The sequence below is a fragment of the Solea senegalensis genome, linkage group LG1 (genome assembly GCF_019176455.1).
Source record: "Solea senegalensis isolate Sse05_10M linkage group LG1, IFAPA_SoseM_1, whole genome shotgun sequence".
NCBI classification, from domain to species: Eukaryota; Metazoa; Chordata; class Actinopteri; order Pleuronectiformes; family Soleidae; genus Solea; species Solea senegalensis.
This window is the reverse complement of record NC_058021.1, coordinates 41,944,703-42,202,632: the sequence shown is the minus strand read 5'-3', so window position 1 is coordinate 42,202,632 and position 257,930 is coordinate 41,944,703. Positions and strand designations below refer to the sequence as shown.

Sequence of the window (257,930 nt, the reverse complement as noted above, 5' to 3'; positions counted from 1 at the left end):
CCTGTATTTTTACATTTACATTGATTAGCCTTTATCAGTACTAGTACAAATTCAGTATTTCAGTACATTTTCTCATACATTCTATATTTACACAGTGTAATATGGTCCGTGATGCATATACTATATTCTACATCCCCACAAGTCGTCTACAATCATTCTTTTTGTGTATTTTCTCCTCATCTGAATGATCTCTTATGCAGAAGTGGTTGTGCTAAAAATAACTGACCCAATTTGGAGAAACAGGATTCAATAAATGCTTATTAAAATGTTGTAAAGTGCATACTTATGGTATTTTTCATAACAAAACGCGGGGTATGTGACAATAATGTCCCCTCGTTTTCTTTTATTTGTAGTAATAGTGTTTGTTTTGGCAGGTTGCTTCCCAAACAGGCATGCCAGCCACACTTTACATACATTATTCATTTATTTTTTATTTTTACCACCCACCTCTGGCTAAGTGGGAGTGTTTCTCTAATGTATATACAGTACCTCCATTAAAGTGTCTTCCAGAGACACTTACTGTAGTTTCTTTACACACTTTTTAAAAACTCAAGTCCTTTGTGCCAAATGATGAATCCCATTATCACAGAGAAATAACAGAGACGTCGTTAAAATGCCATTAAGACCTGCTCACAGGTCCCTCTCTCCTTCTTACATCCCGACTAATGGCATGTTGGTGACACTCAGACAATTCATGCAGCAAATGGCCCAGGAATAAGGTTAACTATAGGTAATCGCTGTTAAACTAGTGCCGGCGAGTGTAACTCAAGACAAAGCATTTCCTTATTAGCCTGTCCTATATTGACCCCGTAACTCGATGGAGGCCTCAAGTGAAACCCTGTAAAGACGGATGTTCTGTTGTCATGACAGCCAGAGGGGAAAAAAGACGCAAATGAGTTGCCATTAAAGGTCCACACGCCATCACCATGGTGTGACATTCCGAGAAGTAGGAGAGCAAGGAGTGAAAGGATGAAAAACATGAAACGTGTTTGCATAATGTGATCATAAATATTTGACCCACCTTGTGTAAATTCTGTATTAAATTTAAAGAACGTATTAGTCAAAGTTAACATGAATTTGCATGAATTTTATCCCTCTTTGCCTCCATTGTGCAACAAATGCCACAGAAAACCTGTGGCATAAGCAAACTGATGGCACTTTTCCATGATACAGTTGTAGCACTACTCAACTCTACTAGACTCAACTCTACTCGGTCCATTACTTCATAGTACCTCCTCAACGTGGGCGGGGCCATCATAACACGCTTGTGAAAAACTGCCATAACGTTTGTTTCCTACGCGACGCACACACACAAATGAGTGACAGTCAAACGCTTGTTTTCAGTGTAGAATCAGTGGATTCAAAACATGTGTTCACAGAATCGTTCAGTACTTCCTGCATAACCAGAGCATTTGTGACTCCGTCTGACACTGAACTGAAATACGACTGAACGGGTTGTGATTCGGCTCACGATCGGCGGGGTGGCCGGCGGTCTGTTGACGTCACGGTGTTTTTGTGGTCATGGAAAAACAAAAACAAAATTGGACTGTATAATGCTGCTTGGGGCCCCATGACAGGAGCCACAAAAAACTGCCTGCGGTGGAGTGATGATCCACTAGGGGGCAGAATACAGGTATCAGATCATATACAACAGGTTTTAAAGGAAGTAATTGATGGTGTTGATAAGTCTCAGTAGCTTGTGTAGTAAATATGATACAAATGGTTTTATAGGGTTAAAAACTGTTTGCCGTTTAAATTCCACATCATTTAAAAAACCCTCTCCAGTCTTTTAATCACATTTGTCTTCCTTTATCTGTCTTCTTGTTACTTGTTACAAAGACTCTTTTAAGAGAATAAATACATGTCAATAATATGTCCAAAACATGCTCTTAACCTATTTATACTTTCCCTTGTTCCCTTGTTTCCCATGTATATATATATATAAATGTGTATATATATACTGTATATATAGATAGATAGATAGATAGATAGATAGATAGATAGATAGATAGATAGACTGTGCTTGCTGTTCCTGCTCATTGTATTTTTCACATTTTATATTTCCCCAGTCTTTGTTTATTTCTATCAATGATTTCTCTTTTTAACGTTTCCATAAAAACACTTTTATAGAGACAGGTGTTTACAAAGTAGCATCTGCTATAAATACCACGACACTTTCACCAGACAGCTGTTTGCAGTAGATCTATGTAGACTGTAAAGTCCCGCGGTAAGTGAACCATAAATAACTCCACATCGAGATTCATAAGTGGTTTGAATTTGTGTTTCTTATTTCAGGGACTTCTGTTCAAACATCCAACACATTAATATTTGTTTCATGTGTTTGTGTCAGACATTTTGATCAGGATGAAAAGCCCGAGGCGAGCGTCACTGTCACGGTAAAACAGATAAATGACACTAGGTGGTAGCAGAGTTTGCCGGGGCGGCTGCTGATCCTGCTTCACCTTGTGCAATATTTGTCTTTCACTCTTGACTCTATATGTTCAGAGGGCACACGGTTACTGTTGTTCACATTCATCTTAGTGTTGTTGTTGTTGTTGTTGTTGTTTGCTTATTGGGCCACGAGTTTCCTCTGTATTTTACCACCCAAAACCTTTTCATTTCCTTCCGGGGTAAATAAAATGCTCATTTATGAATGTGAGAGACTCTGTATGAATTCCCCTTATCATCTATTAATGAATCCATTAGTATAAGCAAAAGTGCAGCACTTAAGGGTTTTGTAGTCATGGTGTATAATAGAAAGCAGTTACCAAATCATAGCCCACAGTCATTTCTCCAGTGAGATGTGATGGCTAAGTTAAGGGTTTGACAGAATATAAAAGGAGGAAAAAAAGGGGGAAATAAGATTGAAGGAATTTGAATAATTCAGTCAATAAAACAACAACAAGCAGTGACAATTTTTATTATTTTCCAGGCTCACTGAGTCACCAGAGGGATTATGTCCTGGTCCCTGTCGTTGTGTCGTTTGCCACCATTTCAATAGACTGACTGTTAAGGTTCTCTTTCCTCACTCAGTCATCGTCTAACACTTTATCCTTCACATGAGGGTCGTGTGTCGCTGGAGCCAATCCCAGCTGACATAGGGTGAAAGTCAGTCAGTCAGAGACAGGCTGTCCCCACAGATCCAGAGAGACGGCATCACTGCATCACTGCTGTGAAATGACATGTAATGTAATGCTCAAAGCGAGCGGAAGAAGACGGAGCGATGGGAACACAAGCAACGGATTTCAGGCTTAATTCTTGGTAAAACATGGACTATGAGCTAATGTTATACTGTTATGTACTAGAGTGACACCCAGTCATTTGTTTCCCTCCAGGCTCTTGTAAACCTTCACTTCACTCTGGAGGAAGATGAAGATGAAGATGTCAGGATACTGCAGGTCTGGAATCAGTGTAGTTATGAGGACCAGATCTATTCAGTCTGTTGAGAAACTTGAATGTAAATGTCCATGGATTTAAAGTGTGCAGTGAACGTGGTGCTCATACTAACCCAGTCACATGATCTGTTGTGTGGATAATGTCAACAACACATTTCATGACATTTCATGACTGTATGAACGTATATGCATGTGTTACAGTGTGTGTGTGTGTGTGTGTGTGTGTGTTCTCAGTCTCCTCCATGTTCTCTGCACCTGAGGCTGTTTTCCAATTACAGGCCAGAGTAATAAAGGCTGCGAGGAGCATCACTGGAGGGTGATGTGGCCATGGTGACAGTAGACAAAGGTTTATCTTTAATCACCTTCATAATTTACCTTCATGGACCTTCTTTTTCACTGGAGGTGGATCAGTCTCTTCCCTCTGAAGTAGCACATTATTTGTTTGATTGGTTTGAGGGTTTTTGTAAATAAACATTCATTTTGACCTTCTCCTTTTCAGAATCCTGTTTTTTCAGCACTTTATCTTACTGCCCTTCATTCCCATAGACCCTCGGGGATGTAACAGCATAGTTAGTGTTTTAAATGCCAGGTTTAATGACTATATCACAATGATCACAATAGTCCCCTCTGGTACGGCCACCAAATATAACCTCCTGACAACCACGTTTGTGGCACTTAAGTCATTGAAAATGAACATCAAAAGACAATAAAGTCAAATGTTTGGCGTTTTAATTTAATGTCATTCTGTTTATACTGCCGTGAGGTCTTTGTTTCCTCAAACCACGGTTGATGTTTTCGTGTTCTGAAAGTCTTTGTGTACATATGGGCAATCAGAGTTTTTACTGGTACTATTGTGACAACCTTTTCTAAAAGGAATTAATATTCATACAGATTCATTTCATTCACTTTGAACTAAGTTTGTAATGGAATAGCCCAGGTATATACTGTGTATATATGTATATGTATATGTATACTGTGTATATACTGTATATGTATACAGTATATACACAGTATAAGGAGCTGTATTGTAATCTTTGAGCTGTGTCCTGGAGTGGGGGAGGGGCAGATAAGGAGAAAAACAAACACAGAGAATGAAAATGAGGATATACAGTAAATGACCCGCTGTCGATGACACAAGGTGTGGTTGAAGTTGTTTTCTTCACTTATCCGTGTTTGAGTTTTTAAATACGGGGGTCATAGTTCAAAGCACATATCCCTCCAGCTTTTCCATTTTTTTCCCCTGTCGACGATGTGGAGGGGATCCCGGGATCAGTGGAGACCTTTGACCCCTGCAAATCGGAGTTTAGACATGAAACATTAACAGAATTAAACACAGACAGTGTCAGAGGTTATTTTTGCCATTTGTGGAAGAAGAGCAGACAATGAGATGATTGATGATTTGGATACATATTATTAATGTAATGTAATGTAATATTATAGTGTGTGACGTTTTGACACATGTGAATGGGTTCGATGTTAAAAAGCTTTTGTATTGTTTGACGTGCTTTTATGTAAAAGACACTGATTTACTGCGTTCTGAAGCAGGAACTTACTGTGAGGGAAATTCTTAGTCCTCAGTCACTCTTTCATTTATTCATTTATTCATTATCTACCACTTTGTCCTCCACCATGAGGGCCGTGAGGCTGCTGGTGCCAATCCCAGCTCAGCTGACAAAGGGTGAACGGTGGGGTATTTCCTGGATAGATGGCCAGTCCACTGCAGAGCAAACATTTACACACTCACACACTCACACATGAGAGGAAATGTTATTATTAATGACCTACAGAAGAATATAGAGCTGGGCCACATGTCGGTATAGTGGCTAACATTGTTGCCTCACAACAAAAAAGAGCCAGGTTCGTGACATGGTCCGACTTCTGTGTGGGGTTTACATACGTGTGTGTGTGTGTGTGTGTGTCCAAACACATGCAGGGGGTAAATGGACACTAAATTGACCACAGGTGTGAATGGTTGTCATGGGCGACCTCTCCAGGGTGCACAGACTGAGATGGTTTCATGGTCGGCGTAAACCGCGTGTCCTCCTGATTCCACCGACAGATGATGACACGTGTCATGTTCAGGACGTTAAACAGACCGGTCACCACTGTTGTGCACTACCAGATAAAGAAGGAGTGATGGAGGAGTCACTGTTTCTAACTCCACCACGTCGCTGCTGCTGCTGCTGCTGCTGCTGCTGCTGCTGCTGCTGCTGCTGCTGCTGCTGCTGCTGCTGCTGCTGCTGCTGCTGCTGCTGCTGCTGCTGCTGCTGATGCTGCTGCTGCTGCTGCTGCTGCTGCTTCATGATCATCTAGACCGTAACTTCACGTCATTGTGCTGATGTGGTTTAACTAAGCCAAAGGTTTTACTCCTTCATTTCAAATAGGTCGGCCATAATAATCCACACAGAGCAAACATACTTGTCCTCTAATGCCACAAATCCCAGTAATGAGTGTGTGTGTGACAGATGCTGTCATAAATAACACAGACACAGTGGACACAGGGTGGACGTGTGTCTGCACACTGACAGACTGTGACCCCTGAGCACAGTTTACCCAGGGCGAGCGAGAGGCGGAGCATATTGACTTAACAGAGATCTGCCACTTAATGATGCCCTGATACCATGACTGGACAAAGTGTGAGGAGGTATAAAAAGAGGCAGAGGTCGATGACTCCACATCAGTTATTGTCAGAAACCAAGAAGGAGAAGACAGCCCGGTATGTAACGCAGTGTTTCATCAAATATATTTAGTAACAAAGATGCTTTTTATTTGCTACCAAATGTAAATGAACGTGTTGTGTTAAGATTTAAGATTTAAGATGATTTCAATTGAGCTTATTCCTGTTTACGAGCCACAAAAGTGTGATTATTAGTCAAGTATGATCAAACGTGTGCTTCTTCTCTTACAGTTGAAGAGAACGATGAAGTTTGTGGTCTTGGCTTTGAGCATCGCCCTGCTGTTTACAGCTGGTGAGTCTGTCATTCATTCTCCACTCAACAAACAACCACGTGCTGTCACAAACTCACATTATAGTCGACCAAAGGGTTGCCAGTTTGAGTCCCCGCCGGGTCCAGTTGGGGTACCAGTGAGCAAGGTACCGAACCTCCATTACTTATTGTTTATTGGACACTCTAAATCTAAAGGGTGAGCAATTACTTTTCCATTGGAAACAGAACATTTCATCTCAATATTCATTTCCTTTAAGTTCAAACAGCAACATTTACGTTTCATTACATGTCATTAGAAGTAAGGAAGTGTTTCAAGTAAGACAAACTATAAAGAGCTCGTCATTTGTTTTGTGCTCGTAAAAACGTTACGTTTATTAACCTTGTGTGGGACGTGGCCGTGGAGCTGGATCATGCACAGACCCTGCAAGTCAATGTCCTTATTGTCTTAATGTCCTTTCTAACACGTTTAGATTCTCAGGTCAGATTTAAATGACCACAGTTTGACAGACTTGACTGTCAATCATCATCATCATCATCATCATCGTCGTCATGGTTTTTTTGTTCCCAGGTGGCGCCCTGGACTGCCACCGATGTGTCCCCAAAACCGCCGGAGGACACTGTGACCTCAGTGTAGAGACATGTAAACCAGAGAAGGACGGCTGTGCTGCTGCCAAGTTCACCAGAGGACCACGTGGGTTTCCTAAAACCTCTCAATCTATGAGATGATTAACAAAGTCATGGACTCAGGGCAGTCACAGGACTCCCCTGATCCACATGAGTCGGTGCTACTAAATCTAAAGATTCAGTCAATATTAAAAGAACTCATGTTCCACTTCTTGTATGTTTAGATTATCCTTAACATTTCAACTTAGTTGTAAATTTAGTGTCATGTTGTTGAAGTCTGGACAGAACTAAACATTAGTGAACATGTTTAATAGATATTGATCTTCTTTAAGTGTCAGAATAAACATGATCATAATAATGAAGTGACCACAGAAAAGTCTGGGAATAACTCAGATTTGTTTTAATTGCTCAGCCTATTAGTGACAGAATATTGTGATGAAATCCTTCTTTTTCTTTTCCCCTCTTTTGTCAGTGGGCCAGTACCAGAAATGCATGGCTCTGTCCGACTGTGAAATGCTGAAGACGAACGCCTTCATTGACATCAAGTGCTGCAGTGACGACATGTGCAACACCTATTAAAAAACAAGGCTCTGTTTGAGTAACGTCATTATGCAGAAAAATAAAGGTGTTTGAACAACGTTCCCATGTGTGAAAAGATGTTTTCATCACTAGTGGGAATAATAAAGACACATAAAGACTTAGAGGCTCCTCTGTGATGTTTTAAGTCCAATACTCTAAATATTAATAAATATTCTTAGTCTGAGACAGAAGGTAAATCATCATGTTGTGAGGATCAGATCCAAAAGCTACGATTCTGTTCTCTGTTGCTTCTGTTAAGAGGATTTTCATGACAGTTGCTCCTGTTGGTCGTGTCTTCTTCACCTTATTTAGTCACAAACAGCCGTCTGTGGTTAAAATGTCACTTACACTGTAAATAGAATGTAAAGCTATTAGAATATTTTAGTTTGACATAATTATCACATTTCCTTGTTGCACTATTTAAGTATAATAATAATAATAATATGTATAATTGAGCTGTTTCCAAGACCAGCAACCACCAGTGGAGTCACATGACGTCCAGAGCTCTGTACGAGGTCGTGTGTGTGTGTGTCTACCTCATGTAATAATTAATAATAACAATAATAATAATGATGATGATAAATTATTATTATTACTGCCTCATGTATTGATCTTGTGCTGAATAATCACAATCATCAGTACAGTAATAGTCGGTGCTTGAGCCTGATTTACATAACCACTTTTTGCTTTAATGATTACAATCAAAAACATTTGTACAACATTTTCAACATTAGAAAATGGATGCAGGTTTTTATTTTTTTGTTTTTTGGGGGCTGACAGTGACTGCTATGCAAAACAAACTGAGGGACAGAGAGGTGGACACTGCGTGGAGAGGAAGTAGAAAAAGAGCTGTTTACTGACGATGTTTCAGAACAAAAGTCCGTGTTCAACTAAACCTTCATCCCCGTACGTCTCCTAACTTGTGTTACTTTGAATTGATGGGGGTTCGTAGCCTACATGGGAGCTGCATAATGAGAGGCTAAGAGTCGCGGTTGTTTTTCTGATACACACACACACACACAGGGAGGAGGAGGAGGAGGTGGGAATATAAGATGAAGGAGCCACCACTCTTTTTTTCAAACACATGAAGAAAACCAAGAATAGGAAATACTGATAAATAACAGTGGATTCAGAGCCATAAATAGACAATATTGGATATTTAGGACTCTTGGGGATGGGAGGGGGTGGGGGGTGGAGTCAGCTGAGGTGGAAGAAAACTGGCAGCTAGCCTTCAAGTAACGGGATATCCCAGTGCAGTGTCCTGTGTGTGTTGATTGGGCGGCTCTACATCATGGAGCAGGATGTCTTTCCCGGCTGCACACCGCCATCCATCTTCTCTGCCTCCAGGATCATCCTCCGGAAAACTTCCACCGCCGTCTGAGGAGAGAAAACACACGCACATGCGCACGCACACGCACACACACAGCCTTACGTTAGCGCTTTGCTAACCGGATTTGAAGCATATTAGTCGACTTCCTGAAAGACGAAGGTTTCAGATGAAAGATTCTGTCGCACATGTTGATCGTGACCAGGTTTCCTCTGCTTTTTCCACCATGATGAATAAAATAAAATAAAATAAAATAAAATTGTTGATCTTGATGTTATCACCGGTACCTGGCTAGTGTGTGTGTGTGTGTGTGTGTGTCTTCTCTTCTTCACCTCTCTTGTCCACTATCCATTGTGTTGGTATTTAAACTCCTTGCACCTTCACCTGTCTCACTGTCATTCACACACAGATATTCTGTCTTGCTCCGACCAACCTTCCTTCCTCTTCTCTCCAGGCTCTCGTCCACCTGTCCCCTACTGTCCAAGGAGACTTCTGCTTAAAGAGACAACCCAGTAAAGCGTTGTCTCCGTCTGCTTCAGAACCAACCGTCTTCACGTGTCATGAGAACAGCTGGAGACACGTTGCTTCACATATACGTTGATGTGTTTCTGGGACTGTGCTAACTGTCATGTGTGTAACAGAGAAGAGATAAATATGGATATGAGCATTAACTGAACACCCTCAACTCTCACCTGGTTCTCTTTAGCCGAGGACTCCATGAAGGCAGCGTTCCAGGAATCGGCCAATGCTTTACCCTCCTCACAACTGATTACACTGTTGAAAAAGCACACACACACACGCACACACACATCAGGACAAAACACAAAAGTGCTTCACCTCTCAAATCCTTTGGAAAATTTGAATTTCTGGGATTTGAATGTGTTCTGATCTTGTAAAAGATGATGTGTGCGCTGTATTTATTTAAAGGACGATACAAGTGCCTGCAGCCTGTAGAAAATGATAGAAGAAATGGACAGAGACCATGTTGAAGTCTTGTGCTTTCACCCTAATGTATGCGGTCTGTGTACATTTAAGGCACAGTCGGTGTGCTTGGACGTACCGCTCCATATGTAGGTCATTCTTGTTCCCGACGAGCATAATTGGTACTCTGCATTGGAGGAAATGAACGGTACAGTGACGTTTATGCATGACTTATTATTATCATATATATATATATATATATATATTATATACAGCATGTCTGGGAACACACAGTGAACCTTTCACAACATAAAGCAGCGACTGTCATTCTGAATTGGTAAACACTGCATTAGACTCTGAGTTGAGGAGATACTCACTGAACTTTCCCCACCATGTCCAACAGTTTTTCATGGATAACTTGTACAACTTCAAAGCTGCAAGAATGAAGTTAAGAGTAGTTCACTTCTCAGTCTGCTTTCCCCCAAAATCACACAGAAAATAACAGACATTGATTAAGCGTGATGTTTAAACTATACCTTTTATTAGATGTGACTGAATAAACCAGAATGTAACCATTGATATCTATGGAGTAAGTCTGTGGGAAGATAGAGTACTCATCCTATGAACAGAAAATGGAGAAAATGCTTATTTATCATATTGATCGACTAATGACCAAACTATGAAACACTGTTTTCATATGAAAATCAATACCTGTCCTGCTGTGTCCACCAGCTGAAGATGGTACTCTTGTCCATTTATTGTGATCATTTTGGTAAAAGCTGCAAAGAACAGACAAGACTGATTGGAACATACTGAGGTGAAGGCACATCCGAGATACAACCCTGTTATAGATGCATTATAGATGCATTATAGATACATTATAGATTCATTATAGATACATTATAGATGCATCTGTGTATGCGTGGCACCACTGCGTACATGTCGATATCTGCAGCAGGGCTGAGGCATGTCAGTGATAACGCTGATGGCTCACTTTGTGGAGACCATCCAAGGATTATTTATAGGTGGAGGTAGACCACACATTTGAGAAAGGCAAGGCAGGGTGGTGTGTGTGTGTGTGTGAGTAAACACAGAAACAGCCTGCAGGTACATTTACACTCAAATCTCTGGAGTGTCTGGGAACATGTGTGTGTTTAGGAGGTTGATGGATGACCCGGTGTTCTCCCCTCCAGCAACGCAGACTGTTTAAAGTCGCTTCAAGCGAGGTTCTTCTCTCAGGGTCAGGGACGTCACGTCCTGCCGTTGACCAATCACAGAGGGAGCAATTTTAACCACAAATGATAACAGCAGAGTTTCTCTCAAGGAACTTCTTGAAGTGATGAAATCAGCAGCTGCTGTGTTTGCTTCAGTCTAATTATATGATTACTGTTTAGAAATGTTAATACATCAGATTAAGACGTGAAATGACAGTTATCTACTTGGACTCATGAGGAGTTGTGTAGTTTTTTTACACAACTCCTACACACACAATGCAACCGCCGCCTCTGATTTGCTTAGACTGACATGTGCTCATGGACTTAAACAACTGTCATAAAAATAACATTGGCACGTGGCGAGGAAACGCACGACCACAACACGACGAGAGACACGGTCACCTGAAGCAGCATCTCTGCTGTGCTTTTAAATTTACGTGTGATCATTGTTGTACAGACAGACAGACAGACAGACAGACAGACAGAGCTGTGTTCCGCCGCTGTGTCACTGTCATGTGTCATCAAACGACTTGTGGACTCGACTTTGACAGATCAAAAAATCAGAAGTCATTAATGTCTCAGTACGTTTGTCCGTCTCATTTATATTCACTCGTTTGTGTTTTCACATTTGTATTGTTATTGTATTGTATTATTGTATTGTTATTGTATTGTATTATTGTATTGTACTTGTGCTAAATGACAGGTAATGTAATGTTATTTTTACTGTTGGTGTAGTCCTGTGACCTGGGTTTGAACCCTGATTGGAACAAGGGGCTTTCTGCATGGAGTTGTCATGTTCACCCCACGTGTGCGTGGGTTTTCTCTGGGTTCTCAATCCAAAAACATTAGGTACATGGTACACACAGGTGTGAATGGCTGTTTGTCTCTATATGTGGGTAAAGTGGTAGATAATGGATGGATGGATGGATATTATATTCCCCTGTTTGACCATATCTACATTCTCTTTTGTAAAAGCCATCCTCGAGACAGGTATAGCAAATAAAGAACATATGTGGTACTTCTACACATGCATCGGACAACTGTGAACCACAAATAAATCTATAAATAATACATATCAATGGATACAGGCCAGATAACAGAACACAAGACATTGTTTAACATTATAACCTGTTAAATGTTGAGTTAACTCCAGTAATATTGGATTAAACTCACCACACAGATCACAACATGATGGCTCATTTCCCACTTACTGTTTTCTATTGTTGGATCATAGGAGTCGACAAACTGGCCTTCCACAAACTGAATTGTCAAAGACGACTTTCCTGTAAAAACAAACACACACACACGAGAAATAAATAAGACACAGACCTTTTGTACTGATGTATCATCCTTTTACCAATGACTCTTCCATGTGAATGAAAAGACTCAGGTGGTTGTTTTGATGACCCAGTGTGTAAGGACTGTTAAAATGGGATTGGGCCAAAACACTGCACTCACACGAACAGCTGACTCCGTAGGAAGAGTTGCTAATGTTGTTGTGATGGCTGTGTTACTTTTTTTTACTTTACATTACATTACATGTAATGTGTCCGCCATTGTTGACCTTCACTATTTATTAATGTAACGTTGTCCAACAAAAATAAAAAGCCAAAGTGACGACGTCCCAGAGCGTTTTCCTCAACTTCTGCCACGCGCAGAGCATTTTGTCAAATATTGATGCCGCTCCATTTAAAGTGAATGTGTGAGTCCAACATATGTGACACCTAATAAGATAGTGTTAGTGATAGTGTGTGCAAAATACAATGCTTTCATCCAGAACTCGGTCAACTTGGCAGCTTAAAGTGTGAAAACATGGGCGGGGCTACCATGGAAACCATTTCATGGTCAAACATGAAACCGTGTACGAGTGATTTCCTGTGACACAAATATGACAGAAGTGCTATTAATGGTAAAAATAGCAGTGTTTGTATGTGGAGGTGGCTCTGACTTTCCAAGTCGGTAATCCAAGTTCAGGTGCTTCTGTGCTTCTTCATACACCTTTTCCAGGCTCCAATTCAAGCACTTTCAATGTTATTTTGAATGCTTTTCCAGCACCTTGCAGCAGTGGTAAATTAATATGAAAATATACATACACAAAAGGATTATACTACGCACCAGTGGGGCAGGCACCACTAGTGCACTGAAGGCAGGCATGTCTGAAGTGTGGACCTCCACACTTTATTTGACTTTAATTCATTCCTAACACAGAGACGGGCATTTTCTATACAGCACTGCATATCATTTCCTCTCAGTGCACCCTTTGGGATACTGTCATGTGTCATGTGGGGCCAATAGGGAACTTCATAACGGCACGCTATTTGATTGGAAGGTCAACCACAGGAAACAAAGTTACAAGGGCATCTTATAGGGCACTGCATCACCTTTCTCCTCCATAAAAAGGAACTCCTTCCTCCCAAACAATCCATGTATATTTAGTGTTTGAGGCCACATATTAATGGCATCCAGAAGGGCACTTCCTGCTGATTTTATCACATCCATTTACCATTTCTGACTACAAACCTATATATATATATATACACACAGTACAAATGACTCAGTCTAGGGCCACAAAAAGCCAATGATAGTTATTTGAAAGGGATTATCCACTCGTAAAAACATACTACAATATTGGGTGGTGTATTATATATCACACACTGGACCTTTAAGGTCATAAACTGTCAAACCTTACAGTTGATATTGTATCAATTCACTGTGGAGTAGAGTCAGCCATGTTGAACTCAACACTGGTCTCAGTGGAAATAATCTTATTGCATGGGTGTTTAGTTGCTCCTGTCTGCAGGGCCTGCAGTCACATGCCATTCTCACATCCTCCACATCATTTTACCGCATGCAAAAGTGCACACACACACACACAGTACTGCGTCAAATCCAGTGGTCCTCCATCAGGCCTGGAGGTGCAACAGCGTGGAGTCACATTTTCTAAGAATCACTGATGGAATTAAATCCATATGTTATCTCGTACACATGAAGGGTGGCTGAAAGCCCACTAAAGCCCACTAAAGGCCCACTAAAGGCCACGGCGTGTCACCTGGTGATGCTGCGTGACAGATGCTACTCCCTGTAATTGAAGTCTATTATTGGGGGCGTAGACGCTTCTCACACTGACCCGTGCAGGCCGCTTAAATCGAGCCTCCGCGTCGCATCTCAGGTGTAACGTCTCCGCTCTGTCTCTGTCTCTCTCTCACACACGCGCACACACACACACACGCACGCACGCGAGATACTCACCTACGGATCTGTACCCGAGGATGGCGATTTTCCGTGACTTGGGCTGCGGCATATCTCGTCCTGGTTATCGCATCTAGTCCTCGGGCTGTACCGCAACCTCCAACCGGAATGGCATCCAAGTCCAAGGGGCGCAGAGCTACGACATACAGCCTCCAGTGAACCGCGGGAGAGAGCGCCTCGTGTTTCCTCGTGTTTCCTCGTGTTTCCTCGTCTTTCCTGCGCCCGTGACACAGCTTTGTTGAAAATAAACGTTATTTCAGGTCATTGGGAAAAAAGACATGGAGTATCTGTGAATCTACAATAACTGCGTCACTCCCCTTTGCGATGTAATGAATTAGTAATCAGTGCTCTTCGCTGATTGGCTGCGCGCGGAGGAAAGGCGGGCTCTGATTGGACAGAGCAGCTGTCCGTGCAGGAGCAGCGCAGAGATGCTGACACGTGATTGGCTGTTACAGACACTATGACGTGAAGCTGTGGATGAGTGCAGTGTCATTCATGCTGTGTTTAGGGTCAGAGAGCAGAGATACAGGCCTGACTGAGGAGGATGTGCACATGTATGTGATGTACCATCATTCATATTGTGTTGTTGTTGTTGTTGTTGCTGCAATGTAGTAATGTTGTGATTAAGACACAATGGAATCTATTTAACTACCACACGTTATATTGGTTATTAGTGTGCAACAGCACGTTTTTTTTCTGTAAAATGTCACGTGAGATGAGACCAGGAGTGGGCTCAGTCTACACATGCTGCCATTTTAGACCACTAGGTTTTTACAGTAACCCACAAACCTGCATACATGTCCTGCATCACCCTTAGGGAGGAAAGGGTGAGCTGAGGGAAATTCAGAGGCAACATGTGACTTTACCAATTAATGTTGCTTCAGTTTACACACTCTAGCTTTCACCTAACGTTACTTTTACTTTGTTTTATTTAATATTACATTTTAGTGTTGGAGCCCTTTTGTTTCTTTTGGTTTTTATCTGTCGGTTTATTTGGATTTACAATTGTTTGATTTGATTGATATTTTTGAAATCTCATATTTAAAAAAGAATATATATGTTTTTGTTTATTTAATCTAGTTTAGGCATTGTAATTTGGATTTGTGCTTTGACAAATGACCGCAGCATATTTGAATTTTTTTTTATTTATCCCCCCAAGCAAAGTTTTGTGTATATGTTTTTAATAACATGCAAAAAATGAAATTTGATTTGAGTTGTTATGGTGATGACGTGATGTAAATGAGTCGCTACACTATGCACATATGTGCATATATAGAAAGCATGGGGAAACACTGCTCTCATATATTTGACCATTATTGACTTATTTATTCTCTTGTTCTCTTCCTGTGTTCCTGTCATATAAGTATTTTAAGTGTCTCTATAATGAAAGTCTGTGTGTACTTCACTTCATTGCTTATATTTTCTGCTACTTTCTTCTTCACTACTAATATTATATCTACTCATTTGCTATTTTGTTTCAGTAGATCACTACCTCACTCATGTTTCAGAGAACTGGGGATTATTTCTTAACCTCTCTCTTTAATAGTGTAGCTGTCGTGCTTCCACCTTCCTTCTGTCAGTTGTTGTGTAAATGGCATCACTGTGTCACCACAGACACAAAAACTAAAGTGTAGAGCTGATTTAATCAGGATTTGTGTATATTTAAAAGTTACATACTAAAGTGTTATTGTATTAATTAAAAAGAAACTCACAGTAAAACAGAGAACACTACAACCAGAATATTAACCGTGGTCCAAGTACTGATGGAAATAACTAAGAAGCCCTAAGCTTAGGGCATTATGTACAATATTTGATACAGTATGTATAGCTGTTCTTTTATGATGCTGATATTTACACATTTTAAATTAACATTTAATTGTTACAATACAGAATTGTTCTTCAAATCAACAACATGGACTTTTATTATTATTATTACTGTTATTGTTTATATATTTGTTGATATTTTTTCCATGGTTAAATAAATACATTCTATTTATGAAAAAAGGTGTCCAGTGAGTTCATGACTATATCTTAAAATGTCTTAGTATATTTTTAATGTCAAATTTGACCCCTCGACCCCCGGCTTGGGGCCCCTGTGATCACAAATGGGCCCCCCAAGAGTGCCTGACATATCTCAAAAGAGGACATTTTGTGAAATATTACATTATGTTAAAGGGAATCATGCAAACGTTTCAAAACAAAAACTACTAGTTCAACCAGTCCCCCCTCGCCACTTCCTTCATACTGCAGTGTGTGAATCCAGAATCCAGAATCCAATCAGAATTCTGATTCCAGAGCCAAAACCACAGAACAAGCTCACATCAAGCTCCATTTAGTGGCTCCTTTTTTAAGCTTTTGGGAACATTTTACAGTATTTCATCATAACAAAATATGCTTTTGGTCCACACGAGATAAACATGACACATAAGTCAGTCTTTAATGACATATCTCTAAAATAAAGACAGCAACTGAGCAAACTACAGCGAGAAGATCATGTGCCATAAAATGTGCACTACATGCTAAATGGACTGAGAAGTATGTTTTTCTACACCACACTGATATTTGTGCTGGTGAAACTCACATTTAGTTGATTTATCTTTAACTAGAATAAAGTAAATGCATGATGGTGTTGATCACCTCCACGCTGTGTATGATTGGACAGGCAAAATATGTCAGATCATAAATCTGGAAGCTTAAATAATAATAATAATAATAATAATAATAATAATGACACTAAATCTGAATGACAGAAAAAACATTATATTATATATACATTATATAGATGTTTAAATACCACAAATGTATAAGAATGAACATGTGTGCTATCCACATGTGAGGAGAACCAGCCACGTGATGTAAATCAACTGCAGGAAAATTGCCCTACACTCCTTTGACCAGTAGATGTCCTCATAGTACCATTCATATCTAGAGCTCACACAGAAACCACCAAAAAGCACCACAGGCCACTCTCATGTAACTATTATACCATGTTGCCACAAAAACACCACATTCTAATTACTGTTTATGTCATTTTCCCGTTTTTAGTTCACACAGGAAGCAGCTATTCCTCACAACACAATACAACACACTCTCTCAAAATGTGTAGGCGCCGTATCTCAACAACCTGACACATAAATCAGGTGAGACACACACACACACACACACACACACACACCCTTTATTATCTGGTGTGTTCCTTCCTTTACAAAATGTTTAAACACCCCATGTCTTAATATAACTGTAACCTTAAACCGAACCACAGGCATGCAACAATATCATAGGAGCTAAAGCCACAATTAGTGGGTTAAGCCCATAGGCAGACACTGGTATTCAAAGCAGGCGTGGGGAACGTGGTGAGAGGATGATCTTTGCTTTAAAACTCTAATTAAATTCTTCAAGAAAACTGCTGAAATTTCTACACCGACCATTTGTGAGGCAACACTCTTGAAATAATTATATACATTCAGGGAAAAAAATAGCCCACTGGCCCAAGGGGGAGCAGTTTGTTCCTGCCCTGTGAGCAATGAAATCCCCTGTTTCCCTGTCACGACTGGGCCTATTACTACTTAATCACAGAAATGTCCAACTCGCCTTCAGTTGAGACCCAATAGTCCCTCCCCACACACACACACACATACACTCCTCAGCGCTGGCGACAAGAAATCACTGGTGTCAGCAAACGGCGATTTGTTCTGCATGACATTGGGTGTCAAAAAAACCAAAAAAAAAAAGAAGTGAAATTGCTGAAAGCACAAATACACAACCATGCACATGGACTCTCTGTCTCTCTCTGTCTCTCTCTGTCTCTCTCTCTCTCTCTCTCTCGCTGTCTCTCTCTCTCTCTCTAACACATGCTCTTGGGAAAATGATGACGACCGAGAATAGGTCACACTGGTAATACAGCCATGTTCCAGCGGGGATTACAGTGTGCTGACAAAGGCCAGCAATAAATATACCCCGCAAGAACAACAGGTGTCAGACAAGATTGTTTGACTTGAATAAAAAGGCTTACACTCGCGCCGCAGCAATAATACAGTAGACACTCTTTGACCGCGTCGTCCCTGGTGATTGGAAAACGTCTTTTTAAACCCCAATAATTGATCTTGCAACAAGTCCCAGCTGCGGTTAAGCAAGGTGACGTTGTCCACGATGTCATGTGATCAATGCTGCAGGTTATAAAAATTCTCTTTTAAGCTGTGGGTTAGTGGACATGCAGCTGGAGCCTGTGTTTTTGAACCCTGGGCCCGTGGTGCCGGTGACAGCCTCTTTCAACTGACTGTGAAAGCAGCCCAGGCTCTGTTAGTATGCCAGCCTGATCGCCAGCGGAGCGAGTCAGCCACATCCTCCAGCTGGGCCTGTGCCACCAGTGGGCACCTGGACCCACTCGCAAAACTCATGAATGCATATTCAACTCAGAGGACTGTATTTGTGCGGCATATTTCATCACAGTGTCTGCACAACGCCTGAAGGACAACTCATTACACTTTTATTTTGCTCATCCTTCAGACATCTTCCTACCTATTAGATGCAATGTGGCCTTTTTTTTTTAACTGGCAGATTCACACTTCAAGCAGAGCCTCAGTCACTGGACTGTTTCCAGAGTCACAGAGCCCTGAAAGACAGCCATCGTTATCCAACTCTCACAAGGTGTCATTGTAGGGATCCAATGATTACCATATCAGCACCACATGAAACATTTATGGCTTGCTGGCAGTGATGGTCTGGCAAGCATCCTAATTTCTCCAACAGAGCTTGTCAGATCCCATTGTCTCTATAGTTGTGTTGGCATGAGCATCAAAAATGATCTGCCCTGAAGCTCCTGTCGAGTCACTTGTGGCCACAATCAGAATGTAATATAGGTTTCTCCAGCACACCCGACACCACCGAGGCCGACGTCAAGCAGACAATTTACATTTCATATCCACCTGTCTTCTACTCTGTTGTCCTTCTGTGCACCTGCTGATTTACTAATGTGCTTGTCTACTTTCTAATGCTGAATCTACAACTGTGCTCTTGTCGCATCACATGGCCGGATGATCACAACATACACATGTGCACTGGTTTACGCCTGCTTTACACTTTCAAATGGGCAGCATAGCAGCAACGAGACAGCAGAGAAGGTTCATGTTGAGGATGTTGTGATGGAGGACATGAGGACAGTCGGTGTAACAGGACAGTGAACAAGGCGAGGACAAGATGGAGGCAGACAATCCACTGCGGCGACATCTAAAGGGAGAAGCTGAAGAAGAAGGAAGAAGAAGATAAAGCGCTCGACAGCCACAGAAAAACAGAGGTATGAAGAATAGTAATTAGTAATTAGCACTCCAGTTTTCCCAAAACCTAATTTATTAAAACAATATTTTTCTAATGCCCAAACTTTGATTTGAGGGGGCTCTGACCCCCTTGGTTTGGAGCACATGTGGATGTCTACATGTCTCTTATCTACATATCTACATAATATCACAGGATGTGTCGGGCCTGCCCAACATCGAGCATTAAAGGTCAAGAGCCCTGGAAAACCCCAATGAAACCAGGCTAAAAGGAAGAAGATGAGGAAAGAGAAACAGCTTGAAGAAGGTTGAGGTCATACTGCAACATTAGAGATACCAACTGCCAACACCTCAACAATACTGCTTTAAACAATATTTAAATACATTAGCAGTATATCAAATGTCTGTCAGTTATGTGAGTATTTTTCTTCAGTTTTCTGCAAAAAGCTTTGATTAAACAAAACTAAATCCAGGAATTAGAGTGAATGTTGGCCACAAATACTCCTCAAATAAAAACTGATGTCACCAATAATATCTGCTGGGTGTGTCACTAAGGCCTTTGACAGCTAACCTGTTTAAAATATATCTCTATCCTCTGTGTAGGCTATTATCTGCTCTTATGGCTCCATCTTAAATTTAAAATACATGACTTTAATGAACGGGATGACTGCTTTTATCTTTTGCATTTTTTATGATGCGTCCTTGCTGTTGATTCAAACAATGGAGAAATGTGAATAGACTTATTATAATAGAATTATTGTGTGTTATGAGCTTGTGAATGCTGTTTTCCACTGAGGTCTCTATAGACCCTTTACACTGTATATGTGTGTGTATACAAACATTCCAAGCCTCGCGAGAATGGGAAAACGAACCAAAGAGCAAGTTTGTCCACTGAATAATTCTGAACATGTTCTTTTGTTGCCGATTATAATATAATATAATATTATATTATATTATAATAACTAAATATTAGAGACGTCACATACACACACACACACACACACACACAAATCGAGCCGAACAGCGCCGAACTGTAGAAAAGTTAAAACTACTTAACTATCATAAAAACGTGGGTTAATCTCCAACAACTAGCGGGAGTCTGGTGTAAAGTCACTAGTTGCGCTAGCATGTGCACGCGGGAAAGTCTTGTTTACTTGTCAGCGCGCTAGCCGGCCGGCAGCTAACTACAAGCTAGCTACGTCCAAGACCACAACACAAGTTTAGGTTTCATAAACACACACACACACACACACACACACACTTCTGTGAAATCCAGGCTTTTCAGCGTAATCTATCAGAACGAGCTGGTAAATGATGACTCACCTGAACTGAAGTGAGCGCTACAAACACAGCAGTAGCATCTTTTTAATGCTAGGAGCCACAGAAAAGCGTGACAACGTGTTGGGCTTCTGAAGGTTCTGAAGAACTTGACACCATTGCTGGTTCTGCTTTCACAGTCAAATACACTACAAGTACACATCTTATGTGTTGCATTGTTGCACAACTTAATGGTACGTGTGTGTTTTCTGACCCCAAACATTTCTGTGACGTCGCTCTCTAAAGGGTCTATAGGCTAAACACCTGAATGACGTCATTATTGTGTGCAGCTTGCTCTTGACTGATCATCTGGGCAGAACTTTTTTTCTTGTCTGACAACTATTGTGTGATTGGCCAGACATTTGAAGTGGGTGTGGTCAATGCGGGAACGTTGTCATTCAAGTGTCAAGTATGAAATGTCCTCGCCAGAACTCACGTTGTTCTTCACCTGGAGAACAAGAGAACATTTCTCTGTCCTTGTGGAGTATGCTGCTACTACTTAGCATACTGCAGTGATTGTGCTGAGAACCTGTAACAATCTTTTTTTTATCGTTTATAACAGGTGTTTTTGCCCCACATTTGCATATTGGTTGTGCACATAAAAATGTAAGAGTGACGTTTGACATCCATCAATCACAAATTCAAAAGCTCTTTATTGGATTTCCTTGTTTGTAACCTGGGAACAGGATATCAAGTAGAAACTATTGTGCTGAATTCCATTTTTAAAATCACTTATTAGATGTTTATGAATGATTAATTTGTCCTGCTAAACTTCAAACACTGTACACTGTACTTCTTTCAATGGCTGGACATGGCTTAGAAACAGTGTTTCCCAAACTTTCTATATGGGGACCAACTTTTTAAAGATGGAAAATCATTGTGACCCAAATTCCAATATAAAATGTGATGAGAGCAAATTTGTGCATAATGTAGCGACTCATTTTTCAACACCTAATTTATCATTTCCAAAAGATGCTTGGTAGATTCATTAAACGCTTCAATTTATGCATTTTATTTAAAACAAAACGCTTGTGGAAATTGACACCCCCACCACCAGGAAATCTCCGGCGACCTATAACCCAGTCTTTGGGAACCACTATGACCCACAAGATGGCTGCTTCCTGCCACTACAACTGTGACCCCTGAATGGTTTGAGCCGCTGAGCTGAGGCTGGTGTCTGGTCTACACATATTTTAGACAGCACACATGTTGGCTGGCGTCAGGCTCTGTAGCCTAACTAATGCGGCTTACAGGAGAGGTTTATTATCATCACTCGTGGGAGTGTGTTGAGGTGGTCAGAGTAATGAGGTCAGAGCCTGGACTCCACATCAATCAATCAATCTGACCACCATCCTGAAGCAATGACAGCTGAGCTGATCATGATTACGCTACAACAGTGCTCACTGTACTCTGTACGAGCAGGTGAGACCCAGATAGGCTGCTCGATGGTACTTCATCACCCTGCTTCTTGTTGTCACGGTTACAATTGGTGTGTACTCCCCATCCGCTGCATCAGCAAAGTCGGGACTGATTTGGTCACTTTGGGGCCCAGTTAGCTTTGCTCACTGCACTGCCCCCTTGCTTCCAGCCATCATTACAAATAGTATCTTCATGTGGTGGAGTTAACCCGGATAGAGCTCTCCCCTGGGTGCCTTTATTATCTATTCATCATGTTGTTCCAGTTTATCTCAAGATGAATCTGGCAGTGTCACCGCAGATCTAACTACAGATACCTGGCCTGTGGCCTGGGTAGAGAGATTAGTAGATTACAAAATAGGGTTGAAAGTAAGTAAGGTGACAAATATTCTAAGGAAAACTTTTATGATCTTGCGTTTGTCCCCTTTAAGCAGTGGCTTTGCTCCGAAAAAGACTCAAGCACGAGTTTCTCTTTATAGTTGTGAAGACATACACAAACACAATGCATTGCCAGCCCTTGAGCCTAAAGCAGTAAAGCATCTCAACTGAATACTTAACCCCAACCCTTGTACCAGTGTCATTACAATTATCCTCCACCAGAGGGTCGCGGGGGGTGCTGTGTCAATCTCAGCTACTTTGGGCGATAGGCGGGGTACACCCTGGACAGTTCGCCAGTCCATCGTATATATATATGTATATATATATATATATATACTTTATGATGAATTGTAATCACTCACATATCTATATATATGTGTATCTATATATGGATATGTGTGTGTTTATATATGTGGTAGCCATGGCTCAGTGAGCATGTAGAGAGTCAGAGCGGCTTATTTTCCAATCAGAAGGTTGTCCATCAGATGGTCCAGGGCGATCCCTGGACCATCTGATGGACCACACATGACAGTATGTGCCACTTAACCCCAACTTCCTCCTGATGGCTGTGCCAGCAGCATTTTCGTGGGTATGACAGATGTGTGAAAGCAACATAGATGCACCGTATGAATCTAGGAGTGAATGGAAAAAACCCCTGTAAAGTGCCTTGAGTGTCCATTAAGACTAGAAAAGTGCTATAGAAATACAAACTATTTACAGTGTATGCATGCACTCACACCTCGCTGAGCTCTAACTGTTGTCCAAGTGTCAAATCTTGTAAATAAATGAAATGAAATGCTCTTGGCCTACTATTCAGCCTCCCTGCAGACTTGTTGGACACGCCCTCAAATCTCCTCTCTGATGATTTGCATTGCTGTGTAGATCCTTTGTGTCACCTGGAGGTTTGGGCCGAGCAGCGCTGCAGCCAATTTCCAGCTGGCAATTCATATGTGTGACATATTGTCAATTTCCTCCAAAAATGTGCCGCCACTTCAGCAGACTGCATTAGCTGGCGGGGTGAGTGTATGCGTGCATGCACAAATGGAGAGTGGAAAGTGTCCAGTCGTGTGAATATTCACATCTGCACCTGCTGAATAATGGACGCTTTATCAGCTCAGGTGGCTTGCCTTCCATGCCATGTTCACATGCTTCCTCCCACTTTCATGGTGCTAATTTTGCCCGGAATGCCTGCAAAAATGAATATTTCTTGTCCCCTTTACCCCAATCTTGTCTTGTACTCTGTCCAAAGATGGAACATATTTTTCAATAAGAACGCTGGCTTCGGGGAGTAATGTGTCTGCAATATAGATTCTAAAGAGCCTCAGGTCTTGGCAGGTACTCCATACACTTACACAGGACAGAGACACCTGCGGCAGACTCTGTGGCAGCCAGCACATATATCATCTGTCACTGCCAGAAGCCTCAACAGTAATGAACAAGTAATAATGGTATATATCTTGAACTTGAGTCTCGAAAGGTAGCTCATCCAGAGTCATTACTGCGCCACATAACCAGATGAGCTTTTCTCAAATGAGATCATTCTTGTCACCCTGAAGACTGGAGGGTGTAACTGCTCTCATTTGGTACTAATGGGACTCAGTGTTAAGGTGTTATGGTAAATCTCATTCTCAAGCTGTTTCCACACATCTGTTCCTTTGCCTAAAAAGGAGGATTCTTTAAAAAGAAAAAAAACAAAAAAACATGCCCGGGATAAAATGGGAAGCAGATAATGAAGATTCACGACTGACAAGATTATGATGACGTGTTAGACGGCGGTGTGTTATGGGGAGTTATGTCATGATGACATCTCTCTGTCACACAAATAAACACTTCCATCCCTCCCCTCCCTCCACCCGTCCATCCATCACAGGTATTGCAATGCTACAGTTAAGTTTTTCTGCTTATTTGACAGCATGCAGTCCCCAGCCTTGTGTTGCCACTCCAGGCTGTGTTTGCATATGTGGGGTTTGCGCCAACTGTTCCAGCTAAGGAGGTGTCATTTGTCATGTAAATAGAGGACAACAGGTTACGGTAATCCCACTGTTTGTGAAATGAGCTGTTGCACACGTGTACACAAATCTCCTGCCTGAAACCTGAGGCCTGGTGGATTGAGACTTTGTTGTTCAAGTTCACGCACTTCACACTTGTTTCTACACAAAATGACTGTGATATGAAGGCGACATTTACTCAAGAAAATGCTCACATGAGACCTGCTGCACATGCACCACAATCATACGCTGTATATATAAAGACCCCGATCTCTCCGGTGTCCAATTCAGCAAACACATGATTCAGCCTGTCATTCATAAGTGCTGATGTAGCCGTGCTCACAGCAGAGCTACCGAGTCCCCAGAGTTGGATATCACCGCTAACTGTCATCCAAGTACTTTGATTACTGAGCCAGGAGAAGAATGATGACTAGGACCATTCCAGGTCCATGGTCAGAGTCTGGAAGCCTGTCGAGGAAAGTGGATTGATTCCAAGAACCCATTAACACCCCTATTGTTTTGACAATACGTTCACAGCTCACTTGTGCAGACGTCTCCTGTTTCATAAAGCGTGTGTGTGTGGCACCTCAGGACACCAGTCATTCAGTCCATTTCTTCATTTATTTAATGAAAGTCCTGGAGAAACCAAAACCAAACACATAAATACAGTTGTTTGCACATTCCATGATCGGAAAGGAGCAGGGAGAGGTCATGTATTACATTTATTAAAACCTTAGTTCATTTATGAAATATAAAAAAGTCCCAAAATTATGTGATTTGTGAAAACAAAAAAAAAACAAAAAAATGTTTGTTTATTGTCTCTCTGTCTGTCATGACAGAGAGACAGACAGACAGACAGACAGTTCATTGGCAAGACAAAATAAAGATGCACAACAGACCAAAAGACAGACATTGTTTTTTTAAATATGTGAATTATTTTGCACGTGTTAAACATCTTATTTTATATTAAATCTAGACAAACGTAGTAAGTTAACATGCTCATGCACCAAGTGTGTGACAGTGTTGGTTAACACCAGTGTATTTCTGTGTTTTCATGCCAGTGATGTCAGCTGATTGAGCTCACCCAGGATCCTATCCACAGCCGTCCTTTCCTTTAGTGGGTGGAGAGCTCAGAGCTATCTGTGGACCAGGAAACTGACAGGACCAGCTGGGGATTGAAACCCTGTAAGAGAGCCAGTTGGTCTGGGGGACAACCACCTACTGCTCAGTTACAACAGGCTGCAGCTCCACTCAGGAAAAACCAAGCCAGGACTCAGTGTTACTGCTGCCAAACACCAGGAGTTCTACACCAACCAAACGCTGCAGTGCCTCTGGAACTCATCATGTTCTGTGTGGCTTGTCCAAGAACCCTGGAGATCAATCAGCAGTCATTATCTTCAGAAATCCTCTCGTTGCTTCAGTTGCTGGTGACTCAGCTAATCGTATGGTGACACATTGTAGTAAGTAATAGAATCAGGAGGAAGATGGGTGGGAAGCAGTCGCGCAGTTTTTCCAGCAAGGAGTTGAATGATGTGAATATGAGTCAAAGGAGGAAGAGTGTTTTCAGAGACGATCTGCCAGGTCTGTCCTCGGCTGCTGAGAGGATCCGCAGACATACCACTGTGCATTTTGGTTACAGCATCCTGAGTCTAGCCATGCGAGGGCTCGACGAGACTCCAGCTGAGCTGTGGGAACTCAAGGAGCTTCAGAAGCTGAACTTGTCCATGAACTGCCTGGGCTCTCTACCTCCTGCCCTGGCAGCCCTGGAAAACCTTGTCATCCTCAACCTTTGTAGCAACAACTTGACCAGCCTTCCCCCTGAGATTGGACTCCTGAAGAAGCTGCGCGTGCTGTTTGCTTGCCGCAACCGCCTGAGCGAGGTCCCCGAGGAGCTGGGCTCCTGTACCTGTCTGGAGGTCCTAAGTCTGGCCAACAACCAGATCGCATGCCTCCCTGACAGCCTGGCAGCCATGGACAATCTGACCAAGCTTAACCTCAGCCACAACCGCATCGCTCACATCCCCACTTGTGTCTACAGCATGAAGGGTCTGGTTTTCCTTCACTTGGCCTGCAACCGCCTGGAGACAATTGCAGACCAGATCCAGGACTTGGTTAACCTGAAGATACTTATTGTGGAGGGAAACAGTATCCACACGCTGCCCAAGACCCTGTGTTTTATTGAGTCTTTAGAACTGCTCAATGTTGACTTCAATGATTTGCAAAGCGTTCCAGGGGAGTTGTATCAGCTGAGCCGGCTTGGGAGGTTGGCCTGTCACCCACTGGATAAAGGACTTCATATTATCCATAATCCGCTTCTCAAGCCAATTCAGGAGGTGCTGCAAGGAGGACTCAGTGCCCTCTATAACTACCTCAAACCCACGTGACAGACTACTACAGCATGTGTTGTAATTGGATGATGGCACGTGGAAGTCAAGGTCACCACAAACGGTCTGACAGAAGATACGATGTCTCAACATGAGATTTCGTCTGACTGACAGATGGACTTTTGTACTTTTAGATGTACGATACAAGTTTGGATATAAATAAAGATCTCGTAACTGCTGAGTCAGGTCTAAACATTTGTTAATCCACAGCGATGAGATCAGGACAAGTCACTCAGCACAGAGAAATTCACAGGTCCGCATTTGGGGACTGATTACCGGCCAGTTGATCTTATTTGGCCCGTGGCGAGGGGTAAGCAGAGGGGGTGAGTTCAGCTGCAGAGCACCACTGGCTTTGTCACATTCAGGTCAGTGGGATCAAGTGGGTAAGGTCAGTGGAAAGAATGGTAGAGGGGCTTAAGACGTACAAAACACAGCATTCTCATCAAACGTTGTTCCGTTCCACACGGATCACAGCTGCCTGCAGATCCCCTGACATTGCTGAATGTTGTAACACCAACAACTTGAAAACTTTAATAATAAATCAATTCCAAAGACATCATGATGTTTTATTTTTGCCCCGTTACTCAACAATAACGGGACCTTTGTGAACAAATTCAATTCAAAATAATGGTAAACATTTGAGTTTAAAAGATGATCTCAATTATTTAAAATACATATCAACCTTTGACTGATTTACAATAGTTCCCTCTGTCAAAGAGGAGGCTGAAGCAAAATGTAAAAAGCTGTAAAGATTCAATTAAATATAAATCATGTGTTACATGTGGCCTGAATAAAGCATTTAAAAAAAACACAAATATTGAATGATTAAGCATCACTTGAATCGTCCACCAATCCTAAATTGAACCACTTTATCTGCAGGGCTCAAAGATGAAAATAATGAACTCATTTAGTATTAATGTAGATATTGTTTTTCTATGAGAACAAACAGTGACGTATCTTCCACATTATAACACATATGTATAGTAAATCATTGTTTCTTCTTTTGTCTGTCTTCAGTTTGCAGTTTGCACGGCTCTGTACTGTGGTCATCAGGTGACCACAGTGTTTAACAAACATGATGCTGAGATAAATAACTTAGGAAGTGAAGAATGGAGGCCGAGGCTTCTTCCTACGAGTCAAATGTTTACTATATTGAAATTGCCTTTTTTAATTTTGATATACTATTTAAATATTTATATTTGTGTACAACAGATGTCTGTGACTTCATGATAATAATGATAATAATGATAATAATGATTATACATGAGTCTCACCACTCACATTTTAACCAGTTAGTAAAGACGACTACCAGCACTACATTAGTCTAACCCTCTCTCCCTCTCAGTCTAAACAGAGCGTTGCCTTTAACCTTAACCATAAACAGTTAATGCCTAATCCTAACCTAAACCTAACCATAATTCAAATCCTAGCCCTGAACCTCACCAGTTCCTCAGAAATGAGGTTTTTCCTCAATAGGACCAGGTTTAGGTTTCCATGAGGACTACTGGTCCTGACGAGGTCAGTGTTTAGGCCACAAAAATGTCCCAGCACACACACACACACACACACTCTTTTTCATGGGGACATTACGTTGACTTAGTGGACCTGGAGACTCACTCTAACCTTAACCATAACTATCACTGGCCTAACTCTAAAATGAACCTTAACTTAACTTCATACTAACCCACGCCACATGTCTTCACCTCATAATGTCGTCATTCATTCACTTCATTGGGACTTTATTTTGTCCCTTTAAGAAAGACAAGTCCCCATAATGTGACTGTACTGTGTGGACAGATTTAGGTTCTCACAACATGGGAAATACCTGGTACACACACACACGCGCACACACAGACACACACACACACACACACACAGACAGACACACACACACACACACACACACACACACACACACACACACACAATGAATAAGTCTTTGTCCTACAGAGAGGTCATGGGACATGTTGTCAAATAAAGCACCTTTAAAGATATTGTTTCTGTGTGAGTGAGATGACCTGAATCTTGGTATTAGTGTTTGTTTGTTACTATTCTTGTGTTAACACATTATTATTAATGTCTCTGTCTCTCTGTCTGTCTCTCTGTCTGTCTCTCTGTCTCTGTCTCTCTGTCTCTCTGTTGTGTGATCACGAGCATCATTATTAACTAAAGTAATGCTGACGTGATGTTGTTTGTGGTCCAGTTCTGCTGATCCTGACAGTGTCATGTGAACAGCACAGTCAAACCATTATGACAAATGATCTAAAGTATTCACTTCAACCTTTGTCGACACTCACTGCATTGTTTCCTTGCAGATGAATCCACATGTTGAACAGAAGACTTTGAAAATGACTTTAGAGACATTTTGTCTCCTGTGAAATGGTGAAGGTTTCTGCTCAGTGGGAGCCACGACCTTTGACCCCTGATCAAAAGCACACCGGACGGATCATGTTGACGTTGTGAAGCAGATTCAGCTTTTGTTTCTTCAACATCTCGGTCAGCTCACACTGGGGCTCAGTGGTGACTGAACTTACCAGGCTTTGTCGGCTTTGCTGATTTTTGTTTATTGCCGTGTGTTCTGACAACAACTGAGTGAACAACTGAGTGAACAACTGAGTGAAGACACATTGACATCCGTGTCCTTCATCCGTTTGTAAGCCAGCGCTCAGAAAACAGTTTAGCATCAGTAGCGGCGAAGGACAGCTAATCGATCTCACATTGAAGTATCGAATCATTAAATGACAAAATCCCTGTTGTGTAATTTGTGTGATTTATTTTGTGTGATATTTTTTGTCACAGTGAAGTGACATCATCACACATCTATGTCAGATTATTTTAAGTGTTATTAATCCCACTATTGTGTGTTGAAGTGATGTGATCATCCGCTGCATGGAGGAACATGGAGGTCTCTGCAGTGTCAGCATCACTCGTTCATCGGTAGCTCCAGATATGGCTCAGATATTGAGCACCTGTGAGTCACTTTGACGGCCCGTCAGAACCTAAAGTGACTCTCTGATGCTGGTCTAGTCCTTCCCTTTCAATCAGTGTAATGCCAAAGCTTTTCCGTGTATTGCTCTCAGAGTGTGATGGAAAGTGCTGTAAGCTTGTGAAATATTTGCAGCTTAAAAAAGTGTCAGAACAGAAGTGGCACATCTGCGCTCGTATTTCCTCTCACCACAGTGAAAGCAAAGCAAGACGTTTGTTATCAGCGCTCACCCAGACAGCACTCACAGTAGTAGCAACAACAGCAGCAGCAGCTACTCGATTAATAATAGATAACTATGCAATTATTGCTCACGTTTAAAAAAGTGGACCAGTTAAGTAAATGCATATTATGGTATGAGATATTGCGAACAATGCAAACATACCTCAGTTATTTATAAACTATAAAATACTGGATATTGCACACATTTTAAAGAAAAACATACTAAAGTACATTTAAAAAAGTATCTCCAGCTGCATATTGTGCTCCAGTTATTTACTAATTATAAAAGTACCAGACATTGCACATGTTTTAAAAAGTACACCAGTTAAGTAAAAACATACTGAAGTACTTGACGTTTAAAAACGACAACACATTAACGAGTACTTAATATTGCAATCATTTTTAAAAGTACCTAAAGTGCTTCACTTTATTAAAGAAAATGCTCCGGTTAATTAAATATGAATACAGAACACATTATTACAGAGTCACTGTGACTAATAACTGATAACTTTAATATTCCATAAATTGATGCTGATTGTAGTTTGTCTCATTATTGACGTGTGTCTTCATGTCCTGCTAAATGAAGTCAGTCAATGTCTGTGCATGTCATTCAGACCTCAGTGAGTGATTGGCTCTTGTACCTGTCTGTCACTAAATAAAGCTTTATTTCAATAGATTTACATTACAATGTATACAGTCACAGAAACAGAGGCAGACAGAATTAAAGAAAGAAAATAAAAGTTAGCAGAAAGTAAACAAACAGACCAGAAAAGGAGGAGCACGGCAACACAGGCGCAGGACGACAACAAAGATATCAACAGCAAATGCAAGCACAAGTTGGGGGTGTGGCTGTGACATCATCGAGTTCCCAAAAGTAGCATAATGGTTGTGTCCTCCAGTGAAACGTACATATACATATAGCTCATATGCAGGAATCACGACCTGTGTTTACGTTTCCAAAACCAGCGCCCCTAGTGGTTGTATACATGACAGCAATCTGGTACTTTGGTGCCATCTCGTATGTGGTCAGCACAGGTTTGACTCCTTTTAATATTGTTTTTATTTTTACTGCCTAACCCTGTGTTTTTTGCCCTAACGTGGTTGGAAGGAGGACTTGTTGAGATGAAAGGGTGGTGTTCCTGTTCCCGTGTGGATAAAAAGCCAATACCTTAAAAACAGAGGAAGTGGCGGTGAGCGTGCGGACAAAGGCTTTCCCACACTTACTGACCATGGCTTTAGCACAATGCTAAGTTCACACGCCTCATGGTTTTGACTTCTTTGCTGAGCGTTTGCCACGCTCCCTCCTTCTTGCTTCTGTCCTGGTACATATACAACATTCAGAAGAGAAGGTTCAGTTACACTTTCAAAAAGAATCAGCTTCAAATACGTGGCTGGAACAACCAGTGAACGATAATACAGTGATTTATGTTTTCAGGCCATGTTTATGGACAGCCAGTGAAAAATATCCCCTCAATCACATCAACACAAACACATAGTCACTCTTTCTGTCCCTGCAGACAGTGTTGTTATTCACTCATCCCTCCAATCAGACGACTTCACCCGTGACAGTGCTGCTCGTGTGGTATTCCTGACATTCCTGCAACAGAACTGCTGAAACCAAGACAATAAGACAATGACCAACAACCACAGGGAGAGATGTGTGGCACTTCACTCATTGTTTGGTTTTTGTATGTACAAAAAAAAACCCAACAAAAACAAAACAAGTGGCGCCATATCCTTGACAACAGGAGGTCATTTTGAAACGGCAATCTGGCTGCATTTTAATTAACTGCTCGCTCTCTCTCTGTGTGTGTGTGTGTGTGTGTGTGTGCACGTGAAAACAGAAGTGGAGTGAGTGACGTTGGTTGACTTTGTCATTTGTTGCTTCTGTGTTTGATAGAAATATGAGAATGTTTGCACTTGCTGTCGCAAACATCTATCTATCTATCTATCTATCTATCTATCTATCTATTCTTTTTCAGCCGATGGGATTCTAGCAACAATGGCTGACAATAACGACGAGCCTGAGATCCATTCACAGGTGAGCACATCCCTGAAGTTCAGCAGTGGCTGAAGTCTGTTACCGAGAACCACCGGGAGGTTTTTTGTATAAATTGCAGAAAGAAGATGAGCGTAGCCTGGATGAGCATCAACACTGTTCCAGTTTATGAGTTCCTTAGTCTGGTTGTGCTCTATAGATTACAAAGTCAAGTCAAGTTAAGTTTGTGTTGCTGATTACAGCTCGAAGTGGTGATAAGGTCTTAAAAAGGGAGTGAACTTAACTTCAGGATTTACTTAAATATCAACTTAACTTCTTTCTTGCATTGAATTTAATTCACATATTTCTTGCATTTTTTTTTCTAATTCACAAACTTCCAAGGTTTTCAAGGACCTGTGGGAACCTTGTCTGTTTTATACAGTAACATTAAAAACACAGCAACTATTTTATTTTGTAATTAAACCTCATCTCATGTCCAGTATCCACACAGCTGTTCCAAATGAGCGCTGATGAATGAGAGGGAGGCGGAGGAGGAGGAGGAGGACACCACCTCCGCCTGTGCTCCCTCTCACTCACAGGAGGGGCTCACACGTGCCCTCTACCGGCCACTGAGCGCACACACACGCACGCACGCACGCATACAGCCGCCGCTCTCCTGGAGCAGTCGGACCATTCAATCCAGGCGTAATCCAGGATCCAGGACTCTCACTCACACACTCCTCCTCTAAGTGTGGAGAGAAGGAGAACAGGCTCCTCTCGCTTCCTCAGCGCGCCAAGGGAAGGAGGGCAGCGCGTGGATTAGACTAGATTATATATATCTATATATATCTATATATAAGTATATGCTGTGTAGTTTGGTAAAGCGCAGAAGAGTTGCCAGTTAACCCCGCTGCTGCTGGGGGTTAACGCCACGACGCTGCTGTCGAACATGGATAAAGTTGTCAGTTGCTGGTTCGCCGTGATCGCCCTGCTGCTGGTGTCCACGCGAGGGCAAGTTTTTAAAGGTAAGCACGGATCATTGTTGTACCTGGATGTAGAGTCCGTTCCATCCACGAGCGCGAGTGAGGGCGTCATGGTGTCATATTAGTGTTATTAATTACAGCGTGTGCCGTTAATTGGTCCCAGCTGTTAATCAGTTGCAGGTGCGCGCACGGACCCTCGGTGTCTTCAGTGTTTAACTTCTTTTCTAATGTGGTTACCAAACGGCTCGTGCGCCAAAGTGTCCGTTAAGTTTCCCGGTGACGAGACAACGACACATTATTTCCCCGCGCGCGAACTCCGTTCAAACTTAATTTCGGACGTTTCCACACAGACTAGAAACATGTGGATTATATTTTTCTACAATAATCCCATTGTTCCATTTCAACGTAGTTTTCATATGTGACACGGATTCTTTATTTTTCCCTCGTGCTCTTTTCTTTTCTCTCGACATGAATTTTGAGATTACAGTTGGATTTATTTTATGTTTATATCTTAAATAGCATAAAATAATAACTGCAACTAATGATGATTTTAATAATCGATGAATCCAGAACAACGTCCACAAAAGTAAATTAATCAGTTTCAATGATTTCTCTGTAATCTGAAGCAAAGAAACCATCAATTCTTCACATTTAAAACGCTGAAAAAAACAGAACTCGATTATTAATAAACCCACTGAGCGATTAATAATCGAATAATTGTTGCAGCCCTACTCTTAAATGAATGCTTTGCTGTTTCTTGTTGATGCAAACTTCCCTCATGTAGATAAAGTCATGAGCACTACGACTTAAATACTTCTATGCAACTTCATTAGAAGTGTGTTCACAGTTTTTGTGGAGAGAAGAGTTTCAGGGATTAGGGATTATCACCAGAGAGTGATTTGACTGAAGGAAGCACATTATGGTGCAGACGGTGACGTTCAGTGGTAATGACTGTTCGATGCCCACGGGCGACTCAGCGTTCAGACTGTGCTGTGTGTGTGTGTGTGTGTGTGTGACCATGGCATTATAGGGTTGAATAAAAGCACGTTAACGATCAATGCCGATCAATATATCGGCATTGATAAAAGGAGGTGATGCATAAAGCTGCACGTGATTAAAACAAAACTAGTACATGTTTGATTTTTTTCATTCCATGAGCCTCTAAAAAAAATCTGACATTTTGAAGTTGCAGTTGCAGTTTGTGTGTGTGTGTGTGTGTGGCAGAGTCACAGAGACAGATGATGCATTTTACAGACGGCCTGTTGGGGGCAGCATGGTACACACATAGTGTGGCGCCCTGGTGATGAAGTTGAAGGCGATCAGAGTGAAGTCAGACTCATCGTCAGGTTTGCAGGTCACACAGACGCTAATGAAATGACGTTATTGTGCTTATATACACTCAGACTTACTTACATGAGATGTTTTGTTTGTCATTCAACACGTCAGGAACATGAGACACGAGATATAGTACGCAGGTAAAGTAAAAAAACAAACAATAAATACATAAAAGCAACAAATCAATAACATAAAAACAACCGCAGCATTATAATGAAAGTGCAATAGTGTTAAAAAGTGTAAAGAGACATTTATGGGACATTGTGAATTAAGTTTCACCGGGATCGACCCACACAACAAATGTGTCTTTCATGATGGTCACAGTGGCATGGATTCTTGTGTCTTGTTTTTGGGGGTCTGAGGGCTGGTAACACTTCAGAACCCTGACCGGTCATCGCTCAAAACAATGTGCAAGTTTATAAGCCGTGTTTCCACCGAGCGGAGCGGTTTGGATTGGTACAGTCCGCTATATTTCGTAAAGTGGTGCGGTGTGAACAAATCTCTTCTCTTCAGTTCTGTTACACTGTGAATGTGTTCATCTCTCCTGACGTGTCCTGGACAGTCGTCCTGAATTCTCTGGTCCTTGCCTTCCTGCTGATCCGGGACCAGCAGATACATTTGAGTGGTGGTGAAAATGTCAATACATGTGCGTGAGAGTGTGGTTTACATATGTACGTATGTAAAGTGGCAGGAAATGAATCGCTTTCTGAGGTTTAGGTGATGGATTAACTGCACACGGATGGATTAGCTGTATGTGGATGGATGATGGATGGATGATGGATGATGGAGAGGCACTTGCGGTTCAGGACATTTGTTCTGTGGAGTATGTGCTAACAGCTCGTGTGATAATTAGATCACTGAGGTAACTGGAGTGCCCGTCTCCCTCACAGCATCAGCAGCAATTCATTCACAGAGAAGTCTTTTAGTGATTGGAGTTTCAAACACTGAATGACCAGCCTTCACCGTCTTCCACCATCTTCCACCATCTTTCACCATCTTTCACCAGCCTTCACCATCTTCCACCATCATCTTCCACCGTCTTCCACCATCTTTCACCATCTTTCACCAGCCTTCACCATCTTTCACCATCTTCCACCATCTTTCACCATCTTTCACCATCTTCCACCATCTTCCACCATCTTCCACCATCTTTCATCAGCTTCAGCCTTCACCATCTTCCACCATCCATCTTTCTTCACCGTCTTCCACCATCTTCCACCAGCCTCCACTGTGAAAAAGCTGTGACTAAGGAGTAAAACAACACACTGGCAACTTGGGAAGATAAACAGCACTTCATTTTGAAGTCTGACTATAGTTTAGATCGGTTTTCATTCAAATATTGTTTTTCTTTTTTCTTTTTATCCTCCCAGCTGACTTAGATTTAATAGACTTTTCCAAAAGGTGTCCTGAAGGGTGGGAGTTTCTTTTGTGTGAGCCAGTGGAGAATGAAATTAAATATGCATGTGATTTTTTTTTTTTCTTCAAAAACCACACACTCTGTGGTGATTGATGATAGTACAAAGCAGGAAGTGAGGTGTCTTTTCAAACATGTTTATTATGATGATAATGAAGGCGACAGGAACTCACAGATTCACCTCAAGCTGTTGTGTAGCTGTTGTGAAGCTGCGGTGAAGCTGCTGTGTAGCTGTTGTGTAGCTGTAGTGAAGCTGTTGTGTAGCTGTTGTGTAGCTGTAGTGAAGCTGCGGTGACTTCTCTAATGACAGAATTTGGAAAAACCTGGCCACACCCCCACAAAAGAATGGTGTATTAGAGGTGGTATAGGGTTCTAAAGCTACGAGTTGACGCGAGCATTAGTGGTGTGACGTGGAACTGAATGTAATGAGTGACGCATGTGTTGGAAGTCTGTGCTTTGAACATCTTAATGTATTTATATTGGGTTACTACTGCTAATTAAAATGTTTTCTTACTAATATTAATATGAATACTAATGTAATCCATGATTAAACAAACTCTTGTGCTCTGGTTCTGTGTGGACTCTTTAGGTTCATCATGATTCCATTACGATTCTTCTAAACTGATTATATATTTTTTTTTCATACAAAATGGAACAACGCTTCACTGAGAACAAAAATCAAAATCTTTATTTGAGTTATTTATTTTTTTGCTAAATTCAACAGGAGCCGCTTGTATATGCTCACGTGACGTGATGTCGTCGCTCATGATGTTTTAGTTTCACATTGTGTGCAGATGAACTCACTTCTTCCTCCGTACTTCATAGAAGCCGACGTTTGTTTTCCACACGTCAGTTTTTAATCCAGATTGTGCCGGTTGGCTTTGACACTTTAGTGACAGCGGTCGAGGCGTCGTTCACGTTTCTGCCCTGTGACATTTAACCAGTTCATCGCTTAAGCCTTTCTTACTTTATTATATTTATTCTATATTTTCAACGATAGCTGTTTCATAATCCAATCCTAATTGTTTAAAGGCTCATTTAAGTTTAAGTCTGTCCGTCATGACCCTAAAGACCTCTGTGCATCTTTTGCGTTACACAATACATCCTCTAGGTGGCAGTGCCAATTTACAGGAATCAACATTTGCAGGTTCTTTTATTGTGCTTGATCCAAAATAGACAGAAATGCAGTGAATGTAAGTTCACCATCATTTACATCCATGTAAGTCCACACTATCTCCAGATGCTTTTTGAAACTTTCCACCATTTTTAAATGACGTATAGACTCTTCTTTGTCATGTTACTAACTAATTGGACTATTGACTCTATACTGCCCCCAGGTGTTTCCGTGGTATTGCGGTTGTGTCCGTTATTGTAAGCTCTCCCGCGACGGAGAGAATTGTGACGCATTGAAAAAACTCCGCCCGTCTCATGTAGTTTCATGTATGTCGAATACGTTTCTTGATCTAATGTTGTTTACGTGAAACATATTTAAAAACCATGAAGCCAGAGATCATATAGACTGAGGTTCTGTTTCCCTGTGGATCAGAAAGATCTTCTTACATCAGTGTCATTGTGAAATGGAAACTTGGAAATAAGTTTGCAGAACATCAGCTTCTGAAAGTCTTTTTCCTCTTTGCATAAATTACCAGCTCAACAGAGACGACGTCATATCACATCAAGCTATTTCTAGACAATCCACTTTTCAAAATAAAATGTGCTGTCTGAAGCGTTGGCAGCAAAGGTCTAAGTTTAATGTCAGCCTCTCAGAATTAAAGATCAACATTGTGTTTCCAGACGTTGGAGTCATCGCAGGTGCACGCCGTATAACAGACTGTTATCTATCATTCTGCCGTCCTCATTACACTTATTATAGCACAATAACACAACGTGTTGCAGTGTGAGTAAAGGGCACACAGCTTGACACGTCATTCAGCTGCGTTTCTCTGGGAAAAGTCAGCATCTGTTCACTGGCAGTCGCCACAAGGGCTTTTGAGAAGTGAAGGAAAATCAGCAACTGAAGAAACAAACGAGTCAGGTTCAAGAAAACAAAGCATTTATTCACAAAATCTTTATTGTTACAGGTATTGCTGTTAATCCATACATTAGATGTTGAGGCGTATTTTCATCGACTTTTCTTCTTCATCGACCAGTTATTTGTCATTTTGTGTATTTAGTCCACATTTGTATTCAAATTTAACAGCTATGACAACAAATTAAGAAGTGGTATTAAAGGCAGGATTAGAAGGTGACACGATGTTCAGATGACTCATCCTTTTTATTTAGTTTTACTGTAAAGCCTCGATAACGCTAAGCTTTTTAATTTGAGTGCATTAACATTGACTTTGTGTCAACTGTGGCTCTTTTAATACACAAGCTCCTGTTGCTCTGGTGCTGAAAGTCATTTGATAAGTTAACATTAACTCAGTTTGCATGTCGTGAGGTCAAAGCTGAACTGAATTAAGAGTTTTAATATAGCTTTTCTCCTTGTTCTGCTTTCAAGTACCTGACAGTTGTTATGTAATTACATTTAATATTTCATCTTAATTCCTTCAAGCAAGCCCTTGGCCAAGTGGAAAGGGAACTTGACTTGTTGCCGGTTCAACTCAGTGTGCTACTGCTCCTAATTCTAGGATGGGTGAAATGCAGAGGAATACTTTCCCCAAGGGGATTAATAAAATTAAATTCTAAAGGAAAAAAAATAATAATTCAAACACATGAGCAGATACTTTTACCCTGGTTTTGTCTTTAGTGAGTAACGATGGTTTGTACTGAGTCAAATCTGTGGTTGTTCTGACAAGGGTTATTTCTTTGTTTGTGGTTATTGTAGTTTACTGTACATTGCAGCCATAAAGGGCATAATGATAATAATAATAATACTACTAATAATAATAATACTAATAATAATAATAATAATAATAATCATCATATCTCTGTCAAAACTGTGAGATTAGAGCATAACTTGGTCTGTGTATGTAGCGTCAGACACTCTACCTTCAGATATCGTTTAACCAATTTAGCAGCAATTTAGATTGAACTAGGTTCACTCCCATTGAACCAGTTCAGATGTATATATCATGTGATGTATATATATATCTCGTACTTATGTACGATGGTAATAGCCATCAGCTACTACAGTATACAGATCCTGTCCATCAAAATGAAGACAATGTGAACGGTCTCGGTTTGTGAAACACAGGTGACGAAGGGTTCGGACCTTGGCGGAGGTCTGAGTGGAGTATCCAGCCGTGTGGGTTTTCTCTGGTTTCCTCCCACAGTTGAGAAACATGCAGAGGTTAACTGGACACTCTGAGAGTGAATGGTTGTTTGTCTCTGTGAAGGACTGGCGACCTGTCCAGTCCGTCCTTTTGTCTTATGTCAGCCGGGATTGACTCAGCCCCTCGTGACCCTCATGTGGTGAGAGTGACGGATCAGGCACGTTGGTGCGCCGGTGTAAACAGGAAGCAGGTTTGAAAATGTACGAGCACCAACTGTAACTGAGTCATAACTGAGTCAAAAGTGATCCAGCAGTCTTTGTCCTCCACATGAGGGCCCAGGGCCAGTGGAGCCCTGGACACCAGGACCCGGAGTCTGACTCGAGTTTGAATCCTGTACTTGAGCTCGACACTCGTCAACTACACAAAGACTTTCATTAACAGCAAAGGATGATTTTCACGAGCATCATCCAGCAAAAGAAAGTGAATGAAATCTTCAAGTCCGGCAAATATGGCTCATCATCTCCGTATCCCCACAAGTGGCACTCCACATCCAGTCATCAGCTGTTGATTTGCTGGGGATTTTATTTACATTTGTGAGAGGCAGTAATAGTTTGAAGTTGCTTCTCCAGGCGACGTTATCTCTGAGCTCTGCAAGGGAATGATAATTGGCCTTGAGATGTGACTGCCTGAAGGATGCTGGACAAACAGAGAGGCTCTAATTACACACAGCTCCTTCTTGAAACGAAGAGGATAAAAGCTAATGAATCGTACACAGGCCAACACAGGGGCTGCTCTAATGAAGAGAGTGAGAGACGGAGACGGAGACGGGGCCTGTGTGTGTGTGTGTGTGTGTGTGTGTGTGTGTTAGGCATGCTCCAACAATTCTGTGATCTCATCAACATGTCTTTAAAAAAAAAACCCTGGGTAGAAAAACAACTTACGGCGCAGCGGACCATGTTTACAGAAGTCTGCATTTGGTCGTAGGTGGCTCAGAGAGTTCTGGCTCAGAAGAAGAAACTCACTAATTAATGCTCCAAGGGTCTCGATTGTTATTAAAGTTGGGCTTGAGAAAGACACGGAGGGAGGGGAAGCAGTTAAATCAGGACGTTACTGTGCGTCGTGTGAGGCCTCCGCTCCACATAACACCAGGCTGCACGTTAACTCATTTTAAACTCACCTTTTTCCTCTTTAATCAAAGTAACACATGTAGGATTTGCTCTGTGGCTCCTCCTTAATAACATAACATAACATAACATGTGCAGTGTTGTGATGTAACAAAGTACAAATACTTAGTTACTGTACTTGAGTAGAATTTTCACATATCTTTACTTCTTTATTGATATTTCTGACAACGTTTACTGGCGATTCAGACGTGGCCAGGCTCTGACTCACCCTGTTGTAAGTCCATGTAGCATCCAAATAATCTTGGAGACATGAGTTGAAGGTTGGAATCCCACATTGTGTGGCATTAAATTGCTCACACACTTTAGAATTCAGGTGTTTAGCAGCTAACGAGGACTGGCAGCCGCACACTTGAACTGGGCGGACGTCGACTCGCCACATCTTCACAACCCGTCGTGATTCAGCATCTTCGCCCTGCAGCCAAATTGAAATTGATTCAGACGGAGCATTCTTTTAAGTTTGGCTCAGGTGAGTGAAGTAGCCTCGACCCAACGCTTTAACACTTGACTTTAAAACGTGTCTGTTGGCTGCGCTGGCGACTGGAGTCACAGCTAACGAGGCTTTAAGTTTAATGAATAACTAAGCTGGAGGAGACTCATCTTTCAGTTGCTTGTCAGACGACGCATAGTGGAGTCTGCTACCATTGTTTCACCTTGTCTCCTGTTATTTATTAAGCTTCTGTCAAGGCTCAGGCAGTAGGCAGGTGTACATCCCCCTCCTCCCCCTCCCCCCTCCTCTCCCAAACGGGGCATTACAGAGTTTATAACCAGGGGCTAAATTCTCCATTACTGTCAGTCTGAATCTGTTGCCGTCACATTAGCTCACGTCATCCGGTCATTAATGCATTAGGCCTCATTTCAGTCCCTGTTATTTGCATCGCTGTGCATTTGCCCTTGTGCTAAAAGCTGCCTCGACCAAACCTGTTGACCATTTAACTGTTCAATAATGAAGCGTTCCCCGAGGACCAGTTATGGGCCTGCGTTTAGTTTGGTGAATGATGCTTTAGAAACAAACTTTTTATGACTTTTCACACGGGACGTTTATTTACATTCAACGCTGTTAAGGATACGTCATATGTTTGGTGGCCGACACTGGCTGTGAAATGTCTTTCCAGCTCGCCGTCCACTGTGTCCTCTCTACTTCATCTGTGACTTTCATGTCTGTTCATTATTACAACTGAAATGCATCGTGTGTGCGTGTGTGTGTGTGTGTGTGTGTGTGTGTGTGTGGTGAACAATACATAAGGATAAACATTTTTTTTTTATGTTGCATCCAGATTATTTTTTTCAAATATTTCCGCCCTTCATGAATATGCAAATCTGCCTAAATGAGCTTTATATATGTATATATGTGTGTATATGTATATGTATGTATGTGTATATATATATATATATATATATATATATATCAGTATTGTTATTGGCTGAAGCACTCCTGATATATTGGATATGTGTGCTTTTAAATGCAGCTATAGCCCCCCCCCCAGCAGTAGAGTACATTATCATCCTCCACTTCTTCCTCCCAAAGCAGAAAGTACCTGATTACAGTCCTATCGGTCACACTCTGGCGCCTGTTTTGGAGGCTGTTATGTGTTTGTGGTGGAGACTCCTTTGGGAAGCGTGCAGCCCGATAAGAGACTGTTGTTCTGTAAACAGCCCCTCTTGCTTCCTCAGGCTGGGTTTGCCTCTCTTTTAAACGGGTCTCTTTGTATTTGGCCCTAAGCTCAAACCCCGCGTGACTGATTTCCCCAGGCGGAGGTTTAATGACATTACTGTACGCTTCACACCACGCAGGGGGGGGGTCACTGTGGATCTGTCAGAGCCGGAGGGGGTTGTCTGTGCCTTCAGAAGCAGAGGAGGAGACTGTAGGAAGAGTGTGTGGAGGAAAACGCTCACAGTGGCTCACAGTGGTGACAATGAGGACGTTAATATGCCCTTAAACTATGGAATGAAAATGGCCTTGTGGTAATGGAATGATCAGGTGGTTCAGTTGTGTCAGTCTTTGGACTGTGGGAGAAACCCACGCACACACGGGGAGAACATGCAAAATCCATGCAGAAAGGTCCTTGTTGTTGTTGCATAAATGGGCTATATCAGATCAGAGTTCTCCGATGTGCATGTTTACGTGGCCCATTTTTATTCCGATGACTTGTGTCCATGTAAACTCCTGACAGTCAGTTAGCACCACTCACGTCAGCCGTCCGTGGACAATCTGCTAATATGCACTCGAGCAAACGGGGGATCAGGAGCCACAAGCCGCCGTGTTGTAGCAAATAACCCTCAGTGTTAAACACCACTTTATGGAAACAGCTATTAAGACACACACAGCTGCAGGGCTTCACGCTAAAGACGGAGCAAACACAAAACAATAACTGTGAAAGATGATGCTTGGGCTTGAAGCCTGGCTCCTCACCCTGTAATCAGAGTTTGACACGCTAAAGAAATTACAGGGCACAGGAGTCTCTGGAAGTGTGGCTGCAAACGGGAAAGAAAGTTGGAAACACATGTTTTTGGAATAACGTGCATCTGCATAAACAAAGCAGTGAAAATCTGACAGGTTGATTGTTATGTTGGTGCGCTGCCGCCGGAACAATAAACTCGGCTGGATTGGAGACTTATTAGTTTCAAGGCAAAAGGGGAGTAATTGTTGTAGAAAGCCTGGAGCGTCAGCAGTGTTCTCCTCACACAAACGCTCCGCTTCAATAATGAACTTCATATTTAATCATATTAACATACTACCGTTTAGCCTTGAACGTCCACTGTGTACGTTTTAGAAGATAAAAGACGTTTATGAAGCTTCTTCATCAATGTGCACACAGTGAGCCTTTTTAGATTTACATTAGAGGCGGGTCTTCTCTGTGGAGGCGACCGTGTTTTTAATAAACTAAACTAAAGTAAGTTAAAGTAAACTAAGCACCACATGCTTGGAAGGGACGGGTGAGGTGTGTGATGAGGTCACATGTCTGATGCTAGTTATCACTTTAGCATGAGCTGAATTGTGAGGAAGAGTTTCCTGTGTTGACAGAGTTGTTCTCGTACTTATGTCCTGATGATGCGCGTGGACGTGTCCTGTGTGTCCTACACGTGCGTAACATAGTTTATCGTCATAGAGGAGGTAACGTGTATGACCTCGACACTGCACAACCCCCGTGACGCCACGATTAACGATTATTTCACGTATTGATTCATGTTTTTTTCTTCTTCGATAAATCAATTGGTTCTTTATTCCATAGAATGTTGGAAAATTCTAATCTGTGTTTCTCAAATCTTGAAATCTCAAATGAATTTTTGTCGACAAACCAAAATGATTCCATTTGAATGATTTCTTTGTCATATGGAGCAAATAAACCATCAGAAAATACTATAAAAATAAAAATAGCTGATTGAGTTAGTCATGGATTAATAATGGAGTAATGGCTGCAGCCCCTGACGGCATGTATTGAACGCAGAGTGAATGTTCCTACCATCCTCTCATGGATCTTCTATTTTAGTCACTGGGGAGATGTTGCAGCACCAAACAGTGCAAATGAGGAGTGCAGTGGCCTGGTGAGGCAGGCGGGAGCACACTGCCTGGGTTCAGAGGATGAATAATTCACTCCCCTGAGCCCAGAATTCTCCCACATAGGACTAATATATAACCACACCTGTGTGTCGGAAAATCCCACAGGTTCCTCTTTTCCTTCGACGTGTGGTTGGAATGCGACACATTCAGAGAAGGGAATATTAGCCAGTCCACAGATCACGACCAAATATCAAACCAATACTCGTGATGTACGTCTTCAGGGCCGTCCATGGTCCAGTGGAAAGGGAACTTGGCTTGTAGATGGAGGGTTGCCGGTTCAAATGCTGACAGGTCAAGGGCAACATGCACTATATCAGGTGTATCAGACGTGTGTGTGTGTGTGTGTGTGTGTGTGTGTATCAGGTGTTTTCTAGGTGTAGCAGACGGTGTGTGTCGGCGCGTGTGTGTGTGTGTGTGTGTGTGTGTGTGTGTGTGCGCGGCGCCAAGACTCAATGCGCGCAGCGTCAGGTAGCAGACGTGTGTGTAAGGCGCGTGTGTGTGTGTGTGTCGCGTGCGGTGGCGTGCGTTTGGTGTTTCTTTTCACGCAGCCGTCAGTGTAGCAGACGGCGCAGCGCAGGCGCACTGGTGTTTTCGCCATCGCTGCAGCGTGTCAGGTGTAGCAGACGTGTGTGCGTGTCGTGCGTGTGCGTGTGCATGCACTGGTGTTTTCGCCGTCGCCGCAGCGCGTCAGGTGTAGCAGACGGATCTCAGGCTTATTATCAACGATGTGTCAGAAGGTGGAAGGCAGCAGCTGACGAAGCCTTAATGAAACCTGGGCTCAAGGCTAATTGGTGACACGGGAATGAGCCATCCAGTGAGGACAGGGGGGTCCGGCCCCTCACATCACTGAATTAAGCCTGTCGTGTTCATTTGTATAATCCACACGAGGCGGGAACACCTCCACCATCTTATCACAATGTTGAAAGTGCAGAACTTGTTGCTACTCGACTAAAGATAGTACAGGTATAAGCATATTTTCCTTTCCTTCCTCCTCGCCAGCTTTGACTGGAGTGAATCTTTGTCCCCTTTTCTTTCTGTTGAATTGATCAAAACTTTAAGCAAAATAAATGAAAATGAAGTATCGAAAGCTATCGACAGCAAAGTGCACTCTTATTTGAGTACGTCTTGTCATCCACTTCCTCCAGCTCATCTTGTCTAAGTGTCTGATTTATACGGAAAACCTCAGGTTTTTTTTTTTTTAGATAAAATCATTTTCTTTTACATGTTAATAGTTTTTCTGCTAAAATACACATTTTCTCAACTATTCTTACAAAATAAAATAGACATTTAATGTTTTTCTAAAGCTAATAACACAAGAGGCTAATAACGCGCCCTCAGTCCACACATTACTCACTGTCAATTAGTGCGTCTCACATTTTATTGCATCTTTCATTCTATTAGTTAGAAAATGGCGTCTTTCACTGTCGTCGCTCTACAACTGTCGTAGAATATTAGCTGTAACAGGAAGTAGTCACACAGTTCCAGTAATGGATCAGGTAGAAACACTGTGTGTTACAGTGTGAATTCACTTCAGTTTAAACTGTGTACAGTTGCAGCTCCTACATAATAACAATAATAATAATAATAATAATGATGATAATAATAATAATAATAATGATGATGATGATGATGATAATAATAATAATAATAATAATGATAATAATAATAATAATAATGATGATGATGATGATGATGATAATAATAATTAATAATAATAAGATTTATAGCTAATATTTTGTATGTGTTGTGTGGATGAAACATGGACTAGATGGACATGCCTGAGGTTGTCGTTCCTCACTGTTTGACTCCCTTATGTGCATCAGAACTGGAGGTCTCTCTGCAGGGGGTCAGAGTTGACCTTTGTCTGTTGGTCGGAGGAGTAAAGCACATCCGGTCTCTGTCTGTTAGACCTCCAGCTGTGTTTATGCGTCAGAACGTTAGGCTCAGATAGTCTGATGTGTGAGGCTCAGATAGTCTGATCTTAGGTACAGTCTGATATGTGAGGCTCAGATAGTCTGATGTGTGAGGCTCAGATAGTCTGATGTGTGAGGCTCAGATAGTCTGATGTGTGAGACTCAGATCGTCCGATTGCTGTTTCTGACTCGCTCCGTTTATTTTCATCACGATCATAATCTGTCTTTGGAGTTCATAAATATATCAGCCGTTTAAAAGTTCATTATGAACAACGACTTACTCCAACGTGTAGTCAGCATTTCATTAAGTGATAGAAGTGCGTAGAGCGGCGATTGCATTGCAGCTCAGGGAAGATTAATCCTGAAATGGAAAAAAAAAAGAAAGGTGTTGTAATCTCTTTCCATCCTTCACATCTGAGGTTAAAGCATATTCATCGCAGAAGAATCTCAATGGTTTGACCGTGTTGTTGTTGTTGTTGTTGTAATAACTGGATCAAACGTCCTCTGTGTTCACAAACATCACAATAATTCACTTCCCTCTCTCTGACTCAAGTGACAGATCGAGCCCAAGTCTGTGATCTCGCTCTCCTCGGCTACATGGGGAGATCAAAGCAGGCAACAACATTTACATAAAAGATTATGTACGCGCTGTAATTAGCGTCTGCCTCGGCAGTGACAACAGGAAAATATGTGATTTTTGGGCTGGAAGATGAAAGGAAGGTGTGGGGGAGACTCATAAGAACCAGGTCTGAGCTTTAGTTGCCACATTTTTAATTGAGGAAATCCCTGAAGACTGGCCCAGCCTCTCCAGCAGCACCTGCCTCAGACAAGATAGATTAGGATTAGTCTTATTCATTTTTGTTAATGCATTCCTGCACATTCATTTCATCCAAGATAATTACATACTTTATTTTGATGTCTGCCTGGTCTCTTCATTTTCTTATGCCCATGTGTGATGATGCGAACCCAGCAGTGCCGACCTCAAACACTATCCTTTACAAACGTTTGCTATTTCAACCTTCACATTCAATTCAAACAAGTACAGTTTCCATTTTACATCAAAGTTCTCTTTGAAACTTTGACCATGATTTTGTTCTAATCGATGAATCTGTCAGTGATTTTCTCTGTGAATCCATTCATCCATTGGTCCAAAAACAATGTCAGAAAATGTTGATCTGAGTTTCCCAAATTAAGAAGTGTCGATCTTAAATGTCATGTTTTGTCCACAAACCAAATCGTTTTTCGAACTTCATTTAAACAAAGAACATCACGTCTGTTGATGGAGGTGAAGCTGTGTTCACACCAGCCTGGTTTAGCGTTCACACCCTCACTCCTGTTCCTTTGGGTCAGTGTGAATATGGTCCTTGACCTCTGATGTGGACCAAACAGTCTGACTCTGGTCCCTGTGAAAGAGCTGGTCTCAGGCAGTGGTCCATCACTGGCTTCTTCAGCGTCTCTGTCCTCACATCTGTAGATGAAGAGGAGGGAGGAGGAGGAGGAGGAGTCACATTCGTCCTCCGTGCAGGGCAGGTCCACCTCTTCCATCATGTGTTCATAGGTGTTTCCACTGACTGTCCCACTGTTTATGATTTATCTGATCAAATAAATCCAATACTTTTTCACTGTTTCACTTTTAAATATTCCATTTTGATATTTTTTATGACACAAAATAAAACAAAAGTGACATTTCACATTTAAGAAGCTTTAAGAAGATAACTTTTTATTAAAAACACACAGTTTAGTGATCAATCAATCGTTGCAGTCCTAATGCTGTGATTTAAAATGAGCGATGCATGATTATTTTCTTTAATTCTTTAATACTCTGGGTAACCATAGTTACTGCATGTGAGGACGTGTCCTTAATGTGTTATTTGAGGCAATTTCCTTGTCACAGAGTGGGTCAGTTGAGGGGTCACTTTGTTTTGTAAGCTCAGCGGACGAGCTTATCTGGAACTGTGGAAGGTTTTTGAAGTTTCATTGTATGGAGCTTGGCAAGGTGGAAGTTCATCTCTTACAGATGTAAAAAGGTTCTATTTTCAGAAATTAAGTACGACGCCCTTGGACGTGTGCACCTTATCTCGTACCTGCGCACGCACGCACACACACGCACACACACACACACACACACACACACTCACACACACACACACTCTCCCTACAGAGCCGTAACGGTGGCGAGACGTAAAGAGACTTATCCTGCCGGGGGAGGAGCTGACATTTACTCTGAGAATTCACCTTTGCTTTCTGCCCTAGGATTTATGATATCACCCCTATCGAGATTCCGTCACAGTTTTTCATTACTGTTGTGCTCAGTACCAGGGTGTGACTTTGTGTCATGGTTGGTAAGATCTGCCCTCAGAGTATAAATTGAGTTGTCTGAATAGTTTGGTCTTGCATCACTGATGTTTCTTAAAATATGCAATATGTAATCATCTTAAAGATATGCAATGACATTTTAGATGTGTGTGCATTAGGCTTCATCATTGGACGTTGGACTGGATGCGAGACAAACCTCTGGAAACCCCCGCGCTTAATTAATGTTTCGCCCGAGTTGCTCCAATTCTGTCAATCCCTTATTCCAGGAGGGATATTATCGCGTTTTTGCTAATGTTTTTAAATGTCTTCTCTATTTACTTGGGAATAGTATGTGTAGATTTGCTGAACATATTTAATACGTCTTTCTCATGGGAGTAAAGTCAAACGCCGCAGTCCTGATGTTTTCCTAGCTGTAAAATCCTGTCCTTCATTATACAGTATGTGCCTTGTACCTTGGATATGAGGGGTTTCTGAATAACAGTACGTACTTGTGTTGTTTTTAATAAGCAAAGCTCAAAATATTTCACATTTCTTTTACTATTTCATAAGTTATAAATGTTTCATTGTGCCTTTTGTGTGCTTTCGATTTACTAGTGAGGTTCGTGAGGTGACGTGTGTGTGTGTGTGTGTGTATATATATATACACACACACACACACATATATACAGTAATGTGCCGTACCATGGACGACACATTACTGTAAACTTGTTTGAATCCGACAGCAGAGCGCCAGCACCTGACCTCGCCCCGGGTCGTCTAATTTCCCGAAATTAACGTCATGCAAAAAAACCCAACGGAACAAAACAGCAGCCGTCCGGGTGCACAGACGGGCGACATTTCCACGCCAGCAGACATGTATGATGTTAATGCCTCCAAATGTCTGGCACACACAGTTTGATCCTCGGTATAATGAGGGGGAAACACGGGCAAAACCGATCATTCCACTCAAACATGCACACTTTAGTGTTAGTGGTGTTGTGGTGTTGTTGCTCAGTGAGTGACACACGGGCCACAGATCTCGTTCAATGATACCAGACAATGACAAATGGGCTGCAGTCACCCAGATACCTTCACTCATCTTCACCATCGTCCACTTTTCTGGTTAATAAAATAATACATTTATACTTTTTTTGGGTGAACATCAAATAAATGAGTGTATTTTTTTATTTAATTTGCTTTATTTTTGCTTGATCTGCCTAATTTGCATAATAAATGATAGAGTTTTTAATATAGCACTGCATTACAATATTTTAGGATGTTGAGGATAAACACACAGAAGTGATACAGATGCTCAGATATTCAAAGCGTCGTCCAGTAAACCAGACAGCGACATGTGTTTACGTTCTGAGGAAATCAGTCTCTGTTTAAAGGTAAAGAGCTGTAGCATTTAAAATGATTACTGCAATACCAAATCACAACGTGGCAGAACATGAACGTCAAACAAGAAAACACAGACGTTACGCCGCTGTGTTCTTACACAGGCTGTAACTGTCACTGAACCCGTTATTCATTCCCGTGCATCATCAGCAGATAGAACGAGCATCACATGAGACGACAGTAAGGTTGTGACGGTTTGTTGTGCTTGCTGTCATGTTTTGTGTTTCTTACATTTTTACAGCCATATCTGTGACGCCTCAGTGAGAATGTCTCAGTGAATCAGTTCCAAGAGCTGAAAACTTCATTTAATGCGTGTTATTTAAAATATACAATATTATATAATATAATATAATATAATATAATATATGTATATATATACAACACATACAAATCTGAACTTAATACTTGGGGAAAATTCTGCAAATGTGCCCGTTTTTTTTTTTAACACAGTAAGTAACTAAATGAGTGCTTACTATGAAGCTCCACCGCTGTCAACATGCCAGAGGACACCAGCTGCCAGAGCACACTCTCAGTGCTGTTTCCATAGCCTGAGGACAATGGCGTGGGCCTCCGGAGACGAGGTATCTCCAAGGCAGAGACCTATCTGCAGTGACAGGGAACACTTGGGAGGACGGGTACCTCAGCCCAGGAGCCTGCTGCCATTTAACAGACTTGCCCTACTCTGATCTGACAATTGCGTTTTACCATCTCTCGCAGCTCTGCTGCTGCTGCTGCTGCTGCTGCTGCTGCTGTTGTTGTTGTAAAGTTGTGTACAGGGAGAAGCAGAGGGCTGCAGATGTGATGGTGAGGAGGGAACCTGGTAACCTCACAGTATGAATGTCTTTGAATTGTCCTTCTGCAGTCAGACACACTTGTGATGCAGCCTGGCTCCTGGAGGGGAGAACTGTGAGCTTGATGAGCTTCTCGCAGCCGGGCCAGGTGTGTGTTTGCAGAGAGCGGTGAGGCGTGGCGGGGGCCACAGGTCTGTGTGAGGATTGACTCGATATATCCCACCAGCTCATGCCACTGTACCTGACTCCACAACAATCCGCTCTCCACTTCGTGCAGAGCTGAATCCTCGTGCCCCTGACAAAACAAGGGGGGTGGGGGCGGTTGTCAGCCATTAGGGTTGTTGCATCCCTCTCAGTCTCTGCCAACAGAAGCCCTGTTAATTCTTGCCAATGCCCCAGGGGGGAAAAAAAGAAAAGAATACCCAATATGCATATTATTCTAATAGCAGCCGTCAGTGGCTGGAATGAATACGGTGCCTCGTACGTTCCTACACAAAGCTGTTATGCCAGTTATGAATAATTCATAGTAGCCCAGAGGCAATGGATCATCCAGGCAAGAACGTAGAAAATTAGTTACCAATTAGTGTTTATTTATGGTGAAAGTGTGTTTTTACCTCCCCCCCCCAAAAAAAAATGTTGTGGCATCTTCTCTGACCTTGGGGATGCAAATGAGGGGGAGGGAGGAGAGGATGAATGAAGTGACCCCCATGTCTACTTCATATTATTGGACCGTGTGACTCCGGCCTCCGGACACAGAGTATCAAGAGTCCGCCTCTCACCACAGATTGATCTCATCTCTTGACACATGACATGTCAGGGACTTTGTTGACCGAGGGGATGTCACGGTGAGAGTTTTTTTATGTTGCCACTGGAGTGAGCTAAACCTTGGTCTCCTTGGAGTGTGCAGCCCCCCCACCACCCTGCACCATGTCCTCCTCCTCCTCCTCCACCACCCCAGGCTGATCCTAACCCCAGCGCACTGGCAGTCTGCCCAGAGACATCGGTTAGTTGTTGTCACTGGAACGATGCGACACGTCGCCCCAATTCACGCAGGTGGGGGGGACTGTTGTCCAAAGTGATGGTTCCTGCCAGGCAGAGGCCCTTACTGTGGACAAATGGACTCTGAAAGACATGTGAACACAGAGAGAGAGAGAGGAAATAGACTCGTCTCCACAGCAGACTCTCTGACACTGCTGAGATTCATGCAGGTTTTCACTAATTTCGCCCTTTTGTAAGAACATGATAGAGATTTGCTTGAAGTTGGAATACCTGCAATTAAGAGTGGAAAACTCTTAATTCTTTTCCAAGGACAATGAATGGAGAGGATTCAATTAAAATACAAATAGATATGAGTGACAGCCGGCTTTTTCAAAGAATCACAAAGGCTTGCAGGAAAAATGAGAAAATGAAAACCTCGCCAGAGATTCACAAGGATAACTCTCGCTTTTCTCTGCCTTTGATTGTGGAGAAATGTGCTGCTGTGGACGTCTAGACACTTTTTATGAGCTTCAAGAGTTTCAGAGCTGGATTGAGTCGCACATGTTTTTTTATTTTTTGTGCCATATGATAAAGTAACAATAAGGCGACAGACGGTCTTTCAACTTTCATGTCTACTGCTGTTCATGTCAGAACATTCAGTTATTGAATGGACCAAAGGAACACATTTAAAGTCTTTTAAACACAGTATGATTGACTCTTTATAGGCCTAATTATTATGAGAGGAAATCTTTTAGGTACCTCACAATTCTCAAGTGCACCTAACTGCATTATTGTTTTTTTTAAAGATCCATCATTAAATAATGAATTACATTTACTTCCATTTGGTTGAAAAGAAAACAAGCATGGTCCTCACAAACAACACATTCACACACAGCAAGGTCAAAGTTCAGCTATACTCACGGAAAGTACAGTACTCGCCGCTCCAGCCCTCCAGGCAGCGGCGGCCCCCCCTATCGTCACACGTGTAGTGGCCGAACGTGTCGTTGCGGGGCCGGCAGTAGGCGGAACAGGCCTCGCCGTGGTAGAACTCGTTGCACACCACGTGGTAGGAGTATCGCAGCTCGCTCTGGTTGCCGAAGTGAACGTCCTGAGACCATTCCTCTCCGACTGTGAGCCGGCGGCGTGTCGCCAGGCGGCTGATAAGGTTGTTCTGGTTCTCTGGAGGAAGAGGAGGGACGCGGATTAAACTTTTTGTTCATTTTATTAATGAGCGTGTAAAGTTGTACAAACATTGACATTTTTATAATATATACACAACCTACTGAAACATGAAAAGGCACATGACCACAAATGTGCGTGGTAAACATTCATGCACTCTTCTTCCTTCATATGTGAGGAAACAGCGCCACTGTCGCCGCCTGGCGGTGAAGCAGTGTCACTGCAGCAGCAGCAGTAGTTTTTACCTGTGGACTCGAGGCCTGAAGACTCCGCGTTCCAGGCTTCAATGATGAGAGAGAAGGTTCCCTGAGGAGGAACAGAGGAACCACACATGAACATCAACACATGTGCGCTCAGTGCAGATTTAATTTACATACATGCATACATATACTTTTATGAACTCATGCATAAAAACAAAAGTGTTGCCGTCACTTACCGGCCACTTGAAGAGAAAAGGCACCCTGATGGGCGCGCTCTCGGAGATGGCGTTGGAGTCTGTGTCCAGGATGTCGGTGAGAGCGGTGCCGTACGTGCACGGAGGCTCCGGGTTGATGACGTCCTGTGAATGCTTCAGGCACACACGGAAAAAGACCTGGCAGACCCGGGACTCCGGGCGACAGACGCTGCGGGAGCTGGTGAAGGAGTCGATCTTCAACTCGAAGACCCCGGAGGAGAGCGCCTGAGAGAGTGAAGGGAGCACGGGGTAAATCACACTGAATCAAACAGAAAAGATTGTGCAAATGGCGCAAAATATACACGCAAATGAGTGCAACCAGTGCGGGGTTCTTTTTTAATTATGCATCGTTTGTGTTCATATAGAGCTGAATTACACCGCGCAGATAATCTGAGAATCACAAATACAACACCACACTTCTAAGTCATTCAAGTGCCGCAGGAATCAAACACACAGTGGGGAGAATACTCGAGCCACCGCGCGTAAAGACGCGCGTCTGCACAAAACTCCAGCGTCTCCAGAAACCAGCGGTGCAGTCAGAGGAACTCACCGTCTGCGAGGACACAAACAGCAGGAGAGACGACAGCAACAAGCGCGACATGGCTGCGGGCGGAGGGCGCCGGAGCCGCAGGTCCGTGGAGGATCAGTGCGTAAAATCCAAAACGGCTCCAGACGAGGAGGAGGACAGAAAAACAATACGCAGTGCTCCGTGAAGAAGAAGAAGACAAACAAGTCAGGAGCAACAGTCCGTGTGGGCGCGTGTGTGCGTAAAAGAGTGGAGTGGAAAAAAACATAGAGTAAAGTTCCGCGCGGTGATTGAACTCTGGACTGAAGCAGCTGAAGTCGCACCTAAGCTTTATACAGAGGAGAGGAGGAGGGGGAGGAGGAGGACGAGCGAGGGGAGGAAGGGGGCGCTGCAAAAAATGTCCACCTGATAACTCTCCTCCTCATCATCATCTCCTCTTCCTCTTTAGCACGCGTTGTGACACTGAACCTGCTCAGGTCAAAGTGAAACTCAAAAAAAGAAAAAGAAAATAATGTGAGATTTCTCGTCAGACGAGAGGAGCGACATGGGCGCGAGACTTCCCATCAGTGCCAGGACTGTTTGCCAAACACGCACTTTTGTTGTTTTCTGTTTGACTTCAACCTGCACTGACACGAAGCTCGCGCACAGTTTACAGACATTTCTTACAGTGTGCACAGCCAAGGAGGCATGGGGGGGGGTCCACCACCGGGGTCTGGGCTGGATTGGAGGGGTAATTACAGCAGGGCAATAGAACAAACTGTCAGGCGACAGCAGCAGGGACCAAACGCCGCCTTTATCTCTTGACGTTCACATGGTTCACACCACACATCTTTTATAGATGGTCAGTTTGTTGTGTGCCAAAAATACAGAATCATTCACAGTCAAGACACCAGTCATTACATACTAGTGGACATACAGTATGTACCATGTGTACCTAATAAAGTGGCCATGGAGTGGTCTTCTACTGCTGTATCTCATCTGCTTTCGTTTGACATTCTGTGCTTTCAAAGACTTGTGTCTTGTGGTCATTCTCCTCTGACCTCTGACACTAACCATGTATTTTCACTGTCTGTTCTCTCATTTCTGAACTATTCTCTGCAAATTAGAGATGGTTGTGCATGAAAGTCCCAGTACAGATCAGCACTTTCTGAATTACCGGCCATGCTCAAAGAAGAAGTCACATTTCTTCAGCAGCAGGTCAACCCTGACCATGTCTACATTTGAATGGTGAAACCTAATAAAACTGGAAGTCCTTCAGCTGTGTAATTATACCCTCCATAATTGCGTAGATATTTAACACAAAGACATCTACATCTACCTCCATTCATTTGGACAACATTAACAAAGAAAGTATGCATAATACATGAAACATATACATTATACAGTACCTCAACCATAACCAGTTAATGCCTAATCCTAACATGAACTTCCCCTATACACAACCAGTCCCTCAAAAATTATGTTCTGCCTAACTCGGACCAGGTTCTGGTCTCCATAAGGACTTCTGGTCGTGACAAAGACAATGTTTATATCATGTACCAAACCACATGTTTACACCTGGTACACTTCACTCAGGACAGACTCTAGATAATTAACTAAATAACTAAATAACTCTCCTCCGTTTCAGGTAAACTATCCCGATCATGGACCACCAAAGTCTAATCATGTCTTTTTTGGGACATTACCGAATATGAAATGGTTTCTGGAACTAATTTACATTGACAACCCCTGAAATATGATTAATGTAAACTTTTTTTTTTAAAGTTTGCTGTGACCTGAACATTTGTTCTGTAACCATTTCATGTGATGCCAGACAGACAGACAGACAGGTGCGCTATAGCTATCTTTATCTGTGTATTTATTTGCCTCTGAACCTCCTCGCCCTCTATTGTCACTATAATGAGGACAGCGCGTGCCTCTGTTGCCTCTGATTGACACACACACACACACACACACACACACACACGCTGCATCCAAACCACACCCACGGCACGCTTCACCCCCACACCCCAACACACACACACACACTCCACAAGCCTCATATTGTCCCTGTGTTTTGTATCCAGTGTGTGTGTGTGTGTGTGTGTGAATAAACGCGCACGTGGACTATAAACATAAACAACGATTATTTGAGCGAGTCCCGTCACAACAACAACAACAACGACAGAAAACAACGACAACAACTGAGGATAATAAAACATGACGCCGTGGATAAATGAAAGAAAGAAAGAAAGACCACAACAGTAAAAGTAAAGTAAAGGCCTCCACTTGTCTTCTTAATAATATCTGCTCAGCACGTGCAGCGTCCGCTCCCTAGAGAGCAGGGCACGCGCACACAGACACACACCACAGAAGCGTCGTCACCATCAGAGGACAATATGCGCATGTTCGATCGGCGCCATCTGCTGATCGATAGACCCCCCCACCCCGTCCTCCCCCGTCAGATTTGACAAAAAACACACGCGCTGCCGCCACGCGCTCCTCCGGCTGGGCTGGTGTGTGCGCGAGCGCCCCATGTATGTGTAAAGGAAGATTTGTATCTGTGTCCAACAAAGGAGCTGTCACGCGCATATCACAGCGCGTGCCTAAAACAACCTGATGAAGATAAGGAGGTGGAGCTATCTATCTATATCTCACCGTTTGTCCTCGCACGTGCCCAAGTGGTCTGAAAGGAGGCGGCACGAGCTTTTGTTGAGGTGAGAGAACGCGGCGTGTGTCGCGGCGTGTCGGGGATGTGGGGGTTTGTGTGAGAGAGGGGGGAGACAGAGTGGCCGTGGGAAAGCGCTGAGGTGTGATTTCATGAAAGATGCGCGCGAGGGCAGGTGTGAGGAGTGACACCTGCACGGACGTGAGCAGACCACACGTCAGGACAAATGCGTCTGTGTGTGTGAGAGAGGGAGAGAGAGAGCGGCATAAACATTAGCATCTGTCTCACGCTCTCTCTCTCTCTCACACACACACACACACACACACACACACTGTTGTGCTGCTGTCGTATATAAATAAAATCTCACGTCATCACCTCAAACAAACCTGATCAGTCACTTCAGACAATGTAAAGCACAGAGTGAGGTCACGTGTAGCTGCAGTAGCTTTGGGTAAGTGACTGTCGTTGTCTTTGCTGCTGTTAAAGGATTTAAATGAAGTGAAATAAATGATGTTCAACAAAAATGTGTCATTCATCATGGTGCAGTTTATATTGAAATGTTTCATGTTTTATACTTTATGTCCTCTCCTCCTCCCCCATCTCCTCCCCCCTCTCCTCCTCCTCTGAGGTGTGAACCTGGGAACAGGCTCTTTCTTTGCAGCTTCAACCATTTGCCTCCATGTTGTTCACATGTTTGAGGCTGTAACAGAGAACAGACTGCAGGGCCTGAAAACTCGCACCTACACACATGTTTGCATAGTGAGGACACTCATAGACATACTACGTACGCTAGTCCCTGACCCGAACCTTAACCTGAACCATCACAACTAAGTGCCCAACGCTCACCTTTACCCTAAACATAATTCTAACCCTAACATTGAAACCAGGTCTTGACCCTGGAAAAGCCACCAAGACTTTTTCACCAACACTGACATTACAAACTTTTGGACACATGTCCGCTGTGTGTGTGTGTGTGAGACATATTTTGCAAATAGCTGTCACTTGTTCTCTCTTTTCACATGCCGCTATCAAACCAGGAAATTAACATTAACATTTAACCTTACCCTAACCCAAACTCATCTCTAACTCTAACATTAAAACCATGTCTTCAAGTTTAAATAAAGTGCAGTGTGTGTGTGTGTACATGTCTTAAGTAGACAACAAACCCCTCATCTTTGTGAGGACATTTTGTCTTGTCCACACCACTTCAACAACTTTATTTTTGAGGATTGAGACCTGGTTTTAGATGATGGTTAAGGTAAGGGTAAGGGTAAGGGTTTAGGGAATGCATTATGTCTATGCGTGTCCTCACAAAGACTGCAAAACCTGTGTGTGTGTGCATGCGCAGGTATTACTGATGTTGTGGGGACCTAAACCTGTTTACACAGTCACATTATGGGGACTTGTCTTCCTTGTGGGGACAAATAACAAGTCCCCATAACGTAAATCACAACATTTTAAGGTGAAGACATGTTAGGTTAGGTTGAGGTTAGGGTCAGGGTTAGGATTAGGCCAGTAGTAATTATGGTTAAGGTTAGAGTAAGTCTCCAGGAAATGAATGTAAGTCAATGCAACCGTGTGTGTGGGTGTGTAACATCACTGTGACTCTTTCCCTTACTATATTATAAAACACATTTATTTATTTTAAAATATTGTCTGATCTGAAACACAGATGAAACATAAATCTGCTCCAGAATGTGACGTGAGAAAAAACTCAAACTATAAGGAGCAGCTAAAGAAAAGAAAAGGGGAAAAAAAAAACTCTCAAATCCTCTTAAGATCATCCTCATTTTAAACCTGAAGCTGAGCTTTAGCTTCAGTCCCTGTGGTGCTTCAGATAAATAAGATCTAAGTGAAGATCACTTCATACTAATGACTTAATCCCAGTGATGCTGCTAATCTGTTTACCTTTAACTACAGAGCAGAAAACTGAAGCCCCGCTTCACTCTGCCACTGTTGTTTTTACTTTTATTGTTTTTAACATTTTAAAACGGAGTTTGACTGAACGTTGTGTTTAAACTTGTTTTTTTTGGCTGTTTTTTTTTTACACATACATGTATCCAGTGTGATTTAATGGACGTGTTCTGTGATCTAAAACATCCAATAATAGAGACCTGGAGTGAAGGTGTGAGTTTAAATCAAATTTCTGAATTTGAAATGTGTGTTTTCATCAAGAGAAATAAATTAGTAAACAATGTTAAGTTAAAAAAGTAAAGTGACATGAACATCAGCTCAAATGTATAAAAGAGAAGGTTATTTCAAGTGGAAGAAATTGAGAATAAAATAATTATTTTTTACTTTCTTCAGTCAGGGATTGTAAATGGCAACATTACCAATAAATGTTGCTACATTTTACGCACTGTAACTTTAAGTCATGATTCTATCAAATGTCAGACTCTTGATTTAAAATTATGACTACAAAACATGAAATGAAACTACACTACATTTTAAATCAGTGCAAATTAAAGTACATTTTAAAAAACAACGGGAAAATATTGACTTTTTCATCATTTCAAAGTTAAAATGAATAAATAAAATGAAGTTAAAGTTCAGAGTGAAGTCAAAATTACAATATTCAAACAGAAAATCCAATACATAACAAATAAATCAACACATTTTAGTGAAAATAATGAGAACGAAATAGAATATTTTCTAAAAAGTTAAATGAATTATTTTTTACTTGTTGAGCTTCTAAGTCAAAATTACAATTAATATCCAAATTGTGACATTTGACGTAAAATTTTAAAATTCTGTGATGGAAAATATGATTTTCAAGTCACAATTCTGACATTTTGTTCAAGTCAGGCCAGTGATTAAAAAGTAAAAGGTTTTCCTTCAAGTTATTACAAAACGAAAAAACAAAACCATTAGATTTGTGACATCATTGAGTCTCGACCGCCTTTGAGTCTCCATACAAACCTGAGGAATCTGCTCCTGCTGCTCATGTTTGTATGTTTGTGCCAACAGAAGATTCCTGTTCCCTCCTCCTCATCAGCAGCAGTCTCACAGAGCCAGGTGGGTCCTGGGTGATTTCTGAGGTGGTAATTGTCCCGACGCTTTCGGCGGATTGTGAGGCCGGAATCCTGCAGAGAAGAGAAAAGCAAAACAGATTTCTAGGCTCAGTGCTCCACATGGTTTCTGCTTTAAACCCGAGAATGTGGAGGATTCACGAGGTCAGGTCATGTTTCACTTTGTCTGCAAGAATGAATCGACTTGTGTGATTGTCAGTCACTCACTTTGACTTCTGTGATCTTTCAGTGTCTTCATTTTGTCAAGGTTTTCTGGTTGCTTTGCCCCAAAGAACAGAGAAGTCATTAAAAATGTTGTATTTTTGGAGAAAAATGGGAAACAATGATCAGGATCTTTCTTTTCGTCCATTGAATGGACCAGAAAATACAGAAAATAATTGACAGACTACATTTTCTTTACTTCTTTTCTTTTCTTTAGAGATAAATGTGTTATTTGATCACGAGACAGTGGATCTGAGATACAAGTGTCATTCAGAGGAAGTCGGGATTGAATATCCTGAATAAAGTTGAAAAAAAGTCAACTTCCTGCAAAGAAAGCCCTACACTGATCTTTATTGCCAAGGTTCTGTCAAGTTTTGAGTTTGAAATAACAATATAATAAATATAAAATAATAAAAATGGACAAAAAAAAGGGTGAAACAGCCCTTTGATGATGGAAAATAATCGTTCTTTTCAGACTTCACCATTTGTTCGTGGAGTCTGGAGAAAAAGCAAAACAAACACACAATTTACCCACTTAACAAAAGACTCAACTAATCAAATCCATTAGCTTAACTCTAAAATATCTTGTTTTTATTACGTACAGCCTTTTCTGAAAGGACTATGAGGTTTGTGTCACACATAAATGAATCACTCACCTTTAAAAAGGACACAAAATATACTTTTTTTCTTCACTCCTTTTCAGAGATAAATGTGTCACGTGATCATCAAACAGCCGCTCTGAGATACACGTCTCATTCCCAAAACAGAAGTTGGGATCGGAAAAAAAAAAAAGGAATATAATAATAAATAATAATATTAGTTGACTAAGAAAATAAAAGCCCCACGCTGCTCTTCACCAAGTTCCTGCAAATTATAACATTATATAAGTGTGATGAGTAAACTATCTTCAATAAAAAATAAGAATATGAGAATGTGAAACAAACACAGCATCACAAGGATCTAAAGTTTATTTTTCACTGAAACAGGCCTTAAAGGGGAAAGGCCTTGATGAGACGAACAAAACCCGACGTTACTCACCTGTCTAGCACATTCCTGGGTCACTAAATCTAGCAATGTCAGTTTGGCTTCAGATAGCCTCCAAATGGCCTGAAACATGCTCCTGAGTGGTTTTTGTCAGGTACATGTTGGACCTGGCACTTGGTGAAATTTTCGCATTGAATGGCGATTTTCAATCGGCCATAACTCCGCCCGCCAACGTTTGGGAGACTCGACTCCTAGTGCATTGGAAAGCCCGTGGCCACATTAGGGGGTACGACAAAAATTCAAGTCAATCCGAAAAAGTCAGATTTTGACGGTTTTTGGGAAATAACTCAAAAACTACACGTTTGGTCATGGGGTGTTTTAGGCTGGCTAAGTGCGGCTCCTCAAGACGCATCCTTCGACACCTACCTCGGCTTTCTAGCACCTTCCTAACTCGAGATAAGTCCAAAATGACCGAAGAATTTTCGGTCATTTTTCCATATCTCGGCTTCCTTTTGTCCTACAATCACGGGGGTTTCACCAGGGGCTCCGGAGGGTGCCTAAATGGGGGGGCGGACGTTGGTTTGGAGTCGATCCGACACTTCGTTCAAAAGTTATTCGCGGAATGACCGCAAAATGGTGGTTTTCATCCCTATACCTAACCCCTAACCCTTACCCCTAACCCTAACCCTACCCTGCCCAAAATGGTGGTTTTCATCCCTAACCCTAACCCTAACCCTAACCCTTACCCCTAACCCTAACCCTTACCCTAACCCTTCTGGCATCTATGGAAAGGCCTTGATGAGACGAACAAAACCCGACGTTACTCACCTGTCTAGCACATTCCTGGGTCACTAAATCTAGCAATGTCGGTTTGGCTTCAGATAGGCTCCAAATGGCCTGAAACATGCTCCTGAGTGGTTTTTGTCAGGTACATGTTGGACCTGGCACTTGGTGAAATTTTCGCATTGAATGGCGATTTTCAATCGGCCATAACTCCGCCCGCGAACGTTTGGGAGACTCCACTCCTAGTGCATTGGAAAGCCCGTGGCCACATTAGGGGGTACGGCAAAAATTCAAGTCAATCCGAAAAAGTCAGATTTTGACGGTTTTTGGGAAATAACTCAAAACCTACACGTTTGGTCATGGGGTGTTTTAGGCTGGCTAAGTGCGGCTCCTCAAGACGCATCCTTGGACACCTACCTCGGCTTTCTAGCACCTTCCTAACTCGAGATAAGTCCAAAATGACCGAAGAATTTTCGGTCATTTTTCCATATCTCGGCTTCCTTTTGTCCTACAATCACGGGGGTTTCACCAGGGGCTCCGGAGGGTGCCTAAATGGGGGGGCGGACGTTGGTTTGGAGTCGATCCGACACTTCGTTCAAAAGTTATTCGCGGAATGACCGCAAAATGGTGGTTTTCATCCCTATACCTAACCCTAACCCTAACCCTTACCCTAACCCCTAACCCTAACCCCTAACCCTAACCCTTACCCTTACCCCTCTAACCCCAACCCTAACCCTAACCCTAACCCTTACCCCTTACCCTAACCCTAACCCTACCCTTACCTACCCTAACCCTAACCCCTAACCCTAACCCAAAATGGTGGTTTTCATCCCTATACCTAACCCTTACCCTTACCCTTACCCTAACCCTTACCCTAACCCTAACCCACCCGACAGCAGCCTGGATTCGGCCCCAGTACTCCTCAAATTAATTATTAGGTTCATCCCCAAAATTATGAAATAAATCAACTAATTAATTATTATTAATAATTATAATTAATTACAATAATAATGATGATGTATGTAAACACTTGATGATTGATGTGATTGTAAACATTCTTCTGTGTTTAATCTGTGAGTATAAATGAGTCTTTAAAAGTTTGATACTATTCTTTATACAAACTGTTCTCTTCAGTGACACACAGGATTCAGTTAAATACATAACACACTTGTACGTCTCCTGTCCCTGGGGGGGACATTGTTTTGAAACTGAACCTATTATTTCTATCATTTCTCCTGACAAAATGTCCTCTCACTCAATGTGAAGATTTATAAAGTTCACAGCTGTTACAAATTCATGAAACTTCAGGGCAGTAGGTGGCAGTGTGTACCTGTGATGGTGTTGTATGGATGTTTAATAGCAAATGTGAGCTGTTCATCTTTGTTTACAGGTTGACGAGGACAGAGTAACATTTTACAAAAAGACAGAAGATTCAATGTTGATGTATTTATTGAGCACTTGACAAAAAACATATATAGTTAGATATTTGCTGTTTATATACTCTTATGTCTCTCAGGTGCAAAAACATTATTTTTGTCCACCAGATGGAGACAAAGTCAAATGACTGTAAGGGTGTTTAATTGAGTGTCTTTTTTGTGTCCATTAACAATATTACAAAAGTACACATACCAGAATCAATCACATCTTTTAACCCTTAAACACTGAGCATATCGCTGACCACACGCTGGCACAAGCACACTTTGCGTTACCGTAGTTACACCACAGTTTCTGAAAGCTGAGAAGTGGCACATCAAAGTCAACATGTGGTTATTACACAACAGAACTGAACCCAGATGCATAACCCTAAAGAAGGAAGGTTTCCTCTGATCTAGATGGTGTAGAAGGCACATTTACTAAAATGTGTCCTCTTTTGCATGCATTCACAAATACACCAACATTTTGTCTTATTCACATTTCATTTTGTTATTATCTGCCCACAGGTCACTGTGTCACTTCACAAGAGTATCCATATGAACAGCTTTATGTAAAAGTCTTTGTGGCGGAATAGGAGGAATTGGCTGGGCAGGTTGCTGCTGGTTACATCCATAATATAAGTGCATATAAAATGCTTATTCATACACACTTAGGTACTCTCCATCACACGGCTTCAATTCATTCTTCTCATTTGTACTCAGCAGCAGCATGCACATGAGTCGGCACAGGATAAAGGATTACAGAGTTTCAGAGTGGATAAATCCCCATGTGGAGAGGTGATGAGTCAGGTAGATCAGCATGTGTGTTAGAGGAAAACAAGGGTCTTGGCTTTAGTGAAAGCTTCATTGAGGTAACACTGACTTTTCTGTAGCTGTATCTGTCTGTGCCTTGGAGGATAATCGCTTCCCATTCAGTGTTTTTGCAGCACCTCAAATGTTCATATGAGTTCTGGTGGGTAGTTCAGGTTTAAACAGTAGACAAGTCCAAAAAATTGCATTGAACAAGGTGCATCAGCATCCAGCTCTGAAGGATCAGGTACTGTACAGACAGTTAGTAAGGTGAATGCTTGTACACATCCCTAGTATTGGTGAGATCTCATTGATTCTATTTAGAATCAAGGGTTAGGGTTAGGGTTAGAATATTAGGTTAGAATATCTATTTAGAATCAATGAGATAAATAGAATCAAGTTTCCGACGCAGTCTCTTCAGCGTCTTAATACTTAATACTGATCACGGGTTAGAATTTCCTTATTATTATACCTGACTCTGAAGTACCGCTTAATCGATGGCCATCGACTATAGTACTTTGATATTTTCTAAATGAATTTATTTTTATGCAGGTTTTTTTTTTTTTGCCTAAACCCGAACTCTAACCCTTTTTTTGTATATTTGACTGCCACTTCCCCATTTAATTGTATCTCTCCATCATTATACAAGTTTAAGCCTACTCCATGGCTGACCAATTGCAATACTACTTTCATTATTCCCTTAATTTCTTGACATTACAGACAATATTGAACACCGAACACAAGTAAACTTGGACCTTAAGCTGGTATGTGTATTCTTATGTGTGTAATGCTGGAGGTTAGACATGTACATTAGACAACTCTTCTAAAAAATATAAATAAGATTTTTTTTCCATTCACTTTATACACATGTCCTGTTTCTCGAAGAAAACAAATAAAAAAAGAAAATGTGCTGTGATTGAATTTTAATCAGCTAACTTCTCATACTTGCTTACATGAATGCAATCATGTTACACATTTTCATGATAATACAAGTTTGCCTGTGTAATAAGTATGTAGTCTGCCATGTTCAAGATTTTGTCCTTGATGCATTAATAACGAGTGTGAATGTGTTGCACGCTTTCCACCACCAGATGGTGCATTTGATCTGGGGAAAAGAAAGTGGGAGGAGCTCAACATGGGAGGAGTCAAACATTGAGCTCCTCCTCCTCGATCTGCGGGCTGCAGTCAGGGGTACCTGCTACAACTTAGGTAGCTTGTCGACATGTTGTTTTTTGTTTTGTTTTTTTTAATATTATTTTCTTTATCCTCAATTTTGCCTACATTTAATGTCTTCCATTTTGTAGCTACCCCTTGTGCTGATGTGTCTATTTGAAAATTGCCTATATAGAGATTAACAAAAGTAGATCATAGCTTGTGTTGTTTTTAACTATGAATTTTCAGGTAAATTTAACTAATTTATTGTCATTATACGATATACAGTACAATGAGATTTTAAAATGTCACCTTTTAGTGCTTTTAAATGTCAAGCAGGTGTTATGGCAAATTTTAGCATTTAGCACTGTCCAATAATAGTCACTTATCGAGAGGAACCACAGCTAGCTAGTTGTCCCATCTATCATCATCATCATCATCATAATCGTCATCATCATCATCACAGTCCTCTATAGAGAAGAGCATAGCCTTTCTTCTTTTCTCAATCACATGTATCAGGGCGGCAACAGTATCTGCTGAGGGAGCGAGAGTGGAAGGAGAGAACATATTGTCACATTCAATTTGGATTTTGTCCTGAAGTGCATCTCCATCGGAGCACAGGAGACCGTCATTCCTTCCACTGGTAACCATGGACAGAGGACTTTCTCTCTGCTCCACCTTCTTAAGCTGGATTCCTTCTCTGATCTGATTTAGCAGTTCTGACTTGGTTTCATGTGAAGGCAGACGAGTGTCCCTGTTCTTAGTGACTGTGAACAGTGGAGGGGAATGAGGTGAAGGGCTAAGGGGCAGGGCAGGGGGTGAAGGTGTGCTAATACTGTATCTCTGCTCCACCTTCTTAAGCTGGATGCCTCCTCTGATCTGACTTAGCAGTATCGACTTGTTCTCGACTGAATTCAGGAGAATGCCTTGGTTTGGGGAAAGCGGTGAAGGGCAAGGAGATGGAGGAGTCGAGGGTATGCAATTGTCATCACTCTGCTCCACTTTCTTCACCTGACTGCCTTCTCTGATCCGTCTAACCAGCACAGATCTGTTTCCGATTGAGGATGGAGTGTTGTCCACTCTGCTACTAAATCTGGACAGTGGAGAACAAGGGGATGGCGATGAAGAAAGTCTGTCGCTCTGCTTCCCCCTCTTCCGCTGGATCCACTTACTGATCCGACTGAGCATTGTCAATTTGTTCCTTGGTGAGGGCAGAGTACTGTCCCCTCTGCTAGGAAATGAAGATAGCAGAGGACAAGGGAATGAGGGGCCAGAATGAGGTGGAAGTAGAGGTACTAGATTACAGCCTCTCTTCTCCATCTTGTCCCACTGGATAAACTCGATCTGACTGAGACGTCTTAAGCTGTTCTGAGGTGAGGAAAGACTGTTGTCCCCTCTGCTAGTAACCGTGGACAGCAAAGGTGAAGGATGTGGATGGCCAGAAGACGAAGAAGGAAGAGGTATGGCCGTGCTGTCTCCTTGTGCCAGTTGCTTCATGTTAATATACTCTCTCATCTCACTCAGCAGTGCTGACATGTTCATGTGAGAGGGTTGACTGCTCTCCACTCTGCTAGTAGCCTTGGAAAACGGTGACGCAGTGGGTAGATGCCTAGGATTCAGGAGAGCTGAAGGATCAGATACACTGGCGCTGGTTCTCTGCTCCCTTTTCTTCAGCAGAATTCCCTTTCTCATCCAACTGAGCAATGTTGACTTATTTCCAGGGGAGGACAGCCTGCTAGTTACTGTTGACATCAAATGTGAAGGCTTTGGAAGGCCTGAAGACAAATAAGGAAGAGTGGCACCAGTGCTGTCTCCTTGCTCCAACTTCTTTGTATTGATAAATTCTCTCATCTCACTCAGCAGTGCTGGCATGTTCGTGAGTTGATTGGTCTCCCCTCCACTAGGAACCATGGACAACAGCGAAGGAGTGGCTAGATGCCTGGAAGATAGGGGATCTGAAGGATCAGATACGCTGGAACTGTCTCTCTGCTCCACTTTCTTCAGCAGGATGTCCTCTCCGATCCAACTGAGTAATGTTGACTTATTCCCAGATAGGAACAGACTATTGTCCTCTCTGTTATTAACCCTGGACAGCAAAGGTGAAGGGTAAGGATGGTCAGAAGCCAAAGAAGAAGGAGCAATGCCAGTGCTGTCTCTTTGCTCCACCATCTCTCTCATCTCACTCAGAAGTACTGACATGTTCCCATGTGAGAGTTGCTCTCCCATCTGCTGACCATGGGCAATAGTAGGTAGATGCCTGGTAGGCAGGGGAGCTGAAGGATCAGGTGCACTGGTACTGTCTCTGTGCAACACCTTTTTCAAAAGGATGCCCACTCTGATCAACTTGTTTGAGTGTGTTAAGGTAGATTGCTCTCCCCTCAGCTAGTAACCATGGACAGCAAACAAGAAGGTGGAGGCATGAGCATGTGGAGGTGGAGTCAAGTATATGCTCAGACTATTCTTTGTCTTTTGTATTTTGCATCAGCTGGTACTGGTTTCCAATATGCATCAGGTGCAACAACATAAAGGTGCTCTTCAAAACTTCAAAGAACATAGTTTGGAATATTCTGAGCTAGAGTGGATGACATCAAAGCCACTCTCCTGAGCATTAGACGTGGAAAAGAAGTCTTCCTTTTCTTTTAATGATTTCTTATAGGCTGTACACTGACAGGTGTAATGCTTCCCTTCATTGAAAAACACCGAGAAAAAAACACAGAAAGGAAAAATTAAAGAGGGAGAGGCTAAAAGAGAAAACTCAGGACAATTCAGAGACAGGCAATAATGCAACATTTTAGATTACACCACAACCAACCAACCAGTCTACATGCTTTCCCTGAAGATTGAATCTCAATACAACGTTCATGCGCACAGTTTACAATTTACACATTTGTTGCTGCTGCTTTACTGCCCATGTTTCCTTTCATTTGGACAGCTCACCCAAACCCTTTTCCCGAACTTAACTCCTGACAAGACGGAACAGCGAGGACTCAGACGCAGAGGTCTTTTAATAGTCTTTATTGACACTCTTAACAATTCTCAAGGAAGGTCCTCTTTGCTGAGGAAAAACAACAGCGTGGCTATGAAAACCTATAGCAATTGGCGAGCGCAACGCTCTACATGAGAAACGTTGCGGAACTATAAACGTGGAACAAAAAATCACTCCGAAGAGGAAACAAACTTAGACTATGATTATCATAAAAAAACTCGCCAAACAGAGGAAAAACAAGGCTTTAAGCACTTCAAAGAGAAAACAAACTCAAGGCACAATCCTAATGATTGGCGATCCTTAACTAATTAAGAATGAAAACAAAACGCAATCTAAATGATTGGATCTAAATAGTTAAAGGTAAGTCACAATCCTAATGATTGGAATTCCTAAAGAGGCTATGAAAATTAACCAACAAAAAACTCTCCCAAGGAGAAAAAATAAAAGGGCTATAAATCTGAACTAAGGAATCAGCTATCAGGCTATGATAAGAAAACATACAAAATAAATCATCGCTCACAAAGAGGATCAGAAACTTGAGGATTCAGTGGCTGTGACGAGGAGCTCGGGTGATCAGGCATTGGCGATGACACACTGGCACTGAAACAAAGAAGCAGAGAGTTTTTAAAGTGCACATGGCTTGATTGTCTGCAGGTGTGTGTAATCAGGCCGGCAGGCCGGCAGAGGAGGGGGCGGGGCAAGCTGCCGGAGTGACAACTCCAATTCAAACCTTGAGGTTCTGCCGCATTAGGACTGGGTTTGGAACTCCATTAGGACTACTAGTCCTGACAAGGTCAGTGTTAATGTCAGTGGAGGCAACACACACACACGCGCACACACACACATATGCTTAAAACACAAAAGACTTCATTCTTAATCACTAAAATGACTTACAAGCAGATATTGTTCCATCATTCACTTAACCAAATATATTATCACTGTAGAGCCAGTATCAGGCTGAACAAACACTGGATGTGGGGGGTGGAGTGGCTCAGTGGTGACCGGTACCCTGTCTGCGAAAGACATCATGGTCACAAGTTTGACTCCACCCCTGGCTGATTGTACGCAATCCCATTGTAAGTCGCTTTGGATAAAAGCGTCTGCTAAATGACATGTAATGTAATGTAATGTGGATTCAAAAGCACAACTCAACAACAGTCTCAGGGCCCGGCCATACGGAGGCAGTGTTTTCGGACCTGAAACAGTATTTTACTACAGCGTTTTGAGTCGTTTCAGGAATATCCATGTGGACGGCGATATTTCCTGAATTGATACCATCTTTACAGGGATATTTTTGAAAAAGGCAAAAAAAAGATTGTTTCTTGGGATGGGTGGCCTCAGTGTGAAGAAAAAACACAAACAAACAAAAACAGGTTTCCAAAAGCTCAAGGCAAAAAACATACAAAATACAAAAGAAAGGCAACTAGTAATTAATCTTTAGATAATGAGAAGGTTGCTTACAGGTGGAGGGATAACCATAAAAAAGTGAAGCACATCACGGCGGGGCAGAGGAGGGAAACTTTACAGGAAGCAGACTCTGAAATGAGGCAATGGTACTTATTTCAAAATCAAACTGGAAATTATTTTTTTTTTACTTCTTTTGCATGCGAGTGATGACACATATCAGTGTCCTTGAGGGAAAATGTGGTGAATTTAAGTTGAGATTTTAGTTGGAGTGAAAACACAGCTGAGAGCAGCCCAGTGTGTGTGTTTGAGAGAGAGAGTATGCAGCCGCCGCTCGATCCTGTCAAGTTGTACAACTGCTGTTTTATTTGGTTGCGTTTGTGTGTGTGTTACTACAGTGAGGACGATACAGCTCTGCTTACTCACATGAAGAGAACCTACGATAAAAAAGACGGCTCTTTCATTGTCTCCGTTACCGCATGTTTCCCTTTTGAAATCGCACCCTTTTGTCATTATGAGGACATAACAAAATTTTGCAGTGACTCCCGGCTTATAAAACTAACAATAAAAATAACAAAAATAACAAAAGACTTAAACACTTAAATAAGACACAACGAAATGTAAAACACACACACAAAAAAGGCCTCTAGGCCACAAGGGGGCCCCTATCAAGTGTTTGGGTTTTGTTTTTAAGCATATTAAATAAGTTACATGATTGAATGAATAGAAACTTCAGTAAACCATTCTTAGTGTTTCACTTTGAATATGAAAGTTTAAAATAAATCATTGATCCAAGTGCCCTCTAAGGTTAAAAGGTGTTTGGTTTGGTGTAAATAGCAACTATATTAATACAGGGGTCTACCAAGGGCCTAAGAAGTCTAGAGGGGAGCCCCAAAACATTGTTGGCATGTGAGCAAGGATGGATTACTGAATGAGCCAACCGGGCTTAAGAGGTAAAGGGGCCCTGAAGCCCAAGCCCAAGTCATTACCTTAATAAGTCAAAAGCAAAAGGCTATGAATCTGAACAAATGTATGTATTGCCCTTCTATAGCCTTTCTATAAAATGGACCCCCCTTCCCATATGCACCCACTCTTGAAAAAATAGGGAGGTCCTTATGCATCTGTGCCCAGGGGAAGAGTAGTTCATAATCTGTCTGTATTAATACAACTGATAATGTAACATTATAGTGTGGCGTGTCAATAATCGTCAAGCACAGGTGACTATGCATGGTCGGAGGAGGGGTCCCCAAGTGAAATTCTGCTTAGGGCCCCCTAAAGGCTTGGGCCGGCCCTGTGTTTGTGTATGCAAGTGATTTGTGAGTGTGGCCTTTTTTCTGGTTCACACTCCTGAGCATTGAATTGAATGCCTTTATTGTCATTATACAGCAGTACAATAAAATTGGAGCATCACCAACATCAGAGCAAAAGATAGTCAGTGTAAAGAAGAAAGGGTCCAAAGATGTGCAGTTTCTCTAAAAGTAAACTATCACACTTGCTGCTGGCAGTACAGATGCCTCACAGGAGCAGTGACATGTTGACATTGGCAGTTCAGCAAGTTTTCCATAGGCTGGAACATTTAAATGAAACTTTCCATCTTTTACCTTTACCTAAAACTGTAAATCAATCTAGATATAAAATAAAGAATATACACTATAATAGTCCTAATATAAATATATTGATTTAATTTGAAAGAGAATATCATTGAATTAGTGAATTTGTCATCAGATGATATTTTTCATTGGCCCAGTTCTTTTTGGACTAAAATAATGGACAAATATGAAAAGATTAAATCAAGGTTTTTTTTCCTCGATTGAAGACACATTTCTTGAAAGCTGCTCTCCTTTTCTCTAAACTGTGAACATAAAACCCAATTTTCAAGCTACATTCGCAAAACCTCAGACACTTCTTGCAAAACTAAAATTTCACCTCAAAACAGCTTAATCTGTGCTCTAAACTGAACTATGTTGTCAAATCGTGCCCCAAGTCAATCAAAATTAAAAACACTGCTGAACAGTAACTAAACACTACGTTGAAAAATAGAAAACACAATGCTCAGGACATGAAGCTGGAGAAATAAATGTAACCCTTGTTCACGGTAGGCTAAATGTATGTTGTAAAACAAAAAACCTGTGCATTTAGCACTAGTACAAAAGGACAAAAAAACAGAAATCTTGTGCATTTACACGTAGCACAGGTAATTCATATACCTTCGAGTGGAAGGTCTATTCTCTTCTCTAAATCTTCGGGTTATGGTGGACACAAAATCTACTGATGTTTGGTTTTACCCTTTATCCGGCCTCCCTCATGCTCCTACCATGGACAAGAACATGGTCAATCACAGTAGCTCTAATTTCATCATATATTACTGTTCTTTGGCTTTGCTGACCACCTCGACCTCCTCTCACACAAACTCTTCCTCTCAGATTTCTATCCATTGTAGGGCCTTACAAACCAGTGCTCTCTGAACTGGCTTATATGTTCCCTCACATCATTAGCCACATGTGTGATTAATTTTGAGTTGTTGTGTTCAAGTGGTGACACCTGTGCTTTAATTGTGTTTGACTTTTGTCACCTGTGCTCACCATTATGCAGCACGGGTTCATCACAATGAAAATGTGTTGGCAAGTTGTGTCTAAAAAGTGCTTATGGTTTTGTGATTGATTTAATCAGTGGGTTCAGGCAACTGAGCATTTGGTTCAGACAGTAGGGTTTAGTGTTTTAGCAATTGAGAAAAACTGTAAGATGAATATTCACTAATTCCTTCCTCTGTTTCATGACATATTCCATGACATATAGAGTTTTTGCAGTTTGTTTGGATTAGTATGAAGAAGGAGACAAACTGTTAGTTTTCACCTGTTCGCAATAAAATTATTTAAACTCATGTTATTAAAACATGTTTTTAATTCTCTGCTGCTTCCTTGGATTCCTGTCAGTTTGGTTTCATGTGATCAAGAGATCAGTGTTGATCTGAGAGGGGAAAAAATGATGGGAAGGGTGTGTAACACTCTAAGGTTTGGAAACAAAAGTTAAACAGAAAATTATGAGATGCAGCACATTAGTTATATGAAATGTTCTGCATAAAATCAAATAACCAAACACAAATATTTACTTTTGCTAAAAGCATGTATCAGTCATCCAAGTCATGGTTACATGCAAAAAAGATAGATACAGACACACAAACACAATAAAAAAAAAACTAAAGATTAATGACATATGAAAAAATAAAAACATGTATAAATTGGAGTTACTTAAAACCCAGAAATACAGGGGGGAAAAGTGTCATGTTTTAATTTAAATAAGCTATTGACTCATGCTGTTATATTTCTTTTGGCAGAGAGTTCAAAGGTGTCATTTGTGGCATTTATAAATTTTTTCTGAGTCCATCTTAACCTTAACTTATTACAGATTGGTTATATGCAATTTAAGATCTGATTGTTGCTAAAAAAAAAAAAAAAGACCAGTTTTGGTTTGATTTATTTCCCTTTTATTTAATTATATTCAAGGTTTTCCCCAATTTATGTACTAACTCATTTTATTCCATTCCAATCCCATTCAACTTTATTTATAAAGCCCTTAAAACAACCACAGTGAGCCAAAGGTCTATACAGAAGAAGAAGAAATAAAACCCATGATAATTAAAAGACATAACAGTTCACACAAGGAATGAAATACATATAAGTTACTAATAAAATCAATTCAAGGAGAGATAAATGAGTTAAAAAAAAGATAAAGTTTTAGACATGTTAAAGTGGTTTATGATATAATATATACATATATGCACACACATATATACATCATTATACCATATAAAATACATTATATTTATATAATCTAATTTATATAATTATATATCATTTATAAATCTCACTTACAAACTTTTAGTTTGCATTTTAGAAAAAATGGTGGTAGTTAAAAGCAAGCAGCAATTTAAATATGAAATATGTATAACTCCTCCCCTCTTCTGATGTGAACAAATAAAAAGGGACAAACTCTTGTGTCTCGTCACCATTTTTGAACAGTTTCAGAAGCAACAATGGTTCATCATCACGTGGCTGTTCTGGCACTCTTCGTTCTCCTGCTGCTTTTTGGTGAGTTTACTAGAAACACAACTGCAAATGCTTGAAACTCGTATTTGAACAGTTTTAGTAACGCTTAAAACAGGGCGAGCCAAAGCCTTTTACTGAATTTGATTTTGAGGCCCCTCCCACCACCTCAGAGTAGCCAGTGCTTGACTATTATTGATACGAGTGTAAAACTATAAACTACATTAAATGTAGTTGTATTATTGACATCAAATCACATTCAAGTGTGTGGCTCTACTGAAGAATCTTCAACTCTCAAATAAAACTAATTTAAGCTCAACACTATTTCTATAGGGGCCACATGGTGGTGTAGTGGTTAGCACTCTCGCCTTGCAGCGAGAACAAGGGCCTTTCTGCATGGAGTTTGCATGTTCTCCCCATGTGTGTGCGTGGGTTCTCTCCGGGTTCTCCAGCTTCCTCCCACAGTCCAAAAACATGCAATGTGGGGATTAGGTGAATTGGACACTCTAAATTGACTGTGTGAGTGTGACAGTGAATGGTTGTTTGTCTCTAGCTGTGTGTGGCCCTGCGATGGACTGGCGAACTGTCCAGGGTGTACCCCGCCTATCGCCCGATGTAGCTGAGATTGGCACAGCACCCCCCGCGACCCTCTGGTGGAGGATAAAGCGGTAGATGATGACTGACTGACTATTTCTATAGCAGCTGTTTAGTTTGCTTATGCTTTGGGCCTAATCTAATGTTTTGCTTTTGTGATTACAGTTGCAGAGGATGAGGCTACGCTTTGCCAAGCGTTTCAGCGCAGTGTCTGTGCCTCTGTGTGCGCCTCTAATGAAGCCACTATACACGGTTCTATATTCTGCCCTGCTACCCAAAAGTAAGTTGAGACGTACAGATATAACATTCAAATATTCTGTATATTTATTGAGCTTGTGTAATATAATCATATGTTATTTCTTGCATTTTTTTTTTTTTAATAGATGTTGTTTAACAGCTCCATGAAAATAATTCAGCCATGTCAAAATACCCACCCGAAATCAGATGATTGGATGGACGGATGTTAATGTTGTGGAGAATTTGGCTCTTATCTCTGCTGAATTTAAAATATTGAAGAAAAAAAATGTTTTCAGTATTTCAGTGCAGCGCGTAGGGCTGGGGTGGAATAAAAATATTCGCTTAATATCTTTCTTTCCCTGTATTTTTTCTTTACATTTTACTTTGGACTATTTGTCAGAATATAATATGGTTTGCACCTAAAACTATATCTGGCAGTATTTGGTTGAAGTAAACCATACACAGTGGTTGGCCAAGGAAACTTACTGTGGCAGATGAAGGACACATCATTCTTACAGCAGCGTCATCAACTGGTAGAAAACTGTAGGTCACTGTGAACTAGAAGTGTGGTCTGTTCAGATATAAGGTATATTAATATTAAATTATATGGACTTATTTTTCTCAATATACAATTCATAAGCCAAAAAAAGTTTGTGACAATGAGATTATTTTTTCAAGAGGATTTTGTCCAGTGTGTAAAGTGTAGAAATAATGCCAGTGTATGTCTATGTCAGTATCAATAAATGACTAAACATAAAAATATTTCAGTAAATAAAAGATACCAGAAGATATTAGTGATGTTCAAAACATCTTTTTATTTGACACTGAACATAACATAACATAACCCATGTTGTTCATGTGATGATCTATAAATGCTCGATGATTAAAAGCGTGTGATAACATTGCCCCAATTAATATGGTATAATATAGTATCACATTTATGCAATATAATGATCACGTTTATAATTTATTTCAGTCTCCCCCCGACGTGTTTTTAATTAGTTGTTTGTCTTTATTATTATTAGTATTATTATCATCATTATTATTATTATTGTTCATTTTGTTATTGGTACCTGTTTATTCATTCATTTATTTATTTATTTTAAACATCGGAAACGGAAATGTCGTTTTACGGATATGACGTAACGGAGGCTCTGGTCTCTTATGGCAGAACATCAACAGCCGTCGGCAAGACGCTAACTTCTGCAAACTTCTACAAAGACGATTTAAAGTTGGATATCGCACATTATTCCTGCCGTGTAAGGCTTTCGTTTGTTTTGTTTTTTTTTTGTTATTGTCACAAATGTGGTATTACTGATGGATCCCAGACATGATATACCGCGGAGGGCCGCCGGTGGCGGCCGGGTCTCCGGGACCTCGTCCCCCGCGTTGGGCGCTCAATCGCGCCGCAGGAAGATGCCACCGAGACCCGCTGATTTTAAGCTACAAATTATCATCATTGGTTCCCGCGGCGTTGGCAAAACCAGCCTCATGGAGAGATACACAGACGACACTTTCTGCGAAGCTTGCAAGTCCACTGTAGGTGAGGACATACGACGTTTACGGACTTGTTTGGATGCCAACTTTTTATTATTGACATGTTCAGCAGGGCTCCGTCTACGTACTGGAAGGAAGTATACTTAAACTAAACTACCATGAGGTGGACGCTGTGAACATATATACTGTCACCTACTCTATTATGTAATGACTTGAGTATTGGTTAGACTTGCAGTTATAGTTGAAGCTAGTTGCAACAACCAGACTGCTAAAGCGACTCTTGCCTGACTGTGTTGCTTTGAAATGTTTCCCTCGTTTCCACACTCCACTTTGAGAGCAAAACAGCCATCGAGATAAATATCAGTTTCAGGTTTATTTGAACCATTCCTGGCTTCAGTTATGATAAGCTTATAACTTGAACAAGCAGATAACACTAAAAAAAAACACATATCAAGGAGCTCAATCTGATATTTAAAAAAAAGAGGTTACAGACACATACTGTTTACGGTTAAACAGTATGTATTATTGTATGTATTTTATTTTAATTTTAAATAGGAATGCACAACACTAGGAAACAGGTGAAATGCTATAACAATATTTGAAAACATGACTTGCTATAAGTAAACAAATAAGTGCACTGTGTTAATTTGTCCTGCTTAAGTTTCACTGCTAAGATATACCTAAAAAGTTAGTCACTGAAATACTGGAACAAAATGGTTTTGAGCATCTTACTGCCTGCCCCCTAAAAACATTTCCTGCTGCTGTAAACAAAAACATCCTCTAACATTTGGATTGTTCAAATAAATGTTTTCTTTGTCTCTAGTTGGAACACATTCTTTACTAATTCTGCTGCCCACCAAGTAGGGAAGAAAAACACCAGGAATACACTACATTTAATTGCATTGTTCAAGTAGTCTTTGTAATAGATATATCTGTTTATTACACATGTTGATATTGTGGTGATGATACATTTTCAGCCTTAATTCTTAAGCAATTAAACATCATTATTCATTGATCACTATATGTATCACTTTAAGTTTATAATCTATTAATCAGTTTGACAGTTTTTTGTTTTGTTTTTTTACATTTGAAATAAGTTCTTTGATTTTTCTCAGCTTCTTAAAAGTTAATATTTTCTGGTTTCTTTGCTTCATATAAGAAATACATGATTAAGACTGAATCATTTTGGTCTGTAGACAAAACAAGACATTTAAAGTTTTTTTTTATGGACCAAACAATTAATTGAGAAAATTATTGACAGATTAATAGATTATGAAAATACTCGTCAGTTGCAGGCCTACAAATATCACCTCAGAGTCTGTTTCTGTGGAAAAAGTGTGTGTAGTATCCTGGTTCATGTCATTATGTTGTGAGAGTAGCATCAGATCTGTGTCAAAATAATAGAAAATATCTATATGTGTTGTCTGCAAACAAATTAAGAAAAAAAATAATTCACAGGTAAAGAATAGATTGGGAGATATTTGTACATATTTTACACTGAGGTTTTCAAAACAGAATTGAACAAATAGTTCACAGGGCACAGTGCTGTCAGCCAATGGTGTCCGATCCCAAAATAGGTCCACGCAGGCAGCTGCTATGGCAGAGTTCCATTTTGTGCCTTGTCATTCACGTGACAGAGCTCAGAAGTTGTGTGTTGCAAATATTGTGCTCCTCTGATGGACTGTCACTCCCTCTGCCATAGCTAAAAATGTTGTTTTCTATTTTTGTAAAGTCTGTTTTCGTAGAGCATTGCTGTGACTTTGCACAGACAAAAGTAACTTGTTGATCGGTGTTTCCCAAACCTTGAAATGATGATGTTGTCAAATGTCTTGTTTTGTCCACAAACCATCATTATTCTGTTTTAATGATTTCTTTGTTATATGGAGCAAATAAACCACCCAAATATTTACCTTTACAATTAATTTAGTTATTGACCGCAGCTAATTGTTGCAGCCCTACATGTATTTACATGTAAATATGTTTGTGTTTGATTCCCCATGAAGGTGTTGACTTCAAAATCAAGACAGTTGAGCTGAGAGAGAAGAAGATCAGACTACAGATATGGTGAGTAATTGGACATAAGTCTCCACTTCCTTTAGTTCCTCTTTCTCCTCTGTCTCTCCTGTCCTGTTAACATTTATACATTTAACAGGTATAATTAAGAAATAGTTCAGAATATGTTGGTGTTGATTATTTTAGGTGCTGATAAGTCAAAATAGTTTTCAGATTTCTTGGCATAAAAGATGCAATCCACCAGTGTCCATATCACCTAAAAGTAGATGTGTGAGATTAGTCGGTAGTTAGTTGCACAGTAGCATGTCACTGGAGACAGAAGTTGCTTTCAGACATTTACTGTAATCTGAACCTTTTTGTCCAAAAGAGTCTGAAAATCCAAATTTCCCTCTGGACATTTTTCCTCTCAGACCTTTTGTCAGGTTTCCACAAAATGTCCAAGTGAGCGAATGTGAGAATATGGCAGGAAAATCTCCAGAACATTCACAGCGAGCACGATTTACTACTTTCTGTTCTGAACACATTTAACCCAGATGCCAAGAAAAAAATCCCCAGACCACATTTCCAGCATTAGTGTACTGTTATGATTAGGGCTGGACAATATGGATAATATATCTAGTGACATGAGACACGATATGGTCTTAGGTTTTGGATATCGTCATATCGTGATATGGTATTTTCCTGGTTTTAAAGACTGTTTATCTAATGCTGATAATCAAGTTTAAAAAATACGATGAATAATCGATTATTCTATAATAATGACCAATCCCTAATACAGATCATAAATAGTATATATTTAATTTTAGAGTGTATTTAATGTTGTCACTCTTTGAAAAGCACAAACATCTCAAAAGGAAACTTATCATGAGTCCAGAGAAACAACCTGTGTTCAGTTTTATATCCCCATATATCTCGTATATTGGGAATATAGCCTAGAAAAGCTCTTTTTCTGCTTGTTGTCTAACCTGCCCCATTTGTCATAATCCGTTAAGAATGTATTGATCATTGCAGCCATACAAATGACATGATTTTTTACATTTCATATCTAATGTGGCTGTAATCACAGTTCCCACTTGGTTCCTCACATACAAACTAAAATGTTATATAAATATTTTGTAAAACTATATGTCTATATCAGATACAAGATAATACAGTTTAACATGTCAAAATTGAGCAGTGGACTTTACATTAATAATATTTATTTAAAATGTCTTTCTCTAAATGTGGTTTGATCATGAATAAGTGTTTTGATTCACAGAAAAGTTAACTTTATTTAAACACAAATCTATTTGTCATAACCAACCATAATGAATAAAGAAAAGCTCAGGTGAAATGAATGAATATGAGTAATGTAATCAACATCTGTGAATGAGTTGAATGTGATGTAAATCCAGGGACACTGCTGGTCAGGAGCGGTTCAACAGCATCACATCAGCTTACTACAGAGGTGCCAAGGGAATCGTGCTGGTGTATGACATCACTAAACAGGAGACCTTCGACGACCTTCCCAAATGGATGAAGATGATAGACAAGGTAAAACAAAGCCATGGTTTTTCTTTTTCATATTATTCATTATAAATATGAATATTGATTATTATATAACATGCAGATTTACTACAATGTCGTTATAGAAATTACATCGTAGTTGTATAAACACAACATCACTGACTCAGAACTGTCCTGTATAAACTTATAACTTGATACAGTTGTTGTGTATCTGCTCCTGGTTTCTCTCTCCTGTCTCTACCTCACCTCACTCCCCCCATTTTTCCTTTCACCCCACATCTGTGAGTCTGGTTCTGTCAGAGATTTCTTTTTCTGTTAAAAGGGATTTTTTTTCTCTCCACTGAAGCCTAGTGTTTGCTCATTGTGTGAACTGTTGTGTTTCTCTGCTCTCCATGATGTTGTCTATGTGCAGAGACTTGAGATAATGTATGCCATGCTACGCTATACAAATAAAATTGAATTAAAAAAACAAAAATAGATTTGCGGATTAGGTAAATTGGACATTCTAAATTGACCATAGGTGTCAGAGTGTGAGTGAGTGGTTGTTTGTCCCTGTGATGGACTGGGGATCTGTCCAGTGTGTGACCCCACCTATCGCCCTATGCCAGCTGAGATCGGCACAGCATCCCCCGAGACCCTCATGTGGAGGATAAAGTGGTAGAAAATGGAAATTATTTTATCATTGTTTTAGGACAACTCTTAGTGGCATCATATTTTTGAGGCTCTCCTTATACTGCACAGCCAATTTTTACAGCATGAACAGATTTCATTTTAGTTATCAGGTGATCATTTCCTGTTTGTGTATCGTCTCCACTCTTTTTGTGTCAGTATGCCTCAGAGGAAGCAGAGCTTCTCCTGGTCGGGAACAAGCTGGACTGTGAGACCGACCGTATCATCTCCAGACAGCAGGGGGAGCGGGTGAGATCAACACACATGCATCACAGCTGTTCCACATATCACTGAACCATAGCTTTATGGTACCGGAAACCCAGTTTATTCTGTGCATGTGAGAACGTGTGACTACCTTACAACCATTGTATTTTGTGGAATGACATAAAAACTGGGGTTCGAGCCCAGGTTGGAACAAGGGCCTTTCTGCATGGAGTTTGCATGTGTGTGTGTGGGTTTTCTCGGCATTCTCCGGCTTCCTCCCACAGTCCAAAAATATGCAATATGGGGGATTAGGTCAATTGGACACTCTAAATTGACCATAGGTGTGAGAGTGGCCATCTATAAGTGGCCCTGTGATGGATAAAGCGGTAGAAAATTGATGGATGGACATAAAAACTGTATTATAGAATGAACTAATACAACAAAAGATATCACAAAAATGTATGATATTACATAATAATTACGCCACTATTTTTATTGCTGGGAAACTTGATCTGTTTTGCATATGTGTTCGGTGTGACTACTTCATGTTTCCACTCATGGCAGGTGTGGAATGACTAATAACATAAAACATAACAAATAACATAAAAACATTTATATATAAAACATTTTCAAGAGTTTACCTTTAGAATGAAGCATATCATAATGTATTTCTTTACAAAAAATAACAAATAAAAGCTATTTTTATTGTACGGCATTGTGGCAAAGGGTTTATATTGATTTATCAGGATATAAAGCTGCACACAGGTTTCTCTGGGCTCAGCTCTGGGCTCTGGGCCCAAGTGACAATACATCGTAATTACACGTCAAAATAAAATATCTACTGTTAGTGATCTGTATTACATGCTTAAAATACATTTATTACTTTTCCTTTTAGATAATACCTGGTTTATTTCTTTGGCTTTTTAATTTAAAATTAAGGAAATTTATGTGTGTTAAAAACAATTATATCACTATAAACTTTCCTGAAGCTTGTTCTCTGTTAAGTGACATCATTTTTCTCTTCCTCTCTTGTCACAGTTTGCCTCTCGAATAAGTGGAATGCGTTTCTGCGAATCTAGTGCCAAGGATAACTTCAACGTGGATGAGATCTTCTTAAAGCTTGTAGATGATATTCTTAGCAAGGTCAGTGTGTCATCTTTTCCACTTATTATTATTATTATTATTATTTTAGTAAAAATGGTATTGTATTTGAATTAAATGTGATTTCATCACAAAACTAAACCATATGTTGTTATTCCAGCTGCAGCAGTCTGCTGTGTTCTGCTTTGTTTTAAAGTGTTCATTTGATACCTTTAATGTTTTTTGTACACAATTCATGTTCACAAAGGTTTTTGCAATGTAACAGGAGCAAATACATTGTCACACATATCAAAACACAGTGTTTCTAGGTGAAGATAATGTGATGGTGGGTGTGTTAAACTCAGTTTTTAAAGAACTGCCATGTAGAACACAGGCACCACTCAACCGCTCCACCAGCTCTACTCGCCTCGACACGGTTTAGGTTGCATCTCCACTACAAAAAAAACCACCTAGTCATCACTGCACAGCTGTGTGAAACTGCGGTGACTTTGTTTTATAGGCGACACACACACACACAAACGAGTGACTAGGGACTTGTAAAGTGGTTGTTTTCAGTGTAACACAATCAAATCAGTTCATTAAAAATATTTATTCAGTACTTCCTCCATACACAGACTCCATCTGACACAGTCACTGGACTGAAACGCAGGGTCTGTGATGCTGGTCGCAATCAGCAATGCTGTCCCTAAATACACCAGACTGGAGATTAACCCACGTGTTTAGGATTGTTAAGTAGTTTTAACTGGTCTACAGTTCGGCACTGTTCGGCTTGATTTCTGTGTCGGACGTCTCCAGAGCACAGACTACATATTGTATAGATGCTGCATTCAATTTCAGTGTACAGTGTGAAATGAAAATGGTGTTGTGTTTTGTTGATCATATACTGTATTACTGTTGTCGTTGTATCACTCTTGAGAAAAGTTTAAGCACATACTGCTCTTCTGCCTACACTTTTTTTATTTTTGTTTTCATTCCCAACCATTATTTTGCTCTTTATTATACTGAACACTCAATAATTGTAATATTCTCCATGTTAAGCACTTTTTGTCCCTTTGCTTCCTGATACAACAGATGCCTCTGGAGGTTCCCAACAAGGAGCTTTCCAACAGTGTCCTGTCTCTGCAGCCTGAACCTGAAGTGCCTCCGGAGCTGCCCCCTCCTCACCTGCGCTGCTGCTGAGAGTGGTCCCCATCCTGCACACACACACACAGTGCACACATGCAGAGCACCAGTCTGGCCACCAGAGGGCAGGACATTGCAACAGTTTGGTATAATTCAGCACTGCTCCCTAAAACGCATGGACTCTCTTATAACCACCAGTATTATCTTCTTCCTCTGTTTATTCTCCTGTTCTCTAACTGCACACTAACACTTAGACCTGGTGAATCAACCACTTCCTGCCAGTCTGTCTCCACTTTACCCAGACTACCTCATTCCTCTGATTGTCAGGTGAGCTGTGGCCCCTCAGGTGTCTTTAAGGAGGAGAACGCTCTGGAAGCAGTTGCACATTTTCTATAGAGGGAGATTATTTTGGGGTAAACTCACCACTTGTTCTCTCTTTCTGTTTCATCATCGTCAAACACATATTATACACTAAAGATAGACATTGTCTGAGTCTTCCTCTGATGCTCTGTTATCTTTGAAAATTGACTCATTTAACACTGTTAAACTGATAAAGAAAGTAATGTGAATAAGACACTGCCACAAAAAACATTTTCTGATCATTTTAATCTGATTTAGGTTATATTAAGAATTAACAATTAGATAAAGACATGGATTTTATTTATGTTTATATATGTATATATATATACACACACACACACGTGTATTCAATTCAATTATGTATGTGTGTGTATACATATATGTACACACACGTGTATGTGTATGTGTATGTATATATATATATATACACACACAATGAGAAAACATAAATATTTTCGAAATCTTTCAAAAATGAAATTTTTTTTATTTATTTGGCAAATAAACTAACGAAACAATACTCACCTCCTCCTGAGACAGTTCGGGAGGCGAAGGCTCTCTATTTAAAGTTCGACTTAAAACATGGCATTTCTGTTTTTCGGCTGAAAGACTTTTAACACCAAAATACCATGACCGTAACAGCCTGTTGCGATGACGCATGCACGCCTGTCTTTTCCCGCTTAGAGTCTGGTCCAAGATCAATTTGGAACACCAATAAAACGGTTCCAACAAGACGTGGGTACACGGTGGAACAACACCTATTAAATGCTGGAAAGTCTCTTTGTCCAAAAGTGAAACTTAGCTGCATGCAGCACTGATTATGAACTCCCCGCGACATTCACTTCTCGCTCTTCTCGCCCCCATTGAGCAGTTAAGAGTTAAAGAGATCAGCTCATCTGATGCATCTGTTATTCCCTGAATTGCAACACTAAAGCGTCTTCTACACAAAGGTTGAGACGAGCCACAGAGTGAAAACAATGAAAATGCACTCTTAAGAGTCTGCCAATATGTTTTGCTAAGATCTACTCAGATCCCCTGTGCTTCATGGCGACTGTACTCGATCCTCGTCATAAAAATCATGACTTGGATGTGGGCACAAAGCTGCGTGTAGAGAAATGATGCGGGCTGCGTTGGATACAGAGAAGGGGGGTCATGCACCCTCGTCTGATATATTTGATAAAATCCTCCTAAATATTTTCAGAGATTCTTAATTGATTTATTCTTTGAAGCGTGAATATTAATCTGTACAATTGCAATGCCTTGACTTTAGTGAGGTAAGTACACACAGTCCCAGCCATAACAACAACATTTAAAGAAAAGAAAAAAAAAAAAAACAATGGTACAGAATTGGCATAATAATTTCTTTCTGGGTTTTGGTTTCTGGCCAAAGATTTTCATTTCGGTGCATCCCTAAAGTAAACTGAATTCACTTGTTATACCCATATTTGAGCTGGCTCACTGGGCTTCTTTGAAAAATCAGAAATTAATCAAGCATAACATTCAACCACTAAAACCACTTTTTTTCTGTTCAGGAATAAAAGTAAATAACTATGTGCTTTACTATTTTACTTTTTTTGTAAAACAGTATATTTAAAAATCATGGATAACAATTAGTAATTTTAGCATTAAAAAATAAATATATATGTATGCATACATACATATACACGTGTGTGTGTGTGTATGTATATATACAGTATTGTGCAAAAGTTTCAGGCACCACCAGCTCTGTTGTTTTTTTTCTGTCAAATTCTGTGATCATTGGAATTTGGAATGAAGTGATGCGACTTAAAGCTGCTCTTATATATTAGTGAGCTGTCAGTGAGTTGAACTCATGCAGCATGTGTATGTAATGGTCAGACCTGGCATAATAGAGGTTTTTTACAGCAGATTTTTTTTTAAATTAAATAGTAGGACAAACACAGGATTTACCAGTAACATAATTAAGGTTCCACTCCAATAACAGAGCTGTGCTATTGTTCAAGTGTAAGGGTAGATCACACTAAATACTTGACACCTGTAGAGGATGTTTTATTTTTTATTTTTTCCTGAATTTTTTTCTTTTTTTTTAAACAATAAAAAACTGCATACATATTTTCTGGATGTGTTCCAGTAAAGTGAAATAGAAATAATTATCCTCTATTGTTGTTATAGCGTTGCTAAAACAACAAATCTAATGGTGGACTAAGACTTCTGCACAGTACTATATATACACAGTATATATCTTAAGACCTATTGGAGTTTTCACAGCTGCTGACCTTTTAAAATACCTTTAGAGTCCCATGTTGACTTGGCTGTGAAACTTATAATTGGGAATATGAATGCATTTCCAACTCAAAAACTGGGGATGTCCCGATTCTCAAGAATGAGATCTGAGCCAGTAAATCCCCACTTCTGAGACTTTTACTGCCTAAATGCCTGATTTTGAAAAATGCCTAGAAGTGGGCTGAGAGAAGGAGAGTGGGGAATAGTGGAGGGGGTGTGGTCTGGTAGTGAAATGTGACACCAAGATGCAGCTGTGGGTGGGAAATGCTTTTATAAAAGGGGGAGGAGTCTGGGACATCCCTACATGAAAAACATCATCAGAGTAAGGTAAATGGTCACATTATTGGTGCCCGATATTAAACAGTTTTATATTCTTATCGAGGGCTGCAACTTACAATCATTTTCATAACTGATTCATTTTGTACATAAAATATTGAAAAATGTTGAAATGATGATGTTCTCCAATGTGACGCTGACATGACTGGACATAGCACAGGTTATTTTGTGGCCAGCAGACGATGGTTGTGGTTGTTTTCCTGTGCCTTAATGTATTAAAGTGGCTGGATCAGCTTTATTTTATAACTGTAATGTTTTGCACTAGGGTTGACATGCGCAAGAAAGAATCTGTAGATTAGCACTAACTCTTCCACATCCAGTTGAAGTTGGCCCGAGGTGCACAAAGACATGGGTGTTGTAGTTTGTTTTAATGGATCGCTGAACGTTACTGATTTTTCTGAGGGATTAGAGATGGTAAGAAGCTACACATGTGTTTTTATTAATATTTCTATGTGTTGTTTTTGATGTTTTTCCTTTGGATTCAGATACTGCTTGGAGGAGAATGTGTGGTTTTCCCTCTGTGGAAAAAAGTGCAGGATTTGTGTAGTATTTGAATGTTTGCTTTGTCTGGATTTTTGTTGCTTTAATTTCATATCCAAACAAGAAAGAACCGTTTTGAAGGAGGTTGCGTTTAGCAGCTCTGAATTAAAAACTTGGCAGTTTGTTTATGGACCACTTTGGGGATATTCCATCTTTTGCACAGTTAAAAAAAAATATGCATGCCAAGCTCCCCTTTGTAGCTAAGAATCATTTCATTATTTTTGTCTTTGTCTTTGTGATATTAACGCAGTCTGAGAAATGAGGGTGTTTCTGTTGAAATCACAGCCCGTAAGTGAAGGACAAGCCCATTCACAAGATTTTATATGGATGTAAAATGGCACAACAAATAGTTTACAGAAGAAAATGTTGAAAAGCAACATATTTGACTATTAATCAGTCACTGATTAATTCAGTTTGTCTTTCACTTATTTATCTTTTAATATTCACCACTAACCCTGAGGTCTGTTTTCACAGCCACACCTTGTATTTAATACAAGTGTTTTGTTGAATAAGCATTTGATTTGAAATGTTGAAGACTGTACTTAATATTAATCCTGTTTTAGATCTTTGGAAAAAACAACAACAAAGACTTTTGGCTTGTTTAAAATGCATTTGTGGTATTTATAACTTGTGGCATTCATGAACTAATGACATGCAATTAAATATATCTATATTTATTACCAGACTGTGGTATTGATTTGTGTATTTTCTGGGACCCACGACACAGTATTCAATAACCAATAGTGCGTGCGTGCCGCACTATATGTGTGTCATGCGCACCAGTGCGTGTCAGGCCTGCTGAGGGTGTGCTCATATGCTTGCTTGGTTTACTTGTGAGGCAACTACAGCGCACGCGCACTGGGCGAAATCACAGCCGCGTAGTGTAGTGCCCCCACACACACACCGCAGCGACTGCAGATTTTACATGTTACGTCGGAAGGAGTCGTGGGAGACACGGGGCGGAATCTGGCGGGAGGAGAGAGATGGAGACCCGGCGTGCAGAAGCTGATCAGGGTTAGCCTAACCCTAACCATTGCCTTTACAGTTTAAGATTTTTTTCAGCCCGGTGTGCAGATACAACCTGTCGGTCATCCCTTTTTTATGGCAGCGTTTCCTCAGAGAATGACAACCTGGTGAATGCAGACAGGATGGAGTAAAACACTGGGCAGTGCTAAACACGCGCAGGATGCGCATCCCCAGCAGATCTGGCTGTCTCTCTGCCGTCGCTTGTCAAACATGTTCCTCGGCGCTCGTGTGGATTGATCGCTCCCTTCATCGCCCTCCTGCTGCTGTTGGAGTATAATGGAGAGCTCTAAGGGCTCTGGCAGCAGCGACACCAAACCGCAGAACCACCAGTTGGAGAAGAAGAGGTTGAACCGAGCGCCTTCCCCGGCCAGACCTTTCCTCAAGGATGTGCACTCCCGTGCCACAAAACCTTCTGCCATCCTCCCGAAATCCCCCAAACTCAAGCAGCAGCAGTCTGCCTCAGTGAACCGCAGCTCCAGACGCACCACGGCGGCCAGAGAGAAACCAGCCGCCGTGAAAAGTAACATAAAGCCAACTGTTGCGAAAAACACCTTAAAGGTGCCCCAGCATGGAGGAGCAGTAGAGGCCAAAACTGTGGTGTCCAAACCAGACAGCAGCGCCTGCAGCAGCCCGATCCTCACTAAAGGCAAGAAGGGGAAACTAGTCCCTCCAGGCCCTCGTCCTCCTCCGCCTCCTCACACCCATGGATCCCCTATCCGGGTACCGACCGGAGCGACTGTCGGCCGCGTCAGCCACACCGACAGCGGCTCGGACCTGTCGGACTGTCCCTCCGAGCCGCTGTCAGACGAGAACAGGCTCGCGCCGGCAGCCAGTAGCGACGCGGAGTCTGGTACAGGCTCCAGTGACAGGGATCTGCCAGCAGCTGATAATCCGCATCGGCCAGAAGCGACAGGAGCGTCCGCTTCTCCTCCTCCTCCTCCTCTTCCTCCCGCTGCTGCTCTTCTGCGCCCAGCAGAACCAGCAAGCATCATGTCTCAGGCTCGACCCGCTCCTGCAGAGAAACACAAGCAGGACAAACCCGCAACAAGCGCACAATCCAAACTGCCAGGCACCAGGGATGTGACCGAAGAGGACCTGCTGAGGGAGATAGAAGATCTGAGATCTGAAAACGACTACCTCAAGGTACAGTGATGCAGTGTCTGTACAGTATATGCTGATTTATTTAAATTTGCATTAAAAACAGTGTAGTGTTGCATCACGTGGGAGCAGCGGATCATCAGTGACCATGACCAACATCCACCTGCTCACTAATGTCAAAACAACATGGAACATGTAGTGGTTCTCTAACACTGGGCATGTGGATTTTCTTTTTGAGTCCACAAAAACAAATTGGCTGAGTTTTCCCAACACTTTAGTGAAGATTTATTTAAATATGTTTTAAATTATGTGAAATAAAGTTTTAACTAATTTTTTTTTGTTATATCTCTACTTACACACACACATACACATTCTCTCTCTCTCGCACACACACAAACACACACTCTCTCTCTTTCTCTCTCTCACACACACTGTAGACTATCCATATGTGTATTTGGGACATACTGTAGGCCTACTGTACACACTGTCTACTTTTTATGTATTTATATATATGTAGATTTCTAAATAGAGTTTAGCTTACGTTTTTCAATTTATTTATTTATGGTTTTATCTTGGAGTTGAAGATTGCTCATTTAGTGCACATTTGCACATCTGTTTCAAGTTTTAAAAACCAAAGGCCCAATAAAGGTAAATGATAATATCCCTCCAGAGGGAATGCATCCCTCCAGAGGGATATTATCATTTACCCTCCAGAGGGATATTATCATTATATTATTGACCACTCCTGTCATAGTGTTACTATCTTGGACATTTATTTGGAAATCTTCTTGTCAGGGACTTCAGGTTTCAAGATTCAAGTTTCCTTTTATTGTCATTCTGCAAAAACATCAACGATGCAGAGCAGAGTAAATGTACAAACTTGTTTGTTGTTACAAACACGGATAAAAGGATAAACAATACATTTACAAAAGTGATAACACCTACAAAATAAAGAGGTTATTTTGGTAAGTACTGACTGAGGAACAAAGACCCTGGGTTTATATTTAGAATATTGAGTCAGTGAAGGACTTAACTGATAAATACAAAATAATCAATATTGCAGGAATGCAAGGTAAGAGGCACATTTTATTCAGCTGTAAACCCACATGAATTGGAATTCTTGACATTTTGCTAATAAGTCATATTTAAGTTTTTTTTTACATTTATACAGATTTTCTACAGCGCTACGATTTATTATTCATCAGATGAGAGAAAATGTAGCTGCAACCAAATATTCAATCATTTTCAATCATCAGTTTCCTTAATGTGGATATATTTCATTGAATTTAATTTTTAAATTTCTTGGAATATCCATCCCAGAAAATCTACAGAGTAAACTGATTGTCCAGGAAAGACTCAGGAAACTATAGTAGTGTCTCAGTGTGCGAAAGAAATCTCTCTTTTTTCACACAATGTTCGCATGAATGCCTTCTAATCCAAGAGGTAAGATGCTTAGAGCCTACAAATGTTACATCATCAGCATAGGAAAGTACTTGTATTACTGGAACTATATTTTAATCAACTATATGAAGGTATTAACATGATTCACAAAGGTATATTCATGGGTAATGGATGTTCTACATCCGAAGCTCTAAAAACATGCTTAAAAATGTTGTTGGTAGACTCCCACTGTTTCCTTCAGCATATCATCACATACTGTATGTCCTGGACATTCAGTGGTTGGAGACATTACACTTCCGGGTAGTGGGCAGACTTGTTTTCCTCAATAACGTCAACAAGGAAGTAATAATTTCCTTTTATTACTTTTCTCTTGGGGAGGAGCTTTAGACCAGAGATATACTTGCTGTTAACTGCACATACACACCATGGCTCATGTATCATTGGTCCGTTTGTCACATTGGTTGATAACTAAAACCCGTCTTCCGAGGCTAACTCTGTCCAATACCTGGTTTTGATTTTGAAAAAATGAGATTAGACAAGAGGGTGAAGAAAGCTTGTTACAGTGATTCAAGCATGGACAAAGAAAGCCATTGGCAAAGTGTGAATGCAGTAGCTGGTTTGACAAGAGAGGCAGTAGATACACTGGTTTACACCTGGTTTACACCTGAAAAAAAAAGTGGTTTAGAGGATTAGTTATACACATCCACAAGATGCAGCACTCCCATGAACAGGCCGGTACAGAAACCGTACAGCCATGATCACAATGTCATTTATTGAAATGTGACCTCCTCTAGTGTCGGCAAGTTTTTTTTTCTATTTAAGCTGGACCCTGTTTCCGTTGTGTCTCTCCCAGGACGAAGTGGACGAGCTGCGAGCGGAGATGGAGGAGGTGCGCGACAACTACCTGGAGGAGGAGGTTTACCAACTGCAGGAGCTGCGGAGGGAACTGGACCGATCCAACAAGAACTGTCGCATCCTGCAGTACCGTCTACGGAAGGCCGAGCAGAAGAGCCTGCGTATTGCACAGACGGGACACGTGGATGGAGAGCTTCTCCGTAGTCTGGAGCAGGATCTGAAAGTTAGTGAGACTGTACAACATGTCTACAAATTTGGTTTTACCTACTTAGGGCTTTTATTTCCTGTTCACATAAATATTTTGAAGTCCTTTAGAAGAAAACTTAAACCCCTCCTTGCGAAACACAAACTAATAAAAACACTGTCAACTAATAAAAGCAGAGGTGATAAAATCAATAGATTTTATGAGAAAATAATTGCAGTATGGTAAGAGAAATAAAAGCACATCCCCTCTACAGCTTTGCTCAGAGCCTGAACTTTTGAAATAGCTTATTTTTGCCAAATCAATAGCCTAAACCCTAAAGATACTGAGTTTATGATTGATCATCATGATTGATCTAACAAGTCAGCACAGCTTTTCTATCAAATCAGCATTGGTTATCTGTGAACAGTTCACCAGTCCATCACATAGACAAACATCCATCCACTCTCACTCTTACAAGTATGTTTCCATTACATTTTGGTAATGGAAACATATGTAATGGTAATTCTCGTTACTTTATTTTTTAATATTTTTTTATTTATTACATGCGCAATCTATTTCTCTCCCTGTTGGCTATGGCTGACGAATGTGAGTTTCAACTGCCTGCCAATTAAATGCAGCTAGTTGAGTCACATGACAAGTGTTGTCATGTGACTCTGTGCCGTGGCCCCAGCTTTTAGCCACTCAGCTGTTAGCCGCAGATTTCAGCTCCAAGTGGACTTAAAACACACCAGCGGCTCGTTGTTTACTGTGTCCAACACCAAGGCTCCAGTCTCCTGTCTCCGGGTTTCTGTTGTACAATCCGGACGCCGGATTTCAACTATCAGCTCTCAGTTGTCAGCTGAGCGGCCAACCAATACTGCTGATGCCGATGTATCTGAATTGGATAATCCTAATTTATAGGGTGACGTATTTAATTTCCCAAAAATTAACGTATTATTGTTTTAGTTCAATGGTTATTTATTTTATTTAAAGACCGTATTTATTGTTTTATTTAAAATCTTATTATTTAACTTAATTTGAACATTGCTGTTTTATATTATCGTGTGTCTATTTTGGACCATTTGTGTTGCTCTGAATATTTCAGAAACTAGTACTTGTACTCTTGAGTACTTGAGTAGTCTTTTCACTGCATACTTTTTAACTCTTACTGAGTAATTATTTTAATATAGTACTTTTACTTATACTTGAGTAATTATTATCTTAAAGTTAAAGTACTTTTACTTGAGTCATTTTTTTGGCTACTCTACCCACCTCTGATGACAGCTGCCGTTCAATCACACGCTTACTGGAGGGAGACGCCGCCGCAGCAATGGCTTTACTTTCGGTATTTTGCCGATTCGTCAATACATATCCAGAAAGTCCGATGCCAGTATGTAAAACACAGGTGACATGGTGTTTCAGGCCTGGTAGAGGTCTGCACTCTCGGTGAGGGCTCTTGTTTTAACACATGATAAGCCATTGTATCACATGCACATTTCTGTGTTAGTGTGCAATATTGTTTTGTGTTAAGTGGATAAATATGAGTGTTCCTTGTGGATCTCAGGTGGCCAAAGACGTGTCAGTGCGTTTGCACAACGAGCTGGAGAGTGTGGAGGACAAACGCAGCCGAGCTGAGGATGAGAACGAGCTGCTCAGGCAAAAGATCATCGAGGTGGAGATTTCCAAACAGGCACTGCACAATGAGCTGGAGAGGACGAGGGAGGTAAGGAAGCTTGTTGTTTACGGCGTCACTCGCACACATTTGCTCTCATGCAGTTATTTCTGAGGACACTCACAAGACAAACTCATGAAAAGAATCACAGAAAACTGCTAATTTTAGGAAGATAAACAACATGTCATCTTTTAAGAAAAGACAATGATCGTAAAACTTAAGCTGGGCTTGCAGCAAGCATATTATATTACATATAAGGCTATTAGGGGATGGCTTCATGCTGACCTCAGGACGTTTGTGTATGTGTTTGTTTGCATGTCTCCCTGTACCTGTGTAGATTTCCGCTGGATTCTGTGGCTTCTTCGTATAGACCAAATACATATAAGTGTTCAGTGTTGACTATAAGTAGTGCATAGTTGTTTATCTCAATATGTCAGACCTGTGAAGGAGTTTAATGGCAGCACACGGGATCATGGTGTAGTTATTAAATATTTTGTAGACCAGCTCAGATGAAGAATTAAAATGAGCTTCTAGCTTCTAGAGCTTCTATATCACTATGATTCTAAATATGTCTCCTATGTCTTTCAACAATGTTTCATTTAAATGTTAAATGTTACAGACAGACACAATGTTTTGTACACAGGGTCAAATGTCTGAAGGAGGGCCTGGGGTATCTCTGAGCTCCCCATTGATTGGGTTATTGGACACCTCCCACCGGGGAGCACATTCAGGTCCCAAGCCCACATAAATAAGAATGTTGCATCAGGCAGGGCATCATATATGACATTTCAGCCAAGTCAAATGTGGCAGAGAGAGAGGCACATACAGAAAATACATTCAGCCCAAACTGACTACTAGGTTGTTCTCCCATGGCCAACTTCACATCACCATCACTTAAGCAACATTGGATATTTGTATGTTGTGGCCTTTTATTTCAATAATCTGACAATTATTTTCTCAATTGTCCATTTGTCCATTCCATCAAAGAAAGAATAACAAAAACAAAGCAAACACAATATTAAGATTGACTATTGGTATAATAATTATTTTAATAATTTAAAATCACAATAGACCAAATGTTGGTCCAGAATGTAGCCAGTATCAGCTCATCATTAGCTCTGATAGTGCTGCAGTAAAGTCTTGTCACCGTTCTTAGTACTGCTCCTTAAGTTCAGCTGCTTCGACTAATCAGTTACGTGGTAACGTTAACGTGCTATCTGGCAACAAAGAGAAAGTAGGTCAATACCTGACCAGCCATTGAGGGGATGAGGTTTTCCTTTGGTAACTGACTGACATCAGTCATCATTGCTTCTTCATCCAAACAGGTCCTCCACTCCATGAAAAACTATATTCTGAAGCCATTTTCTGAACTTAAATATGTAGTGCATAACATTTAAACATTACATTATATGTCATTTAGCAGACGCTTTTATCCAAAGTGACTTAAAAGGGAATTGAGTACAACCTGCAAGGGGTGGAGTTGAACTTGTGACCATCAAGTCTTTGGCACACAGGGTACCGGTCTTAACCACTGAGTCAATCCAGCCTCATACAACATAAACAAAATGTCCTCTACAGTCAATCTATTGTAGTACACATAAGCCTATCAGCTCCACACAGCTCTCTCACACTCTCTCTCTCTGACTGCTGCTAACAGAGTCACACATTTTACCAAATGACTGGGCAGGTGAGGCAGAAGAGGCACACTGCACAGGCATGAGGCAGATTGCTTCAGTCCCAGTTTCAGAAGCGGACTCTACTGCTACTCTTCTAATAAACTTGGACCTTTGGAGGGACTTTATAACGATCAGGATTTTGGCTTCTTGCAAATGGGATCATCCATCTTTGAAAATGTACTCGCTAAAGTAGTTTGGTAAAGTCAATGAAAATGCACAGCTGCCTGACTATGATGAGCCAATCAAAACTGCTACTGTTTCCTTCAACATGCAGCTACAATAAAGTTTTCTTGATGCAGTCTGGACATGTAACACCACGGTAAAATGCAGATTTTAGGTGTCAAAATAATTATTATTATCCTCAAAAATTTTAAATTGATGCAAAATGTTCAAAATATATATTTTTCAATGTTTTTTTTATAATGTTGCTACAGTTTCCCATCACTGGCATAAACAAGTCATGCAAATCTACAACAATGACTTATGCATGAGTAAGCTAGCTCGGCTCTGAGTTAACAGTGTTAGCATTGAGCAGCAAACAAATGTTTGGGGGCACTTTGGATTCTCGTCTGAACCAGAAATCATTTTGAATTGAGAATCAATTTGGAATCCAATTGTGACCCAAGGAATCTGAATCATATCGAATTGAATTGTGTGATTGTGAAAGTTCAGATATACAACCCTCATCTCACTCTCTCATGGTGGAGAGAAAACTGGGTCATAGAAGCTGCACTGTTAACTGCTCATTACTCAGAAGAAGTCCATCAGTGATAGAGGTTCCACACTGGAACTTTAACTTCCTGTGCTTGCAGCACTTAAGCTGTCAAACTTTTCAGCACCCAACAAAAGCAGACAATTCATGTCTAGTCTGGGTATCACAAAGCAGTGAGTGCAAACTCCACTGGTGAAGAGTTTGACTGATTATTTGTTTTCTGCCTTCCTCCAGACCTGTGACTCCGTATTGTATATTTATGTATGTATATATGTTCATTTTCCCTGTGCAGCTGCAGGAGCACTCCAACAAAATGTCATTGTCTTGTGCAATGACAATAAAGATTATTCTACTTTATTCATTCACAACCCTGTTTAAGAATCAGAGGAGATGGTAGGAGAGACACTGCGATAGAGGCTGAGTGGAATCTGCAGTTTCATTGTTCATTGGTTACCAGTTCTATATTGACATTCCTTTTTTCACAGTAGGAATACATTTATACTTTTAACAATGGATGCACAATAATGGACCTTTTGTCCATATCTGATATCCGGATATATCACAAGATATATTTTTATCTGTGCCCAGATAAATCTCCCTTGTCATACTCATGCTGCAGCAGCTGTAAATATAGATTCTCATTATTCATAGAAATAGCAGTTGTAGAGAGTGCCAGCATCAATGTGAAGGAGGCAGCACTATTCTGTCCATTCTGTCAACTGATTTAATCCTTAGGCAAGGCAAATTATTTTGTAAAGTACTATTCATACACAGGGCAACCCAAAGTGCTTCACAAGGGCTTAGAAATACAATAAGATAATCAAACCAGGACATTCAAATCAACATTCCAATTACAATAGTGAGCGATAAATGCGTGATTTGCCGATATAAAATGCATTTAAATTATAAGAATGAACTGACAACTAAGATGGTAATTATGAATTTAAGAAAAAGCTGCAGTAAATAATAATAATGTTTTCAGGCCTGATGAGCTGAAAGTCTCAACAGACCTCACTTTGTTTGGTTCTGCATCTGGGAACACACAGTGGACCTGTTCCTGATGATCTTAGGGCTCTGGATGCTTCACAGGGAACCAATAAGTCCAGGATGTATTTTGGTCCAAGACCATTCATTGCTTTGAAGACCAAGAGTACCATTTTGAAATCTATCCTTTGACTCATGGGAAGCCAGTGTAGTGATCTAATCTGATCTGAGTGATGTGTTCCAGTTTCCTGGCATTAGTTAGTGACATTAGAGGACTGTGGTGTATTTGCCTGTATCTGATAATACATTATAAATCCAGTACCAGTTGATACTGTGCCGATAATATTGTGCATTCTAACTTTGAACTGTTGACAGTGGAATTACAAACGTGTGTCAAACGTCCCTAAACCATTTAGGTGTGGATGCATTCACTGACATCTCACAATTTGTCCTCTGCTGTGCTTTGAGAGATAAACATTGTGACTGAGGAGAGACGAGAGGAACAAGCTTAATGATAAAAATGTTGTTTGACTGGGTTGTGAAGTTGTTCCTTTCCCTCTCTGCTCTATTTACACCATGTAAACTGTAACCAAGGTGCAGTGTAACGCAGTTAAAGGCATCAAATCCTCCAGGACTTCTATTGTTTCCCCCTAGATGAAGAAGTACAGCTGTCTTCTTTTATCTATTTTTCTTGAATGATCTCCTTGATCCCTCACATGGCAGTATGGTATGAATACCAACTTCTTTCAACATTTCATGATGTGACAGCAAGGTGCTGTTACTTTTCCTTTGAGTCAACTGTTGTGTCATGCACATACAGCATCAGTTATTTTACATAAAGGCCTTAAAGACAGTTTGTTATAATCTTTCACAAAATAATTCACTGTCAATTCAAGATATAAAAAAGATTAAGTTTTATTGAAGTGTAACTATTCCCCTAAAAAAGTTTTCAGTGTATATACAGTACTGTGAAGTCTTAGTCTACCATTAGATTTGTTGTTTTAGCAATGCTATAATAACGACAATAGATGATTATTCTTTCTATTTCACTTTACTGGAACACATCCAGAAAATATGTATGCAGTTTTTTGTTGTTTAAAAAAAAAAATAGCATAATCTACCCTTACACTTGAACAATAACACAGCTCTGTTAATACTGGAGTGGAACCTTAATTAATGTTACTGGTAAATCCTGTGTCCTGAGCATTACATACACATGTTGCATGAGTTCAACTCATTGACAACTCGCATGAGCAGCTTTAAGTTGCATCACTTCATTCCAAATTCCCTCTGATCACAGAATTTGACAGAAAAAACAACAGAGCTAGTGGTGCCTGAAACTTTTGCACAGTACTGTATATGTATCTAGTAATGTTATTTGTTGATCCAAATAACATTACTAGAGTAGAGATGAAGAAATAGGCAGAAACATGAATCACCATCACTGAATATTTACATATACAATGTTCTTAACACGAGAACACGTCTGGCTTTAAACTCAACCATTTCGTCCTGGTTAAACTGATGTTCTTCATCCTTATATTTGTTTCAAATTTGTATTTTGTATAGTCACTTAAGACTTACTTAATAATAAAATACAAAATTCCTAAAAATTAGGAAATGAAGTATAGAAGAAGAATATAAAGGAGAGGAGACTCCTGCTGTGAAAAGACAGAGCGCAGGACTGTAGTTAAAACAGCAACTGAAAGTGAGTTAGAGTTAGAGGGAAATAGAGTTACTGAGGGGAAAAACACCTTAACACAATTTACATTTAATATGTCAACATATATATATCTTGATAAATCAAATCAATATTTCTGTGAGGCTGAGTGATAATGGCTCATTGGATAAATAATATCTGGACGAATATGAGATAGCTGTGGATATAAAGTTGCACACAGGTTGTTTCTCTGGACTCATGGAAAGTGTTCTTTTGCGAGGATAAAGTGGTAGAAAATAGATGTGTGTGCTTCTCAAAGGAGAGTAAAATAAAATATCTACTGTTTATGATATTACATGATCTTAAAATACACTTATTACCTTTCATTTCACATAATACTTGCATTTGCATGTGAAAAATGAACTTGACTATAAACATGGTCAAATTCTGCTCGGTTTAACATGATAGAAGTGTAATTAAGTGTTGATTCCATGTATTTTTTTAAATCCGTATATATTTAATTTATAAAATGTGTTGTATTTTCACAAATGTCAACATAATAATATATAATATCCCAAATCTAAGACCACGTCTTGTCACAATGTAGATATAACATAGATATAATATCATATTACTTTAAAGCACATGCCTGTTCTCTGCTGTCAGAGGCTACACAGTGTGACCCTGAGAGCAGAGATTAATCCCACACGATGGCCTGCTCTATAACCAGCTGGTGTGTTTTTTTACACAGTGAAGGGGAGAGAGGAGGAGAGAGAAGACAGAGGCAAAGAATCAGTCTGTGCTACAACCAGCTCTTTATTCTCCAGACGCTTGAGGATAGCTCACTAATAAAAAATAATGTGATTGATTCATCTTCACTCACAGCATAAAACTGTACATATTGTATATAACAGATGTGCTAATCCATATAAACACCTTCAGCAATGTGGCCAAAAAGATTTTTACAATAATAAAATAAAGTCAAATCTGTCAATTTCTAAACATTACAGTGATATATTGAATTATAAATTAATTAAATTAATTTTATGCATGTTTTTTTGAAAACATATCTTTTTATCCTAATATTTAATAAAACAGGAAGACATTTGAAACAATCCAGATTATTTTTATAATTAATCATTTACGAGAAAAAAGTTCAGTTCTTTGTGGATGTAGATTTTTAACGAGGATATTTTTTTATAAGTCCTGTGGCTGCAGCGTCTTTTCGGTTTTAGAATAAACATTAGGTTTTGACTGTAGATGAAAACCACCATTTCTGAAGATATATGTAAACGATAGCTCTGTTGCTTTGGCCCACCTTTGAGAGCTTTTGCATTTGTTACGCATGTTAAAATGGAAACCAGTGCTATCTGGAGGGAGTGTGTACAGTGTGTCAGTACTACAAAGATTGCAGATGGGGGATGCCTGCATTATTAACAACTCACATCAAAGCTGAGTGAACAACAGTCACACAGACATCGTTCTCCTGATGTCACGGCAGCCTCCTTGTACTCCTCTCACTCCTCCACAAGATGTTGCCTTTGAAAGAATCTCCTCATCCTCTGCCTCTCACCTCTTCATCATCCTGGCTCCTCTCCTCTGCCGTGGTTCAGTGTTGGAAGAGTGAAGGAATCGCATTGACCTAGTTAATATCTTGTGGCTGCGGTAATGAAAAGCAGACCAGATGTGAGCAGCAGTAGTAGTAGCACGGGGACTCTTACTGCTGTAAATTCAAATTTGCTGCAGTGGCACACATCCATATAAAGCATTCCTATTAACACAATGAGGAGGAGAAGATGTTTACTTGAAATATGTCACTGTTGCTTAGATATAGACAATGACTGTGATCTCACTCACAGTAAGAGATGAAGAGGCTTTCCACACGAAAATTAGATCAGGCCCATTTCAGAAAGCAGGTTCAACAAACTCTGAGTTAAAACCTTAATTCTAGGTTAACCAACTCTGAGCTGTCAAACTCAGATTCAGACCAGCTGATCAGCATCAGTTCAATCGACTGTGAGTATGTTCACTCTGAGTTAAGCGTGTGCATTGGGAATGAAAAAATCCATCATCAGTGGAGGTCTGATACTACGATTCTCCATGGCAATGGGTGGGTAAACAAAGAGCTCAGCCTCCATTTTATTCCAGTTGAGCAGAAATATTAACACATGACAGTGACCATGACATTTATGTTCAACTACAGGAGTGCCGAGAAGAGTCAATAAATGAACACGCTGGTTCAATCCCGGGACCGCTGCCCCTTAGCAACCCTCTCAATCCCCCTTTGCTCCCTGGGCACAGATAACTGCTGCCCACTGCTCCTGCTCCCAGGATGGGTTAAATTCACTATCACTAATTCTAATTCTGATATGTGGTTGGCAGGCAGACAGACAGACAGATTAATAGAGAAATGCACGAGCATCAAAAATCAACATCAATCAATGTTTTATTAATGAAATGATTGAACTGTGTGAAGCAGTAAAAGTATGAAGATGCTTCTTGTCAGACATCATTACAGCAGAGGGTCCTGGGAAATTTCCTTTCAAATAACATGCATACAATTACATGTACCTGGAAAAATCAAAATGAATAGTGTATTGAATGTGAATGATCCCTTACATGATACACACATTTACTGACTGTGGTCTGATGGTGTAAATTGTTGTTGGTGATATCAGAGACTGGTCTGAGGAGAGCTGTGACAGCAGCAGCAGAGTAACACACAGCTTTGTCAATATGAGGAATGATGAGGAATGAGACAGGTGGTTTAAGAGGATGCCAGTTCTGTAAAATACAAGCAACATATTATTGGGTGTTGTAACATGAGTGTTGGACTCGATTTAGTGTTGAAAAACGATTTCTTCAACTTTCACTCGGGAGTAAAAATAAAGTGGTACATTTAAAATCTCCCTGTGCTTTGAACTGTTCCCAGTTCAAGAGCACATACGCTCGTTAGTGAAGTAACAGCATCCTCTTGTATGTGGTATCATGTTCAGTGTGCCTCATTTGAGAGCTGCAGAAGTCAAATCCATCATGTATTTTACTGGATAAAGCTGATGTATTTGAACCCTTTAAACAAGATTGGTCTTCTGTTTGAAGTAAAATGTGCTTGTTGTTGAAGATGATAAGTGAAGGACTGGCTCTCCCAGCATGTTTAATGCAAACGGTCGCAGTGAAGGGATGACTTCAGCAGTTACGACTTTGCCTACACAGCTGGTTACATGCCAAAGCAACACTTCATCAAAAGCAATGACATCACAGAGATGCTTCCCCTTTGGCATCTGCCTCTTCTACTCAGCAGGTTTCAATGAATGCATTTTCTGAGACTTCAGTCACATCCCATAACTGTATGCATACTCGATGTGCCTTAACACCCTATTTTAAAAGCACTGGTACACAAGCAGTTTGTTTTTTAACAGTTACTACTAAATTGATACTTATTGATGAAAAATGAGCTGAAGAAATAACCAAAAAAAGTTGAACATGCAAAAGTTTTCATAAAACAATTGTATGTATTTTGAAAAAGGTAAAATAAATGAATACTATAGATATTAATATTCAAATACAAATGCGGAATCAATAAAGGCTCCAGGCAGTGGCGGATTGGCCATCGGGAGAACCGGGACGTTTCCCAGTGGCCTGATGGTCATCCTGGCCTGACTTGAACACTCACCGGACACCCGGGCCAATCAAATCAATCCATCTAGTTACGTAATGACGCCACTCGGCGACCTGTCGGCATCACACAGCAATCAATTAGCTCCGCTGTCTTCACTCTAGTAGTCGAGAGAAACGGAGGAACAGAAGAAAAGGATAGGTGGAGCAGAGAGAGAGGAACAGAAAACAGAAAGCCCTTGCCACAGACGCAGCGACGTGTTGCAAAATAAGTGATATGTTCACCAGGAGGGAAGGTCAGTCAAAAACGCTATAGTTGTCATTGCGTTTATCGTTCAATCACCGCCACCACCGCAGACTGTGTGTCTCACGGAGGCGCCGACCCAGCCCCCTCCACACACACACAGGCACACGGTCCGACAATCAATCCAGAATACCTAGAGATGAATGAAAAATATGATTTTGTTGCATGTGGATAGTTTATACTTGCTGAAATAATAAATCCCAATTAAATACAGCTAGCTTTTTTGTTTACTCTTAATCTATTAGGCTGCAGCTTTGTGGCAGTTTTTTTTTTATTTCCTTATAATTCTGCACCATAAATGACTATCATTATAATATATACAAGCTCTATATAGTACGACTATAAACTTTATAGGCTGGGTTAGTTTGTGATCCTGGCTTTTTCTTCTATCCTCTCTCTCGCTCTGCTTCTGTCTGAGACACATACTGTATTTGTGTTAAATACCTTCTTTTGTAGTACATACCACACAATCCATTACTGTTCAATCACCGGCCTGATAATGTGACTGCCCTTTGGTCTCTGCTGCCACCTGACCTCAGTTCTCTTTTCTATCGTAGTCTGTCAGAATGTCAGAATAACAGTATTTCAAATATTCTCCTTCATACTTTGTGTGCAATTGCTCCCACCATTGCACACATGCTGCTCTTTATGGCAGCATGTGTGCAATGGTGGGAACCAATAAACTAGGAAGGAGGGGCCTCTGTGCTGAGTCAGAGGCCCCGCCTCCTTATTTCCCGCCCATTGTGCTCCATTAAACACACGAGGGGACAGTGGAATATTGAGTGGTGAAAAGTGGCACTGAAGTGAAAAATTACCTCATTATCAACCAGTTTTGGCGTCAATTAGTCCCCTTTTTGACCCTTGTCCCGCACCATCCTCCAGCCTTCAATCTGTCATCTGTGGTTGTCATTACTGAAGAGCTCTTCAGAGAGTCCCCAACACAGACTCAAATACCTCTGTGATCACAGGATTATTAGCTTACTACTCTGTTATGTTACTTAATACCTTGACTTTATTGGCTTGACTCTTGCTAGTTGGGATTATACACCGTACATATACCAGGGCTGTCAAATGTGTATATCTATGAGAATTGTTTGAAACAAATAACAGCCCCAATATCTACTAGATACAAGGGCTATGATTTAAGAAAGATTATTTTTATTAGGAAACTATACAATTCAGCGCAACACAATTCTTTGTATGAAGAAGACATTAATTGTGATTACAATTTACAATAAGCCAACTCTATCACAGCTTACCCTCAAATGAAATGTATTTCCCCTGAAAGAGCAGAGAATATGATGTTTTCCATGCCCTATCGGAAAGGGACGTTGGCTTGTAACCAGAGGGTTGTCATTTCAAATCCCAACAGGTCAACCGCTGAGGCACCTCTAAGCAAAAGTCTCCAGTCCCATCACTTCCCATTGATTGGATTCATTGAAAAGCAGGCCTAGGCCACATGGTTGGTGTAATAGTCAGTGCTGTCACCTTTGGAGCAAGAAGACCTGGGTTCGCGACCTGGTTGGAAACACGGTCCTTTCTCATGGAGTTTGTGAGAGTGAATGGTTGTTTGTCTCTGTGTGGCCCTGCGATGGACTGGCAACCTGTCAGTGGCAATGTTTAAAATGTTTAGTTCATTAATCAAAACCCCAACCCAGTCTTTGGGAACCACTGCATGTAGATCAATACAGTAGTATTAATGTAGGTGTTCCTACATGAGGTCTGAAGTTTTCTGTGTCTAAGTCACTGGTTCCTCTTGCCCTCTCCTTCAGACTCACTCTCTCTTATCGCTGCATGATGTCACAACACTGAAACATGAGCAATCAGTCGTCAACGGAGCAGCTGAGGAGTTTGTGGGGAGGTGACACAGCAGCTCTTCCCTCCTCCAGGCTTGTCTGAGCTGCAGTGTCATTTATAGCTGTTGGTGTTGGTGTTGCTCCACAAACAGGGCGACTTCTGTCTGTGACACACCGAGTTTCCTATCATTTGTGTAATAGCCTCCTTTTAGACTCACATGTGTGAACTGCTGTTGAGAGGGCAGGCTTTTGTTTGGATGACCTCCAGACAGAACTTCAGATTTATTGACCTCTCTTGGTCACCTGTGTCTCCCTCAGGGACTTTTTTCTTTTCTTTTCTTTTTTGCAGTATCGGCATGTTCTGTTGCAGCTCATTTACACACATTCCCACCAGGGAACTGTCCTCTACAGTCTCCTGCTTTTAAGAGCTCTATAATAACATGAAAGCTGTTCATTCACTGTTTATCTCAAACAAACAAAAAATAATACCACACTTTTGTATGAAGGTGTTTTTATCTGTCTTGACTTTTTCCAGTTTGAGTAGTACATTTATTTGTGCTTAATCGTCTGTGTATTTATTTAACAGTTTCCCTCCATTCTTCTGGAAGGACTTGTTTGTGACTTTGTTCGCAAAATTTACTAAAAGCTTTAATGAAGAGGTTTGTCCCGGTCTTGTCCAAAACCGGCGTCTGCGTTTGAGTTGGAGTGAGTTTATCACTTGTTCACCTCTGCTCCTCCAGATTGTAAGCAGGCAGATAGTGTATGGACGAATGTGTACAGAAACAAACCAGTTGTTGTTGCTTTATGAACATATGTCACACACACAAAACAGCTTCTTTTATGTAACATCATAACCCAGAGTTTTGTTTTTTTTTAAATCTCCACTTTGGCTGTGGTTTTCAGAAGTGTTAGTCATTCCACTGTAAAAAGGTAAACAGTGTGAAATACCATGTGATTGTAGTCACTTCACTGAGAGGATTTACTGCTTTTTAAAGCTCCAGTGTGTAGGAATTAGTGACATCTAATGGTGAGACTGTAGATTGCAACAAACAGACGTCTCTTCTTCTCTCGCCTCACTTTCCCAAGGGAACTACAGTGATATTGTTGTCATTCATCTGGCCTGTTGCTATAGTACGACAGAGTATTAGGGCCACACTGAGAAAAAAAATTCACAGACTTCGAGAATAAAGTCGTAAATTTACTTCAGATTTCACAAACAAGGAGATACCTAATCTTTTGGCAAATCAGCATCATGTTGTCATAAGCATCAGGACTTGCATCTACTTTTCTTGAAGTAGATGCAAGAAAAACTGTCTTCTCCGCAGAGAGAACCAGGTGGACTTGGAGGAAATCGCTTTTGTGGTTTCTCTAGTTTATCATATGAATCCATACCATAAGCTGTTGAGGTCTCTCCAGTTGTACTGGATAGAGATTTGCTCCGGCCATGCCGGGAGTAGTGAACAAATCTTGTTAATGAACTGATTCCAACGTTTCTGTACGTCACTTTTCTCGTCACTAGCTGTGTTGTGCATAAATGGCACCACATCAGTTGTGTGCCGTCGTGCGATATACGACCCTGCCCACATTGAGGATATGAGAAACTTCATAGTACCTGATACTGATACTAATGAAAAAGCGCAAGCATAAGACTGTCAAAATGAACAGAATGCAGATGAATATGAGTGGTCTGTGTGATAGTAATTATACACTTTCAGCTAAAGCTGCTCATTTACTGCTCTCTGAGGTGCAGCCTCTTCCACTGCCTTCACACTGTGGGATCTGCTGACACAGCACGACACACACCTGGGGCAGTGAAGAACCAGTTTGACAACAAGTTAAAGTATTGTGTTTCAGAAACACACGCACAAGGCCTCTTATCACAATGCTCAGGATTGATAAAGCTGATTCACACTAACGCCTGCCTTTTTTTGTTTTTCATTGTCCTGCAATCTGGATAATTAGCGGTTATTATTAGAAGCTAATTGTTGTCCCAGTTTCTTATTTCTAATTCGAAGCGCATCATTACTGTAGGAAGGGTTAGCAAAAAAATGCAATAACTGCGGGGGCAAGATGTTTTTTAACAGTAAAAGTGTGTGTTTTTTGTCTGTTTGTGTTGCATCAGGTTGTTCAGGGAGATTTGTAAAGCGTGAGGGAAAGTGACATGGCCCATAAAAGCTCTATTGTGCTTTACATGTTGGGTCTCGGGCTGAGGTCAGGGCCAGCTCAGCCGAGAGGAACTGTCTGCTGCTCGCACACAACCTCCTGCAAACACACACACATACATACACATTCATTTATACACACACATGCAGACCCAGTGCAAGCTTTGCTGCACAGTGTGTGCATGGTGGTACAGGTCTCTATAGCTACCAGTATTGATTCCTAAGAGATTTACTGTTTTTCTATATCTATAGGTTGCTATAGGACCTCCAGGTCTCCAGTGACCATGGACACCTCAAATACACAACCTTTATTGCCACACGTTTATTGCAGGAGGAGTAACAGTACAGAGCTGTGTATTCCAGTGTATTCTTTGATTTATGATTTAATAATTATGTTTAATAATGTATTAATACTGACAGATTTATATGCCTCACATGCAGAGGTGGAAAGAGTACTGGAATATTCTACTCATGTAAAAGTACCACTTATTTAATAAAATTTGACTTAAGTACAAGTTAAAGTATTGGTCTAAAAATGCACTCTATGCAAAAAAGTAGCTTGTTTGAAATCTATTCCTACTTTTACTTTTTTTAACGAGGTTGGGGTTCTTTCTTGTGTCGTGCAAAAAGGACACAGGGACACAAATCTCACATGAATTATTTCTAATTAAAGGCAAACCTCAGGGACCCTAATTAACACCAATTCACCTGTCCTCATCATTCACCTGTCCTCATCGTTCACCTGTCCTCATCGTTGAAATTAAAGCTATAGCTGAATAGAGAGACAGCTGCTCTTTGGTGGCCGTCATGTTAGATGTAAATAGAATAGAATAGAATAGAATATACTTTATTAATCCCTTGCGGGAAATTCTTTCGTCACAGCGCTCCAGTGTACAAAGGTAACGAATGTTATAGCAGCAGTTTTTTACAAAGTTAAAAACTATAAAAATAAGTACGAATAGACCTAAGAATAAAATTACACAGTTAAAGAATACAAATAAAATAAGAATACATTTACAAGTTAAACATTTCAAGAATATACCAAAGACAAACAGAAACTGCTCGATGCCGATTCTCTGTCTCTTGCACGTCAGGGGGAAAAACATTTGTGACCGGTTTTTGGAGATTCTGTGTCGGCCATAGCAAAAAACGAAAGCAAATCGCTGACAGATTCAGCTGAATTTACCCAGGCTATTGAACCATTTTTCTACAGAAGAGAAAATGTCCTTGACAGAGTTGAGACACAGCAGCAGTGACAGTGAGGCGATGGAGAGTCTGTTAACAGGATGCTTATATGCTCTGAGGATGGCCTGACATTGGAGTGACCTCAGACTGCTGCATCCAGTCTGTCTTAGATAAGACAACAATATGAGTCCTCTAATGCCTCGTATACACATGCAGCACGATTCACTGACAAAGACGCAGTCATCAAACATGTGTTCTTAGATGACTGCAGATATTCTCTGCTGCACAGACACATTCACACAGTGTAAGAAGTGCACCCTGCTGGATTACTTCACTCCACTTTGATCAGTTTAAGGTCTTATATTAAATATTGCTGCCGTGGCGTTTCACAGCAGCCTGACTGCAGCCAGCCCAGTGTGGAGTCTGAGCTCCATATAGTCAGAGGCTAATTGAATTTCAATGGGTTGTGTGTGGTTCACATTTTGCTGATAGAGCATATCCAGATGTAGAGTAGTATATTTAGACCACTGTCGGTGCTGTAAGCCAGAGACTGATCATTCGTAAAAATATCACTGTGACATAAATCATTTTTGCAGACGCTGATTGTTGCTGGAAACAGAATAACGGTCCTACTTCACCCATTCATTCTGATACACAGAAATGCTGCTACTCACCATAATGATTTCAGGAATGACTGGTATTAAGTCCACTTTGCAAGACATTTTCTAAAGCAGTGTTTCCCAAACTTTCTACTCCTCATTTTGAATTGGTAAGCGAATCATTTTCAAAGAGTTGGTTGATAAATTTAAATTTACAACTTGTATTCATGTTATTTAAAACATGTTGTAAAATCTCTCTCTTGAACTTGCATTCACTGCCGCTTATCTTTGTCATTCTTGCCTCCCTCTTCTTGTGTTTGGAGTTAGTTTTGTCGTTTCACTTTATATTTATAATCATAAATATAAAGTATTATATGTATGTATATATATGTATGTATATATGTGTGTATATATATATATAGTATACAATTATATAACACTTAGTGTATAATTAACTCTACTCTTAAACCAAATATTTAACACTTCTCTGTATTCTATACCCTATACAGAAAATGCATTTTGATTACAATTTGATTTTAATTAAACAAGTTTACAATTATGTGCATCCACTGAAGTTGGTCTGCTGCTTGTTTTCATTTATCGAAGGGGATTACAGTCCAGATTGTAGGCTCATTCACCCAGATCTCACTAATATAATCTGGCTCTAAACATTTTGCAGCGACTTATCTCTTTGAGCAGTATTTATCCTGTTGTGCTGGAGTTTTAGGCTCTTCTGTCAGGGACTGAACACAGGTTTTTATCTCCATCCAGTGGCTGTCGTAGCTCTGCAACCCCAACCCCCCATCCCCGCCACCAGTTCCCTCACCCACCCCCTCCAATCCATCCCCCCCTTTGCACTGGTCACACCACGCTTTCTGTTAAATCTCATTTCTAGAGCTAGCCGCCGCCTCCTCTCCATTTTCTGCACTGTGCAAAAATTAAAAAAAAAATAAATAAATAAAAATAGGCCAAGCTACTGAGTGCAGATGCTGTTGAAAATACACTGGCTGTGTTCCCATTCTTAGACATCCTACACCCATGAAGTATTTCATTCCTCCCTTCCCTTCCTCTAACATCTGGATTTCTTTTTTTAGTGATGTCACTGAATGATTTCACCCGACACTTGTTCCAAAAATTTCTTTCGTAAACAGGCGTGTCAAAGAACACACTATTCTCCTTGTTCTTTCTGACACACCAGATTTTCAGTGGCAACAGGTTCATCCCCTTCATTTCTAAATCTTTATGATAAATACATACATACCCTGCTCTAAATCTTTTGAGCCTAAACTTGAATTTTGTCTTGATGTTCAACCATGAACCTACATTTAAATTTAAGGCCTTCAAAAAGGTGTTTTTGTGGCTGAATTACCCAATAGTTTGAATTAAACCTCTAAGAGGAGTACATGCACATACTTTTGTTAGCTGTTACTTACATTTCACGTACTTCACATATTGCATAAAGCTTGATGGAAAGAAGTTGTGGAGAGAAGATGGTGATGGCTGAGATGTATAGGAGGGAGGTATAGACGAACCCGTGAGCCGTTTGTGTTTTGACAAATGTTATTAAAAGGGTGCACTTAATAACACTAGTTTATTTTTAAGCCTAATTCTTTGTGTTGTAGTAGAATTTGATCATATTTATACACGATTTATGTTGTTTCTAACACTGTAACAGTAATAAGCCAAAGAAAGAGCATGTATTATCTGAAATGAAAGGTAATATGTGTATTATAAGATCATGTCATACAGATCATAAACAGTAGATATTTTATTGTACAGTGTATTTTCATTTTGAGAAGCACAAACATCTCAAAAGAAAACTTCTCAGTCCAGAGAAGCTACCTGTGAGCAGCTTTATATCCACATATATCTTGTATATCAGGATTAGATCCATGTTCCTTTTATTTATTTTCTCTCTGATCTCCCTTGTGTTGTCTTACTGAGTTACAGGGAAAGATTCACAGACATACACGTTTGCATAAATAAACAACAGCTCATTCAATTCAGTTGTTTTGATATTTTACATGTTGCAGTGTGAAATTAACTCGACAAGTTAAATGTTAGGGTTATTGTTTGCTTTGCTATGAAGGGACAATAACTGACAGATTGATTATGAAAATAATGGTTAGTTATAGCCCTTTAACAAAGATTATTGTTGCTGTGGGAAACTGAGCTGCATTGATGGATGTTTGTGTTCTCCAAGTGCTTTCTCTTATGTCAGTTTGAGGAAAGCTGGTCTGCAATCACCGGAACTCGCAAAAGGTTCATCTATATGTACTGTATACAAATTAAGGTCTCAATGACATCTAAAAAAATGCTACATATGAGGATGTTATAGTTGGTAACAGGGGCTGCAGTTAACAGTAGCCACCATTTACAGACATACAGTTTTGCACAAGTTCTTACTGTATGTGTGGACTGGGTTGAAGTGGGTTTCAGTTGTTTTGACATATAACTGTTTACAGTGTGAATTTGAAAGTGACAATTTAAATATTAGGGTTAAGTTAACTTGTTTGCTTTCTTGTCAAGGGAAACACACTAATAATAATATTAAACAACACATCAAATTGATGCTGCAAGGGTTGCCCAAAAAATCTGTGTGCTATTAACCCAACAGTCCTCACCTGAGAGCACGATGATCTGTCTATCAGATCATTTTTAATGAATTTAAGACATTTTAAGGCCTTAATTTTTGATACATGAATTTAAGACTTTATAAGGATGTACGGACCCCCACCAGAACATAAAGAACACAAAACTCCGCCTGTAGTCAGACAGTTTGGTTTTGTTTGTGTTTCAGTGCCAATTCTAACTGGGCGCTTCCTTCCTTCCTTCCTTCCTTCCTTCCTTCCCTCCTTCCTTCCTTCCTTCCCTCCTTCCTGTCACAGAACCAGCGACTGAGTCTAAGTCTGTTCCTGCTCCAGGCAAAACAGGTTCACCCTCACACTTTCCATCCTCCTAGCCATGAATGATTCACACTGTCTTGCTGAACTCATGTTGACCAGAAACTTGTACAGTGAAGACTTTGTTCCACTCCAAGAACAGACTGTAATCAAAGTATATGATTTATTACCTCCACCAAGAAAATTGTGTTTTTTGCTACTTTTGCAGTGATCTGCATAAGTCAAAAATAAAACACCTTTGGGTAGACATGTGAGAATGTCATCATTTTGAATTTTGGGAAACACTGATCAACTTTTTTCATAATTTTCTGACATTTTATTGACCAACAAACAAATTGATTGGTAGAGAAACTATCGACAGGTGAATCAAATATGAAAATAATGCTGTAGCCCTATAGGAGAGAGTATTGTTCCTGTGGGAAACTGAGCGGCCTTGAAGATGTTTGCGTTGGCTAAATGTTTTCTCGTGTAGCAGTTTGAGAAAAGCTGGTCTGCAAAAGGTTGATTTGTACTGTAGGTACATTATATGAAAGGTCACAACCACACATTTTCAAATATGTTAAGAAAAACAGGCTTTTAGTTTGCCAGAAGTCCCTTGATATGTTTTGATATCCTTTATGTTAATCTGATCATTATTGCCTTAGTGTATGGCTGTGACTAATAACCCTAACTCTAACCCGGAGCAAAGACACCATTAAATATTGACATAAAAAAAAATTGCTTGTCTTTATTTAAAAATCAATTTAAATGTTTCCTTCAAAATGTATATACAGAAAGTTGGTGAAGAACATGGTTCACAACCTTTTGTACAGAAATGTGGAAGCAGAAAATACATGAATGCACTTCACTGACGTAACAATACATATAATCACAAACAGAAATAATAAATATAACCATGTATTACTGACAGATGGTCCACTGTCCTGTTGTAAGTCTCATGAAGGCGAAATGAGAGCAATTCTGAGAGCGGAAGTGTTATCATTAAATTATGCTTCCTAGAAAGGAGCCAGGCTGTGGCTTAATTTATCACTAGAACCTTTAAATAACAGCCAGGGCAACGATCTCTTCCTGGAAAACACATTCACATTTGAAAGCACTGCACTCTGCAATCATACAGAGGGATTTCTCTCTCTGCCTTTCTGTATCTCTCTGACTCTCCATCTTCATTTCCTCTCAACGTCTCGTTCTCTCACTGCTTGTCACTGCTTGTTTTGTGGTTGATAATATTAGACACAGACCAGATAAGAAGAATCATTTTATTTGTAGGGAAAGACTAAGCTGACATGCTGAGGAAGTATTAGCTAGGACTGAATACTCCCATTGGACAGACAGATGCTTTCCCTTTTAGCGTTGTCCATGTGCCACATGTCACTGAATCTAAACCGGGATAACACGTCAGTCACGCCGAGTTATGTGAGGGATTTAAAGTATCCTGCTGCAACGTACAACAAAAAACATGACCAAATGCTCCTGTTATCTGAAAGGATGAGCAAATATGATGTTTAGTATCAGTATCGACTCGACACTCGCCAAAATCACTGGATTTCACTTTGAAAATTCTCTGTAAATGCTCTGTAAATGTTTGACTCCACATTTCAAAGATCTCAATCACATTTTAAAGTCTGAAAGCATAGTTCAAAACTTTTGCCCTTCATTCTCATCCTTATTCTTTCCCATAATAAAATACTATAGGCCACACTGTTGAAAAGCCACTTTTGTTGCTTCAGTCGTTGTAATGTCATTACATCTGTGTTTTCATGTTTTTTTCTTTTAAGCTGATAGCTAGGACAATCAACATATATATATATATATATATATATATATATATATACATATATATGTCTGTATATATATATATGTCTGTATATATATATGTATATACAACATAAAAAGTTAGTGTTAAATTACAGCACATGTCTGACATCCTTCTTCTATTTCTTGTCTTTTGTAGAGTGTTCTGAGGAGACGAGGAAGCAGGGAAACGTTTAAAGACAAGAAATCTACAAGTCAGGTAAACATATTTTCACATACGATTATTTGATCAAATGTAATTATTGCATTATGCTGAAGTTCTGCAGATATTCACCAGTAAAGGCTCAGAAATTACAAAATTGTTGCCTCATTATATTATATATTATAATATCAATGAAACTGTAAATGAGCAACAGTCCATCATGTTAATTTAATGATATTTTATTGGTGTTTACAGCCTCTTTCCACTGCCCTCAAGTGGACAGAAAATCAGTTTGAATATTTAAATGTTCTCCTCCGCAGGAGGATAGTGCAGACCTCAGGTGCCAGCTCCAGTTTGCCAAGGAGGAGTCTAGCCTAATGAGGAAAAAGATGGCGAAGCTGGGCCGGGAGAAGGATGAACTGGAGCAGGAGCTGCAAAAGTACAAGTCCGTTTATGGGGACGTGGACAGTCCACTACATCTGGCTGAATGCTCCGGCGGAGGCCCGCACACCACTCGAGAAGCTGAGCTGCGATTGCGACTCAAGCTGGTGGAAGAGGAGGCGAACATCCTGGGCAGAAAGATAGTGGAACTGGAGGTGGAGAACCGCAGCCTGAGGGCAGAAAATGAAGACATCCGGTGTCAATACGAAAGGGACTGCTTTGGGCGAGAACCGTTCTCCAGCATGCCTTCATCGCCGTATGGCGGTGACGCACTGGAATCGGCCAGTGAGCTCCGTCGCCATCTCCAGTTTGTGGAAGAGGAGGCTGAGCTCCTGCGTCGTTCCATCTCAGAGATTGAGGACCACAATAGGCAGCTGACATCTGAACTCAATCGCTTCAAATTTGGCCCCAGTAGCAGTTCAGGGCCTGTTGGTGAGGAAGGTGGTGAAGTTATATTGTTTAAACCAGGTAATGGTGGAAACGGGAATGGTTACACTGGCGGGGTGATGGTGGAGGAGCTTAAGTCAGCCAGGATGCAGATCAATGAGCTGAGCGGTAAGGTGATGAAGCTGCAGTACGAGAACCGCGTCCTCATGTCAAATGTCCAGCGCTGTGACCTGGCTGCACACATTGGCCTACGCACTGGAAGTCCTCGAGACAGCGATGCAGACAGCGACGCAGGGCGACGAGAGGGTGCTGAAGAGGAAGAGACAGGGCGACTTCTTCTTCTTCATCCTAAAAGAGAAGGTCCTGTTGGAGGTGAGAGTGACTCTGAAGACATGTTTGAGAAAACAGCCACCACCTCAGGGTTCGGAAGCAACAAACCATCAGATGGAAGTGAGGTCAGTGCTACTGAACTGGCCCTTCGCAGGAGGGAAGAGCGGGAGTCATTCAGTAATGTGAAAAGAGAGGCGGAAAGGCTGGGAAAGACAGTTGACCGTCTGATTACGGACACTGACAGTTTGATCTTTGAGGGCAGACTGATGGTGACGACAGGAGGGAGCCTGGAGGGAGGATCAGTGTCAGGATCCAAACCAGATACCCAGGTCTTGGACACCATCAACACCCGCATGAAGGCTTTCCGCACTGAGCTCCATATCTTCATGGAGAATCTGGAGCATGTGGGAGAGGGGCTGAGAGAAAGGACAGATGACTTATCACCCATGCCAAACCTCACAGAGTCCAGCAGCTTCATGTCCTCAGTCACTTCCATGTCCCGCGACTCTCCGATTGGCACCTTTGGAAGAGACCTGGCATCAGACTTCCAGGTAAGTTCAGCCAATGAACTCTCTTTGACTTGCTCTAATGCTTTTTGAGCTTTCATCATTAATATGCATTTGTGTTTGTTTTTTTAAATATCAGAATGAGACAAACTCTTTGAACCTTAACTCTCTGGTGTATTTGTGAATATTACAATTAATTTAGGTTTAATTTAAATGGAACTGTGCCTGCAGTCAATAGTAAACTGTTTAAGACCAAGATAAACCTAAGTCAGCATGGTGATGGGAGCTCTATTTTAAAACAGTGGCAGTGCCAACAACCATTAGCACTCACACTTTTCACAGCCTTGCCAACTGTCAGTGGGAATCTCAGTAAGTTGTAAGCAAACATGGTCACTTTAAAGGGTAGGTTTATTCAAGTCTTACCTAATACAATATGAACATTAAGTCCTTCAGTTGCAAAGCAAACTCCCATTGTTAAGCCTGAAGATTCATGATTTCAACAGTGCCATGTCAGTTTATGAAACAGTAAGTCCACAGACATCGTCTGCAACAGGCACCTAATTGACGATACTTTGTGTCACTCACAGAGTAAAAGTAATCTACTTGGCAACCAACCAAAACCACTACGCTTCACCCTCTGTATCATCCATATCAGTTCATCCCCCTACAGATTTTATATAGTGGATGTAATGGAGATATGGTGGTCACTGTGTTGGCTGAAACAATCAAGAGAGCAACAGAGGGATTATGCTTTGGTTCAACAGTTGAAGATGAAATGTTCTCATGGAGACACTGATGACTAAGGACACAGACAAAATAGTGTCTGTGAAACACAGAAATTCCACAGGAACTCAGACCATTTATAAAACATGGAAGTTTTTCAGTTTGGAACGCAGAAGTAAGAACATATTAAAGGGGCGTGACTCTGCTGGATGCAGAGTTTCAGCTCTTCTTCAATATGACATGATGGCAGTTTTGTAAATGATCCCATTTAGAGGAAACAAGATGATAAAGCAAAGCACATATGAGTGGACACATGTGTGATTGACAGGTGGTATTGTTCAATAGCAAGTTCAAAATCTCAACAGGGTGCTCACCAAATCAAGATTCTCGAGGCTTCAAAATGGGAGTTCACTTTCTTGTAGGTGACGTCACTACCAGTTATCACTAACTCTGTCCATTCCTGTCAACACGTTTAAATCAGGCTTTAGATTGACACAAACATGTCCTGTAAAGCCTCTTAAGGAAGTTGAGTCTCAGAGATTCCACAGACCGCACCCTAAAGACCTACAGGCCTGCTGCTCCACCATGAGCCACCCAGCTCTACCACACTGGCACCACCACACCATCCCTCCCCTGAACCACCACCATTGCTTCCTGCTGCCACTTTCACATCTGCATCTACATGCACATCCTCATAGCCAGCAGCCCTGCCTGCCCCCTTCTCCCTGCACTCTGCAGCTGCCGTGCTTCCACTCAGCCCGGGGCTGGGGAGGTTTGCCTGGAGGGGGCGCTGCTTAGAAGAGTGCTTGAAAGGGTGCTTGGTATGAATGGTGAGTGAGTTCTCAAGGAGTTTTGACAGCATCTTCCATTTGGTGTGAGTCAGTGTTTTCTGCTGTGAATTGTTGCATGATGACATATGATAAATATATTTTCTCTCCACAGCTTGGCTACACCATGCTATAATTTGTGTGGCTCAGTATTAAAATATATAGCTGTTATGTTTACACAACATATCACTGACACTGACACTCACACGTGGAATTGGTTACTCCATGGAGTTGCCAAGGAAACGTCTTCGGTTAAATAAAAAAAGAGCTGCATGTGTGGTGCTGTGTGAGGTCTGTGGAAGAACCTCATTGGCTTGCCTCCTGTTTCCTGTCCTTTGTTTTGTTGCAGCTTAGTGTGAGTCAGCATATTGTACAAACATGTCTGTGCTGCATGACTGGGCAGACATCTAGGATGCTTTTAAAAACAGTCAGGACTTTCGGTACAGAATAAAACAAACAATCTTTAAATGTTGCACATTAGGAATGTGCCTTGCAGAGATAATAGTGTGTTCCATTTATAGTTGGAACTCGAAATTTCCCAGGTTCCCATTGAAGGAACGTCCCCAAATTCAGATTTCCTGTTCGTAAACTCTGAACAATCTCACACACCTGCAGTTAGGATTCCAAGATGGCTGCCACCATAAAAACAATGCTTCTGTTACCGTTAATTCCACTTCTGTCATTTTTGTTTCACAGTAAATAACTCACACACATAGTCCTGTTTCATTTTAAACCATAGATATGTTGTCGCCAAATACCATGTTGAGGTTATTATCAACATTTGGGTCCATGTTTTTTTCCGACTTCTGTCTAGAAAGCGGTGAGTTCAGAGGTGACGTCACTCCCAGCTCTGTTGCCTTCGATGTAAATGGAACGCATTATAAAAGAATGAATCTGCATTCACACTCACTCGGCTCACTGCTCCTCTGCCTATTAGTCTGGATGAAGCTGGGTGGTTTTAGTCAAAGTGAACTGCTGCTCTAACTCCTCACACACAAGGCTTTCATCCACTGAAAAGTTTCACACATGAATTTATCTTACTAAATTAATAACATTTGTGTATGACCTAGAATCTCATAATCATAAGAAAATCCTGTGCATTTTATAAATTTGAGAAGTTTATCTCTTTATTGCAACAGAACAGTCTTATCTTCAAATGTCTTATTGTGTCACAATGGAAATCCCAATTGTAATTATAATGAATTAATTAATTAACAAAACACTAAACCTTCACACACCTCAGGACCAAAGGCATTTCGGAAGAATTATAGGAAAACAAGGCACATATTTTTCTAATTCAGGATAAAGTTTTAAAATTGTACTGTATAATTTGCTAAAATGAAATTTTACAATGATTACAAAAACATTTTTATGTTGCATTTAATTTTTTTGTAAAACAATTATGTGCTTAAAATTGTGTTATGTGCTTTTCATTATAAGATCTGAGTTCTTCTATTATTATGAGTTTTCTTATTATTACGTGATTTAACTGTTGCTAGTATTTTTGTTTGCAAGTCAAGTAAAAGTCAAAGACGTGGATTTTGGGGCAGCCCGTGGCCAAGTGGAGCTTGGCCGGTTCAAGTCCCCACCAGGTCAAAAGGGCTGGGGTACCCCTGAGCAAGGTACTCAACCCCCATTGCTCCCCGGGTGCTACTCAGTGTGGCAACCTACTGCTCCTAATTCTAGGATGGGTCAAATGCAGAGAAATAATTTCCCAAGGGGATTAATAAAGTATAAGATTTTTTTTTTGTGATTATGAGATTTATACAAGATATGTGAGAGTGAATAGTTTCTTATGATTGTGAGATGGTTTGCATTCATTTCAAAATACACTTTTATATTTTATCAATTCTATGTAGCAACATATTTTATCATGATTGTGGGGAAAAAAATTGTTATGATGGGATGTGTGCATATGAAGTAATTGTATAACATAATTAGAAGACACATAAAAATAAATTACATATTTTTTTAGCTTCTCTTGCATACATAAATAAATAACATGTGGGCACTGCTGCATAGTGGGGTAGCTAGCATGGCTAACAATAATAACAACAATGCTCAGCTGAAGCCTCAAATGCCTCCCGTATATTTTATTTATGCTGCAAAGTGAAAAGGATTGTATTTTCTTTAGTTAACTGCTTGGACATTACACACACAGGGCTGTGCACAGACGTGTTGAAAACCTTTAGCGTGCTAGCTCTGGCTCTGTATCTCTCAGCTGTTGATTTGGACTCATGTATCCCTCATTGCATGCGCTTCATAACAAGTGTTTTGCATTCTTTCCCTCCCCGACTCCCTCTCTTTGTTCCTCTTTGTGTTCATGCCAGATGTTTCAGCCCATGATTTTGTTCCTCCTCACTCTCATTCTCTTCTCATCTCTCTCATACGCTGTCATCTTTAAGTTGGTCTTCCTTGTCGCGCTTTTCTTCGTACTCTAGTCCGTTCACTGTTCTCCACACCGTGTAGTGTGTTAGTTTATTTTTTTTGTTGGTTCACCACCTTCTCTCTACACACCCTCACCTGGTTTGTTGTCTTCTGTCTGTTTTGTCCGCCTCATATATCCCCCCTTCCTCCAACTCCACCACCACCACCACCACCATTACCTGCACCCCTGTTTTCCCACACCCGTCTCACCCATCCCCTCAACCCCTGACCCTCATCGTCCACACTACTTCCCCCCCCCCACACCCCTCATTACTCACAGTCCGTTCAGAGGGATGAGCTGGAGTGGCGTCTAGGACAGGAGCGAGGTGTGGAGCCCCAAAGCCAGAGCCATGGTGGGGGTCAGGCCCAAAGCAGGGGAGCCACAGGATTCACTAGGTACCACAGGCCCCTGGCTTTAAGAGCAGAGGTCAGTGCCTCCTCCATCTCTCCTTTCACCCGTGGAACTGACTTAACTTTCCACTCTGCTCCATCGTGAGACACATAAATAAATGGGCCTGAATTGTATGCAGTAGATTCTGAAATGTTTTTCTGTACAGAAGCGGAGAATTGCCATGGGTGGAAAAATAAATCTGAGCTGTTTCTTGATATAACAGATAGATTTCTTGTTACGAGATTGTTTGGGTTTTTTTTTACCTTAGAGTCTGCTTTATTGATTGATTGTTGTGTGATGTTTACATCAAGGAAAGAAGAGAGTTTCTGTTTGCTGTGAGGTCCTCAGTCGCACTGTCAGTACGTTCCTTATGCAGTTGGAACACTGGCCATGTGCTGCTTCCTCCCACTCACTGGTGATAGTGAGTTAATGAGGACTTATTAAATGGGACGTTTAGGTAAAAATTGACCTCAGCTGAGATGTTTTTTTCCCTATGGCAGTTCTACGCTTCTGTAGATCTGGACTAACGCTGTCTTTTAGGGCATAGCGATATTGGGAAAAAAAATCTCATCAAGTTGTACTTTTTTATATAATTCGGTATCAATATATATCACCATGTCAATAAGGCTAAAATATAATAAATAATAAATAATATCTGGATAATTTTAGTTTATATCTCGACATACGAGATATACTGTACAAGGATATAAAGCTGCACACAGGTTGTTTCTCTGGATTCATGGACATTTTTCTTTTGAGATGTTTGTGCTTTTCTGAGTGAAAAAACACTGTGAATACACTCTAAAACTAAATATCTTAAAATGATGTTAAAATACACTTCAGATAATACCTGTTTATTTATTTTTTAATGTGAAATGAAAGATATTTATGTGTGTTTGAAACAATGAAATTAACCCAAATATGGTCAAATTGAGCTATAACACTCAAATAACAAATAATTGGGCTTAAAATAATTGGGCTTAAAATAAACCACTATGTGTTTTTTTTTCCATGTATCAACATTTTTATTTATAATATTTAGTGTATTTCATAATAATACGTGTTATGATCATAATCATTGCAACAGCCTTTAAAACAAGGAAGAGTCTTCACAGATACCTGATCACCATATGACCACACCCAAAATCTAACACCATCAGATCATTAATCTTTCACTTTCTTTACTGTAGAGCAACAAAACTGTTTCTTCTTAGCCTCTGCAGCTCCACAGGGTGACTGGACACAGAAAATACAACTTCAAGACCAATTCAACCATGTCATTTTCAACATACTGATGCATATATAACATTGAGACAGAGTGATTAGGTTTGTCTCTTGTTTTATACATAATTTCTTTGTTTTTGCAATGCCACTGGTGTTTTTTATTTTCTTCAATATGCAGTCTCATAACATAGAGAAATGTATTATATAATGGTATAATAACATTTGTACAGTAGAAATAATTAGTGCATCTTTAAAAGAATGTTGAGCTGCAATGAACGGTTATTTCCACCAACAATTCATCTGTTATTACTTTGTTAATTGGTTAGTTGTTTGGTCAGCAAAATATGAGGAAATTGTATTCTATTATTATGTAGATATGTGTTACCCCAACATCAATAACTTGTTTTGTCACCAAATGAAAAACATTTCGGTTTGTCTTTGATCTTATTTTAGTGGACCAAGGAAAAACAGATTCACAGGAACTGAAGAATCTAATTGAACAATAATACATTGATTCATTGTTGCAGTCCGAGAAGAATATGATTCCCAAAAGTATGATTTGCTTTATTTTAGTTTTTTGTCTATTGATAATCAATACATTTTGCTCAACAGCAAAGCAATTGATAATGTTTACAGGTATGATGTGAGCGAGACACTTTACTTCAGGTCTGCAACAAATAATTCAACTGCACTTTTTATTTCTTATTTTTTGGTTAACAAATTGCTTCTTTGTGTATGTGCCGTAAAAAGGCAAAAAAGCTAGAACCAGAATAAAAGTACTTTTACGATTATTTGATTGTCAAATGGCTGCAAATGAATCAGCTAATCTTGTGGCACTCTGTGGTGATGCCCTCTGGCATCGCCTCATTACTGTTGGCCAGTGTTGCGACTTAGCAAATTAATCATATGTTAAAGTGCAGGGAGAAAATCAAATCAGTGTCTCGGCTATTTAATAGATCAGCTGTGTAATTGTAGGACACTGATTTATAATTGCAGCCATGCACGCACTCATTTTTATAGAGATTGTACTTACTGTTACTGCAAAGAGCATAATTTCTGGGATATTGTTCTTACATTTTGCCTAAAAAGTAGAAGAATCCTGTCGGGCAGGTTTTGCACTAGAAGAAAGTTCTCATTTTAAGAAAAAAGATTTAACTTTGTCTTACTTTCAGCTGTAACTGCTAGTATCAAGCTAAAACAATAGTTTTCATATGCTGACCGAGGAAAAAAAAATTTCCTTCTGAAGTTTGGTTGAAATGTTTTTTTGTTATTTTATACTGTTTGAAAGGTGTTATAATTTAAATTCATAATTCATAATTGAGTATAGTTTGTTAAAGAACTTATATTTTGGCATGTTTTTTATAGTTTTAAAGCACATTATAGTAAAAGGTTTGTATTTATATAGCACTTTTCTTGATGACCACACAAAGCTACTTTACACTGCAGTTTATTTTGCCATTCACTCACATTTACTATCACTCATCCTTCATACCCATTCGCACATGTGGGGGTTAAACATGTAGGCTCGTGGAGGCGGGATTCAAACCTTCTTAACCTTTGAGTTGAAAGACGACTCACTGCACCACTGAGTTACCATCTCCCCCGAAGTCTGAAAGTGGTTCGATTAAGAAGTTAGTTTTAAGAATTGTAGCCAAGCAAACATAGCTTACCCCATACGTCAGATTTCATTTCTCTTAAACAAGAAAATTCCAATCAATTAAAGAATATTTGGCCTGTTCCTATTGGGGCTGATTTTGTCTGTCAGCAGTGATGGGATGTCGAAGTATTACAGTTCCAGACCGTGCTTTTGGCTGCAGAGTAATCTGTGAGGAGAAATAAATGAATGAATGTAAATTGGCTTGGATATGGCAGTGATTTTGACATTGCATTTGACATTGTGCTGACAGAGAGGTGATCCAGGGTCAGTACACACTGAACAGCTCTACTTACTGTTGCAGGAAGCAGTAAAGGCTGAGCACAGGATAGAGACGAGATATCACATTATCACATACAGCAATTTTTTATAATTGCAAGTCTGAAATTTGGTTTCTTTCTTTTTCTATTTAGGAGAGAAAGACTGCATGTGATACGTGGTTGCTGTAGTGGTTAGCACTATTTATTTAAATGATGCATTTCTAGTACCAATTGCATCTCAACTCATTTGAGATTAATTTAAGTTTGGGACGTGTGTCCTTTTTAGAGCAGTTACAATAGTTTACATTTACTGTCAAATAATTCAGTGTTTATTTTACATTTGCCACTCACAACCTTGAAACCTGTGCTAATTTGTTCTCTTGTTGGTAGTACAGTATATTTGGCTAAATACAGTGAACAAAATATATGGTCAGCAGGCAGGCGTTATTTTAGCTTAGCATAAAGATTATAGGCACATGAAATTAGTTCATTTTAATGAAACGGAGTTCAAATAATGGATGATTTGATAAAGAAGGGAAGTAATGCAGCATTACACATGCCAACTGCCTTAAATGTTGACACTAGAAACAGCCTCATAATCACATCTCCTCCAAAAGGAGCATCATCACCTATGTGTATAATTTCATGGAAATTGGTTAAGTCGTTTTCAATTAATCTTCCTCAAAAGCACCAAAAACATAAAAATGACAACCCACCATTTTGTTGTTGGTGTATATATATAATATATAATATATCTGCTGAGAGTAAATGTAGAGGAAGTTACTCTTCCCATGTGTGGGAAGAGTGTGCTATCTGTCTTCTCATCTAACCCACAGTAATGAAACACTTTGCACAAAATACCAGGGTTTTTCTTGAAGATATAACTTGTTTTTGTTTCAGTGACATTTTAATGTGTGATAAAGCTTATCCAACTGCGCTGTGCTTTTGTGGCTTCAGCTCCGGGACACTCCTGTTTCTGACATCCAATTTCGTCTTGATCACGAACGAAGGCTTAGGGCACCAACGGAAGAAAGGGAGGTTGTCGTCTCTCAGCCTCAGGTACAACAACACACTCAGTCATGCCAGGTTTTCATTTATTAAGATCACAAGCAGTATGCCCAGCAGTATCACTCTTCACTACTTCTGCTAACTTTACTTAACTTTGAACTTTTTATCCAAAGCGACTTACAAGGAAATTGATTTACAACCTGCCAGGGGTGGAGTTGAACCAGTGACCAGGGTACCGGTCTTAACCACCGAGCCATTCCCTTTATTGTTTATCATTATATTATTTGTTCCTGTCAAACCTGACATCATTCACGTAAAAATGTGATTCAAAATGTCATCAACACTCTGTGTTAATCGAAATACCAAAAAACTCTGAGATCCCTGGATCCGTAATTAAAGTGACTACATTTAATATTTACAACTAATGAATTAATGTGATAAACATAACAAAAGTATGTTTTTTTAAAGAATTGTCCAGTATGTTTTTCAGTTTCTCTTAATGGTGTCACAATAGGAAAATGACTTGTTGCGTCTCGAGGCTCAGCGTGCAGGTCTGGAGCTGCAGGGTCTGCAGAGTCATGACGTGCCCTGGACACAGGAGAGGACTTTGCTGCAACAAGAGGTTCGCCTGTTCAGACGCAACACCATCATCTTTTACATGAAGCTCAGGTGGATTCTTATGCACTGGAGGCTCAGCCGCAAAGACTACACAAGGGAAGAGGCGGGGCATCCAGAGGTGTGTCAGTGTTTTGATCATGTGGTTTAGACATACAGTATATTTGGGTATTTCTACGTTTCCAGCCAGAACTCTTCTTTATTCCCCTTTGTGACAAATATGTCACAATATGGTGCTGGTTTAGAGAAGCTAAGGTTTCTCCTAGTTTTTTTTTCTGCTCCCACAAAGTTTGTACCATTGTCTGATCTCATATGATAAACTTATACACCGGATCCAGTGAAAACAAATGCACATGATCAGGAGTTCATTCTGTGTTAATTACTGACATTTTTGCTGCTTCGCTGTTCAGCCAGTTCCTTCTGTTTAGTCTAACAAACTGCTTTTATTCTCATCATAAACATACTATTCAGTTTTTATAATGTGAATACAAAAAACATTTTCATGCCAGAGACTTAATCTTATTTTGGGTTGAGCACTTCCTACGTTAATCTGTAATGTGGTTTCAGATGAATACAGTCTCCATCCTGACTCATCATCAGTCTATTCTTGTAGTGTTTTGTGTGGAAAATGAATTTGCACCTGCAGGAGCTGCTACAGATAAAAGGCCATATGTAGTTCACAGTGTGTTTTATGTTTAATGGGTGTCCTTGACTTGACATTGAATCAAACAGAGCATTTTGTCAAGACGTTACACGGTTGTTAATTAGAGAAAAATCATTCAGCTTATATTGACGTGTGGGATATTAGCTCCCTGATAGACTGGTTAAATCCTGGATACTCATCAGGCTTGATGGGATAGTGCAGAAATAAATGATTGTACTGTATGAGTTAAAACGTGTCTTTTCTCCACCGATATGTTCTAGTTTGAAAAGATGGAGGGCATTCCAGAGTTGGGAGTGATAATGGAGCATGTCGAGGGGGAGTCGGACCAAGATGACAAACTGTGTCTACCAGCAACTCTGGGGGAAGTCATGGACTCCAGCTTCACCATCCCTCTGTCGTCCCCTGATCAACACCTGCGGCATCAAAGAGAGGTAAGCAGATAGTTTAACACCATTTGTTGGATGAGAGGAAAATGGAGCTGAACTCAATATACAACATAATACAACACAAATCATATTTCAGGCACATAACCTTATCACCTCCAAGGAAAGGAGGTTATGTTTTAATCAGCATAGGTTCATCTGTAAGTTTTTCTTTCTGTTACTTCCTGTCTAAAGTTTTTGATGGAGCTATTTGAATTGTTTGTGATGGCTAGGTGATCACCCAAGTACAGTATGTTCCCATTCAGTTTTGGTAAGAATCTACCCACTGATGACATCACGAAAAAATAAAATCAATTAATTCCCTATCTCTTATAATGGAACAAGTCCAGATGTGTATATCTCAGCAGATCAAATTATAGACAGATTCTGGATTCACTTTATCATAATTTAAACATTTCAGGTTTCAGGTGCTGGTATGTGTAAGTGTTTAAGCCTTGGTGGAGGTCTACGCTCTGTGAGTGCTTTTGTATTGATGCTGCTGTGTTTGTTAAAAAAAATGTATGTATTTACTTAGATATTCATCATTAAGGCCCAATCGAGGATCCTATCATTATCCTTCAGATTATGAAGTCATTTTTGAGGGGGTAAATGTGCATAAAAACTCCTGAAACTTGCCATGGAGGTCAGGTCTGGCGAAAGCATAGTTCCCGAACTCGTGCATTGCTCAAGGGCTCTATAGCACCCCCAAGGTGAAACGTGGAGGGAGCACACCAACATCAAGTTGCACCGAATTTCACAAAACTTGGCAGGAAGATGTTATAGCCCAAGACGAAAAAAAAGTCCATTGGGACCAACGCCTCAACTCACACTTTCAAAAGGGCACGGCCGGTGGTTTGGTTTCGACCATTCGCCACGAAACAGGAAGTGCCCTATAACTTCGCCATACATAGACTGATCGCCATAAAACTTCATTTATGACATGAGAGACCGACCCTGAACATGTCTACAGACACCAACTTCACCCAACGTGATGTCGGTCATTTTGAATTGAGGTCAGGGAACTGCTGCACTGGCCGACTTGCGTGGGGACGCTTGCATGTGGATGCGAGGGCCCTGCAATGACTGTGTGCAGTCCTAGTTTTTATTTCATTTCATTAAAACCAAAAGTGGTTACAGCTGCAGCAGAATTCAGGAAGGCAACTGATGATTTGTTGTGGTACAATTCATCACCCAAGTTTAAATAATGAAACAGTCTGGGCCCTCGTGTTGTCGTATTGTTGCCCAAAACTTTGGCATGTACTCCTGTTGGGTTTTTATTTATTATTTAGATTCAGATTTTACTTAATGAGAACAAAAACAACTCAAGTGAAATTTTTGCACTTTCTTTAATTTAAGCTTCCTGTTGTCACTTAGGACTTCACAATCACCACTTTGACGTACCAATTTTACAGCCCATGGCCAAGTTGAAAGGGAGCTGGGCTTGTAACTGGAGGATTACCATTTTGAATCCTCGCCTGGTGAAAAAGCCTGGGGTACCTCTGAGGTACCTCTCTTCCTCTCAGTAAAACACAGTAAAAAAAACTGTTGTACCTTGTAATTAAGCTAAGTATCAATTCTCACTCACTCTGAAGCAGCAGCTTCAGCCGCAGACTCCTCAGACGAAGACTCAGGAAGACAAAGACAAAGGAGTCTAAACCGGAGTCTAACAAGGAGGCTAACGAGGCTAAGTACCCGTCTGCAAGTGTTTTTCTACCTTTTCACATATATGCCTTTTTTCCATTCCTGTTCGTGTCTCTTCTCATAGATATTACAAACCTCACAATCACTCACAGCATCACCGTAACCTGTCCTCACTTATCTATCCCACCCGCTCCACACACATCCAACACCTTGTTGCAGGGGGCCTGTGGGCAAGACTGAGTTCATCTCTGGCTTTGCTACTGAGCAATGTCTGGACTTCCTTGCTCTCACTGAGACTTGGATAACACCCTCCAACACAGCCACCCCTGCGGCTCTCTCCTCCGCCCACTCCTTTCTCCATTCACACAGGTAGCAGAACGGATCTCCGCTTGTCTGACTGACATCTCTCAGTGGATGTCTGACCATCACCTGAAACTCAATCTCGACAAAACTGAGTTTCTTTTTCTCCCAGGAAAGGGTTCTCCCACCACAGATCTGACCATCACCCTCGACAACTCTGTGGTAACTCCTTCTCATACCGCAAGGAACCTGGGTGTGACACTTGATGACCATCTCTCCCTCACTGCCAACATTGCTGCAACAGCTAGATCTTGCAGATACATGTTGCACAACATCCGAAGGATACGGCCTCTTCTAACCCAGAAGGCGGCACAGGTTCTGGTCCAGGCTCTTGTCATCTCACGCTTGGATTACTGCAACTCCCTCCTGGCTGGTCTCCCTGCGTGTGCCATACGACCTCTGCAACTCATCCAGAATGCAGCAGCTCGACTGGTCTTCAACTTACCAAAATTCTCCCACACTACACCGCTCCTCCGCTCCCTTCACTGGCTTCCTGTAGCTGCTCGCATCCGCTTCAAGACTCTAGTGCTTGCGTTCCATGCTACAAATGGATCCGGTCCAGCCTACATCCAGGACATGATCAAAACCTACACCCCAGCTCGTCCACTCCGCTCTGCATCGGCAAACCGGCTCGCTGCCCCCTCACTGAGAGGATCGCAGAGGCACTCGCAGAACTCGAGACTGTTCACTGTCCTCGCTCCCAAATGGTGGAACGATCTTCCCATCGACATCCGGACAACTGAAAGCCTCCACATCTTCCGCCGCTGACTAAAAACACATTTCTTCTGACTCTACCTCGACTAAGACGACAACAAAAAAAAACTTGTACATCGCACTTATGACTAGCACTTCATAGTTTGATCTACTTGAAGCTCTTACTTACTTCTAGCTCTTATTTGTACCCAAATGTTTAAATGCACTTTTGTAAGTCGCTTTGGATAAAAGCGTCTGCTAAATGACATGTAATGTAATGTAATGTAATGATATAAGTTTGAATAAAGGTGAATCTGTTGAACTTTTTTATCGAATCAGCATTTTTCAAAATGGATCACAGAGAGTTATAATAAGCTAATAAGCAAATAAGCTACTTTTGGAAAGCGATGATGTCTTAGTCCCACCTCTTTCTTGCTCTTTCGCTATCTTTGCAATTGTTGTCTTCCTCTTCTTATGTTTTGAGGTTGTTTGGTCTTTTCTCTTGGTGATAACGTTTATTTGTTTTATTGTTATTTGTTTTGTTTACTGTTTAATTAAATTTTATTTCTATAGTGCTGATTCACCTTATAATTACAATGACTTAATAATTAAACTACAGTGTTGTGGCCGTGATAAAGCTGTAGAATGTTGTCGTCCAGTAGCACATTCACATCTCTTTATCAGTAATAAGGAGGATTTTATATTTGCAGTTTTCTAGGTGTGCATATTTTATTCTGTACCTCAAGTGAGAGCGATAAACAGCAAAGGACGAGCAGACAGGAGACAAGATTCCTGAAGTTCAAGTCAAATTGATTTATAAAGCCATTACAATGCAGGGACGACATACTGATAAAAAACAGCTGAGTTCATCAAAGATTTCAAGATTAGGAAAAGAGCTTCCTGTGTTAATAAGAGCGTTCATTGACATTTTTCCTACTTGTGTCTGTTTTTTCTGAATCTTGTGTCTGCAGTTGGGGGAAAACCGTCGCGTGCTGCAGGCCATGCGAACGCTGCTGGAAGAGTTTCAAGAAGAGCTGCGGGAGGATGAGTCCTGGCTCTGGCAACTCCAGCAGTCGTATGCCAATGACAAAGCTGCCTGGGAGGTCAAGTGGGCAGAGATGAAGTGCCAGGTTGCACAGGTACAGATGGCATCTCAGCGTCCGTCTTTAAAGGCTAGGAAACAATCTGAAGTAGAAAACTGGTGGAGTGCTCAATTAACAGCAAGATGACACTAAACACACAGTCAGAACTGTCATTTTTGGACCAATCAGTGTCATTTTGAATATGTAATTAGAGGAAAAACAGCTGTTAAACTAATATGAAGAACTCAATTCATTTTCTCCATTTAGGAAAATGTGTATTTGAATTAGGAGTAAAAGTCTCCACAGATACATTATCTTTGAGACACGTGGGGTGACGGTACCTCGTTGTTAAAACGAGTCGTCTTTCCACTCGAAGGTTGTGGGTTTGATTCCCAACTCCACTAGTCTAACTGCCAATGTGTCCTTGGGCAAGACACTTAACCCCAATGTTGCTCCTGACTGCTGTGCCAGCAGCATGTGAATGAGTATGAAAGATGAATGATAGAAATCTACAACACATTGATGCGCTGTATGAAAGTGTGAAACTGTAGTTGTCATTAGGCGGGAAAACCGCTATATAAATACAGACCATTTATCAGAAATGTGCACAAACAAGGGCGAGGATCCTTTACTTGAGCTTCTGACATGTATCTCTGTAACATGTCCTTGTCACACTGAGATCAAAATGTCCAAAATCCAATTATTTTTTGGAATGGAATATTTCTGTCGAAACCGTGAAACTGGAAAGTTCCTGTTCTTTATGTAAATAATGTTTGAGGGACTGTGGTGTAATTTACATCAGACATATTTGATATTGATACTACTAGTATCTGTTTTGTGGTGAAAATGGAGAATCGGTCTGAGGACATTGCATGGGTTTGTTTATTTTTGGGACTTTTGTAAGCGCTGTGATTCCTCTCAGCTTCATCAAGTGTTCATTTTGACAGCACATTTTGACTTAGTTTTAGTCTAATAACTAAAATACCATTTGGTTTTAGTAAATATAATCTAGACTAAAATCTAATTTTTTGTTTGTTTGTATATATTTTTTTCTCTCTCATCCTATTTATTAATAGATATTATTGTTAGGGTTTTAATCACTGTTTTGACATGACACATTTTTATTAGGGTTCGAGCAACAAGGTTGCAAGAACCCTATTGAAATGCAAAAGATTATTATTATTTGTCTTTTATTTGAAAGCCCGTCTAAAGATGACAATGCTCAGTACGGGCTGGAAAATAGAAGCTTCCACAGTGGATTCTATGCTGCTGTTGCACAGCTTTGAAGATGTCTGCAGTACATCTGAATCCTTGGGTCATGGACCCCCTGTGTGCTGTTTGAAATATACATTTAGAGCCCAAGATATTACTGTGTGTTTCTTTAGGCTGCAAGAAAGTCATCTCACAGTGATTCATAGAGTGTATATTAGCATTTTCTCTTCAGCTATAATTACCCCCTTTGTGGATTGATGTTGTTAAAGTAAAAGTTCTATATTTTAGGAAATAATATCCGTTTCTTGAGTTGAATGAGGACATTGATACCAGTACAGTTAAATATGTTATCTTGGTAAAAATATGTGTCCAAGAGTAGCAAATTCTGCCTACCAGCACCTTTAAATCTTTAAATATGCCTGTAAACAGCATAGAAAAGATGGAAAATGGTGACCTTTATAAGCTTTTATTGTACCTGTGTGCCTGGTGACAGTCAGTGGCCAAAGACATCAGGTTTCTGGGATGTTGTCCATCCATCGCTTATATCTCCTGAAAACCTTGAGGGATTTAAATTAAGTTAAGTTAAAGTCCAAGGACACTGTGACCTTATACATCCTGTCATTGATGTTCTGAACAGTGTGTCAGAACTTGAGGCCATCTCTTCTAAATGAGCTGAAGAAGTAAACCTGAATTGAGCTGCATTGATTTTTATTCCATATAATAAACTGTACAGGTCATCAATGCACCACACGCATGTCTTTCTTTACTCTGTGACCAGTCGGAGGAGAAGACACGAGGCCAAGCACAGGGGGGTGAAGGGGAAGCAGATCCTGAGTGGGCCTTGAAGCAGGAACGTGAGGAGCAACGGCGTCTGCTGGCTGAGAGTCACAGCACCTCACTGGATCTTCGCTGGAAGCTGCAGCATGGAGAGAAGAAGTGGACTCGTGAGCGCGCTGAGTTGTTGGAGCGCTTTGACTGGGAGCGACAGGAATGGAAAGGCACCATGAGGGAGCTCCACCGCAAGATGGACAGGGTAAGGAAATTCAGAAAGGCTTTATTCAGTAGCTCTTTTCAAGATTTTCTTCTTCATTTCTCAGTGAAATGCATGTACTGTATGTCCATATTTCCAAACACTGAGGACTTGTAATTCAGGTTTACATTGATTCTTGGAAATAGTAGTTGAAGATAATCTGAACACATAAACCATTTAGTCGCTGTTCTGGATCACTCTAAATGTGCTTCTGAAAGAGAGAAAAGGGAAACTTTGATCTATGTGAACTTTGTAGACACCTTCATTTTAGTGAGGAGGACAGAACAGATCAGAACCACCATTCTGTCACGTCCTGTGTCCCTGAGTGCAAGGTATCCTTCTGCGGCTGAAAGAGACACACCAGGCTTTCAATTTACTCAAAGTAAAACCACTGGTGGTTCTGTATAACCATGCATGTCATTTAGGGCAAAGCCACAGTGACTGTAACAAATGTGACAGCTCCGCTTGTGTCATGTAAAAAGCTATACTGATGTTGTGAGCTCAATCCTCGTGGTGCCTTTGATTTCAGCTGATGAAGTGGCTGTCACGTTGTCAGGAGCAAATCCTTGTTGGACTTCAGCTGGAATACTCATCTCTCTGCTCATGTGTCAGAGGCAGGGCTGCATTTTCAAAATAAAAGTCTATTGATCTTTTGTTTTATCCAAGCATGAGAACACAGACTTTGACTCTTACAGTCACTTAATAACTTTGTTTCTCAGACAGTTCTCATCACTGGTACAGACAGTTTAACATAAAAACAATCTTAAAAATATTGTATTTTATTTCCCCACAGAAATTATTGGGAATCATAATTTATTAACTTAATTCATAACTTAATTTCCTTTGTGGATTTTTTCCTACATTAAATTTCATGATATATTTGATATTTTATTGAGATTTCATGGTATTTGTTGTGTGTTGATTATCTATAGCTTTATTTATGCGTTTTTAAATATATTTGGGAGACTGAAAAGCATCCAAAGTGAGAGTCCCCACTAGAAATGGAATAAATAATGATGATGATGACACTGAATAATGGTAGCCTGGAAATCTAGCGGTAGCAAATTGAATTTGCAGCCAGGGTTCCGTCTAGAAACTCCTCATTAGTTCACAAGCTACAAAATCCAAACTCTGGTTTGACCAATCACATCGTGTATAGAGTCGGTGTGTGGGCTTAACATGACGACAGAGTTCCGAGCGTTCCGCATGTTGTTTCTGCCGCTCTCTGCTACATGTAATACATGTAAATACAGCTAACATTTCTCGGTGATGCTGCGTCAAATATTAACTCTTTTTCAAAGCCCGGGTGTCTTTGAGGGAGTAGGCTCACGGTCTCACTTATCTGAACGACCTGTTGTGGTTTCTACTGTGGAGGCTTCTTCCTTCTTTACATCCTCCACCCATCTCCAGTAAAGTCTGTCTCCGGCAAGTCACGTTCAAGTCTCAATAAAAGGGTGAGACTCTGTTGGACTGTCGGTGTTTTCTCTATGGCCTCTCACACATGCAGTAATCTCTCTGCAATAGTTTGGGGTTTCTTCTGTTTTAAAGATTCTTGCTGAATGTACAGGAACGCCCACAATTCTCATATTCTTTGCGCAAGAAACGGCAACAGTCATTGGGCTCCATTACCATAACATGTGTTGGCTTCGAGGAATCTCTCCATCAAACTTTGCCACAACACATTATATGCAGAACACTTGCTCATGGACTTGTTTCTGGCACTCTGACTACGTCACCTTCTTCATTGCTCTGATTGGTTGTTGCTAGTGGTGCAACGGATCATTGATCCGTGATCCGTTCGGATCAATATTTTTGGTTCGACACACACGTTATCCGCGGATTGATTTATGGAAAAAAAAAAAATGTGCGCACACACACAGCGTGGTCATGGCGAGCGGAGGAACGGAGGAGCTTGAACACCCCATGTCATTTCTATCCCCTGTATGGGAGCATTTTGGCTTCCCTGTCAAATATAATGACAAAGAAAGAGGTTAGTGGATAAAACCGTGACGGTGTGTAGGCACTGTGGCACAAGAAAGCCACATGACAGGGGAAACACATCAAGCATGACAACGCATTTGAAGCGACATCACCCCGGTGTTTCACTGACAGGAGTGAAAACGAAGGCTGATCAACAACCGCTTATCACCGCGGCATTTAAGCAGCCGGGCTAAAGCCATCACAAACGCTATCGGTGTGTTTATAGGTGCAGACATGAGGCCATATTCGGTTGTGCAAAACAAGGGCTTTAAACACATGCTGAAAGTGCTTGAGGCACGTTACGACGGTGCGCCGTCGCACACCCACTTCAGCGAAAAGACTGTGCCAGACTTTTTTTGCTGATCCGCGGAACGATCCAATCCGTGAATCTGATCCGCGGAACGATCCGATCCGTGACTTTTTTGATCCGTTGCACCCCTAGTTGTAGCTCTACCTATTGTGTGCAGAGGGAATTTGAAAGACAACCGTTTATTATCCCACCGCTTGGATTGAGCCCTGCCAGTTATGTGTCATGTAGGTCTGGTTTGCCAGGCTAGAATGATGGATTTGCTATGTGAGATTTCATAAGGGGAACAGGAGTGTCGTACCTCCATCGTGTCTGATGCAAAAAGTGGGAATGTGCTCTGCTTAATATGTGAGCAAGAAAAGGAACTCTCTCTTTCTTTCACTGAAAAACAGCTCACACACAGAAAAAAAAGTGCTGATACTCTGCTGCATGGAGACACAGAGCAAAGATGCATTATTCAGCAAAGTTGCAGCAAACTATAAAGCACAGGTCACAAACTCGATTGCTCAGACTGAAAATCAAAAGAATACTGTGTCTTATTCTGTTTCACCTCCAACCTGGAGCAAAGAGCTCAACCCCAGGTGTCGTAGATGTGATTTCTGACGTAGCAGTAGAAGAAAAGATCCCTAGGAAACGTCCCTCCCAACAGATAAACACTGACAGACAGCAATACTAGCTTCATATATCCAGACAGACCTTCAGGACTAACGTCTCTGTGTTGGCCAGAGAGAGGAATGGTCTGACCTCTTTTTCAGAGGGTAAAAAGCAGCTTTTTACACTTCAAAGTCTCTTCAAGTCTAAAATGACACCAAGCTTTTTGACTGAAGTGTGAAAGTTCAGGAGCAATAACTAAAACCACGGTTTTGTCCTGATTGAGCTGTAAAACTTTTGTGCCATCCTTAGTTTGATGTCTTACATACAGTTGAAATGGCCTTCAGGAGATCACCAGTGTAAAGCTGCATGTAGTCAGCATAACGATGGAAAATCACACCTGAGTGGTAACATTCATTCATTCATTAAGGGTCACCAGGACCACTGGAGCAAGTCCCAGCTGACATAGGCGGGGTCACTACCTGGACACGCGGGACAAACACACAGAGAGTGTACAGTTAACCCATAGAATTAGAGATGGGATTTATGCCTCTTTGAAGGGAGCCGATCAAAAGACTGACTCACTATTTTGGATCTTTGTATGAAATCTTTTGACTTGTTAATCATGCAACACCTTTATATTTGTGGCACAATAAAAAAACTAAGCAGTCTACAATGAACTTCCATGCAAAACTATACTAAACTAAAAATATATTAATATAGAAAAACTTTAACAAAAATTTTCGAGTGTAACAATGCAGAGGACTCTGAACTGTCCTTGGTGACATTAGTGCACATTTTCTTCCATCCACCACTTTGACTGCAAATTGTTTGTTGACTTGAAAGAAATATTATTTTATAAATAAAATAATAAATAATATATTTTAGCATATGTTACATTTTCCTTTGCCGTTCTTTTCATCCAAATGCTGCTGCTAACCCTAACCCATTTTAGTCATTAGACTAAAACTAAATCAAAATGTGCTGTCAAAATCAACCCTTCTGCAAGGCAACAGTGCTACCCACTATTCCACAATGCGGCCCTCGAGTGGTAACATGTAGATATTAAAAAACATGTGACCTAAAATCTAAACCTTTGGGAATGCAGCAGTTGAACTCAAAATGTTCACACAAGGATTTATTACATTACATTACATTACATGTCATTTAGCAGACGCTTTTATCCAAAGCGACTTACAAAAGTGCATTTAAACATTTGGGTACAAATAAGAGCTAGAAGTAAGTAAGAGCTTCAAGTAGAACAAACTATGAAGTGCTAGTCATAAGTGCAATACAGGTTGTTTTGGGGTTTTTTGGGGTTTTTTTGTCGTCTTAGTCGAGGTAGAGTCGGAAGAAATGTGTTTTTAGTCGGCGTCGGAAGATGTGGAGGCTTTCAGCTGTCTGGATGTCGATGGGGAGATCGTTCCACCATTTGGGAGCGAGGACAGTGAACAGTCTCGAGTTCTGCGAGTGCCTCTGCGATCCTCTCAGTGAGGGGGCAGCGAGCCGGTTTGTCGATGCAGAGCGGAGTGGGCGGGCTGGGGTGTAGGTTTTGATCATGTCCTGGATGTAGGCTGGACCGGATCCGTTTGTAGCATGGAACGCAAGCACTAGAGTCTTGAAGCGGATGCGAGCAGCTACAGGAAGCCAGTGAAGGGAGCGGAGGAGCGGTGTAGTGTGGGAGAATTATGGTAAGTTGAAGACCAGTCAAGCTGCCGCATTCTGGATGAGTTGCAGAGGTCGTATGGCACATGCAGGAAGACCAGCCAGGAGGGAGTTGCAGTAATCCAAGCGTGAGATGACAAGAGCCTGGACCAGAACCTGTGCCGCCTTCTGGGTTAGAAGAGGCCGAATCCTTCGGATGTTGTGCAACATGTATCTGCAAGATCTAGCTGTTGCAGCAATGTTGGCAGTGAGGGAGAGATGGTCATCAAGTGTCACTTATAAGCGTGTACCAGGAATTCTCTCAGTACAAATACTAATACAGACATACTTGTTCTTTTTGCAGATGCAGAAAGAGTTGAACACCCAGCGAAGTGAAGGTATTGATGTCAAAGATGGCAGCTTTGCCCCCGGAGGTGTCTTTTCTCCCCAGGACAGTCCCTGCAATGTGCCTCACTCTCCACGCGCCCCCTGTACGTCCACACTCCCCCTGGCCCCTCCCACACGCTCTCACTCAGACTCTGAGGCAATGCTTGAGGAACAAGGGGCCGCACTGAGGCTTAAAGGTCTGACGGAAAACCTGTTCCTGGACGCACTGTCCTTGGACCCCCTCAGTGGCCTGGAGGTGCCACCACCCTCCAGACTTGAGAGTGAGAAGAGGTTTCCCTGCATGAAGGAGGTAACACAGGCACCTTTTTGAATGTTTCACTTTAAAATCAAGAAAGTAGTTTCCACCCATGTGCTTTACATAAAAGAACAATATTTTACACAGCAGGGAAAATGGAAGACAGAGCCTTGAACAGCTGCATGGAAATGTAGACCCTGCAGGGTTTTGATCCACTTAAAAAACTCCTAAAAAAGGAACCAATCAACTCAATGACATCAGAGAAGCGACATCTAGCAGTTTGTGTATTCATCAAACATGGTGGCCTCCAAAACTGTCTGTTGCTTCCATTTTAAGCGACTCGCTCCACGGAGGAAGCACATCTGTTGCTCTGCATGTGTCATCCTGATCCTGGTCTATCTAACTGTACAAAGTGTCTTCAAGGTTTTCCAGACTCATAGTCAATCTCACATGAGATTGAGATGCAGTCTAACATTAACCAGGCGAGAAAAAGACTGGGCACATAATTAGTTAGTGAAGGAACTACACATCCCCCAAACCACTGCAGCTGATCTCGTTCCAAGACCAGATTTGACCTTGTAGTCTTACGTGTGGGTTTAAAATGTTTATGTTAGAAAAGGAAGTGATTATGGTTGAAAAGAGTAATCAATATCAGTCGACAACTATTTTGGTAACTGATCAATAGATTTCAGTGTTTTTCAACTTCTTAAATGTGAATATTTTCTCTGCTCTGTATAATAAAGGAAGCATTAAAACAGAAATCTTTGGTTTGATGATTTGATAACATCATCATTTCAAGGTTTGAGAAACACAGATCAACATTCTTATGGATCGAACAACTACACAAGAAAATATTCAACCATGAAAATAATTGTTAGTTGCAGCCTTAGAAGTTATTGTTATACTCGGTGGTAAACACGATTCACATGGAAGGATCCTATTGTACCTTGCATGATTTTCTAAGTTGGTAAACATTTCCATAGTAACAGCGAGCTCCACCAATCAAGCCTAAGGATTGTGGGTAGTGCAGTACTAATGTTCTTAAAAATGCAGTTGATGTTTTGTGGTTTGATTCCATGGGAGAAAATAGCGTTGTTTTGTAATCTTGTAGTTCGTTGTGCGTTGACTTAAATGGATACAATATTATGGCTGATCATCAGAAGCTTTGTAGAAAATGTTTTCACGTGGATCGCCATGTCCATGGTTCCCAGAGGATGAATCCTGATGACTGTGGTTATCTGTAAAATACCATTTGGTTTTTATTTTTAAGATTTTAAATTAGACTCACTTTGGAATATTTTATTAAAGGCTGCTGCACTTATTTAATGATGTTACACTGAAACCTTATCTGTTGTGTTTCAGGCTCTGAATGAGATTTCGGAGAGAGAAGGTACTCCTGCGTACCCAGAGGAGGAGATGAGCAGTGGCAGTCTGCTCAGGTGACTTTTGGGTTAGGGTTAGGGGTTAGGCAAATTATTCAATATGTGACAACGGTGAATACAGTGTGACAGGCTGCAAATCTTCTCCGCCTCCTGCAGCATTTTACTCCCTCACATACGCAGGTCACCACTGAATACTTCACACCATTTTATAACACTGAAATTAGCTATTCAAAGTATACAGGCTCATTTTCCCTGCAGTGGGATCATAAACCATGTGTGTGTTTTCTCTCCAGAGCTAAGTCGGTGTGCTCCATGAGTGACTTCCAGAGGCTAATGGACAGCTCGCCATTCCTCCCCGACAAAACTCGTCACGGGGATCGGGCCCAAGACGACATCACTCCACCTCTGTCCCCAGATGACCTCAAGTACATCGAGGAGTTCAACAATAAGGGCTGGGACTTCCCATCAGTCACCTCTGGCTCAGGTCCCGCCCAGGAGGCTTGGACGGAAAAAACCTCTGATGTACAAGGAGGGGAACCCATTCCTGAACCATTCCAGCCACCTTCCTGGTTCCTCACCACCAGCGCCACATTGACCACCAGCACCCTGAGCAGCCCTGAGCACTGCCACAAGTCCCCACTGAAGGGCAATGGAGCAGGGTCTGCGGGGGTGGGAGCGGAGCGCTATGGAGGGCACATCCTCCACAGCCCCACCAGATCTGGGGCAGTAGAACACCCCACTGCCCAAGACCCAGAATTCCTGTATGCCAAGGGGACCAAAGCTACAGGTGGCAGTGAAGCTGGGGTGGGAGCCAGTGGTCCAGATGAGGTGTTTAGCAGCGGGAGGTGGTCATGTGGACTTTTGGAGAGTGGGGGGCTAATAACTTCTCCCAGTCAATCTCCTATCTGCCCCACAGTGGCCTATGCCTCCTCTCTAGAGCTTCAGCTCTCCAGAAACATGAGTGATGACATGAAGGAGGTAGCCATCTCTGTGAGAAATGCCATCCGCTCTCCACAGGGGCCTGTCGTCCGAGACACTGCCTGTCAGACCAACGGACTCACCACGCGAGGCACTCAGACCACACAGACAATCAGCGTGGGTCTGCAGACAGACCTGCTGCGGAACCTGACCAGCAGCCCCCATCGCTGCCTCACACCCAAAGGTGGCGGTACACCCATCTCTTCCCCGTCACGCAGCCTCAGGAAGGTTCAGTACTCTCCTGTGATCCAGAGTAAGTTTGAACGACCCTGCTGCTCGCCAAAGTACGGCTCACCCAAACTTCAGCGCAAACTCTCTACAAATAATAAACCGGAGCTGCCGAACACGAGCCGCGCTCCCACTCCCACCACACCGCAGAAGAGCAGCAGTGAGTCTGCATGGGCTCGCTCTACCACCACGCGCGACAGTCCCGTCCACACCACCATCAACGACGGTCTCTCCAGCCTCTTCAATATCATCGACCACACACCTGTTGTTTATGACTCCATTCAGAAATTCAACAAGTCTCCCAGTCGCTCACGCCCCATGTCCGAGCCCAGCCAAACTCAAGCCGCTCTCACCACAGACCGAAACATGCAGGAGTGTTCAAGGACAGTTCGAGGGCGTTCCCCCAGCCCCGTGCAGCTGATCGTGGAGACTCAGGGGGACAAAAATCCAGAGCTAGTGAGCGTACGGCAGGACCTGTCCGCCCCGCCGGGCTACACGCTGGCTGAAAACGCAGCCCGCATCCTCAATAAGAAGCTGCAGGAGCAGAACATCAGAGAGGAGAGGAGGCTGCAGGCTGGAGGACAGAGCAACCAGCACAGCAAGGACAGCAGCAAGCAGGCCGACTCAGACAGAGGACAATCTTCATGTGTGGAGGTAAATATACAGACGCACTGGATTCATCGCTTCATCATTCACTTTATCTGGGGGCCATGTTTTATGAGGCAGTGATATTTATCGCTGTACCTCGTGTTGATGAAAAACTACAAAGCAAAGCAAGAAATCAGTCTCGTTGTATTGTGCAGTGTCACTAAAATATTCATGTTTTTCTCTCTCAGATTGAAAGCACTGACTGATGCAATGGTAATGTTAAAGTATTTAACACTCCTTAGTAACACTGTACTTGATTTCACACCTGTTTACAGCTGCTTTTTCTTCTGCTTGGTCTTTAGTCCGTGTATTTTTCTCTCCGCTGTCATGACCTTCTTGTAGTTTGGCTTTTCATTTCTGTGCATTTATCATCAACAAAGCCGGAGCCATGGTCATGATTCATGAGTATAACTGTAGACGTGAAATGACTGAAAATGGAATCAAAGTTGTGTCATGAATTATTATCAGCTCCCTCTATTTTCCCAGTTTTAAGTAAGTCCTCCTATTGAAACAAAATAAACCAAGAAAAGCTCTTGTTTTTTCAAACGCATTGAGCTGACATGTGGGGAGAAGAAGGAGGTTCACTCAGAGAGCACAGACCTCTGCCAAGGCTTATACACTCACACAGCATCTTTACCTGCTTATCCCTGTTACCATCTTACATAAACATAACAACATTCATCCTGATCTTTTAAGATGTCGCTGAGGTATACACATCTGAGGTATACACTGAACCATGTCACATTTAAATCGCTGCCAAATCTTTAATCTGGATCACATGGGTGATCTTAGTCTCTGATCCTGTATACACAAACTAAATTTCTATGATTTTTTGATTTTGATTATTATAAGAGATAGGGATTTCTTGAAGATGTGAAAAAAATGGTGACATCATCAGTGGGTAGATTCTTTCTTATGTGAACATACTTCACCTACCCATCACAAACAATTCACATTGATGTGTCAAAAAGTGAACAGGAAGTTGCGAACAGAAGAATGAACCCAGCTAGACAAGTAGAACATGTTGCATTAAGCTGTACATTAAATACAAATGAAAGGTGACAGGAAAGAATAGAGCATAACAGGTTTACAACCTTTCATTAACAGGTCATACAAAACAGAATAGAATCTATAGATAATTAGCTTGTTTAGCTTAGCATAAAGACATCTCTGTTACTCACTGATTAACTGATTAAACACTGATGCTGTTTAAAATTGTTTATCTAATATAAATCTGTACAAATTATACCAGAGGGTAACAAATGATTAAAGTTGAATCAATCATGACTTTTTGATTAAATTACTGCCTCTTACATTGAATGAAATACCTGTTAAATAATCAGGTATGCTAGTGCAGTAACTGTTCTTGTGTATTAATGTGTTCTGTTTTAACAACATAGCTGTCGCGTTTCTACGGATATCTCTTGCATTTCTTATCCAACCAACGCTAAAGTCGGCACTGCACACACCGGTGCCCTTAGTAAGTCACCTGCTAAATTTGAAGCCTGTTATGGGATTACAGCCTTTCTTTGCATTTAGAGATAATAATTTCCCGCTTATTGATTTGCAGAATTGCCCACATGGGATCGTTTGAAATCATTTCTACCAGTAGACGTTGTTTCTGTGAGCATTTTGTCATATTTCCCAACCCTAGTTTGGTGTGTCTTTGGTTTTCCATATGAAATGATGATCTCTAATACAAGTGTACCTGATCAGGGTGTAACTACAGCAAAGGTCATCTTCCAAGTCTGAAGTGAATGTGTCTGTGTGTCTGTGTGTGTGTGTGTGTGTGTGTGTGTGTGAGTGAGTGTGTGTGCTTACTGCTCCCTGTTGTCTGCACGCTGTTATCAGACACTTCTCCCAGTCGACCTATATCTGCCCTCTGACTTATCGTGTGTCTTCCTCTTTGTCCAATTTTTTACCAATTAACATTTCCCGCTCTATCTTCCCCCTTCCTCCCTCCTCCTCCTCTCTGTCCGCTGTGCTCTGATCCAGAACCACACTCTCATACTAACAACTCCTTGGGGACTCTAACTCTGCTTGTCTCCGTGATGTAAGTTGCTCCTCTTCCTCTATGATCTTTGGTGGTGGGTTCACCCAGCACACAGACCCTCTCACCTCACGCCCTGCAGACCCTCCCCTTCTTCACTGTGTTCATTATTGCATGGACCGGACAGCAGAGTGATAGTGTGCAAAGCCACTGGATTGGTGTCAAATGTTTGTGCGTGTGTGTGTGTGTGCGTATGTGTGTGTGCATGCTGTTTTGACAATAATAGATCATCTGTTACTTGAAGGACCATACTGGTGTTTTTGCATGTTTTAGTCCATTCATCATATATCACTTCTACTGTTTCCTAGTGCCATACCATGTCATAAAAAACACCATCAAGAATTGTTTTCAATCAGGCTCCATTCAGAAGAAGAAGAAGAAGAAGAAGAACGTGCCACTACATGATGTCAAATACTGGTCAAATATAATAAAACACCAAATTTCACTAAACATTTAAAAAAGATGATGCTTCTCATAAAGACAACACAGTAACTAAAACAAGAAAAAAAAAAAAAGGTAACATTTTTGATTAGGGAAATCATATTCATCCTTAATTAGTTGCTTATTAGCATGCAAATTAGTAACATATCAGCTCTTAATTAGTCATTATTAATTACCTATACTGCATGGCCTTATCATACAACCAGTAAGCCATTAACTAAGAGTTTTCCCTCAATATGCTTTGCTTAGTATGGACTTTATGAGGTGGTAGTATCACAAGAATAGTCGCTAATAGTTAGAGCGAATCCCAGCTGACCTTGGCACCCTGGGACAAACAACCATTCACTCTCACACCGACACTCAATTTAAAGTGTAGAATGATCCTAATCTGCATGTTTTTGGACTGTGGGCTGTAGAGAACATGCAGATTCCACACAGAAAGGCCCGTGGTTGAAGCGGTGTCAGTGATCCTGTAAAACCACCGGTATGGTCCTCATGTGACTCAGAGAGTCGTCAGGTTGGTTTTTTTTGATGATTGACAGCATCACATTTGGATGTTTACACCCGGGTTGGACCATGTGATCATGACACAACAGATTTGACTCTTGGATGTGTCACATGTTCCTGAGGTTGATGTTTGTCTAATGTGTTTCTAGCAGGTCGTCCGTCCGTCTGTCTGTCAGCATGTACGGGCTCTCTTCTTCCCCCCTCTTCTTAAAATGAATTTTCTCCATTTTCCTCTCACACTAACCAGGCCTTTGAAGACGGCTGCTGCACACTCATCCTTCACTCACTCAGATCACCTGCTTTTATGTGATTTCTGGTGGAGATGGACTGAATATTCTGCTACAAGGAAAAATCCACCTCACACATTTTTATGAATGAAATATGACTGTGAGGGTTTTTTTCTTGTTGAAGGTACACTGTGTAAGAACCAGTGACCTCTATGGGTAAGACTACAGACTGTAACAAAGGGAGGGAGGACTCTAGCAAGGAAACGTCTACAATTCGAATATTTAACACAGGACTCTGAGCGTAACAGAGTGTATTCAGAAAGCGGCGATGGTGAGTCTGTGCTCCAGTCACGCAGGAAGTACTGAAAAAGTCTTTTTATTGAACTGATTATAATGATTCAGTACATTAAAGAGAACTGCTAGTCATTAATTTGTGTGTGTCGCGTAACAAAGTCTTGAATGCTGTGATGACTCCACCCTCAATGAGGAGGTACTATTGTGAGTCATGCGGAGGCGAGGCGAGCCGGGACTATGTAGTGGGAAAGCGGCATTAGTACCCAGGTAGCCTGGAAAGGGTATTAAGAGGACCTGGGCTTGAAGTGGGCAAACGTGGGTGGGGCCACTATGGAAACCACATCCAAACCCGCTTGGGACCCATAATGTCAGCCCCATTACAACCCTTATGACATGCTGGCTGGGATACTCAGTTTCTGTAAAATAAATATTGCAAAAGTAGACAATGTCGATTTAAAGACAGTCAAAATGGCAAGATTAGGATTTTATTTATTTTTTTACCTAAATTAAATTTTTTTAAATTGTCCATGTTGGATTTGTTTTTACATGATTTAGAAAATGTTGCCACAGTCAGAACCTGCAGGTGGATTTTTCCGTCACAAGCATCTGATGTGAACTTGTTCTCTTTGATGTTCCTACGTTACTGCCGCATGGTCTGTGGTCATGTGTGCGGGCTGGTGGATTAACATCACAGGGACCAGTCACCAGTCAAACATGGATTTTTCTGCATAATGATTTATTAATGGAGACGTCTCCATGACGCATATGCCGTCTCTTTACTGACGTGTTTTCCTGTCAGCTCATGACGACTTCCAGCAGGTTGTTCAGCACGTCAGTCACTGGTGGATCCGTCATTTCATCCTCTCACGTCACCATGGACCTTTTTAGCAGGATTAGATTGTTGCACTATCCTGTAACAGAAATCTAACACGCAGAGGTGAACTATTTATAAATCAGGCCAGAGTGATCAGTCACACTCCCACACACACACACACACACCTTGCTCTCATCTCATGGCCTAATCATAATCAAAACATTTTCATTTCTCATGGAGAGAACGCCAAAGCTCTATGTGCAGTCAACGCCATGAATATGTGAACAAAAACGCTCCCACAGTGTTGGAACAGATGTATAATCCGCTAAATTTGCATTGTTGTGTGTTATAAATCTCAGATTTGTCCTTTATCTAACACCTGCTGTGTCCTCTAACAGCGTCACAGCTACAGTCTCCACATACACTGATAGAAAAAGGTCAGTTCAGCTGTTTTTAGCTTTTGTTTAGAGAAGTGTTAAACTGCATGGACGGTTGAGAACGTGATTGTATAGCTCCATGGTTCTCAAACTGCTGTACGTGTACCACCAGTGGTCCGCAAGCTCCCTGGTACTTGCAGGAAAAGAGATACTGTTGTTGGGATTAGGAGCGTGATTGGTTATGAATTTAGAATATTAATAATTAATGAATTATGGAATAATTAATTTCTTATAAAAAGTCAAAAGTCAAACTCAAATCGGGCACCACTCCTCTCAAACAGAGGAGAACAATCGGTTCTGAATGAACCATTAATTCATAACCTCCAAAACAGTCTCATAAATTAAGCCGACTACCAATTTGGATTATGATTAATAATTAACTTAATAATTGATAAATCACAATACTACATCAATAGTTAGGTGAATTGAAGGATTGGAGTTCTAGAGGGAAGAGGTTGGCAATATACACACTTGTGCAATATTAATCAGACCAGACTGTATATTTTATAAAACATTTATTAAAAAGACATCAAAGATTTGAACAAGAATATCTACTGAATGTAACTATATACAGTGTGTGTGTGTGTGTGTGAAAGAGAGAGAGTCTGTGTGTGTGCAGGTCAGATGGTCAAGTCAGATAGAGGTAGACTACAACTCATGATGGCGGTTGACAAAGAAACTACAACAAGATGGCGGAATCAAAGATGGCTTCTTGACCGCATGGCTGCTGTGTTTTTTGGTTAACTACTTTTGTAAACTGAGGTTAAATCAGGTTAGATGAGAGGTTAGAAGCATGCACATCACTAACATCATATTAACCTAAATCTAGACATTACAACAATACTTTGTGTGAGCAAGTAAGCTCAGTACAACCTTTCATCTATGCTTAGCCAAGTAGTGTAATGCTATGCTAGGCCCAGTTACGTTACCAATCCTTAAAAGATGCAAAAGTGTCCTTTTGAGGTGCTGTCTGTTGGTCCAGGAACGGTAGATGGTTGACTGTGTTTCTGGTGTCTGTGGCTCAGGTTCCTCCTCACAAAGTTAGCTACTTGGAGCTAACCTGGCTCTGGATCCTTGGTTGATCCTTAGGCAGACTTTGGTGTCGCTGCCTCTGATGGGAGGATAGCAGGCTGCTGTGAGCAGGCCTGCTCGAAGATCAGCAGAGAGGGTTCGCTTGCTGATCTTCAGTTCAGTTGAAGAGCTGACGTCTGTGTCCTTCCTGCACCCAGAAGGGCAGGGGAGAGCAGAGGAGCATGTGTCCTCCGGTGTGATGGAGAATAGAAGAGAAAGAAGGAGGGGAAACCTGGCTTTTGTATTGCCTGTTACATGGGGTCAAGTGACCACTGAGGTGGGTTTCCCACTGATGTGTGGAAGATAAGGGATCTTTATTGACTGAGTTTTATGACACTCTTTGTCTTTGAGCAAGGGGCCATGTGTTCTCCATCCAAGATGCATGTGACTCCATCTTGAACTGTTATACTGTATGTACCAGGGTATATTAAAGTCACATTATCTCTCACTCTATCACACAGTCTAATGTGTTATAATCTAATCTGGTATACCAGTGTGTGAAGTATATGTGAGGAAGAGGAGGATGATGTATCAGGGAATAAATCTGCCTCCTGTGAAAAGTCTGACTTTGCTCGGCCTATTTACACCACTGTGTTTTAACGTTGGTGATAAAATGGTGTTACTTCCAGAGAGAGAGTGAACTGTGATTCAGAAAAAGAATTCTGTGTGTTTATTTGTTTCTACCAGCAGCTCAGTGGTAGAGCAAGTCGTCTTGCTGATGTGTCCTCGGGCAAGACACTTAACCCCACGTTGCTCCTGACGGCCGTGCCGGCAGCATGTCAATGTGTATGAAAGATGAACGATGAGTGATAGAAAAGGTACAGCAGCTTTGAGTGGTCATCACAGAGACTAGAGACTAGAGAAGTGTTCTATAAACACGTTTTGGCTCGGCTGGAGAGATCCTCGCTGAAGTTCACGACCATGGATGTGTATCAGCTGTACTTAGGTTTCCGCTGCAAAGATTGTCTTTCTGGTTGTGAAAGGCAAAAATAAATCTTTTTATTTTGTTTTGTGGAATTTGTCCTTTATTAGATCTTCAAACACTATTGCCATCACTGTGAGTAACTAATCCTAACCCTGATCTTAGATTTCCAACAAAGAGCAACCTCACATACCCTGTTAGGATTCCAAGATGTAAAAAAATTTTAAAGTTAAGAGCACTTCTGTCGTAAATCGGTCATACACATAGTACTGTTTCATTTGTATCCATGGACAGGTTGTTATTATTGACTGCAGCAACAACTTTGAAGGGACTCCATCTCTGAGTGTTATTCACAGGCATAGAGCACTGTCTCTGTGTGAATCTGTGGCCCCCGATTGATGCTCATATCGGAGCCTGAGACTGTGAGACACATGTCACTAACACTTAAATATTTTACTCACTGCAACTTTTATAAACACAAATATTGTATTGTAATATCTTGTTCACGAGTGAGGGGACGAGGGAGCGGGAGATGGGCCGGAGAATCGGAGCGGCTGGTGCGGTACTGCATTTGCTTTACCGCATGATTGTGACGAAAAGGGAGCTAAGCCGGAAGGCAAAGCTTTCGATCTGCTGGTCAATCTTCGTTCCTACCCTCACCTATGGTCATGAAGGTTGGGTCATGACCAAAAGAACGAGATCACGGGTACAAGCGGCCAAAATGGGATTCCTCAGGAGAGTGGCTGGCTTTTCCCTTAGAGATAGGGTGAGAAGCTCAGACATCTGGGGGGAGCTCGGAGTAGAACCACTGCTCCTTTACGTTGAAAGGAGCCAGTTGAGGTGGTTCGGGCATCTGGTGAGGATGCCTCCTGGGCGCCTCCCAAGGGAGGTGTATCAGGCACGTCCAGCTGGGAGGAGGCCTTGGGGTAGACCTAGGACAAGGTGGAGAGATTACATCTCCACTCTGGCCTGGGAACACCTCGGGATCCCTCAGTCGGAGCTGGTCAATGTGTCTCGGTTCCCTTGCTGAAACTGCTGCCCCCACGACCCGGCCCCGGATAAGCGGAGGACGACGATGATGATGATGATGATGATGATGACATCATCCCTATTGAGCTGTAACAGGTTTATGTTCCTATGCGTCGCTCACTGTTGTCACCACTGCTTCAGTGACAAGTTATGCTGCATAATTCACACAAGGAAAGAACACGGGGAAGCAATAAGGACAACTTAAATACCAGAGAAATCACTCCACTAAGGCCACTTTGTGTCTTGCAAAATTGAGTGGCGGATATCTCAGGTGGCCCCATGGGCCATGGGCCACCCCAGGCCTGGATTTGATTCCACCCACCTGTAGTCGCTTCACATTTACTGTGTAATAAAGGTGAAACATCAAAGCAGCTCTTTGATTTATACGAAATGACGGTATGAACTAAATGTAGCAATATTGATATTGTTCTTTGTTTCTATAAAAAGAGTTTAAACTCAGCAGAGGCTGAGTGACCTAATTTTGATGGTTCACTTTTAAAGTAAGCTCCATCTGCTCTGCAAACTAAATAACCATAAATGTATCAGTAGAAATATAAAAATAGCATAAAGAAAATTTTAGCCAGATCCTTTTTTCTTTTGCACAATTCTTCGCTGTCTCGACCTCAAGGCACAGTTTTCCAAATTGTTTGTTAAACATTCATTTTCATTGGATCCATGCTTCTCTTCTCTTCTCTCGCTCTCTTTCATTCATGTTCAGTCAGCTGTGAAAACGTTCCTTTCCTCTGACAGCTGCTTGTCATTGGCAGGACCTGCCACGCTCTCCTGTGGCTCCGCCCCTGGACTCCTGCTTCCTACGACCGGCCCGCCCAGCCAACCGCAGACCCCCCTCGCGCTGGGCCACCCGCTCTTCCTCCTGCTCCCCGAAGTTGAGAGAGGGCTCCAAGAGGAGATTCATCTTCCCGCCACAAGGGCACAGGAAGGAGTTGTCATGAGCACGTCCTCTACCTCCTCTCTCCCTCTTCCAGCTCAGCCTAAAAAAGATCCAGTACCTCAGAAGCCCCGTCCCATATCCAGACTCCTTAAGAGGTGGAGCCTGAATGGAGGGGTTGGGATCCACCCAGTAGCACCAGCTGACCATGAAGGAACCAGAACTTCATTTTAGAAGAACCTGGAATGTACTGTTGTCTCAACAGAAGACGTTCAATAAATGTAACCACATTTCCATAAGAGGTGCCTGCACACACACACACACACACACACACTGGATTTAAATATCATCCCACACACACACACACACATATATATATAGATATATAGATATAAAATACATATATTTTAATAACTTTACTAACTGTAGGTCAGCTGTTGCATTTGATTGTTTACACCATTTCTTATTTCTACTTTTATGTTGACATGAATCAGTTCATGCTCAATACGTAATTATGCAAGAGTGTCCGTACCTGAGTTATAAAAAAGAAAAACAACATTGAATCATCAAATTATATACAACCAGCTGATGCGCTTAGATTAGGATTACTTAATAAAACTAGAGAAATCAGTCAGAGAGTGCAAACCTCTCAGGCCCGGTCATACATATGTCACATGTCTTTGTGAGAGGCTTCACAGCTCCGTTCACACATTACAAAGCCCCGCCTCAACCTATTTCCATATGTTAGAATTTCCGATGTCATGGGGAGTTCCAGTCCCAGATGAAGGAACTCTCCATGAAACGCAGAGCAACCTGGCATCGGTGTATGTCAGGATTCCTATAGTTTATTTCTTTGTCTCACAGCAACTCAGTCATACACAAAGCAGTGTTTGATTTTGAATCATGCTGTTTGCATATGCCAAATACCATGTAGAGATTAATATTGACTGGTATTGCTAACAATGATGTTTGGGTCCATGGTTTTTTCGCCACTCCCAGCTCTGATTGCTGATGTAACTGATGTAACTGTAAGACAGCGTTGTTTGACAAGAGCCGCGTTACTGTCAAACTGGAGTTGTGTACGAGTTTTCTTTTAATTCAAGAACTTTTAATTGAAGTTTTCTCAATATAACAAAAGTGCAGTGCTGAATGGTCATTACAGAGATATGAAATGAGCATGTGTATATATCATGTGTGGAGGGTGGCAGAAGAATGCAAAAATACAAAATAATTCTGTGCCAGGAGTAAAAAGTGTGCAGTGTAAGGTCAATCCTTTACAGGGTCTCACATGCTTTTAGGAAGAGACTTCTTATTTGATTTCTGAAGTGAGAATCTCACTTTCTCCAATTTAAGCAGGACATGATGGTGCATGAGTGGGAGGGAGGCAGAAGATAAAGTGTGTCGCTTTGCTGTGCTTCACTTCTTCTCCCCTTCCATGACCCCAAACAAAGCAGTCAGTGGGTTTGGTTCTAATTTGATGTTTATCAGCCAAGACAATGTATGAAAAATGGCCGTGGAATATTAGTGACAATACTAAAAACAGTCACCCTGTCTATCTTGCATAGCACCACTTCCTTTCAACCTGGCTTTCAAAATAAGAGCCACTGACTTCAGCTTTTTATGACGACCTTTTGTTGTAACACTTGCCGGTAAAAAAAATAGCTAACAGTCATTATTCTTTTCAAAGAAAATCCACGTTGTGTTATTTTTAGCTTTAGTTCTCATTCCTCAGCTGTTGTAAGACATCAGAGGTCAGAGGTCATGGGAAGTCGTCACACTGAGCACATGCGCAGAACAAATCGGGTTTTCCAGTCGTGTCTCAAAATCTAGTGGACCTCTGCGTACATGCAGACTTGGAGAGTATGACCAGCCCTCAATGTTTCTACACTCACTGTATGTACAGTGACCCTGAGTCTAGATTACAGTCCAGATCAGCACTGACCATTTCTTCCTTGGGATATTATCTACATTTCAAGAGAAGGTTTAAAGCTGCTCAAACAAACATGTCTGAAATCATAACCTTTCTGGTGGAGGTAACAATAGCATTCATGTTTGTTGTTGTTTATTTTCAGCCTTTAAAGATGGATGTTTCTTTGTAGTTTCACTGAGAGGACGAGGGGAAACATGCTTCACTGGGTCTGAAGCAGAGACACATGATGTCATTTCTGATGCTAACGACATCAGAATCAACGCCTGGCTCTGTGATCGTGTTGAGAACACGGAAATAACCTTATGCATAAGTGGAAGGCACTTTTACAAATATCAGTGAAATATCTGCATGTCTTTGAACACTAGCTTACACATAGAGCTCTAGTCTTGTGATCACTCAGCTCCGCCATGAGGGAAGAAGAAGAAAAACAATATTTGTGACAGGAAGTGTCGAGCTGGCGGTGTGTTTCATTTGTTGTCACATGTGGTTTGCAATGACTAAAGATTGAAAAAAAAAAAAACCTTTGAAGTAAATTATTGTATTTACCAGACTGTCTTTGTATAGTTGTTACTATTGCATATTAATTACCTTTTTCTTTTGACAAGAAAAAGGGATTGTGAATGTTTTAAATGAAAAGTCTACATCAAAAAGTCCAATGATCTATAGTCTTATGTAAATAATACATGTAATAAACATGAATGTGTATTTACAAGATCTTCTGTGTGTGTGTGTGTGTTGGATTACAGTGCAGACCCTAGGATTACGGTTGGGTCAAACACACTAACACACACTGAATCTGAATAATAAGTATCCTCACAGAAGTCAAATCCTCTTGCATCACATCACATACCATTACATCATCAATCTACCAGAAGATTTTAAGAAAAGTCCTTTTTCTGTACCTAGTTATGCTGACGACTTTTATTTCCATTATGTATCAGTGTATAAATATACCAGAAAACATGGAAAACAGAATGTGGTTGACAAACTAAATAAATGAAAGTTCAGTCAAGCTAAAGTCACCAAGTTGTCCTCGTTACACTTGTTAAAGTCACGTTTTTTAAGTTTTTCAACCATTTTCTTGTTTTAGTCCAGACTCGTCTTCGGTGCTGAAGTCTTTGACAAAAACAAGAGTGCACCGTGACCTGGACTGTTGTCATGCTCTCAAAAGTCCACATAGGACCAACATGGACAGACAATACACCAGTGATGTGCGGCCTCCCCTGTCATTATGACAAGTAAAATACTAAAATTGATAACTAAAATTGATAACTAAAAGAAAAACGTAAGAATAAGAATGAGAGTAGAATAAAATGAAATACATTACAGTAAAAAATTACACTCTAATATAGAGTAAGTAATAAAAATAGAGATAAAAATAAGATAGAATGCACAATATCCAAAAATGTACACACAGTGTAGAAAAAGACTAAACCGAGATGTGCACTCAGTACAGAAGAGAAAAAAAAATCCTGAATATAAACACTGAAGTTTACAACCATAATCAGAGGTAAGTAGGAAAGTGAGTGGACATTTAAGACGAGGAGTTAAATATCCGAACAGCAGTGGGGATGAGGGACTTTCGGTAGCGCTCCGTCCAACACTGAGGGTGCTGGAGCCTGCCGCTGAAGGAGCTGCCAAGCCCCTCCACAGTCAGGTGCAGTGGGTGGAGTGTGTTATCCATCATGGAGGACAGTCTGGATAACGTCCTCCTCTGTCCCACCTCCTCCACCGTTTCCAGCGAGCGGCCCAGCACAGAGCCGGCCCTCCTGACCAGCCTGTTCAGTTTCTTTCTGTCCCAGTCCGTGCTGCCCGCTCCCTAGCAAACCACAGCGTAGTGGATGGCAGAGGCCACCACAGAGTCAAAGAAAGTCCGGAGTAGAGGTCTGCACACTCCGAAGGACCTCAGTCTCCTCAGGAGGTGGAGGCGACTTTGACCCTTTTTGTACAGGACGTTGATGTGAGTGGTCCAGTTCAGTTTATTTTTGAGGTGAACAGTATGGAATTGATTAAATCAGAATTAAGCTTCTATATTTGTACATCTGACGAGTACCTCCCCAGTCATGAACCTCGCCACACGTCACTGCAATACACACCATAGTGGACCTCAGGGGACTTGCAGGTGCACAAAGTATGACTCCAGTCTAACACAATACCCCGAAGTAAGTGAGCAAGTCACGGAAAAATTCTAAAAAAAAATGACACACGACACAAGTCCACGGTGTACCCCACCTTTTACCTATGTCATCTGGGATTGGCACCAGCACTATGGATATGGAGGATAAAGAGGTAGAAGATGAGTTACAGAATTATAGAAAGAAATGACTTGATTTGAATGTGTCGACTTTGAAGGGAACATCTGAGGGTAGGAGGGTAGGAAAGATGGAGTGATAAAGAGGCAGCACCAAAGAGCTGAAGGCCTTGCACAGAATTACAACCATGAGTAATTCATGCAGGGAGCTGCTGATGGAACAGAGTGAAGAGGAGAAGAGGAAGATGCTTTGCTTTTACTTCCATCCTCCCTGTGAGAAACCAAGCACTCCTGAATAATTTACACACACACACACACACACACACACACATGCACTCTCCAAACACTGGACTCTGCTTTGATGTACTAACACTGTGACCTCTGACATTAGAAGTCACTGTAGAAGTACAGTAGACATCCTGAAGTTTCCTGAAGTAAAAAAGAAAAAGATTCTTTTTAATTCCAGTATATTCCTCATGTCGGTGAAACAATAATAATTTCTATTCGTGTTCTACCCTTTGTGGTCCTCTCATCTTAACTTAACATATCTTACCTTAAATTATCTCAATGCAATTTATCATATCTCATCTTAATTAAATTTATCTTAAATTTATCTTCTTTTATCTTACCTTGTCTTATCTTGTCTTAACTTAATTTTACTTAACTTCTCTTCTCTTCACTTCACTTCACTTATCTTATTATTTTCTCTTCTCCTAACTTAACTTCTCTTCTCTTTTCATAAACCTAACTTATCTTATCTTATCTTAACTTTTCGCGAGCAAAATAGTGCTATAGTAATTTTTTTGCATGTGAATGATTCAAGAACGCTAATGTGTCTTTGTATTAAAAATACACATTTCAGTAGCAGCATGAACAGTCTTTTACAGATAAATTTGCTTTTCAATCCACGTTGATAAACTTCTCTCATTCTTACTGAACAAACCTTTGTGAGGCTCCGCGCCGCCTTGCTCGACTTGCAGTCGGTCAAAAAAAAGGATTTCAAATTGTTTAAGCCCGCAGCTGCGTGCAAAGGCCTTAGACAGACAATGAGCGACACAATGGGCCTGTCTGTCCCATTAGCCGAGAGGTTGTCATGCCAACAATACAAAAAGCCCCTCACTCCGGCTATGGGGGGAAAAAGTTTGGCACAGAGGAGAGTTCATATTGAGCGAGGGCTTTGCCAGGACATCATTATTTATGTGAGGGAGCTCCTGAGGCTCCTGTGTGTGTGTGTGTGTGTGTGTGTGTGTGTGTGTGTTCAAGCTAGAAGCAGCATAGCAGAGGGCGGCTGCTGGGTTAGCTCCACAACAAATGCTCTATTGTGTTTCATTGTATGGAGGAGTGTGACGACCATTTCAACTGTGAACTAAAGCACCAGGGCTGAAAATAAGGCATCACAGATGGAAGACGTCACGCCATTCACGCAACAAGCCTCTGTCGGCCTCTGTTGGTCATATTGGCAAGTGTGGAAACACAAACAGACAGACAGACAGGCAGACAGACACACAGAGGTGCACACGGCTAGCACTGTTGCCTTCATCCCTGCTTCCTCTCACATGTCCAAAAACATAATCATGATCAAGTTCTTTCCCTAATAACCTCTGCCCGCCCCACCTCATGCCCCCGTGACCCTATCCCCTCTCACCTTCTTCAGTCAATTGCTTCTGATCTTCTTCCTTTCCTCACCCACCTCATTAACACATCTCTATCATCTGGTTGCTTTCCGGAATCTCTTAAAGAGGCCAGAGTGACCCCCCCCCCTCCTTAAAAAACTCACCCTTGACCCGTCTGAAGTAAATAACTACAGACCTGTCTCTCTTCTTCCTTCTCTCTCCAAAACTCTGGAGCGTGCTATCTTTAATCAACTCTCCTCCTACCTTCACCGGAACAACCTTCTTGATCCTCTTCAGTCTGGTTTTAAAGCAGGTCACGCGACCGAAACTGCACTTATTGCTGTCACTGAGCAACTCCACACTGCCAGGGCTGCCTCTCTCTCCTCTGTGCTCATCCTCTTGGACCTTTCTGCAGCGTTTGACACAGTTAACCACCAGATCCTGACTTCCTCCCTTCAAGAACTAGGTGTCTCAGGCTCTGCACTTACCCTACTCTCGTCCTATCTTCAAAACCGAACATACAGAGTAACCTGGAGAGGATCTGTGTCCTCTAGCTACTGGGGTTCCTCAGGGTTCTGTCTTGGGCCCTCTCCTCTTCTCTCTATACACCAACTCTCTTGGTTCTGTTATTCTCTCCCATGGATTTTCCTATCACAGCTACGCCGATGACACCCAACCGATTCTCTCTTTTCCCAGCTCCGAAACACATGTAGCAGAACGGAGCTCCGCTTGTCTGACCGACATCTCTCAGTGGATGTCTGACCATCACCTGAAACTCAATCTCGACAAGACTGAGTTTCTTTTTCTCCCAGGAAAGGGTTCTCCCACCACAGATCTAATCATCACCCTCGACAACTCTGTGGTAACTCCTTCTCATACCGCAAGGAACCTGGGTGTGACACTTGATGACCATCTCTCCCTCACTGCCAACATTGCTGCAACCACTCAATCTTGCAGATACATGTTGCACAACATCAGAAGGATACTGCCTCTTCTAACCCAGAAGGTGGCACAGGTTCTGGTCCAGGCTGGTCTCCCTGCGTGTGCCATACGACCTCTGCAACTCATCCAGAATGCAGCAGCTCGACTGGTCTTCAACTTACCAAAATTCTCCCACACTACACCGCTCCTCCGCTTCCTTCACTGGCTTCTTGTAGCTGCTCGCATCCGCTTCAAGACTCTAGTGCTTGCATTACATGCTGCAAATGGATCCGGTCCAGCCTACATCCAGGACATGATCAAAACCTACACCCCAGCTCGTCCACTCCGCTCTGCATCGGCAAACCAGCTTGCTGCCCCCTCACTGAGAGGATCGCAGAGGCATTCGCAGAACTCGATACTGTTTACTGTCCTAGCTCCCAAATGGTGGAATGAGCTCCCCATCGACATCCGCACAGCGGAAAGCCTGCACATCTTCCACCGCCGACTAAAAACACATTTCTTCCAAGACGACGGCAAAAAAAAAAAACTTGCTTATACATCGCACTTATGACTAGCACTTTATAGTTTGGCTTACTTTGAGCTCTTACTTACTTCTAGCTCTTGTTTGTACTCAAATGTTTAAATCCACTTATTGTAAGTCACTTTGGATAAAAGTGTCTGCTAAATGACATGTAACGTAATGTAATGTAATGTAGAGGTTAATTGAACACTCTAAAATACACTGAGTGTGTGAGTGAATGATTGTTTGTCTCTGTTTTCCCTGCGATGGACTGGTGACCCGATGTTAGATTGGAATGGCACCAGCTGTCACCCTGGGACAAGGACTTGGACCCAATTGCACGACTCGGGAGGCAAAATGAAAAATAAACAAACTATTATTTTCAAAGTGCAACAAAAAACACTCCTAAGAGGAGAAAATGGCTAAAGCTAAGAAACAAAATCATTCTTTCGAGGGAAAAACAAGGGCTTGACAAAGTAGCAAACAAAAAGGACAAAAACCTGAAGAGACAGTGGCATGGAGCAAATACTGATCATTCCTGACGAGACACAGTTCTCTGATTCACAAGTCAAGACGAACTAACAACAGACAATAATACAATAGACCATAATATACACAGGTGGAAGCAATCGGGGCGGGGCAGACAATCAGACTGGCAGGAAAACACAAGGGGAAGGGAGGTAACACAAGACATGTCATACAACTAAATGTACACACTGGATGTCTTATACAGAAAGAAACTTAAGGTTAAAGTCAGTCTCCAGGAAATGAATGTCAGTCAATATGATGTCCTCTAAAGTCCCCAACCCGCAGCAGTTCGCAGTTCTAGAGAAATGGTTACCATGACAACCTCTTCATCCCCTTTACCAACCAGTGAACCGTCCATCTCCATCTCCTCCCCTCCCTCGATTTTTGTCCCCATAATAAAGACAAGTCCCCATGATGTGAGCACGTAAACAGATGTAGGTCCTTACAACAGGAGTAATACACACACACACAGGGTGGTTATAGGCTTGTCTTCCTCATGAGGACATAATTATGTCAATGATTAAGGTTCTAAGGTGAAGACAGTGTGTGTAGTTAGAATGAGGTGAGGGTTAAAGATGTTTTTTGGTTCATATGAATGTATGTATGTATGTATATACAGTATATGTGTGTATATATATGGATGTTTGTATATTTATATGTATGTATGTATGGATGGATGTATGTATGTATATATGTATGTATATATGTATGGATGTATATATGTATATGTATATACATATGTATATATGTATATATACATGGCCATCCACAACCTTGCCCCTCCCTACCTGTCTGATCTCCTGCACATCATCATCCCCACCCGTTCCCTCAGATCCTCCTCCTCCATCCACCTCTCTGTGCCCCCTGCCCGCCTCAGCACTATGGGGGGCATAGCCTTCAGCCACTCTGCTCCCAGCTCTGGAACTCACTACCACCTGACCTCCGTAACTGCGACTCTCTCCACCTCTTTAAATCACAACTGAAAACTCACCTGTTCCGGATCGCAAAATTGTGTGATTTTAATTTTATCGTGTTGTAAAGTGTCCTTGAGTGACCTGAAAGGCGCTTTTAAATTAAATGTATTATTATTATTATTATTATATGTATGTATGTATGGATGTATATATGTATGGATGTATATAGATGTATATATGTATGTATGTATGTATATATGTATGTATGGGTGTCTTCCAAAATAAACAATAGTGAATGAAATATCACCATCGTTAGCAGACTGGACCAAAATCTAAGCCATCCACAACTCAAGGGTCTCTCTCTGGTTTATTACAGGATTATTCAGAAACAACCTGTACTTTTGAAGAAAGACATGTGACCAGACGTGCTATTAAATTCTGACTCATGCAATTATTTTTTTTTTCTTCAAAGCACCAGATATGTTTATTTGTTTTAATCCTAACTTTCCCTAACTGTTCCTTAGTACAATGTGGTGAAGTGTTCAGATTATAATCCCATGTCTACAAAAATGCACCTAAAGGTCTGTGTTTTTATTCTGTTCCTTGATAAAGTATAAATGCTGTTTTAAACCAGTGTTGGTGAACGTGAGAGTAACTAAAATTAATGTAAGTCAACGTAAAGTCCTGTGAAGTGATGGAAACCAGACTGTGTGTGTGTGTGTGTGTGTGTGTGTGTGTGTGTGCGTGTGTGTGTGTGTGTGTGTGTGTTTGTGTGTGTGTGTGTGTGTCACAGAGCAGCTACAGTGGACTATTCCTGCCACTTGAGGGCGTCAAAGAGCTGCTGTGCTTGAGGGTCAAGAGACGACTAAAGGAACAAAGGGGTCCAAACACTTTTTTATGATCAGGTCACAGTTTGAACATATACATGTCGTCAGTCAAAGAACTTTCTAGTTCAAACTCTAAACAGAGAAAAGAAGAAGTGATATTACACATATAACCCTACAATATATCAAATATGAACTCTGTGTTTATTTCATACTTTTGACCAGCAACAGGTGTCTATCAGCGTGATTCTTTTCTGATCCCAGTTCCCTTTTGTTTAGGTCCAGACTGACACTCACACAGATGCTGATCCAGAACCAGCTGTTTGTTCAGGGTGCAGCTTCACATCTCTGGCTGAACAGCAATTCCACCACTTTTGGGTCAGCCAAAGTTGAAAGGTCACCGAGGTCTCTATTGTTGCATGCGATCTGCCGCAGGATACGCCTCATGATCTTCCCTGTGTCCGAGGTCATATTATATTTCATTTAAAAAATAGTCAAATTCATTATTTCTAACACACGTAAATAATATGAAAGGTAATAAGTGTATTTTAAGATCATGAACATTTATTATTGATTGTATCTGCAGTATAGTCACGCTCCTTTGAGGAGCGCACACATCTCAAAAGAACGAGTCCAGAGAAGCAATATAAAAAAAAGTATATGATTAAACATATTGATGTGAGTGTTTACCTGAGCGTGTTTTGGGCAGCGCCGGTGCGTTCTGAATGAAGTCTGGTGTGGCGATAGGACCAATTTTCTCTCTCACTGATAAATGGAAACAGAAGAAAAAGAAAATCAGTGACGACAAACTTTGTTTAAGTGAATGACTGCTTTGGTTTTTGTAGCCTGAGAAAACGCTTCCATGTTTCTGCAGCTGCCCAAAACGATCAAGTTCGAAGCCAAAGCATGAAGCACCATGAAGCAGAGGTTTACGACAACATCCTCTCTGGTATACACGTAGTTCCCTAATGTGTTTGGGAATAGGAGGAGTTTTCTCTCTGTGGAAGTCTGGTGTGATGATCAAGTTCTCAGGCTCTGCACTTACCCTACTCTCGTCCTATCTTCAAAACCGAACTAACAGAGTAACCTGGAGAGGATCTGTGTCGGAACCGTGTCCTCTAGCTACTGGGGTCCCTCAGGGTTCTGTCTTGGGCCCTCTCCTCTTCTCTCTATACACCAACTCTCTTGGTTCTGTTATTCTCTCTCATGGTTTTTCCTGCTACAGCTACGGCGATGACACCCAACTCATTCTCTCTTTTCCCAGCTCCGACACACATGTAGCAGAACGGATCTCCGCTTGTCTGACCGACATCTCTCAGTGGACGTCTGACCATCACCTGAAACTCAATCTCGACAAGACTGAGTTTCTTTTTCTCCCAGGAAAGGGCTCTCCCACCACAGATCTAACCATCACCCTCGACAACTCTGTGGTAACTCCTTCTCATACCACAAGGTCACATACCACCAAGTCTGGCAGTAGCAGCAGTTCTTCTATTTACATTTAACTTTCACATAGAAAATAAAAGTGTAGTTGTATTTAAACCGTCATGTGTGAGCCTCACCCAGCTTCTTGAGCTCCTGCACCATGGTGAGGTTAAACTCCCCGCTGTCTCTGAGGCTGACAAAACAGTAGAGACTCTCTCCCTTCACCTGGTGAGGTCGACTGACCACCGCAGCCTCCACCACACCTGGGTGCTCTGTTAGTGCCGCCTCCACCTCTGCTGTGCTCAGCAGGTGTCCTGAAGGATGACAACATATCATAAGAAATTAGGAAAACCAAATGTAAGGGTTGAAACTTAACGAGGACACTTCCGCTCATGCCGACGCTGATCTCACTTCTGATATGCTAAGGAAACGCTACGGGTGATTATTTAGAAGAGTGTCAGGACATGAGAAGAACTGGACACACACAGTAGTTACTTCTTATTAACCTGTGAGTTTTCATTAACCTCGTTAATCTATGTTACATTAGTGTTCATTCTAAGTCACATACAGGGATTAAAACGTGTTTTTTCATGGTAGACGCTGTTTTTTAATAATCCACTGTGCTTCAGGACGTTATGTGGCTACATTGTTATGAGCTAGCTCAGTATTGTTGTTGTTGTTGATATTGTTGTAAACTTGTGTTGGATCACATGATTATTATCATGTATCATAAAGTGTAACGGGAGCATGTGAACAACTGGTCTTAATATGAATAACATTAATATGGAATAATGTGTGAATGACACAGCTTTGACTGTGATGCTAATGATTGAGCAACTAGCTGAGAGTTAGCACATCATCAGCTCATTTATCCATCCACACTACAACACTGAGACAATTACTTTATTTTATGTAAGTTATATTTGATCCTTCTAGCTCTTAAGTATATTACCTTTCTTGATTTTCCTTTTTATGAAATTTATATTCATAATATTTCATATTATTTTTTTCTGGAACCCCCTGGGACCTCTTCATGGAACCATTGGGGCCCCTACACCTGTTATTGAGAACCATTGTTCAAACTACTACAGTAGTTTCTGTCCTGTGAGCGACGAGATATCAGATGTCACTGACAGTGAGACCAGGAGGGAGTTGGACTATGTGAATGTGATGAATCTGTCTCTGTAAATCTTTGAGGCTGAAGCAGTTTGAAGAGCGTCTATATTTAAATGGCCACATCGTCTTCAAATGTTTCCATGTGATTTCCGTGTGTTCGACAGACACTTTGAGAATCTGTAAATAACTCATGCAGGAGGAGAAAGGAACTGCATATTCACAAATGCTGTAGGTTCAAAAACACACGTGTGTCTATGTTTTAAATACCATATATAGAATTAAGTTTTTATTCATTTTAAAATTGGAATGATTCATTGATCAATTCAAAGTTATATGAGGTGTTACAGATACGGCTGTAAATGATTTAGATTGTGATTCGGGTCCTCTTAAAACATGGGTCCTCGTATTAAAAAAAAGTTTGGGAAAGACTTCCAGATATTTGATATAATGAGCTGCTTTATACCTGACACGTTCAGCATGTCGTCTATTCTTCCTGTGATCCAGTAATAGCCGTCTTTATCCCGCCTGCAGCCTGACACCCAAAACAAGAGGAAAACATCATCTCCCTATTTGTCATGCCGTAACTGCTGCTTAATCCAGAGTGATATAAAACCAGATCTCATTGTTTCCTGTCTTACCATCACCAGTCACATAAAAGCCAGGGAATTTCTTGAAATAGGTGTTTTCAAAGCGCTCGTGGTTTTTGTACAAAGTTCGCATTATTCCAGGCCAGGGTCTCTTAAACACCTGCAGCAAAAAGCACACACACACACACGTGTTCATACTGATGCTGCTGCTATTAATAACTATATGTTTTATTTACTTTTCCAAATGATGGTTACGTCCAGCCATTCAGAACTGAGCTACACCTCGTAAATGAAATCAAATAAAAAATAAACGAAGCAGGTAAAAATAACTCAAAACCACTGGTGCTTTCAGCAGCATTGGATGAATGGATGAAACTGAATGGAATAATGATACACTAATAAGTAATAATGATACATTTCATTTATTTATAAGACATATCATATAATGACAAGTAAATATTACAAAGGCTCAGTCGCCACAAAATGAATTCAATTATTTTTCAGTGCATTCATGATCAATCTCACAGCATTAAAAAGTGTTTCATTTTGTGATGACCAGTATTTGTGTGTATTTCTTACCAGATAACCCTCAGCCTCGCCCTCCAGTTCTTCACCATGTTCATTCAGGACGGCTGGCTCCACACCAAAGAAGGGCAACGTCTGAAAGCATGTAATGTAATGCTTTACAATAAAGGTGACTTTATTTATTAAGATTAATAAATGCTGCAATAAGCTTTTACTGTTATTCAGGTTATTTAAGGTATGAAATGGGTCAGTTAACACACTGATAACTGTTCATAAGCGTTACATAACCATTTGAGAGCATTTATTAACATCGTTCACCTTTATTAATGCTCCTTGTGATCCCTTTTGTAAAGTGGACCTTGTATCACTCATACATAAGCAGTTAAATGAGCCTAACATGAGTACAACCATTATTGTTCATGTTTATTAATGCTCCATCTGAGCCTTAAACAAGCACACATATGTTAACATATGTAGAACATGTTTCACACTTTATAACAAGGATCACAGGGAACAAAGGGTCATGTTTATTAAATGCTTAATTATAGTTAAGTTATGCTTATTCTGAAGTGTCACGAGGAGCATTAACATGGGCAGAGGGATTAAGTCATGCTTATTTAGTGCTATTATACATAAATGAAAACAAAGTTTCAGTCATCGTTAACATTAACATTGACAAGTCCAAGTTTCTCACACACAGAACTGTTATTGTTAAAAACCCACAACACAACCATTACAGATACATGTATGTTTATAAGTGACATAGAAACATGTGAGTGTGATGTAGGTGTTCACTCACAGCAGAGCCGGGTTTCAGTGGCGTTGCAGCAGGTAGAGGAGTCACAACATGGCCGCCCTAAAGAAAGAGAAGCACGTTATAATCATGATGATTAAAGTCACCTATTCGACATCACACTGCTACATTTGAATAATACCGTGTAGAGCACATCTTCTGCTCTGAGACAGTGGCTGTGGATAAAAGTGGGAATGTGAAACGTCAAAGCATAAAAATACATTTGATAAAAGTTTCCCACGACATTCTGCACTTTAGGCTCCAAAAAAGAAGAGATCTTAAAGCAACTACAATCCTGTTCAGTTGTGCACACATTAAAAAAGTCTTATATAGTTTTATATTTTTACATTTGTTTTAACTTGTTAATGTCATTAGTATTATTATTGTTATGAACATGTATAGTTCTCAGTTAAATTTACTTTCTTTCTTAGCTTTCTTCATTTGATTTGAGTCCTTGACTTCACACAGTGCAGATATTAATACAATGACAGTGCTACTTCTATACATATATATATACATATATATATATACATAGAAGTAGCATTGTATGAATTGTAAAGTATAACTATCTTAAACATGGTGATGCTGTGGACCTGTAGGCCTACATGCCTCTGGTGTAAAGCATTGTATGAATTGGTGTTGCTAACAGAAGCTAGCCCAGAATACACTTGCATCCATGATTTTTTTTCCCGATTTCTCTCTGGAGCGCAGTGAACTTGGAGGTGATGTCACACCAAGATCTGACTTCCGAGTTCCAGTGTAAATGGAATGCTGGTAAATGGAATTCTGAATTCCAACTACAAATGGAACGCACCATAAAACGACCGTCTCCATACATAATAATGTCGCGGTCCATGTAATATTACTTCATTCATAAACAGGCAGAACATTTCATTTGAAAATAATATTTGAATCATCAAACCTTGAAAAGCTGAATTAATATAAGTGGTGGTCTGAGCTTTGTTCACTTTTTACTTTATCTACTTTACTCAGGATTTGGCTGAAAATACTTACAGTGTGAACAACTCTGTGTTATCTGTTATATAATCAGGGTCCAAATGGTCTTAACATGGTCATTACCGTCTCTGTCTGCCAGAAAGTGTCAACGATGGGACATCTGCTCTGACCGACCATCTTATAGTACCACTGCCAGGCCTCTGGGTTGATGGGCTCACCCACTGTACCGATAATCTTCAGGCTGGAGAGGTCGTACCTGCAGAGACGAGCGAGAACATTCCCTTCAGATAAGCTTATATTATTCTACTGTTTGTCTTATTTAAAGGTGTTCACAGTCTTGTATGAGGAAAAGCTCAATGTTTTCCCAGTTTTTATAATATCAATTTTCTTATTTCCTAAGCTAAAATGAAAAAAAAAGGTGTTTGATTTGAATTGAAAGGGGAAAATGAAATGGTTTTCAGCTGGAGTAAAAAGTCTTTAGTTGCTCTGAAGAGCTGATGGATAGATAAAGTATAATTCCTGTAATGAAGGTCATACAAGATGAGATTCATATGGTTTATATTTCATAATTATAAATGTGGAGTAATCAAAAACCAGATGGGGTTTTTGGTCAAATTGGTTTGTTTGTTACGTAACCAGTGAGATCTTTGAATATATAACAGGACATTTCTGTGAGTTCTCCCTAAAACAAAAATGTGTCTATCCTGTGAACATCACTGGATGTCTGTAAGATCTGGATTGTGTTTTCCAAAGGAAGACAGATTATTTGGTGAAGTCAATTCACTTATTTTCTCCGGGTTCTCTGGTTTCCTCCCACAGTCCAAACACATGCAGATTTGAAGATTAGGTCAATTGGACACTCTAAATTGAATGGTAGGTGTGAGAGGGAGAGTGAATGGTTGAATGGTTGTTTGTCCCTGTGATGGACAGTTCGCCCGTCCATCACAGGGACAAACAACCATTCCACCATTCACCAGTCATCTGTTTCATGTTTCTAATATTTAGTTCACATCATGTCAAAGAGATGGATCAAAAAAATGTTTATTCAAGTTGAGCAATTTTGTGTATCTTTTGTTATTGTTAAAAAAAACTAAAGTCAAAAGATTGACACCCAAATTTGTGGTGCTATTGTCACAAGATGGCAGCAACAGCAGCAAGTATTTAGTTAGTGGACTTCATGTGTGTTTGCAGAAGTGATGAATTGTACTTTTCATGAATGCATCTTAAGCTGCTCTCTCTACAAACTCTCGTGCTGTCAAACTCACACTAATCAGGAGGTGGTCAGTCAAGTGAAAAAAAGCCATCAAGATATTGCCATAACAGTCAATCAGTCAGTCATCATCTACCGCTTTATCCTCCACCAGAGGGTCGGGGGGGGTGCTGTGCCAATCTCAGCTACATCGGGCGATAGGCGGGGTACACCCTGTATAGTTCGCAAGTCCATCGCGGGGACGCACACAGATAGAGACGAACAACCATTCACTCTCACACTCGCTCCTAATCCCCACATTGCATGTTTTTGGACTGTGGGAGGAAGCCGGAGAACCCGGAGAGAACCCACGCACACACGAGGAGAACATGCAAACTCTCCCGGGTCTTCTCGCTGCAAGGCGAGAGTGCTAACCACTACACCACCGTTGGATACCCCTGCTGTAGATCCTGCAGAAGTGATGACATTTACCAGGGTCTTTGAATGCATCTTGTTAGCTCAACATGCTGTGAACCCTGCATTACTTTCACTAACTCTAATGCACTGGAGGTTAGCATATTCAGTATTAGGTCAGACTCCTTTTGTAGGTTGTGATGATATTTTTCAAATGATGCACTTTCTTACTTCTGCAAAGGTTCCTGTCCGTACTTCATCAGCAGGCGTATGGCTGTGGGAGCTGTGTAGAACTTGGTCACTTGATACTTCTCAATAATTTCCCAGAACCGGCCAACATGAGGGTGGACAGGAATACCTTCAAACTAGGGGAAACATGTGTGTCTTAGATGAGTGTTTTCCAGTTCCTCCACTGTTAGGAGACACAAACATCTTGCTGACTCACTAGAACACCTGTGGCTCCATTTGCAAGGGGGCCGTAGATGATGTAGGAGTGACCAGTAATCCAGCCGATGTCTGCCGTGCACCAGTACACGTCGTCATGATGATGGTCGAAAACATACTTGAATGTCAGTGAGGTGTAGAGCAGATAGCCAGCGACTGTGTGGAGAACACCCTGCACACCAGACGAGACAAGTGGTCAATGTGGAGACAGCAGAAAGGACACATAATGCAGGTGTGTGTGTGTGTGTGTGTGTGGCACTTGAATGTAAGGAGCTATGGAATGCAATATGCCTGTGATGTGGACTCACTAAGATATAAAAACAGGTTTGTGTGTGTGAGAGCAAATGTCCCCACGTCAGTTCATGATGTCAATTTTTGTCCCATTTAGAAGAAAAGACACGACAAAGGACCGCACGTATGACTTGAGTCCCACCATTTTGTGCCGCAGTGCCTACAGAAGCCCTGATGGACAAACCAGCCAGAGTTCCTGAATATGATGACCAGCATGTATTTTCTTTTCCAGGTGTACAGCAGGTGCTGTGTCTTACCTTAGGTTTGCCGGTGGAGCCGCTGGTGTGGAGGATAAACAGCGGGTCCTCAGCGTTCATCCACTCAGGCTCACACTCCTCAGGAGCGTCTGTCATCGCCTCGTCCCACCACACGTCACTGTCTGAGTCCCAGGGCGTCTGAACGCATGGATGAATCCACTCATGACTCACACCATGTGACTAAATAAACTGTAAAAGGCTATTTGTTGTTGTTTTTGTCTCAAATGATGCATGACCTCATCATGTGAGGGTCCAGGTCGTCTACTAAATTAACTTAAAGAATAATAAGCTCAACTGTACAAGTCATAGGATTATTACATGGTGTTTGATGTGATTAAAACACAAACCTCTTACAGTGCAGCGGCAAATTGTCCCAAATAGACACATCTTAATGTAAAACTTCAAACAGTAAACCTGTTATCTATATGACCGCACAGTAATGTGTATTTTTACATAAATAAAATATATTGTGAAAACAATAAGAAGATGTCTGTTTTTGTCCATCAAATGTGATTCATAAATTTATAGTGTGGAACAACTACAAAAAAAACAGTTCATTTATATATGTTGGGCAGTTTTATTCTTTCATATAGTTACTCTATGGTAGTTTTTGTTCTACCTGGAGTTTGTTGCACGCAGCTCCGTTCTTTGTCCTCAGTGCATAGTTCTTCACGACGAGGCACTTGATGACGCTCGATGACACTCTGTAACAAAATACAGTCATAACAATTAGAGTCCAGAGAGAGTTTCATGGTTGTACAGAACCTAAACCCTCTGACTCTGAGCTTAGCTAAGCTTCTGACATTCTACCACCAAATGAAGCTCTTCAGAGTCCTCGCGAGTCCCTACCTCATGATACTCACCTGCCCAGAAGGGAATAGGCTGCCTGAACAGAGCCAGGAGCGGAGCAGGCAGAACTAGAGACAACCTACTGACTCAGCCGAGTGTCGCTGTGATCATCTCAACAAACTGTGGAACACATTCTCATAAATCACCAATCAAGACCTACATGAAGCCAAGAAGCCCTGAACTGGTTGCAGCAATGGCACGACAAGATATGATGATATATAAAATTCAGCTGAAAGTGCTGATCAATACAAACATTGAAAACTTTACATATGAAGAAAGATAAAGTGCATAAGTGTCTAAAGTGGTGAAGGTCAGGGTTAAAGGCGGAACTGTGAAAATAACGACCAAACATTTTATATTAAATTAGAGCTCCAGAGCTCCAGAGCTCTGTGATCCTCAGCTATATTAAACACCACATTAAGAACCTTTGAGCCCAGTTCTTTAAATTTAAATGTCGTTTTTTTTGTCATAGACGCTTGACTTAAACAAACTGAAATTCTGAAATAGAATGTGTTCACCAGGCACATGTTGCCACTGTGGATGAGCACATCAAGCCTCCCTGATGAATCTGAGCTCTCCATGTTGCCTGGCAACCCCATAATGTGGACCCAGGCGGTGTGTTTCCTTCCTCCCTGATAATAGCTGACGGGGCTTGTGTGTGTGTGTCAGCATTGTAAGGTGGACATACTTTTCCCTGCACTTCTCCAGAGCCTTGTCTGCAATCTGCTTCAGGTTGATCAGCTTCTCTCCTCTGTAAACACCATCTGTACGTCACCAAAGGACAAATGATTATAGATGATGAGGTTCATCAACCAGCGGAGAGAAGGTGTTCAAACACCTCAGAGTCATTTCACAGTTCCAACATTATCTTACACATTATCTTATCTTATCCAACACATGGCATGTACCCACAATGGTAAGACGTACCTGCTGTGACCAGGACGCTGCACTGGGCGTCAATAATCCTGTCACACAGAGACTCAGAGGAAAAACCTGCAAACTGGACATGCAAAGACAAAGAGACAGGAACGAATGGCTCTTTTAAAGGGTAATCCTGATTTATTACATCTCAAGTGTTTAATTCATGTTAATCATGTGAATCCCATAATGACCCAGACAACTGTAATTGCTCTATTTATATGATTGCAACTAACCAAGGGTCATATAAAGTTGAAGTGATCATGGCAGCATTATGTCCCTTCTATGAAAACTAGAAAGACCCTAAAACACTGTCTCAGTGATGTTTGTAACCTGGGCTGTAAGTGTGTGAGTCTGTAACGGGCTTAGTCACCTCCCACTGTGACCCAGTGACCAACCAGACCGATGATCAGGACGACAGTAAACATGTCAATAAACACGCTTGTTGCAGTTTTCAATGAGCAACATCTGTATAGTGTCAATGACATTTGCCCGAGGGCGCTCCGTGGAACAACTCGCCTTAAATGGCTGAAATATTAGATGTACGTAAAAGCTGTCATCATCGCATTAACTTTGCCTCTCGTGCCAGGGAGAAAGTTGTCTGTGATTGGTTCCCTTTTTAAGAGATATTGTCGTTGGCCAAAATGGTGTCCTTGCCAGAGACATGTCTGCAGAGCAAAATCAAATTCACCTAGGCTAGATGTTTGTGTCAAATATAGTAAAACCATCACAACAATGACCAAGCACAGACAAGGTCACTTTAGAGCCTGTGTGCCAAAACAGGAACCAGAAAATGATGCCACGTCGGAGCAGCGTGGAGGTATTTTTTTACAACCCTTGCATAGATGAGGAAGGTTGAACGGCTAAAATCGCTCTGATGTTTTCCCAGCCTGAAAATAGCCAGCAAATGTCTGACCCATTTATGTGTGAGCACATGTGCTCCTGTGTTCCACAGCTGAGAACTGCAGGAGCAGACTGGTCTGAGCTGAGCTCAGGTTCTGCTCATAATATGGTGAAGGAAGGATGCAACTCTGTTGCATAGTGTGTGACTTTATGGTAGCAAGAGTCTCAAACTACCACAATCAGGCCCAAGTGGCAACCAGGAAGTATAATTTGAATAATTGATTTTTAAAATGTGAATTTGAACGCCCATTGCGATACATTTGAAACTGTATTTCATTCACTTGGAAAATCAAGCTACCTCATTTCTTCCATTGATGCAGATAGAATGAACTCTGTTTTAGTTCTTTCTGTATGAGTAGAATTGGTTTTGCCTTATGCTGTGTTTCCATCACAAGACCTTTACTTGGTGGACGGGTTGTGGGCTGTGCCTGATGGCTGCTCAGTGTGACATCATGAAAGAACATGGCAGAACAAACATCAGTGAGGACAGGGTGCCAAAGAATGGAACAGTTGTGATTTGGCATTATTTTATGCCCATACTCATTTTGGTCGTGTCCAGACGGATTGCACTATTTACTCTATACTGCCCCCCACGATTTCTGGTGGTATTGCCCTGTTTGGTCTGTCATCGTAAGCTCTCCTGCAGCGTGCTCAGTGAAAAGCTTGGTTCGTCTCTGCCTTTTGTGTGTGAGTAAAACGGGCCATAACAAAGTCCAGCACATGAGAGCCAGTGAGGGTAATGCAGGGTCCATAACATGTTGAGCAAAGACGAGTAGCTAACAAGATGCAGTCAAAGACCCTGGTACATTTCACCACAAATGTTGTCCGCTCACTAAATGCTTGCTGATACTGCCACCTTGTGGTTATCATTGGTGTAGAATGTGTTTTGGGTTTTTTTCATAAATGCAATCATTGATAAACTTTTTCCAGTTTGATATCTATTTAGTATTACTATGATGATTAAGATATGATTAACTGATCAACTTTTCATACTCAATCAACAATATCAAATGTTCATGTTCATAGCTGTATAGCATAAATTTTCATAGCTAATTATTGTTACTATCACTTACCACAGTGGAGTGAACCGCACCTATCCTGGCACAGGCCAGCATGGTGTAGACCAGCTCTGGGATCATGGGGAGGTAGATGGAAACCCTGTCTCCCTTTTTCACACCTCAATCAAAGGAAGACAAAAGGCACAGTTTCAATAATAATAATAACAACTGTCAATGTCAAGGGTCAGGATGAGAGTAAGGTCACAGATTATTATAAAAATAAATAAATGAATAAAAGGACAAGGTCACAAATAAGCACAAATACATATAAATGTACATATAAACAATTTACAATACTGTAAATCCAAAATAAGTGTGACAGGATAATTTAAAGAATGTGTATCTTTTTTTACAACATAGTGTGATTTCATTTCATTTGTTTTATTTGGCCACAAACCATCACATATGACTTTGAGCAGAATTTATTATGTATTTATTTATTTTTAATTGCATGAGAACATGGGTCCATAAAGGGTCTTTAAGATATGAACTGACAATGTATCTTTTCAATATTATGGTGCACAAACGTATAGGTACGATTCTGTTTTCAAGAAACAAGAAATAACGCTAATTATACACAGGCTAATTATTTGACCACATAATAAATACCAGAATAAAAGTTTGACGATTCATTTGAAGTGAAAAGCTCATTCATTTGGTACAACTGCATACATATTCATCAAATATGCGGTGGTAATGTACATAACTTTTCTGGGGGACTTTTTTCTTTTTTTACATTTTAGATGGGATGTGTATCTACAAATATGTTGAATTCACTTTATAGCCTTTCTGATAGTCAAAATGTACATTTCTGGCATCAAGCACAATATTCTACTAGTGAGGGAACATTTTCCAAACGTGCACGTTCAGGTACAGAAATGTTTTTGTCTTGTATCCCTATTTTTGAGTGTGAAGGGAGCATGAAAAACAATCATAGTGGCTTTAACTGTTAACAGCTGGTGTGACATTTTGTCCTCTGTGCACCAGATCGACAAGACACATAACAGTCATTTCCATATTTAAACCAATGAGGAAACTCATCTTTAAATAAAACAATTTAATCATGGGCCGCTGAAGAAGACTCGAGATGCTCACCCATCTGCTTGAGGACATTAGCACAGCGGCAGACGTGGCTAAGCAGCTGGGAATAAGTGATGGTCATGTGATGGTCAGGTGAGTTTCCCTCCCTGGTAAGACAAGAAATAAAAAATAAAAAAACGGTAAACCTGGGTATGAAGCCCTAAGTGCTTCTTTATTTTAGCAGTTGCATTCGTGCAAGTACAGGTATGAGTTCATTGGGGATAAAACTGCTTATCATTGTTGCTGTGTCTATATTTAGCGTGGATCATTGTCAGGACAGCACTTGAGGGAGCTTCAGTATGTGGCACAGTGTTTCATAAGGCAGCACAATCTCAGACTAGGGCCAAAACACTGCAACAACTTAGTATCAACCTTACTGCAATGTTGGCAATGGTGACAAGTCCGCAGTCATAAGCATTTTATATTGCCACCTTTTTAGAAAGAACTTTGATCTGTTCTGAATCATTTCAAATAGATTCAGTATGTGATACACAGTTGGTGATCATTACAGATCTGATGTTGCTTTATTAGATTGTCCTTTTGTTGGCACCTCTGCTAACAAGACCAGTGTTTAGTGTTTCATTCGGTTTGTGAGCAGTGATACTCAAAAAGAACAGAATATTAGTAGCTTATGTATTTTTATTTTTCTCATTGAAAGGTTACTTTTTAATCAGATGAAGGGAAAAAAGAAAAAATGGCTAAATGTATTGACCAAAATAAATCTGCATCAATCATCTGCCATCAGCTGAAAATCAGCGTTGCATTGGCCATACAAAAACCCCTGTCTGCCAACCTCTACACTGAGCCCTTATGACTGCTGAGCAAGTACAAGAGTTATTTCTTCAGTTGACAAAGCAAACAAACCATGACTTAGAGCTTTCATGGTGAATTCAGTTTCACTATAGAGGTCAGACATTGGACAGAACACAGAAAGAAAATTATTCTATGAACAATTGATTGGCTCTTATTGAACTTTTATACTTGGTGTAAAGGTTTTGGAGTTTTAATAGAAGCAGCTTTTTGTAAAAAAAAAAAACCAATATAAATTGCTTTGTGAGTGACTCTAGTAAAATAATGACACCTGGAAAGATTGAAACATGCATGATTCAGGAAGCAGAGATACCAGAACGCTGACTTTTTGTTGCACTGACTGTGGTTTGTTTTGGTGTTCTCAGGTTGCAGCAGGGGACACGGCAGTTGTTATTGCACTGGAATACCTGGCATACTTCCAGGCAGCCTTTCCCATCAAAGCAATCACTGATTCTGGGCATGCATTCATGCTTACCAGTAATAGGCAACCTTTTCACCAAGGTTCCTCTCCTTCACGTGTCTGTCTAGGACATTATAGCACATGTTGGTCTTGGCCCCTTCCATGCATGTGACATATACATTCCCTTTTGTCACATCAAAGTTGTACTGCAGCATTGGCCCTGTTGTTGGCTTCTTCCAGAAGAACTCATCGGCGACCTCTTTCCAGAAAGCTGAACGAAACATTTCAGATCAGTGTTACAGGCTCCAGAGAGAGAGGGCATATAAACACTGAGAGATGCTCAGAAGTGCATGGAAACATGGAATTATGCACAGTGCTAATGCTGCATACATGGTTGACCTACCTTCTGGATTCTCAAGAGACTTCCTGTACAGTTCCAGATAAGAGTTTAAATCAGGCACATGAGCATCCCTCTGCAGGTCACAGGAGGGGTAGTACATTTTGTCTTGAGACTCAGGAACAACCATTGCGGTGGAACAGATGTAAGACAGTCCTATCTCATCTGAGGGTGAGTCAAAAATGGGTTAATCTAGGGTCAGTGCTGATCTGTCTAGATCCTCCTGAGGAAGGTAACAACACTACAAGGGCCCTCTGTATAAAAGCAGCACAGTTTAGCATGCAGAGACCCACCTCTAATCCATGGACCCAGGCTCTCTCCAGTCTGCATAGTGCCAGGGGCAGCCTATCAGCTCACAGTGTGCAGCACTCCCACTTTTTCATTGGATAAAGCCTGCCTGGCCTGTTGAATGTGAGCAGTGAGCAGTGAGTTCGAGGAGGAGGAGGAGGAGGAGGAGGAGGAGGAGGTCTGAACGTTTGGTATTCAGGCCTGACAGAGAGAGGGTGATCAGATTATTTTTTTCTTTTTGAGTAGACACTTTTTTACCATTTACCAATATTTACCAACTTCAAAGCATGACACAAATAAGACAAAGATGTGCAGTAACTAATTATTTTTGACTGTTGCAAATAATATAAAGTACAATCTCAAAGGATCAAATTGTGTTCTAAAGTAAGTGTGCTAAATTTATTTATTTTGGTTTTAAATTCTCAATGATATTCCAAAAAAGCGTACGCTGAAACAAATCTGTATTACATAATTACCAGTATATATGTATATATATATATATATATATATATATATATATATATAGAGAGAGAGAGAGATATAGATATATATATATGTATGTATATATCCAAAAGATAAAAAGGCTGTTGGCCTCCTCACTTGTTTAGCACTCTGCGATCGATTGGGCGACGCAGCGCCGTGACGACGTCAGACAGTGTTAGTCGAGCGTGATAACGCTTGTGTGGCTGTCTGTAGCTGCTAACCTGTCTGTCCTCTGACACACCGGGATACAACCTCAAGCCAAAAGATGTTTTTGTCTGCAGCTTTTCGCTCTGCTGTGTCGCACACGGTATGACTGTGACTTTCTTTATGATTACATGTCAAAGTTCAAGTGCCGAACGCGATTATTTGTAGAGAAAATGCCATGACTCCTCACAAGGACAAGCGGTAGCAGCAGAGGCCGCCAATCTACGTTGGGTAACACTAGCATGCTAGCTGCTTTAGCATTTAGCATTGGCTGACTAATGTTTACCAACACATTTAAAGTGTCTCTTCTTCTTCTCCTGCTTTCATTTTCAAGCATAAAACAAAACGTATTTTGCCGTGCTATATTTTGAAGATTTAGTTTTCCTGCTTAATTGACAGATGTGTATTAATGCTGTAGAGTCAGATACATAATGTTTTCTATTTCTTCAGTCAAACCAGCAACTAACATTATATTTCAATTAAGGGCCATGTGAACATGTAAATGCACTAATATAGTTTATGCAGTGCAATTTAAACCTGAATGACTTGAAATGGAGCAGTTAACATTAGGGCTGGGCAATATATCGCTATTATATCTATATTCATAAACTTCATACCGTGATAAGGTTTTAAAGGCTGATGCATTGGTAATCATTGTGTTTATTATATGGAATAAATCAGTGAAATACACTAAATATTACAAGTTAAATACTATATATATTTATTAATAAATAATCAAATCCATGGCATCGACACAATTATGAAGTTAATTGTATTTTACGATAATGTAATACAGCTCAAACAGTCAATATTTTGGTTTAGAGCGTATTTACAATGTATTGTCACTCACTCACTCTTTGAGAAGCACAAACATCTCTGAAGAAAACTCTCAGAGAAGCTACCTATGTGTAGTCTTATATACCCTTAAATCTCATATAGCCTAATAATATCTAAAATTTATTTTGATTTCATGATATGTATCGATATTGAATGAAAAAGTATATTGTGATATTTTTTCCCATATTGCCCTGCAACAAAACTATAGAAAATAACTTTGAAAATTGTACCAAATTATGTCTTCTTCTTCTTCTTCTTCTTCTTCTCCTCCTAATAATAATAATAATAATAATTTCCATCAGTTTTACTCTCAGGTGTAATGCTGCTCTCCACAGTTCAAAGGTCTTTATCACAGTTTGTTTTTCTTTATCAAAGATCAAAGTCGAGTACAGACCCTAATGTACACAATGGCAACATCAAAGTTTGTTGCTAAACTTAACCATTTACCCTTTATTTCAAGAAAAATCATAACCTGCCAAAAGTGTCTTTAACGTGTTGATGAACAAATGACTCACAGCTTCTTCCTCTCTGTGTTTGCAGGCCAGGCAGGTGAGGAGTCTGCATCAGTCTGCTGCACGGGCCGGAGCTGGAGGAGTCTTTGTGGTGAGTTCTACGTTCTTTTCTATAAACCAAGAGTTTAGCTCCAGAGTTACTGGCAGTGAGTTGTGGTTTAATCACAGAGGGTGGAAATCGATGTTGTAGGTGACACCGTAACTACTGTATTACAAGATAGTTTCCTTTTGTCTATGTGCTTCAACCAGAAACTATTTGATCAGAGCATCCCAAACTTTAGTGACGTTAATGGATAACTTGAACATCTGGAAAAGAAAAAGCGAAATTGGTAATGGGAACAATATGAAATATTTTGTTCCTATTACTACAAAATATTTTAAAGTAACACAGTGTTGCTCTCGGGTTCCCCCCACAAATGGTAAATGGTCGCGATAACTTGTTGACGTGCCAGAAAAGTGTGTCATAAAGTTGGATGTTGTAAGTTGATGAACCATCATTGTGTCTCTTTGAACTCAAAATAATTTTCAAGATAAATAATCATGATCTTAGTATTGGTCAGAAATCGGCCAAAACTGACAACACCTTTGTGTTAAGATATAAGCAACATATGTAAATTAATTTTGGTATGTTAAAGTTGTTAAATATATATTTTTTTCTATCTAAATTATTATTTACTTTTGCTGTAGGCCCACCTGCAATACAGCTCTCACTTTCTCACGATTACTTTAGAGAATTGGTCATATTTCTTTTTGACATGGGAAACCGGCTGATGCACTGAGTTTCAGTAGAAGTGAAAACTGATAATACATTTTTCTTTGCAATGACTTAATAAAGTCGTCTGTCTGTCTGTCTGCTTAGAACATCCAGAATAAGCAACATTGTTTCGATCCGACAATGTGGAGTGAGCAATGCAAATGCTGATGGATGTTATACCAGTATCAGTCCAGTCAGTCCTGCTATGTAAATGTATATTATATATATAATTGTAAAACAAACAGGTGATAGACCTTATGCTGTTGGAATGAACTACTCAAATTAATCCTTCAGTCATTTACATTTATTAATTTTTTAATATTTTGGAGAATACGGTAAAATATTCTACACAAAATCAGCCTGTTTGCACACAAATAACTAGTATAAATAATAATGATAAATTCCACTCATTTTGTAAACTGTATGTTTCCATGATTTGCCTGTAAATATTCATTTATATTTTTGTTTCTAAAATAATTGGCTGGTAAATCTAGTGCATAAAGGATTGTTTTTATTTCCACTGCTTAATTATCTGTGGTGTTGCCTGTTAGACACAAACAGCACGTGTGAAACTACAATGTAATGGAAACATGTCATGGTTTCAGTCTCTTGGTAGTAAAGTTGTTGTTTTTTTTCACTGTGATTGGATGGAAAAGGTAGTTTTGCTGTACTGACCTTGAGTTCCTCCTATTTGATTAGTAATATTGTTGAGTAAAAATCCAACTATTACATTTTTTCTGTTTATTTAATTGCTCCAGAGATTATTGTTGCTCACAAGGGGGCAGTGTGTGCAGAAGCATATATAAATGTTCAGTGTGTTGTACTTTTAATGGTCTGATAGTTGCATTGGTTTCTCCTCCAGGCATTCATGTTTTATCAGAGACCACTTGTTACTGCCCATTGCCCTGTTACTCATGAATAAAAGTGGTAATTGTTAAGTAATAAAGAAAGAAGGCTAACAAACAGTCAATAACCTGCAATACATGATTTACTTGCGTTCGATGAGATTCATTTTTGCAAGATTTATTATAACTAATGCAGTGCCTGTGCAAAATCTGTTTCTGTGTGTGTTTTAGCACTGAAACGATTAATAGATGAATCGATTACTAAATTAATTGACAACTATTTTGATAATCGATTAGTCGCTTTGAAGCTTTTTTCATGATTAAAACAAGATTTTCGATCTTTTAAGCTTCTTAAATGTGAATATTTTCTTAATTTCTTTGCTCTGGATAACAAAGAAATCATTAAAAGTGAATCATTTTGGGTTGTGGACAAAACAAGACATTTGAGAACATCATCATTTCCAGGTTTGACGAAAACCAATCAACATTTTTTTAAGGTTTTCTGATATTTTATGGACCAAACGATTAATCGAGAAAATAATCGACAGATTAATAGTGGGCGCTAGTGTGTTTTTAGTAGGGATGCACCAATATGACTATTTCCACCGATACCGATATCCGATATTTATATTGCTGCTATGGCCGATAACCGATATTTACCGATATCGATATATGTTTTAAAAAAAAAAGTTTCTGAGATGATAAAAGTTTGTACAGAATGAAAATCATGTAAGCTGAATTTTTGAATGTCTTTCTTTATTTTCAAAACATGTTTTACCTCCAAATAACAAGGTCAAATAAGACACAAGTAACCAACTACAAGTAAAGGTTTTTAGAAACCTTTACCACTTGTAGCAAGTGTGTAACTAAATGAAAGTACAGTTTAACTCCCTCAACTCACTAAACTCCCGTGAGAAAGTTTGGATCATAAATTACAAACATGAACATAAATAAAAATAATACCCTGCCAAAGTTACTGTAACCGAGATAAGGGCGTCTATACTGGGTACGTAAATAAAGTCAACAACCCTTCCTCCCGGCAACAACAACCGCGCCACTTCCCTTAACATTAAAACTACACAACAGATATGAGAAACAATACCTGACAAGCTCTACTAAGAGCTGCCATAATAAAAGAAAACATGTTAAAATACTTTATCAAACTTGCCAGTATTCATGGCAACCAGATATTTATTCAATTGCAAAACATCGGAAAAGTAGCGCCGACTTGGCAGGTTGTTGCAGGGTTCAATATGCGCTATCAACCGTCGGAACCCTCGGCTGGTCGTCAAGAGCAATCATTTCCATTACCTTGATCGTTATTGCCCTGGCCACTGTCTTCCTTTGGTCGAGTCCCAGCTGCGCTGCTTTCTTTTTTGTCTGCCGCCTAATGTTACTAGCGTTAGCTTCCTGCCGTTGTTTGTGTACTTCTGGGTGGCGGTTTTTCAAATGACATAATCAAATTTGTGGTATTGAATGACTTGACACGGAACACTCCTCGCATTACCTTTGTATCTTCTATTGACACCCTGAAAAATCGCCCACACCGCCGACATTCTCTCTCCTCAACACACACACACACACACACACACACCTTGTGCTGCGCTTGCGTCACTGACACTGTCCCCTTCCCGACACACATACACAAACAGCAATTAGACGGGTATAAACATCGGTTGTTAAAATCGGCGCAGTTTTACTCATTGCACCGATGCCAACATCGGCCGATAACAATATTAATGCCGATATATCGTGCATCCCTAGTTTCTAGTAATTGTCGGTTTGGTGGGTTTGAGTGACATTTTTAGTTGTGTATGGTAGAAAGCAAGTACTGATGAAAATTGAACTACATGGATGGTTGTCACCTGGATGCAGAGCTAGAGTTCAGTAGGGTGACAGCTGCAGGAAAGAAGCTTCCTCTGTGGTTGGGGGCACTGCGTTCGTCACCTGCCTTATCTGACGTGCAGCGTCACTTGCCAGACGAGCACTGAGTTTGTCATCTGCCTCAGCTTCATGGAGCACTGTGAGTGAGAGGGGGAGTGGCCACAGTAGAGTGGCGAAAGCCAGTGTGTGCTTCTTTTAGCGTTATATTTAACGATATCTTTTGCATTATGTATCCAAACTGCACTGCACTTACTCGTGCCCATAGCAAGACACCTGTCAAGTTTGAGATATGCGAATAACAGAGACAGACAGACAGACAGACAGACGTTCTGGAATGTATAGATAGATAGGTATCAAGGTGTTGATTTTTCAGCTTCTGAAATGTGACAAAGAAATAATTTAAACTGAATTTTGGTTTGTGGGCAAAACAAGACAGTTGAGAACATCATAATTTCCTGGTTTGGGAAACACTGATCAACATTTTATGGAGCAAATGACTAATCAAATAATCAAGAAAATAATCAACAGATTAATAGATCATGAAAATAACTGTTGGTTGCATACCACTTTTCCAAAATGAATGTTATTCAGAAATGAGTGACCATAATTATTAATTTTGTGAAAATATTATTTGTCCTTAAACACCACTGTTTTTGTTTTTTACTTTTAGCACAAAGATACTCCTGACAACAACCCTGATATTCCATTTGAATTCACTGCGGAAAATAAGAAGGTAAGACTGACATCTGTGCTTGTTTGACATCTGCTCTAATAACAGATAAATAACATTTCCCTTTTCAAACTATTTTGTGTTGTTGTGATTTTTCTATTGTATTTCCTATTTTTGGTTGCAACATAGTTTGCTTATTTTAAATGAATGCTTATTACTAGGGAGGAGTCAATACAATACTCGGTATGGGTATCCATCCCATACTGGTCAAAATCACTGGATCTGATATAAGAATTTAAAAAGCCTATATATCATGTGCTTCACTGCGCACAGACTGTAAAAATGCATCATGAGTCATGTCGTGGGCTGCTAGTTTCCTTTCGATGGGAGAAGAATATTTGTTACACAGTTGGATAATTATGTCTTTCACAAATGTGTTAACAGCGTCATAGTAAAAATGGTCTTAAAAGTAGTGTATCGGACTGATATTGGTATATATTCGGGTTTGTTATATTGGTATTGGACACAAAAACAGTGATATAGTGTTAGCCCTACTTATTACTGCAGTAGACTGTAAAATGCCAACACTTCATTTATCATTTAGCCAGGATGATTTGATTAATTTGATTTGATTATTCTAACTCTTAAAGGAGACATATTATACCCTATTTCCCCCATTAAAATAGTTCCCTGGTGTCCTAATGAACATGTCTGTGACATGCTTTGGTCAAAATACCATAAGGATGAAACACCATAGCAGTTCAATAACCCTGCCAAAACCGCCCCTTTCGGAACGCTCGGTTTTGTACATCCCTTTACATTTACATGCAAATGAGACACCAGGGGGTTTCTGATTTGTCCTTTTTACTGCGCTCACTCGCTCAGCTCCTGTTCCCTCCGCTCCATACCTCTCCCCCTCCCTCCACTAGCTCTGACAATATCAACATGGCAGTGTGCGCGGAAAACATCGAGAGTGCCGTCACAGGAAGAGACGTCCGACACAAGGATCGAGCTGAACACTGTCCAACTGTAAATCAGTTAAAAACACTTAGGGACAGCACCGCTGATTGCCACTGCTGATCGCCAGCGGCGAGCTGCATAAACCGCCACTTTATGTGACTGTATCAGACTGAGTCTGTGCTCCGGGTCATGGAGGACGTACTGAACAAATATTTTTAATTCGGACGTGTCAGAATGGTCAGTTATGAGCTCTATGTGACCTTTTCTTAACAATGTGTGTGTTTGTACGTCGCTGACTAAATACGGCGACCGCTGGCCGCAGTCTGATGTGAAGTGGTGCGAACACACGAACACACGTTTGCTGACTTTATCCGGCACATTAGCTTCATATATAAAATCCTCTGTAAAACACTGTGCTCCACTGTGCAGCCACCAACAGCACACTTGTCCCTCCGCGTTGACATAATACCGCTCTTCCTCCCTCGCCTGAACTCTGCAGGGACAAGGTGGAGCTAAGGTGGAGCTCTCCAAGTAAACTTACTGGTGGGGCGGTAACATTTGCGGTGAAATGCGCATGCTGCTGTCATAAGCGCAGGGAATTCAACATGGAGTGTTTTATCGCCTATACTTACACTAAGGGGGACCACGAAAAAAGGACTGAGGATTCTTTTTCCACATTTTGGCGACTGGTAGGGCCTCCAGAGTCCCAAATATAAGTATTAAAATGATTAAAAAGTTGAATAATAACCTAATAAGCTAATAATAACCCATGGATTTCACAGTATACATTTATTTATCTCTAAATAAATGATATCCAAGAAAGGAATGGAATGATTGAGGTATTCTAAGCTACTATAAAGTTCACATTTTAAAATGTCTATTTTTTCTTTCCTGTCAGAGGATTGAAGCCATCATTTCAATGTATCCTGAAGGACATAAGCAAGCAGCCACTATTCCAGTGTTGGATTTAGCCCAAAGACAACATGGATGGCTCCCCATTTTTGTCATGAACAAGGCACGGTGATTCTCCTGGAATCAAATTTTTACAAAAAAATATTTGGGTCACATTTATATTATTTCTGTTTGAATGTTTGGTATTGTCGTCGTTCAGGTGGCCGAGGTGCTGGAGGTCCCTCCGATGAGGGTGTACGAGGTGGCCACATTCTACACGATGTTCCTGCGTCAGCCCGTGGGAAAATACTTCATTCAGATCTGCACAACAACACCCTGCATGCTCTGCAACTCCGACAGCATACTGGAGGCCATCCAAAACAAACTGGGTAAGAGAGATGCTTTTTGGTGGAAACACGGATGAAAATAATTGTTTTATTGTAATTGTGTATGTTTGAGTCAAGAAAACATGTCAACATTTATATGCTGAGAAACTGTACCCGCGATACTTCAGTGTTTGCATTTAATAAAGCATGCCTCTGTTTGCTGGTGTATCAAATATATAATTACAGTTTGTACAAGGCGGTTAAGTTTGTCAGGAGATCATCTACGTGTCAGATGTGTCTTCATTTATTTCTGTGCAGGTATCAAGGCTGGAGAAACTACTCCAGACAAGATGTTCACACTTCTGGAAGTGGAATGTCTAGGTGCCTGTGTGAATGCTCCAATGGTCCAGATCAATGATGACTATTATGTGAGTGTAGATCGCATCCTTACTGAGTGTTTTAAATTCATTAGGCAATATTATTTTGAAACCTCAATCTTTTTTTCCCCTCGCCTTTTGGAAGCTTAAGAAATGATCAAGCAGGAAATAAAAACCACAACAGGAAAATGAATGAATATTTAGGCATTATTAAGGCTAGATTCACGTGTCTCATTCTTAACCTAATTTTCACAACAGATTTAACTGAGTCTGGTCTAATTTGTGGTTAAACATTCCATTATCTTTAAGTATTTTTATTCTCACTTGTCCTGGGAAATTCACTAATTCCAAAGATGAAAGTAAATGACCCAATTAAAGTAAATGTGACAGAGAAAGGAGAGCATATCAAATTGCTGAGGTGTGATCATTAGGGAAAAGGTAATACGGAATAATACTATGGCATAATATGGCAGTCATAGTAACGAGTTTAGCTTTTTATGTAACTAATTAAGCATTTTATTTTACTTCTGGTTTCTTTGCTCCACAAAACAAAGAAATCATTAAAATGGACTACATATGATCTGTGGACAAAAACAAGGTATTTGAGAAGATAATTTTAAGGTTTTATGGACCACATTTTTCATTGACAGACTAATTATGATCTATGGACTGTATAGATGATGATGAAAATAAGCTTGCAGCCCTAATCACAATGTCTGGCTGAAAATGTGGTATTTTCCCCAAATCGTTCAGCCCCATTATCGGATACCAACCAAATGATGCAATTATTAATTAACAAACAGCTCTTCTTGACAAAAGAGTCAACAGCCATTTATAATTCAAAGCAATACGGAGCTAACGATTGGTTATAAATGAATTGTATGACTGTTATTTATCACTTTTGTGCTGATTTGAGTCAAATCCTGTAAGTGATTGCAAGTTCAACCAGTCACCTTTTCTATATATTGGATATTAACACACACAGTCACTACTTGGTTTATTACACGTTAACAGTGAATGTTTTTGTGTGAACTGAATTATCTGCTGCATTCTATTGTCAAGCCCTGAATGACACTTTATTCCTGACATTATTTTCATATCAGGAAATCTAGTCATTTTGATTGGCAGTGATAATCGCCACTGGCTCTATTTAATTGCAGTAGAAGCATGTAATGTATTGCCTCCTCTTGCTCCATGTGACAATGTAATGGCCTTCATACAGGTTGAAGGATGAAATGACATCAAAAAAACAACCCAGTTATGATGTTAATGTAATATAATGCTCTGTGCTTCTTGTTTCCAGGAGGACTTAACACCTAAGGACATTGAGGATATTATTGATGAACTAAAAGCAGGCAGAGTTCCACCACCAGGACCCAGGTACAAATATAAATATATATGTACTGTACAGTGTTGGGCAGTAACGCGATACTAGTATAACTACATTTCTCAGTAGCGCGGTGGTAGCGTCACTGTTTTCTGAGTCAAATAGCTTTTCGGTAGCTTAGCTCTTTTATTGACCAAGTTGTGCTACATTTTTACAAACATCTTTCTACCGCGGTCTGAAATAATGACGCCACCGCCATACACGGCCGTGTATGTGGGGCCGACACATGTGACGGTGACATCACCGACCAATCCTTGGGCTGATGCCTACAACAGAGATTAGCTCGAGTTACGTTACTCGATGGAAAGATGGCAGAGGGTGAGGAGGAGGGAGACGCGTTCATCCCGAGGGAGGCGCCATGGCCGTACCTTGAGAAATATGTGTTTGAATGACACCAGTGATCATTGATGCATTTGTTATCGTTCTTACTGTATCCAACACGCAACAACCGGACATTTCACTACAACAGTGGACCATGGAAACGTTACTTTTTGAGTCAGCTTCATGGTAATTGCCACAACGTTAAATGACATGAGAAAGGCTATAATAGCCACATATAAACTTTGAACTTGATATACAGATAGTGTAAGTGTAAAAGTATATCATGTGTTTCATTAAGTTGATGAGAGTTGACCTAGTGTCCTGGACAGAGTTAGTTCACATTGTCTTTAATGGCATAGTTCAAAATAATCACAACAGAGCAGTTTGGAGCAGGTCTTTATTCTTCTGATGCTGTGGTTTGAGTTAAGTTAAGTCCTGCAAATGTGCCCAAGTTATTGAGCATACCCATGAAAACACAGGTGTGTGTGCGCACACAGACACACACACAGACACACACACACAAACATAGATGAACATACACTCTCAACACCTGCTTTTTGTTACCATGTGGAGCACATGTTAGTGCAAACATTTTGTTTGTTTTTTGTGTTGTGGTTTTGGAGCAGTGAGAGCACATCTTATTGTTTAATAAACTGCTTATCTGTCTGATCACTGAGATAGCTTTGACTTGGAATTAAGTTGTATATAAAAAAAGAAATAACTTTGATGTAGTTAAACTACTTTTGCCATGTTGCTGTAGCTAAGCTTGCTACATTTCTCTGGGTAGGGATATAGAGTAACTGGTAGCTTAGCTCACTTTTACACTTTACATTAAGATGTATATTGTTTTGTCTTTGTCCACAGGAGTGGGCGTTTCTCTTGTGAACCAGCGGAAGGATTGACGTCTCTCACGGAGCCTCCTAAAGGCCCGGGCTTTGGTGTCAGAGCAGACTTGTAGACATTTCCAACTACTGTCTGCTTTCTTTTTCAAAAGCAACTTGTCCATGACGCTGACGTAATGTACAACGCAAACATACTGTGTAAATAAATTGTTCATATACCTGTGCTGCCAGTGTTATTGTGTGGACATGTGTTTTAACAAGGAAAAGTACTTAAATGGCACTGTTTTTTTCATGTTTGTATTTTTCAGACACAACATTAATCTGGCTCACTTAGTGAAACAAATAGATATAATTATAAATTGACTAGAAATCATTTTTTGTACATGGAGAATACATTTAGATATCATCTCGCTTATCATATTATGCAGTATAAAACATTTCCATTATCGGTGCCACTTATTCTCAAGCAATCAAAAACCGCATACTCAGCATAAAGTGTGTTTTATAGTCATTAATATGACAAGTTAGACTTGCTGTAATTGTTGGAATAAGTAAATGCATGGCCATGAATTCTTTACAAATCTTATTTCCCTCAGTCTTGTGCAACTGTGACATGAAATATCAAATACTTCCAGAACTGTCCCACACAACAGCAGTTGCATAAAAACACAAAACGTAGCCACAAGAATATTAACAATATGGCCAGATTTCATCAAGCCATCTTGTCAGCTGACAAATACACAACACTCAGAATCCTTGAGCTGTTTTGTACATGATGTATTGTTTCATTCAAACAGTCCATTCATTTTCTGGTTACAATAAAGGGAAAAGGAAAAGCTGCAAATCACTGCAACTGAGACATTTAAACAAGCAAAAATAATGACGTTTAGAAAACAAATCAGTTTAATAACAGATGTTTCTGTTAGTTGATCAATTACCATAGCTGAATTTATTTTGTGTTTCAGCTAATTGAACAAGGATTTTTTTACATTACATTACATGTCATTTAGCAGACGCTTTTATCCAAAGCGACTTACAATGGAATTGAGTACAGTCAGCGAGGGGCTGAATCGAACTTGCGACCATGATGTTTTTCGCACATAGGGTACTGAGCCACTCCACCCCTTTTGCATTTAATATTTATAATTACAAGATATGATATTGCTGATACAATTTTTTTTCTAGTCGATGCTGAACTTTGGAAATCAGTGGAGCAGGGACCTGATCTGTAATGCCAATATTTTTGGCCTATTTCCTCCATTTGGAATGAAACATTTGGATATTGACAAAAACAAACAAATTGCTTAAATTAACATTTATTGTAAAACAAAATCGTAACATAACAAAAATCATGTATAAATGAGATTTTAACTACATGAAATGGGTCGTAACTTTACTTGAATTATCAGTATTTCTCACGTTTATGAGACGTTGTCTACAAATGAGTAAGTATTTAAGTCCATTAGGTTAACTGAGACCTTTAATTATTAACTCATATTAACATTTTGTTAAATGGCAAAGGTTACTCTTAAATAAACGTGAAGATAGCCAGACATGCATCAAGTTTGTAGTTTTATGAGAAATCAACAGAGCTCTCCACATGCTAATGCAACTGTCACTTTAGGCCCGCCCGGTGGCGTTTTCGTGTCTCGCCTGTCTGTTCCCCCTCCCCCACACCACCCTGAACCTGTAACATGACGCAACAACACGCATGCGCGTGATGTTGCAATTCCGCCATAATGGAAATACCACTGCGCCACCAATTCAAAGAAGAGTTGGTCGCACAGTGCGAATAAACGATCATCTCGAAACTGAGATAGAAATCAAACTGGTCAAAATGCGTGGCTGCATCAGTTTCTTTTCGACCGACATTCAGCCGTAAACCTCGGACGTGAGCTCCGACAAAGTTCGCACTGACCGCAACGGAAAAGATGACGTCAAGTACCCATTACCGTGCTCCTGCGCTTGTCCTTTCAGCCCATGTTAGCGCGACAAAACGCCACGAACACGATGCGCACTCTTCTATCCTATCTATATATGAACTAGGAGACTATTGTCGCATTAAAAGCGCGGACTTGTAAAATAAATGGTTCGACACATACCCGTCTTTACAGTCTCTCCAGCGAACGGAGACCTTATAAGCTGTATGGCTCTCGTGCGGTCACGTGACGCCCCTCGGCCAATGAGAGCGACGCTCGCGTGTTTTGCTAGGCTTTTCTCGGGGAGGACGGGAGACGAAAGGCTGGGATGTTTTCAAACCAGAGATGAACGTCACACCGCCGTAGTCTGCTTCAAGTCATAGATCTTTAGGAAAATAGCAATATATCGCTCGCAGTATCACGTATAGCTGAACGCGCACGAGACGGAGGCAACACGTAACACCCTTTGAAGGTAAGCACAAACGTGGGTTTGTTGTATAAGTGCGGTGTGAATCCCCGGTTAACATTAGCCATCTGGCTTCAGCGAGCGGGCTAGCGCGTCGGGTTAACTTGACGTAAAGTGCGTGCTAAAATGGAACGTTATGTGTTTGCAGGGACTCGGTATTGTCGTGCGCCACGTGCGATACGCGGTACAGTCTTGGAGGTTCTCAGTGGCGTGTGCTCTCATGTATGGCCTCTCGTCTCTACTTTGGAAGCGATAGCTTAGAGAGCGGAGACAAAAAATGTCGGGGCGAAGCGGTGAGACGTTAAGCTCCAGCCTGTCACAGTGATAGTGAAGGGAGAGCTAGCTAGCTAGATTAGGCGCTGGGGGAGGGGAGGAGGAGGAGGGGGGAGAGACTAACGGCGAGGGCAGCTAAGGGGCTGCAGTGTGCTTTTGTCTCAGCCTGCACTGCTCTCTCTCTCTGTTGAAGTATTATTGCTGCTACTGCTGCAACCCTGCACCCTGAATATCTACATCCTCGTGTTATTCAACACGTTAACTCGTGGCGGCCAGTTTCACAACATGAACCAGTGATGCGTTGGTCCACGTCTAAATTGTCTTTTTAGCGCCCAGCAGCATATTGTTGAAGGCAAACACAAGCGCGACATTACTGTGAGGTGGTGGGTGGTGTTGTCTGCAATGATCTGGCCAAGGCCACGGTTTATTTACATGCAGGAACACAACCAGTTTCCGACAGGCTGACTACTCAAATGTAGAGTAGGTTATTATTACTAGTATTGTTATTATTTAATAGCACTACTTCATTAATGCATATAAGGAAGTAGCTTAGCTTGAATAACCGAGGGCTTTGCGCCTCCCAGCCTGTGACTGACATTTTGGGGGGTGTGTTGCCTTACTACAAAAGCTGCCTGTTATTAGATGGCTGGTGATTCAACGACCGCTCTGAAGCAACAAAAAAGGTCAGACTAAAATGTTTAAATGGTGCCCTTTTAGTGGCCATAGCCACCACAATTACGTACTTCTTGCAGTGTAAATACAGGGAGGGAGAGAAATGCCATGTACACAGAGCAGCACAATAAAATCACTCGTGGCAAATATATTTTTTTTCAACAATTTGCATTCACATTTTCGATTTCATATTCATTTCCTATACACGATATTTAATCGTATTTAAACCAAGAATTTGTATCAAGACAACGACACCTTTTATATCTTGAACTCGGTGTATCTTGTGTCATTTAATTAGGGCTGCAACTAACCATTATTTTCGCAATCTGAGAACTGTTTTTGCGATTAACTGTTATGACCGTTGAAAATGTTGATCGGTGTTTCCTCAAACCCTGAAATGATGTTCTTAAATTCACAAACAAATTATTAAGTTTTCTTTGTCATATGGTAGAAACAAGACAGAAACTATTCACATTTAAGAAGCTGGAAGAATAGAGAACTTGTTTTAATTATAAAAAACACTCAAACCAAATATCTGATTATCGGGATAGCTGATGAGTGACTATTTGTTGCAGTCCTAGCTGAGCCTAAAAGTGTTGTTTTCATATTAAAAGCAAGCGTTGTATTATAAGTTAGGGTGGGGTAGCTCGTTGGTTTGGACCGGTACCCCTGTGTGCAGAGACATCATGGTCACAGGTTCAACTCCACCCCTGGCAGGTTGTGCTTAATTCCCTTGTAAGTCGCTTTGGATAAAAGCGCACATGTGACATTGGGGTGCACTAGGCGTGTGCATGCCGTGCAAACTGGAAGCTATAATTATAATGTGTGCTTGTTTGCTTGGTTTCAGAAAGCATGACAAGGCCAAACTGAAAGTGATGATTTTATTGTTTTTTTGCTCACAGCTGATACAGTACAGTCCGTGGGTACCTGTGGCATGTCCGTTTCTGCCCACCTAGACAAAAAATGCAACCATAGAGGTTTTAAACAAAACGGGAGTCCACCAGCGTTATGTGATGAAATTGACCAGGGGCTTTGAATGCATCTTGTTAGCTGCTCCTCTTAGTTCAACCCTGTGAACCCTCCCATCATATATTCTATTAGGGGTTTTGCTTAAAATGCTCATCCTTTATTAAAACCAGATAACTGGTGAGATAATATTATCAGCGTGATAACGGTATCGGCCGATATTGGCTTTAAAATGTTAAATCCCCTAATATGATTAGAACAGTTGACTGAATAGGTTGCTACCCCCTTGACTTCTATGCAGAAAATGTATATCTATATCTGCTGCGATGTGCATGCGTTCTAAGACACATGACTGTGTATTTAAGGACATTAAGGCTCAAAATATTATTATTGCGCAATAATGTTTGCAATAGCAAAATGGCTGGCGATGTGGACAGGTAAACAACTGTGGGATGAAGTTTATGTGAATTCAAAGCTGTTAAGGCCGTCTGACTGTATATTTATCCCAGGTTTTTGGAGTCATTTTCTAGCAAATGGGAATGTTTACTGCCATCAGTTTGATATGTTTACGGGAAAACTGTTGTTTTAATCAAGATTGCATGTAATGTAAAGTAGTATAATTAATAGTATGCAATGCTAAATCTGCATTTTGGTAAGGGGGTGCACGAGGAGAGAGAGGCCACAGCGCCCCTGTTACCTGATTTATACAAATCCTGAGTTTGTGTTAGCTGTGAAACATTATGTCTTGTTTAGGGCAAAATCAGAGAAAGCTCAAAATATAGAATCCCGCTTGTTCATTAAGGGCACTACTAACAGTTCACCATTTGGTGACCAAAAATGCTGTTGAGGTGCCTCTCGACAGCATTAATATAAAAGCTGCTGTCCATGGTGATGGAGAGCACTGACTCATGAGTACGATTTCCTCTCCTCATCTGCGCTTCGGTCGTTTTGAGAATTATATCTTTCAGCTCCCACTCCTCGTCTATGGAACGTGCGGTGACTGTCGCATACACCTCCGTGGCAACTCTGTCGCTGACGGTCATGCGGCTAAGAGCCGTGTACCTTGGCTTGGATGAAGTCTTTGAAACCGGACCGCTGCGAGATATTTATCAGTCTCATGTCGTTGCAAATAAAGCATACCAGTTTATCCGTAAACCCCACCATGTTGAGGGAGGCAAAAAAGACGCAAGTCTTGCCTGCTCTGACTTAAAAAGTGGTGACCTTCGTGGGTGTTTTATCGCCGTCAACCATTTCTGACTGAACATGAGATTGTTGCGATTCATAAAACGTTATTGTTCTGCATGGGCCGTATGTGAGCAAAGCATTTTTCACACAGAGGAAAGAGGGCCGGGCCTCCGTCGCCACGTTTTAACACGTGTATTAAAAAAAATACACATTGGAATAGTAATTGCAGCATTTGATTATCATTGATTTTTTTTAATATTCAAATTATATTCGATTCCCGACATTCGTTCCAACAGCCCTAGTCAGAATATAGAAACGAGATATACCATAATAGGTGACTGTGTCTTGAGTCGATATCTAGTAAAACCGCTTATGTTCAAATGTTTCATTTATAACCACAATGTAGGAAGAATGAAAAATCTTAAACCACACTCTTCTTAGGCATTTAATGAGGGTTTATTTTATTATATTATATTATTGAATATTGGTTGGATCCTGTATGTTTGGGTTTTGATTACCACGGCATTTAACCATAGAAAAGTTAACTGTTATGGCTATAGAACTGTAACAATTAGCTTTAGTAACACTGCTTTGTTGTAAATTATGAATTACACAGAATGTCTTCATGTTATAGTCAATTGCTCAAATAAACCAGTTGGACAACAAGAAACTGATATATTCTTCTGACATTTTATAGATTGGTCTGACGAAACATGAATAAAATATGTAGATGTTGCATATTTTCATACTAACTATGTTGATGATGGTCTCTAGGGGGGTTGAATCTAATACTGATCGACCTTCAAAAGCAAAGGTGGAATCAAGGATTTAACCACCATTGGTTGGCCACTGCTGATTTTGGGTGACCCATTGACCAAACGTGAACCGCTGCATTAAAACATATTTTTAAAAACAATTTTGATAAAATAATAATATAATTAGTTGTTTTCCCTTTAAAATATACATTTAATTTAAAGGTGACAGAATGCTTGTATCACACATATATGTTAGTTATGGAGGTCTCCTTACATATATTAACTTGTTTTCATGATTAAAAACCTCCTAATCGCTGCAAACGAGCCGATCAAAATATCTCCTCACTGACGCTTTCGTCAGCCGCGCTGTTTCAGACCAAAACCACACCCCCAGAACGTGGACTGTGTTGTGAGAGCTTTCCCACTGTCCTGTGATTAGCCAGGTACCTGGAAGTGACGTAATAGATAGGCCAGCTCTCAGATACACAGCTCCCCCTCTGGCACGGTGGATGCTCTGCATCTCAGCAGCTACAATGAGAGTAGCTCTTCTTCTTCTGCGGTTGAATGTACGCAACCGGATGTGCCCGAACTAGTGCCCGCACCAGGAGGCGCTACGGTGGTGAGAGGAGTGGTGAGGATTTTTGATGACGACATCAAATTAAGGAAGTGCCGATCCGCTTCGCAGAGCCCAGGAAAACAATACAACACTATTTTCTCAGCAGTGGCTGAACTGTTTGTTCTGAAACTTTAGGGTTTCATAAACGAGGTAATGACGCAGATACACGCAAAAACGCAGCGTTAATTGGAGCTTCCGGTCTATGTGGGCTTTACGGGAAGAGGTCACGTGATCTCATAGACCCACTAGCGGCCATGTTACACTGAATTCTGCCTATTGCTGTTATTATTTCTAACGTCGTCTTCTCTGTTTTGTTGGTGTAATGTCAAATTTAAAGCATTGAAAAGTTCTGTGCCTGAAAACTTTGAGCCCTGTTGTTGATGGCATTGTGTTTGAAAATTAAATACTATTAGGTGGACTATATTTCATAATTATAAAAAATATGTAAATTAAAGTGACGGATAAAAATAGACTGACAGATTTTTTTACAACCCTATCTGTCAAAATGACGGACAGCCAGAAAGTGTAGTGCAACCACTGATCCCAATATATCATATTGTACTGTCACCCATGTATTGGGATATGCATAAACGTCCTAACAGCCACAAAACAGCCCTAATTATCATGCAGTGTAATGTCATGTCCATTCACTATTAAAAAATCCCCCCCCAAAAAATAACCAGGAGAACGATCTTTAGTTGGAATGACTGGCAGCAATTTTAATGTCAGCTGTCTGATGAAGTAAGTGTTATATGTACACAATACACAGCTCACATGTAAGCAGATGGTGGCTGTGACCATCCATTTAACCAGAGAGGCTGTGACTACCTTCCATCATGGACAACAGTTTTTCTCCTTTGAGCATCGGGGCATTTCTGGTCATGCTAATTGCCTCTTTAGCTTTGTCACATGGTATCTTTGTTAGTATATTAAGTGCCATATGGCACTGCAACAACTCCTGTTAAAATACTGCTGTCAGTGTCTATACCTTTGACTGTCATGGGCATTGTTGCTATACCACCATTAAACCATCATTAAATCACCCTTCACACCACATTTAGAGAATTAATTTTAACCAACAGCCAGAGTTCAACCTTGACACAACTTTCACAAACCACTTGGCAAGTGCCATCTTAGTCTAACATATTCCAACACCACTGTGTGACCTGTTCTGCAACAGCTTTGCCAGAATTAGTGAGGTTAATTTCCTCATCTTTTTTAGCAGTGTTTCCTTGGCTGAGTCATGTTTTTCTTCATCTCAAAAGCTTTATTTTACTCTGTTTTTCATCTCACTTTCACACACAAGATTTGGTTTTATTACACCAACACACTGCACAGGGAGTGTGGGTATACATTTGTCATTTGCAGATATATATCATTTTTTGCAAGTCTCTGGTTTTGCATTCTCTCTGTCCCTAACTCTGCATTGTTAAAGCATGTACTGTACTATCATACATACAGTACAGTATCAAATGGATCAGTTGTTGGTTCACTTTAAAAAGTCTAGTCTACTGCAATATAATGTGAAGAAACAAAATTATAATCTTTGATTGAATTTCATAACTTTTGCAGCATTAAGCACCACAGGGGGCATGATGATCGAGGGACACGCTCACACATGCCATTTCTCACACTGATAAGTGATAAAAGTCATCGCACATAAATTAATAATCTATGAATCGATGATGTGAAGGCAGATTGCCCTGCGTAGTTCATTCATACAGCGACCTGGAAATTACCGTGGCCGGAAAAATTAGCTCATATTATCTATCGAGTGAATTGTTACTAGTTATTATTAATCGAATTAATTGATTTATTGCCTATTGCGACAGGCCTACGTTTGCTTACATTATTTTGTCAATTTTTCTCAATTAACCGTTGTTGTTTGGTCTGTGAAATGTCAGAAAACATTTAATTGGTTCCCAGTCCTTAAAAAGATTCTCTTAAAATGTCAGTTATTCTTGTTATACTGAGCAAATAAAGCAGAAAATATTTACATATAATATTGTTATTTATTTAAAAAAAAAACACAAGTTGGCGACTTTTTTAGTAATCGATTCATCGACTAATTGTTGCAGTCCTAAAATGATAACCATATTATTGAATTATAGTCTGCAAACATTGCACTTGTAAACACTGACAGAAAATTGTCTGTCCAGTCCTGCTGTGGTGGTGGTCCAAAGCTAATCATGATATGCCTCCAAGGTTTAGAACGTGAGAGTTAAAAATATTTTCTCTGTCTGCCTTGCCAACATTCTAGCACAAAAATCTTTTTAATTTCCAACAGATCATAAAAATCCGCTGAGGGAGGGTTCTGCAGTCACATCACTTTTACAGGTGTGCAAAAAAGCACACATACTACACTTAGTACGTGTGTGAGGCGCATAATGGCTGGTTTGTTGTGAAGTACCATTTACACTGTTCGCACAGCCTGAATTACAGCTACGCTTAATTTAGAAAATAATTTAGGAAATTTGCTACTCGTGTCAGTGTAATTGCTTGGTAAACACCACCACAGAGAGGGCCAAGTGTATTTGTAAGTGCTAAGTAACATACCATAGCCTTTTCAGAATATATGAGGACCTCAGCTAGAGAATAAGGTGTTGTCCGAGGGTAAGGACATGCATCAATCTCAAAAGTATATATACTTTTCATTGTGATTGATTTAAAAAAACAACAAGATTTTAGGATAAATGAATCAGATAAATATGCTTGGTCATCTTGTTTTTGTCAATAATTTGCAGCAGTGTCGGAACAGAAACAGTTATAAGAACTTGCATGTTTTTGAAAGCATAAGTAGACTAAACAAAAAGTAGAATGGTGATCCAGGACTGGCAATATGTAGATATTAGAGCTGAAACAATGAATCGATTATTAATCAATTACTAAATTAATCAACAAATATTTTGGAGTTCTGATTGTTTAAGCTTCTTAAATGTGAATATTTTCTTAATTTCTTTGCTCTGGATAACAAAGAAATCCTTAAAAGTTAATCATTTATTATTATTATTATTAGTAGTAGTAGTAGTAGTAGTATTCTGGTTTGTGGACAAAACAAGACATTTGAGAACATCATTTCCAGGTTTGACGAACACAGATCAACATTTGTTAAGGTTTTTTTGTGGACCAAATGATTAATCGAGAAAATAATCGACAGATTAATTGATTATGAAAATAATCGGTAGTTGCAGCTCTAGTAGATATTATACATGTGTATCATGACATGAGACGAGATACTGTCTTCCATTTTCATATCATGATAGGGCGTTTGCGATTACTTTTCCTGGTTTGATGTGTGTGTGTGTGTGTGTGTATGTGTGTGTGTGTGTGTATATATATTGATGAAAAAATACGTGGACTTGACAAAAAAGTCACTTAATTACACTTCTTTAATTAAAAGCTCAAGTATTTGTGTTATAGCAACATATATTTATGTGCAATTTTTGTTCCTAACACATACATATTCATCATTGAACATAAAGAGCCATAGAAATAAAGCAGGTATTATCTGAAATGAAAGGTAATAACTCTCCTTTGAAAAGCACTGACATCTCATTCATGAGTCCATGAGTTCCCATATCACCCAGCCTTATGTTGACCATCACAATTATGTAAAAAGCTTTACATTCACGTGAAAGGTTGTCATTTTATGTGGAAAGATAGAAATGTATATGAATATCACATACTATGATCATTTGCTTTAGACGTGCCTTGCACAGTGAGGTTCTGTGTTTTAAGTCATCATGCAGCATTTTATTTGTAGCAGAGCTAATTCTGGCTCTGGTAATGATGTGAAATGATCACTTGTGTATTGGCCTTTTACTTTTAACATAATGCATTGAATGCAGGTCGTCTTTTCTCTTTTTGAGTGAATACTGCAAAGCCTGATCCTCAGGGAAACCACCCAAAACGGTCATTGTTTTTGTTTAACTCTTATGCTCTATCAGATTGCTAACCAGTTTGTGTTTGGACTTTTTTTAAATGTTGTTTTCATCAAGGTATGTTTCTTTAATTTGGGAAGAAATATTTGGTCTGTGTACAGCAAAACTCAAAAATAAAAGATGAAACTTTCGGGGGATTGAGGTTATAACCCAAGAAAGAAATGATTTGTAAATGTGCAATATGGATACTGATTGAACTCCCAACTCCCCAAACACAGTTGCTGGATACAATAGGTAGGGGAATGCATTGACACTGTGGGAAATTGAGTGACCTTGGCAGAGGTTTGAACTCTAAATGCTTGCTTTCTATAGCTAAGTTATGTTGAAGTTAAATTAGTAAGTAAAATAATGTAAGGAAAGGAATGTAGCATCACCTACTGCTTTGTTGCATTCTCCCTCCAGATTGTGCACTCGTACGTCATGTTCCATGTAACCTGCAGACACGGCCATCGGGCACAGCGTACACCCTGCCTATCAAGTAAAGATACTGTTTGGGCTTTACCGTTCCAAACCGTACCGTACTACTGTACCAAACTGTTCCATGATGGAAACAAGGCTGTAGCTCTTCTTGGCTCAACATTGGACTGTTTTAAATTTGCAAAGCCTCCCCAGAGCACTTTTAATGTACATTGACTTTTTAATATTATTTTCTTTTTAATTGCTTTATAATGTAGGAGTTTCATAACCAGATAAGACCATATATCTCTACTTTATGACTAAAAATGGTGGAAATCATCTAGATATGGGTGGGTATACTAAGCTTAGCATCAGCTTGCAGAAGTTTCATCTAAGGCTAATTTTTCTAATCTAATTTTTCAGCTTTGTAAATATATTAGATTTTCTGGTTTATTTGCTCCGACCGTAGGTGTGAACGTGAGAGTGAATGGTTGTTTGTGTCTGTGTCCCTGTGATGGACTGGCGAACTGTCCAGGGTGTGACCCCGCATATCACCCTAAGTCAGCTGAGATTGGCACAGCACCCCCGCGACCCTCCTGTGGAGGATAAAGCTGTAGAAAATGGATGGATGGATATTTTTTTTGCTCCACATAACAAAGAATCATTAAAGTGAATAATTCTGACATTTGAGAACATGGTTATTTCCAGGTTTCTAAAACACTGATCAACATTTATGGACCAAACCAATCATTGATTATGAAAATACTGATGAGTTGCAGCCCTAGTTTTATCTTCAGAGACTGTTTTAAAAAAAGAATAAAGTCAGCTGGGACATCGGTCTACCTTTTTAGACACACAATAATGATCGAATGGAAGGTGCAATGCTAACATTCAGGTTCGGTGTGACCACAGCTTTACACATTGTAACTATTTCATTAAGAACAGAAATGTTTTTTAGCAGTTGTGTTGAATGGCAGTCATGTTCACAATTCAGTCTGTGCGGGTTAGTGATAAACTAGCCAAGTGCTAGAGAAATCTCTGCATAGCCAATCACTCTTTGCCGATGAATACATTAATTCAGTATTTTTCAGAAAGTAAATAATTACTCAAAGCAGTTATTCTTTAACTTCGGTAACTTGTTCAAACATGTGTCTGTTTGCTTTAATTAGTTTCTCTCAATAATAAGCACTGCAAAGTATTCTATTGCATCAGTGACCTACTGTACATGAACAAATGAGAAGTGTTTTTTTATATACAGTTTATTTGCAGTTAACCTGGTGACAGTATGACTTGTTTATCTGCAAGATCTTAGAAACCCTGCAACTAATCTTCATGCTGCATGACCATTCTGCATACGTATTTTTTCCTCCACGTTTGAAGATGGAGATGCTTTGTCAGCCTTTACACACTGGCCTTGCTGCTGCTGCTTTCACTGCAAAGCTGTGGGTTTGGCACCACACTCAGCAGCCATGTGTGGGGCTTGTGATCAGATCAAGTGTAATAGGTTGCGGCAGGTGTAGGAGTCATGTCTCGAATATCGCAACGAGAAACTTCCCCTCTTTTAGTTTATAGACCCGCTCATTTCTCATGTTCGAACCCAGTGGATAGGAATTCTTCGTGAATGTGACACCTTGTCTGCTGCTGCTGTTATTACATTGTATTTGTATTTGTATTACTTGGATTACTTACTTGCAGTTCAATTCAATTCATCAGGTTGCAGTTCATCCTGAATTTTCTATATACTAATGTACATGTGTTTTTTTTAAATCAAAAATGAGAAGGGATCTCATAAATATTTACCTAAATATGAATTTCATATTCATCCACAACAAAACTAGTGCTTCTGCACTGGATTTGCAGCTTCTAGCAACTGAAAGATTACAATAACAAGCACTATTATATGTAGGCATGTGTTGATCTGAGTCTGACAGTGTGATGACCTTTGAACCATAGCACCACTACAGTGTTTTTACAATAACATCAATAACAATAGATGTAATGTATTATTTGAAATCTTGATAAATCCAGTTGTTCCACCACTGTTATACAAGCAAGAACAAGTGTATGTTGATGCATGCTGTAGGGGAGGAAATATCTACCACCAAGTAACAATCACTCCCCAAGAAGTATTCTGTCTTTCCAGCGTTAGCAAGAGGTTTTTCAAAGTAAGGTAAAGTAAATATTTATTTAATCTGACTCCATTTAAACAACACATACCTTTACTTTTAAATATTGTTGGGAATTAAAGTTAACCAATCATTTAAAATGTAAACCCTTTAAGAATTCAATCCTATCGTCAGGAAATCTGCCATCGGTCTAGTTCAGTGATAGTTTATATTATAAAAACCACTTTTCCACATAGAAGATTAGCCCTAATGCCGAGGTTGAAGTATTCAGAGGTCGGAAATGTAAACCAACAGTTTACAGGACATGATACTCAATCTTTTCTATTCAACTCAGAGGTGGAGGGTATGAGTGTTAAATCTCACCATATAACTAGACTAAATAAATATTCAATAACAGATTCTTAACAATTTAGAACAAAAGTCTCAACAAGGCAATATTAGATATGAAGGGTTAACATACCAGTTTATTGAAATGTCCAGTAGTAGAAAATACAGCCAGTAAATTGTGTGACACACAGTTGATGTGTGGGAGCTTCTGTTAAGCAGACCCAACTCAACGGTGAATGGGAGCTCTATCCCTTATATCCAAGATATCCCACCAGAATACAGACACTTTACATTTACATATCCATTGTGATTTGCTCAGGAATGCTATTAACGTCTGAGGACCTTTTACTCACCATGGGGTATTTTCACATGACAATTGAGCCACCTTGACTTGTCTACTTCCTGCACTGAGACCATCAGACCTACACACTTCAAATGAGACAGTGTTTACACTCAGAGTGGTGGGACTGTCCCCAACTGATGAGGTTTGAAACTAGTTGATTCATTCATTTACAGATAATCAAAGAGCAGAATGAAGAAGAGTGATGACGTTTCATCTGTTGTCTCCAAGGTGTGGTCTCACTGTCTTACAATGGATACACTTAAGAAAGAAGAGGACGACACAGCGTCACAAATAGATGTAGTAAACAGAACAGAAGGGTTAATGCAATGAGTCTCCGTCCGATGCCTCCATCAGTGCCTCCGAGCACAGCTATGCTTTTGTTGGTTTTTAGCTTGTCTAAGACGACTTCTTCCCCTGCTTCGAAACGCAAAGAGGAGTCCATACAGCAGCACACCATCATGTGCGGTGGACACTGTTGATATGACAGCGCACTGAACGTGGTGCTGAAGAAGAGGGGGAGCGATCCAATCACTATCCGATCACTGAGAACGTGTTCTAATGCCAGGTGAAAAGGGCCTGAGAGAGAGAGAGAGGAAGTGTATGATGGACTCCTGTGTTTACTTTGGGCACACACCTCTTCTCTCTGTAATCTTTGAAAGTAGCTGATGTTGGCGTGTTAATTGTCCGTAGCAGACCTATTTCATTTATTTCAGCACCACTAAGAAGCTAACTCGTGTAGATGTTTGCAAAGGTTCATTTCAACACAGCGTTGCTTTAGCTTTTGTAAATACATGTTAAATCATCTTACAGCACAAACACACATGGAGTTGCATCGATGTGCCGTCATTGCACACATGCAGAATTGTTTGTGTCGGCATCACATTGCACCTTAAAAACTTTCAACAGCCCTACTGTGGATACTGATGGTGTTTGGCTCAGTCATGTGAGTTTGATGCTGTGGTGGCAAAAGAACAAGATCCACGCCATGGTCCTAACCTTCTCTCTGGTCACATCCCTCCCCCAGTCCCTACCCCTTAAGTTTTAACCCATAATCAGCAGTAAAGGCTTCATTGTTCTTGTCCGCTGCCTGGATATCTGATCGTTAACCTACATTCAGAGTGGTGGCAGCAGGGTTCATAAGGCTCTCAGACTCTTGGGTCACTTTTAAACGGCGTGTTTCAGTGAGCCGTGGGCTGAGCTTTTTAGTGCTGCCAGTAAACTTAACCCTATTGCCACAAACATAAAAGACACAAAAGCTTGTTTTATTATTATTTCTGTGTGAGCCATGCCCTGAACCTCTCCCTTGTAAATTTAGGGCTATTCGTGTTTAATGGAATCTGTTAAGTGATGGATGAGGTTGTGAAATAGCTCAGCTCTCAATCTGGTATGAGAACACTTGTTTAGGACACAAAGTAAATTATGTCTGTATTATGTCAGTTTGTATTTTTTGCACATTAAGAAGAAGAAAAGCATTTAAAATGTTCAGTCTTATATTTTGTTTTGAAACGGTGACTCAGGAATACTTCCATCAGTTTTCACAACCGAAAGAGCAAAATGATAAATTCAGCCAGTCGTGGCATTACATATATATATGTATGGTTATGGTTTCATACCAAATAAAATACTTCAGTACGGATCCATTTTTCACTATACAGTGTGAGTACATTCAGTGGCTTTCCTTGAACTATGAAATTGTAACTCTGTTAATCTCCTTAAATCTTTGGCTATGACCAGCCTGACACACTGAGTCCAGAAATGCCGACATAAATGGGCGTCCATGTTAGATCTGTTACTGTGAGCAGACACAGCGGATTGAAAAGATGATGGCGCAGCCTCAAACGTTTGATTTTATCCTCCACTCACCTTTCTCTAATGACACTAATTAGGTGATGTATCGCTTGAGCATCGTCATCGCGATGTGCGATCTCTCTCTCTCTCTCTCAGCTTGAGTTCCCTTCAGTCTCTTCCTTAGAGGTGGAGTTGGGATATCGTGCCTTGTCCCGACATTCTTTGAAAACGGTTGCAACCCATCAACAAGTGAAGGCCAGACACTGGTTGCAGGAGATGTGCTTTGTGTGTCTGGGGTTAGGTTACAGAGAAATGAGCTAATGCCTGGAGGGATCCAGTGTCACTTACTGTTTGTTTGCCCTCAGTTTCAGACAGAAGAAGAACTGCACTGTGCTTTTTGAATCTGGTGCACAGTTAATCTGTAGGATTACTGAAGTACTGCAAGAGATTTTGTGCTCCTCAAACTTTCTTTTTAATATGATCTTAACATAATATTTCATCATGATATCGCAATTAAGATAATATGATGATATTTCACAGATTTCATAGTGTTTGTTTTGATATGAAATGATGCGTTCTTAATAAAATAAACACATGTATGATGCAATATGTAAAATGTATTAATGTCAGACAGAAATAAATCTAATATTTGGTAAATCATGTCGACAACTGTAATTGAAATTCTAAACAAGCTTATATCATTTAATGTTGATTGCAATACATTAAATACTGTGATAATTACAACCAAATACAGACAACAAACATTTAACATTATATTCTGTCCATATTCTATCACCTTGCTCGCAGCTGTGCCACAATCCTCTTCTCTTCACTACATACATTTCTCTCTCCTGTCAGCGTTGTCTGTTACGCCATCACACAGCTTTATCACACTGTGGACCTGAACATTAGTTTTATATGGAGTGAGACATCTCACATTCTGGGAATCCCCCAACATCTCATTCAGTAAACTTCTAAGAGTAAAACAAATGTCCTCACCAACTGTTTTTTATTTTTATCTTTTGCAGTAGTATCCTAAACAGAAGAAGAAGAAGAAGAAGATCCTAAACGGCAGCAAAGTTTAATCAAAGGTATTTTTTTTTATTATCCGTTGTGATGTATTGTTAGTTGGCACATACCCAAAACAACCTCAAGGTAAATTGAATATTTGGTAGCTAAAGATAGAAATTGAGTAATTGTGGGATTTATTATCCGATTAGTTAGTTGGTTACAGCCCGAATAGCAACCACTAGCTTGGCATACTTTTACATTCATCAGTAATTAATCCTGTATTGTACAAAATGAAAAACACCACTTTACGAGGCCTTTAAAATCACATTTATTATTTATTATTTTCTATTTTCTTTTATGCTTTCATTTAAAGACATTAGTAATGAACATAGCCAGCATATAACAAATGTAATGTACTGAATGGAAGGGGGCTTGTTTTGTGAATGGGAGAATCATTGGCTTGGACTATTACATATTTATTATTCATATTTTTTAACATACTATGATGTGATGTATGTACTTGTTGCCAGCAAATAAATAGATGTATAATATAACAGTGCAAACTGGTAGCCAGTTTTGTGATTATTGTGAAGATGGCTGGCTCGTTCCAGGTTATTGTTGCCTCTTCAGTCTGACTCCTGTGCTCTCGTTTATGAGGCCCTTGCACATGGCTTTGTCCTGGTACTCATTATAGATTCAGAGGAGGAGGAGGAGGAGGAGGAGACAGAGGTCTGGAGTCGATGCGTAGCAGAGAAATAGACCTCCCCCATCTTTTAGCTCGAGTGTGCACAGCACCACAACCACGTGACTGACTGTTTACCGTCTTAGCAAATGTAATGAGTGCATTACATTATATTTGAAGAAACCTACATGACCTACATTTGTTATACATTTTCAGATATTCTTAACAAGATTTTATAATTTGTATTAATGTGCATAACATTTGGTGGTGGTGGTGTTGCTGCTGCTGTTCTTGGTGGTGGTGGTGTTGCTGCTGCTGCTGCTGCTGCTGCTGGCAGTGGTGTTGCTGCTGCTGTTGGTGGTGGTGGTGGTGGTGGTGGTGGTGGCGTTACCTCCTTGTCAGGCTTGGCGCTATTATTAGCTCTCCTCCCTCCCGATCCTGTCCTGCATTCACCGGATCAGGTTACCGTACTGTGTGTGCTCCTCGTCCATCTTGGCTAAACCACCACCACCGCCACTGCCACCATACATCTTCACCCTCCTCTAACATGCATCTCCATACCACCCCCCCAAAAAAGCTATACACAACATGGTCCAGGCTGTCCAGCACTGCAGTATTGTTGTGGTTAGTCAGGAACCTGTGGAGTTGAAGTGCAGGAACACTAGGTTATAAATAAACTCAGGGACATCTACGTCTCATAAAGGACCAGCAGTACGGCCAGCACTCTTCACATGGGATGTCACTGACTGAGCTTGACATAGTGCAAGAAGAACTTTTGGAAATTGAACTATATTCTTTTCATTTCCATGTTGTTATCAGGCTTTCTAACCAGTTTATTTAAGTAATTTACCATTAAACAGTTTTTTGTTTTGTTTTATCTTACACAGTGAACTGAGTATCGATAAACAAGCTGCATGTTAAAGATGGAGAAAACCAGTCATCCTGACAAACTCTGGTGGGTTAGGTAGTTGTGGCTATCACTCTGTTTACTTTATGGGATCTCATGAGTTAATGAGTGTCTTTGAACTTCACTAGTCATCAAGGTAGGGGTTTGAGCTGGACTTGAAACAGCCCAGGGATAATGGCAGAGCTAAGAGAGGCTTATGCAGCACTGAGCTGCTCATGAAATGCAGTGAATCTGAATGCCAAACTGGCGTGTGCCCAAATACCTCTGTAATTATAGTCACACCCTCGTCTCCTCGTCTCTGGCCCAGATTGGAGTCCTTTCAGTGTTTTTTTTCTGGTGTGCTCCCGTGCTGTCCATACTGCTTTAGAAGCCACCGACACAAGCCTCTTCACACCAGTGTGTGTTCACTGTGGGCTGCTCAATTCTACCTTTCAGCAGGCTGGATGACAATGCTGCTGCATACTGGCTAACTGCTGACTAACCATAGAGCTTGTTGTCACTGGCCTCAAGCTGTGCAACACTGCTGTGTGTTCCTGTCACCACTAGATCAGCAAAGGTTGTAAAGCTATCTGAAGAAACGCAATATTGGGTTCATTTGAAAGTTGAGTTGTTTTATTAGGGACGGGCATGAGTCTTCGATTATTTGCTTGATTGTAAATAGTTGATCAGTTACTGTCACTATTCATACTGTATTCAAAAACGTGTAAAATGAATGTTTTATCAATGATTGCATTTATAAAAAACATACTCCAGTGACTACCTAATTTGTGGCACATCTATTATCAGAAGGTGGCAGCAGCGGCATTTAGTTACTGGACTCCAAGCTCAACGTGCTGTATATTCCATAGAAGTGATGAAATTTATCAGGTCTTTGTATGCATCCTGTTAGCTGCTACCGTGAACACACTGGGAACCCTGCACCACTTTCACTAGATCTCATGCACTGGTCTTTAGAATATTTGAATATTCGATGTACAGTACCATCGAATATTCTATTAACATAAGTGCTAAAAAATTCTATCCTTATTAATCATGGTGATTTAGTGCTGAAAACAAGTATGAGCTGGAAAGGCAAATTGCATGCGATCCAATATGATTAAATAAGTAATTAGTATGATAGTGTGTGTGTGTGTGTGTGTATATGTATTTATATATATGTGTGTGTGTGTGTGTGTGTATATATATACACACACACACACACATACATATATGTATATCTTAACCCTAACCCTATCTTAAATCTATATCTATCTATATATGTCAAAGTTCTTTTACTTGGAATTGAATGCATGTTGAGAAATGGGGCTGTCCCATTCATTTTGGCAACTGTTGAAAGTTCTAGTACGGAACCTGTATCAGCACCTGTGTACCCCAGTGTGTGTGTGTGTGTGTGTGTGTGTGTGAGAGAGAGAGAGTCAGCGGAGCATGCACTTTCAATAATGGACAGTAATTTTCGTGAGAAGCTAAAATTATAATCATGAAAAAATGCAACTTTGTTCTGAAACATTTAATGGGCGGTTCTTGCTGTTTTTATCCATAATGCTGCTGTGTGAAGCTGTTTTGTTTACTTTGTTGTGTATTTATTTTGCTCAATGAAGAAAATGAACATCTACGTCTTCTGTGACATGAAAAGCATGACAAATATGTTCATTTTGCTACAGAAGAGACAAAAAAGAAAGTTCATATACATTGAACTAACCCTAACCCTTCTGATTTATCCAGCTCTCGTGCTGGAATTTATGATATTCACATAGTTGATAAGGATTTTTGCTAGAAATGCCCGTTCTAATTTGCTAGGCCAAAGGGATGCTATGTCAGATGATATTAAGAGTGTGTAACTGACAGTGTCATTACACTACAGGCTTCTGCTGTGCCCTTCATTGATGCTGCTCTGTGTTACTACGCTGACACTAACCATGCAGAGGGAAGCGTGGTTATGTTGATGAGTAGGCCAGTGTGACACCATGCAGGAACTTCAGAGCCCCTAAAGCTCTGATCTTGCCCTGGGTTGTTGCCTTATATTTGGTCTTTTGGCTACGTCAAATGGAATTTTCAGTAAAATCCCCTCATTACTGATCTGCTCAATTTACATCCTGAAAGGCTGAGTTAACACTTCATAGTAGTATACACAGTCATTCCACTCTGGGGTGAAGTGACATTTCTTTACTCTATGACTCAGACATTTGCAGAAAATCTCGCCCGTAAACAGCCTGAAGGACTGACATTTAATTGTGCTTGTATTTAAAGATGTCTTTCCAGCGTCTGTCTGTTTTCTACCATGTTTAAAAAAAAAATATTGTGCCCTTCATCCACTCAAGACTGTTGTGTTGTCTCTGTGACCAGGTGCATGATGACCCAACGGTGCTGTAGCTGTTACAGCTAGTCAGGAGCCGCACCATGGCCAAACCTGGGAGCGACAGAGATGGAGCCATGGTGGAGAAGCAGGCGGGGAAGAAGGTATGAGAACACAAACACACAGCGGCACTGAACACAGAAATGTCAAGGCTCACATTGTGTATGTATTTAATGTGTTTAAAAATACAAATTATGTCAACATGTACAATGAGACGCAGCGATTTATTGACCCACACAGTCATCATAAAATGGCTTTCCCATGTGTTTTTAGAAGCCTTAAGCGACTGTCCACGTGAAAACGAGTCTAGGTAATTCGCAATGATGCCATAATCCCACCTCTCTCTCACTGTCGTTCTCTTTTTCGTAGTCGTCATCCTCTTGTGTTAGGTAGATAGACTTATGGCAGACATTGTGACATTGTTGTATAGATGCCTAATTATGTTTATTTAAGATGTTGTTGACATGTGTGTTCTTCAAATTAAAGAAATATGGGCTCAGGCATCATTTAAGCATCAACACCATTATAAAAGTATTGGTTTAGCAACTGTATCTGTATCTTGCTCCGCCCTGATGTGAGGAACAACTGGTCATACTACACTAGTGTTCATTGCTGTCATTGTCTTTTTCAAATATTTACTTACTATGCACTGTGTTTGGCTTGCAATGAAATAACATGGGTTTTTAAACCACCCACATTGTTATACAATAATCCCTTTATCTATAAATGAGAAAGACATTTTGCATCTGCTGTTACTTTCAAGGCAGAAGCTCCTCACAACCTCACTACCAGTCTCACAGCTGTGCACAGCTGGCACACTTAACCGAGATCAAAGACGCACCACACTGCTGATTTGTATTTTTATTTTTCCCCCTTTTTGGTGAAATGTATTTTCCTGCACTCACTGAAAAGCTTTGTCTGCACAAACCAGTCAGTGGAACTGTAAGACTTTGTAGTGGAGACACCACAGAATGAACAGCAGTTCCGTATGTTGGAGCTCAGCTGTGTTGTTGAGAGTGCTGTCACTTATGGCACTCACAGTCATAGTGTTGGCTAATGTTGGGGCAGTACACGTGTGAAACTTTAGGGACCTCACAATTCGAGTACGATTCTAAAGCGGTTATATAATTACAAAAAAAGTGTATTAACAGATCCAACATTAAACTTAAGACGGCTCTGAAAGCATTTTGCATCTCGTGCATCTGCCCAACATCATAACGCATGATTTCTGAAAATATACTATATACCATACTATAATATACTACGTTTATATCGGCGCGAATATTGAGATGATTTGTCTCATGTCCTCACACAGAGGAATATTGAGATGATTTGTCTCATGTCCTCACACAGTGACACTGAACATAGGAGCTCAGATTCGCGGCTGAGACGCAGACAGATCGCCGCCATTGTTGTGGGCGAGTGCGTCTGCAGTTATAAAACCAATCAATGATTATTAGACTAAAACATTGAAATGTGCTAATTCTGATATGGTCATGTACTCAAAACAGACGGAGCAACATAACGAAAACAAGTTATCTTAGTGTGTTCATATGATATGTTTGTAGTTAGAGCTGCAACTAACGATTATTTTCATAATCGATTAATCTGTCGATTATTTTCTCGATTCATCGATTAATCGTTTGGTCCATAAAATATCTGAAAACCTTAAAAAATGTTGATTGGTTTTCGTCAAACCTGGAAATGATGATGTTCTCAAATCGGATCAAAAATCTTGTTTTAATCATGAAAAAAGCTTCAAACCGATTAATCGATTATCAAAATAGTTGTCGATTAATTTAGTAATCGATTCATCGATAAATCGTTTCAGCGCTATTTGTAGTCGAGTTGTGATATGAAAACTGTTGCTGTCAAACTTTGTATTTGTCTTTTTTATCACCATCCGCTGCCACACTGTGACGTCTGTGACGTGTTAGAGGACGACTGACTGTAGCTCAACGTAAAATAAAACCACCGACGTACTTTCTGTCTCTTGTGGGTTGAGCTAATCCAAAATACTGAAAACAAGGGGGGTGTTCTCTGCAGACACGCTGTGACCTGTGAAACAGGGGTGCTCTGAAAACACCCCCTTTAGCACTTGGTACATTAAATTAACCAAAGACTGTATGAAATTAACATGGAAGAAAGTCGACTTATCAGAATCTGAGTGGAACCAGAACGTATGGACTCATAAATGGACCGGTGTGGATTCATGATGATTTGCTAAATGTTTCTGTGGTTAACGGCGTCACAAGCCGTTTGTTTGTTTGTTTATCCTGCCCCTCTGGTTGCTGACATGTTGTTGCTCATGGTGGTTGTATTGCTGACGTATTTACATTTTTTTTGTCCAGTTCACTTCTTCCCGGCGTTGTTTAACCACTTCATTGGTTAAGGTGTATTGCATGTAATGACGCAGTGGCACACACTTTGGGTGTCTGTACTGTAAACGCTGAGTTGATTCAGTGTTAAAACGCTACGTTTTTCTTGATTTATTTCCCTGATTATGCCGGTTTCATAATCGTTGAAGAGAGAACCGTGATGCATTGGACAAAAGATCATTTCTCCCTCTGTTAAGCATGTTAAGGGCAGATTGTGTTCCAAGCTCAAGATGTAAGAGCTGCATTGAAGAACTTAGAACTCTGATGATCAATTCATTTTGTTTTACTTTCCCAGTCTTAAATCTACCAGTGTTTAGCTTGCGCTAGTGTGAATAGTGCTTGCACTGATGAAACAGAGTGCTATTTAATTAAAGTCCTTTATTTTTCCACCCATCCATTCTCTATGTTTTTATTTATGTGTGTACTTGTGATTTGTCGTCATTCCTGTGGTTAAGACTCTGTCTCAAAGGTAAATGACCTGGGGACCAAGGAAGGGGCTCAAGTGAAAATAAAATGAGGAAAAACAAGTGTTCAGTTGGGATGGTTGATGAAACCTTAACAATATAGCAATTCTGACATTTGTAAGTCTATATCAAACACATACAGTAAGTAGTGTTGGTTCACGGGCTGCAGGAGAGAAAAAATGAAGTGCCAAGACTTAAGCTTATGATTTTTCATTCGTCCTTTGGCAAAGAATAATGTTTCAGTGAGTCATACTGACGAACCTGCTGCCTGCATGAAAAAATAGAGACACAACACACCCTGTAGTGTGATGATGTGCACTTTGTGTTATATTCCGGCAAGCTTAACTCATCACTGAAATGCTATTGTGCCGGTTATCAGTCTCACTCTGTTCAGTCAACGTTCTCTTAAATATGGTCGCACCTTGGCAGTGTTTCAAGTGTTTCATGTCTCATTCCTTTTCTTTCTCTAACAGAGCAAAGACAAGTTGTCGCCTTTCACCAAAACTCCAAAGCTGGACCGGAGTGAGTTGCTGGGGAAGGAGGGCAAAACCAAGTCTTCCATGAAGCGCAAGCTGTCCTTCACTGCCAGTCCACCCCGGACAGAGGAACGAGACTCAGACACTGGTAAAGACCGTTACTGCTCTTCTTCTTTCTCCTCCTCCTCCTCCTCCCTGAACAGTCATGCTGCTGGCTTGCTGCTATGATGCTCACTGCCCCCTGGTGGTGTGTTGTTGAATCATCTCTGTGGGAACTGTTTATAGCTCAAAGGATTTATTATCATGCAATTTTAAGGGTTTTATGAGATTTAGGAAAAATGCAAACAAAAACTATACACTTGAAGAATAGTAGCTAACTGGGGTTGTGTGTGGGTATGTGCGTGCACAATTTTTACACAACAAAAATGCTGTTTAAAACTAGTAAATTGCTTGGTGTAAACTTTTAAAAATCCAGAACATAAATGTTAGGCACTGTTCATATTATGGAGTTGTGAATATTTGGATACTATCTCTGTATAAGTGAGTCGTGTTTGATACCGTTTGAACTTACTCCTTAAGTTCAAGCAGTATTTCCCATTAATTACCAAGACTAAACATTTAGTGAGTCATGCTGACAAACCCTTGACACTATTCATATTATGAAGTTCTTGCCCTTGCAGAAGAGTAGTAAATATTTGGATGGTATCTCAAGCTTTAAATCTGTAGCAATAGAAATGATATCGCAATATATGTAAAACAAAGTGTAATTGGATATAACTTATTTTTACAAATTCTAAAAACAAGAGTTTCCTCTTAATTAACAAGACTGTTTGATGAGCTAATATCTACAATATTACATTCTTTTATTATGGGAACGTTTTTCTTGGTTATGTGTCAGAAGGTACTGAGACACCAGTAAAGATATTTGAGTTTGTATCTTATGTGTTGAGACAGTTGTGTGTCGACCTCTTTCACTGATGTAAATAGATTATGATGTTTAAGTGTATGTTTGGATCAAACTTTAGGCCTAAAATAGTTGATGCAGCCATAATTAGAGTAAGTGATGTATGGTCATGCATTTGACTCACTTGTATTTGCCTTCAGTGATTTTCATTGTGTGGTCCTGGGTTGTTCAAACGGTCAACAGCCCTCAATTTTGAATGTACTGGGCTATAATTTATGTTGCACATATGCTATAAAGCTAAACATTAAAAGTACAGACGGGAGCCTCTCAGGTCCTGTGCTGAGCACTGACCACCGTCTCTAACCTGGATCTCCTCTGCTGTCCTAATCTGTGCGGAGTAAAAGGGTCTGCCTCTGTTCCTGTCTGTGTTTGACTACGTGTTGTGGAGGGTGAGGGGGAGAGTGAGCGTTAATGCAGTGCTTTCCCCACCCTTCCACCCCTACCTCTCTCCCCCCTTCCCCATCCTCTCTGCTTTGCACTGTAGATGACTCAGACCCAGGCCAGTCGAGTGAGACCTGGGGAGAGAGATTAGTGCCGCCCTGCAGGATATACGCAGGTAATCGCTGCGGCCTGAACAAACCCCACCCCCACCACCACCACCACCACCACCACCGTGTCGTCCTCACTCCGAGGCTTGTCACCCACTGTGCACTACTCTGCTGCTGTAAACACACACGCACACATGCATGTGTGTGTGTTCTGGCCATGTTTCTGCACCTGTTGAAGCTCACGCATGTCTTTGTTGGGACACGTTGGGTGGATGGCTGGTGGCTGGCTTCAGAGAATGCTGTCTTCTTTGTCCCCAAACCTCATGCTTTGTCATCTGTTTCTCTGCGTGCTCTACAGATACAAAGGGGAGGAGGAAATCAATGTCACCGCCAAGATTTCAGTGCTGTTACGAGTGGACATGACAATGCTCTGATGGACTCTGAATGAAAACCTTTTCTTGTTTCTGTTGCAGATAAAGATGGACCAGACAAGAAGAAGGTGAAGAAGGAGGCAGGGGGCAAGAAGTCCCAGGCTCCCAACCTTTTGTTTGGTTATCCTCTGTCAGAGCGCAAACAGATGGCTCTCCTCATGCAGATGACTGCCAACAGTCCAGGTTTGTATGCTTCAGCGTGACTCGGTGTATCTACTGTTAGATGAGTCAGGTTTCTTACTCTTAGGGGTTAGGGCAGTATGTAATATCAAATGTTGCTGCGTAACGTGAGTTTTTGTTGTGTTATTTAGGTGTTTTTACAGCGTCTGTGCTGTTTTTAAAGGGGGATTCATTGGCTCCAATAAGATTTTTGCATATTTGAATGCTGAAGTAACCAGGGGTCTCAGTTCCACATTAGTGTAATACTGGAGTGGGAGGATGACATGAGGGCTCCAGTGGCCTCATGTCATGTGGATGGTTGAATGAATGAATGAGGTTGAATATTGAATTAATAAATGAATTAATAATGAATTAATACAAGTTGGCAATATAACACAGTTTTAATTATGCCACTATATCAACTGTTACTTGGGACACCAACAGCACTAACAACACTTAATCATGATTCGCTGCGGTTTTACTTGTGGCTGCTGACGTCTCCTTGAACGTTTTACTGGCGTTTCATAGAGAAAAAAAACGAATTCTAATTAAATTTGCAAACGCACCATTCTGTGATAATGAGTTTTACATCTACATTCACGCTTCCTTATTATGCACATAAAACACACAAACCAGACGCCTGAGTCTGAGAATATGAACCAACATCCCTCCGTTTACAAACCCAGCCCCTTTTCTTTCACTTGGCCCCAGAATGGCCCAATAACTCTTTATCCCCACGTAGAGGACATGTCAGATATTAAACTGATACAACAAAATGGCTGCCTTTTTTCTGTCTGGTGCCGGTTTTTTTAACATGTGAGCTTTCAGCATTAATTAAGTGCTTCCCCACCCCATCTCTCTCTCTCTCACTCTCTCTGGCTCTGTTCAGACTCTACACCCAGTCACCCGTCTCAAACAACACCTGTGCAGAAGAAAGTCCCCAACAGTGCTTCATCCAGACAAAAAGACAAGATCAACAAGAGGAATGAGCGAGGGGAAACGCCCCTTCACATGGCAGCCATCCGGGGAGACGCCAAACAAGTCAAAGAGCTCATTAGCCTCGGCGCTGATGTCAACGTCAAAGACTTTGCAGGTACAGTGGGACGGGATTCTTTCACAGCTGCAGTCGATGACAGCAAAGCAAAGATGATTCCATGTCTTACACCGGTGTGCACATTACTGCATTATCTGTGTCTTTATAAAACAAATGGCTGGTAACAGGCTACTGTTTTCTGCTCTCACTAGGTTGGACTCCTCTCCACGAAGCCTGTAATCTCGGTTATTTTGACGTGGCCAAAGTCTTAATAGCAGCTGGTGCAGAGGTGAACACGCAGGGTTTGGATGACGACACACCACTTCATGACGCTTCCAGCAGCGGACACAAAGATGTAAGAGCTCGTCATGCCATAGTCAATTTAAGATCTCTGATTAAGACTTTTTAACAGTTTGAATTGCGTTTTCTTTTATGAACATCATGTCGTCTTAACTATTTAATGTTTTGTGTAGATTGTAAAGCTCCTACTGCGCCACGGTGGAAATGCCTACCAGGCCAACAAGCGTGGGGAGCGCCCGGTGGACGTGGCAGACTCCCAGGAGCTGGAGCAGCTACTGAAGGGAGAGCTTCCACTGTCGGACCAAGATGACAGCTCTTCAGGTTTGCAGAAATACTGCAGTGTTGGGCTTGACCCTCTTATTACTAGATACATATTAGAATCCTGTGTAGCAGAATGTGCACTTTATTTCAGTAAACAGCCACCAGATGGAGTTGTAAAATGAAATGTCAGCAATGAATTAAGGGGTTTTACCCAAGAGATTTATGTGCTACCTTAAGATTTTCCTTTTTTTAATGTGACGGTAAATAAACTCAACAAAACTCAAAGTTATCAGTCACTTTTTTATCCAGGATGATATTAAATACTGGTTTCTGAGCATGAAAGTATAAAGTAAGTCTTCTCCTCCTCACAGAGTCTGAAGACCCACCATCGGTTAATCCATCGAGTGTGGATGACAACATGGAAGACTCTGATACTGAAAAGGACTCGGATGGCAAACTGGTCATGAAGGCGTCATCATCTGTGCCAGGGCTGGATGAATACGAGTTCAAAGACGAGGAAGAGGAGGAGGATCTCAGTAAAGCCCTGAACGACAGACACATCCTGCGGCGGGAACTCAGGCAGCGGGAGAAGGAGGACAGCGATATGAATCACGTGGCAGGAAAGCAGAGCGGCAAGGGGGATTCCTCCTCCAAGCCCAAAAAGCAAAAAACTTCTCGAGTCCACTGCAGTTCAGATACCTCCAGTGATGAAATGGAAAGCCTTTCAGATAAAAGGAACTCGCCCACCTGCTCTCAGAACTTGGAGCCCCTCAAAGTGGACACAAGATCTAAGAAGGACAATTTTGAGCAAAAAGACAAGGGTAAAGTGAAGAGGAAGAGTAAGAGCCAGAATAAAAACAAGGAAAACCAAGAGGATGGGAAAGAGAATAGCAAAACCCTAGTCCTCTCTTTAGCAGCTGTGTCTGAGAGCACAGAAAAGGGTCGCGAGGAGGACTCCTTCAAGATGTCTTTCAGTCCCAAAGACGACTCGTCGGTTCACCTCTTCCATTTGTCGTCCATTAAATCTCCTAAATTGATTCACACCCTGACGGATAAACAGACACCACTCAAACAGGAGAATACCAAGATGTGTGTTTCCATCAGTGACAGTTCATGTCCGGGAGACGGTGTCAAATACAACCACTACACAGATGCAGACTACTGCACTGAAGGCTCCAGCACTAAAGGGTGTAAGCATAAGGAAAAGAGCAAACATCAACAGAAGGAGTCCAGTGTAGAAGGGGATGACGGCCGTTTGAGCCCATACAAAGATGGCAGCATAGGAAACAGTATAGACAGCACTGAAGGTGCCCTACGCAAGATGGACGTGGACGGCAAGGTGGTGAAGAAGCATAAACTTAAACACAAGGAGAAGGACAAACACCGGAGGGAGTATGAGGCAGAGCGAAGCCGCCACAAGCAGAAGGAGGCCAGGAAAGACGGCCACAGGAATTTGGAGTTTGACAGAGAGTTCTGGAAAGAGAATTTTTTCAAAAGTGATGAGACAGATGAGCCTCTGCCAGTGAAGAAGGAAGGTGAAGACACCAGCTCACTTCAGAAGACCTCTGATTCCTCTCCTGTCAAAGATGAGAGAAATGCAAAGGAGAAACATTCCAGTAGCAAAGAAAAGCGACAAAGAGAAGAGCGAGAAAAAGACAAAGCCGTGAAGAAGGAGCGCAAGGAGGCTGCTGGTAAAGAGGACAAGCTAAAGGATTCAAAACTGAGTGAGCGTGACAAGAGGGTGGACTGCCACGGCTCAGGGCGGATTCCTGAGGAGTCACTGCAGAGTAACAGCATGAAAGAGGAGACGGAAGAGAAACCCATATGTGGGATCACAGCTGATCAAGAACAGCTGGAGCCCTCTGAAAAAAGCTCACGTGAAAAAACTGACAAGAGGCTCCAAGGAAAGGAGAAGGATTGTGATAAAATGGAAAAAAGGCATCCCGACAAGGAAAAAAAGGTTAAAATGGAGCACCCTGACAAAGCTGAACCACAGAATGCAGTGGATCGTTGGAAGGATAAAGAAAGAACAGGAGCAATGTCTTCCCACTCACCTGCAGATAAAAACTACAAAGAGAATGAAAAGCTGAAATCGTTATCGACAACAAAAAGACATGACGACAGCCGGAAAAGTAAAGATAAGTTGGACAAAAAGTCTGACAGGGAGAGGCAGGACAGAGAGCATAGTGTTGGCGATCACAGAGAAAAGGATCGTGCAAACTCTGATAGGAAAGCTAAACCTCTGGACAAGACGCCGGATCATAAATCTGATCGCTCCAAAGAGAAGGACTGTGACCGGAAGAGGAGAGATAAAATCAAAGATGCGTCTCTTCCTTCAAGCTCCAATTTGAAGTTACTTTTAGAAGAGAAGAAGAGCTACCTGTCTGAGAGCAAGTCTTTATCCACAAAATCAAAGGAGGAGGTCGTGAGAACGCCAGAGAAGGATCGAGACCGGAGAGACCGTGACAGAGACTTGGACAGACACAAAGATAAAGACAGACATAAAGACCGCTCCCAGCAAGCAAAGATGAACAAAATCAAACCCAGTGAGATGGATGCAGATAAGGCCAAGTCAAAAGCCTTGCCAGCAACACGAGACACCAAACCAAAACAAAAGAGGCTAGAGAATGACGACTTGATGCAGACCAGCTTTGAGCGCATGCTAAGCTTAAAGGACCAGGAAATTGAGCAGTGGCACCGCAAACATCTGGAGAAAATCAAACAGAAAGAGCGGGAAAGGCAAAAACTGAGACCTCTGGCCGAGCTAGGGAAGTCCAAGCCTAAAGACAGAACCAAGGTCGACCTATGTTTGAGTAAAGAGCTGATGCGCTCAAAAAGCTCAGAAGCCTCTGATGTTCACAGAGGAGATAAACCCCTGAAGGACGGCGCCAGTCCCAGAGCGGTGTCACTCGATGGAAAGAGTCTGCCCTCGATCAGTGCAAAGGTCATGTCAGCAGTGGAAAACTGTCTGACCAGATCCCCCAGACCAGAGGGCGAACGCTGTGGCCTCATGTCCAGGTCTGTGTCCTTAGTCTCTGTCGCTAGCTCAGAAGATTACTGTCAGACTACAACACTAACACCCAGACATGTTGAATATGACTCTGACCTGAATCAGGAAGCCTCCGCGTTCCTTCAGTCTTCCCTCGTCATTCAGGCCACCAGATCTCCATCTGTTCACGATAAAGATTCCAACAGTCTTCCAGATGTGTCGCAAAGTAATCGGACACTGCCATCCAGCAGACACGAGTCTCCCTACCTCAGGGCCATTTTGGACGATGATGCCATCTCATCGGCTGAAGGAAAACTGGCAGAAAATCTGCCAAAATCCAGTCTACCCAGCGAGGAGCTGAGAACAAGGGAGACCTCTGCAGATACAGAAGAGGGCCTCACTACACTTCAACAAAATATGAGTTCAGTGGCTGATCCACTGATGGAGAGAGAGGGGGACTCACCTGACTGCTTAACACCAACAGTGACAAACAAAGATCCTCTGAATAAAAATGTAACTTCACAGTCCAGCATCTCGCAGTGTACTGGCTTTCAACCCAGCTCAACAGAGCAGAAAGCTCTTCCTTCTTCTGAACCTTCCATAATGAAAGATGTCCAGTGTGTGGCAGAAACTTTGCAGGGAGAATGTAGCAGTAAGGACTCTGACCAGTCAGTGCCCACAGCCTCTGCATCTGCTGAGCCGTCAGCGCTCACCAACACAAAAACCTTCCAGCTGAGGGAACCGCTTCCATCCTCTGCTGTGGAGAGCATCATCTGCCAGCAACAAACAGAAACTGGCACCATGCAGGTTTCTGACCCCAAAGACCGAGTTCTTGAGAACACTGATGGACCAGAACCAGAGGGCATGGAAATCGTTCCTGAAATTCTCAAAACAGAAGTGATAGAAGGTCCTGTACCGTCCACCAGCTGTCACATTCCGAGCTCCACTGAAGGGGAGTCTTTACCAGGTTTTAGCGGAGCTAACACTGAGTCTAAATGCCCTCAAGAAGATTTGTGTGTAAATACCCATGACTGTAAGAATTTGAAACCTTCCAGTGACACGGCAAACTCTTGTCTCGATGTTGAGATGGAGAAAAAAGGCAGCACGTCCTGTGCGAGTCCTGAACCCATGGAGGAAGAGACGACCGATGTCCCACAGAGCTTGGACAGTAACAACACTGCTGCTGCATCTGTTACAACAGAAAGCTCACCAGTTGAGGGCAGTGGGGCTACTGAGGGGTCATCTGAATCAAAAGCTGAGTGCTCCTCTGAGGCAATGGAGGTGACGTCTGCTGATGACCAACCTGAATCGTCATCAGCCGGAGATGAGCTGAGTCAAACCTCTGTCCAGCCGGGATCCCAGACTGACATTAGTACTAACACCTCGAGGAGCTCGTCTCCACAGTCTGGAGACCGCGAATCCGACTCTTCAGGCGCCAAGATCAGGGTGCGCTCTTCAGACGAGGATGCCGACCTTCATGTTCCCCACCCACGCAAGAGGAAGATGCCCAAGGTGTTGAACTACCAGTTGTGTTCAGCGACTCAGCAGGAGAAGGAGCGGGACCAACAACAGTCTCTGGCTGCGATAGTGGACTCTATAAAGCTGGAGGAAATCGAACCCTACCAGACCGAGAGAGCCAACCCTTACTATGAGTTCCTCCACATTCGAAAGAAGATCGAGGAGAAGCGTAAAGTGTTGTGCAGTGTCGCCCCCCAACCGCCACAGTATTATGATGAATATGTGACCTTCAATGGATCCTACCTCCTCGATGGGAACCCTCTCAGCAAGCTCTGTATACCAATGGTGAGTTCCATCACATCTTTTTTGGTTTTGTCTCGAGGTTCTGTGGAGGCTACGCTAACGCTAGCAACCGGCATCATCTGTGTGTGTTGTGTTTCTACTCGTAGCTTTGCACTCACTTATTTTGGATTCACAATGAAACCAGTTGAACGGACTGAATGTAACTGTATTAAAAGTTAGTTGTGTTAAAGGTAAAAACAAAAACTAATGTGTTGTTAATTCAAAATAATGTCTTTTGGAAAACAACATTCATTTTTAGCTTGTGTTTCATCACACACACATTTCTTATCTAATGATGGTTATAGCTACATGTTAACATTCATTTGTATCTTGAACCAAAGTTCTGCTGTATATAATAAGATCTGCAGGCCAGAAAGATTAGCACAATAGAAATGATCAGGTTATCAATGAATATTGTGGTAAATGACAAATAAATAATATATAGATAAACTAAACTAGGGCTGGGCGATGTGGGATATCGATCTATCACAATATAAATCAAATCAGTATTTCTGTAAGGCTGTAAGGTATAAATAAAATCTGGACATTTTTAGGCTATATCAACCGGTTGTGTCGGGTTTGTTACCCTCGCCCAGGTGACCCAGCCGGGGCTGATCTGGGCTTCCCTCTTCAGCCAGAGCCACTGATAAATTTGACAGCCCTCTACTTAGCCACTTGCGCTATCCCTAGCTTGGTCAGGACTCTGCAGAGCCCGGACATCCCACTGTTCCCGCCCAGCCTCCTGCACTCCTCCGTCAGCTCCTTGTACTTGGCACATTTGTGCCCTTGAGCTTCCTCCAGGCTCTCTTCCCACGGTAGAGTGAGTCCCACCATGATCCCATGTTTGGTGGAAACAAAAACTATTATGTCAATTCCATTCAATATAATAAATGATTATTATCAATGCCACAGCCTTTAAAGCCGGTAAAGGTCATCACAGATAACTATATGACCACCTGTCTGGTCTCATGTCATGATATAATAACCAGCCCTAATGTAAACCTTTCATTAATCTGAGGCAAAGCATTCAAGGCCATTCTAAGTGTTGGACCGTAAAGTGTGTGTGTGTGATGCAGAAACATATTGATACATAAATTATAGAGATCTATTGTTTTATTCCCTGTCCTTGCATTTAAACTCTAAAACTAAGCAATTACAGTTAATTAGAGATTTCAAATGGGAATAAAATGCTACTTTGATCCAAACACACATGCAGGGAAGTTTCCACAGAGAAAAGTAAACTCACTGAGTGAATCACTGCACAGGCGTGTGCTTTAAGTGCTTTGACCCGTTTCTGTCTCCATTGTTGTGCAGATAACTCCTCCTCCTTCATTACCCGAGCAGCTCAAAGAGATGTTCAAACAACAAGAGGTCGTCCGCATGAAACTGAGACTGCAACACAGCATTGAAAGGGTTTGTACTTCCCTGTTATTCTAAAGGCAGCTCCTCCCCCTCGCTTCTTATTATTAGTTTGTTTGTTTGTCTTCCTCTTTATTGGTGTGTTTTAAACGTTCGCTAGCCTGTATTGCTCAATTAATATAGATTTTTGCACTTTATACTGTTTTTGTGAGCTGCTCTAACAAGTGAATTTTGCCACTGTGGGCTTAATAAAGGTTCATCTAATCTAATCTCACATTAGTTTAACTTGATGTTGTTTCTGCAGGAAAAACTGATCGTTTCAAACGAGCAGGAAGTCTTACGAGTCCATTATCGGGCGGCGAGAACACTAGCCAATCAGACGCTGCCCTTCAGTGCCTGTACGGTTTTACTGGACGCTGAAGTGTACAACATGCCCCAGGAGGTCCAGGTGGGTGAGACAGGTTACACCACAGATGTCTGTCCGTCTGTTTGTCACAGTCTCACATGACATACATAACTAACTACATCTCACCAGCCACCACACACTATAGTTTCTTGTGTTTATCTATTATGTCACTGTCCTTGTTTGTCACACTATCTCACAATTTATAAACAACAGCAACAATAATAATGATAACGATAAAACGAAAACAACAAAAACAGACCTCACTCAGCTAATTAAAGACACTTGATTGTGTTTGATGAGAACGTTGTATTTGCTTTCACAGAGCGATGATGGTAAAACTTCAGTGAGAGACAGATTCAACGCCCGGCAGTTTATGTCCTGGCTTCAAGACGTGGACGACAAGTTTGATAAACTTAAGGTATGTGGCACTGTGGCTTTAGTTATTACTGTGGTTTAAAGATAATATTTTAAATAATATCTTTTAGATAGAATCAGATAAAAATGTTGCTGTATTTTTGACATGTGTATGTTTTGAATGACATACATGAAATGAAGTTTTAATTCATTTAACAAACGTCTCTTCATTTATTCAAAAATATATTAGGTTTTACAGATATGGCTGTAAATGTGACACTTGTTCATCAGGGCGCCCCCTAGAGAAAGACAGAAGTATAGAAGTCAGTTTTGGGTTGGATTGTTTCTGGACGAGCATGATCTCTTGGAGGTGTTCCAGTCTGGTTTTAGAATAGAATAGAAATACTTTATTCATTCCCAAGGGGAAATTGTTTCAACAAAAACCCGTCATAACACACAATCGGCGTTGTTAACGGTTTTCAATGACATCATACTGACCACTGATTCTGGTGACGTCGCTGTGCTTGTCCTGCTGGACCTGACCGCTGCTTTTGATACAGTCGACCAATGTTTCACTGTTTTGTTTACAGCGCCTAGTGGGCATTAGTGGTACCGCACTAGAATGGTTCAGGTCATATCTGGCAGATAGAACTTTGTGTGTAAGGTTTGCTGGTTCTGAATCCTCATCTACTCCCCTGTCATGTGGGGTCCCACAGGGCTCAATTTTAGGGCCCCTGCTCTTTTTTACTTTACTTCCCCTGGGTTCCATTCTTAGGAAACACGATATCTCCTTCCACTGTTACGCTGATGACAGCCAGATTTATGTACCTTTAAAGAGGAAGGAGGCCTCATCTATCGATTCACTTCTTGAGTGTCTTGACGAGATCAAAGCGTGGATGGCCCTGAACTTTTTACATCTTAATGAGAGAAAGACAGAAGTAATAGTGTTTGGACCCAACGGCTCCAGTGAGTCCATCCTGTTGACCTTTGACACAGCATGTAAACACAGCATGTAATGTAATGCCTACAGTCACAAATCTGGGTTTTAAAATGGACTGTGATTTTAAATTGGACCGTCAGATTGGTGCAGTAGTGAAGTCCTCCTTTTTTTCCACTTAAGAAAGTTGACAAAGTTAAAAGCTTTTTTCAGTCAGACGTCCCTCTCACGTCTCCAGCTCGTCCAAAATGATGCGGCACGTCTTCTAACCGGAGCACGTAAGAGTGAACACGTAACGCCTATTTTAGCCTCACTCCACTGGCTGCCTGTGCATTTTAAAATCTTTTATTTGTTTTTAAATCCTTAAATGGTCTTGCCCCGCCCTTCCTCTGTGAGCTGCTTCATCCTCACGCTCCTGGCCTGTCTCTGAGGTCAGCTGATCAGTTCACAATCTTCCACAGCATGTTAGACACGCCCCTTTTAAAACCCATCTTAAAACCCATTTTTACTCTTGGGATTTCGACCCAGTATGAGACGTTGGTTTATTGTTGTATTTATACTTTCTACAGTATTTTATTGTTTGTTGTTTGTTAGGTTGATGATGTCATTTTGATATTTTATTTGTCTTATGTATCTCTGATGTACAGCACTTTGTTTCAGCTGTTTTTAAATAAAGTTGGACTGGACCGAAAGTCAAATGTCAGGCCTAAGTCTAAGTCAGTCCCTGTCTTGGCTGCAAAATTTAATGTGGTTGCTTTGTGTTCATTTCCACCCTCTCTCTATAGACTTGTCTTCTGATGAGGCAACAGCACGAGGCGGCGGCTCTGAACGCTGTGCAGCGTCTGGAGTGGCAGCTCAAACTGCAGGAGCTGGACCCGGCCACCTACAAGTCCACCAGCATCTTCGAAATCCCAGAGTTCTACATCCCGCTGGTGGAGGTCAATGACGACTTTGACCTCACCCCGATATGAGCTGTAGGACAGGAGCGAGCCGCAGACACGAGTGAGCAGCAGACCGCACATTCGAGGACGGGGAAAAGGCAAATGTGAGGCACTTAGAATGTGGCGGCAAAACAAGAGAGCACTTAGATTAAAAGACGATTTTAACTCCAGAACTGTTCTGAGTCCAGACTGACCCGGGTCACCATGAGGACAAGGCAGCGTGGACTCACCAGATAGAAAGGAAAAAAACAAAACAAAACAGGGCACCGAGACCAAACGCTGCGCCAGGAGCTGCAGCAAGAAGCAGCAGCAGCAGCAGAAGAAGAAGCAGCAGCAGCAGCAGCAGCAGAAGAAGAAGCAGCAGAAGAAGAAGAAGCAGCAGCAGCAGGTTACACAGTTTTCAAAAACAAGTGAGTGTTCATACATTGTGTACAGATTGTGCTCTTAATTTTTTTTAACTTATTTTATACATAAAAATGTGCATTTGTAAATAACCATGTAATTATTGTTTTAAACTTGTAAAAAAAAAAAACAAATCCATATTTTGATTGTAAACTGGTTTTGTCTCATGGACCAAAGTTGGTTTTTGTATCGCGTGTCCTCTGTCGTCTGTGATGTTCTTGTTGTCGTTAAAAGCATGTGTTGGCTTTCTCTTGTTTGTTTTTCATTTCTACTCTTTTTCCTCTCGTCTGCCACAGCTGCTGTTTTTTCACTTTGGCGAGTTAATGCTGCGCATGCTTTTTTTTTCATGGACGAAATAGTGAGGTTTACTGAAGTGTTCCAGGTTTTTTCTTTTCCTTTTTTTTTTATTCCACCAGTGTGTAACATCCTCTTTGTGGCCCCGCCCCTCACGTCATTGTCCATTGTGTGTCTTGCACATTAGAGTCTGTTGTGGCTTCCACGGAGAGAGGAAAAAAAAAAACAACAACGTACTTTTACAACGTGAGATCACAACAAATCCTATTTTCTCAACATAATGCCTTTTGAATGATAGTTCTAAAAAAATGTCTATTTTAATATTTACTTGTTACATGACTTGTATATATTTGTAATATATGACTGAATAAATTTTATTTGTTGTGAAATGAACTCTCCTGATTTTAGCTTCACTTCATTTAAAATGTTAGAAACTAATGACAAAGTGAGTCTGCCCTGTTTGTACTTATATAGTATTATATACTTGTTATAGTATTGTGGGTAAGAATGAGCTAAAAACCAACAAACAAAAAACATTAAATGTGTAATATATATGTATATGTGCAGTAGCATGTAACAGGTGCATGAATGTAAATATATTTCATAGATTTGACCAAAACAAGTGAAACTTTTGTGAAAAACGTGTCATTTGTAATTATAATCACTGTCAGAAAGAAAGAAAGAAAGAAAGAAAGAAAGAAAGAAGGACAAGGTGTGTGGAAAAGAAAGTGCCCTGGGCTGCCTGCAGGGGGCGGTAGGGAGACGTCCCTGCCTCTGCTCCATGTCTCCCGGCTGAGTGACGACCCTGCAGCCGGCCTAGTGTCATCGTCGGCGGCGTGTCAGACAGAGATGTCCCGCAGGTTGTTCCACCTGTGTTTGCGTTTTGTCTCGTTACATTATTCACAGCCACTAGATGTCGCTGTGCACAACAAAGTCATCGTCACTGTTACTCAAGTTCAGTAAATGGATGTACGTTGTTGAGGTTTAAAGATGCAGCAGAAAAACTTTAAAACAGTTTCACTTCAGAGTCATTTATTCTAAACAAAGTACTCTCAGATATTTATACTGTAAATACATATTTGCAGCTCTGATCCTGCAAGGTAATATTTTGAATTCAGTACATGTTAACGTATATACGGCGTACATCAAGCTGTCCAAACCATTTTTCATCTGATTATATGGATTATATTTCACAGCAGGTGGATGTGAAAAGTTACGTGAACATAATCTCAAGATAGACGCGTGGATACATCAATGATTTAGTCAGAAGTAAAACAATAAATGAGTAAAACGGAATGGATTCTGAGGCTTTTAATGTTTCATTTATTTATTTATGTTGCATGTGACCCTAATATTCAACCATCATCATCAGAATATTTAAACTTTCTCTGTGACTGTTGTTGTTGTTGTTGCGGCCTTTTGTGACGACGACGCCTGATGAGACACAGGGAAACACCTGTGGAGTGTGTGTGTGTCCCGCTGTGACGCGACACACACACACACACACAGCTTCCGAATCGCCCCCTTTTCTCACCTAATGGGCGAATTCACGACGTCGCTGATAAGAAAGAAAGACTGCAGACAAAGGCCGTGTGGAACACACGAGGACACAAGTCCTCTCACGTGGACTGACCAGAGACAGACACACAGACACGGAGAGAGAGACAGAGTGAGAGTGTGAGACCGAGGCCCGGTGTTTTCACACACACACACACACACACACACACGGCGGATGAGAAAATGGAGTGTGTGCCTTTAAGGCGCCTGACTGCCTGTCGCTTTGTGCTGTGGAGAGAGAGACTGACGCCCTGTGGACGGACACACTGACTGGACACTGGTGCAGCAGCAGCAGCAGCAGCAGAAGAAGAAGAAGCGGCAGAAGAAGAAGAAGAAGAAGAAGAAGAGGAACCACTGAAGCGTCCCGGACAAGTTCAAAGAGAGAGACACAACCACGGCGTCACTTTAAGACGAAAAACAGACACAACATCGTGAACTTTTGGTGAGTTCGTTCTTCATCATTATACTCCACACTGAGTGTGTGCGTCGCTTTTTGTGTTCGTCTCTCTCTCTCTCTCCCTCCCTGTCTCTCTGTGTGTGTGTCTCTCTCTCTTTCTGTGTGTGTGTGTCTCTCTCTTTCTGTGTCTCCCTGTCTCTCTCTCTTGCAGTTAAGTTTTGGTGTTTGTGTTGAAAAAAGGCAAAGAGATGCGCGGATGAGTGAGTGAGTGAGTGAGTGAGTGACATAGAGCGAGAGGAGCTCACGTTGCTCATGTGCAGCAGAGTGTTGACACACAGACACGAGACACAGCAGAAAATAAAGGTGTAGGAAGCTGATGTTGCCAGGTGTGTGTGTGTGTGTGAGAGAGAGAGAGAGTGTGTGTGTGTGTGAAAGTGTGTGAGAAAGTGAGAGAGAGAGAGAGAGAGAGAGTGTGTGTGTGTGTGTGTGTGTGTGTGTGAGAGAGAGAGAGTGAGAGAGACCTATTTTCGGGCATAAACACTGACCTTGTCAGGACCAGCAGTCCTAATGGGGGAGAACCTGATTTCTGAGTGTGGATAGAGTTAAGATTAGAGTTAAGGTTATAGTTAAGCTTAGAGTTAAGGTTAGAGTTAAGGTTTGTTATCTTATCGTGATAAGAAACATTTACACTCAGTTTGTTTTGGTAAATGGTCAAAATGGTTCACGTGTATGTGAGGGATTTATTTTGAAGTAACACCAGCAGCTTCTGTCTTATTCAGGATTCTTTTTTCTTTTCCCAGTGTTCACTAAACATATGTAACATGTTTCTTTTGAACATATTGTGGTTTTTTTGTAACTTTAGATCAGCTGTCTCCTCATGAGGCTCCACCTTATGTCGAGGAATCCTTTGTTTTTGTCCTTTGACCCTGACCTTTGACCTTTGACATAGGTGTTTCCAGTGTTGTGCTGCTGAGCCGCCACCATGAGGCCCGCTCAGCTCGCCCTGCCCGCAGTGTCTGCTGTCACGCTCCTGTTCCTCCTGTCAGGACTGTCCATGAGCTCGGGCTGCAACAAAGCTCTGTGCGCCAGCGACGTCAGCAAGTGCCTCATACAGGTGAGAGGTGTTTACACTAGAATCGATATCAACGCGACACATGACCAGAATATTGACCTGGTCTGACCTGGTCTGACCTGGTCTGACTGAGAGACCAGGTCTCGTGTGCAGTGGTTAGTAGTGTTGCCTCACAGCCAGGAGTGTGGAGTTAGCATGTTCTTGCTACAGTCAAGTGTAGTAAAGCATGCGCGACTGAGAGAAAAAGCGTGTGCGACTTAGTAAAGCGTGTGTGCGAACTAGTAAGCGTGTGGGCAACTTAGCAAGCGTGTGTGTGTGAATGTTAGTAAAGTGCGACTTAGTAAAGCGTGTGTGCTGTTGTGGGCAACTTAGCAGCGTGTGTGCGACTTAGGAAAGCGTGTGCGACTTAGTGAAGCGTGTGCGACTTAGTAAAGTGTGTGCGCAAGCTGTTTTGTCCACAAACCAAAATGATTCACTTTTAATGATTTCTTTGTTATCCAGAGCAAAGAAATGAAGAAAATACTCACATTTAAGAAGTTTAAACGATCATAAATCTCGTTTTAATCATGAAAAAAGATTTGAACCGATTAATTGATCATCAAAATAGTTGTCGACTCATTTAGTAATCGATTAATAATGGATTAATTGTTTCAGCTCTAAGTCAGACATATATTTCCTTCTGTTTTATATCAGGGTTTGTGATATCAGCACGATATCAAAAACCTGAATATCTACTGACATCAGTCCCGTACAGTCATTTTAGACCTTTTAAACTACACATTTGTGTTCAAGCACAGACGTCATTCTCCAACAAATACTCCTACCGTAAAGAAAAAGAACATGACTCAGCCGAAATGCTGTTGCTACATTCTTACAGTCTGTGCTGAGTGAAGCATGTGATATTTTGGATTTTTGGATTGTATCGACTTTTATAATTTTATCTTTTCAATATCCGATCTAGAGATTTTGATCAGTATTGGAACGATAACGGTTTTCTACTTGAACATCAGTAGTTGAATCAGAGGCTAAAATGGCTGCAGAACTTCTTTTGTTTTTTCAAAGGTGATTTTAAAGGTTTGATTGACAGTGGTGTTTAAGAGCAGCTGCATTAACTTTACATCACTGATACATCACAGTTACATCACTGTGACATCACTGTGACATCACTGTTACATCACTGATACATCACAGTTACATCACTGTTACATCACTGATACATCACTGATACATCACAGTTACATCACTGTGACATCACTGATACATCACTGATACATCACTTTACATCACTGCGACGATACATCAGTGACATGTGACATCACTGTGACATCATCGATACATCACTGATACATCACTGTGACATCACAGTTACATCACTGATACATCACTGTGACATCACAGCGACATCACTGATACATCAGTGTGACATCACTGACATGACATCACACATCACGATACATCACTGATACATCACAGTTACATCACTGATACATCACTGTGACATCACTGTTACATCACCATACATCACAGTTACATCACAGTTACATCACCATCACTACATCATGCATCACCATCACTGATACATCACTGACATCACTGATACATCACTGTGACATCACTGTGACATCACTGACTGTGACATCACTGTGACATCACTGACTGTGACATCACTGTGACATCACTGTGACATCACTGTTACATCACTGATACATCACTGTGACATCACAGTTACATCACTGATACATCACTGTTACATCACTGTGACATCACTGTGACATCACTGTGACATCACTGATACATCACTGTGACATCACAGACATCACTGATCACAGTTACATCACTGTTACATCACTGTGACATCACTGTTACATCACTGTTACATCACTGTGACATCACTGATACATCACTGTGACATCACAGTTACATCACAGTTACATCACTGATACATCACTGTGATATCACAGTTACATCACTGTGACATCATTGTAACTGTGGCCAAGTGGAAAGGGAACTTGTCTTGTAACCAAAATGTCGCCGGTTCAAGTCCCCACCATTGCTCCCCGGGCGCTACTCAGTGTGGCAGCCCACTGCTCCTAATTCTAGGATGGGTCAAAATGCAGAGAATAATTTCCCTAAGGGGATTAGTAAAGTATCTAAAATTTAAAAAATTACATCAGTGTGACATCACTGTTACAGCTGATGGAGCAGGATTGTGTGATATTTTATGGTTATTTTACAACTCTGATCTCAACCCATAGGTGGTGTTCATAGAGCCGGGCATTCATGTCAATGATATGAATATGTGTTTATTATGAATACATTAATATTCAGCCTTGTAGATTGAATCGGGAATATGTCCAAATCTGGGGCCTCTTCTGCTACAGTGTTACAACTGTAGACTCTCTCCTGATGTCAGTGAAAGGTCTATGGCTACAGTCAAATGATCTTTGCCTGATTCTTTACAGAAAGGCCAGACTTCAGCAGTCGTACCTGCAGTGGAAATGAAAGAGTTGACAGTGAGATGGAATCTGCTGTGAAGAATGCAGATGCATTCCTCAGATAAGCCGAGGGAGGTATTCATTTTTTCACAGCATGAGCCGCAGAGCAGCGCCTCTGCAAGACTCTGTGAGACTCTGTGAGACTCTTCAAGACTCTGTGAGACTCTGTGAGACTTTGTGAGACTCTTCAAGACTCTGCGAGACTCTGAGACTCTTCAAGACTCTGTGAGACTCTTCAAGACTCTGCGAGACTCTTCAAGACTCTGTGAGACTCTTGAGAGAGACTCTGTGAGACTCTGTGAGACAAGACTCTGTGAGACTCTGAGACTCTGAGACTCTTCAAGACTCTGTGAGACTCTGCGTTATTATTTCAACCTTCTGTCACATTTTCCCTGGTGTCTGGAGCCCGGTGGGTGATGGGGTGAGAGGTGTTGCCCCGCAGTCAACACTTGTACTGTCATGGACTTGTTTTGAGGAAAAGATGAGGGCAGGCGTTGGCTTCCTGTTAAAAAAGTTTTTCCACCACCTGTCAAGTTCAATTTGTGTGTGTGTGTGTGTGTGTGTGTGTGTGTGTGTGTGTGTGTGTGTGTGTTGGCCCTGCCTCTGCCATTAACATCTTTTAAAAACACTGTATTTACCCTCACAAGTGTTCCACCTCTTTGACCTTTGACCTGACTGTCTTGCTGCTAGGCCTTTAAAGCTACAAAGCTAATAAAATAACAACAATCTCCTGTAAGCTCCGCCCCAAAACACTGTGAATCCTCATCTGTGAAAGAACTTTGAATTTTAGCTGGTTTTTCGTGACCTGCCGAGCTTGGAAAAAAAAAACTTATGGGGGATTTATTGTCACCATTGTTGTTCTTACACGTCTCTCACATGATAATCACCATCATCACTGCTACGTCACATACTCAACATGCAAATAGACAATGAAGAAAACAAGAAATCTATTAGAAGAGCATATTTGACATAAGCTAACAGCTAACTCCTTCCAACAGGACTCAAGCATTACAGAAATAACTCACTTTTACTTCCTGGTCCAACTTCAGAGTTCCAGTGTAGATTGAATGCAGCATATTGCTCTTGGGCAAGATACTTAACCCCACCTTGCTGCTGTGCTGGTGAACGTGATAGAAACAGATGCACTGATGAACGTGTGAACGTCAGACGGTCTTGATTGTTGTCAAGACCGTGGTTCACATGCTTGGTAGTGCAGCGGTGAGCGTCCACCAGTAGCTTCACTAGCATAAAATGATCTTCAATCATGAAACCATATTTTCTCGTGACTCTGTTTTGGTAATGACTGACCACAGTTCATTCTCTTGTAGCCATGGTAACACGATTACACTCTATTTTCTGCCTTTTTTGGCTCCAACATCTGCTGCCTCTGGCTTTCATTTGTGTAAAAGCTCAAACATCCTGCAGAACAGAACATCTGTGGCTCGCTCCTCTCCTCTTCTTCTTCACCTCCAGATGTTTTATTTCACCTGATAAATCATTGCTTGGAACAACGAGCTCTGTGGCGTCCTCGACTCGCTTGGCTGTCAGAGGCCGGAGCGATGGTGACTGAAGGAGAAGCTTCTCCACGCTGCTCGTGATTAGTGGCGTCTGCTGCCCAGCGTTCGTTTTTACGCTCCGCTGCCGTCTCAAGTCATTTGTCTGAATTCCCCAAAACCCCTGAGGGTGGGAAAACATGAGGAGTGGAGGAGGGAGAAAAGGGAGGAAAATGGAGGACGGAGGGGAGGTTAAGGTCAGGAGGAGGTGTGTGTGTCCCTGTGGGGAACATGCAGTCCGGCTGTGGTGTTCAGCAGCAGCAGCAGCAGCATGTTCACTGTTTAGTCTTCCTGCAGCTGAGGTTTCACTGATTTCACTGGTTTTCACTCTTAAGCAGTTTAGGTTCAACTTTACCCGGAAGAAGCGAAAGACAAGCGGCCGCGAGGGCGATGTAATCTCATCGAACTCAGGAAGTTGCAGTTGCTGCTATTATTACAGTTACTGATGAAGTGAAATATCTCAAGAAGAAACACACAATGTTTCTTTACACCTGGCATTCAAATGTGTTTTCTATGATCATACAGTGATGCTTTTACACCCGGTAACGTGCGCCTCCGGTGTTTGCTATGTGTGCTATAGTGTACTATCTGCTAATATTCCATCTCTTTTAATACTTTAAGCTTTTCCACTATACACTTCCAGCACGGTTGGGTCTGGTTTTCCGTGACTATAAATAAATATAAAACCTCCTCATGGGCCAAGTCATCATAGCACGTGACACACAAACCAGTGACTGTTGTATGTACTGATTAGAAATCATTAGAAAACCAAGCTAGTCATGACTAGCTTGGTTTTTCCGCTTGAGCTTCTGTACAAACTGTGAACAGCTGATCCGTTCAAAGTTCAAATGAAATAAATCGAATGGACAATTCAGTAAAATACAAACATTTTTAAATGTCCCGAGTCAACATTTGTTTCTTGACTGACGTCATTTTTCCTTCATCATGCAGTGTGACGTACATTAGCCATAAAATATTGTAGTGAACCCTACATTTTGCAACTGGGAACAATTTTATTTTATTCATATCAATTGAAATGTTGCCTGAATGAAAAGACATTCTATTAATAACAACATATTTTTGGGTCGTAGAGTCAGTTTCTGTCTAAATGTTACACACTTGACCATAAAAGGTGATTTTGCTTGATTGTGTGAAACATGAAGTGAATACAGTGTTTAGTTCTTCTAATTCCACCTTTGACACTCACAATGACTCAGGGGATCAGATGTGGATCAGAGGTTTGCAATCCCTCTCTGCTGAGTCATCGAGAGGCTTTTTATCATTCCCTGCGACTGTGTATGTGCTGGAGATGAAACAAGACCAGTAAAAGGAGAGAGAGTGGGAGAGGGGGAGGAAAACAAGGGAGGGAAAGTGTGTTGTGTAGAGGGGGAGCAGCCATGTTCTGTTCTCCAGGTGTTTTCTTTTCCCCCACCGCCCCCCATCACAGCAGTGACCTTGACTGGGAGGAATGTGCTCCCCCTGCAGAGAGAGAGAGAGAGAGAGAGAGAGAGAGAGACAGACTCAGAGAGAGAGAGAGAGAGAGAGAGAGAGAGAGAGAGAGAGAGAGACAGACTCAGAGAGAGAGAGACAGATTCTGTTTCTCTTTGTCCTCGGAGATGAAGCTGGTCTTTGTTTGTGTGTGTGTTTGTGTGCAGGTATTACTGATGTTGTGGGGACCTAACCCTGTTTACAAACTCACAATATGGGGACAAAAATGTAAATGACTACATTTTCAGGTGAAGACACGTTTAAAGGTTAGGATTAGGGTTAGGATTAGGCCAGTAGTAATTATGGTTAGGGTTAGATTAATGTAAGTCAATGCAATGTCCTCTGAAGTCATGGAAACTGTGTGTGTGTGTCTGTGTGTGTGTGTGTGCGCGCAGAAGCTCTTGTAAAAATATTACCGGCATTCTATAAAAAGCATCGGATTTTTATTGAACACACATGAAGTGAAGTCAACCACATTCACGTCCTCATAAGTCCAGTAAAATGAGCTTTCAACTAAAATGAAAGTTTCAAAATAAAAGCCCAGTCGAACAAAGAAAAGCTACAGTTTGTGGAAGTAATGTTTAGTTTTATTTAAAGTAAGGGTTTAATGGATGACATTGAATATTCTACCCACTAATATAAGTGTATGATCTCTTTTTCATAGCTTTAGAAAAAAAGTCTTTTATATGTACTTTAGGCAAGGAAGGCTGCGGCGGCCATGTTTCTACATGGACAGACCAGCCAGAGAAGAGGAAGCTTACGACACTAATGATGATGACGATGAAGAAGAAGAAGAAGAAGAAGATTGATGTATTTTCTCAACACGAACATTTAAATAAATGTAAGAATATTTGTCTTCTTTTTTCACGCCACACGTTCATGAAGATTTGTTGTTGTAGAAACCGATTCACCACCTGCTCTGGTTTCATTCACTTTCTGTTGCAGAAAGAATGCAGTAACTGTTGATTTTTAACAGCTTCTTCAACGTGAATATTTCCTGGTTTCTTTGCTCCACATTAACAAAGAGTTAGGGAATATTTTGTATTTTATGGACCAAATAAGTGGTGAAAAACATTGGCATGTCAGAACCTGGACTGAGGCCCAGCGTTTTGTGTGTTTAGTTTGACGTTCTTAGAGAAATGCACGAGTGCAGCTACAGTTGCCTGTGTAATGGTCACTGTTGATGGTTTAATGACACGTCTCCTGTTTGTCCACATGTTTCCTTCTGCTCACTGATCACATGATGTTACTGCTGCACCAGCAAACCTGTGTTTTCCCTTCTGTCATCTTAACGCTCCCAGTTTTTAGAACCGTGACGACAAGAATGAAATGCAGTGGAAGTATTTATTCAAGATTCAACATTTAGAATTGTGTGTGTATACAAAGTATATAGTAGATACAGCTGAGAGCTGAAGAGATTCATCGACAACTACTTTGATAATCGATTCATCGGTTTGAAGCTTTTTTCATGACTAAAACAAAACTTCTGATCAGGGTTTCAGCTTCTTAAATATGAATATTTTCTTCATTTCTTTGCTCTGGATTATATATAAATATATCAATAAATCATTTTGGTTTGTGAATAAAACAAGATGTCACATCATCATGTCCAGGTTTGACGAGCACCGTCGAGAAAATAAACGACAGATTAATGGATTATGAAAATAATCGTTAGTTGCGGCTCCAATTAACTGAGTTCATGTGTTTTAGTTAATCGTCTTCAACAGGGATGTTCCATCAGCAAATGAATAAATCAGTTCATCTTGATTTAAACATGACTTGACGGATTAAGCCATGTTTTACACCTTGTTAAAGATCTAAATTTCAAAATGTTCATCTCAATCTAAATGCAATTCAGTTTGTTGTTTGTTTTTTTCTGTGTATTTTGTTCAAAGCATCAACTTCAATCAGGTTATTGAGCCGTCACCACCTCAATCACTCTCTACTCTCTTTTGAATTCACACTAAGTGATTTAAGAAGAAGATTGAAAGGAGAAAGTGGCTGATTTCACTTTATGGGATGAGATTGTTATGTAGCGTAAATGTGCATATATAATGGTGTTTATATTGAAATGTTTCTTTGAATGGTGTGTTGCAGGAGCTGTGTCAGTGTCGTCCGTCAGACGGGAACTGCTCGTGCTGTAAAGAGTGCATGCTCTGCCTGGGAAACCTATGGGAGGAGTGCTGCGACTGCGTGGGTGAGTGCAGAGAACTGTGGCTTTATTAGCATTATTTTCTACTTTATTGCTCTCCCATACACACTGGAATGCAGTGAGGAAGCACATTCTGAATTACAGATGTTTCGATACCATTTTTTCCCTCCCGATACCGATTCCGATACTTGTGCTGTGGGTATCGGCCGATACAGAGTACCGATACCGATACCAGTGTGTATATATCATACTACGCCTGCATGACTGTGATATGAATCTCATTGGCTCAGGTTAAACTCTCTGTACAAACATGAACGAATACAGCAAATTGACAGCATTTATTTTTACCAGTGATACGTTATTTCATTTTTCGGCTTGTACATTTGTTTTGACTCTGGTCCAAACACCGTAGCACTGGCAGAGCTTCATGTTTCCATGACGACTGACCGAGAAAGGACGCGCGTGACATCATTTTTACATGACTCCAGATTGTTAAAATGAGTCTCTGAAGTAACGCTAAAGTTTAAAAACAGAGGCGTACATACGCAGGACACAGGTACGCTGGTTAGTTGTCGTGCTGCTCTTTTCGTTTAATAAACGGGCCGCTCCAGTTTGACTGTCGGCGCGCTAACGGAGCTAGCGCAGCTAACACCGCTAACGGAGCTAGCGCAGCTAACACCGCTAACGGAGCTAACTGGTAAATACTGCCAAACTGCAGAAATGATGAGGTGTCGGGTGATAAGTTCTTCTTCACACCTCTAAAACAGCGCAGCGCAACTGTTTCAAGAGCGGCGAAGAAGAACCGCGTCAGAGCTAACGACTCGCCAGCTCCGGAGCATGGCGCCAGTTTAGGCAGCTCGCCGCTGGCTGTGCTGTCCCTATGTTTTTTTTGACAGATTTTCACAGAGAGCAGCACCGCTGATTGCCAGCGGCGAGCGGCGAGCTGACTGTATCAGACCGAGTCTCTGCTCCGGTCATGGAGGACGTACTGAACAAATATGTTTAATTAGGACGTGTCAGAATGGTCAATTATGACCTCTATGTGACCTTTTCTTAACAATGTGTGTGTTTGTACGTCGCTGACTAAATACTGATGTGAAGTGGTGCGAACACACAAACACACGTTTGCTGACTTTATCCGGCACATTAGCTTCATATATAAAATCCTCCACTGTGCAGCCACCAACAGCACACTTGTCCCTCCGCGTTGACATAATACCGCTCTTGCAGGGACAAGGTGGAGCTAAGGTGGAGCCAAGGTGGAACTCTCCAAATAAACTTACTGGTGGGACGGTAACATTGGCGGTGAAATGCGCATGCTGACTCACTTTGTCATTTGAAAACGTCGTCACTTTAGATAACATTTCTCAGCATTTTATGGAAAATAATTGTCATATTAATGAATCATGAGAATCCCGGACGGCTCAGCTCAGATGTTGCTGTAGTTGCTTTCATGTGGAATCCAAACACGAGCAGATGTTGCAGCAGTGGAGTTTTCCTTTGACAATGACATCCTGGACATTTGTCTCCTTCTTTTACTTGAAACAAACATGTTTTCTGTGCCAGACGTCTTTGAAGTGTTGCAGTCCAGCAGAGGAGAGAGGAGGACAGTGAGTGTTTTAGTTCTTATAAAGAACAGCTGCTCTGGCTCCAATTCCTCTGTCAAACTCCATTCCTATTAGATGATTTACCCGTTATCTGTAATTCACTTGGACTCATTTAAAGGGTTAGAGAGATCATATCTGTGCATGTGGGGACTTTGTCAAAGTTATTGCTTCTGTACTTGGAAATTAAGCGAAGTGTTAAAAAGACCCAGAGGGAGCGAGGATAGTGGTGGTGAGCTGAAGTCACGTGACATTATAAAAAACAAAACCTTCCGCTGTGACATTGTGCTTAAAGGGGCAGCGCGCTGAATTATGCCAGACGTACATTCCCGCTCATGTTAGAGGATCACAGTGACATATCAGTGCAAATACAGCCTTTCTAATGGAAGCGTCTTCGTCAGTGTCCACTGTGTAAAGTGAAGGAGCAATAAAAGCTCTCTCGACGTGACTCAGTTCAAGTGTGTAAAATTTAGATGAAAGGATTAAGATTATGATACAGTTTTTTTAAGATAGTATGAATTGTTTTGATCCCAGAACGAGCCGTGTATCAGTAGCCGTGGCCGCCATTTTGGACAATAGGCCACAAACATGGACACATGGACAAACTAAACACAGCAGCTGCTTTTTATTGACTTTTTACAACCTGTTCTTAGTTAACTATTTATGTGATATGTGGGTTTTTTGGCTCGTATCATATTTCACATTTTTCCTTTTCCAACATCTGATTCCAACAGACTTTTTTTAGGCAAAACATTTGTTAGAAATAGATTGAAATATAGCATTTGCAGTAGAATTGTACATGTTGCACTTCCGAGAAAGCAACGATCGCATCATATGTTGAAAAGAGTTTCCATCTTTTTGGGTGTATGTTTTAGTTTAAACGATGTTTAAATGTGTGGTTTCTGTGGCGTCGTTTCACTCCAGAGCCTCTACATCTATGAATACTGTGAAAATACTAAAATAAACACCAATTCAATGGTATCACACAGTTTGCATCTATTTTAAACCAACATTGTTTCTGGGAATAGATTGTGCTGTTTAATACTGTAGATAATCAAACATGACGTCTTCTTGTTCTCAGTAAGTTGATCATTCATTAGCCATTGGCTGCAATCACAGACAAGCTGGTGTCATCTGGTGTCTAATGGATACAAGTATCAGCTAAAATCATGTGATTGACAAAAGAAAAGTAAGAAAACGAGTCATTTTCATCCACTCATCAGTGTCGTCCTCCGTCTCTGTGTCAGGAATGTGTAACCCCAAGAACTACAGCGACTCTCCTGCTACGTCAAAGAGCACCGTGGAGGAGCTGCACCGTCCCATCCCCTCACTGTTCCGCGCTCTCACTGAAGGCGACGCCCCCATCAACATGATGGTCGTGTCCTTCCCCGTCGCAGAGGAGCTGTCGCATCACGAGAACCTGGTGTCCTTCCTGGAGTCGCTCGACAACCAGCATCAGAACGTGTCCGTGCCCGGCAACAGTATCCACGCCAGCTACGACACTCAAGGTAAAACCGCTTTTAACATTTATTTAACATTACAGTAAACCTCGGATAATTAAACTTTGCACACACACACACACGTGTATTATTGCTTTTTATGTGCTCATCTTCCTTTTGTTCTTTTAGTTCAAGACTTCAAACCAATTTGTCATAAAATAGAAATAAAGTCATTTGTTTGCTTCTTCAGTTTAAATAAACATCTCTCACCAATAAAGAAAATATTATAGACCGTATTAAGTAACTTAAGCCAGGACATTCAAACAGACATTTAAATAATGACAACACAGGGAGGGACAGACAGACAGACAGATAGATGTCTGTCTGAAACGGCTGCAACAACTTTCCCAACTAGCAGCAGGGGAAACAAATGGACCTAGCTCTGATTGGCTAGTAGTAGATCCATCAGGATCAGGGTGAACTCTGCGGTCACCTGTGTGAGTGGGGAAAGGGAGGGGCGGAACAGGGACTACCCTGCGTTTAAATAACATCTCCAAAACTCATGACTGTCACTGTTTGTAAGCGACTTTACAGAAAAACAAGCCCAGAGTGGCTTATAATAACCAGACGAGATAACTCTGTGGAGAGGAGGGTTATGATATGATATTTGTATGATGACGATAACTGTAACTGTAGATGGAAAGTGTTGTTCTGCTGCCATTTTCTATGAATGTTTGATCGTATGCGGCTGTTGTGCAGTTTCTCTTTTCTCCTTTTCTCTAAACCGGTGTTATTTGTGTTGAAAGACAGACTCATAATAGCAGTTAACTCATTCCGCTCACCCCAAACGCCACATGCTCCAACTTACACATACCCCTGAAGTAAAAGTAGGAACATTGAGGGTTAAAGGTAATGACTTTCATAAACCACATTCAGTGGCTTTGTGACTCATGCCTGTCCCTGTTCATTCCAGAAAACATGTGCACCGTGGTCTACTTCGACGACTGCGTGTCCATCCGTCAGTGTAAACTTTACTGCGAGTCAATGGGAGGATCCAAGTACCGCTGGTTTCACAACGCCTGCTGCCAGTGCATTGGACCTGAGTGCGTGGACTACGGCAGCAAAGCTGTGAAATGCATGCACTGTCTCTTCTGAGTTGTAGACACATGTTGGTACCAAATGTCTGCAGAGCAGAGGAAACCAGTATGTGTTAGCATTCCTCAGTGATCTTGTAAAATAGCCCCTTACCCCACTCCTCCTACCCCTGCAAAGTGTTTTTTTTATTCTGCTGTTATATTTCACTGTATATTTTTAGATATGTTTTCAATAGTTTTTTTTTTACTAGAGGTGTATATGAATAATGTATTTTTACAACCATGGTCTGCTAAATCCCAGTGTCATGCCAAATAAAGAAAACGTTTGGTGACGTGGGCGCTTTGTCACAAGAGAAAGGAGAGTCTTCTTCCCTACACTATATTTATTATAAAAAAGAAAAGAGTGCTGCTCTAATCTTAGTGTTGCCTGACGCAGGAAACGCATCATTTCCTGGGGGAAACAAAGTTGTCATTATACCATTCTGCTTCACAGGTGTTCCAGTCTCACCGCCACACACAAACACTCTTTGATGCCAGTACGTTCGTCCTTTTCACTGATTCTGTTCTGTTGGCATGAAACGACACTCGGCACAGACCAATGTACAAGACGCACAATGAGAGCTTGTTTGTCTTTTTTTGTTTGTCAGGCTGCAGCTGTGGGTTTGGAACACACTGAGCCCACAAAGGCCTGCCAGAAAAATCATTTTAAAAGTTTTCATTTAGCAAGAGGGCCACACAGCAGCAGCAGCAGCAGCAGCAGCAGCAGAGTGGCAACGTTTCTTTCCATGCAAGTTCACGACCGAGGGCTTTTCTGTGTGGAGTTTGCATGTTTTCCCCGGGTTCTCTGGGCTTCCTCCTAACCCTCAGTCCAACAACATGCTGGGTTGTTAAGCCCTGTGTCAGCTGCCATTGGCTCCTCACATGGAGGATAAAGTGGTAGACAGTGAATGGATAATGAAATAACACACTTAAAACTGCTGTGTGCATCGTAGCAGCGGTACAAATAAATCAAAAATACAATCACAAGATAAGGGCAATATTGATAATATTGATATTGATACAATTGGTAAAGCAAGACATTTGTAACAAAAAGTTTCAGAAGTTATTCAGCCCCGCCCACCCCTGTGCTGCTGCTGTATACACACACATATTCCCTCAGTCAGTGATGATATTGCTGATGTTGCTTTCCCGATAATGGACACAGCATACAGATACAGTTTCATTGTTTGTCTTCTCTAAGACCAAACAGAGGCAGAATAATGACTGGCATTAGAAAAGCACTGCTATTGGATTGCACCCTATTTCGAGCCAAATGGTCAGGTGTAAAACTAAATCATCCTAAACAACATGATAGAAAACCAAGATATAGTGTCAAAGATGGATGACCAATAGTGGTCCTCTCGTGAAGAAAACATACTTCTATCAAAATAAAAGTATTCATTTCCTGTGACTGATGTGTCAGACATCATTAGATTGTCAATGCCGGTGCACACGTTTGGAAACGGCACAGTTTCAACCTCTGTGTATACACACACACACACACACACGTATGTATATGTTTATACATAAAGGATCACAAGGTTAATCTGAAACAGTCACTGAAATGTCACTGTGAGACATTTCACATGTTTTAATTTAAATGATGCAACCTATAGAGCTATGATTAAATGTGCACAATTTCTATAATGGGTCATAAACTGCAAAGTTTAATTCTAAATAATATGGGCTCTTTCATATGATTATATGACTGTAACATAACTATATAATACAGTCCAGAGTATAGCATTTAGCTCTAAAATGTGGTTGTACATAAGTACCTTATAGTGTGTTTGAGGAAAGTAAAGGAACATAGTCACTTCCCTAATGTGTTAGGGAATGAGTCCTCAGAGTCCAACCACAGCAGCGGGGGGAAAGTACACAAGTGGTTTCACCCACATTTATATGTATATAGATGCCTTTGAGGAGATAGTTTGACAGTTGTTCAGTTTAGCAGTGAACTGGTGGTCAAGATCAAAACATCACCGCAGTCTAAACATCTTCATTCAGCCCCACATCATCATCATCGCCATCATCATGGAACATGAAACCAGCTCAGACTACACCACTGCTTCACAGAGTGTGGACCACCGCCCACTGGTGGGCACTGGAGGTGTGTTTTTTTATGGTTTATATTGATAATAATTTATTTATATATCACCTTTAAAGATATACCCATTTAAATCCTTAAATGGCAATATAAACAAATCAAATATAAATAAAACAAAGAAGGCATACTGTCTGTTTTTTATTTTTGATACTGAGATTATGACATAGTTTAATAAACTGTTTAAAGATAAAATACAGTGAATATAATATAGATGATGAAAAGGCATATATCACAATAAGTATCAGTAGAATATTAGAGAAGATGTACACATTTATAAAAGAATGTGAATTAAATATTAGAGTGAAATATTTAGGTTTTCATATTTTAATGTTGTAGAACATTATTGCTGATGTTCTGTAATCTGTCATTTGGCCCCGGATTTTCGCGAAATTAACATTTGGAGACCTCAAAATCTTCTGAACATTTGTGGCGAGATCTCCGAGTCGCTAAGGAATCACCTTTCGAACGACATTCCCCACAATGCAGCAATGATGCCGCGCATGCGCAGCCAGGTTTATTTGGTGTACAGACAGCCGGAAGCTGTGCTGTGAAATTGGGCGAACGGGACAGAGCTTTGGTAAAGTTTCTTGTTGTTTCTGTTTTGCTTGTTCAGCGACAATATAGCGACAGCAAATGAGAGTTTAGCGTCTGTATCGTTCTCGTGTCGTTCTCGTGTCGTTCTCGTGTCGTTCACGGCGACTTTAGTCGACACGGATATGGAGGCTAATCAGCTAGCTTAGCAGGTCGGCAGCTGGCTGAAGTATCGTTAGCCGGGCCCTCCCATTCAGAGCAGAGCTTTGGACTTTAAATCTGTTTTTAATCTAAATGTGCTTGAGTTAAACACGCAGAGAGACAGCGGAGGGTTTTAACCGCGTGTTGAGAGTATATGTGTGGCTGTCTGTGACAGTGCAAGAAAACGGTGAAGCTAGTCTAAGATTAAGATGTCAGACCGCTTTTATGAACGTGTTGATGTTTTGTGTTATTTCCACACAGGTCTACCGTGTCAATATGGTGTGTGAGTATCTTGGTAAAACGATGCACTTCGTCTCATGGTTGTCTCTGGTGTCAGTTTGTAAATAGAGTCCGCTTGAGGCACATTTTGTAAAAAAGAAAAGTGTAAAACACACCACACCCCAGCAGTTAATGACATTAATGAATCTATTTCTAATGTTCAACTTCTAATCACAATGTACTTTTATGTCAGTTGATATCGATATATCATGATATAATTCAAACCAATATTTCACTGAGGCTGGGCCATGCGGCTTATAAATAATATATTTATTTTTAGGCTAAATCACAATGTACAAGGTATATGGGGTCTAAAGCTGAACACCGGTTGTTTCTCTGGACTCATGAAAAGTTTTTTGTTTGTGCTTCTTAAAGGATATATAACATATGGGATATAATATATAGATATAATATTTTTATGTGTTAGAAACACTGACATTGACAATACATATGGTCAACTTCTGCTATAACACAAAAATGAGGCTTATATAGTGAAGTAATATTAATATTTAGTGCAGTTCACAAATGTATTTAGTATAATAAAGATTATGATTATCAGTGCAACAGCCTCTAAAACCAGGAAAAGTGGTGCAGAAAAACACATGTCTTGTCACGCTGTGAGGATATCTCTACCTGTCTCTGTAAAAAATATCATGTAAAAATCAGTATAACCAAACAAAGTCATGAAGATGAGATGACCAAACATCTGCCTGCAGAGTCATTATGGTCCTTCTTCATATTGACACTGTGACGGATCACAGGTGTAAATCATCACATTCAGTTTCGCAGGCTTTGTCTTGGGAAAAGATTCAAAGCTGCTTACTCCAAAGCTGGAAAGGACGACAGCTTATGTTTTTATGTTTGTGTTTTTTCCTTTTCTCATATTTTATGTTATGCTTGTCAGAAGAAACAATATCAATTTAAACATTTTTACTGTCAGAGTTGTGAAATCCTTTTACAAAGATGTCATTTCTGTATTATAGCAGCATCTACAATAAATTACTTATTCATGTTATTTCATATTTCATTGTCATTTTTTATTGTGACATTAAATGTTTTGTAATGTTGCTTACATTTGCCATGAGTATCATTTATAATGCTTTAAACGCAAAACAACAACAACATAGAAGTAGGTAATTACATTAATTTAGTAATCGATTAATAATCCTTGCAGCCCTAGTTAAAAGTTTAAAATGATGTCATCATTTATAACTCTGACAGGTTTTCTAAGGTCTCCATGTTCTCAGCTATTACTTTTTTCTGTGGACACACTTAACTCGCCCTGATCTAAGCAGAAAAAGATTGTCTGAGGATATTTCTGCTCTCTGCAGGTTTGATGGAGAGGTGAAGTGTGTGCAGTCAGAGGGGCCACCAGGCCACAGCAGCCATGACTGAGTGCTTCCTGCCCCCGAGCAGTAGCCCCGCTGAGCAGCGGCGAGCTGAGCACCCGGGGGGCGTGGCTCGCACACCCAGCTCTGAGGAGATCAGTCCCACCAAGTTCCCCGGATTGTACCGCACCGGCGAACCCTCACCACCGCATGATGGCCATCATCATGAGGTGCCGGATGCCTACGTGTCAGACGATGACAAGGAGCACAGCAAGAAGAAGAACAAGTTCAAGAAGAAGGAGAAAAGAAGTAAGAAATTAGTCTGTAATTCAAATCAATCAGCCCTAACATTAAAACTGATCAATTGTAGCAACGTTGGGGCTCATCAATCACTAATAATGTGAATACTCTATGTTCAATATATAAAAAACTACATTGATCTGCCACCACTGTAAAACCGCCTGTCATTACAGGAGGACTGGTTATCGCCACCAATTTCCTGAATCATTTCGATTCGATTTGATTCAATTCCGATTTAATTAGGAATATTTCAGTTACAATACCACTCTTAGTTGGTTATGAAAACAGAATGAATTACAGAATGAATACTGTTAATTATTCAAAGATTCCTCACAGCCATAGTTACAAGCAGTTACATTAATGCACTTTTTATTTGACATGACCAGCACACTGATCATGTGACATTCAAGTGATACATTTAGTACTGAAGTAGAATGCATCATAAATGCCATTATTTAACAAAGTACATGCAAGCACTTGTTCCACGGACGTCTTCTTAGTCTAGTGAGATTAATGAGATTAAAGCCTTCACACCGCAGTAAACAGTTTGTATTAAAAGACCGATCATGGGTTTTATGAATCGATATCATATTATTAATAGAAGATCGATTTTAATTGATTAAACCATTTTTTTGTAGCCAGCCCTACACAGCAGCTATAACTGAGTGCTTCCAGTCCCTGTGTCTATACTGTATAACAACAGATCAGTGATGGCAGATTTCACCCCATTCACACAACAAGCTGTCGGTCTACATGTGTAACAGACTCTGTGGCACATGGTTCTTGGGCCTCTGTTGCTCATATTGCAAGAAAGTGTGGAAACGCAGACACACACACACACACACACACAGATCCACTCAAAACATCTGTGTGTAATTAAGTGATTAAATTGCTGAAAATTAAAATTAAGTAATTAAATTGCTCAAAATTATTTTTTTGCCTTTTTCTGGTGCTGATTTAAACTGCAGTCGGTCAGTGCAGTAGTAGGCACTGACTAATCAATTATTAGTCATTTACTAAATTAATCTTCAACTTTAAGAATAAAAATGCAATAAAAATCAAAAAATAGTTGAAGACTTATCGAAATCTTTAAAAAATGTGTTTTATCAATCCAATCCACCATCCAAAATTGATTTTGGATAATATAAATGACATTTCAGAACATCATCATTTCGAGGATCAACCATTTTTAACCTATTCGATTTATCGAGAAAATAATCAACAGATTAATCTGTGATGAAAATAATTGTTAGTGTCTAAAATGAATGTTGCGGTGTCAGCCATAAAACACTGTTAAACAATAGATTTGGATTTCAAGTGTCCTGGATAAATAAAACTGAACCCTTTTATATGAGACACTGAGAAAAACTATATTCTATTGGCTAATCATAAGTGTACCCTCTTGACTTCTGGATCCATCCCATACAACACAGATCAGGCAGTATTCTGTCTGTTTAGGGCAAAGCTACATTTATTGTATTTATTTCAAAGGACTGTAATGCTGAGAAGCTGAGAACTTGATCCTCATTAGAGCCATATTTAAATAAAGAAAGTGTTGTTGCCTGAACCAGTGAGATTTGTATTTGTCTCCTACAGTAGTGTAGGCTGAGAGAGAGATGGACAGTTTGAGGACACCCTGGGAGCTCTGTGAGAGTGTTGTGATATACAGTACAGCTGGGGGAAGCCCAGAGTAGAGATAATAAGAGGAGTGTCTTTGACGCTGTCCTGTAGATAAATGCTCTGTTTGAAAAATCCTTTCATTTAACTGGCTGAGGAGTGAGGAGTGAGGAGAGCAGTAAGGTGCTAAATCAGGGACTGACCTCTTTTCCAGGTCCCCATTCTCCCCCCTCCTCTGCTGTCTCCCCTCTCCTGCACACGTTTCCTTTTCTGTTTCTGTTACACTGCTTTCATAGTTCTGTCGTGAAAGGATAAGAAAACAGCGGTGTTTCTTCTCTCCGTTAAACTTCTCACTCCTGTACGTTCACAGCTGAAGGCTACGCTGCGTTCCAGGAGGACAGTTCAGCAGACGAAGCAGAGAGCCCATCGAAGATGAAGCGCTCCAAAGGGATCCACGTGTTCAAGAAGCCAAGCTTCTCCAAGAAAAAGGAGAAGGACTTCAAGGTGAAGGAGAAGGGCCCCAAGGAGGACAAGGCCAAAGACAAGAAATCCAAGGACCTGACAGCTGCAGACGTGGTGAAGCAGTGGAAAGAGAAGAAGAAGAAGAAGAAGCCGACGACAGAGGCAGAGCCAGTCCCAGTGGAGGCCCCCACCTTCAGGCCAGTCTTTGGAGCTCCTTTGGTTGAAGCTGTCAAGAGGACAGCACTGTATGATGCCATTCAGCTGCCGGCCGTCTTCAGAGAATGCGTGGACTACATTGAAAATTATGGCATGAAGTGTGAGGGCATCTACAGGGTCTCGGGTAAAAACTTTTCAATGTTGTTGATTCTATTCCATTTTGTACATATATATTTAAAGTCGATGTACTGCATTTCAAATATGTACAACAGCAGCCTTAAGTGTTTATAACGGTTACTGCAGTCCCAATTCAAAACACCGTAGAGCGCCTGAGGCCTGGTTCACACCGATAATCCCACATTATTGCACCCATCAGGCTTGTCTACATTTGAGTTTCACACGTACAGATAGACATCTTACCAGCACGATTAAATCAAACCTTTCACACTAGTTTCCGTGTCTAGGCTGAATCTGAAAACGTGAAAAACATAAAATGATATTTTCTAAACTTTTTAGCACCTACACATGCCACACATCCAGTGTAAACCAGGCGTGAGATTACAAAACAAGGAAAAAAGGGGCTGCACCTTAATACGATGACACTAGACAAGTGACGTCTATGAGCTTTTGTATACATCCAACATGGCGGCCACTGAAGAGCAGCCGTCTTTCAATTTGGCCATGCTTCCATTTGAAAGAGCTTCCTCCACTCGGCTCCCCACTGTTGCTCTGCATACTTCACCGACGTCTATTGGTCACACCTCTTAGAAGTGGGAGGTGGCTACATTCAGCCTGGCTAATATATCATTAGCCAGGCTAGGTGGGCAGTGCAACAAAACATAAACACAGTTTGCAACCCGTAGATAAAAATAGATTCTGTATGTATACTGGCTTTAATATCAGTTCAGCCAGTATTTTATGTGTCCTAGCATGGTCATTTTATGACTTCATATAATAGACATACTTTATCTAATCATCTGTATGACTGACTGAAGGTATGAAGTCCAAGGTGGATGAGCTGAAAGCGGCGTATGACCGCGAGGAATGCCCCTGTCTGGAGGAGTACGACCCCCATACGGTTGCCAGTCTACTCAAGCAGTATCTCCGGGAACTGCCTGAGAACCTGTTGGGCCGAGATCTGGCCCAGCGCTTCGAGGATGCGTGCGGTCGCCAGGCGGAGGCCGAGAAGGTGACCGAGTTCCAGAGGCTGTTGTCCGAGGTGTCGCCGGAAAGCCGACTCCTTCTTTCCTGGCTCATCACACACATGAACCACGTCATCTCCAGGGAGGCCGAGACCAAGATGAACATCCAGAACATCTCCATCGTCCTCAACCCAACCATACAGGTCAGAGAGGGAGCATGTATTTTGAGATTGCAGAATATTAAAACCCGCCTTTCCCAGACTTGCCAGAGAACAATAGTGGCCTACATATACTAAAATGGACGTTCTCCTACTTCATTTTTGTGGTGAGTTTTTCTTCTTCTGTACTGCTCAGGCAGTTGTAGAAACATGACAGCAAGGCCAATGCCTTAAGCACATATACAGGCTTATTATAAGGTTACAACAATCAGACAATTTAGATTCTTAAGAGAATACACTTGTACACAAAAAAGAATTTGAGCAATAAGTCATAACTTTTTCATTTACTTTATTTAAACATAACAATAATGAGTGACATATTTCAACCTGATGTCATGAGTTATCAGTGTTTCAACTGAACAAGATGAGAAAACTCTACTTGTTTGTCACAGAAACCCTGGCCCACTTTAGTGAAGCTCATGTATTCTCACTGGGTAAAACTCTCTGTAGCTGCTCCACTTATTCTGTACAAACAGCAGCAGTAGCCACAGCATTGCTAAAGAAACTCTTCTCAGCTCATGCTTCCATTTTAAGGGACTTGACCCACGTTGCTCTCCAGGCAAAAGTTGTGAGACGTTGTGACTAGATAGCCATAGCTTGTAGAACAGTACAACAAGCACTTGTGTTGACACATTTTCCATTTCCATTGGTCACATGTCTCAAAGTGGCAGGTGACTCCATTCTTTCCAGACTGTCTACATCTCAATCTTTATTTCATTTTAGATAAAAAATAGCTTCTTGGCTGTACAGCTTGCTTATTAGACGGAGAAGTAAATAAGTACCAAAGACTGGACCTGGACCTGGAGCTGGAGCTGGACCTTGCTTGTGGGACTATAATAAAACAGCAAATTTCCATTTCTTTTAATGTGGTAGAAAGAGTTAAATAATAATAAAAATGATGTATGCATATTAATATACCACAGCTGCAAGGTGCTGTACAAGCATTAAAATAATCTTGAAATGGCCTGGAAAGTGCTTGAATTTGACCTTGTAAAAGGTATATGGACCATGTTTATAGCTGTGTGCTTGTCTACCTTGACTTTAGATTGGGAACCGCGTTCTTTACATGTTCTTCACACATGTGACAGAGCTTTTCGGGGAGGTAGCACTGAAGCCAGTGGTGCGACCCCTTCGGTGGTCCAACATGGCAACAATGCCGGCGCTGCCCGAGACCCAGGAGAGCATCAAAGAGGAGATCAGGCGACAGGTGGGTTCAGTCCTACTTCTTATCCATGGGTTTGTCACAATCAAAAGATGGAAAATAGGAATAGTTTGACACTCTTGGGAGAATATGCCTATTTTTCTTGTTCTGATGTCTGTTATTAATGTGAAGCTGGAGGTGAAACGGGTGAGATAGTCCTGAACATTCAGTAAACCTTTTATAGTCATGATTACAGGATTTTGCACGGTGGTTTTTGTCCACAATTTACAAATCAGACGTAACGTGTTGATAGGTTAAAGAGTAGGGCTGCAACGATGAATTGATTATTAATAAGTGATTAACTGGTTTAAGTTCTGTGATCGTTCAGCTTCTTGTATGTGAACATTTTCTGGTTTCGTTGCTCCATATAACCTAGAATAATATAAAGACTGAATTATTTTGGTTTGTGGGCAAAACAAGACATTTGAGAACATCATCATTTCCAGGTTTTGGGTTTAATTTTTCAACCTTATTTTTGACACTTTTTGGACCAAACATCTAATCAATTAATTGATAATGAAAATAACAGTTAGTTGCGCCCTCTGGTGCTCAACTGTGGCTATGAAGGCTAGACAGCTTAAGTGGGAGTTTGTATAACCCCAAAAGCATCTCTTGTTGTTATTGGATTATCCCGGATTGCACTGAACTGACTGAGAAAACCTAAAGAAGATTTTGAACTTTTTCTTCATTTTTTACAGCAAACTTAATTGACAATAAGAATATGTTGCGCTCGAGTTATTTTGTTGCCTTGTGTTTTGGTTTGTGCTGATTATGAGTTTATTTTACTTGCCTTGGTTTATCAAAGTATTGTGTGGGGTTTGTGTTTCTGTAAACATTGATCCTTTGTGCGGTTTGAGAAAGGCAGAGATAAACTAAATAAACCATAACATGCTGATGTTTGGCAGACTAAAGCTTGACTCATTGAAAGTATTGGTTTTCAGTCTTTATACTAAGCTAGGGTTAGGGTTACTTGTCAGTGTGCTGTAGTTCTGAAACAAAATGGTGAAAAAAGTTTCAAACATTACTAGTGGACAGATATGAGGAGGATATTTTGATGTGATGAAGTGTTTAAATTGGTCATACTAAAAATACTAAACATTTGCTGGTCCCAGCTTCTCTTCTTATTCCATGTTTTTTTGGGGGGCTAAACCAGATTTTTTGCAGAATCCAATACCCATTCCTGATCTATATTTTTGCACTAAAATGGTTAATTGATTAACTTACATAATATTACTTTTAGTCCTTGAATGAGACCCTAGTCCCTCATGTTTTTCAGGGTTGCTCTGATGTCTTGTACCTGCTTCATCTAAAACTGTTTATCTCGTCGTGTATTGCTGCGTCTCTAAAATATTAACACCACAGTTTCTGTACCAGAACTTGATATGTTGTCACCATGTGTTTTACAGTGCACGCATCGTACAATATAAACAAAAACTCAAGTCATCATGGGACTGATGTTCCTAACGAAGATAAAAAAATATCTTTGTGTGAGGAAATAAAAGACCATATCACGGTCTTGTAAATGGCTTCAATATTTCACGGGAGGACACATGAGATGAAGCATATGATAATAAGATGTTTTTTTTGTATTAGATATTAAACTCCTCCTTACGTCATCCATGTAAGAATCTATTGTGTAAGAAATTGTGTCGTCTGATGACTGATCCTCACACATCTGAAGGGATGTTTGGCTGCTGTAGAAACATGGCGGCTCAAGATGGTAGCCCTCTACATATAAATGTCTTCTTCTAAACTGACATACAGCTAACGTTTTTGACTTTAAAGTGATTATACACTGATAAAAACTTTATTTTAATTATTTAGATTTACATTTTTATAATCCTAATCAAGACTTGACATGTTGTTTTTGATATTCTTCGTTATTCTCACTCACTCTCACTTGTATAAATCTCAACGTGTGTGCGTGTGTGTGCGTGCGTGTGCGTGTGTGTGTGTTGCAGGAGTTCCTGTTGAACTGCTTGCACAGGGATCTGCAGGCTGGAGTGAAGGACTTGTCCAAAGAGGAGCGACTCTGGGAAGTGCAGCGAATCCTGACGGCTCTTAAACGCAAACTGAGGGAGGCTAAACGCCAGGTCAGTTCAGTCTGGATATTATCTTTATGATACAGTATGTACAAAAGGTTCATCTTGTATCTTTAAAAAGTAAAGTTAGTATAATGACTGCTTTTCTTGAACACTTTGCACACAGTGTTCATTTGCATTATTAACATTTTTTTTTTTTTACTGTATGACTCAATGTTGGCAGTTTCTAAATACTTTAAGATAAGATATGTGAACAAAGGTAGAGCAGACAAATGGCTTGGCATGGCTCGGTTTTCCATTACTATGGTACCTCCTCAACATGGGCGGAGTCATGATAGCGCAGCTGCATGAACCTGCCATGTTGTTTTCCGTGTACTGAATCACTAGACTCGGTTCACACAAAATGGTTCGGTACTTCCTGCATGACCGTCTCACACAGTCACTGAACTTAAATTGTGATGCCGCTCGATATTCTTGTGTCGGGCGTCGCACTCATGACTCTTCCACTGCCGACTCTTAGTAGCGGCTCAGCCAAATGAGGCTCAGCTGTTCCTTTACTAAATATTTGGTGTTCCATTACAAACGAGGCCAATCTTCTAAGTTGTTTAACATTTCTGATGTAAATAAAAGCTGAAATACTGATCTTAGTCTTATATTTCATCTTTTGATGTCAAACATGTTTTAAGTGAACAGCAGAAATGAAGCAATTGTCCTGACTCCTGACTCTTCCAATGGTTATGGAGGAGACTGCTACAGCAGTATCTAATGTTGTATTTTGTTCACATTCAAATCATCGAGTACTCAGTATTAGTAATGCTCAAGTTTAAGTAGTCATACTCAGAAAACAGTGTCACAATGTGCTGTCCTTCTCTTTTCTTTCTACTGTTCAGGAGTGTGAGAGTAAAATAGCCCAGGAGATAGCAAGCCTCTCCAAGGAAGATGTTTCAAAGGAGGAAATGACTGAGAACGAGGAGGAAGTTATCAACCTCCTCTTAGCGCAGGTGAGTTATTCAAACAATCATCAATACACATTAATAATGGATGTGCACAGACCAATCGTAAATGCCTGGAAATCAAGCTTTTACTACTAGATCTGATCCAATCTGAGTGGGAAGAGCTTTGGGCCTGTACACAGGAAGACTAAGTGAATTTTTTATCATTCATACTGAATCACTGAAATGATATTTTTAGAAACAGTTCCCACTGTGGGAAAATATCAAAACACCACGTGTGCATTCTTGTGTGAAAATGATGTCATAGCCCCACCTCTCTCCTGCACTTGCATTCACTGTTGTTGGTCTCATTGTTTTACGTTATGTTTATTTTCTTTCATCGCCCTGTTTCTCTTTCTGTGACTGTATACATTGTAGTGTTTTTAAATAAATGATAGATTTATTTTACATACATACATACACATGTGTATATACATACATATATATGTGTATATACATATATATTTATATATAAAATTAATTTAAAAAAAACAAAAAAACTTTATTTAATTGCATTGCAGCGCCACGTGCAGGCCTGACATATGTAGTACAGTGTTTAGAGTCATTTTGTTGGGTTTCCTGTGGATGAAGAAGACATGAAGACATTTCTTGAAACAATGCCTTGTTTATGGAAAACTTTATAAAAACAAGTAAGAAAAAAGATTGTGTAGGTAGAGTTGTGTTTTCATGTCGATGAAGGCCTACGCGATTTCGTCATTTATGCTCCCTCATCAGGAAAACGAGATCCTGACGGAGCAGGAGGAGCTGATCTCGCTTGAGCAGGTGCTTCGCAGACAAATAGCAACTGAGAAGGAAGAGATTGAGAGACTGCGAGCAGAGATTGCAGATATACAGAGGTGAGAGGAGGAGGGAATATGGCGTATGTCGTAATATTATGATGCACAAGAATGGATAAAGTCTATAATCCATCACCATTTTCCTCAGTCGACAGCAGGGTCGCAGTGAGACGGAGGAATATTCATCAGACAGTGAAAGCGAGAGTGAAGATGAGGAAGAACTGCAGATGATCCTGGAAGATCTGCAGAAGCAAAACGAGGAACTGGAGGTGAGATGAATTTTCTCTCAGAGTAAAACCTTTAACAAACTCTAAGAATATGATAATTATTAGGGGTGGGTCAAAATAGTTGCAGTACGATAACCGATAGGTCATGCCAATATTGATATTTTAATTCACAAATGAAGGTGCTTTAAGGCAAACAGTCCCTGCCAGTCTCACTCGCCGGGCGTCACTACTTGATGGCTTCTCATCGCGGCGCTGCTCAAATGACTTGGGTGGCAGTTACCTGGCTGAAGAAGAGGGAGTTTACGGCCGGATAATGGCAGAGATACACCATACACCACAAGAGACGCACCATGCACGTTCAATACATTTGCGTTATTCACTTTGCTATTCTTCATGTCACTGACCATATATCGAATGGTGAGGTGCTCCTGATCCCCACCCCTAATAATTACTGAGATTAAACAAGGTTTTCTTTTTAGTGACGTACGTGTGCAGCATGGTCTCTGCAGTGGTCTCTCTTCCTATTTTGATTTCCCATTTTCTTTAACCTGCCGAGTTGACAAGTTAACACATGAGTCTCTATACGGGTTATTCCACTTATAATGTGTTTAAGACACATATTCACAGCACACTGTCATTACTGTATGTAACTTTACTCTGAGCTTATTATATATTACACCTTATATTTTTAGATGTATATCAGTTGAAACATTGGTTTCTAAGCAGTTCAGTCCCACAACACAATTCTTCATATGAGGGTGGAACAATTTGGGGAAAATATCTAATCACAAATATTCTCACTGATATTGTGTTTTAATTTTATGTATACATACACGTGTGTGTGTGTGTGTGTTTGTTTATATTTATGTATGTATGTATATGTATACATATATACATACATACATACATATATATTTAAATATGTTTATATTTATGTATATATATATACATACATAAGTATACACACACACATGTATATATACATAAAATTAAAACAAAATATAAGTCAGAATATTTGTTATATATATATATACATTCATACATAACAAATAATATATATATTATTGTTGTTTGTTATTGATTTTTTATCATTAGTAAATATTTTTCTACATTGTACAGTTCTAGATAAGAAAATGCATGTATTGTTTATTATATTTGTACCTTTACCTTGACTGTACAAAAACAAAAACATTGTGAACACATTAACAAATCTTTTGATTTGATTCTGTCACATTTTTGGTCATTTGCATAGAGTAATGAAAAACACAGCAGTTAAATTGTAGCTATTACAAGTAAAAAATAGTGCATATTGCCACTGATATTAAACATAATAGGTTTCTTAAGCACTGTTGCTATGCTGTTGTCCGGTAGAACAAAAACACCCACCTGAACCAGGCCATTCACGAGGAGCAGGAAGCCATCTTGGAGCTCCGTGTCCAGCTCCGCCTCCTGCAGAGCCAGAAACTGCAGCAAGAACTCACCGTCCAGCCGTCGGCCGAGCAGCAGGTGCCGCCCGCGCAGCCAAGTCCGGAGGCTCGCGGCGAGGAGCAAATCAAACGCTCCACCGCCACAGTGGCCGCCGGTGCCGACGCGCCTGCCTCCACCAACGGGAAGGCAGCTAAGGATCCTTCAAAACCATCGCCGAGCAAAGACAGGAGAGACAACAACATGTGACGGTCAGTTGTCCTGTAGTGTCCCGTGTTTGTTTGGATCAGTGCAGTCATAAGTCGTTGCAGCCGTGCAGCCGTCATGTCTTGATGTCTTTGCTTTCCCAAGTCACCGCAAATCAACGGAATATTTTCCCACACAAAACGCAGAAGAATGATAAGAAATACAATCGTAGCTGGAGCCGAGCTTAGGTGAAAGGCAAGGGGGAGACCATTATTTTAAAATCCACAGTGCCAAGACCGTATGAGGAGAGTGGAATAGAAGAGAGGAGATTACACAAAATGTATTTTTACAGGTTAAAAAATAATCACACAACGACACACGATGTCGGTCCCTGTAGTCCACTGTGCCATAAATGACGTCCCGACTGGACTCGGTGTCCCCAGAGAACCACTGACACAAAAAGCTCTTTCTGAATGATGAAGAATTTATGATTGGTCTGCCTGTGTATATATATATATATATTATATATTTAAGTAGTATACTGTAGAAAACAGATGACTCTTCAAAATTTTAAATGTTGTCATATATGAACACGTTCAAATGTTTTCTTTGAACTGCAGTGATGAGATGAATCATGGGAAATCAAAGCTGCAGTAGAGACGTTTGTGTGCAGAGACACACGTCACTGGTAGGGACGGGCATTTCAAACGAATGCCAACAAAATGGTATTAAATGATTTGAACATTCTAAACTTGAGCGTAAGTATAAGTAACACACAGTGAGGAGCAGTTCAAGGAACATTATCAGTCAGTCAGTCATCATCTAACCGCTTTATCCTCCACCAGAGGGTCGCGGGGGGTGCTGTGCCAAACTCAGCTACATCGGGGGATAGGCGGGGTACACCCTGGACAGTTGGCCAGTCCATCGCAGGGCCACACACAACTAGAGACAAACAACCATTCACTCATTAAACAAATTATAAATACAAATAGTCGCATTAACATTCATCTCAAAGATTCTTTAGTAGGTCTGAGATTGTGCGCAGGTTATGGTTATGTTGATGATTTGTCATGATAAATTCAAATGCCAAACTTCATAATGATGACATGTTTTGTCCACAGTTTACTGTCAGAGGAGTAAATGACTTATCAATGAATTGTTATTGTTATGACTGTCATTTCATTTCACAACTCATCCATGACTGAATTGTCAAAAGCATGGCCTGACCTACATATTATAATATTTGTATATAACTGTAAACTTTTCTGAATGTTCCATATGAAGTATGTTAGTGTGACTGCATCTGCTTTGGTCAAATCAGTCCCATCTGGACTCGTGAACAGATCAATGCAAGCCCCGGGGCGAGAAGCTTCTCGTGAGCTTATTTTTCATATCGCTCCAAAGCTTTTGTAGCATATTGTTGCCGACAGTTTAATGCTGTGAAAAATAAAGTGTTGATCTGAGTCACTCGTCTGTTTCTGTCTTTCCTCAACACTAAACCTCACGTTTACCTTTTTCTCAGCTCTGCTTTGAGTGGAATTGTGATCCATATTTTAGCGCCTCCCATTTTCCATTACACATTCTGCGCAGCATAAGGCTGTAAATTTAGATTTGTACAATCTCAAGTAAAGGATGTTTACTTGGAATCTTGAAAGATTCAGTAGGATTTTTAGAAAATACTGAAACCACCCATCGTGTTTTTTTTTTCCTTTTCTGGTTTCCTATTTGGAAAGTTGCATCAAGTTGCTTTTAAAACGGCCAGAAAAGACAGGAAATAAGAAATGTGTTTCAAAATGAAACTTGATTAAAATGATGACCGACCAGAATATAAAGTATGTTTTTGAATGAAAGACTACATGTGCTTATAGTCAGAGATATGACAATAAATAGAACTAGATCATTTCTGACAAGTTGTTCTGTACAATGTTGAACGAGGTGGGATTCACTCTGAAGGTCTTCACCGGATGTGCTTCGGTCCTTGACGGGCGTTCATGACAGATCAGCTGAAGTAGATGGTCAGTGTCTGTCTGACTGTCTGTCTGTGTCTGTCTGACTGTCTGTGTGCGTGTGTGTGACTGAGTGAGGGGCTGAATTTCTCTGTAAACCAAGAAGAGCGAGGAGGGAAATGAGTGTTTCCAGCATGAGAAGACAAAGACATTGACTAAAACAAACGGACAAACGATGAAGTGAAAACTCCGACTACGACTCGTCATGGCGATAAGGGAGCTCAAAGTTTGTCTCTTAGGTGTAAGTTACACATGATTTTTGACTTTTTTGACGGGGAAAAAAAGACTTCACAACTTAGTAGTCGGTCCATTTGGAATGTTGAAGAATGTTGAAGAATGTTGAAGAATGTTGAAGAAGACATTAGCAGCAGCTAGCTTCACATCGTTCCTACTTTACTGTTAAAAACGGGACTTTTCATGTTGCTAGCTTGTTGACTGCAGAGGCGCTAGCTCTTCGACGCAGCAGTTATCTGGACACACATTTCCTCGTCGTATACGTGTTGTTTTGTGTTTTTACATGAAAACGATGACATTCAGTATATTCTTTACAGTTTTGGCTCCATTTGTATGTGGACCGTTACGCCATCGTTAGATAAGCCGTCTTCCTGCTGCGTTAAAAAGAAAAAGGGATGGTCAGAGGCGGTTTAGCTCGTCACTAAAGTTCAAAAGGGAACCAACAATAACTTTTTGATGTTTGATATTTACACATATACACAGTTCAATACTTTCTAGTCAAATTGAACATCAGTAAATCTCACTATGTAACTATTCATATTAATGTGACTATTCATAACTACAGGGGAATTAAAGACATTTAAATCAAAGTATGACTCATCACTGTGAATAAATTGTGATTTCAAAAAATAGGTAAATCTGGATTTAATTTTGGATGACTTATTGAATATTCACATTTCCTCTCATTTTCTGGAGCCCTGCGTCTTTTCACTCCTGACGATTATTATCACAATCAATGAATGTCTCGATTAATTGTGTGGTCCATAAAATGTCAACAAATATTAATTGTTGTGTCTTAAACGTCTGTCTAACTTGTGAATTTGTCTAACATCTTCTTTTGTCCACAAACCAATGTTAGTTTTAAATGAGTTTGCTGTTCTATGGTGCAAAAAACAACACATTATTCAAATTTGAGGAGCAAAAAGAAAACATTAATCTATTATCAAATAGTTGCTTAATTAATTCAGAATTTATTTCAGTTTTTTATTTTGTTTCCAAAGTAATCCACATCCATAGTGTAAACATCTATTATCTAATTCTGATTTACTGACTTAATGGAATATCGGGAGGTTTATCTCAAGTGATGGGCTTGTGACCAGGCAGTTGCATCATCAGTGTTGTTCATGTGGTTTTCACTGTGCTTGTGAATGACCTCCGACCCTCTGCTTTTAGGACACTGGAGTGGGCAAATCCAGCATCGTTTGCCGCTTCGTTCAGGATCGTTTTGACCACAACATTAGCCCCACAATAGGGTAAGAATTGCATCACCATACACATCATGACCAGAACATAATGAGACGAATCAGTCAAATGAAGCTGTTTTTTATCAAAGACTTTTTCAAGTATCCAAATTAAATTTGTTATTAATTTAAGATAAATCACAATATAAATCATATCAATATTTCTGTAAGGTTGGGCGATATGGCTTATAAATAATATCTGGAGGTTGTTTCTCTGGACTCATTTGAGATGTTCGTGTTTCTCAAAGGCGAGTGACAATCCAGTGTAAATAGTAAAATGATCTGTATCACATTAAAATACACTTATTACCTTTCATTTCAGATCATACCGGATGTGTAATAAATGATGGACATTTACTAAAAATGGTCAAATTCTGAAAAAGTAATTAGGCTTAAGATGAAAGAAGTCTTATTAAGTGTCTTTTTGTCCATTCCATGCATTTTTTTTATCTATGTGTAATATTTAGTGTATTTCACACATTTATTCAATATAATAACTAGTGTCAATGCAACAGCCAGGAAAAGTCATCACAGATGATCACGATATGACGACATCCAAAATCTCAGGTTACGATATAGATCTAATATTGACTCACAATTGTTTCAATAAAGCCTGTGGATAAACACTCCATAGACTCCAGTATCTGACCTGGAGTAGTAGTATTATGCTGTATTATGCAAAAATGAACATGAATTGAATCCAGAAAGTAGTATATGTCTTTGCTTTGACATAATAAAGAGTTGCATATTATATTTTATATCCCACTGGGTTGTACTTATATACTTATACTTGTACTACCTACAGGGCGTCATTCCTGACTAAGACGGTACCATGTGGTAACGAACTCCACAAATTTCTCATCTGGGACACAGCAGGACAGGAGCGGGTGAGTTCTACTGTTCACCATTATCTTAGAGTTTATCTTAGAGTTCACACACGACACGTGACTCCCTGAGTCTTTTTGAAGCTTCTTTTCTGTCATACTGCATCAGGGCGTTAACACTGAGATTTATTGTGAAAAAGGGTGATTCACACAGAATTGAGTGGTCATGGTGTAATGGTTTATCCATTATTAACAAAACAAGACATTTGAGAACATCATCATTTCAAGCTGGTTTGAAAACGGATTATCCATGCTGTGGTTCTGTATCAGGGCTGTCAGCCTCAGCTCTCTCCTCTCTCTGCAGATATAAAGTCACTGCATCTTGTGATGCGCTGTCTCATAAACACACAGCGCCAGGCGCTCACCTGCGTATCCCATAATATCAGAAATGAATGTGTTGCTGGATGATAAAGAACGGGAAAGCCAGAGTGTTTGTTTCATGCCATTCTACTGAGTAACTGTAGTGTGTCATTAATACTGACACACTAGCAGCACTGTTGATAATGTCACCATTTTTAAAAGTGTTGAGAAAGTAAAGAAAACCGTGATGTTTGTGGACTAGCACATAGCATTAGCAGCATACGCTCAAGTGTGTGTGTGTGTGTGTGTGTGTGTGGAACATAAATGAGATGGGAATGATGTTGAGCATGGCTCTTGTGCTTGTCGTGTTGGCTGTTTGCACGTGTGCCGGGTCAAAGACCAGGGAGGACACTTTGGTGCTTGTGCAGATAATGGATATATGATAAGAACGGTCTCTTACCCCGTAGGTCATATGTTCTCATCACGTCCGGTGCACAAAGACCATTAGTCCAACTAAAGTGGAATTATTAATTATTATTATTCTTAATTCTTTACTGTCTCAAAGTGTTCCCACTCTTCATAGCTGACATACTATTTGATCATTTTGTAGTCAGCAGTGCATCAGCTGTGAAACACTGACGTGACTTTCAAATTAAAGCCCCACTTTGATTTTATTTTGACAAGACGCAGCTTCAGATCTTTTTGATCGACTAAAAGACCAACGATTATTCCACTCGTATCGTCCAGTGTTCGCGACCTGCTCTGCATGGAGTTGTGCACGTTCATATTAGCATGTTAATAAAGTCGTCTGTCTGTCCGTCTGTCTGTCTGTCCGTCCGTCCGTCTGTTCTCCCCGTGTGTGCGTGGGTTTCCTCCCTCAGTCCAAAACATGCAACATGGGGGTTTGGTAAACTGGACGCTCTGTGTGGTCATGTGATGGACTGGTGACCTGCCCAGCACTACCCTGCCTTATGCTCTATGTCAGCTGAGATTGGCACCAGCGCCCCCCGCTGGCTGTCGCTAAGTTATGTTAAATGTTAAATGTTACATTACATTACATTACCATGTAAAGTGCTATGTGATGAATCAGTGCTACACAAATAAAATCAAATTGAATTGAATGAAATCCTCACGTTAACTAGGGTCACTTTTTCTTTTTAATGTCCTTGACCCATACACTGGTTGTTGTTGTTGTTGTTGTTATTGTTCTTCGTTGTTAGCTGTATGCACTTTCAAGGTGAAGTCAAGTAAATCTCGTTGTACAACTTGTATAATGACAATAAAGGCATTCTATTCTATTCTATTCTATCTATTCAGAATCCAAACATCTTAGTTTCCTAGCTTCACATATCATATATATCAATAGTATAACTGTATGTGTGACATGTTTGATGTCTTCATGCAGAGATAAGGTGTCTGTGATGACTTTCCCTGGTTTTAAAGGCTGTTCTATTGATAATCATTGTATTTAATATAATGATGATATTATATTTATGTGATTTTTAGTCACACAAAAACGTGGAATTGACAAAATCATATTAAATTGTTTTAATTTTAAGCCTAATTATTTGTGTTAGAGCAGAATTTGACCATATTTATAGTCACCTGTCACAGCCAAAAACAAAAATATCATATATTATATATAACATATATATGTTCTATAATATCCATGTGTGTTTGCATCATGATTATTAGGATTATTAGGTCTTTAAAACCTTTACTTCCTTGATTTGTGTCAGTGTAGCCCTCTGGGGAAACATGTTGTGTCTTTATATTGACCTAGAATGATACTGCTGTCTGCTGTTGCCATAAATTGATCATTTGAACTGTTTTCTTCGATTTTAGTTTCACTCATTAGCTCCCATGTACTACAGAGGATCAGCTGCTGCTGTCATTGTCTATGACATAACTAAACTGGTAAGAACAACTGCACACCGTGGACTAACACAAGTTTACACATCATTTAAGTGAATAAGTGAATAATTAACAACCACTTTTTTTGAATTCTTTGTTTCCAGGGTGTAACTTAAAAGCTTGGTATCATTTTTTGTGGGATGCTTTGCTTCCATGTTTTCCTGCTGTGTTCACGGAAAGATTGTCTGAAAAACCAGCTAATGAGGAAAATGTGGACCACTTTCTCATCACGTCCCACAATTGACCACATGGTGTTTTCTTGTCGTTCAGGACTCTTTCCAGACACTGAAGAAGTGGGTGAAGGAGCTGAAGGAGCACGGCCCAGAGGACATTGTTGTAGCCATAGCGGGAAACAAAAATGATTTAGGAGACATCAGGTAGGACTTTTTCCTGTCTTTAATCGCATGGATCAGCTTTTTATCTGTGTGAAGTGGTGCACTGCTGTTCATGCTCATTTTTGTTTTTGTGTTCACAACCAATGTGCAACTTTGGGAAAACAATGATGTCATAGCCCCACCTCTCTTTTACTCTTGCATTTGCTGTCACCTGCCTCGTCATCGTCGTCTCTTTATGTTGTGAGTTTGTACAACAGCGTACCAGCTTGATGCTCTTTCTATCTCTTCTTCTTCTGTTGGACTTTACTGGCATGTTTGCCACCGACTGGACTGGAGTGTGGATAGTGTGCAAGATTTAACAAGGGAAAAAATAGATAAATATATGTATATATATATATATGTTTATATATATATATATATATATACAGTATATATGTATATCTTTGGCTTGGCATATACTCTGTATATACACAGTGTATAGAATCATTTTTGGGGGTTTCGTGTGTGAATGAAGACATTTCTTGAAACGATGCCGTGTTTAAGAAAAACCTTTTAAAAAGGAAACTTCTGTTTCTGTGTGGAAAAGGCCTTTTTGAGGAGCTTTAAAGATACAATTTGTAACATTTCTGCATTATAATATCTAAAACAAAGCCAAGACTAATGTAATATTTTATATTAACCTAAATGTTTCCAACATGTTATTATTAATGTGTTATTGTTGTTATTGTAATGTGTTATTATTAATGTGTTATTGACTCAATGACATTGTAACCAGACTGAAAGCATGGACCATGAGAGACTGTATTTTTCATTGGTTGTAATTTGTTTTGCTCAAATTCCAAAACATGCTAATTGATTATTAATATTGATATTAATAACACAGTCAGACCGACACATGCTGCTCGCCTGGTGGCATGAGCACATCACGCCTGTTCTGTCTTCCCTGCACTGGTTCCCTCTGAGCTGCAGGATTGATTTTGAATAATCACATTTGTGCCCCTCCCCATCTTTGTGATCTGCTCCAGCCTCATGTTCCCTCATGGCCACTAACACACTACAAATAGCCACGTAGTTCTCTTGTGCCTTGGGCCGTCTCTGTGTAAATCACTCCCTCTTTGGTTTTTAAAATGTACTTTATGAATACAGTTGTATTAGATTGATTCAAAAACAGTGAGACTATACTAAAACATGGGGAAAGAAACATTAAAAAAACCCAGCATACAAACACATGTTAATAATAATTGACCACCTGTTTTTATTACATACGACTTGAGTGAATCATACAGTATCTACACAGTGATATAAAATCAGAAGGTTACTCTATGCTAATCTTCAATGATTGGAAGTAATAGTAGTAAAGTTTGATCCATCCAGCAGCACCATTAAGTTTTCATGTTCTCTTGTGTCATCATGATGAAAGTCTTCGCCCTTCAACTGTGACCTCAGACTCACCTTTGTGTCCGTCCTCCTGTCACAGGGAAGTTCCAATGAAGGAAGCTAAGGAGTTTGCTGAATCAATCGCGGCTATTTTCATCGAGACGAGTGCCAGACATGCCGTCAACATTGAGGAGCTCTTTCAGAAAATCAGTAGGTTTCTTTTTTCTTTCATACCTTTTAATTTTGAGCCTCTGCCGTCTTTTTCTATACCTATTGAAATAAAGGGCTATTCAAGACTTTGATATACATATATATATTATGTTTTACCATATGTTTTGTCCAATACCAACCCTGATATCAAAAACTTGAGTATCTGTCAATAATGATATCAGTCTGATACCTTTCATTGGTGCTGTTAGAAAAAGGTGAGTACATTTCAAGCTATTTCAAAGACATAATAATAATAATAATAATAATGACTTTATGAAATGGAATTATAAAGCGCCTTTCATGAAACCCAACATAATTCAACTGTGTAACAAATACCAGCCTTCCCACGGGTTCTTGAAATACTTGAAAGTTGGAACAACACGGAAAGATTATGTAAAAGTTTTGGATCTTTTTTTACATTACCGTAAAAAGTTTCCCCTTGTTGTAAGTGACACTAGGTGATGTGTTCAGGTAAACAAATCCCGCCGCTGGAAAACCCCGAGGTGGACAGCAACGAGTCTTTTCAGCTCAGCCGGCAGCCAGCCTCGTCGTCCAGGAGATGCTGCTAGTCGTGCCATCTTAACTAAGTCCACATGCACA

At 40.7% G+C, this 257,930-nt stretch overlaps 12 protein-coding genes and 1 long non-coding RNA gene across 22 annotated transcripts in view; 10 read left to right on the top strand and 3 right to left on the bottom strand.

Moving 5' to 3' along the window:
* The first annotated feature begins 6,025 nt into the window (after nucleotides 1-6,025).
* On the top strand, nucleotides 6,026-7,608 carry ly97.3 (lymphocyte antigen 97, tandem duplicate 3). Its single transcript, XM_044035708.1, has 4 exons — nucleotides 6,026-6,111; nucleotides 6,304-6,364; nucleotides 6,912-7,034; nucleotides 7,440-7,608. Exons 2-4 carry the CDS (start codon nucleotides 6,316-6,318, stop codon nucleotides 7,544-7,546), a joined length of 279 nt encoding a protein of 92 aa, XP_043891643.1. The 5' UTR covers nucleotides 6,026-6,111; nucleotides 6,304-6,315; the 3' UTR covers nucleotides 7,547-7,608.
* Nucleotides 7,609-8,319: 711 nt separating this feature from the next.
* On the bottom strand, nucleotides 8,320-14,813 carry rheb (Ras homolog, mTORC1 binding). Its single transcript, XM_044035696.1, has 8 exons — nucleotides 14,258-14,813; nucleotides 12,220-12,291; nucleotides 10,506-10,573; nucleotides 10,331-10,413; nucleotides 10,172-10,228; nucleotides 9,934-9,981; nucleotides 9,566-9,647; nucleotides 8,320-8,923 (listed from the first exon to the last, which is right to left on the bottom strand). Exons 1-8 carry the CDS (start codon nucleotides 14,307-14,309, stop codon nucleotides 8,831-8,833), a joined length of 555 nt encoding a protein of 184 aa, XP_043891631.1. The 5' UTR covers nucleotides 14,310-14,813; the 3' UTR covers nucleotides 8,320-8,830.
* Nucleotides 14,814-25,740: 10,927 nt separating this feature from the next.
* LOC122775632 (leucine-rich repeat-containing protein 30) lies at nucleotides 25,741-27,647 on the top strand. Its single transcript, XM_044035682.1, has one exon. It carries the CDS (start codon nucleotides 26,111-26,113, stop codon nucleotides 27,008-27,010), a length of 900 nt encoding a protein of 299 aa, XP_043891617.1. The 5' UTR covers nucleotides 25,741-26,110; the 3' UTR covers nucleotides 27,011-27,647.
* A 24,483-nt stretch (nucleotides 27,648-52,130) lies between these two features.
* On the bottom strand, nucleotides 52,131-53,732 carry LOC122777950 (delta-like protein B). Its single transcript, XM_044039445.1, has 4 exons — nucleotides 53,442-53,732; nucleotides 52,874-53,116; nucleotides 52,683-52,743; nucleotides 52,131-52,437 (listed from the first exon to the last, which is right to left on the bottom strand). The coding sequence occupies exons 1-4, from the start codon at nucleotides 53,490-53,492 to the stop codon at nucleotides 52,166-52,168; spliced, it is 627 nt and encodes a 208-aa protein (XP_043895380.1). The 5' UTR covers nucleotides 53,493-53,732; the 3' UTR covers nucleotides 52,131-52,165.
* A 19,102-nt stretch (nucleotides 53,733-72,834) lies between these two features.
* On the top strand, nucleotides 72,835-74,047 carry LOC122779434. The gene is made up of 3 exons (XR_006361569.1): nucleotides 72,835-72,913; nucleotides 73,628-73,742; nucleotides 73,846-74,047. It is a non-coding gene; the product is annotated as an uncharacterized LOC122779434 (long non-coding RNA).
* An 804-nt stretch (nucleotides 74,048-74,851) lies between these two features.
* Nucleotides 74,852-82,511, top strand: rab12 (RAB12, member RAS oncogene family). The gene is made up of 6 exons (XM_044019255.1): nucleotides 74,852-75,242; nucleotides 77,200-77,260; nucleotides 78,604-78,742; nucleotides 79,544-79,633; nucleotides 80,627-80,731; nucleotides 81,761-82,511. Exons 1-6 carry the CDS (start codon nucleotides 75,017-75,019, stop codon nucleotides 81,866-81,868), a joined length of 729 nt encoding a protein of 242 aa, XP_043875190.1. The 5' UTR covers nucleotides 74,852-75,016; the 3' UTR covers nucleotides 81,869-82,511.
* A 3,696-nt stretch (nucleotides 82,512-86,207) lies between these two features.
* LOC122766974 (microtubule cross-linking factor 1) lies at nucleotides 86,208-146,431 on the top strand. Of its 7 annotated transcripts, none has more exons than XM_044022275.1 (16): nucleotides 86,208-87,475; nucleotides 89,685-89,909; nucleotides 91,435-91,593; nucleotides 111,090-111,149; nucleotides 111,413-112,801; nucleotides 117,014-117,160; nucleotides 121,220-121,321; nucleotides 121,785-122,006; nucleotides 122,810-122,980; nucleotides 126,637-126,804; nucleotides 128,738-128,992; nucleotides 133,876-134,208; nucleotides 135,517-135,593; nucleotides 135,830-137,396; nucleotides 139,386-139,443; nucleotides 145,950-146,074. In XM_044022275.1, exons 1-15 carry the CDS (start codon nucleotides 86,609-86,611, stop codon nucleotides 139,422-139,424), a joined length of 5,781 nt encoding a protein of 1,926 aa, XP_043878210.1. In that variant the 5' UTR covers nucleotides 86,208-86,608; the 3' UTR covers nucleotides 139,425-139,443; nucleotides 145,950-146,074. The 7 variants fall into 7 exon arrangements, with proteins under 7 accessions (XP_043878210.1, XP_043878224.1, XP_043878235.1 ...); XM_044022289.1 differs by lacking the exon at nucleotides 139,386-139,443 and adding an exon at nucleotides 137,579-137,603 and having other exon boundaries at nucleotides 145,950-146,013; XM_044022300.1 differs by lacking the exon at nucleotides 145,950-146,074 and adding an exon at nucleotides 137,579-137,603 and having other exon boundaries at nucleotides 139,386-139,435.
* A 9,199-nt stretch (nucleotides 146,432-155,630) lies between these two features.
* On the bottom strand, nucleotides 155,631-170,281 carry acss2l (acyl-CoA synthetase short chain family member 2 like). Of its 2 annotated transcripts, XM_044043502.1 has the most exons (19): nucleotides 170,191-170,281; nucleotides 169,992-170,150; nucleotides 169,664-169,859; nucleotides 168,394-168,485; nucleotides 167,314-167,417; nucleotides 165,347-165,419; nucleotides 165,108-165,183; nucleotides 164,190-164,274; nucleotides 163,571-163,708; nucleotides 163,024-163,194; nucleotides 162,810-162,943; nucleotides 161,099-161,231; nucleotides 160,025-160,081; nucleotides 159,280-159,360; nucleotides 158,752-158,860; nucleotides 158,577-158,645; nucleotides 157,135-157,311; nucleotides 156,263-156,337; nucleotides 155,631-156,027 (listed from the first exon to the last, which is right to left on the bottom strand). In XM_044043502.1, the coding sequence occupies exons 1-19, from the start codon at nucleotides 170,264-170,266 to the stop codon at nucleotides 155,900-155,902; spliced, it is 2,133 nt and encodes a 710-aa protein (XP_043899437.1). In that variant the 5' UTR covers nucleotides 170,267-170,281; the 3' UTR covers nucleotides 155,631-155,899. The 2 variants fall into 2 exon arrangements, with proteins under 2 accessions (XP_043899437.1, XP_043899427.1); XM_044043492.1 differs by having other exon boundaries at nucleotides 169,992-170,265.
* Nucleotides 170,282-170,934: 653 nt separating this feature from the next.
* Nucleotides 170,935-181,789, top strand: ndufv2 (NADH:ubiquinone oxidoreductase core subunit V2). The gene is made up of 8 exons (XM_044042845.1): nucleotides 170,935-171,063; nucleotides 172,338-172,400; nucleotides 176,463-176,525; nucleotides 178,321-178,437; nucleotides 178,534-178,702; nucleotides 178,958-179,067; nucleotides 180,320-180,396; nucleotides 181,589-181,789. Exons 1-8 carry the CDS (start codon nucleotides 171,022-171,024, stop codon nucleotides 181,680-181,682), a joined length of 735 nt encoding a protein of 244 aa, XP_043898780.1. The 5' UTR covers nucleotides 170,935-171,021; the 3' UTR covers nucleotides 181,683-181,789.
* Nucleotides 181,790-183,313: 1,524 nt separating this feature from the next.
* ankrd12 (ankyrin repeat domain 12) lies at nucleotides 183,314-218,273 on the top strand. Of its 3 annotated transcripts, XR_006361188.1 has the most exons (15): nucleotides 183,314-183,957; nucleotides 198,368-198,430; nucleotides 202,283-202,396; nucleotides 205,608-205,758; nucleotides 207,059-207,130; nucleotides 207,536-207,676; nucleotides 208,542-208,745; nucleotides 208,898-209,040; nucleotides 209,159-209,306; nucleotides 209,618-214,038; nucleotides 215,350-215,448; nucleotides 215,699-215,842; nucleotides 216,123-216,218; nucleotides 217,877-218,136; nucleotides 218,221-218,273. XR_006361188.1 is itself a non-coding variant. In XM_044036614.1 (14 exons), the coding sequence occupies exons 3-14, from the start codon at nucleotides 202,337-202,339 to the stop codon at nucleotides 218,060-218,062; spliced, it is 5,865 nt and encodes a 1,954-aa protein (XP_043892549.1). In that variant the 5' UTR covers nucleotides 183,314-183,957; nucleotides 198,368-198,430; nucleotides 202,283-202,336; the 3' UTR covers nucleotides 218,063-218,273. The 3 variants fall into 3 exon arrangements, 2 of the variants coding, with proteins under 2 accessions (XP_043892549.1, XP_043892667.1); XM_044036614.1 differs by having other exon boundaries at nucleotides 217,877-218,273; XM_044036732.1 differs by lacking the exon at nucleotides 207,059-207,130 and having other exon boundaries at nucleotides 217,877-218,273.
* Nucleotides 218,274-220,490: 2,217 nt separating this feature from the next.
* Nucleotides 220,491-233,936, top strand: twsg1a (twisted gastrulation BMP signaling modulator 1a). Its single transcript, XM_044044488.1, has 5 exons — nucleotides 220,491-220,727; nucleotides 221,632-221,796; nucleotides 229,388-229,487; nucleotides 232,294-232,554; nucleotides 233,459-233,936. The coding sequence occupies exons 2-5, from the start codon at nucleotides 221,665-221,667 to the stop codon at nucleotides 233,638-233,640; spliced, it is 675 nt and encodes a 224-aa protein (XP_043900423.1). The 5' UTR covers nucleotides 220,491-220,727; nucleotides 221,632-221,664; the 3' UTR covers nucleotides 233,641-233,936.
* Nucleotides 233,937-236,240: 2,304 nt separating this feature from the next.
* On the top strand, nucleotides 236,241-249,682 carry ralbp1 (ralA binding protein 1). The gene is made up of 10 exons (XM_044039089.1): nucleotides 236,241-236,302; nucleotides 238,068-238,373; nucleotides 240,352-240,783; nucleotides 241,595-241,944; nucleotides 243,005-243,166; nucleotides 245,122-245,253; nucleotides 246,093-246,203; nucleotides 246,930-247,051; nucleotides 247,140-247,260; nucleotides 248,590-249,682. Exons 2-10 carry the CDS (start codon nucleotides 238,124-238,126, stop codon nucleotides 248,890-248,892), a joined length of 1,983 nt encoding a protein of 660 aa, XP_043895024.1. The 5' UTR covers nucleotides 236,241-236,302; nucleotides 238,068-238,123; the 3' UTR covers nucleotides 248,893-249,682.
* A 1,117-nt stretch (nucleotides 249,683-250,799) lies between these two features.
* Nucleotides 250,800-257,930, top strand: part of rab31 (RAB31, member RAS oncogene family) — an 8,786-nt gene continuing 1,655 nt past the window's right edge. Inside the window, exons 1-7 of the mRNA XM_044043482.1 lie at nucleotides 250,800-251,076; nucleotides 252,243-252,322; nucleotides 253,116-253,197; nucleotides 255,340-255,411; nucleotides 255,679-255,785; nucleotides 257,221-257,330; nucleotides 257,802-257,930. The exon at nucleotides 257,802-257,930 is cut by the window's right edge and continues 1,655 nt beyond it. Coding sequence (XP_043899417.1) covers nucleotides 251,041-251,076; nucleotides 252,243-252,322; nucleotides 253,116-253,197; nucleotides 255,340-255,411; nucleotides 255,679-255,785; nucleotides 257,221-257,330; nucleotides 257,802-257,899 — 585 coding nt within the window. The 5' untranslated portion in view covers nucleotides 250,800-251,040 and the 3' untranslated portion in view covers nucleotides 257,900-257,930. The remainder of the gene's footprint in view (nucleotides 251,077-252,242; nucleotides 252,323-253,115; nucleotides 253,198-255,339; nucleotides 255,412-255,678; nucleotides 255,786-257,220; nucleotides 257,331-257,801) is intronic.

Coding starts and splice junctions, on each gene's coding strand:
- ly97.3 (XM_044035708.1), top strand. CDS start 6,316: ATGAAGTTTGTGGTCTTGGCTTTGAGCATCGCCCTGCTGTTTACAGCT. Junction 6,365..6,911: donor CGCCCTGCTGTTTACAGCTG/GTGAGTCTGTCA, acceptor TTTTGTTCCCAG/GTGGCGCCCTGGACTGCCAC. Junction 7,035..7,439: donor CAAGTTCACCAGAGGACCAC/GTGGGTTTCCTA, acceptor CTCTTTTGTCAG/TGGGCCAGTACCAGAAATGC.
- rheb (XM_044035696.1), bottom strand. CDS start 14,309: ATGCCGCAGCCCAAGTCACGGAAAATCGCCATCCTCGGGTACAGATCC. Junction 10,574..12,219: donor TGATCCAACAATAGAAAACA/GTAAGTGGGAAA, acceptor TGTTCTTTGCAG/CTTTTACCAAAATGATCACA. Junction 8,924..9,565: donor CCTCGGCTAAAGAGAACCAG/GTGAGAGTTGAG, acceptor TTCTCTCCTCAG/ACGGCGGTGGAAGTTTTCCG.
- LOC122775632 (XM_044035682.1), top strand. CDS start 26,111: ATGGGTGGGAAGCAGTCGCGCAGTTTTTCCAGCAAGGAGTTGAATGAT.
- LOC122777950 (XM_044039445.1), bottom strand. CDS start 53,492: ATGTCGCGCTTGTTGCTGTCGTCTCTCCTGCTGTTTGTGTCCTCGCAG. Junction 53,117..53,441: donor TGTTTGTGTCCTCGCAGACG/GTGAGTTCCTCT, acceptor TCACTCTCTCAG/GCGCTCTCCTCCGGGGTCTT. Junction 52,438..52,682: donor TTCAGGCCTCGAGTCCACAG/GTAAAAACTACT, acceptor CTCTTCCTCCAG/AGAACCAGAACAACCTTATC.
- rab12 (XM_044019255.1), top strand. CDS start 75,017: ATGGATCCCAGACATGATATACCGCGGAGGGCCGCCGGTGGCGGCCGG. Junction 75,243..77,199: donor AGCTTGCAAGTCCACTGTAG/GTGAGGACATAC, acceptor TTCCCCATGAAG/GTGTTGACTTCAAAATCAAG. Junction 80,732..81,760: donor TAGATGATATTCTTAGCAAG/GTCAGTGTGTCA, acceptor CTGATACAACAG/ATGCCTCTGGAGGTTCCCAA.
- LOC122766974 (XM_044022258.1), top strand. CDS start 86,609: ATGGAGAGCTCTAAGGGCTCTGGCAGCAGCGACACCAAACCGCAGAAC. Junction 121,322..121,784: donor TTGTCGTCTCTCAGCCTCAG/GTACAACAACAC, acceptor GTGTCACAATAG/GAAAATGACTTGTTGCGTCT. Junction 128,993..133,875: donor TCCACCGCAAGATGGACAGG/GTAAGGAAATTC, acceptor TTCTTTTTGCAG/ATGCAGAAAGAGTTGAACAC.
- acss2l (XM_044043502.1), bottom strand. CDS start 170,266: ATGCTAAACTGTGCTGCTTTTATACAGAGGGCCCTTGTAGTGTTGTTA. Junction 165,184..165,346: donor CAGCGTCCTGGTCACAGCAG/GTACGTCTTACC, acceptor GGTGACGTACAG/ATGGTGTTTACAGAGGAGAG. Junction 158,646..158,751: donor CTTTTATGTGACTGGTGATG/GTAAGACAGGAA, acceptor TTTGGGTGTCAG/GCTGCAGGCGGGATAAAGAC.
- ndufv2 (XM_044042845.1), top strand. CDS start 171,022: ATGTTTTTGTCTGCAGCTTTTCGCTCTGCTGTGTCGCACACG. Junction 172,401..176,462: donor GAGCTGGAGGAGTCTTTGTG/GTGAGTTCTACG, acceptor TTTTACTTTTAG/CACAAAGATACTCCTGACAA. Junction 178,438..178,533: donor CCATTTTTGTCATGAACAAG/GCACGGTGATTC, acceptor GTCGTCGTTCAG/GTGGCCGAGGTGCTGGAGGT.
- ankrd12 (XM_044036614.1), top strand. CDS start 202,337: ATGGCCAAACCTGGGAGCGACAGAGATGGAGCCATGGTGGAGAAGCAG. Junction 207,677..208,541: donor GATGACTGCCAACAGTCCAG/GTTTGTATGCTT, acceptor GGCTCTGTTCAG/ACTCTACACCCAGTCACCCG. Junction 209,041..209,158: donor CCAGCAGCGGACACAAAGAT/GTAAGAGCTCGT, acceptor TGTTTTGTGTAG/ATTGTAAAGCTCCTACTGCG.
- twsg1a (XM_044044488.1), top strand. CDS start 221,665: ATGAGGCCCGCTCAGCTCGCCCTGCCCGCAGTGTCTGCTGTCACGCTC. Junction 221,797..229,387: donor TCAGCAAGTGCCTCATACAG/GTGAGAGGTGTT, acceptor GGTGTGTTGCAG/GAGCTGTGTCAGTGTCGTCC. Junction 229,488..232,293: donor GGAGTGCTGCGACTGCGTGG/GTGAGTGCAGAG, acceptor TCTCTGTGTCAG/GAATGTGTAACCCCAAGAAC.
- ralbp1 (XM_044039089.1), top strand. CDS start 238,124: ATGACTGAGTGCTTCCTGCCCCCGAGCAGTAGCCCCGCTGAGCAGCGG. Junction 238,374..240,351: donor CAAGAAGAAGGAGAAAAGAA/GTAAGAAATTAG, acceptor GTACGTTCACAG/CTGAAGGCTACGCTGCGTTC. Junction 243,167..245,121: donor AAGAGGAGATCAGGCGACAG/GTGGGTTCAGTC, acceptor TGTGTGTTGCAG/GAGTTCCTGTTGAACTGCTT.